This window comes from Eulemur rufifrons, chromosome 12, assembly GCF_041146395.1.
Source record: "Eulemur rufifrons isolate Redbay chromosome 12, OSU_ERuf_1, whole genome shotgun sequence".
NCBI lineage: Eukaryota > Metazoa > Chordata > Mammalia > Primates > Lemuridae > Eulemur > Eulemur rufifrons.
The window spans coordinates 10,403,656-10,692,013 of record NC_090994.1 but is presented as its reverse complement, the minus strand read 5'-3'; the positions used below and the strand labels follow the sequence as shown (position 1 = coordinate 10,692,013).

Below are 288,358 nucleotides of genomic sequence, written 5' to 3'. Positions count from 1 at the left end.
ACAACCATCTTCACCCTTCAAAGGCTCATTAAGACACAGACAAAACAGGTAGAAATAGAATTTCACATCAGCAGAAAGCCAAGCACCTCCTGTCTCCTTTCCGGGACTGACATGTTCAGTCATACGTCCTTCTGATCTTTCTTGTTTGCTTTACTTACTTGCTAGGCTTGGCCAGAGGCCAAGGTCAGGGGATTTAATCAGCAGGCTTCCTGCATGGGAGGAGATTGATACAGCCAGGCTTCTCTCCTCCTTCAAGGACATAAACCACTCCTGGTACAAAATTCTGGGCATTTGGTTTCTTTGTATGTTACATGGCTTTGACTTGACCACAAGGCCGGAGTAGCTCTGGCAATAACTGGGATTGTATTGAATGAAAATGAAGAATGGTCTCCTCGTTCCTTAGAGCCTTTTATTATTTTGAGAGCGGTCAGTGATTCTTTCTTCATGCATTTGTTTGATTTGCACATAAACACCTAGGCCTATGTGAAGGGATGCATGTTACTGTATTATCATCTAATATTTGCAAAAGAAATATGCAACTTCTCATGTAAAGCATTTATCATGGTTCCTGGCACATGTAAGTGCTCAGTACAGTTAACCATTAGTATAATTATTGTAATTTTTATTGTGTAAGTAGCATATTCTTTTAGTGTATAGTCCTATAGATCTTAAAAAGAACTGGCATATTATAGAATTTCACAACTGTTACATGATTTTCAACCACAATCTCATTTAGTCTTTAGAAGATTAGCTTAAACTCCACCTTTGCATAAAATTTTCTCCATTGGTTCCAATCTCTCCCTTCTCTGAACTACCATACCACTTAATCTGCTTCTATTTGTTTCCTCTCTCCGCATTCACACACACAACCCTGGGAACTGTATGCTGTCCTCGTCTGCTCTGTGCTGAGTCCCATGAAGTGACATCACTCAGGATCCCCTGCTGGCTGGATTCACCCGGGAGGTGCCAACAGAAGATCTGATCAGAGGTGTAGAAGTCAGTGTTCTCCAGAGAAACGAACTGATGCAAAGAGATTTATAAGGAAGTGGTTCGCACGATTATGGAGGCTGACAAGTGCTAAGATCTGCAGGGTGAGTTAACAAGCTGGAGACCCAGGAGAGCTGATGGTGTAGTTCTAGTATTGAGCCAATATTTCAGTTCAAGTCCAAGGGTAGGAAAAAAGGTGATGTTTTGGTTTGAAGGCTGTCAAGCTGGAAGAATATTCTCTTACCTGGGGAGAGTCAACCTTTTTGTTTTTTTTAGGCCTTCAACTGAGTGAATGGGCCCACCTACATAAGAGAGGGCAACTTACTTCACTCAACTACTGATATAAATGTTAACACCCTCACAGAAACACCCAGAATATTATTTTGCCAGATATCTGGGCACCCTATGGCCCAGTCAACTTGACACATAAAGGTAACCATCACAGAAGGCAAAGGAGAGAAAGGTCAGAGTACTTCTACTGCCTCCCTGCTTTGGCACAGTGTCTCTGAAAGTGGCTGTGTGTCTCTGGGAATATAGATTCACTGGAACAGCCGACACTCCAGGCTGCAACTCTATTTATTTTCTACAATGGTCATAGCTCCCTTTGTATTACTCTTTGGGGGAATGAATAACCTTTGTTGATTCCTTTAACCAAGCACACTCCTGGATGATCCCATCATTTGAGTCTCTTCATTTGAGCCGTTGGGGTGAATGTTGTTTCCTACTGGGACTCTGAGGCATATGGCAATATTTATGTTTCTTTCCATTTTATAATTATAGTAGAGATATATGTGTATTATGAAAACTTTAGAAAATAAAAAACACACAAAAAGAAGAAAATGAAAACCAACCAGAATCCTACCAAAAGAAGATAACCATTACTGACCTACTGCATATGTCCTATTGGGGTATGTGAGAACAGGAACATTATATAAACCATTTGCTGTTGTTATGTGCGTCCCATTTCTTTAAACATTCTTCAGGAATGTATTTTCAATGGCTGCCTATTATTCTGTAGTATTTATAACTCTCTTGTGGCACTTGGATTGTAAATTATTTTCTGCTCCCAGAAGATAGTCATGAAGGTCAATTTACTCTGTCATCCAACTAGCTTGGTACCTTGCACGTTAAAGTTATTTATTCATAGAGACATCATTCACCCCACCCTGTCAAAGATGTTAAGTAGTTTACAGAGATAAATAAAATATAGTAAAAGAACATGTATTTAAAATATATGAGAGTAAAAGAAGATATAAGTCTAGTAAAATAAGATGGAGTGAAGAGTGAGGTTAGAATCCAATAATGCATGCCAAGAATCATATAACCTTATTAGCAGTTGGCCACAAATTTGGCTGTATGCTTTCTAACAGTCCATTCAAAGAGGAGAGCATTAATAGTTACTCAACCAGAGTTTCCATAAAATAAACAATCCAATTACTCAGGAGTGGTCTTGGCAGAAAGGGATAATGTAGTCTTCAACAATATCCTTACTGTCAAGGCAGAGAAGGGGTTTTCAGGGTTGTTGCTTATAAAATCTACCTGAATAAACTGAGGATTTCAGGCCCAACTATTAACACAATTCAGGGAAAGCAATTCTACCAGGGGCCTGCCAAGATGCATTTCTGCTAAACAGCTCTTGATCCAGCTTAACCCAGGAGTGGAAATCAGAGACTCTAGAGAAAAGAATAATTTGTGCATTATTTAGGAAAACCTCCATGCTGGGTCTCTTTACAATATATATCCGTATCCACCTATATGAAGTAGCAGAGCTCTGGCTCCAGCAATGTGGTTATTTGAACTAAAATAGACTCCATCCCTTCTACAAACATAAAATATTAATAAAACAGAATTATAAACACTTAGTCAAATTGAAAGAACAAATAGACCGTGTCCAGATATCAGCACCAGCAAGAAAGTTCTCAGGCACAGAGGTAGGCTTAACAGCTGCCTCTGGTGGCCCATGAGGACATCAAACCTCAATCAATATAGGTCCAAAACTGTAAGAACTTCATGCTTCCAGAAGGACATTGTGTTGTGGTCTTAGGCCTCTGCAAAGTAGGGAACTGAACTTGGGAAATACCGTACAGATAAGTCCCTGGAAAGGACTAGAAAAATTCCACTATTAGCTTGTCTCTAGTTAGGGCTCTGATTTAAAAGTAAAAAATTAAATAAATAACAAAAAAAAGTTCTCTTATAGAAATGAAACCCCAATCCTGAGCCACTTGTAAGCGTAGAGTCCTAGTTTACAGAATCACAGCTGCAGAATTAACAGAAAAATGGTTCCCAGGCCAGTGAAACCCATGGGACACTTTGCAAAAGAAAATGCAAAACATATCTGTAGGGACGTTTCCAGGCTTAGGGGACACCTGCAGAAACAAATAACTTCAGTTGAAGATGAACTCACGGCAAACATTTACAAACCACCACAACAAAAACATCGTATAAGGGAAAGTCAGCAGATATTATATAAATACACAGGCAAATATGTGCTCCCCAGCAAACTGAAATTTTAGAAGACAGTCTGTATAATAACTATGTTTAAACAATTAAAAAGTTAAAAGAGAGAATAGAAACCATATGAAAAATGAGGATATGAAAGAAAGGAGACTCTAAACAGAATTTAAAATGAAATATATAGTTATTGAAGTTAAAAACTCAAAAGATGGGTTAGATAACAGATCCAGATACAGTTAAAGAGAAGAAAGACCTGAGGAAATTCACAAACACTATTTCATTTTGAGCCTCTCAGCAATCCTGCAAGAGGAAGGGTAAGAATTATCCTGTCCCTTAGGTGAGTGAGGTGGTTTAGACTGAGAAGGTTCAAGTCTGTACAGTTCATGAGAACATCAGGATTCAAACTCTGGCTTTCTGACTTGGGTTCGTGGCTCATTTCTCCACATAACATTATTCCAAAGTAGTAATGGTGGGAACCCTCGTATGATGGGCTCTGCAAGAGTTTCATCTTCCGTCCTGAGCCTGTGCTGTCGTCTTTACCCCAGCAGCCCAAGATCTCTGAGCTCTTGAAGTCTATAAAGATGTAAGGAAATCTCACCACCTCTGACATCCCCAACACCTTAAATGCCACCTTCTGGGTGGAGACTCCTTCACTCTGTCTCCTGTCTCTTGTCACCTCTGTCTTTCCAAGGACATCTGCATCATTCTTTCCTCTGTGCTCCATTGTGTCTCTGCACAGGCTTTTGCTGTAAAGTTTTCACTTCATATTACAGCTGGCTCTTTGTAAGTCTCTCTCCCTCTCCCCAACTAGAAAGTGAGTTCCTGGAAGCCAAGCCTGTATCATCTTCCTCTCTTAGCATCCTGGTACCTTCCAATTCGTCATGTGGAGAGAGTTTAACAAAGGGACCATTTACAAAGATGCAAACAGGACTTAGGCACATTAAAGCACCCATGTGGTGTCCTGCCTTCCCCTCTCTCTCTCCCCACTGACCCTCATGTATCTACAACTCTTAGGCCTGAGCAGTTACTGGGACCCTTCTGGAATCACAGAAAGCATGATGGATAGGGCCATGCTGGCAGGAGAGGAGCCCTGCCTAGAGGGTACAGCCAGGCCACAAGATCCCCTGTGGGGAGATCCTGTCTGCTGTCTGATCCTGACCCGAAGTCGGAAGGCCAGGGAGCCCTTGGTGGAGGTTAGCATCCCAGAGGGCACAGCAGGGAGAGGCAGAAAGTGGGGCAGATGGAGAATCTGCCCACGTCTTTGCATTCCCAGCAGGTAGCAGAGCACCCAGCATACAGTTAGTGTACAGAATATTTTTAATTGAATTGCTGAATCTTAGATATAGCTTATTGATACAGAAATGTAGAAAATTTTTTGCATGGCTACAGCATGTTTAGCACAGTTTAAACCAGAGAAATATCAGATATATTATCAAAGTGTCAAGTGTTATGCTGTCATGATGAACTTAGATTTCTAAACCAAAACATAAAGCTAACTGCTCTATTTAGGAATGTCATGGCCAAGGTATGCAATGCCGTATGATTATGAAGTTATAATTCTTTCCTACTAAATGGATTCAGCTCAAGATTTGTATACTCCCCAATATTAGAAAAATATATATATGTATATATTTTTGGAGACAGGGTCTCACTCTGTCATGCAGGCTGGAGTGCAGTGGCATGATCAGAGCTCACTGCAGCCTCAAACTCTGGGGCTCAAGTCATCCTCCCGCCTCAGCCTCCTGAATAGCTGGGACTGGAAGTGGATGACATCATTCCTGGCTAATTTAAAAAAAATATTTTTTGTAGAGATGGGGTCTCACTATGTTGCCCAGGCTGATCTCAAACTCCTGGCCTCAAGCAATTCTCCCATCTGGGTCTTCCAAAGTGCTGAGATGACAGGCATGAACCACCATGCCTGGGTCGTTCTACTTTTCTTACCCAAATGCAACAGCTCTTTGGCCTGTTTAATAATTAAAACACCATGAGACTTGGACTGAAATGCAAATATTGCAGCTAACGATAAACATGCACAAATATATTAGTTACACCTCCTTCAAAGAAACTGCAGAGCTGGCGCCCTACCTCCCCACAGCGACGGCCGAAGTTCCAAAACGGGCACTGCTGGGCCTCTGGCTTCCCAAAGCTCTTTCCCCAGCAGTCAGAGTCTCTGCTTTTATTAATACATCTGCATGGTGATGTTTGTAACACAAAATCCTTGCTTCAAAGGCCACTCAGTATTAGATTTTCTAATTGATCCTTTTAAACAAAAACACCCTGAAATGTCTGCATCATGCGCTCACACTCCTTGAACATCTACAATTAATAAACAGATTAATAAACTGGCTCTAATACAAACTCCCAGTGATGACCAATTTTCTGAAAATTAATGGCTTACACGATGAATCACACAGGGCAGTCGGCCCAGGAGTGTTCTGGTTTGTGCCTGTGGTCCAGGTGTGACCAGTGGCAGTACCTGCTGCTTTTCTCAGAAGTATTCTGATGTGGTCAGTAATTACATGGTCGCCCTGCTTACGGCCCAGCCCCAGTGTCATCTTCAGGAGTTTTTATGTATATAGATGACAGTACTTCTTGAGTAGCCTTCACTAATGTTAGAATTGCAGTATCTATGCTATCATTTGTCAATTCATTGTCATAATATATTAGTTTCTGTGGCTGCTATTACAAATTACCATAAGCTTCATGGCTTAACACAGCAGAGATTTATCTGCTCATAGTTCTGGAAGTTAGAAGTCTGAAATCAAGGTATGGGCCTCCCTCTAAGGATCTAGGGGAGAATCTGTTCTCCGCCTCCTCCAGCTCTGGTGGCTACTGGCAGTCCTTGGCTTGTGGCAGCTTCATTCCCATCTCTGCCTCCCTGATCATGTTGCCTCTTCCTCCTCTGTGTAACTTCTCTTCTGTCTAATCTCCCTCTGCCGCAGCCTTCTACGGACACTTGTCATTGTATTTAGGTCCCATCCAAACAATGCAGGGTGATCTCCTCATCTCAAGATCTTTAACTCACTTGCATCAGCAAAGACATTTTTCTCCAACTAAAGCCATGTTCGTAGGTTCCAGGGATTTGGGGGCCCACCATTCAAATCCGTGCCCATATTAAAGTCAAGATTATGTTTCCTAACCATATTTTTGAACATATGGGATTTCTATTTACATATTCAAAGATCCCCAGAATCACTTAAGCTTGGCATAATCACATCTCAGATGTCCCCAGTACAAATTAAAAACCAATCTAGGACAGCCTCCCTGGCCCCTGCTCTAAGAATTCTGCTTTCTATGACCCTCTTCATAGCACGTTCTTTCTCTTCTTCTCATTGGTCTGATTCATTTAGAGATTCCATCAACGGGACCAAAGTGAGGCCAGTGAGGCACTTGCCTCAGACACAAAATTCAAGGGAGTACCAAAAACTTCAGCCATCAAGATCAATAATAATGATGGATTTTTTGGTGGCCCCTTGAAGTTTGCACCAAAGGTGAATACCTCACTCAGCTCACCCTGGTGTCTATGTTTTCTGCTACTTCCCTGTGTGATAACATCCCATCATAGCCTCTGTGTTTCTGGCATTCTCTAATAGTGAGTATAGAAAATCTCCTCTTTCCTTCCAACCTTCAGTATTTCCCAATATCATAATCTGCATCGTCAGTAAAGAGAATGGAAACGTGCAGAAGGATTTAGACTTCCTCAGTTCCATGGTTCCTTCCCGTTTCTTACCACCAGCTTTCCCCTAAGGCTCTTCCTATCCTGAAGTCTTGAGAAAAAACAACAAGTTTTCTAATTTTCCCTTTTTGAAGTAGCCATCAAACCAGGGAACACCAGATCTTTTTTTCTGGATTAAAAAGATACATTTAAATCAATCAATATGTAGTTATTGAGTGACTGTAAGTCTCTCCCCCCATCCCAGTATCTCATGGTCCTCTCATTTTTGTTTTTATTGAAAAACTCATGTTTCATTTATTACCACTATTCTGTCTTATTCCGACAAGTAATATTCAAAGTCAGGAAGATCACAAGCCACTGTCCCGAAAGGCTGGCGTGACAAGCAGTGTCTTCCAGGTCAAGCCAGTAGAAGCTCAGAAAGCCATGCCTGCAAGATCTTGTACCTGAGTGCTTACTGGAATCCCATTTCTCTAAAATATCTCTTCTGTAAGATTCCAGCCCATTCTCACATTGTCCTTCTTCTCCTTTGAGAGTGCTCAGGATTTATGGGATCCTTCCCAAAAGTCTTGGTCTGAAATCCTGCCTAAATTAGAGCCACTTTTCCACAAAAATGTGAGGGATGTCCTTACCATGTGGGTGCATGTAACATGAACCTGAACAGCCGTCACGGAGGGCACTGCACGGCACCGCACTGCAGTGAGTCTCAGGGAAACATTCCACTCCACGGTGTCTATTCAAGTTCATTTCCAGAACAGGGTGGAACTTCGTGGCTGATCTCCTTCCTAACTACTTCTTCAAAGTCACTGTCTAGTTAGGTATGACGTGGAACTAGAAAAGGGCTGTAGATCGTGCGAAGACAAGCTGAATTTGTTAAGGGATGTTTATGTAGTTCCAAACATAAATGCTTACAAAAGAAATAGAATTCCTTACCTTGCCTTTTCTACGTCAACTCGAGATATATCTATATCTATATATATATATGTATGAGTTGGTGGCTATTGACTATTCACTAATAGCTTGCTAATAGATTGAATCTATGTTATTTCTGTTTTCAACTTGATTTTATTCCTGATCTTGAGCACTCCCAAAGGATACTGTTTTTAAATAACTGTAAAACTGTAGCCTGAGGAGCTTGTAAGGAAAAATCATTTCTCCTTTTGTTAAGCTCAAGAAACTCTGTTACAATGTAGTTTACTAAATAAATCACTGGCTTGAGAACAAGTGTGAAAATACACTCACAATCTGTCAGTTTTTGTATCATTAAACTGGAAGGAAAGAAGGAAAATCAATTAATAAATTAGAGCCTCCTAACAAAATGAGGCAATCTATTGTATTATTATCTATTGTTATGGAGAACAGTCACTCATAATCCAAAATCACAGATAATATTAAAAATCATATATACTTATTGAATTTTGCATTGCAATATTTGCAGATAATTTACCTTTTAAGTTCTATTTTTGAGAGGCCAGTAGAAAGTGTTACGTAAACATATGCGGTTGGAAAATAAAGAAAGTAACCTGGGAGTTTGCTGGAAAACTGGAGACTTCAATTTGAGGCAGAAGAAAATGAAAAAAGGAAAAAAGAATGAGTCCAAATGACCTGGAAAATATAATCGAGAATGCACCTACTCTAGTCATGGCTATAAACTAAAAGGAAAATTTTTTATGTGGGGTTTGAACAGTATATGACTTTCTACTCTTTTTATATATTAGAAGAGAAAGAGGATGGTGAAAGGGAGAATTAGAAGGTAGAACAAAAGAGACAAAAAAAAAAAAAAATGAAGAAAAGAGGCAAATGTTCAAAGGACTTCCTTGGCGTCCTATGTTCTTTCTGATGACAATCATTACTCCAGTCACACTTGAAAAATTAAGAGCAACAACCCAGGTGAGGCAGGTTGAAGAAGGAAATGCTTGACAATCCTAACCAAAGGGGATATGGTTGAATTGTTTCCCCAAGGTTGCCCTCAGGTTACTTGGCTAACGCAGACCCAGGTCTAAACAACAGGGATTACACAACTATCTGAGACTCACCCTGAAGGTTGCATGACACCAAATGTTTGGAATGAAAAATATTTAGGCACTCCTGCTGCTGTGTGCATTTAATGTTCAAACCAATCCCATTGTTCTTCATATGCCCTGTATAGCAAGTGCCAGCGATAGTACTATGGCTCCTTAATTAAGTTCCTTTATCAACATGCCTCGTGTGGCTCATCTTCCTACAGTTGCATGCTTCTGCAAGGCATCCATGCCCATGCCCATGCCCATTGGTTCAATTACAGCAGTAGTCCTCAACCATTTTGGCACCAGGGACCAGTTTCGTGGAAGACAGTTTTTCCACAGACCGGGGTGCAAGGGAGGATGGTTTTGGGATGATTCAAGTGCATTACATTTATTGTGCAATTTATTTCTATTATTATTACATTGTCACTTGCCGCTCACTGATAGGGTTTTGATATGAGTCTGCAAGCAATTGATTTCTTATGGTCTCTGTGCAGTCAAACCTCTCTGCTAATGATAATCTGTATTTGCAGCCGTTCCCCAGTGCTAGCATCAATGCTTCAGCTCCACCTCAGATCATCAGGTATTAGAGTCTCATAAGGAGTGTGTAACCTAGATCTCGCGCATGCACGGTTTATAGTAGGGTTTGTGCTCCTCTAAGAATCTAATGCCACTGCTGATCTGACAGGAGGCGGAGCTAAGGCAGTGATGGGAGCGATGGGGAGCAGCTGTAAATACAGAGGAAGCTTCGCTCACTCACCTGCCGCTCACCTCCTGCCGTGCAGCCTGATTCCTAACAGGCCACAGACAGGCACCTGTCTGTGGCCCAGGGGTTGGGGACCACAGATTTACAGTGATGCTGTCTTTGCTTTCTCTTTTTACAGTGTTTGAGCTGGCGCTAGGGAAAACTCCTTGATCTCTAGTCTCTTTTGAGAAAAAGCTAAAACACTGTATGGAGGTTATTAAAAGAAAAGACTGTTACCCTGAAGGTACTTGAAAACCACAAATACCTAAAACTTTTTTTAAAACACTGAAGCCAACCGAAAGAAAACACATTCTGGGTTACGCTTGCCCCATTTCTTTGAATGGCGACTCTGGGAATTCTAGTTGTGTTTGAATTCAAAGGTAAAATTTTCAGAGAAAGACACTTGTGTCCTGTGCCTTCGCTATAGGAGAAGGTACTGATGCCATCTTTCCATCTGGGTGGATGGTAGTTAATGAAATATTATGGTGTTAAATAGACCAACCAGATGGAAGATGGATCAAGTCTCAGCAGTGGCCTCCTGACACCAAATCTTATGGTCCATTTGCAAAGGTGAAACCAGAGACATATTTTCCATAGCAGCAAATCAGTAAGCAAAAATCAGTTTGGCTTTTTAGGCTCAGGTTTATTGTATGTGCTGAAGTCATAAGAGACACTGGCTGTTTGTGGGGTTTTTTTTGTTTGTTTGTTTTTTGTTTTTTTTTTTTTTGGTTTTTAAATATATAATTTTTCTCAGTATGTGTTCATCAAAATTGTAATTTTCCACATTAATCTTTCAGTTTCTCTTGAATAAGCAGAGAGTGAAAACAGAAACTGATTTAAATCACCCAGTGTAATTGTCACACTCTAACACTGTAATTAGAATAGTGGTTCTCAAAGTGCAATCTCTATACCAGCAGCTCCAGCACCACCTGGGAACTTGCTAGAAATGCACATGATTGGGCTTCCCTAGAACCACTAAATTGGAAACTGTGGAGGTGAGGCCAGGCAATCTGTATTTTTAGCAAGCCCTCCAGGTGATTCTGATACAAGGCAAAGTTTGAGAAAAACGCTATTATTATTTATTACTGATTATAGTAACCTCATTATGAATTAAGCAAAAGGAAACCACCAAATATCACATTATTTGTTCTCAGGTCTGCTATTCAGCAAGATAGATAATTTTGGAATTACTGTGTCCCCAGACACCAAAAACATGAACCCTGGAGTCTCTCCACTGAAAACAGAACTCTGAAAGGATGGATCCTTTGCTGTTTGCAATTTAACTTCTGAAGAAACATGAGACTCTGACAAAAAGATGTTGCATCTATGTTGTTGATATCGTAAAGGGTGGATGCTATGTGATGTCAGACTCTTGATGACATTTGATTAAAATGGGCGAGTAAAACTCCTACAGAAATTAGTGAGTGCTCCAACTCAAAAAAGAGATGTAAAGCAGAACTAAACTCAAAGAAATAAACAACCACTTTTTGTTTGACTATAAATGGGTGGAAATATTTGGGAAACTGAAGGAAAGAATAAACAATATGCAATATCATTAACATGATTAACTGTTTCCCACCCAAGGCACTTTCATTTTAAATCAGAGCTATGTTTTATTCCAGTGTAAACCCTGAAACAATCTAGCACATACAAAGTAGAAAATAAGGTGGTAAGGGAATAGTCTTTGGATAAATCTTTTACAACCTAAAAGCATGACTGTAAATAAATGCTCCTTTGAAAACTATCAAGAGTGTTCACATTCCTCTAAAAATCAAGTCTACAAAAAGGAAAACCAAGGGACCATTTGAGCCTTACATAGTCTGTGACTTTACTTCTGCTAAAGAAAAGAAAAACAGCACATTGGACTATTGGGCTTTTAATGAGTGCTGGGAATAAACTTTGCTAAGACATGTGATCAAGGAAACATTAAATGGATTTTAAAACTCTAAACTCTCAGCTGCCTACCTGGGGTTATTAGATTTCTTTCTTTACAGACATCATGAAGGCTGGGAAGACCTTTGGAGTTACTAGAATTTCCAATGGATTTTCTACTTTCCTTCTTCTTCAGGGCTTTGAGTTGGACCCAAGTTTTACATTTTCTTTCAGGCTTCTTTGCTGCTTTTGAGAAGTTTTTCCCTTTCAGTTTAGTATTTGCACAACTGTCTTTTGTTCTTTGCAAGAAAATTGAAGTACGATTTTTTTAGGAGTTATTAATGGTTTCCAGTAAAACAGTCCCATGAGCAAGAAGGAATGAAAGAAAAGAGAAGAAGGAGAAGGAGAAGAAGGAGGAGGAGAAGGAGAGGAAGGAGAGGAAGAAGAGGAGGAGGAGGAGGAAGAGGAGGAGGAGGAAAAGGAGGAGGAACAGGAGGAGGAAGAGAGAAAACAAGGAGAAGAAGACTTTGCTGAAATGAGAAGTAGGCAAGGAACTACAGTGTCCAAACATAAATCTGTGGCATAAATGAGTCATCTGACTTTGGAGAAGCCTTATACTTGGAGACTGCAGGAAGACTTTTCTGAGTGATTTCCTGAACATTTCTCAATGACATAAGGAAGTATAATGTAGCTTGTAATAAATAGCACAGTTTTCTAAATAAAAAATACAGTACCTGTGCCTCAAGTATATTTTATACAATGACTTACTGGAATGGAATATACTGCCTTGTCCACTGATGACAGACTGGACGCAGGAAGGCACATGGACTCTGTAGCATGAAGCAGCTCAAAATTTCCAGTTAATCTAAAGGGCCCCGAAGCAAGAACTGCTCCAAATTTTTACCTGTCCTCATAAAAACCCCCTTGTGTTCTGACCCATCCCAATAGCCAACATGTGGCAAAAAGAATGGCCACATCTTTGTCACCAAAAGTAACTTCCTTCTTTTAGTAGGGAAGGCAAGAAGGGAAACAAAAATGGCGATTTCTGGATTTGAGTGTCATGTATTTTGAAGCATTCTAATTTCTCTCGTGTCTTAGGGAAGAGGGGAAAATTGAAACCAAGGGATGACCCATGCCTGGAAGTATCCCTGGGAAGAATATGGTAGGAGCCATTGCCAAGTCCATCTTCTCAAGCCCAATTAACATCAACCCCAGAAGAGGACCAGGGGTGACATTTGGGTGGAGACTAAGGAGAGAGGAAGGAAGAGAAAGAGGAGAACTGCTTCACAAACCCATGGGGAGATGTTCCAGAAACATTACCTGTGGTGAGGTCCAGTCAGTGGCCACTCAGAAGTACATTGGATTTGGCAGTTAGGCGATCACAGGTGACCTTTGCTGTCCCAATTTCGGCCCAGTGGAGAGGACCCAAACCAGGTTCCATGGGATCAAGAGGTCAGTGAGAGGCAAGAAAGCTCTTCTAAGAAGTTTAGCAGTGAAACAAAGGAGAGGAAAAGGGAAGTAACTTGGTGAAGAGTGTGACATTAGAGAAGGTTTCTCTATAGCAGTAACATGTGCACACGACGATAGGCAGGGAGAAATGAATAAACAGAAGAGAGAAATAGAGTAGAAAAACTATGAAATAAATCCCCAGAGGAAGTGAAAAAAGTGAAAGACCATTAGCAAAGTTGAAAAAAAAATCGGTTTTTGGAAAGAAATTAAGGATTCCTTTTCCCCGCGTAGGACAGGGGAAAGGATGGATGAATACACAAGGGCTGTCCAGAAAGTATCCAGCCATTGTTACTTAAGGAGAACAGTTTGCGCGACAGCGATGTAACCTGGCAACCAAGGCGAGTGGACTGGGATGCGCATGCGTGAACAATGACGCTGTCGCTGTACTAGTCTGCCGGGCGCTAGACGCCATTGAGAGAGCATGTGCACCGTGTGGCTGTCGCATTCAAAGAGACTGAGCGACTAGAGCTACAAATCTGCATCAAGTTTTGATTCCTCCACGGAAACTATTGGGGCGATGCAATAAGTGCTGCGTAAACAAAAGTGTGACAGAAACGCTTCAAAGATGGTCGATTGCCTGTGGAAAGTGATCCACGTCCTGGAAGGCCTGCAACAAGCAGGACCCCTGAGAATGCTGAACGTGGACGGGTCATGGTAAGAGACGGAGGGAGAATGTGGGAGGTCCCAAGGTGCCTACTTTGAAGGGGACTGAGGTGTCATTGGCCTATGTCCGCTGTTTCTTGTATCTTGTACCTTCCTCAGTAAATGTCTACTTTTCATATTACATGGCTGGATACTCGCTGGACAGACAGACCTCGTCATATGTGGTAACTTTGGAAGTGGACAAGAGGGAAACTGAGGCATAAAGATGCCTCATCGTTTCTTTTCTGAGTAACCTAGGCAGCCTGGCTCTCTGCCAAGAGCAGACATGACTAATGGAGATCAGAATAGGAGTCAAATGAGCTTCCATGGGAGATCAAGGGATGTTATGAAAACTGGTCTCTAGGGAGCAAAGCTTAGAAAGGAAAATAAAAACTCCTGTTTATTTAAAGTGTCTTCCCCTCGCCACTACTCTTCCTGGTAAAGTGACATTATAAAATAAGGAGAGAAGAAGTCACGCTAAGGCAGAAGTGACACTCGTTGGCACCACTTTTGTCTGAAAGAGAAACCACCGCTGATTGGGACCTTAGATCTGGACTTGGGACATGGTTATCTCAATGGCTATCATGGGGCCAAAAGCAGCATTGGCCCAAGGCAAGGGAATTATCGCCTGCATTCTTGGACTCTTGTGAGCAGAACTGCTGAGAGACCTTGTCGTCACCTCACCTGAGGTGTCCCTGTCCTGCTTGTTTGGCTCAAAAGGGGGAGGCAGAGTGCCACCCCAAGTGCTGTGTTGGTATCCCTTTCTCGGCTCTAACTGTCGGCTTCTGCCCAGGCAAGAGGAAAATAATGCCCAATGAAATTGGGAGCCGAAGGAGCTAACCAAGTCTCAGCAGAGCACCAGGTGACATCCACTGCTTGCTGGCTGCTTCCTACAAAGCTCAGAAAACAGTAAACTCTAGAAAACCAGAGTTTTATTAGAAATGGGAAACTATTCAGCTTACCATATTAACATTGACCCAACAGGTACAACAATCCTTTATAAAATTATAAGCCTAAAGTGTGTGCTATCACAAAAAGTTTGAATATACAAATAATTAGCCTAAAACACTGATTATGTTTCTGGTAGAGAAGCTTCCAGCAGGTAAGGAATGATGCTTTGAAGTTCGGATACACAGGTGACCGTGTACACTCTCCAGCTCAGAGGTGATACCTAATCACAATTCAGCCTATCATTCTTTGCTAAAAATACATTAAGAGAGGGAAAAATATTTACTAACTCTTTCATCACCCATATAAGCTGACACAGAGCAAGTTTTGAAGAAACTCAAACACTCAGGCATATTTTAGTAGTGAAGGAACTAGAACTCAGGTTTAATATTTCTGACTTTAAGAAAAGACTTTCTGAGCCTTTTCCTAAGATCGGATATTACCTAAGACACAGAGACTGAATATACAACACCATCTGGCCTGACGGGAAAGCTTATAGCCTTAGCTGTCAGGCCTTTAATTACCTTTAATTACTAGGACTTTGTATCTCTCTCCTAATTATCCCAGGAATCTAAATTCCCTGAATCTTCTTTTCAAGGAGAAAGCTTACTTTTCTTCCTCTCTTCTCCAAGACTCTGAGTGCTTTTTGCCTCATGGCTAACAGAAAAATATAAAAAGAAGAAAAAACCCAGCATATGCTATTTTTCCTGTGTCTTCCTTTTGGAATAGTTGCCCTGGCAATTATTATTATATATTACTAACTTCCTTTGAATGCCTTCCCTCTTTAGTTTCAATTTGTTTGTTGTATTGAAGAATTTGTTGGCTTATCTTGGTAACTTTTAGTCCTAAGAAACTTCTTAAATGGGTCAAACCATTTTTCCCCTGAACATTTTAAGATCAAATCACACTCAAAAAGTGTTTTTAGTCAAGCAGTGCAGCAGTTTCTCAAAATATCCATTCAGAAAAAATAATTTAAATGCATTTAGTTATGCCTTTCATTGTTTTCCCACCATCAAATTGGTTGAATGGACCCATTTTACACATGAGGATATTAAGGCAAATTTATTTCTCTCCACGTTTATTTATTTATTGAGGCAAATATATTTTTATCTCCTATCCCTATTTAAAGTCTCTGTTTCATTGTGAAAATTGCACCATTAATGTAAGTCACTTACAAGCAATGTAAAACCCTCAGCAACGTGTCCAAGAAAGCAAGTAATTGTAAAAATGTGAGGGCTGTTATTATCATTCTAGGGGTGATTAAACAAATATTATCTGCTCTGACAGTTGGCCAGTATTTTCTGCTTAAGAAATCTGTGAGGCGTTTTTCTTTTCAGAGAAGTCATTTATTAACGAAAGTCAAAATTTTAGATAGTAAACTACCTGTTTAAAAGCAAGTAGGGATTGTGGTTACCCAAAAGCTTCCCATTAAAACTTCTTCAGACATGTGTACATATATGGAATGGAACAAACTGCAAAGCTGCTCATTTGATATAAACTCTAGAGGGATTTTGTGTTTGCTGTCATCCCCTAAACAGATCTCTCAAGCTCTAAATCATCAGCTTCTGTTGAGACTTCATCTGCCAAAATGTTAGTCAATTCATACTACTCGTGACTGCCCTGAACTATGGCTCCAGTAAAACTGTGAGTCACAGTCCACTCTTTTAATTGTCACAAAATATACAATTCTGCAAAAACCGTAAAGTATTGCAGCATTTTACCATACAGTCTTCAGAATGTGGAGGGTGAGGAATGAAATTGTTTTGTAAGTGGGGATTGCACAGTTTAGTGTAAAATTTTATGTTTCAGGCAAACTACAGGCTGTCTCCTTGAGTACGAATAGGAAGAAACTAAAAACCTCACAGAAGCCCAAATATGTGGTCTGTCATGTTAATGGTGGGGATATTTTTTCCTGTACAGATTTGCTGACTATACGGTGTTTAAAAAGACCACCTAAGGGCTTTATGCCAACTCAGAGCAATTCAATCTGGGGAGAAGAAAGATAAAATATCCCAGTCACTTTGCAAATTAAGAACAGTTGATGCGAAACCTGACATACAAAGAAATATAATCTAGAACATATTTAGAAAGGCAGAGAGGATGGAGGGAAAGACAAAGGAGACACAAAGGACATGAATCAAGAAAAGAGAAGAGGCCGGGCGCGGTGGCTCACGCCTGTAATCCTAGCACTCTGGGAGGCCGAGGCGGGTGGATTGCTCAAGGTCAGGAGTTCGAGACCAGCCTGAGCGAGACCCCGTCTCTACTAAAAATAGAAAGACATTATATGGACACCTAAAAATCTATATAGAAAAAAATTAGCCGGGCATAGTGGCGCATGCCTGTAGTCCCAGCTACTCGGGAGGCTGAGGCAGTAGGATCGCTTAAGCCTAGGAGTTTGAGGTTGCTGTGAGCTAAGCTGACGCCACGGCACTCACTCTAGCCTGGGCAACAAAGTGAGACTCTGTCTCAACAAAAAAAAAAAAAAAAAAAAGAAAAGAGAAGCAAAAACAGGAGGGAAGAAGATTTTTAGGAACAGAAATACTGCACACAAAAAGGAACAGAATAACTTAAGGAAGTTATAACAGAGGCAAAGTGGTACGAGGAAACAATGAAAAGAAGCTCCTTCTACATTAAGGAAGAAGAAAGGGGCAGGGGGAAGGGAAACTTTTCTAGATCCATTTTCAAATTTCAACATTTATTTTTAAATGTGGATTCATTCTCTGATCACATTCTATAGTTTTCTTACTGCATTGTGTTACAATTGAATGCATAATCCTACGGGGGGGGAGGAGTTACAGATATAGTATTTAAGGTGAATTTTTTATTTCACTTTTAGTGGCTTTCACTGTGGTGGAAACATTAATATAAATATGGTTCTATGACAATAAAGAAAAATCAGTGTGTTCTAATCAAGGAGATCAAGAGATTATAAGAGATTCCACTTGAGTTGAACATCAACTTTCTGAATTGAAACAAATGAAACAAAACAAATTTTATTAAGGAAATGTTCAAATATAAACAAAGGTGGAGAAAATAGTCAAATAATTTCAAGCATAATCGTCCCTCGGTCTGGGGCAGTGGTTGGTTCCAGTAAAAACTTCAATATGCATCTATAACTGATATTATTACATCTAAAAAAATTAAGAGTAATTCCTTAATAACGTCCAACCTAGAGTGGCCTACGTCAGTTCAGTTTATACCTGTTGTCCTGCAGTAATTATTAACATGACTCCTTTTCACTCTCAAAAGTGCCCCAATTAGGATGACAAATTCTATGGTCACTATACTCACCCTCAGTCTAAACTTCATGAACTTGAGATAGTTTGGAACATTGATTTGGTTTGTATTAAATTTTAAAGGTGCTTTTTAATTTTTAAAAATTACGTAAGACATTTTCATGCTTCTGAAGTAAAAATTATAAAACAAGATTCATCCTTGTCCCCTCCACCCTGATCCCTCCCTCCCTATAGGTAACCAAATGCAATTAGTTTTCCTTATTCTTCATTTGTTTCTTTTTGCAATTATGGGCAAACTCATATTGTTTCACTTGCTCTCTCTTTTAACATTGTTTCATAGCTCACATTTTTAAACTTTACAATATATAGGGGAGATAACACAATGGCAATGTGTAGAGATCATTCTCGTTCCTTTTGCGGCTACATAGTAATGCTTTTGGTGAAAGTAAATAGCAATCAGACTCCTAGTGATAGACATTTGGGTTGTTTACAGTTCCTTGCTATTCCAAATGTCGCCACAGTGAGTAGCCTTGGGCATATTGCCCATGCACAGATAGATACATGGACAGATTTCTACAAGTTGGGGGCTGCTGGGTCAAAGGATGGATGCATATATAATTTTGCTAAATATTGCAAAATGTCCCTGTATGGGAGTTGTGCCAGTTTGCAAATTCACCAGCAATGGATGAGAGTGTCTGCTTCCCTACCCCTTCCACTGGCTTTGGGCTGTTTGCCTATCTGATAGAGGAGACATTGTATCTCAGTGTAGTTTGCTTTTTAACTTCTTATTGACATATACTATACATACAGAAAAGTGTACAGACATGTACACACAGTGACTTTTCACAAACAAAACACACCTGTGCAACCAGCACATGCATGAAGAAACAGAAAATTATTAATACCAACAGTCTAGAAGCCCTCTTCATGCTCTCTGGTGAATTTTAATGTGTATTTCTCTCACTTTGAGTGAAAATAAGCTTCTTTTCATACGGATTAAGGAACATTTGCAATTTTTCTGTGAAAATTTCTATTTAAGTATTTTGCCATTTTCATACTGAATAACCCAGTATGATTCATAAGAAACTCACAGAGTTTTTAAGAGAATTGTATGAGCAGCAACAACATCCACTGGGACAGAAAAGGATAGAAACATTATAAAATCAAATGAGACCTTTGGACTCACAAACTTCTAAAGACAGAGAGCAGGAGGGGAAAGCTACTCAGCTACAAACATGTGTGACGTTTATTCAAAAGAGGAATTAAGAGCCTAAAGGGCAGAGCCAAGAGCTGCAGAGATCACTCCTTGGGAAGTGAGTCCAAGTCCTAATCAAGAAACTGACAACATGTGCCTGAATGTTTTCAGAATCGCATGATCCAGTGATTGCTGAGCGCTTCCTGTTTCTCCCTTTGTGAATGGGAGCACCTTTAGTGACTATCTTACTCTGTCCCACCTACTGTTGACGGTGGATAAGTTGTCTCTTTAGTTTGCAAGTCTTTAGATTGAGAGGAGCCAGCATCTGGGGCTCTGAACCACTGTGTAAGAAGCCTGAGGCTGCCATGCTATGAGGAAGCAGAAACTAGCCATGCAGAGAGACCACGTGGAGAGAGGGATGGCTCACCGATGCCCAGATGCCCCAGAGCACTGTCGATACATGGCAGCCCCCATCAGACCACATAAGTGACCATGAGGCAGAAGTACTCTGCTGAGCCATTTGCAAATTCCTGACCCACAAAACCATGAGGAATACTAAATGCTAGTCATTGCTTTGAGACACTAAGCCTTGGGTTATACATTATGCAGCAAATAGATAACTGGAACAGATTTTGATCCTTGCTCACAATAAAAAAAAAATCCAATTTTTACTGAATTTAAACTTAAAAAGAAACTCAGGAATGGTAGCTGAAAAACAGCTCAAGTTTTAGAAATTAATTCTGGAACTCAAGAGATGTTGGTTGATTTTATATAGATCATGTGTAATTTAAAGTTATCTGACTGCCTTACACCCAATTTACAAAAATGAGATGTAATACCTGAATTTTCTAGCCAAAATTTATTTAATTGATATGAGATTTTAGTTGGTCCTCTAAAATTAAGTTTTTAAAAAATTTAGTCAGTGGAAATGAAGATGATAATAAAAACAATACCACCAAAAGCAAACACACTCTTTAGAATAAAACTGGAATTACTGTTCTCAGATCTTTATCAGTTGTTGTAAGCTTTGGCTCTGAATGGAAATGTCAGCGAAGCCACTGGATAGAAATTATTCTCTGAGTCATAATAGTGTCCCTTTTAAGAAAAACTTGACAATTGAATTTATCTAAAGAAAGTTGAGACTTGAAAGAGGTTCTGAAACTGCTAATTTCTACCATTTGATATTGTCAAGACCCAAAATATGGCCATTGGATATAATTTCCAATAATTTTATTCTATCATATTAAAAATGGCATCAAACTCTGTCCTTGATTGAAATAGTAACACATAATAAAAATACTGGGTTATATACTTTTGCTACAGAAGAAATATCTGAGCTAACTTGTGAGCATAGATATGGCATTAAACTACTGAGCCAAAAAGATGTAACTGCTGCTATAATTTGATTATTTAAAAAAAAATGAGCAGTTGGCTCACCTTTTAGATGGTTTATGTGATTTTCCTTTGAAAGCTTTTGAAGTCTCAGCACATTTCATCGCATTTAATGGGTGTTTCCCCTTTCTCTTTAGTGGTTTTTATTTTTAATTTTAATAGGATATCAGGATGTGACTTGCTTTGTTTCAGTTTTGCGTCAAAGACTAAGAAATAATGGATTCTGAGTACGGTCAAATTTCGAAGATAACCTAGGCAAGGTAGGAGCTAGAAATGGTCTTCACAAAGCTTAGCTTATCTGAACATGAAGAGGAAGAGAGAGAGGGGATTTCTTTGGGTTGAGTTGCGGTGTGCTGTGCTGCCCCTCTGTCACCCTCACCCTGCCGTCGGAGAGGAGGAGGGGATGCCTCACCCCCACCCTCGAGGGAGAGAGCTTTGGTAGGACCACACAGAAAGCTTGGTGCCGGCAGAAAGGTGGGTGTTGTGAGATCAGCCTGACATGGTGTGTTGGGGGTACACCAGCTTCCACCAATGCCGACCACAGGCGCACGTTGCTTCCCTCTGGTCAGTGGGGCAGCCCACAGATGGCGGCTGCACGTGGTCGTGTACAAAAGGGGATGTTTCTCAAAGGTCTTATTCTAGGGGCACTCCTGCCTCACTCACTCCAGCAGAAAGAACCTGGTGGTAGACCTGAGTCGCAGGGGCTGAGGGTTGGAAAAGGTTGAAAATGGCCAGCCAGGAAAGTCCAGATCTACCTCACTGGAATTCAGCGGGAGGTCCCCAGAGGGGATTCTTCAAACACTCAGAATAAATCCCCTCACCGCCCAGAACAGGAATTGGCTGTGGGAATGCCCCGCACTCAGAGATCACTCACAGCAGATCAGCTCAGGGGTCACCAGGAGCTTTGCCGCCTCCCCCCACCCCAACCATCCTGGGCTGAGTCAGCCCCCAGCCTCGCTGTCTGTGGGGGGTGGGTAGCAGGGGCCAGGCAGGAGAGCAGGATGGGAAGAGAGAGCAGAAGTATCTTCATCCTGCCTTTTTACTTTCTATAGTTCTGATCCTTTGACGTCTGGAGTCTTGCAGAAGACCCTGGAGATCTGCCCCCTTTCAGGGCTAGCCAGTTCCTAAGGACAGTAAATGACTGCCCTAGGAGCATATGCAAACCAAGCAATCCATAGCCCTGACCCCCACTACCTCCCCACCGTCCTCTAGGCCACCATGCCCCTGCCCTGACCATGCCAGGGTAAGATACCAGAAAATTGGAGACAGCCCCCGTCCCCCAGAGCCTGCTGAAATTATTCAAACTGGCCACCCTAAGCCGGTTCACGCTGCCCTGCCCAGTCCCACAGAAGCCACCGTGAAGGCTGTGGCCCATGTTTCCCCTTCGCGCTCTCTGCCCAGTGACCTGCCCTGTGTTCCCCCGTGTGGCCCTGTGTGGCATGCCGTGCCTCCTGCCTCTAGGGAAATGTGAGTGGACACTTCTTGATAGTTTTCCATGACAGTCATTTCTGTGTCTGCCTGTCTCATCACACCTGAGTGAAACAAAATCCCAGTGTCCTCCAAACAGCAAGCCACCCCATGACAGCCTTCAGCAGGGCCAGGGAAGGGGAACGCTTCCCCTTTGAATGAAGCTTGAGATTTTACTATGTCACTCGATTGGGTATTTAGTTACTAAAATGAGGCTTTTCCTGAAACTAATAGGTATAGAAGACTTTTTGTTCTCCAAGGATAAGAGAGCCTAGAAAAGCTATAGGATCCACCTGAGACTCTGCAAGTTTGCAGGAAGAAACAATGAATTGAAGATACAGTGGGTGGAAAGAATGAAGTTATTTTCAGCTGGAATCATTTTGAGTTGAGCTTATTTAATACTCTGGTTACATAACAGAAATGCACAAATACATCACCATCAAGTTACTTGAGGAAGGAAGTTCTTCTAACTGACAATGCAATGTTTTAAGAGAAAATATATTTCAGAACATTGCCGACAAAAGCATTTTGAGAAACAGTTATGTGTAGTGACTTTCTAAAGGACAATTGCACACTAATAGTGAATTTAGTAGCCTTTGTTATATGAAGAAATGTCTCCTCTAGTTTTGTGTATCACTTGAATTGAAAATTTGTCTTGAAAACTGCTTGAAGTAGAGAAGCCTGACCAAGTGTCAGAAGTCTTAAAATATCCTTTGGCCTTCTATTCCTCTTTTGGCAATAATTCTTAATGAAATAACTTTAAAAATGCACAAAATATTAAGGGTAAGGATGTTCACTACAGGATTGTTTATAGGGCTAAAAGTTGGAAACATCCTCAGTTTTCAATAAGAGAATGTCAGTTAAAGTATTGTATGTTCATACAAAGGAATACTGTCCTGTTATATAAAATGATGCCATAGATCGGTGTTTGTCAAATTTTTTTCATTATTGCCCCTCTAAAGTATCTTTTTAGACTTTCTTTCTAGTTGTCTCCTACCCATTGGCTCTTCCCTATGAATTTTTTTTTTTTTTTTTGAGACAGAGTCTTGCTCTGTTGCCCAAGCTGGAATGCTGTGACATGATCATAGCTCACTGTAACCTTGAATTCCTGGGCTCAAGCGATCCTCCTGTCTCAGCCTCCTGAGTACCTGGGACAACAGGTGCATGCCATCATGCCTGGTTAATTTTTAAAATATTTTTAGAGACAGGGTCTTGATATGTTGCCCAGGCTGGTCTCAAACTCCTAGCCTCAAGCCATCCTCCTGCCTTGGCCTCCTAAAGTGCTGGGATTACAGGCATAAGCCACAGAATTTTAAGATCACAGATATATTACATATCTGTTATATACTGTGTTCCTTTGTGGGGCCACAAATCATCATAATATCTAAGTTTTTTCACCCCAAAGAATCAATTTTTGCCAACTTGGGATGATATCAAAGCCATTGAGAATGCACGTTGTTGATGAATACTGACATGGAGAGACAGTAATGATATTTTAGAAGGTAAAAAAAATAGAATGTATAATATAATCTATTTTCACTTGTTTGTAAATAGGCATAGAATAACTTATAGAAGTTTCTATCTAAAGAGATTAATACTGGTTATCTCTGGATGGAAAACAGACCTAATACTTATTAATCTTCTATTATGGGTGGCTACTTTTCATGTCATTTAACCCTTATAATGATGCTGTGAGGTGCTGGGGGCCTGCAGGAGAGATCAGTGAGCATAGTCAGCACGGTGTTTTGCACAAGCAGACATTTAGTAAATGGTAGCTTATTTTTATTATTACCTTATTTTAGAGGCTATCTTTGAGAGACAGAATAGTTTTTTAATCCACCACAGATGAAATGTTATAATGACACATGGAGCCAGATTGCCCAGGTTTGAACCTTTGCCCTGTCAGCTACGTGGCCTTGGACAGTCATTTTATCTGTGGCATTCATCTGCTTCACTCATTAGGTGATCATGGTGACAGCAATTATACCTACTCACAGGGCTGTTGTGAGGATTAAATAAATTACTCCATGTAACTTGCTGGGAGCATCGTCTGGTATGTAGCAAGCACTCAGTGAGTGTGAGCTTTTAGTCTTACTTAATCTTTACAGTGAATTCATGATGGGAATATGATTATTTCTGCTTCCCAGATGTGAAGACTGAAGCTCAGAGAAGCTGAATAATGGAACGATGATTGCTGAGGCTAAGGACGTCTGCAAAGGCGAGACACTGGGTAAGTGCCCGGGAGTCAGGCTAAGGGCCCAGCAGTTGGGTTACAAAAAAGTTAAAAGGCACCAGAGATGAGTGTGTACATTTCCTAACTGTGTGTATCATGAATATTGCCTACATGTATGCATAATGTATGTCTCACATACATGCATACTTATCTGCCATGTGCTCCCATCCGTGGTCCTTTCTGGAAACCACAGTGGAGCAGTAGGGTTGGGGAAAGTGCATTACCTTGGGGTTGAATCCTGGCTGTGATGGTGACTCAGGAGCTGAAAGTGACTACTCACCCCATTGGGGAAGGAGGTGGCTAAACACAAGACACCCGACATTAGACAGATGGGGTTGGCGACAGTTTATTAGTCACGTGTACTCACAGCCTGGGGGAGGAGGACACTCCATGCCTTACAGAACAGGGCCACACAGGGGCTGCCCTCAGAAATAGAGTGGACCAGGAGGGGCTGTGGGAGGCAGGCTTTGCAAGAGGGAGAGGTGCCCCCGGTTCCCACAGGAGCGCATGATTGGTTTATTTGAATAATTTCACAGGCTAGCAGGGAAGTGAAATTCATAAGGTTGAGGACCAGGTCCAGTGTGGCTGGTCTGGCTGATAAGGGAACTAGATGGATGGGGACACTGTCCCTCTGGGTTGGGAGCACAAAGATGTCAAGGTAGCACTTGACATGTTAAGCCTTGTGATGCACTTGATCCAAGTTGATGACTTTGACAATGAGAGGTAGTTTGGGGCCTCTTGTGGTGACAGACGTAAACAAGGATAAAGCATCCAAGGAGATTGGGCATGAGGGTCTCAAGGTAGATAGTGGCAGCAAAGCTGACCACTCCATGGACTGGGGAAGAGCATACAGGGTCTGGTCTGGCTCTGCCACTTATTAATTATTAACTCTTGAATTAATATCTGGGCTTTATTTTCCATGTCTATGAAATGAGGGAGTTGGAATAGAAGATTTCTTAGCTAGCTTTTAATCCAGAATATAAGATGTTAGGCAGAGCTTGCATAGTCATACTATCAGGGAAATAAATGACTTGTCCAAACCAGTGCAGCACCTTTAGGCCACCATGGCCATGCCCAGCTCACCCCATGTGCCAGTGTACACTCTCTGTTGGGAGAATCAAGTCAGAATTATCCATCATGATTCCTTCCCTCCAACCGGCGCCATTTTGCTTCTGACTCTCTCAGTATGAACTTTACTTCTAGCTTCTAACTTCCCTCCTTGCCTTGATCCTCAAGTTTTCTGCACACATCTCTCTTCCTTGCTAGGATCTTAATGCTCTAGGACTCTGATTCTCTGCTTGAATCTTCATCTCAACCCTGCTAGATCCAACTCAGAGCCCCCTCCCCCTTCCAGCAAGCCTTACCTTCTCCCATGGCCAAGACCCTGTTTATCACAGCTTGGGTGAGAATAACCCAATTATGGCATTCTTAGAGCTCCCTGGCTGGCCTGTACTGGTTTACAAAGGGCAGGAAGTCTTTTCTCCTATCTCTCTCCAAACACAGACACCCTTTACAAAGCACAAGCAGAGAGGTTCTTTTCATGAACATCCTGAGATACGGGGTGTAAGTACTGAAGCAGCAGAGCCCTGACTTCCAAGGTGGACTTAGTTCAAAGACTAGTTTCTCTTCCACTTGCACCAGTGCTTCTCCTCCAAACATTCTACTTATGCCACGGAGGGGTTCTTCAACCAGCAAGTCTGCATAACGTTGTAGGAAGTTCACAGGCTTTCTTAGACTCACCCAAGGATGGATGCTCTAGAATCCCATAGACCTCTTATGGCGTCTCTCATTTGGCCATAGTCCCTTCCTGGGAATCTCATTTCCTCCTTTCAGGGAGAAATAAGAGGCTGAAAGGGTTCCATTCCTTTCCTTGTCTTGGGGAAATGAAATTCCCAGGATGAAACTGTAGACACCCCATTTTGAGTGTTGGCAAAATTGAAATTATTCAGCTTTGCATATAAGTAACAAAGAAAATAAAACCCTCTATTCCCTCCTGTGCCCCAAAATTCATATGTCATGATTGAAAAAGTTCTCCCTGAGAAGCTTGTCTTTCCAGTTCATATCCACAAAAGTACATCAGATGCTCCCCATACAGTCCTAGCACTCCTCACGTCCACCTCTGCCAGCCCATATTCGTCCTTTAAATCTGACTCCCATCTTACATCTTGCCCAGTCGCCAAATTGTGATTATGGCACTTGGCTGAAATTGCATCTCCATGCTACACAGCTTCTAACACACTGATACTTAGTCATTGTTACCAATGGCACTAATCATATTGTTTATTCTCCTTAGGAACGCAGAGCATAACACAACCGTTGCCTACTTTCTAATCTTTTTGTTTCTAATTATTTATAAACTTACACATTTTGTGTGGTCATCAGTTGTCTTCAAAGGCAACACTGACATTTCCTGTTGTTAGCAACCGCTCTTCTTGGCAATTGGTTATCCGATATGCCTGGTTAACAAGTTTCCCTTTGACATTTAATAAACTGCAATGATTTCACATTCAGGTATTTCTCCACTCACTCCATTAGGACGAAGGGTCATATGAAAACCAACTTAGTGGGGTTGATTACAAAAATAAAGGAAATTTTTATGGATAAGTAGAAATTAATAGGTATTTTTTTTCTGACTGTGTTTTGAAGTTTAAATGTCCAGCTTTGGACATTTGGAAATATATGGCATCTTATTTTAACACTTTTACTGTTTAGAGTTTTCCTTAAAATGTATTTGTCATCAACTCAATGCTTTTGCTATGATTTCATCTCTTTAACAACAAGATATTATTAAATAAAGAGCAAAGAAGCAAAGTTTCTGTTTCATCTTTTTAAAAATGGAACTAGAGCTCCCAAATTAAGATAGAATTAAGTTTTTTATTTTCAAAAAACCACCACTTGGTATATGTTCATGAAAACTGTATATATCCAACCAGTCAATATTTAAGAATATATTGAAATAAAAGCATAACTCACAAGTCATTAACCCACATAAATGCTCAAATACCATGCCACTGGTAATTTGATTTTATGCTAGAGTAGACTTAGATGATAGAACTGAGAATATTTTTTTGATTATCCTTCCTTCAAAGGAAAACATGCTCCAAAACAACATAGGAAAATACCCCAAATCACTTCTTCCAGTATGTGATAATTCTTATCTTTACATAGTTATGGATATAGAAAGGATAGAATTTTTAAGGACCCAAACATTTCTTCCTCAAATATATTCTTGCTAGTGCTTTGCTGCAGATGAAAGTTTAAATCCTAGGCAAAAAACTTACCAGGCTTGCATCTGTCAGCTCCTTGGAGAGGTTCCCCTTTAGTTTTGATGTTGTATCTGAAACTTAAAATGTAAAACGCGTACAGTTAAGCTTCCTGGTGGTGTTGACTTTGTTTATTCCAATGAACTCCACGTTAGAGTGAAAATCCCAATCCCTTTTCTCTGTAAAATCTTCAAATTATTTTCTTCCTGATCTTCCTGCTCTCCTAGACTCCAAGCCATGGATGAAAAACACACAATTTTTGACTCACTTGTCAATGAAAAGGTGTAAAATGCACATAGCATCAAACAAATGAGGAATTATCAGTTGCAAAGTGATTTGAAAGTTTCTTCAAATAGATATAGCTAATCCTATTAGCTCTCTGCTTGTATATATTTGGCAAGACAGTAGGTTTTTTTCCAGTTCAGGAGTGGTATAAGTGCAGGAAGGGACTCTTCGGCTAGCCAGAGAGGGAGAGAAAGGGAGAGTATTCTAAAAGGCGCTGGAGGGTAATCAGACCCTTTGGCTATGACAGTTAGACCAAAGCACGCTCCAGGAAGTGCACTGGGTAGCTAAAGTTAGAGAAACAGTGGCCTCTTATGGTGTCCCAGATGTCACACCGATTACATATGGTGTGGTGACTCGCAGTTTATTTTGACAGTCATTCAAATTAAAATACGGGATGAGAAGACAACACAACAGAAAAGTCATCTTAGACCTCATTATTTTCATTTCTATAAATAAGGTCAAAAAAGGTCTCATTCTGTTATTATCCTCTGACCTTCCTTCCCAGCAATGTTTTCCTTCCTCCTCCTATTGTAAAGATGCAAACATATTCTAATGAGGTTCATCTTTTAAACAAAATTAGTATCAACATGGGAATTTTTGTTTTCTGGCTTCCCCTATAGCGCTATAAGCAAACAAACTTAGAGTGTTTATTTTGACAACCTATTTGAAAAAAATATTAATATCTTACAACTGGGGAAAATCCTCCATCTTTGTAGGGAGCGTTTTGTCCACTTGGCACATAAAATATAGACAAGAATCACAGACACTGGGTAGTGAGAATTTAGGTTCTTCCACTTGTCACTGTGTTCTTTTATGCCATTTTTACAATGTGAGCACAGCCAAGAAAATGAGCACATGTGGCTATACCCAGAGACTAATAACGAGCTGATTCTAAAGAAAACCAGAGAAGCTGCACCATGACTCTTTCCAGATTCGGTATTTATTGGTATTTCAGGGATTTTTGGTGTGTTTTATCTAGTGACACAGTGCAGTGACATTCAGAATAGACAGTGACGGTGAACCTGGGAAAAGCCAATATAAACTGTAGGAAGGAGAAAAAATATTTGGGGAGAGTTTCCTGAACTTTGAGTAGCATGTATTTGGTAGAAAAACAACAACATCACACACAGGTAAAAGTAATATAAAATCAAAGATAAATCAAAAGGAAAGCTCCCTTAGTCAGAAATTTTTTTGTTAACAGTAATACAAGGTTATTTGAAATAACAGATTTAGCAGAAAACTTTGTGCCAAAGACAGTTTGGTGATGTGGTAAACTCCATATTCTTCCCTGTTGTTTCATATTATCTGTTCACTAAGCACAAAAGCAAATTACTATGGATCAATATCAAGATTCTAAGATAATTATCCTATTGGTTTTCTATCATCCTGTTGGTTTCCTTACATCCTCCAAGGGCACATTTGTGGTCTTATTTCCTAGAAATATTTTATTTTGTTATATATAAATTCATGAAAAATTCTCAACACAGAGATGTTTCATAATGTCACCGGATGGTGGCTTTTTATTTATGCCTGAACGCCCATTCATCGAAAACATTTTGCAGTCCTAATGGAAAACCAAGAGGAATCCCGGCAAAGGTCCCCTTGAAGTTAGCAAACTTAATGAAAGACTTTGTAGAATGAAACGTTGCAGTTGTGATATGAATGCACGCTTATCTGCTTCCGGAGTTGATTTTGTATTTATCTGAGCTGTAAACAGCTCCCAAAGTCGACTACCTCACCAAAAAGGACTCTGATTTCTGTTCCGTTAAGGCATCTATCTCTGCTTTGCTATTGTAGTGTTTTATCTTCCTCTCTCTTCTCTGTTCTCTTCTTTGAAGGTCACCTGTCCTGCTTTGCCACGTCTCAGAATCTAGTCCACTCCACTGATATTTTCTGAGTCAGAGAAGGATGTTACCCCTCTGCCCATTATGTGCTATTTTATTCTGAAACAGTTATAAGGGCCACAAAACATCTAAAGATTTTCAACGTAATAGTTGATCTCATTTCTTTTTCTTTTTTCCTAGGTATTTTTTTCTCATTATAAAAGTAACAAAGGCTCATAGTACAAAATTTTAAAAGCCCAGAAATGTACAAAGTACAAAAATAATAATACAAATCAGTCACCTTATCAGCCAGAGATAATCACTCTTAACCTTTTTATTTATATATTTATTTTGAATAATATTTAGATAGTATTTTGTCTTGTTTTTTCCACCTACCCTTATAGCATGAGCATTTATGTCCTCGTGTTCTTCAGATGTGGTTTTAACATCTACATCATACTCATAATTTAATTCTTCCCCCATCGTCGTAGAGCATTTAGATATTTCCCAGTTTTTCATTATTTAAAATAATGTTATCGAGAACATCTTTCTTGCCATTTTAAAAATGGCCTTCTTCATGAAGTGTAATGATTTCATGTAATAGTTCTACATATGTGACAAGTTTTAGTCGCCTGTGGGGTGAGGGCTGCCAGCACATGTCTTTTTCAGATGAAGGTCTCAGAGAGACTGTGTGACTTGCCTGAGGCCATAATAACTAGTTATTTGAAATTTGGAATTCATTGATATTTTTACTTTCCTCAGTTCTCATGCTCTATCAAATCCTGGTCTATCTTTTTAATTGCCTTTTTTTTTTTTTTTTTTTTTTTGAGCTAGGGTCTCTCTCTGTCACCCTGGGTAGAGTGCAGTGGCATCATCATAGCTCACTGCAACTTCAAACTCCTGGGCTCAAGTGATCCTCCTGCCTCAGCCTCCCCAGTAGTGGGGAATATAGGCACAGGCGGGACACCATGCCCAGCTAATTTTTCTAGTTTTTGTAGAGATGGGATCTTGCTCTTGCTCAGGCTGGTCTCAAACTCCTGACCTCGAGCGATCCTCCCACCTTGGCCTCTCAAAGTGCTAGGGTTACAGGCGTGAGCCACCACACCCAGCCCTTAGTTCCATTTCGTAAGAATTCCTGCCACCCCATTCCACTCCCTTTCTTCCAGCCATACCCAAAAGCCACCTGGAGGGCCTCTAGGACACCTTGTTCACATTCTCCCTCCACACCACTATCAGATGTCACTTATGTGACTTCTTATGTCACTATCCGGTTCAAAAATTTCATTGACTTCTTTGTGACACCGTACATGAAATGTAAACCCCTCTGCTGGGCTCCGAATGCCTCACTTTCCCCCCAGACTCCTCATCCACCCTGACCTGTCTATCTGCTCACTGTCCCATTCCCAACTCTCTGACGTCTCCTTATATCACTTACCCCATTCACGATACTCTTTTGTGCCCCCTCATCTCTTCAACTTTCACTCAATCCTCTAAAGCCCAAATTCCAATCTCCTTTATTTCAGGAAATAGCATGAACTTGCCATCGTATGTAGAATTGTTCAACTTCGGTCCAAGTCTGTACTTTGCCACTTTTGCTGGGGAATTTTAGGGCAAATAATTGACTTTGCTGAGCCTATTTCTGCATAGGCAAATAAGAATAATTATACAATACCTGCCCTATCAACCTCCCAGCATCCTAGGAAGGATTGAATATGTATTGCAAAGTTTGGGTACACTGCTCAGAGCTACGCAAATGAGAGAAAAATATTGTTCACTTTGTCTACTAATATCTGTCATCTTGGACCATTTCAGTATCCAGGTCTGGATCACATAATGTAGCATTGAATTATGTTCTGTCCCATCATATTGCCTCATTGCTTATGTATATTAGTCATCTATCCTCAGTTTGGCTGTGAAACCTCTGAATGTAGTACAGTATCTGATATTACACCTCTAACACCCACAGACTGCCACTGCGCATTGCCGTAATGACTGCTGGTATCACTGAGAGAAGTCCTAGCTGATTAGGTCTTTATGGGGTCACATTGGGATCTAGCTATAAGTGGAGGAGCCAGTGAGGCTCTAGTCTTCTGGAACTCTTCTGGAGTAGAAAATTCTTACACTTTTGGGGGGGGTCCTAGAAAACTGGGATTAAGGTTAGTATATGTCTTGTGAAGTCTATGCAAATGTACTCTCAGTTTGAATCTCATCTCTCAGAGACATTCACTGACTTTTTATAGCACCCCTTATGAGGCCCACTTACTGAGGTCAGAGCACAGAAGCAAGAATGTCTTGCAGACATCTAACCCAGGCCTCTGGCTATCTCTCTCAGAAAGGTCAGGCTACCAAATCATATTTTGTTACAGATAGTCTGCTAATGATCTACTTATAGATTCCTCATTTAATCTGAAATTCATTTCTCAGGTTTGATTACCTAGTTACTAGAGTCATTAAGAACATTTTCCCCAATAGGTCTACCCCTAAACAAGTCAATTCTAGGGTTAAGGTTACGGTTAGTGACAAGAGGTAGGGTTAAGCCTACAGTTAGGGTTAGTGCAATATAGAGAGTTAGAGTTAAGGTTATGTTTAGGTTTGAGGTTAGTGTTAGGATTAGGGTTCAGTTTAGGATGAGGTTGAGATTTTGGGTTAGGCTTAGGGTTAGCATTTATGTTAGAGTTAGTGTTAACTTTATACTCAAGGCTACAGTTTAGGGTTAGAGTTAAGGTTAGGGTTAGGTTAGGTTCCTAGACACAAAACACACTTTTACAAAAAGATATTTTTAAAAATTTCACTTTGCATAGTAAAAGAAGACATGTCTTTCACATTTTTACCCACTTCCTCAGAACTAGCAAAAACACTGTTGGAGTAGAATCCTCATTTTAGAGTATTCCAAGATTAAATGCAACTATACAGTTTTCCATAGTTTATCAGAGCATTTTTAAAAATCTCTAGTACTGAAGTGGCAACACATTTAATGTCAGTGTTAACACCCTAAAGGTCAATTTGTAGATCATAATCCCCTCTTCCCCTGACATCCCCAACCCCCACATAAAAACTGACACCATTAAAGCAAAATGCCATGATCCAGAATGCACTTACATTTTGCCTGAAAAATATTTTAAAAAATAAAAACCATATATACTTTTGAAGCACTAGTCATTTTTCAAGCACCATAAACAGAAAACTCTTTAGTAATGCTTCCAAATTGTTAGATGTCAGCTAAATATGTATTTCCAGCCCAGACCTCTTTCTCCAACTAGAAACTTGGATGTCCAGTGACTGAATGATGTCCCCATGTAGCACTTGAACTTCAGCAGGTTCCAATGTGAACCCAAGGTCTCCATAGCCCTTACCCAACATATCAACTTCACCTTTTTTTCTTCCGCCCTATTTAATGGCGACACCATTTACCAAGTGCACCAAACCAGAAACCTTCCCTCCACTCCTCCTTCTTCACCTCCCCCTGTGTCATCCTGTTGGAAAAATTATCTCAAATCTCCTCGCCATCCCTTCTCTTCTGCCTTCAAGTTGGCCTTCATCAACTCTTGCCTAAACCACTTGTAGCAGCCTCTTAAATGACCTTCAGATAACTTTACTACCTTCAAGCTCTTCCCTTCTCCATGCTGTCTCCAGAATGTGACATCTTTGTTATTTTATCTACCAGCTGAAAATCTTGCCTAGCTTCTATTCTATAGTCTCTTTTATGAAAACATTCTCACTTGTCTGTTCCCCTAAAATTTTCCAGTTCCTTCTTTGCACCCCACGATATCTGGAACATCTCTGGTTGCACTTACCACACTTTGTTACACCTGTTTCTCTGGAGTAGATGGTACACCTCCGAGAGTTGGGATTCTCTCATTCATTCCTGCACCGCCAGTTCACAAAACAGTGCCTGGTACATAAATGAGTGTTCACAAAATTTTGCTGGAAGACAACAGCTTAGAGAACTAAGTAACCCTCACAGATCCTCTTTATATATTGGCGTGTCCGGTACTAAAATAAAACTTGTGCTGTGTAAGGTTTCTTTAAAAAGCACACCCTGCATCTGAACAGGAAGTTACAGATTAATAAACAGCTGACGGAACAAACTAAATAGCAACCAAAGGATCACCAGGGGACCGTCCCATTGCTGCTAAACTAGACCAGGGAGAGAGAGAAGATGGGGACCAAACATCACTCCTCTTTGATGGAAGAGTTTGCAAAGTTGCTCGAAAGCTCTGGGTACCAGGGCATTGCCTGTTTCCCTACACTGCGGTGAAAATTCAGGAACAGAAAAAGGCCACAACAGCAGTGAATTTGGGAGGCTATGTGAATACAGACACTGGACTATTACTAAACTTTTGGACACAGAACATCCACCACACCCCACCTTCATTCCCTTGGGTGACACAGAGCCTTGCATGTGGTGCATATTCAGTTTTGAAGTTACTATTCATGAGAATACGTGACGAATGTATAGACAATGTACGGTTTTCTGTAACCCCTGCCTGTCTCCACCACAGTGGAACTAAGGAGAGGCTGTGGAAGCTGGTTTCACAATTTTAAAATCAAAGAACTGAGCAACGAGTCTTTATCACAGAACTGAAGGCCTAGAAGGCAAAGCCTTGAGCTCAGGCTCGGGGGGTAGGAGACGCCTGCCACTAGAAGCATTTCTTTCAGAAATAATGCTAAAATCCAGCACCTTGGAAAGTTAGATGCTATTAAGAAGAACTCTCATTGGCGGTTTTCTCCTGGAAAAGTGTCTGTGGCCAAAGGGAACAGGAGGGGATGACGGATGAGACAGAATATGCAAACGGATCGTGGCCAGACCATATATAAAAACAGAACTCTGAGCAGCGACCCCTGCAGCAACCTGACCAGAAGGGTCACAATTGGATCAACACCTGCCAGCTTCCCTAAGGTTTGCTCGCCGCCTTCATGTTTCCAACTCAGGACCAACCAGAGAAAGGCAAACATGTTCCCCAGCCCAATCACATGGGATGCCTTCCTCTGGGTCCGATTTCCCCAGCCAACAGCCTCCAATGGGGCACCTGCAGCTTCCCTTTTTCCGCTATAAAGCTTGCCCGCTGTCCTGCCTGCCTCTGCCTCTCTGCCAGGCAAAGGGATGGTGGGTGACTCCCCGGCCATAGCCAGCTGCGAGTGAATAGCTTCTGCTTGTTCTCATTTGGGTAGTCTTCCTGGTCCCCCGTGGGTGCCTTTGAAGCATCCCCGAGCCTGCCTGTGTGTGATGAGAAGAGGTGTTGGGCTTGGACGTGGGGAGGGCGGTGGGAACCGGAATTGGATTTCAGTGGGAGTGTTTGGGGTGCAGGTAGAGGGCACAGGGTGACTCCTCAGGATGGAGCCTGGAGGCCTTTGGGGAAAGGGGGAAGGAGGCAAAGAAATGCGCCCCGCAGTGGGCCCCTGGCGCCGGGCGAGGTATGCGTGAGTCTCCTGGGTGCTGTGGCTGGGGCGGTGACCGTGGCCACCAGACCTCGCCGCCCAAGCCCAAGACCTTCCCGGAGCCGGTGTAGGGGCGCTGCAGAACCCGACGCTCGTATTCTGGAAGTGGCCGCCGTCACCTCGCCGCTCCTGTCCTTCTGAGTGCCTGAGAACCGCTGGGAGCCCTGCCGGCCAGCTGGTCCAGAGCGCGGATGTCCAGGAGGAGCCTCTGCCCCAGTCGGGCACCGTGGCGCATTGGTGTGGCGACAGCATCTACCACTGGGGCAAGAAGGAGCAGCCCTACAGCCCAGAGAAGAGCATCCTCTAGGACCAGCGACGTGCCCTGAACGGAGGGCCAGCCAGGTGGAGGAGGTCCCGCTGGTGAAGCTCGTACTGGTGCAGTGGTACATGGCATAGATCCCTCAGGGACAGTGGGCGACGGGGAAGAAGGCGCTGGCCCATATCCCCTCCTGCATCCGGGTCCTAAGCGAGGGAGGGCTCCCCCAAGATGCTGGCGACGTCTGCTGCCTGAACTCACAAGCAGGCCTGATGCATTGTGTCTCTGCAGAGCAAAGAGGGTTTAAAGAAAACAGATTCTCACAGGACCAGTGGGGACAAAACAGCCCAAGACAGTGAAGGCAAAATGCCGGGATTCAAACACTGCTGACTCCAAAGAAAAGTTGATTCTACCAGATGAACTTACAAAGTTATCCATAACAATTGGCAAGAGTGCTTGGCTCATGGCTACTATCCTCATTTTGTCTCCCTAAGGACTTTGTAACAAGGACTTCTGGCATTGGGGACCACGAATGAACTTTAGATTGCACTGCAGTTTATGCAGAATGTATCGTTGTTTTTTTATTATGGGAGTTACGGTCTTGGTGGTGGCTGTTCCAGAAAGCATTCCATTTGCATTTCCTCTTTCCTTGGCTTATTCTGTAAAGAAAATGATGAAAGATAATAATTCAGTGAGACATTTGGATGCTTATGAAACTATGGGAAACGCAACAGTCTTTTGCACAGATAAGAACATTAGTCCAGGCTTACATGGTGAGACTCATTATAAAACAATTACTTCCATTTAGTCTGTTCTGGACCGATTTTGGAATACCTTTTTGACAGGTATTGCTGTTAATTGCTCTTTTTAGATGTTAAAGGGCTACTAGAACGAATTGGCAGTAAAACAGAATGTGCTTTGTTGGGATTTTTTTCTGCATTTAAAAATAGATTATGAAAAGGAAGGAAGAAGAAAGGAAGGAAAGAAGGAAGGAAGGGAGGGAGGGAGGGAGAAGGGAAGGAAGGAAAGAATGAAGAAAGAAAGATAAGAAAGAAAGAAAGAACAGAGAAAACTGGATTACACCATCAGCTCCCTGGTTCTTCAACTTGCAGGTGGCAGATGGCAGATTGTGGGAATTTAGCAGCCTCCATCATCGTCATGTATGTGAGCCGATTCCTCTAACAAATCTCCGTAGATGACATGTAGAACCTATTGCTTCTGTTTCTCTTGGGAGAACCCTGACTAATACTCTAGCCCTGTTGGTAAATACAATCTCGTAAGAGATACAATGAAGAATTAGGTTTCAGAGCAGAGACATATTGTAGCAGTCACTGGTGATGGTACCAGTGATGGCCCAGTGTTAAAGAGAGCAGCTGTTGGGTTTGCAATGGGATAACAGGAACAGGTACAGCTAAAGAAGCTTCCGATGTCATTCTTACCAATGACAACCTTGCCAATATTGTTAAAGCTGCCATGTGAGATAGAAATGTTTATGACAGCACCTTCAAATCCCTTCTATTTCAGCTGACCGTCAATGTTGTAGTCACAGTGGTGGCCTTCAAAGGAGCATGTGCTGACCAGGATTCTCCTGTTAAGGCTGTACATACCCTTTGGGCGAATCTCAATGGAAAAGCCCATGGAGTGGCTTTTGCCTTGAAAACCTTATGGTAGGGAAAAGTCTTCTCTATTTCAATTATAAAATTGGTAAGTTTACAGTCTACTGTGACTTTTAATCCTATGTCTGTTGATGAAATCCTTTTAAATTTCGATGGTGGAAGAAACACTGTCCTCCCTCTACACATATTATGATGATATTTAATACTTTTGTTAGATGCAAAGGTTGAATGAAATTAATGCCAGGAAACTTAGTTGCAAGATAAATATATTTGAGGGACACTTCAGTAATAGTATCTTTTGTCTAATCATCAGGGGCACATGCATTGTACAATTTGATATTGTGCAATACAGGAAACGAACATTGCAAATCTTAGTCTACACACATGGCTACGGTGCATCTCCCTAGGAGGAATAGGGGTGTTACGGGGTTCAGCTCCTAACTACAATTCCAGATGGCTGTGTGGAGCCCGTTATAAGAGTTTCTATTTGGTTGTTCTACACACCAAATTTGAAATGATCTCAAAAGGTAGATCATACTATACATACATACTGAGTCAGGGAATTTGGCCTAGTAATACATTCACCTCCTGTGTAGAGTCTTTCAATAAATCAAACATTTGCTGAAATCCCCAGGGTGGACGACACTGTTCTAAGTATTTTCGAGTGTTATGGAGAACAGAGACTCGTTCTGTGTCTTCAGGCAACTTTTTATACAGTAAACTTTGCAGAGCATGAATGTAACGTTTATTGCATAAAAGTTCATTTTACATATCAAAGAACCCACTAACTTCTGAATCCGAGATGACTTTGCATGCGCCAGAGAACCCCGTGAGAATTCAGGTTACCCAAAGCATAAAAAGCTGCTTATTTCACTTCTGATTTTTTTTTATTTGCAAGTTATAACAAAACTCAGGATTTTGCTAACAGATATTGCTATTTTCTAAAAAGGAGAGACTATCTTCTCAGATGATGTTGCAATTTGGATTTATGGGGACATCATGACAAGAGCCATCTAAGCAAATTTAGTAACCTGACGACCCCAAACCCAAAGATCCTTAAGAAAATGTTTTGTTTTATTCTAACTTATAGAAGAATGCAAATACTTCTTTTCTGGATTATTTTAATGTCTCCAGAAAGAATCAACAGATGTTTAAAAAATTCATTTACTGCTTTCCATGATTAATATATTTTTAAAAAATCAGTGATAAAAAAAGCAATGCTGTAATAGAGCTTATATTTGCAGGTTTTGGAGAATCGTTAACTCTCAAATATCATGCAGTAGGATATGCCTTAGTGTATGGAGAAGTTAAATCCAAAAGTCATCATTATTTCTTTTTGGTTTCTGTAAACCAATGTTTGCTACTTTTTTTTTTTTTTTTAGTTATGATGAAATAATTGACTTATGCAATAATTTTTTTTAGCAACTTTTGTATAATATCAAGGTTGTTAACATTCTGGGGGAAAAGTGATACTAACAGTAACCATGCTACTAAATTTCCTCCTTGTGTTTGAAGAAGTTGCTAACAGGACACCCTCCGAGTAGGGAGGAAGGGCTTCTCATTCTGACTCTTCGCCTATCAGGTCTTTGCTTCTATCTGGAAACAGTCCAGAGTCCACTGTCGGAGGGGAGAATTCCTCTCTGTCAACAGCTATGGAGTCTAGATGTTAGCCTGCTAAGTCCATAGCCCTTTGGCTCCTCTGTCCATACCCTTCCTCCCTTTCCAGGTGCAGGAATCCAATTTCCAGTGGGCTGGCAAAAACTTCTTAGTACTCCATGATACTCAAAGGAACTAGTTCCAGGGCGCAGGAATCCCAGCTGGTACTGAAAGGGGTCCTCCATGACAGCAATTCTCATGATCACAAAGTGAATGGGGCCGCCCTCTTCTCCTCCACTGTCTCCCAGGAATTCTTTACTCTTTCAGAATTGCCCTAGGTGGTGATTTAAATCTGAGTTATTTCATAGCATGAGATTGTCTTGGGGAGAGGACTCAGGTCACCGGGCTTTGTGCTGCACCTGTCAACTCTTCCTTGCCCCTGACTCATCCCCTCCAATCTTGTGGGGAAGCGCTGCTGCTTGCCATCGGCCAAAGAACTTGCTTGCAGGACTTTTAGGACACTATAGCCGAGTCTTTGCCAATAAGGTTAGGACAACAGAAAAGTGAACCCCAGAAACAGCAAGGGTGGTGCTGGTGGGGCCTTTGACAAATGGGCCATAACTAGCTTAATGAGCCCATCCCACCTCATTTATAATCAGATGTGCACCCCATTATTAGAGTATCTTCCTCAGTAAGTTGCTTTTCCCTGCCTGTTTTTCAACAGCCATCAGTGGATCTTGTTTGTTGTAACTTTAAATGTAAATGGGACTTGGCTTTTAAAGCCTTCCAAAATCCAGCTCAACTTTGCCTTTCTGAATTCACTTCCTAATGCTCCACAATCCTGAATTAGATTCTCATTTCAATCTGAATCATTGCCGTAGATATTCAGAGCACCTAACTGATCCCAGACACTGTACTATACTAGGAATAAATAAGACAGAGTCCCTGCCCTAAAGACGTTCAGGACATACCCAGGGAGTCAAACACATATGTACCTATAATATAATATCAGTAATAATGACCACTAACTTTACTGAGCACTTCATATAGACCAGGCACCGTTCTAAGCATTTCACATCAATTCATTTAATCCTCACAACAAACCTGTGAAGTAGGCATCGTCAGTGTCCTCATTTTGTAGCAGAGCCACAGAGAGGTTGATTTTCAAGATCACACAGTTTGTAGATCAGTAATTGAATCCAGACAATCTGGTTACGGAATCTACTTCCTTAACCACCACGTTATACAGATAATGTGAAGAGACCTGTTCTAGAGTTGTGAACAAAGTTTATGGGAACATAAAGGATGGAGCAATTCATTCAGCTTGGGGACACGGAAAGTGGTGTCACAGAGACAGTCACAGAGACAGTCTCACTCTTCTCTTTATTTATACATGCCCCTGCCTCCTTCTGGAAAGGAACTGGGACAGCTCACACCAGAAAACACAGACATTAAAGTAATGTGAACATAGAGATAGAGGATCAGGACCAGGGAAAATGTAAATATCATAAGAAAATCAAGACTGTAGGAAAAATAAATTTAGTCCAAAAAAAAAAAACAGCTTAGGTACACCATGCTTGAGCATCTAATTTTCTTGTGGTCACAGAGAAAAAAGAGGCATTGTCAAGTGCATGATGTTTATTGTCACAAAGGAAAAAGCAAACCAGATCATCAAGGGAGAAAACAAGTCTTCTTAGAACTTTGTTCGAAAATAAAATTTTCAAGAGGTAGTTTTACTAGTGTGCTGAGAACTTAGTAGGAACAATGTCCCCCACCATGCTCCTCTAAAAGATGTAACAGAAGATTTTATAATCTTCTGGAAGTTTCTCAAAGCATTTGTTGATAAAAGCCAAGGATATCACTTATGAATGTAATTTGCCAAAGATGATCCCATTAAGGATACTACTGTCTGACTTCAGAATATTCTGGTTTAGGATGTTAAGTCTAGAAGAGTGAGGATTTTTCTAAGCTGGGAAGCAGGAGGGAGGCATTCACGGAAGAGAAACAGTATGATGTACAGTTTAGTGTGATTTCTCTTGTGTGTATGTGAGGAGGGAGGAATGGAGGGAAAGTCAATAGTGCACTAACCTTTATTGAGTGCCTGAGATGTGTCAGGCCCTGTACCAGGTTCTGGGATATGACAGCAATAGAACAAAGTCCCTACCCTCAAGGCACTTACGTCCTGGTGTGTGGGTGTAGGCAGCAGGTAGAAAGTCGAACGATAAAGATGGAAACAAATAAGTAATTTCACATGAATGCTAATAACTAGTCTTCCTTCACCATTATCCCAAAAGGCTACATCCTCAGCATAACGGTGAAGGAAGAATAAACTCACTATTCAGTAGGCAAAAACAAGGAACTTGCCTGTCTAGATCTTGTTACTCCTTGGAAGCAAAAAAAAAAAAAAAAAAAAAAAATCTTCCTGGTAATTCGTAACTACAAACTAGCCCTCACATGGTTTGAGATCTGAATTCATGGTCTCCAATATGCTGAAATGAAATCACACTCGGCCTGGCATTCTACACCCAGTGATGCCTGCAGGGTAAGATTCCACTGAAAACCACATACTCATCAACTCTAATGATCTAAGACTTCTACAACTTAGACAAATCCGGGGAAGAGAAAGGCCTCAGATTAACAGAGAGTAAGATTCTGCCTCCTGGTAGAATTGGGGGTTGGTATGGAAATTAAGTTGACTTATTTTAAAAATAGTTATATTTGTTACATGTCTGAGTTATAGGTTCAGATTTCTATCTACTGCTTTATTTAAAAAAAACAAAGATTAGAAAAATTGTTGGCAACTATTACGTACAACTCTCTGGAAATATAAATAGAAACCTATAGGAAATGGAAGATTTTCTAGGACCAAATAAATTAAAAAAATTGACTCAAGAAGACATAGAAAAGTTGAATAAATCATCAAAAAAATTGGATTCAGCTGATTCCATTGGTTTTGTAACACTGATTTCAACATTGTTTGAACTCTTTTAATCTGTTAAAAAGAAGAAAGCTGTTACTTCATTTTAAAAGCCAGCAATTAATTCTAATATCAAAACCTGATCAAAAGAGCAAAACTAAAAAAGCTATAACCTAAATTTACTTAAGGATGTATATGCAAACATTATAAATAAAATATTAGACAAATCCATTAGTGTATGAAGATAAAAAAAATCATGGCCAAGGAAAGGTTTATTCCAACATGTTAGGAAATTATCAACTAAAATGTAAAAATGTGTTAACACAAATCATAGATAAAAACAATGCTGACATATTCTAACAAGGCATTTGACAAAATTGAGTGGCTATTTCAAATAAAAACTCTAAGTAAAATAGGAACAGAGGAAAAATACATCAAAGTGATATAGATTACCAAAAAACAAGAGCCAGCATCCTATTAAAGGGTGAAATTTTAAAGCCATTATAATTAAAATTAAGAAATATTTCCTTCACTTGGCTTCCAAGAAATGGTGCCCTCCTTCCTTTCCCCTGAACTCACCGGCCCTTCCTTCTCAGTCGTCTTTGCTGGCTCTTTAATTTCTCCCTGTTGTTCTTGACATTGGAGGTCATTTGGGCTCAGCCCTTGACCTTGTTTTTTCTCTCTGTGCATGTACTTTCTATTCACAGTAGTCTCATAACTTTAGACACCACCATCTCCAGCCTTGATCTCACCCCTGAACCACAAACTCAAGCTACTGTTCCCCTGGTTCAAGTTCAAGCCACCACCAACAAAGCATGTCTAAATAATTGTAACGACCTCCAAACTGGTCTCCTTGCTGCCATTCTTGCCCACTTCCAGCCTAGTTCTCAACAGAGCGGCCAGAGTGATCCATGCAAGACATGAGTCAAAGCATTTCAATGGCTACACATCTCACTCAGAGTAAAAGCCATATTCGTACAATGGCCCAGTGCTTCTGCAAGATCTGGCCCTCCTGTGTGCAGAGCATTCTCTCCTCCCTGATGCTACCTCCTACTTCTGTCTCCATTATATTCTCTGCTTTGGGCCACATTGGCCTTAGGGCCTTTGCACGACTCTTTTTTCCTGTCTGGATTGTTCTATTGCTCTTTTTCCAAGCTCTTGAGTTGAGCAGTTAGCCTGTGATTTTTTTTTTAACATTATAAAACATTATTTAAAATTAAAATTTTACCTAAAATTAGTTCTTTAGCTGTTCCACATATTTTGACATGCAGTGTTTTCATTATCCTTTAATTATAAGCATTTATTAATTTACTGTAGCTCCTCTTAAACCAAAGTGTACTTAGTAAGATGTTAATTTACAAACACAGGAAATTTTTTAAAGTTCTGCTCTTGTGACTCATTTCTAATTTTACTGAGTAAACTACAATTTCTACTTGAATAAATCACAAATTGCAAGTCCTCAGGGAGACTTTTCTTGCTATCCAGAGCCTCCACAGAAACAGAGTGTTTCCTTGTTCTCTTGCTAGGTAGGGGCGGCGCTTCCCAGGCCTGGCCTGTATGAGGGAGATCACTTATTCTCCCTCACTGTGGACCTGAAGCTTCATGTCCTATCTCAGGCCAACCCCCCAAAAGGCAGCCAAGGCATCAGGGAAAACCACTTTGGTTTTCTGCACCCCGTGCATTCTTAGTGCCTGATTATTTCTCTTTTTTTCCTCCAAGCTCAGCGCTGCATTGAAAGGGATGTTTGTCATCTACCATACAGCATTGCAAAGCGGTTGCAGTAGGAGGATTTCCGGGTAATCCTGTCTTCTGTGTTACATGCAGCGGAGCAAATTCCAACTGTGCAGAAGGACGTGAGAGGAAAGTCTGCGCCTGTCCACAGCGGTCAAATCAGTCTCCAGCGCCAACCACTGCGCACAGTGTGGTCTCTTTCCCACCAGATCTTTCCTTGAGATTCCAGAGACCTGTGAGTTTGTCAGGGTGGTGACGGAAGATCCAGATTCCGTCCCAGCTCTGTTTTAAACTACCTGTGTGACTTTGAGAAAAGTCACTGCCTTCTGTAGGTCTAGTTTTCTCCTTTGGAAAATGAAAGGGTCAAGGAAGTACTGACATGTAACTTATTTTTTCTTATGGAGTCTGGGGTCTTGGGGGGTTTCTTTTTTATTTGTTTTTTGGGCTTTTTTTTTTTGGATTTTTGTATTTCAGAAAGTAGACTGTGGCTAGTGTTATATATAACTTTGCTGTAATTAAAAAGGAAAAAAAAATAATAGGAGGATTCAGAATAGGTCAAAGGTCCTTTTTAGCACTGCAAAAACCCCTCTATGCTTATCTATATGAACAGGAAGTCACCCTCCTTAACTGCCCACCCATATTCCCTGCACATGAGGAAAATCCTGCTTGTATACTAATCTTGCATCATTAACTAATTCATTTGGATATTCAAGCTACTTTGAGTGAGCCAGAGTCCCCACCCCCAGGGAGCCTGACGTTTAAGGGATAGACGGAGATTACAGCATAAATGAAGGGGGAGGTAGAATCCACATGCTGAGGGGAGGGAGGCGGAGGCACCTCCCCTGGAAGGGCGTGGAAGAGGGTGTCAGGTGGGGAGAGTGGAGGATGAGCAGGAGACTAACAGAGCTTGACAAAGGTGACCAACTTTAGCACGGTGGCCGGCTGTCGTGTTTTAGTGGATGTCAGAGCACGTCTACCTCGAATGTTCAGAGGCTTGATGCCTTTTCAGGAAGTTTTTCTTCTAGTCTCTTCTCTTGATAAAAGCAAGCAAAATCACTAATGTCCACCTATTACTTCCCTCCTACTGTGAACAGATTTAATTATTCCTTTGAGGCGTCTCTGATTTCCCAAATCATTAAGCAATTAGTGACCCAACCGAGCACTGTTCTGAGACTCATTTGCTGCTTCTTGGACTGTAACACAAAAGAGGCTCAATTTCCTAACACTTACAAACCTCGTGGAAAGGGCCACGTTAATCCTGTTAAGGGCATCACTCTATTATAACTGATCACCGAGGAAGGCAGGGATCTTGATGACAGTGATGTAACCCCACTCTGCGTAATCATGCTGCTGTTTGTGGGAGGGGATGCCTGGGCGTCTGATCCCAGCTAACGTCTGAGGAACTGTTTCATCTCTGCAACTCGGCCCATTTTACAGATGAGTGAACTGATTCGGAAACGCGAAGGCTCACATAAATGTGACCTATTCCTCCCATTATATCACACAAACTGGAGGGTGACGAGTGGGACAAGGGGTCTTTGTGTGCTGTGCTCGATACCAGGAGTGTGCATCAGAATCCATTACAGAACCTAAGGAAATACAGACTCCCAAGTCCCACCCAGACTTACTCAATCAGAACATTCAGGAATGGGATCAGGAATGTTTTCTCGTTTTAAGCTCTTAAGGGTTTTTCTGATGAATAAGAACCGCGTATTATCATGTGCTCTGTTTATACGTAAATTGTTTGGTTTACTTGGTTCATTGGTTTGTTCACCCGCTTTAGTCAGCCCAGTGTCTGTTACCGCAGCGTATCTGAAGCCACCAACCTTCAGTGCTTTGCCAAGATTATTCTCAGCGCATACATTTGGCTGCGTCGTTCCTCTTTCTTCAGGATTGCAGCACTTAGGAAAGTTGTATTCACCGATTTCCTGCACGGCCTCGATGGATAGCCTTGTCTGTAAAAGGATCATATAACAATGCGGTTTCATTCCAGGTTGCAATCCTGGGCACGTGACTCTGTCCTTGAGGCTCCTTTCTGACTGCTGCCCTCCGAGCAGTTGCCTGTAGTCCTGGAGCCAGTGGCTTCCGAGGCCTCCAGAAGCCTCCAGCGCCGCCTGCTGGCAGAACATTTTATTTCATGCAACTTTCAGTACGTTGAACGTGGTGAACCCGGAAAACTTGGAAACTCATACAAAAATGCAAAAGCCATCATTCACCCAGTCCATGCCCACATATCGTGAGCAAACAGAGGTCAGTCTATAAAGGAGGAATCTGCTAAAAGGAGAGAGAGATGGGAGATATGGAGAGAGGGAGGTAGGAAGGGAGGAAAAATCGATTGTTGTTCAGCTCTAGACAGTTACCATGTTCGGTGTCCTGCACGTGCTATCCCTAAGGCAATGCACAGCTGCGCAGCTTAATGGGCTTGCCTAGAAATAACAGTACCAATATTATATAGAAAACATATCCTATTAAAAACAGCAAAAGCAAGATATTAGAACCTATGAACCTGGTCCCCAATGGACAGATAATCCATTATATGCCAACCACAGGCTCTAAGCCAATCAAAACAGCTCTCAACTCAATAAGTCTTTCTTAAAGTAACTACAAGGAAGTTATACAGCCCTAGGAACCACTCCAGCTAGAAGCAAAAATGACAGGCTCTGGCAACTTTTGAAGAGGGAGAAAGAAAGACACTATTTCAGAGGGGTGGCCCGGTACTCAATAACACACTATTTTACACCTAGGAAAATTTCAATCTTGGGATAAGTCAGAAACCTTAAAAAAAACATAAGTCATGATCCTGGGCATTTTAATTGGCAGTTTTTCAGTTCTATAAGCATAAGTAGATGTTGGTGCAGACCCAGGTGTGGGACCCAGGCCAGGGGACACCACATCACCACCATCACCCACAGCAATGACCCCTTGACAATGATAATGCTGTTTGTAGGTGTAGGTATAGGAATGTCAAAGCTGGCTTTAAAAAGCAAAATGGTTTTATTTAGTCCCTCATTCCACATTTAGTAGTCACTCATTCTGTTTATGCTTCGCAATAGCAGAGATTTCCTAAGTACAGCAACACTAGCAAAATTACTAAAGATAAGGCTGATCATGATACTATTGAGAACAGTGTGGGTTAGGGAGGAGAAAATGGTAGAATTTTTCAAAATGATGGATCTTTGGCTCTTAGCTGCATGTCAGGAAAGTCTAAAGTCCTTCCACAGTTATGTAAAGGTTCCGCAGAGAAAGTGTTATTTAGAGAAAGAGTCAGAGACTGAGATGCCTCTAAGGTTCCTATGGTCTCTGTAGCATCTCCTGCCTCACAGACTGGGCCACCTCATTTGTTTAGAAGAATCTGGAACCTTCCTAGGGTTCTTCATTATGATGCAACAGCTTAGACATTCAGTCCTATTGCTGTAGCAATTCTAGCCTTGAAAGAAAAGGTAAGTGAAGACTCATGAAACAACTTTAAAGCGTGAATCACATATAATTTTGTTTAGTTTCTCCCTCCGCGACTGTCAGCATAGATGGTTCTAAAAGTCAGGTTGGGGTAATATAAAGGACATGAGCTTTGAAGTCAGGGAGACTTGGGTTCGAATCTCAGCTGTGCCACTTATCAGCTGGGCGGCATTGGCAAACTGACTTAACCTTTCTGAACATTGGGTGTCTCAGATATAAAATGGGAATAAAACAGGCCCACCATGTAAGTTCTTCCCAACAAATTGTGGAAAGCAAATGAGAGAGTACGTGGTGCCCTTATCCTGGTGCCAGGCTCAGGAAGGAGCCCAGAGGATGAGGACGACAGTGATACTGAGGATGAGGTGTTGATGTGGGAGGACAGAGGAAATCGGCCAACTGTCACACGGTGTCCTCTCTGTGTGTCTGTCATCCTGGCATCCTCCCCCCTCAAATTTTGCTGAAAGATCAACTCTCAATTAAGGCAGGTTAGTAAGAGGAAGAGGTTTATTTACCGTGTGCAGGGGGAGAATCACAGAGTGGTCCCAATGAGGTCCAGGAAGTTATATACCGTTAAGAGGGGTGGGGGAGATGAGGAATATAGATAATTCTGTTTAGGGGCAATAAATGGTTGCTAGGGAGGATGAACTGATACTTGAGAGAATGAATGGATGGGGAAACAGATTGGCTTGTAATTAACCTGGGAGACAGCTATTATGTTTAGAATGATTTGAGCCAGGTCTGGTTGCATTCTTGATTTTTTTTCCTGCAATATATTGAGATAACAGGGAGGGGAAGGGAAGTCAATTGTTCTTTTTTATGGGTCTATCTGGTATGCAGATAGAGGGAAAGCCCCTTCCGAGGACTATTGATCTCTAAGGGCCTTTAATTCAAAATATTCTTTATATCAAGGAGTCATATTTGGGGGAAAAATTTCCTAAGCTCCTTATCTCTCTCTACTCTTCCTTTAAGGCCTAGTTATATTGGATGAAGGACCCACCCTACTGCAGTATAATCTCTCTTAATATAACTAATTTCATTTGTAATGACCTTATTTCCACATAAAGTCGCATTGTAAGGTACTGGGTACTTTTACATATCTTTTTGGGGAAACCACAGTTGAACCCATAACATTCAACCAAATATTTCATGTATCATAAGAACTAAAATTTGCACTTGCCCAACGCAAATAGTATACCTTGCAGTTCATACTCTTCAATTTTCAAAAACATAAAAACTCCAAGTGGCCATTTGGAGAATGACAGAATTGAAGACCTCACATTCGGTTTCTTTGTCTTTACAATTCCTGTGCTGTCTTTATTTCACATCTACTGTTCAAATTCAAGTATGTGTATTACTACCAGGGTTAGAGATATAAACTATGTCACAAGTAAGTTCAAATCATTCTAAACTTGAACTTATTTCCGTAATGAAAGCATATAGATGCATCCTCATTATAATTGGCCAGTTGTCAGATAAGACACAGGACACCTGTTATATTTGAATTTCAGGTAAATGACAATTTTTTTTAAGTATGCCCCAAATAAGCATGAGACATATTTATAATAAAAAATTATTTGTTGTTTACCTGGAATTCAAATTTAACTGGGCATCTCGTATTTTTACTTGATAAATATGGACACCCTAACTGGGCGATCTCTGAATTAACTTTCATGTAGAATACAAAGCTTGGGGAAAGTTAAGAAATGAAAAAATGCTAAGTTGAAGCTTTCATATATATTATTAAAATTAGTAACCACAATTGTTTGGAATGTAGTCCTAGGAAAGAATTTTTCAGGGAAGAGTATTTTGTCACTGACCTTATTTAAAACTGCCAAACACAGTGATAACAAAAAGCAACCTAACTTCTAGTAGGTTCTATAATTGTTTTTAGATTCTCTCCAGATCACACATCCCTCGTCATCTGCGCAGAAGGCTGGTTGAACCCGCTGCCAGTTCCTTGCTGCATTACTGACCGTGCATATTCCAGTGTAAAAATCTTCCATTAACAGAACACTTTGCAGTTTCTGAAGCCCTCCTTCACATCCATTATTTAATTTGATCCTCGCAACAGATAGGCAGATGTGGTTAAAACAATTATGTAAATGAGCAAGCTTCAGTGGCTGACTTATTTGAAGCCGGGTCCCTGTCTTTTAACTATTTACTTTACCCCAAGTCTTTTCGCCCTGGACACCTTGGTTCTAGTGCTGGTTTTGCCACACACTAACCTGAGTCAAGTTACTTTACTTTTCCTGGCCTCAGTTTTCTTATCTATGCAAAAGAAAAGGGTTGGACCAGGTGACTTTTGAGATGCCTGCCCAGCTCTGAGAGTCTACATTTCGGGCCTTGGGACCAGGTCAGGTGCAGGCATTCGTTTCCCAATGGCTGGGACCAGGAGAGGAGAGTTTGTGCAACAAAGAGGGGGACAGCAGGTGTGGAAGCTTCCTAACTTTACCTCTTTCATCGTTTGTCCCTAAGACTAGAAAATCGTGCTAAGGAACTGTGCTGGGAACCCACCTCTTGTCAGTTCACACTCACGCACACATACAGACATGCACACAAGCATCCCCGCCCCCCCCCCCCCCCCGCCCCCAGGAGCCAGAGGACCAACACTCTTTTCAGGTACCATGTGACACCCTCATTAAGGATGCTTCACAGTTCTCACACCAGCCAGTGGCCTGGGAATCTGCAGCCCCACCCTTCTAATTCCAGGGCGGTGTGATCTAATCAACACACGTGTGATTCCAGTCACTGGGAGTAGTTCTGTAGCCCAGAGCTTTACTCACGCCTGGATGCACTGTGATCTCTACCACTCAGTTATTGTGGTTTATTATTACCTTTGTGAAGTGCTAAGATGCTCTGTGGGTGTGCGTGAGACAAGGCAGGGAGGGTGTTCTGGGCTGGGAGAAGACAGGAAGCCATAGAAAAAGCAGAGAGAAAAGAAAGGGTTCCCAAGGCATCCTCTTATGGCTTGCATCTTATATATGTATGTATGTATAATACATAGAATTCATATGTGTATATAGTAAAATAACAACTGCAGCAAAAACAAATGGAGCAATAGATCTATTTCTTAATTGCACGAGTGAATGGAGTAATGCATATTTTTTTCTCCTCAAGTTAATTTACAGATTTAACACAATTTCAGAGCTGGCAGGGGCTCTATGAAGCAGAGTATTTCCTAAATCAGCGGTGGCTTTGTAAATCAGTACGACTATTTGGAAAGCAAATTGGTAATATGTGTAAAGAATAATAAAAATATCAGAGCCCTTTGGCTATAACGCTACCTATGGGAATCTATCTTAAAGAAATAATCCAAAGTATAAGAAAAACCATATGCTCATAGATGCTTACTGCGGTACTTAATAATGATGAAAAATTGGAAGGAATTTAAATGCTAATGAATGGAGAATGGTTATGGAAAATCATAAAAGGAATATTATGCAGATATTAAAATTACTGCACAGGAAATAATGTTAAGGACACAGCTCAATGCAAAACTCTATTGTTGCAACTCGTAAAAGTCTGAGAAGCAAATGTTTTTAAAAATTGCCTTTATGAGTTGGGGTGCTAGGTAACTTTTTCTGCTTTCTAAATGTTCTGCAGTTTTCCCATTATAATAAAAGTAAAAAGTAGACCATAATTGAGTTAGAAAAATGCACTTCATTCTTTGTGACACAACTAACCCATCACAATGAAATGCAAGAAGTTTTGGCCTGCTAGATATCACCGTTCACCTGGTAGGTTTTTTTTTTCTTCTTAATTGCAGACACAATGCCTACAAAGAAAAATGCTAGTCTTGGAAACCAAACCGATTACATGATAGCAAATATTATCTCAAAGCAAGCACTGCACAGAGCAGGCTGGGCCACACACAGCCTCCCTGTGTTAAGTCAAGCTACCGGCCTGTACCGGCTCCCAGCTCGGATGCATTTGGTGGAAAGAGGTGATTATCAACAGACCTGGCTCATGGAATCGAGGCTTTGTTGTATTACAAGAGCACACGTGTGGGAAGGACCTAAGGAAGAAGCATGAATGAGAGAAAGACTGATGTTTTCAACCCCTGACCACAAGGTCCTCACTGGGACATCGGTTCAATATCATACTGATCTATGTGTGTTTCTACAGCCATCTCACATGCCTGTTGGAGCAAGCTGATTACCTACATAAACAAAACAGCCAGATGAAAACAACTGTTGGGTCACAGTCTGAAATGTCACTTCTTGGTGTGCTCTTGGCCAAAGAATGAAAGACACCGTGAAAGCAAGATAAGCATGAAAATGAGGTTTATTGAGGAAAGAAAGATAAGGTTATAGAGTGAGAGCAAGATACAGCTTTACAGAGTGAGAGCAAGACACATTCGCCACAGGTGAAGAATGGACCCCTTGTTGCAACAGAAAGGCCTCGGTTCTGTTCTGGATCTTGTTTTATAGTGTCTGGATTGGACCCTCCTCGTGGCTCAGATGTCACCATGGAACCACTTTGATTGCATAGTTGGGAGTTATATGACCTGAGTCTCATGATGGTGCACACGAGGACCTCCCATGAGCCTCTCTGAAAGAGAGGTTGTTCTGGTCACTTTCTAGACTGTATCGTGCCTGTGCTGCTTGGCCCGTGGGCTGGAGAGTCCTCTGCACTCTTGTGCAGTTGGCGCGGTTAGTTCTGACCTGCAGATTCATAGGGTGTCCCCTCCTCCCCCAGGTATGGCAGTCGCCTGCCTTGTCCCCAGGAGGGGCTGGAGGTCCCTAGCTGTCTACACAACACAACGATGTGAATCTACTCTGTGTGCAGTGTTACCAAAAGCAGACTAGGACAGGGGTGGGTAGTTAGAACCCTTGACCGTGGTGCCCTCCTGCATGGGGGCCAAGCATCTGGTGGGGTAGATTTGGGGGGAAAAGGGCGTATGAGAGTGGGGATATGAAGGTTAATCAAGACATGAAGAAATGAAGTCCAGAATTTTACTAGATGAAGAGAAAAAAAAAAAATGGTAAGGAAACAGACGGGACAGGGAATTGTAGGGCTGGGAGAGATACCAAAATAAAAAAGACATCCTGAGGGAGGCAGGCTGCCTTGTGGACCAGAGAACACGCAAGACATAATAGCACTGCTATAAAATAAATTGAGTTTTGTTTCGGCTACACATTCCCACTTTCTGCTTGAGCTACTGGGAAACCTCATTTCGATTCAAGTGCAAACACATCTTGTTCATTTTGATTTATCTGAGAAATTTCAATCAAGCCTCTCAGCACGGCACAGGACTGAGGCTGTCATTTCTTGGAAAGAGACAGGTGATGTATGAGCGCGGCTGACTCGGGGTCTTTTGCTCACTGAGGTTTGCAGCTGCCCTGCCAGCTTCTAAGCTCATCAATCTCAGCCCCGGGCTGGCACGCTCAGCCTCCGTTGTTAAGGTGCCCAATATTGCCGGGGTGCTGGTCAAATGATTCTTTAAAAGCTTAAACAGACGCTGAAATTATTCTGTTTTTTCATTGCTTGAATGATGAACTAAGATATTATTCCTGAAGGGCATGGCCTGAGGTTTTATTACTATGCAGATAAGCTAAGGTGATTTCACTCTGCTGTCCCAATGAAAAAGTGATGGTCTCTGTTCTAACAGTTCACATGATACTAGGAACAGACATCGCTGATTTTTTTTTCTTTTTTTTTTTTTTTGGTAGCAAATTGGAGCCCAAATGGGAATTTCTGCATCCATCAGTCAGCATCTATTGGGAATCAATTTAATGAGAGACACCGTGCTAGATAAGGCAAGTTGGAAAGACAGACATGGCACGAGCCCTGTTTTCAGAATGAGCATTTCAGAGAGATCAAATGGAACATTTTACATAAGAACAAAAGAATTCAATCATGGTGTGAGAAGACAGTGTGAGCAATGTAAGGCTATATAGTAGGAGTGTCATTAAAATATATAGCGTTGCAAGCCCCCTCTGATCTGCCACCCAGCCCCTACCTGCAGCTCTCTGCCCCCCCTCCTACTGTTCTCCCTCTCCCTTTCTCTGTTCCAAGCACTCTGGCCGCCTAAAGGCCCCTGTCTAGGGTGTCCCCTCTGTCCTAAAGCTCTTCCCCAGATATCTGTTCTGCAGTCCCCAACCCCTGGGCTGTGTAAAAATTTTCTGCCATGAAACTGGTCCTGGTGCCAAAAAGGTTGGGGACCGGTGGACTCTATATGGCTTGTTCCCTCACTTCTTTAGGGTTTTATGCACATTCCACACAGGGAGGCCTTCCCTGGCCACCCTATCTGTATTTGCAATCCCGGCCAGGTCCCACTCCCTGCCTTATTTTTGTCCTCAGCACTTACTGCTGTCTAAGGTTGCTTAATGTCCTATTCCCTCAGTATAATATAAGCTCCATAAGGGCAGAAAATTTTGTCTTTTTTGTTCCTGCTACGTCTGCAGAGGCTAGACACAGTGGCTACCATGCAGTGAGCATTTCTAAATATTTATAAGATGAATGAACAACTCACCTCCCATGTTCCTTGTACCTTGCTGGGCACTCTCAGACACCGCAGGAGGCAGATGTCATTTGTAGGAATTAAAACGTTCATACGTAAGCCCATTGGAGTCCTCACTAGGCTAAGGTCAGTTGGATGTTTCCTAAAAGGCTTCACGGGGTAGTAGTGCTCAGTGCTTTGGTAAATTTATTCCGGACCGAGCAAGGTAGCCTTTGGCCTTGTGAACTGAAAATATAATCCTCAGCCCTCTGCTAACGAATGGACTCCTCTTGGCCAAGGGGCCCCAGAAACACCTTAAAATTGAGTTCCCAGCCATGACAGGGTGGGAGAGAGAAAGTACAGTTACAGGCATATGATTTCCCTTCATAAATATTCATGACTCCTCCTATAGCTTGTTAAATATGCATATTTGACCACCCTGCTCAGTATAAAATCTTGTTGCCTTTTGTTTCTTCTTTGAAGCACGTGTGCCTGGCTTCCGGCCGGGGCTCGGCTTCCCAACCTGCTGCGATGGCCACCTATCCTGTTGCTACCCTTCATGGAAACATATTGGTATGGGCACCCGGCTCTTATCTATTTGCCTTTCTCTGGAAATTGCCACCCTCTGGCCCCATTTGCACCCAAAACACATGGTGGGACCAACAGCTACGTTTGTGCTCTAAGATCCAATCTACCTGGTCATAGTGATGAATCCAGGTGTGAACAGCTGTCCCAACCCGGCCTAATCAGAGGGCCTGTCCCAGAAATTGGAAATTTTGAGTTGAGAGATACAGAGCTTTGAGAGGAGGGAGGGGCTTGGGGCTGAATCTTGTGCACAGCAACATTCTAGAAAGAAAATCCACAAATCCAGCAGCTGTGCTTCCTGGTCTGTGTTGCTTTGAGGCCTGGCTTTTCTCCTCTTCTTTGGATTTTACCCACTCCAGCATCCTTCCGGTACATTCTTGATCTTGTGGTAGCCAGTTGGTGTCAATGTCTATGAGTTACTGTCAGACTAAGACATGATCCAATCTGCTCATTTTAAAGCTAAGAAAATTGGGGGGTGGAGATGACTTGCTCCAAAGAGCTCTCTTTGGGTTTCCTTGGGCATGTCTTTCCTTTCTCTCCCACCAGTTTGTCAAACGTCTCTTTTCTGCCTCTCTGCTGACCTGTATTTCTCCCTGCTTGCTTGCACTCTGGGGAGAATGTGCCCCTCACCACCCGGCCTGCATCCCCTGCCAACGCAGTACGACACACCATCTCACGCCTTTCCTCACCTGCTTTGAGCCAGGAGTTCTATAAACCACGTGTTGCCTTTAGAGCCCTTTTGCCCTTGTCTCCCCACAGCCATCCATCACCCGGCATCCTTCAAGGTCACATGCTCACTGGCCTCCTAGTTGAGGCCCAGCTCTTTAAGAACAAGACACCGTTGATAATAGGCATGAACTGTGCCAGATACCCACCAAAGTCCCAAGAATTAAAACCCGTGATCTGGTTTCCTTAACAATAGAAGGTGATTGCTGATTGCTTCCAGCTCAAAGACTTACATTTTATTTCCAGCTCCACCTCTTTGTAGGATGGTGGACAGAAACCAGATTGTGTCTACACAGCCTTCCTGTAAACGGTGCTGTCAGAGCTTCCGGCTCCACCAAGGTGGGGAAGCGAAGGTGCAAAAGGAATAGGAATAGAAACTGCTTTCTTGGTAAAAATAATAAAATAAATCAAAATATAAAGCCTGAGTATTTTATTTTAAATTCCACTGTGAGAAAAAACTAGTACATTTGTTTATGGGATTTTACGTCTTTCACACACTTATGTTATTCTTTAATTTTTTTCTTAAAGATGCCTTTTAAAAATAAGTGCTCCATTATAGTTACAAAGATGGGCCATTGGATTTCAACTTGCAAAGAGAAATAAAAAAGGAGACTGTTCTCCCATGGGGAGGAAAGGAGAATATTATTTTTTTTCCAAAATGAATCCTGAAGTTTTGTTCATCATTTTTTATGTACCTAATGATAATTTAGTACCTATATATTTTCTACTCAGTTTAGCAACAATATTTATTGGGTTTTGCACTTACTATGCATTGATCTGACTTGATACATCCTTAAGGAATCTAAAACCTAGATGTGGAGGAAAGATTTACACATGTCCAACAATCAAAGAGCAACCTAAGACAGAATAGATTTACATCCCATGGAGAGCAAGAAGCACGAGATACTTATATAAACATGTTTAGGATTTTCAGAGAATGGTTTCCCTCTCAAAAGCATCACACTGAAGGACCATTCAACACTCCAAATTACCAAGTACAATCAATGGAGGCAAAACATTATGCAATGACTCTAACAATTGATATGCTTCATTTATTAGTCTCTAAGGATTTAAATCAAAGAAGAATAATTTTCAAGTCATGTTTCATAACCACTGAAATAACAGCATTATTTAAGGAAGTTAGAAAAGTATAGGGACACCTTAAAAAATCATTTCCCTGTGTGGTGTCGCTTGAAAAGCCAGTTGGACAGCTTCACTTCCAGACAGGCATGCTGGCTTGAAAAGAAGTTCCAGCCAGATGCTCACACCACGAGTGACTCAGGGATATCTGCTTGTTGCTTCCTGGCCCGGAGGCTGGCGTTGCAGATAGATTAGATTCTGCAGACGCCAAGCATACTTTAGGATTGCAGCTTAGTTGACACAAATTCAAGCGGAGTGAGAAATGTGACAAAGAAGACTCCCAATCCATTTTTCCCTCCAGGAAGGCAGAATGTGTCACGACTAAGGACACTGACTTGTGAGTCTAGCAACCTGGACTGGTAGCCAAGGCTCTGCCACTTTTCAGCTGTGTAATCTCAGGCAAGTGACTTCTCTGCCTCGGTTTCCCCATCTGTAACACAGAGGTAACAAAAGGTTTAGTGTGAGGGTTAAATGAATGAAAACATGTAAGACACTTGGTGTCTGGCGCATCAACCAATGTAAGCTATTGTTTCACTGAAGGCCATTTGCATTGTTTCTTAAGGATACACCAGTCCACTCAAGAGCAGTGGCCTCTGACCCTTTTCCTAAGGAACACATCAAGTTGTATAAACCAGCAAGAGAAAAGAAAGGGTGAGGAATGAAAAAGCTCGCGTGACTATGTGCTGCACGCACTTTACATATTATTTCTGCCCACGGGTAAGTCTACATTCTGCTGTCTGTCCACGCCATGCGATCTAGAGCCACGCAAGTCTCGAGGCAAATAACCTTCAGGAGGGAGGTAATAAACTGTGGTCATTTAGTCCATTTTTTCAATCTCAAAGCATACAGTATGCAGAGGTCAAAATGAGAGGCAGGCAGAGGAAAGAGGGGAGCGGCCTCCCAGGGAGATGAGCAAAGATGCGACCTTGTTTGTGTTTTGAGTACCTAACTCAATCCTGCGACCTATGGCCCTTCCGTGGCCTGTTGGCCTTTCAGGTAACACTTTTGGGAGAGTAGGTGGTGAGCAGGACATTTAAAGTCTGAGTGATTTTTGGCCCAAATAACCTCGGTCTTTTGCTACAGCAGTCCGGTAGAAACCTGCTTAAATCTTTGCTCAGTTAATCTGAAGAACGCGTCCCTTTCCCCCTGGACTAGAACCTAAGGGCAGGAGCTTGTCTATCTTGTTTTGTCACATTTTCCCCATACCAACCGCTGTGCTTAGAGCACACTAGCACTCAGCACATATTTTTGTTTTTACTGCTGAATTGGATCTTGGAAACTTGTCGTTGAGAATAATCTGAACAGTTCAGCTCCGCATGGGAGCCCATGCATTGGTAACACTTATTTTGGAAGTGCCAGAAGGCAAGCTGGGAACATACAAAGGATTTGGAAAGGACGTCCAGGTGTTGGAATCCCATGGAGGGTTCTAATCTCCGAAGCCTCATATATCACTGGCCTCTCTCTAATCACCACTGTACGATGGGAAGTGAGTCTGACCACATGTGACCTTTGGCAGATGACAAAGCAGTTTTGAAATCCATGTAAGTGTGTCATCATGAGAAACACCGGAAGGACATTTATGTCCTCCCAGACGCTTGTTCTTAGTGACACTCCAGCAAACTGCCATCACTGTGACACACCAATGCCAACAGAACTGGCCTGACTTCGGATTTCAGATTGATCTTTAAGAATGAAAAAAGAAAAAGTGAAGTGATTATACGAACACACCTCGAGTCCTTCTGACCCAACCAGAATTTCTAGTCTTGCATCACTCCACGCTCAAACCTCAAACCATTAGTTGCCTGAGTTGTGGGAGGAAAAAGACATAGATTGACAACTGGATACATCTTGTCATGGGCTGGAAAAACCAGACTATTGACATTTAAAAAATCTTTTCCATTTATTCTTTATTATAAATAGGTATAGACTATTTGTTGGAATTTAGAAATTTCTTGTATATGCTTTTAATCACATTAAACTCAGACTCTTGGGCTAATTAGTTGTCTACTTCCCAAGATTCATGGAACTGTAGAATTTTAGACTTTTAGATTTTTTGCAATTCTTTCATCACGTAGATAAGGACACTGGGGCTGGAGGGAGAGGTGACTGGAAGAGAATAGTGTTCAGCTTGCAGGGACTCATATCCAGAAGCACTGGTGTTCTAGTTAATGATTAACTCTCTACTTCCCAAAGCTGGAGCTGTAAAAAGGTTCTTTTGTCCTTTAATGAAGTTAGTTCCCTGCCAAAGAACACAGCCAGCCCCCAGGCCCCGCCCCTAGATGTGGAAAGACAGAAGCCAGTCCCAACACTGCCTACTGCAACACTGAGACCCACTGGGGTCTCTAGCTGGGAAGAGTACAGCGTTACCGCTCCTACCACACCGGGCAGAGGGTGGCACAAGCGGACAGTGCAAGCCAAAGAGGACAATGGCCTCAGGCCAAGAGCTGGCACAACCCAGGAAGGGAAGAACAGCAGTTCTATCAGGAGTCCAGAGTGTTTAACGGAACAGCAATAACCAGAGTGTGCACCATTGCTCAGGCTGCCCTAGAGAAAGAGAACCAGAGGGCCCCGTCCATAATGGGGCCGATGGATGTAGTCATGGCTTTTATTTATTGAGAGTGACTAGTTTATCGTGAGCTACACTATTAAAAGATAAAAATAGCCCACCAACCCTTTCTGTCTTAATAAAAACTGGTTACACGCTTGTAACTCAAACCTAACATTCGTGCCTACAAAACTCTATATTACTGCCTGGTAACACATTTTTGCCATCTTTATAGTACTGTAATATCCACAGCCTGCAGCCTGGAGAAGAGGACAGTTTATTAAATAAAGAGAAAAAGTCTTTTCCACCTGGTGACATTTGCTCTAAAAGCCCAGATGCCACCAGTGGGGACCCACAAGAATATAGACAATTAAGGAAAATGAAGAACTCACCAATTTCCTTCATTAAAATAAATAAACAAATGGCTTTTGAAATGTCTGGCTATGGGGCCACGTCAGGTGTCCGGCAGTATTTTGTGTAGCAGCAGGAGTCCTCACTGTTCCATTTTCACAGGGAAAGGATGGAGCACTTGGGTGCCTGTGAATCCTAGCTGGGATATTGGCATTCTGGTGACTGTATGGTGGTCTTTAGCTCTGCTTGGTGATTGCCTTCAAGTGGATTTCAAAATAACTCCCCAGCTAAGGGCTAGACCATGTAAGGACTGAGCATGTCAGTTCAAGGAGCCTAAAAACCTTTAAAAGTTGTGCCATTTTCTTTGCATGACATAAGAATTCCTTTCCTTTTTGGGTGCCTAAAGGAAACGTATTTATCACACCATAATATTTATTCCATTCTCTCTCCTAATGATTCATCTATCTTGTCGTTTAACAGCTGATCTTTTAAACTCTCACCAGCTCTGATTTCGCCCAAAGATTGCAACATGTTGGCTATTTGACTTTCTCTTGGCATCATCTTCCTTCTCATTTTTGCCTTCCAACCTTGGACGTGCTGTGATTATCCAGCGAAGCCCACGGGTCAGTGTTAGAGTCCCTTCCTAATTTCAGACAAAGCGCAGTTTTTACCCTGTCATGCTTCTGATACTGATGGCGCGACTGCATAGACAGCTTTTAAAGTGCTATTGGAAATGTGTTTTGGTGGCCTTGTGAGTCTTAGCCATACATAAGGTGATGAGATGACAGAGCCTGATCTGCTGTCAGAGTGGTGATAAGGGACAATGAGAGGGTTAGCATCTTGGCACCAAAACCTGACTCCAGGGTTTATAAAACTAATCTGTTGTTTGATTCAGTTGCCAGACATTAATCAAGTGTCCACCGGATGCCAACTACTCTACCAGGTTCTGAGGTTACAACCAGGAAGGAGACACATTTTGCACATAAGAAATTTGCAGTCTAATAGAGTGTAAAGAACTATCATAACTTGATGTTATAAAATATTGAGTAGGTACTTCAAAGAGTTCATAACAGGCATTATGGGAACCCTCAAAGGGGGTATATAACTCTACAGGGCAGGACAAAAAATGTCAGGAAAGGCTTTGTGGAGGGGCTGAGCTCAGCATTAAAGGGTAAGAAAGAGCCAGATAGTGTTCTTGCTTCTGTTTTGGGGGCTAGGGTGGCAATGCAGAGGAGAAAAAGGGAAGAACGTTCAAGGCAAAAGAGAGGGCAGGTACAAAGACAGAGAAGCCAAAAATACCACGGAGGTGCAAGAAACTAGATAAATTATTTAGTGTTTTGAAGCCAAAAGTACGAGACAGTTTAAAGGATGAAACTGGAGCTAGAGACAGGAGCTTGCCTTGGGGATACAGAGCTTTGACTTTCTCCGCGATGGGTTTTGAGATGCATAACACAGCTGGCTTGACATATTTTAATATCTCCTTTTTGTGGCTATGTAAAAGACGGATTTGAAGAGGATAAGACGAGAAGAAGGGAGATCCATTGAGAGGCTATAGCAGTTAGAAATTCAGAAAGACATGATGAGGCCCTGGACCAATGTCAGTAAAGCTGGAGAGGCTGGACAGAATTCGAGAAATATTTAGGCATTAGAATCGACGCAGCCTGATCCGAACCGACATGAAACGATAGGGAGTAAAGGAGAAGGAGAAGCCAAAAATAACTGTGGGGCTGGTGGGCATCACCGACTAAAAGAGATCAGAGTACAAGAGAAAATGAATTTAGAAAATGAATTTAGGTGAAAAGATTTAGAAAGGAGATGATGACGAAACCCCACGCAGCAGAAATGAGGAAATGAGCCAGGGGAGGGTGACGGTGGCAGTGAGGTCCTCGTCCTTCATTTGGTAAGTGGCGATTGCCACAGGGAGAGAAGAAAGCCCTTGCTGAGCAACAACTGGTCTCAAGTCTCCAATGTCCTCATTGTGTCCAGGGTATTTCCAGAGCTAAAACTAGCTAAGCCAGACACACATGAGACTTCTTCAGATACTTGGAGATGTGCTTACATACCACCAAGCCTTCTTTTGTTCAGGCTAAACATCCTCCGTTTCTTTAACCCTCACTTCACTTTTTCATTCTTTTCTAAAAAAAAGAAAAAAAAAAAAAAACCCAAAACACTGCACTTGGTTGTGATTGATGACATCTTAAAATGTGGCATTCAAAATCACACAATTCTTTCAAGGCAATTAAACCTAAGGAGAATGTGGTGGAATATCTAACCTTTCTTTTCTGCACCTTGATATTGCCTTGGTTGAGCCAAGAAAAGACCCTGGCATCACTGTCTGTGTGTAGCTCCCCTTCTGCGCTCTGTTTCCTTCCAATGTGCTTGTACCTGAATGAAAACCGGGTTATTGATGACAAGGAGAACAATCTGGGTAATGACGATGGTGATGATGATGAAACTGAAAGCAAACCAATATCTGGTGGACGGGTATGTCATGGAACTAGCATTAGCGCCCAGGAGGTAGGTAACAAGTAGGGGCTTTGTTTTGTCTTGGTTTTGTTTTTGTTTTTAATCTGAGCCATATACATATGTATATGAATATTTGACTTGCTCAAGGACCTGCTATTCTAATGCCCAAGTTACTTCCTGGTGTAGACCAGGTAGCACAAGCCAACAGTGTTAATGTGACTTCAGAGATGCCTGACTTATTCCTACGTACTGGCTTGCATAACTGGGAAATTCTGACTCATAGAAAAGACACAGCAGAAAGAAGCACACGACATCCTGCTCCTATTTGACATTCTGTTGCTTGTTAAATTACACCCTTGGGCTTCATGAAAAATAAAATCAATAAAAAATGTACTTTGAATTCACTTATAGTTACAAGTTGAAGTTTGTTCAATGCAAACTGATCACCTCTTTTCTGAAAAACAACCCAAATTATCATTTATCGGACCATAGTCTTGTAGTCAGAATACCAGCTAAAGCAAGGTAAATACAAGTTAATAATCAACAGGAGGGTACACAGTTTTGGGAACGAGACTGGTTCAGCGCTACAAGATCTGGTTTGGGGCCATTTCTCTTTAGTGTCTCCACTAGATAATGTTAAACTCGACAAAAATGAAATTATTTAGAAATGATGAACTAATGAGAGATCATTTTTAGTATTGAAAAGTAGAGGAAATGCCAAATGAAATAATTCAAAACATAGAAAACCACATAGAACATTAGACGAGAAGTTTTCAAATGCATAGTTTCAAATAAGCAAAGATAACTGGAGATCATGTATCCACAGGGCATGAAGAGGGAGATCATTTACGAAAAGTTCACTAGAGTGATACCTGGGAGATATGAGTGTTAGTCCTTAATGTCCCTTAAGTTATCATGGGCAAGCATTGCCCTTCTTGGTCCTCAGTTTCTACATTTGTCAAAGAACTAACTAACTAATAACTAACTAACTCCCCTTCATCACACTAGAATCATAATTCTCTCTATAAGGCCGTCTTTCTTACCTCTTAGAATATCTGTGCCTGGAATGCCCTGGCTTCTGATTTCTGCTTTTTTCTGTCTAAGTCAGGTTCCCTCCTTTAAGGTCCATCTGAAGTTCCATGTCCTCCTTGAGAACTCTGCTGACCCCTCCAAATGATGTAATCTATCTTCATCTGAATGTCCACAGCTTTGCTTCTGTGGCCTTTGTGGTATCTATACCTTCTACCCCTTTATTAAAATCATTATAATTCATTTTTTTCATGACATTTCTCTCTTTCAGCTCATTGCCACCAAAGACTGTTTTCTTTCATTTCCCTCAAGCAATAACAGGTGTTTACTACGTGTTTGATGAACATATAGCCATTCATTTCCTTCTCACTTTATTAAGGGAAATGACACACCTGTAGGTTTTAAGCATGTTTGAGTAGGAAGATAAGGAAAAGCAGGAAAAGGTGGAAGAGAAGAAATGTAGGAAAAGAAGGAAGAGAAAGAGTCACGTGTCTCAACTCAAATATCCTGGAAGGAGTGCCCTCAATTCTGTGTATATATTTGGCCCTCCCAATGAAATATTCCATTATAAAAATATGTAACTCTTAGGAAAGACTAAGAGGAGTTTAATAAAATAGAATTCCATTCCAGCTACAAACTCTGTTAAGTTGGATCAAGATAAATTAAAAAGAAAATTCTCTCGCAAGCATTTTCAAACTACACGGAGAGCTGCATCCAGGGAATGTTACATTTTTTGCCATTATTTGTAAACTCAGAAATTCATCTCTGTGCAGTCAGTCCATCATTAGGCAGGAGGGGCATATAAAGTCAATAAAACATACACATCTTGATCTAAAGTAATTTACAATCTGGTTGGGGAACCGAGAACAATGGAACTGTGGAATCATAATTCAAGATGGTATATTACTAAAATTGCAAGACCAATCATAGAAATAAACAATCGTTCTGGGTCAGAGTTTCAGAAATGCTATATTTCAAAATGATAGATACTCAAATGTATATCGCTCACATCTTAGGGATAAAGATTTATATCATTGCACGGTAATGAATGATAATTCGAAAAATAATAAAACTTCAAGAGAAAATAAAAACAGAAGCGTATGATTTGGTGACAGGATAATAACATAACCCCTATGAGACCATTCCGAGATGAGATGCACATGTCATAGCATCTCATCTCAGAACGTGTATGTTACGGGAGACACTCCTGGGGTGAAGGCAATTCCACAAAATGTATTGATGATTTCTTAAGCTACAAAGCCACGTAGGCTTAACTTCTAAAGATGAGCTCACCAGACCATTCAAAGAGACACTGGTTCTCTCTGGGCTAGCCCAAATTTAGATTCATTCATTTGTTCAACAAATATCTATTAAATACCTACTATTAGTATATACCATGCACTGGGCTACACCCTGGGGATATAAATGCATTGAAGCCAAGTTCCAGCCTTCTCAGTGCATGCATTCTCACGAGGAAATGTGGAAGCACGGGGACAGTATGGTGTGGCAGAAAGAGCCCTGGACTGGTCGTTAGAAGTCCTGAGTCCCAGCCCTGGTCCCACCGCAGCCCGAGTTACTGTGTAAACAAACATAGGCAAGTCATTGAATTGCCCTGTACCTGTGTCCTCACGCGTCAGTTAAGATCACAAAGGCTAACCTCACTGATAGGGTTTGGATGTTTGTCCCCTCCAAATCTCATGTTGAAATTTGATCCCCAGTGTTGGAGGTGGAGCCTGGTGGAAGGGGTTTGGGCCATGGGATGGATCCCTGATGAATGGCTTGGTGCCTTCCCCACGGTAATGAGTGCGTTCTCTATGAGTTCACGTGAGAGCTGGTTGTTTAAAAAAGCCTGGCACCCTTTCCTCTCTCTCTTGCTCCTTCTCTCACCATGTGACACACCTGCGCCCTCTTCACCTCCTGCCTTGATTGGAAGCTCCCTGAAGCCCTCCCCAGAAGCAGATGCTGGCTCCATGCTTCTCGTACAGCCTGCAGAACTGTGAGCCAAATAAAGCTCTTTTCTTTATAAATTACCCAGCCTCAAGTATTGCCAATACACTAGTATTGTGAGGACCGAATGAAGCACTGGCCTGAAAGTGCTTTGCAAAGTTGACCTGTACAGATTCATGGTGTCACTGTCATTCACAGCACACTCAGAGGGCTAGAAACTATCTGACCTTTGCGTGTTGTCTAAACTTTAGTGACATTTGTTACTTCCTTGGGATCTAACAAGGAAATAGCACTTTTTTAAAAAAACAGTAAGATTTGAGTCTTTTGTTCATGGGATGTAGACTTTTTTATTCCTACAATTAATGAAGGCTGCTCAGCATGTATAAAAACTAATAATAAAATTCTTGCTTTTCAGCCCAGTATTGGACACAAATTTCTCTTCTCATATTAAAGACTCTGAAAATAATTTCTGGTCGCCAGATACGTTCTTCCTTCCTCTCTTATAGGAACCATTCCCCTACAAAAGAAAGAAATATGGATTTGAGGTTTCACAGGAAAGCACAAAAGGCAAAGTAAAGCTCATTTAAAACATCAAGTACATTTCATATTTATTTTTTAAAATTCCCTCCATTCTGTTTATTTTTCTGGTGTTGATTTTTCTGTCCCTCCCCATTGTCCCTTCCCTCTCTTTTTCCTTATATTTCCTGCCTTGGTCAGAATTTGACCTATGGAAACACTTGGGATGGGTTGGCTCTTCCATCAGTACCTGTTTATTATACTCAAAGGGAGTCACAGCTTTGGCTTTGTTTTCTCCATTCAGGGTGCAAAAGCTTGACGTGTGACCTGCAGGTCTTAAACCGTGAGTGAAGCCTGGAGCGGGGTCCTGTCCACCCATAGCCAGCCTCGAACTAGCGCAGCCCTGGACACAGCTCTCGTCTGCCTGTCAGTCAAAAGACAGAGATGTTCTATGGTAGAAAAGAAACCAGGAGAGGCTGTCTATATTTTACTTCAGTAGGGTAAATGAGCCAGTTAACTTAATGTAGGATAATTGTGATGTAAAGATTATGTGTTCAGAACTCTTTGTTTTAATTCTGAATATACCACTAACCAGTTCGATGATGTTTAACCTTCCTTTTCCTCCATTTTTTTCTCACATGCAAAGTAAATCCAGATCATGTTTATATTCCTCCTAGCCCTAAAACTTGTATGATTTATTATCTTTTAATGAGGACCTGTAAGAATGTAGTGTGCATTCCCAATGAGGGTTGGTGAGTGTAGCTATATAAATTCTATGTGGATCCACACCCCTTTCTCCAAAGGGTCCAGACAGTCTGCCCTCTTTCATCTCTCCCTATTTGTGTAGCATGATATATCATTTATTGGCCATGTCCTTCCACCAGGAGCTGTACTGAATGCTGTGTACATTTCCTTGTCCTTAAAATACCAACGTGCCAGTAAAAACCAACTCTCTGTCCCAAAGTTAAATTAAACAATGGCACTTACCATTGAGGCCATGAGCTGGCTCTTACTGAAACATACACTTAGAGGGAGAGCAAAATGTCTTACTTTACCCAAGGGCATAATGAATTTCAACTTCCAATTAGAGAAGTCATCAGGCAGACAGAGTAAAGCCGAGGGAAATGGTTTGGTGGACGCAGGAGTTCTAAGGGACAAAGCTGAAGCTAGCGCCAGGAAAGACAAGGAATTGACTGAGGACATCTGAGTCATGCAGTGGGTGTGGGTGGGGGAGTCTTCAGGGCCACAGAGAGAAGCATTTTCCTCTACTAACGGCCCAGAGGGAAGATCAGGGATTCATAACCAGCAAGCAATGAAAGGAAGGAAAGAAGCGCAATGTATGTGCTGAGCGTCCGTAATGAGCCAGACACTATCTCGTGCATCTCATTCCATTCCTACCCTATTAAGTAACAGGTAGATTTGGTGGAACATCCATCCCAGGCTGGGTATGGGACTTACTGCAAGAACAGAATCAAGAATATGAACATCCAGCCTCAAGTATATTTTAATAAAGCCCAAGGGCTGCCATTACTACTCCTTCATAACCAATTAACTTTGTTTCCATATATTTTACAGGTTCTCAACCTTAGCCACACATTAGGATCTTCTTGAATGTTTTGAAAAATTGCTGATGTCTGTGTTCCATCTCATCCTGATCAAATAAGGGGAGTGGGCAACAGGCAAATGGAAAAAATAAATTATCTCCCTAGGTTACTTTAATATGTGCTTGAGAACTATTGCTGTACTCACTTATAAAGCTAAAATGAATTTGGATACTTTTTGCAAAGATCACACCTAAGAGAGGAGCTAGGAAATTGAAACCCAATTCTGAATCTGGTCCAAGGAAAACATGAGACTTTGGTTTTGTTAATATCAGCTCTAATAGACCTATTCAAAGCTGCCTGGGAAGATCTAAGGAATGACAAGTTCTAGAAAGAGTTTGCTTCTCCGTTCAGATAGCTTGAACTGTAAAAAAAGTCCTGGTTACCACAGGCAATCACAGACATCCCATATCACCTGGGGCAGGGTTGTCCAATTACACCCACAAGCCTAAGGTCAGCAGTGCTTCTGGGCCAAAGGCTGCTGACCACGCATTACAGACACACGAGAAACCAGGAATGTCTTATGAGCAACTCAAGAGCACGGATTTTCCATGAGTTACAATTCCATAAAGGTAATTCACTGAAAAACATTAAAATATCAGAGTGATCTAACTGATTCAAAGATGAATATGAAGACCAATTGTTTATATTGGTATGAAGATGGAGAAATAAAGGCCCACACAGAGTCATAAAGGACTGAACACAGTTGAAAATCAAATCTAACTGCTGGCGAAAGGCTGAAAATGCAGTAGACCTTCAATACATTTTTTAAATGTTTGATGAATTGACTGAGATTTGATATTTGATCAGTTTTTAGTAAAGTTTAAGTGTTTTCATATTTTCCTTTCACTTCTAACTCACATCCACTGTGGAACAAGAGTATAACTTCTCTAAGAGTTGAAAAAGTGCTTGGGATTTCTGTTGCTGATAATGAAATATGACAAGAAAAATGTTTATCAGTGCTTATCCTATGAATATTTTCTTTTGTAAAGAAAATATCTGAAGCCAATTTTCACTTTTTGTAGAACTTAAACACAAACTGACCTTTAACTTAGAAAAAGTACAAAGTGGTTCTCCTCTCTTTCTGTCAGCAATCGGGCTGCCATGTTGCACAACTTCAGGGGGTGCCTTACACACAGTAGTCTCTGGGCCTGGCACCCCCATAGTTGTACAAATGTGATATACTCAAGAACCCTGGGCAGCAGGATTACTAAGCAACATTCTAAATGGAATATCAGAGAACATGTCCATTAAAATGTAGGCTATTTGATTCAGTATCCATTACTGTGAATAAATAATACATCACAAGTTTTAGTACATAGTAGATAGATATTTAGCTTCTCTGGGCACTGGCAGAAAATGTGCAGCAGAACCTTCCTGAATACATGTGCAGGGACTCCCATCGTCCATGTCTCTGACTTGCCAGTGGCCAGCCCCTATGCAGAGTCCTCCCATGTACCTCCCCACAGTAGATGGGGTCTTGCTATGTTGCCCAGGCTGGAAAGAGATTAATTTGACAACTGCATTCAGAAATATCTGTCCTGGAGAGGCTGGAGCAGAGTTTCCAAAAGCATGATCTGTAACCCCATCCCTGACCCAATCACCTAGAATGATTGTTCAAAATGCAGATCCTGGGCCCTGCAGATATTATATTTCTTAACTCTGGAGTGAGGCCCAGGATCTTTGGAAATAAGCTATCTAGGTAATTTTTCCATCCATGAAAGCTACCTAAAGCTGCCTTAGAATCAAGGCCAGTGAAAAGGTGGATTAGTTATCTATTGCTGTGTAACAAATTACCCCAAACTTAGTGGCTTCATACAACACAAATGTACTATCTCAATGTTTGTAGGGCAGGAATTTGAGAGTGACTTAGTTGAGAGGTCTCATGAATTTGCAACGAAGCTATAGGCCAATGCTGTAGTCATCTGAAAGCATGAATGGGGCTTCCAAGCTCATTCCTGAGGCTGTGGGCAGGGGTTCTGTTTCTCTCCATAGGGTTGCTCATGCCAACCCCCCTGGAAAGATCCAAGGGGGACGGGATAGGGAACGGGTGGAGACAGGGAGAGAGGTACAGATAGAGACCAAGACTGAAGCTATAGGCTGTTTCTTAACCTAATCTCCAAAGTGGCATACCATCACTTCTCCCATCTTCTGTGGGTTAAACAGACCAACGTGGTACAACGTGGGAGGGAGCTACACAAGGGTGTTAAGACCAGGAGGTTGGGATCACAGGGAATAACTTGGAGTCTAGGTAACATGGTAGGCAAAACTCACAGTCCAGGTGGGGGTGGTAAGAACCTGCAATTATAGTGTAGCACGTGGTATGAAATAACGTGACCTAATGTGTTTGAACACTCACCACATGCCAGGAACTGTTCTAAGCGCTTTACACATATTATCTCATTTAACCTTTGCAACAACTTAACATAGGCACTCATTATCTAGAGGAGGAAACTGAGGTAGCGAGAGATTAATAGCATAATGAGAGCCATTAGGAAGAAGGACTTGTCAGGACATGCGGAGAGACTGAGTGTGGAGGCAAGTAATTGGCAGTCACCAGTGTCCTCTGGCATTTTGACTGGCTGATGAGCCACCTTTATGTTAAATAGTTCTTCAGCTGGTCTACCCATGAAGTGCTCGGATTCATTATGAGCTGGCCACAGCAGCTGACCGGGGACAAATCACACTCCAGCCTAACGCACCACACAGCCATTCATTTAGGTAGCTGTGGGAACTAAACCCTAGACCAGAAATTCTTCCCTGATCGGATCCCTGGAGCGGTTCCTAAACAGCTGGGTCTTGTTTCCCGACCACTGGAGGATCGAGCTCCAACGCTGTAACTTTGCATATCTTCCGCAGTCTGGAGAGACGAAGGTATGGGAACGTTTTATTTATTTTTTTTTTTTTGAGACAGAGTCTCACTCTGTTGCCCAGGCTAGAGTGAGTGCCGTGGCGTCAGCCTAGCTCACAGCAACCTCAAACTCCTGGGCTTAAGCGATCCTCCTGTCTCAGCCTCCCGAGTAGCTGGGACTACAGGCATGCACCACCATGCCCGGCTAATTTTTTCTATATATATTTTTAGCTGTCCATATAATTTCTTTCTATTTTTTAGTAGAGATGGGGTCTCGCTCTTGCTCAGGCTGGTCTCGAACTCCTGAGCTCAAACGATCCGCCCACCTCGGCCTCCCAGAGAGCTAGGATTACAGGCGTGAGCCACCGCGCCTGGCCTGGAACGTTTTATTTTTGAACCCAGCAGGTCATGCTCCTCAATAAATCAGGCGGTCAGAGGACTACTGTTGCTCACTGTTTATTACACCTCTCCCAACACCTGCAGTCTGGGCTTCCCCGAGGCAAGCCGTTTTCCTCCACTCGTTCTGAATGTTTCTCTACGATGGAAACCGCCTTCCAAACTTTCCACTCTGCTTCTGCGGATGTCCTCCAAGCCATCCTTGTTTGTGGCCTGTGGTTCCTCCCTGGCGTCCTCAGACACCACCCAACCTGTGCCTGCTGCCGTCCACACCATTCCTGTCCCGTCTTTCCTTTCCCGCAGGTTTCTTCCATTTATTCCCCATCTCTGCTTTCCGTCTCTACCTTTCCAGCCTTTCTCCTCCTTCATCTTGTCCTGCGAAGCCACACCTGTGCTGATAAGTGCCCCAGAGTTTGATAATTTACTTAATGTCAACAAAAGAAAGGAAAAAGTTCAGCTCTAGAGACGGGTGAGGACGCAGAGGTGAGCAACCTTGGCCTGCGGGGCCCACTTCCGCGGACTCCACCTCGCAAGGAGTCCCGAGCTGTGGCGCGGGACGGGGCCACCCCGCGGATGTGACTATGTCCCTCAGACCCCCGGGGCCGGCGCAGAGTGCACACCCCACTCCCATTAACTAAGCGTGCAGGGGAGGCGCTCGCGGGGCAGGCGACCCCAGCTGCCCGGGCGCCTCAGCCAAGCCGGCGAGTGGCCCTGGAGAATGTCCAGGCTGCCGGGTGTGGCCATGAGCGAGCGCCCAGCCAGTCACCCCGGCATGTGGGCGCGGCGGGACGCTGTTCGCAGCCGCGGCCCGCGTTCGCCCAGCCCGCCTGCGCCGCCTCTGCCCGTCCCTCCCTCGCTTCCCCGACAGCTGCTGGCGGCGCAGCTGGACGTGGCGGGTGCTCGGGTCACCCTGCCCAGGTAGGTGCTGGGGGCAGGGGATGCGGGAAGGCCCAGAGAGGAGTGTGGGGGTGGGGAGTGTCGGGGGCGCGTGGGAGGCGCAGCGCCGGGCAGGCTGGCGGGAGGCCTCGGGCCGGTCGCCGCGCGCCCCTCCCTCCCGCTCCCCCGTCGCGCCCGGGGCGGGCTCAGGTGCTGGCCGAGCCGGCGAGCGCGGCGGCGGCGCGCGGCCGGTGTCCGGTGTCGGGTGTCCGGTGACTGGAGCCGCCGGCTGGGTGAGTGGCGGTCCCCAGGGGGCTGGGGGCTTGGGGTGGTGGCAGAGGCCTTCTCCGCGGGAGGCGGGGGCGTCCGCGGGAGGCGGGGGCGTCCGCGGGGACCAGCGAGTCCTTTGGGGAAGTTCTGGGATCCGGGCGGGGTGTGCACGCCCGCGGCTAGTGCGGACGCCGGCAGGAAGCCAGGGCGCTGGCTGCGAGGATCTGGGCCGGGCTGGAGTTTCTGGACTCGGGTGGGAGCACGGCCCGGGCGCCTTGTGCCTGCCTGGCTGGCTCGGCCTCCCACACTCACTGGTGGGACAGGACCCTGTGGCCCTCCTGCGCCCGGAGAACCCAGCTCGCCCGCGTGTTGCACCCCCGCTGCGCTTCCCCTGGCGCCGGCAACACCCGGGGGGCTCCCATGTGGGGTTGGGACACGGTGGGCCAGGACCTCGGCCTCCGCTGGAAGGCTGGTCCAGCCCGTGTCCCCAGTGGGCAGTGACCTTCCTCAGCCAAGTAGGCACCCTGAGGAGCCACGGTTTGTAGGTTTTCTCAGAGTTGTCCCTCCCTTCCCAGAGAAGGGGTCTCAGAGAAGGACCAAGAGCGGCACCTTCTAAACACATTCTCATCTCCCAAAAGGCTTTTATTTGATTGCTTGTGTAATACAAAAAACGACTTAGATACAACTATTTTTAAAAGGCAAATAAATAAGTGGAAGGTATACATGGGCATAGATTTGGCATATGAGTGGAATCTTCTAGGTAAATCCATGTGTATGGTAATTTCAAGCTTCTTAAGAACAGTATATATTTACAAAACTTAGCAAGATGTCTCAGTCATTAAAAAGTGCAGATAATTTTTTAAAATGTAGAATTAAAACCACAATTGTAGAACAGTGGAAGGTATGAGAATCAGGCCAAATCTATGGGATCGTGGAAAACTTAACTGATCCTGTGACCCTTTAGGAATTGTTTTTTGGAATAAATAGCAGGTGTGCGCTGTTTTGCTCTCTTAAAAGTTGCTGTGCTAGAAGAAAGCCGAGTTAGCAGAGCTTTTCCTTGAGTGGATCTTGAATAACTGGAAGTTAGTTGTGTACTTAATGTGTTAGGGGAAAGCCACTGGAGTTTGAATCAGCAATGATTATTTGTCCTGTCGGGGAATGAAAGTGGGGAAAACCCTGGTTAATTTCCTCATTTGTTTCTCCTTACCCTGGCTCTACTTCTTAACTTCACACCAGATTATATTGCATAGTGCAGAAATCATGGAGCTTCTCAGACTGAACTGGCCTTCATTTTGCAGTTGTGGAAACTGAGTCCAGGGCAGCGAAGTGGCGGCCCAGAATCCCAGCACTTTTTGAGAGGCAGAGCTGGGCGTGCAGGCTGGAGTCCCTGCTGGTTGTCCTGTGAGCACTGTGCCGTGCTTGAGTTTCCATCTTAAAGCCTTGGGGTGGGGTTAATGGGCTGGGGGGCGAGTTAATCTGCAGTCTCAGATGGCCCCCATAGCCATCAGCCAGACCATAGATAGTCCTCAGTTGGGTCCCCAAGTATTCTCCAAGGCCAGTGTCTTTCCTTCATGATTGGCTAGTTAACTTCAGTGCTGCAAATCCATGTTTGCTACAAAAGGCCAAACAAAGCAAAATTAAAACGGAAAGAAGGAAAGAGCTTGAGCATTTCATCACAGAGGTGCTGTGAAACTCTTCACATCTGTGTTATTTATGCTGCTCCCCGTGGTGGTTGGGAAGAGGAAATTGTGGAGACCAAGTAGATGACTAAGTGAAAGGAGAAATTGAGGTAACTAAGTGCGGGTGAATAAAGTAGGCAAACAACATGCACACCTGGGCCAGCGTGACAGCTCCTCGCTGTCCTTCCAGGTGGAGCGTTTTCAACACCTGCCCTCTCCTAAGCTCATCGCCGCCAATTGACTGGGGTGAGGTTTGTGAACCTGCAGTTTTGCGTTCCCGCAGGAATTTGCCGGTCTTCATTCTGAAATTTCACACGTGGCGCCACATCCTAATGTTCTGATTCTGGGCTCACAAACTCACAAGGCTTCTGTGTTGTGGCAGACAGTAGAGCAGACTTAGAGCCAGACTGCACAACTACGCCACTTTCTAGCTACTGGCCTTCTGTACTCCGTCTTCTTAATTAGTAAAATGGGGATAGTGATGAACTCAAAGGGTTTTTGTGAAGGTTAGGTGAGTTAACTAACGCATATACAGTGCTTAAGGTGGTGCCCGGTACGTTAAGTGTTAGCTCTGTTACCAGGAGTGCTCTGGGTGGGGGGAGGAATGTGACTTTGGCACTTTCAGGTTTTTCATTTTTAGGCTCCACCCATCCCTTGAATAGGATTCACCCCATTCAGAATGGGGAACAGAGCAGAACAAACCTAACTGAGCTGCTCGTTTTCCGACGTGTTTTATTTTTGTGAAAGTCAACCATGGCAGTCATGAGAAGTGCCCACACGAGGATGTTTACTGGAATGTCAAGGAGTCATTCCCTTGGGTTTCTTACCACTTTATCTTGGAGCGTGTGGATTTAGCTGGCTCCACCCCTTGAGAAGCTATTAGAATCCAAAAGTTAAGAAATCATTATAAGATATCAGTTCCGTGGCTGTTACACAGCCTTTGAGGGTCAACTCCAAGCAAAATACAAAGTGAGCAAGGGGGCTGGGAGAGGCGTGCGCTTCTGAGTTAGAGTCGGTGACACCGCTTTGCACTCTTTTTAAATTGTCTCTTAATATTTTGTTCCATTTGAGTTCCGGTAGTTGAGTGCTGGAGAAGATTAGAGGTTGCCGTTGGTAAGAATAGTTGCAGCTTCAAAAACGGCCCCTGCTGCATAATGAATACTTAGTGAATCCAAGTGCTGTGTATGCCACCAGGCTGTGGTACCCTGGCTACAGAGCATGTTTGTGTCAAAAGACTGGCATCAGTCAGGAAATGGCTTTGCAAGGGGGAAGATGAGGAAGACTCCTTAGGCTGTGAGAGGAACTTTAAAAATCTAGCCGTCTGAATGATAAGGTAAATGAAATAAGAGCGCGGATTTTTGTGGCCATGGTAGGACTAAAGGACTAGTCTGAAGTTTTGAGAGTGTTTGAACTTAGTGTAGAGAAACAAGATATTTGAGAGGACATGGCTAGGTGGTGAGATTATTGAGGCATCGTAAGCACCAAATTATCGGTCAATTTCTTAGAATGCAGGTGATCCTGAAAAGTCACAGTAAGACTTTTGTATATCCTATTACTTTGAAACCAAAGCGTTTTTTTTTTTCCAGAATGGAAATATATGCATAATTTTTTTCTGATTATAAAAGTATGAAGATTTGGTAGTTTTCTTTAAAATCAACCAATAGAAATGTGTAAAGTAGAAGGAGACTTCAGTGGAATTTGCCAGCCCCAGTAAGACCTCTGTGAATTCCTCTATAAGCCCAAGTCCACGGCTTCTTTTTCTTTCTTTCTTTCTTTTTCTTTTTTTTTTTTTTTTTTGAGAGAGGGTCTCACTCTGTTGCCCAGGCTAGAGTGCCATGGCATCAGCCTAGCTCACAGGAACCTCAGATTCCCGGGCTCAAGTGATCCTCCCACCTCAACTTCCCAAGTAGCTGGGACTACAGGTGCATGTCACCATGCCGGGATAATTTTTCTATTTTTTGTAAAGATGGAGTTTTGCTCTTGCTCAGGCTGGTCTTGAACTCTTGGACTCAAGCGATCCTTCTGCCTTGCCCTCCCAGAGTGCTAGGAATATAGGCGTGAGCCACTGTGCCCGGCCCATGACTTCTTTTTAAAGGATCCCTGTAGTAAACTCTTACAAATCAAGGATCTTTTTTTAGGAACCTAGTGACCTCTTTATTCCCCAGTTTATCTGGTCTGTAAATTTAGATTTTTTTTTTAAATTAGCTTATCTGGAAAAGGTACACCTAAAACCTCGTGACCTCCCAGAATATACATGAATGTTCTCCTCTGCACCTGTACCGATTTCATGGCTCTAGTAGGTTGTCTGGAAATGACACTGTCCTTTTGTGAAGATGAAAGTACATAACTGTGTTTATTTAGTGCCACTTTTAAGGGAAGATGCAAAAGCTGCATTGTAGTCTCATTTTTATTTCTTTTTTGTTCTTCCTTGAGCATGGCTCTGTTTTGGTTTGGTTTAGGGTAACTGTGAAATTTCAAAAATGATATTTTCTTTTGCAACAGGTGGTTTGGAGAGAGGCTTTTAATTACTTCTTGTGACTTTTCTTTCTTTCTTTTTTAAGCCTTACAGTTGGTGGTTCTTAGGCTCGGTGGTAGTAATGTTTGCTTAGTTGGGAGAAGAGCCAAACCTCTGTTAGTTTTTTTGTTTCCCTGAGAGTGACCTGTACAAAGTTGGGGTTTGTTTTGTTTTTTTGATACAGTATCTTTGGCAGTTACGGGATAGAGGTTACACAAACCCTTAACAAAGGGTGCCTCAACCTTTCTTCTTTTCCCCTGAAATGAAAACTGATACCGTGTCTCCTCCCAGCTTTCTTTATAAGCCCGTCCTTGCCGTGTCCACACATTTTAACACTGCCTCATTTAAGACTGTTGCTCTTTGCAGGTTCCGTGGACGGCATTTTGAACAGGATATTCGGTACCAGGTCTCTGGAGCCCGTTTGCTGGAATTATTGTCCCAAGCAGCTGGGATTGTGAGTCTTTGAGAAGGTTTGTGGGCACACCCGGTGCAGGCCAACGTGGAGGCACAGCTGGAAGCCATTTTCGGGAACTTTTGCCGCAGGTGTAAAAGACGCCAGAACCGCGAAGATGCTGAAACAGATACTAGCCGAGATGTACATAGATCCCGATCTACTGGCAGAGCTCAGCGAAGAACAGAAACAGATCCTGTTCTTCAAGATGAGGGAGGAACAGATCCGGCGATGGAAAGAAAGAGAAGCGGCAATGGAAAGAAAGGAGTCCTTGCCAGTGAAATCCAGACCAAAGAAAGGTAAACTTAGCCACGTCGCTTCTGTGAATGTGGGTAGAATAGCTCCCAGCTTGCTTTGACAAGTTCACGCTGGTCACAAGCAAAGCAGGTGCAATGAGTCCTAAGTATTACTGACATTCTAATAGTGCAGTTTATCAGCTTGAAGTCTACACACACACACACACACACACACACGCACGCACACACACACAGCATTCACCATGGAGTTGCGACACAGCTGTAAGCAGATCTTACTTGAAACGAGACTGACCTTACGCTGAAGTAGAAAGTCACTGATAGGGTTTGATTTGAGGGGTACTGAGGAAGGTTTCTGTTCCCCTTACTGTTGTAGATGCCTAGTATTCTACTACTAGAACACAAAGTTCTTGTATCGGCATCCTTATAGCAATTGTGTTTGCATTTCATAGACCTGAAGGGATTTTTCTTTGAGTTATCTTTTTTTCCAGGAGGAGGATGCCCCCTCTTAAAATGTAAGGAACTGCTATAAGGAAAAAAATCATACTATTTTTTTTTTTTTAATCAGATGTACTTCTTCATGACTGAAGGAATTCCTGGAAGTTTAAGAGGGTTCTTTTGAGACCATAGGGGAGAAGTTATTTGTACACTAAGACTTAAAGCATATTCACGGACAGATACAGTAAAGCACACATTAACCTCCCTCTCCCCACCTCTCTTACTGCCCCTTCATGCAAAATTTGTCCTAGATGAATACCTAAGTTGTTAAAACACAGCGCAGTTTTCCATGCCACTTACAGAGGCATTCACGACCAATGTTTTCTCACTTTTCATTAAACCAGGGATAAGTTTATAAAATCATGGTTTCAGAGGTTGAGAAAATCAGTCTCACTTGCATGCTTGCTATGTGCACAGATTCAAAAAGGAAGTCAGTTTAACGACCTTTACCTTACACTGTCTTTTATTAAAACTGTTTTTCAATGAAGCCTTTATAATAAGGATATGAATATAAGTATCCACATATTATCCTTATCAATAACAGCTATTAAATACCTGCTGTTTGAGACACTTTGTGAAGCACTTTTACAATACATTATGTCTAATCTTCACAAAATTTCTGCAGGGTCAGTATTAACTGTCCTCTTTTATAGATGAAGAAACTTAGAGAAGTAATATATGCAAGGTCACACCACGAATAGATGCCCAGATCTGTTGGATTTCACCTAATTCTACACTCTCCAAAACAGAATTTTTCCTTCAACAAATACCACGTCCAAACTGAAGCATAATCCATTTGTCTTTCTGAGCTGGTTTATGCATCTCCTTGTATTCTGTAGTCAGAGTTTATCAGATATAACTGGGCCTCTTCTGGGCGCCATGCTCACTGTGCACGTAACACATGGTGGTGTGAGCTGGAGGGTTCTTGCCCCAGAGTCAACGGCCCAGATACCCTGTTAGACTTTGGGCTTCTCATGTTTGCAGAATTGGTCTCCTTGTGATGACTTATGACAATTTCAGTTTCTTTGCTTAAGTGTTTCCTTGGTAAAGTTTTGAATCTATCTCTCAGAAACCCTGTATTACTTTATTAGTTAATGAGCATGAGACAAGTATGTTAGTAAGCACACGAAAGTTCTATTGGTATTTCATGTCAAAAGTTTATTATCCCCTTAAATGTAACACTTGGAAAAATATATGTTGCATGAAATTAGTTCCTCTTCTGGCTACAGAAAAGGAAAAGGTTTCTTCCACTTCCCCTAAAAACACATTACTTCTCTGAGTTTCATCTTGCTCTGTCTTTGACAATAAAGCCACAGATGGTCCAAGGCAACGCTGTCATGGCTGGTGCCACCCAGAGGTGCTGTCTGTGCTGCAGATTTACTAAGCCCGTGGTCCTTATGGGCTAAGACCTCACTGTGTGTGTCAGTTCCTTTCAGGCCTGTGCTCCCTGCTTCCCCCACTCCTGCCTCCCTGGCTGGTATTGGGCTAAGTGTTGCTTTTTCTTAGGAGTTCCTAGCCAGGCTGTGGCTTTGGGTGTTGTCCTTTCATTAAATATATTAAATATTCCTGTCCGCTCTGTAGTCATCACTTAGGATTTCTATCCCTGTCATCTGGTCGTTTTTTCTCTACATACACAGATCACTGTGGTGAGCGTCCCTAAAACGGTTGTGAATTGTGTATCACGGGGTCTTATCTACACTTTAGTTATCTGAAGGATGAAGCAGGACAGGCTAAAAAATAATCAGAAATATGGATTTAACCTAAAAATGCATCAGAAGATCCTTTCTGACTTCGGCAGTGGGGAAAATATGGTTCTTAGGGAGAGAATTATGGAACTACTGTGGTTGCTAGGGAATAACGAGAGGTCTAGAGCTGTGTTGTCCAGGACCATGGCCACTAGCCACGTGTGGCTGCTGAGCACATGAGATGAGGTGCGTCTCTATCAGTTGAGGGGTACTGTGAGTGTAAACTTCCAGATTTCAAAGACTTGGTAGAAGGAAGATAAAATGCCACATTAATAATTGCATGTTCATTGTATTATTGAAATGGGAATATTTTGGAGAGCTTGGGTAAACTGTATTATTAAAATTAATTTGACCTGTTTCTTTTAATGTTTTAAATGTGGTTACTAGAAAAGTTATAATTATGGATGTGGCTCGTATTTGCACAGCGCTGCTGCTCTAGAACAGTAACACCAGCCAGCGTCTGTTAAGCTGACTGTGTGTCAGACCCTGAGTTAAGCACTTAAATATATTATCTCAATAAATAATCATGACCAAGCCTGAAACATGAATTGCTATTCACACTTTACAGATGAGGAAGGTAAAGCTCAGGACGTGAATTAACTCGCCCCTGCAACAGCTAGTGTGATAGAGCTGGCATAGCCCCTGAGTCTGGTTCTCCCAAAGCTGGCACTGTTGACAAATATGCTACATGTCGAGCTGAACTGGAGCTTAATGAATTACTGTTGTTTGAAGGTGCCTTGCACACATCTAAAATGTATGCTCGTGTTGGGGATCTGCCATGGAGCTCTTTTCCTGTCTAATTTTATTTGGTAACACAAACAGAAGATACCCTCACTTAGCAGAGGGTTTCCCAGCACTTGTTGCATGGAGTCTGTCTTGAGTTGGTAGAAACCTAATGCGACAGGCTGGGATCTGGCCGCTGTGCCTGGTGCAGCAGGGGCTCTTTTGTGTGCCCTTGAAACAGACTTAGATCTGCAAAACTTCACCTGCTAGACGCTCATGGTTACCAAGTGGGCAAGTTCTTTTATGGAAAGCCACCCCTTTCCATGAAATAACGATAAAGCCATTGGTTTGTGGCACTGGCGGTGTCTGCTTTCTCCCTCCTTCCCATCGTGAACCCAGTGCGCACAGTAGGACAGGCAGTGACCTCCACTGCTAACTCACTGCGCACAGTAGGACAGGCAGTGACCTCCACTGCTGCGTTTGGTTCTTTTACAATTGATTCCTCAGCCACATCTGACCCTAGTAAGAGTAGCCGCTCAGAAACTCTACTCATGTCATGGGTCTCTTTTTTCTCCCTGTTCCTATTTCATCTCTGCCCGGCCCCCTGAATATCCGTGTTCCCCTGGGGGTGCCTCACTCTATACTGGTGGTCTGTAACTTTGAAATGGGGTTAGGCCGGTGGGGAGCTCATAGGCTACTTTGAAAACTTACTGAAAGCTTGGCCCCAGGTCCACGCACACAGACAACATTTTGCATATAATCTCCCACTGTTCACAGACGCCCTAAAGCCCATTCATTCATAGATCCCCGGGGGTTTGGAGATCCTTGGTTAAGAGTCTGTGTTATCTCCCTGGGGCAGCTCTTCTGTCTTTAAAGGTCAAACACCACCTATGAGGCAGTGACTCTGAAACCCATGTTGCCCTGGCCGACCTCTCACCTGGGCATCGGTCTTAGTGTCAGTTGCCAAGAGAGCATTTCTGCTTAGAAGACTCATGAGCCCTGCATGCCTGATGCAAAACCTATTCATCTGTATCACCCCAGTTCTCCCAGCATCTCTGGTCATCCTGCCTCTCATGCTTTGTCATGCTCTGTCCCTACACGCTGAAGCCAGACCCCTGGGAGCCACCTGGTTACCCCTCACCCTTAACCTGCCCACCTGGCCACTGAATCCTGTAGATTCTCCTTCATCTGTCCTGTTCTGTATGGCTTTTCCCTTCCCAAGGTGTTGGTCTGTTATTAACAGTATGTGCCAGGCATAAGCATTGTGTTTATATTATCTCATTTAATCCTCACAAGAATCCTGTGAGGTCAGCTTTGTCTCTCTTATCCTTACATAAAGAAACACACTTAGAGGTGTAATTTGTGTGTGTCAGTGGTGGAACCAGGATTTGAACTTGGGTCCAGCTTGACTCCATGTCTGTCCTGAACCATTGGTCCTAGCCCCTCTTCTCCTGCCTCAGCGTCTGTCTCCCTAACTCTGAGCTTTAGGATTCAGCTGGGCTCGGCATCTTAGCCACATGGGCAGTGGCATCTATGAGTAATAACTGAGCCCTGCATCCCTCTGGCCTTGCCTGGCCCTGTGGCCCCAGGAGGTCTCCTCTGTCCAGCTCAGTGTTCTGTCTACTTTTCTGCCTGAAGTTCTCGCTTATCTGAGCTCCCCTCAACTCCCCTTCCCGGCTTCCCGGGACCCTGATGCAGTGCAGGCCCCCAGCTCTCCTTTTGTCTCTAAAATAAGCATAAACGTTTTGGTGTGGTTAACTCCAGGATTGTTACCCAGCTTAACAATACGGTGAACAATGGGGAAAGCAACAGTCCTAAGTAATTTCAGGAAGTGCTGACAGAAATCAGCCTTGATCTTCATTAAAACAAACAGAGGGCTGGACCTAGCCTTTTCGTACCCCGTCCTGCTCTGCAGGGATGGGAAAGGACGTGGTGGTGACTGCGCATCCCAGCTGCCCCACAGGGGCCCGTTTATGTTTGTCACCCTGTAATCCCTTTCGGCTGGTTCCCTTTTCACTCTCAAAACTGTTTCAGTTTGGCCCATGCGTGACAAGGCTGCCCCGAACACAGGTTTTGCAGTCACGCAGGCGAGTTTTGAATTCTCGTCTTGGTGTTCACTGGCTCTGTGATCTTGGGCAAGTCATTCAACTTCCATGAGCCTCAATGTCCTCATTGTGACATAGGGTGAGTAACAGCCTAGGGTGATACTTAATGGCAAGATAGGGCACGGGCTTCACCCGGTCAGAAGGGACGTGGCCGTAGCCCCAGAGTCTGGAAGCCCTGCTGGCCTGGCATTCATCTTTCAGTTTCTGAATCAGTTGGGGAGTGTGGGCTGTCCTAGAGGAGAGGCCAGGAGGAAGGCACTGTTGGGACAATGTGGCAGTGGTTTACGGACGTCTATGGATACGTAACCTCGGTGCTGGGAGGCACCTGCTCTGTCAGCCCTGACGAGACCCATTGTAGCTAATGTGTGACGTTGTTACCATGTCCCACGCCATCCTAGGAGGCCCCGGCATTGACTCTCTCCTGGCTTCTGTTGGCTCAGTCTTTGGTCTTCTCTTTGCGGAGATGGAGTTCACAGTCCTCCCCCTACCGCTGGCGTGTATGCGCTCACCTTCCTCCCGCACTCACACGGCTGTCCTTGCGAGTTGGATCGCGCTGGGACGGAGACCAGGTGCTCACTCCCTGACGCGCAGACGTCCCCACGCCCCTCTCTCCCTCCTGCTCCTCGGCTGGACGTGCCACGTGGGGATAAACGGACACAACAGTGTCGGGAGCCGTGTCACACTGCAATCCAAGACCGGGATGAGCCTGGTCGTTTCTTGCCAGAGGTGTCTGCCACTCCATTTTTGCGTGACGTTTTTCAACACCGCCTTCATCATAGGTGGCCCCAAGTGAGGACTTACTGCAGACCTGAGAGGAAATTCCTCTGCATAAGGAGGCGTGGACACGTGTCTCTACTCAGCAGTTCTTTGTCGTGCGGTACCGAGAAGGACTGACCCACTTTTCTACCAAAGTTGGTTTCAGAACTTTTCAAGGATCCCTAAGATAGTGAACACAGCGCTGCAGAGGACAGACATGACTCAAGCACTGGGAAGAAAGACCTTATAATTAAATGGAAGTGCCACGGAGAGGTCCCGCCCGCACTGTCCTGTGATTAAAGAGTGCATGTAATTTCAAGGTGAGGCCGACAGAAAACCGGAGTGCCTGGGCCGCACTGAAGCAGGGAAAGACACGGTGTGCGCCCCGTTAGGGTTCCCTGAGCTTGTATCTTTGCCTCAGGGAGGTGCACTGGCCACAGAAGTGTGGTTCTGTCCGTTTCCATGATCAGCCTTTCGCTTCTCAGGGTGGAGCTTTTCTCATCACCTTGTCAACCCTTCTCCACCCATCCTCTGCACCTCCATGTGTCCATCATTCACTGGGGTCCTTACTGTGTCCCCCTCTGACACCCCAGCTGTGACATGAGCCCTGCCCATGTTTCCCCCGTGTAAAGGCATCTGTCAGCCATCTGAGCCCTACAACTGCCCTGCCTGTCACTTAGGCCTATCGACCCGTGCCTAGAATGTGGCAGACGCTCAGTAAGTATTTGCCGAACAAATGACTGAATCTTCTTTTTCGTCTTCACAAACAGACTCCAGAGCACGTACTTACTGCCGGCTCCAGGTCTCACCATCCTTTTCTCTCCGCCCTCGGCACCTGTCCCTACCTGTCTCCCTAAAAGGCTGCCTGAGGTCTCTCTCGGTCTGTAGCATCCTTCCCCGTCATCTCAGCAGCTGGTTCCCTTTCTGCTCTGGGCCACAGGGAGGTGCGGATTCTCCCAGTATCCTCCCCCATTATTTAGTTATTTTGGGCATCAGAATCCTCTGTCTTTTTCATGTATTTGTTGTTAATCAGGACTCTCTTTTGCCTCCCCTCTCTTCTGCCTCCTGAAGGAATTCCATGTGTTTCCAAGGTTCTTTTCTTGGCTGCATTCTGTCTGTGGGCTCATCCATGCCAGCGGCTTCAACGATGACATCTGTAAAGTGATCCCCAAACCCACACTTGTCAGTCACGACCTCACTTCTGAACTCCAGTCCTGTAGTCGAGGTATCCACAGAAAAATCTCCACGTGGAAATTCTAGCAAAAGGAAAAATAATTGATTCTACATTTCCAAAGTGGCTCATTATCTTACACCTCAGGCACATTTATTTTCTTGATGTCACTGTTTCTGCCTGTCCCCCCACTATCGTTCCCCGTTAGCGAGTTTCAAATGTTTTGTGTCATCTTTGAGCCCGTCCTTGCATTTGGCCACCTGAACCTTACTGTCTTTTCTAACACTGTCCTTCCTTAGACTGCTGCCTGGCATAGGACGTGACCACCTCGCGCCTGGCCTTTTCACCCCTAGTCTGTCCCCATTCTTGCCCCAGACACCGAACCACCCACGGCAGGCCACCCTGGTCCAGCCTGCATGGTGCTGTGCAGTAGAACTTCCAGAATCATCTTCCTGATCCTAGAACTCACTACCTGCTTTAGAATATCCACGGGCTCTTCGTTGGCTGCTCAAAGAACATGGAACTAACACTTTCTGAGCATTTGTCCTGTAGGTAGGGCTTTAGTACGTCTGTTTATTGCAGAGGGAATTCAGGCTCAGAAACAGAATGATGTCTGCATGGTCACATACCTAGTTAGTGGGAAAACTAGGATTTTAATACAGCTTTCTGGCTCAGTGGTAGTACAGAGCTAAACCGAAATCCCTCAGCCAGGAGTGTGGGACCCTGCACCATGGGGCACCCTGGTCCCCTGCATGGTCTTCAGTCCATGCCAGGCATGTCTGGGTGACTTGCAGCGTACCGCTCAGCTCTGGCCAACACCCTGACTCCCTGTTCCTCAGAACCCCACGATGATTCCCTTCTCTGATCTTCAGTTATATTGTTCTTTGTATCAAGCGTCAAACCCATCCCCACTCTCTGTCTAAATTCCATATCTACCCTCTAATAGTCAACACAAAGAACTTTCCTTATTTCTTCTCTCTTTCCAAAGTAATTCTCTTTCCAAAGCAGTTTCTCCATCCCCTGAATCCCCTTAATAGAAAATCAATTGTGGTTATAATGTATGTCCCTCTGGCCGTCCAGGGGCCACACTAGGTTAGTTCCTCTTCCTAAGCATCCCAGAGCATCCTTTACCTCCACCCCACCTCCCCGCATTCCAAGCCATGTTACTTTTATAATTAGTTGTTCGTTGTCTGTCTCTTCCACCTAGAACGTCAGTTCCCCGAGGGCAGGGACTGGGCTGTCCTGAGTGTTCACCCACGCCTTTCTCAGTGCCTGGTCCATGGTAGCCATGTGATGAGATTCATTAAATAAATAAAGTACTGCCTTGCTCTTTCTCTCATGGACTCTAGACTTGCGAGAGAACGGGCGCATGTCTTCCACCCCCACGTCACTGACAGCATCTGGCTCTACATCTTGCTCACAGTAGAAGCTCAGTTGCCACTGCGTGGAATGAATGGCAGCGAGGGGCTGGGGATCAGTCCCTCATCCGGGTGTGAGGCCGAGGGTGTCGGAGCTCACACGCCTTATGCTAGACCGACTTCCCGCCCTCCCGCAACTTCAGGGAGTCGTGAGGAGCCACCGGAAGCTCCCCCAATATCCTTGCTTTCTGACCCCATTGACGAGCTCTTGGAGGCCAGGAGTGGTCAGGACAGAGCTTATCGTCAGTGCCGCTCTGCCAGGAGCCCAGGTGTGAGCATCTGGCTAAATCTGACGTTTGCATTTTACTCTCCTTGCCCAAGAGCCACTGTTCCTTTATCTTCCCCATGCTCTCAGTGCTCCCCCTTATGCTCTCTTCCCTCCTTGCAGTTTCTAAGCCCCCACCTCTATTCATAGGCACCCAGGCTTCCTCTCGTCCTCGTGCCCGCCTGCAGCCTGCGGCGCTCCCTGGGGACTGTGCCGTGGGCTGTCCTGGCTGAGCCGCTGGAGTCTCCCGTCCTCCTCTGCACTCCCCTGGCCCTCTGCCACCGTCCTCTCTGGGCGTCTTCCTCCTGCTGTCAAAAAAATACCGGTAGAGACCTACTGAGGTGAAGGCTGAGAGATGGACATAATAAAAATATTATTAGTTGCCCCAAGAGAATGTAATAAGGGGAATTTTATGAGCTATGACAGCTTTCTAAAGTTAATGAACCGTTTGGCACAGCCTTGGACAGAACAAGAGCTCGCCAAGGCTGCGCCGGGGCCGGCCCCACTCGGGCACGCTGGGATCTGTCCTCCCCTTACCAGGGGGGCCACTCTCGCTGTTTCTCTGTGTGTGAAAACAGTAAATTTGAATCTTTTTCTCGTAGCGCAGACTAGGAGACTGTTTCCCCTCCTGCCCCCAGTGTCTCTGTTCAGAACTCGATTATACTGCAGAAGTGTGCCCTGCATTGGCACAAGTAGAAAGCAGAGGCCTGGCTTCGAGCAGCCTGCTTTTGTAAGGTGTCCGGAGGGTACAGTATGTACAAGGCCACCAATACATTGGACAGAAGACACTTTAACCGGAAACCATCTTGTACTTAGTGTAAGAAGACGAGACACAACCCTTGTGGCCGTCTCACCCTTGAAGCCACTAGTCAGATACCCTGTTCCACACACTCAGCACCGCTGGCTAGTTTGGGGTCTTGGGTGGACTAACGTTGGACCACAGTGGCCCTAAGTGGGTCTGACATATTCAGGGGCTGTCCCTCCTGGGCTCTGCTAGGTGTACTGCACCTGCCCCGGGTTGCAGAAGGCATGACCTGTGTGTGCCCGCATTTCAGAAGCGCTAGACTGTAACCCGACCCGCGAGACCGATTGTAAACAAGGGTTATTTAAGTGGCTTCACCAGGTATCACACTACCTGGTGGTATTACCTTCTCACAAGCTGGTGTGAATCTCTGAGGCAGCCATATAAGTAAGTAATAGGGTGGCCACGATAGCAGTTAACCTCTGTTGAACTCCGGTTACGTGGCAGGCACCCGGGAGCACTTGGCATAGTAGCACCTGCCTACTCTGCAGGGAAGTCCCGTGTAGTGTGGGTTCCTGTCCCCATTTTGTACATGAGGAAATTGAGTCTTAAGAGATTAAATAATTTGTCCAAGTCACATAGCTAGTAAGTAGCAGGGGTAGGATTGGAACCCAAGCCAGTCTAACTCTAAAATGCATGCTTTTTACTCATCCGTGAAGCCAGGGAAGATGATGGAAACACGAAACCCTCAGGTAGCTGTGCAATTTTAGGATACGGGGAGATTCTTAGACTTAAGAGGTTATGGAGTCTGATGCTAGCTCTGTTACCCTAAAGAAAAATACAAACAATGAACACTTTCTTCCCATCTCAATTTCTTCATTTACAAAATAGGCACGTGTGAAAACCATACGCATGATATTTTTAAACAACTATTCCTGCTGCAGCTGCCACCCGCTGCCACCCACTGCCATTGCTACTTATGGATGCTGCCTGTTCCCAAGCAGGTTGGAAGTGCTTGGCCTCATCTAGTATTTTTTTTCCCCCCAGAGTGACAGGGAACCTCATACTCCGTGACTAAAAGTATCTGTTCAATCTGAATTTTTTTTTGTTTGCAGAGAATGACAAATCGGTCCATTGGAAGCTGGGAGCCGATAAGGAAGTCTGGGTGTGGGTGATGGGCGAACACCATCTCGACAAGCCCTACGATGTGCTCTGTAATGAAATCATTGCTGAGCGGGCCCGGCTGAAAGCGGAGCAGGAGGCGCAAGAGCTCAGGTATGAGATCTGCAAACCAACGAGAGACATTAAAAGCTCTCCACGCTTTAGAAAACACTGCAAAACATGCCTCTCGCTCATGGTATCTGGTGGGAGAGCCGGGTGGGCTTTGAGGATCACAAAATCATTTTCGATCTCTCTGCAAAGTTTCTTTAGACTTTTGGTCTAAAGACCTTCATTCCCACAATGCTGTGAGATCAACTGCTTCATTTTGCTGTGTGTCCTTCTAGTTTTGATTTGTGATCAGATTTGATAGAAGTATGCAAATTCCCCATGGATGATCATTGGCTTCGCTGGAATCATGTTAGAGCAACACAGGCCGACACAGCTGAGTCAGGAATACATGTGAGAAATGCAATGACTGTTCAAGCTTTGGACCTTCTAAGAAGAAGGTTGCTCAGATACACACAGCTGAATAAATGGCGCCGTGGGAATTCAGAGATGAACAGGGAGCTTCCAGTCTAGGAGGGGCAGGAGACAGATACACAACTAGCTGCAGCCAGTGCGGGCTGTGATTTGTGCTATAATGAAGGGACAAGCACAGGGAGGAGTCTGTCATTCTGATCCACAGAACAGGTGAAATCTGAACTGAACCTTGAAAGGTAAGTTGTTTTCCAGCCACAGAAGGTTGGGAAGGAAAGTGCAGGCAGAGGGCATAATTGAGACCCCTAGACTTGACTACAGGTGGCCCTTTGGGGAATGGTGGGGTCTTCTGAGCGTTTGGGGTACACTTAGGCAAGTGGTGGAAGACACGGGCCATGCTGTAAAGTGGCTTGAAGGCCAGAGGTAGGAGTTTGGACCTCATGCTGTGGGCACTGAGGAGGTTTTTGGAAAGGGAAGTGACATGATCAACTGGAGACATGGGAGGGTAACTCAGGGAAACTGAGGCAGGTGATGTAGCCCTGCTGCTGGATGGTGCCTGGGGTGGCCCCTGCGAAGCCCTCTATCCCTTGGGGTCCTCCTCTGGCTCTGGGCAGTGGTGGTGCCAGCCCTACTCTGAGCTGGTGAGGTGGACATCAGGGCGGACGTGAGGACCTGGGTTCAGTTCCCGAGGGCTGGCAATGGGAGCAGGCTGTGCCGCGCAGTGGACCTCCGAGGGCTGGGGATGCCGCCCACCAACGCCTGTGACTTTCAAACTGCATAAGGACAGATGATAAGGGGATGATTTGCTGACCGATCGAAAGGAGGCAGTGTGCTCTGGCAGTTTAGCTTCCAAACCAGGAGCTGGGCGGGCCTGGGTCGAAGTCTTGGCTGTGCCACGATGTTGTCTTGCAGAAATTATAACATTTCCTCGAGCCTCTTATAACAAAGTGAGGATAGCAGGGTTTTCTCATAGGGTAGTTGTGAGGACTGAGCTATTGTCACTAAAGTACCTAGCAAAGGGCCCAGCCTATCATAAGCCCTCAGTAATGGTGTCTGTTACTGTTTTCCACATACGTTGAACATCGACATCTGCTTTGGAAAAGCTGTCCTGGTTGAAGAATGTTTGTGATGATTCCGCTTTTGTTTCTCTTCAGAAAAACCCAGTCTGAAGAATTCACCAGTAGCTTAAAAACGAAATCGCAGGACGGTGGTCTACAAGCCCCAGATAACCAGGAGGCTGAGAATGTCTGCAAGGCGGCGACAGGAGAGGAACCACGGCAGGGACCTAGCCCAGCGCCAGCGCTGGGAGAGGAGAAAATCCGAGTGAGTCTTTCCCATCTGTGGATGTGCAGAATTTCATAACTAGGGCAGATAAAGATCCTGGGGTCACGGAGATGAATGTGGCCACGCGTCAGGATCTGAAACTGGGTGGGCTGACGCCTGGCTTTAAGGGTCTGCTGTGCATTTCATTCTGGGGGGATTTGGCTCCCCTGTGACTTCATGAAAAAGACAACACTCCTTTCTCATGGGACTGATGGTACTAAGAACTTTAGCAATAAAATTAGGCATTTTAAGATATTTTCAGGGCCCCCCCGCAACCCTCTTCCCGCCATTTATATATCTTCTAACAGGTTGGCAAACTTCTTCTGTAAAGGGCCATTTAGTAGACAGGTCAGGCTTTGTGGACCGCACGATCCTTGTCACAGCTACACGCCAAGGAGTGAGCGTGGCTGCGTTCCAATGAAACTTCACGTTCAAAGACAGGCAGAGAGCTGGATCGGGCACATCCGTGATTTACGTCATGTTCTGTTGAGTCTTCCCCTCTTTTTGCAGACTCGAAACATCAGTGCTCTAAACATTGGCTTTCACAGATTGTGCCCGTGATTGTGGGGACAGTTATGTCCCCAGCAGAATAGAATTTTATACTCAGAACTGGTATGAATTCTCGTATGGTTCTGGTGGTTTAAAAAGTTCAACCATAATTTGCTGCTTGGATTATGGTTTGGAAAAATGATAAAACTATTATGAAATACCTTATTCTGCCAGGAATTTAATTACACCGAGAATTAGCAGGTATTTGCAGTTGTTTGACTTGTGTTTGAGTCCCCTGCCCCGCGACACGGTCCTGTGTGCTCATGACCTCTTTGAGGTTGCCAAATGGGGATGTGGTTATCTCCTCCCTACCTCACTGGTCTCGTAAGACTCTAATAACCAACATGACTCGGGGATTATTACATAGCAGAACACACAGCTGAGTGTCTACCTAATCCTCACAGCAATGTTATGAACTAGAGACTGTTGGTATTTGTCCATTTTACAGATGAGGAAGCTGAGGGCCAGGTATGTTTGGTTAAACACCTGTTCAAGATCTTATTTAAACCCACGTCTGCAGGACCCCTAGGTCATTCCTTAACAAGTCACCCTTGTACTTGATTGCCTTGTTAATACGAGGAATATGAAGAAGCTTTATAAAGGGCTGCAAACTTGAGACTCAAAATATTTAGGAGTATGAAATTCTAAAATTTGGTTTACATCTCGGGGGCAGCCCTGGGTTCTTTCCCCAGATCCCCAGGGAGGCACCCCACATTTGCAGGCCTTCTCTGCACCCAGCATGTGTAACACCAACACCCCTCCAAGCAGCTGCCTTCCCAGCACCCCTAGAATGAAGAACAGTGGCAACAACAAATGTCCTTCAGGAGCATTAAGTATGCGTGCTCATCTTTGTGCTTGAATTACAATACTTTCCTAGCAAAAAAAATTTTTCAAAAATAGGCCAGAAGATTAAAATGAAAATTAAAATAGATACCATGGTTATTATTCTTTAACCATCTCATAGATATTATAGGCAGAGCGGTGCTGTTGTATCCCTTAGGTGTCAGCTAAACTGTCACATGGACAGAGAGGGGCAGGGGACAGGGAAATATTTAGGTGCAAGGAATATGGAAATAAATGGATGAAGAGTTTTATATTTCTGCTTTTCATCTTTCCCTGTGTTAGAGCTCTGAGATGCTCTCAAGGTCTCCTGTGATGTTTGCTGAAGTTCATTCTGACAGCAGGATGCACAGGGAGGCAGGCGATCGTCACAGCCACTAGTGTGAGCATTCAAATAGTAGGTCATCATCTGTCTCTTGCACGGCCGACTTAGTGGTAGACTTGTGTTTTTATCGTAAGCTCCCTATGTGTTACTGCACTGGGCTGAACAGTGTCCCTCAAATTCATGTCCACCCAGAACCTCAGAATGTGAGTTTATTTGGAAATAGGTCTTTGCAGATACAAATTAAGGATCTCAAGATGAGATTGCCTTGGATTTAGCGTGAGCCCTAAGTCCAATGACAGGTGTCTCTATAAGGGGAAGGCCAGGTGAAGAAAGGGGCAGAGAGTAGAGTTATGTTGCCCAAGACAGCAGCCACTAGAAGCTGGAAGAGGCCAGGAATGATTCTCCCCTGGAGCCTTCAGAGGGGGCACAGCCCTGCGACCCCTGACACCTCCATTTCTGACTTCCGGCCTCCAGAACAGTGAGAGAGTAAGTGTCTGCTGCTCGAAGCCACCACGTTTATGGTAACTGGTTGCAGCAGTCCTGGGAAAGGAATGCAGTTACTTCCAGCACGCTTTCTCAGAAATGTTGCATCATGCTACCCTGATTTAATAAAAGTTATTAAAATGGAAAGGCAATCATTTTAGAGGGACTTACGTACTTTCTGGAATACCAGAAATAACTTGAATCCCGCCTCCTTCATCTCCTGGTACTGTAACATTGAACTCATGAGTTTCTCCATTTATGAAAAGGGACTAGATAATCTGTGAAGCAGAAAATGGCAAAGATGTCCACACTTGGATCTCGGGAACCTGTGAATACATTACTGTACGTGGGAAAAGGGACTCTGCGCCTGTGACGAATGTTAAGGACCGTGAGATGGAAGAGGATCCTGGAGTAACTGGGTGGCCCCACCTGACAGTGTGAGTCCTGGAAAACAGAATCTTTCGTGGCCGAGGTCAGAGTCAGAGGGAGGTGTGGCTATAGATGGTCAGAGAGATGCGATATTGCTGGTTTTGACCATGGAGGGAAGGGGCCACGCATGAAGCATGAAGCAAGAACACAGGCAGCTTCTAGAAGGTGGAAAAGGCAAAGAAACAAACTCTCCTCTGGAGTCTCCAGAAGGAACACGGCTCTGCTGACGCCTGGATTTCAGCCCGGTGTTGGACCTCTGACCGATGGAAATGTTAGATAATAAGTTTGTGTTGTTTTAAACCACTGAGTTTATCGTAATCTATTATAGCAGCAATAGAAAACTAATGCAATCTGGTAGAATTCTGTGATGAGGAATGAGATAATTCTATGTCTAACACATATCAGATATTTGGTTAGCTCACTTTCCTTTTCCCCATAAATTCTTATAACTTAAAAACATAGCAGAAAATGTTGGAAAATCTCTTACAGACATCAGCGTAGGCAAAGAATTTATGAGAAAGACGCCAAAAGCAATCACAGCAACAACAAAAATAAATAAGTGGGACCTAATCAAATTAAAAAGCTTCTGCACAGCCAAGGAAACAATCAATAGAGCGAATAGACAACCTACAGAATGGGGGAAAATATATGCATGCCATGCATCTGATACAGGGCTGATAACCAGAATCTCCAAAGAACTCAAGCAAATCAGCGAGAAAAAAAAAAAAATCACATAACCCCATTAAAAAGTGGGCAAAAGACATGAACAGAAACTTTTCAAAAGAAGACAGATTAATGGCCAAGAAACATATGAAAAATGCTCAACATCTCTAGTCATCAGGGAAATACAAATCGAAACCATAATGAGATACTATCTAACTCCAGTGAGAATGGCTCTTATCAAAAAGTCCCAAAACAATAAGTGCTGGTGTGGATGCAGAGAGAGAGGAACACGCACACACTGCTGCTGGGATTGAAAACTAGTACAATTTCTGTGAAAAGTAGAATGGAGATACCTCAAAGAACTAAAAGTAGACCTACCGTTAGATCCAGCAATCCCACTACTGGGTATGTATCCACAGAAAAAAAATACAGTCTATAAAAAAGACATCTGCATTTGAATGTTTGTGGCAGTACAATTTACAATTGCAAAGATGTGGAAACAACCCAAGTGCCTATCAATATATGAGTGGATTAATAAAATGTGGTATATGTATACCATGGAGTACTACTCAGCCTAAAAAAAATGGGTGAACTAGCACCTCTTGTATTATCCTGGATGGAAATGGAGACCATTCTTCTAAGTGAAGTATCGTAAGAATGAAAATACAAACACCACGTGTACTTATTAAATTGGAACTAATCGATCAACACTTATGTGCACATATGGAAATAACATTCATTGGAAATCAAGCAGGTGGGAGGGGGAGGAGGGGATGGGTAAATTCATACCTAATGGGTACAGTGCACACATCTGGGTGATGGGTACACTTATAACTTTGACTTAAATGGTACAAAAGCAATTTACGTAACCAAAATGTTTGTACCCCTGTAATATTTTGAAATTAAAAAAATATAATTCAGGTTTAAAGATTTCCAAGTTTCAGCTATATTTTAACTATAGTATCTAAAAGGATATCGTCACCTCTTTAAAATTCTGCTGTGTACCCAAGGCTTAAAATCTATTAAGGAGGGTTTCCATACAGTTCGAGTGGTAGGCCACAGTGTGAGGCCTAGAGTTTTGTATTCGAGCAGCATTTAGGCAGGGGTGGAATGTACAAGCACAGCAGCATATGGGGGAGGTCAAGTGGCAATCCTGTCTTGAGCTGCTTTTCACCTCAGCCCTCCACCGCTGACTCAAAACTTATCTCTTGGTCCATCTGGGAAATAGCTAACCTCACATATTAAAAAAACGTAGAGAGCTCTACACCCTCCATGGAATGGTTTCTGAAATTTTAACCAGAACACTAAGTAGCCCAGTCCATAGATTTGCATTTGGATTATTTTATACCAATGTAAGTCAATTTGTATTTTCAGCCGCAAATGGCTTCATCCAAGGAGAATGCGTTGCCCCAATTTTAAGAGTGAAGAATTTCTGCTTCACCACTATAGCCATGAGAAGCAAATCTTGGAATTTTTAGGCAAGTTGCTTGATCGCTGCTACCAGCTTTAGAAAATTTGAGGTCCGATCTCAGAGCACCTTTCTTACATACTCAAGATAATCTTTGCAAAAGATTTTATTTTTTTAAAGGATATATTTGTGGTGGTTTAACATTTTTATTATACCAAATAACCAAAATTAAGAGCACCTAGTTAAGTACCAGATGTTTGGAGAACGTGACGCAAACACAGTCCAAGAACTCTAGTCTGGGAAGGGAAGTTTTAGTCCTTGCAAGGCAGCTTTGTGACATGGGGCAGTATCCTTAAGGAATCAATTCTCTTTATAAAACAGGGATTAAATTTAGTAACACTGCTCCTTTACAAAGGAAGCTGAGAACATTTGTAAATGAGGAAGCTTGCCCAGTAACATCTGTTGCGAGCAGCAACAATTGTCCCCTGAAGTCCTTGGATTATGAGATGCTATTCTTATCACAAGCCCAGCCATGGTCCTTCTCAGTTTTTGGATGAAGAGTTGGAGAGAAAAGAAAGCTGGCTGGTTTGTCCAAGCCGAGGAGGAGGCTGAAGTAACATCTGGATTAGGACTGAGTATATGGTTTTTATTCTGCAGAATTGTTGCCTTCTGCAAAATTATCTACCTTATTATCTTCACATTTTGTTCGGTGGTGACACAGTTAAGGAAACTGAGAGATGATGTTCTGCCTAATATTTCGTCAGCGTTGTGGCTCTCGATGGATCATAGCAAACGCTCCGTGTCACCGGGTGCCTGCGCTGAAGCTGCGGTGATGGTAACAGCGGTGTTTGGCTGTCATCCTGCCAGGTTCTGAGACACACGGGTGGGGAAGCAGATGCCATTCCCAGGCAGAGAGGAATGTGACGAGGAGTTAACGGTACACTGAGAAATTGACAGGTGACACACCGTGTGAGCAGACTCACCTTCTCTGGGGGAGTTTGGGTAAGAGCTGGGCGCACCCTGCAGCTGAGTGGGGATCCTTAGGGGGACCCTCAGTCTGGACGGCCATCTGAATGCAGTCAGTGTTTTCCTGCCCTCTCCCCACAAGAGAACTTGGGAGAGAATAGAGCTCGTTCTGAGCGTGGTCGGGAGAACAGCAGAGTGTGCTAATTCAAAGATAAGCCCCTCTGTGTTTCTCTGCGTCTGTGTGATCCGTAGTCTGGGAACTCATTAATCAGTAGACTGACTGTCCTTGCCCTGAATGAGACCTTGAATAAAACTATATCTGCTCACTTTTAGATTTTATCTTCAGAGAATTGTTCATTATTTTTAAAGAAATGGCCTTCAGAGTAGGCCACACTGCAAAACAGGAGATTAAAAAAAAAAATAGAACACAAACATCTGGGCTTTGAAGTGTTATAGAAAAAAAATAGAAGACCTTGCAGCTGGCAGATTAAAAAGCCTTGAAAAAGAGCCTGTCCCATGAGGTCATCTTTACCCAAGTGGACCTCTTGCCTCTCCACCCCCAGGGCAAACATGCGCACACACAAGCACATGCACACGCAACACACACATGCACACTTTCCACACTGCCTCAAGGCTCTGATGCCTCCCTTCAAATCTGTCATTTTACTATAACAACTAATGATAACAAAAGCACTCCACTAAAATGTACAGTTTAACACTCTAGCCCAGACAGCAGAGCAAGACTCTGTCTAAAAAAAAAAAAAATGTACATTTTAATTATGAACTTGCCATTGAAACCGTGGTGGTTTTCGGTTATATTTTTAACTGTTATTCTAACAGCATTGTGTTCCCATTAGTTAGATAGCAGTTAAGGAGCAACCTATAAAATGATGTGAAGACATAACATGAAACTTCTCCTTTTTTTGTCTTTCATACCTTCCTTCCAAGCCACAGTTAAGATTGCTGTCTACCCTTAAACCAGCAGTTCTCTAAAACCAGAATTTAATGGTTTGCTTTTATGAAGGAGCTAGTCAGACGTGAGATACTAAGATCAGAACACGTCTTTGGAAGACTAGAAAAGAGTACGCTGAGTTGATTTTTGGATTCTTATTTGTCTCAAAGTGCTATTGCATAGAAACCAAAATTCTGGGGTTTTCTGTAGCTTGGGCTTCCTGTAAAGGGTGAAATGCAATAGTAGGAGCACAGCTCTTTAAAGTGATTTAAGTGGAGGTGAGAACCGAGGTTGGTGAGCAGGCAGGGCTGAGACGCCTGCAGCCCACCCAGAGTAGACATCTGTGCCTGGGGCTAGTGGAACCAGCATGATGTTACCTTGCTCCTGTCTGCAGACAGCCCTGTCACCAATCTCTGGGAGGCAAGGGAGTTGGGGACACACTTACAGTAAGGAACCCCACTGAAAACAGAGCGAGAAAATGTGTTTGTGAAACGCAAGCTAGAATTTTGAGGATGGAGTTGGCTATGGAGAAAAAAGAGGAATAATCTTATCCCAACCCAATAACCATTTTCCTTGACCTATATTCCCTTCTAGTATGCATGCAGGAAGCATTTCGATATTATTTTTGTGAGAGATAAAATATTGGGTATATCGGGTAAAAATAGATAAGGAAATTAATTGTGCTTATTAATTCAAGAGTGGAGGCATAATCATAGGGTTACAAAATTACCTGAGTAGTTTCTGTGTAACTAATAGAATTTCATGCTAGTTTGTAGATTATAAGTAGATAGAATCATAAAATGTTAGCACCTTAAAAGTCATTTAAGTTGTTGTGCTTTTAAAAACAAATAAATAAAAATATCATCTTAAATAAAAAGCTTAATACAAAGTAAATAAGAGAAAGGCAGATTTCTAGTCTTCAGAGTTTATTGAACTTTATTTTGCTACCAACTTCATGATGTACAGCCACACTGCAAGCGGTATTTGCAGTGATTCACTTATCCGACTCTAAAAAGTAGTGTGCTGAGAAGAAAGATACAGAATCCTGAGTCAGGAGCCGTGGCGTACTGTTGACCATGTAGAGGTCAGTCATTTAACTCTCTGGGGCTAAGTTTGCTAATCCATAAATTAGCCGTTACAGTAGCTGCATATCACTGGGCTAATGTGAGAATCAAATGGAATAATATATGTGAAAGTGTTTTGTAAAGTGTTACATACAATATGAGTATTCTATTATTTTTCTAGTACTGTTTGTAATTAGGTTTCTGTGTTCCATTGCATCAAGACTTCCTCGTGTTTTAAACACTCTGAATATTCTCTTAACCATCCTTTACTGCTTTATGTTTTATACTTTATATTTAACAATTCCGCTATTTATCTTTTTCTTTTCCTTTTTCTTTTTATTTCTTATGTTCATTTATTTATTTTTTGAGTCAGAGTTTTACTCTGTCCTCCCAGTGGAGTGCAGTGGCACAATCATAGCTCACTGTGACCTCAAATTCCTGAGCTCAGCCAATCCTCCCACCTCAGCCTCCAGAGTAGGTGGGACTACAGGTGTGCGCCATCATGCCTGGCTATTTTTTTATTTTTTATAGAGACAGGGTCTTGGTGTGTTGCCCAGGCTAGTCGCCAACTCCTGGCCTCAAGCAATCCTCCTGCCTTGGCCTCCCAAAGTGCTGGGATTGCAGGCACGAACCACTGTACCCGGCTGCCTTTTTCTTTTTCATGGGTCCTGTATCGGGCATCTCCCTGGGTGAGAAGGTAAGCGTGGCCTTCTAAACTCTTTCGTGTCTGAAATGCTGTGCCCCAGCAGCCCTCCCAGCTGTGCATCATGGCGTTTCTGAGGATGTTACTGCCCAGTCTGTTGTTTGCACATTGCTGCAGTGGGTTGTAGGGAGAAGGAGTGATAGAAGTGGACTAATGCTCATCTAATATGACAGTTCAGTTGTTCCAATATGCTCAAAATAAACTCAGAAACTAAAGGCAATGTTTATTTAAAGTCGTGCCATAAAATTGCACATCATATTAGAGTCTTGTGTACTTTTAAGTCAGAGCATCCAGTCTCTCCGCATAGATTTTGCTAGGAATGATATTGGAGAAATGGGGAAAAGATGTCCTAGGGAATCCATTTGTCCTAATTCATGTTTCAGTAAAATCGCTCTGCGGGGAGCATGCACCATATTTTCAAGCAATAAAATTTACTGTCCTGCTTTTCATCTTGTTAGTCTAGTTGGCCTTAGGAAAATATCTGCACTCTCTCTACATTAGTATTATTTATAACTTTATCAAGTAGAGTTCCATTATTCTGCCTCTCAAATTATTTTACAAGCAAAAAGCTAAATCCCAGTGTGCTCAAAAGCTTAATATTATAGTCATTATTGGGAAATTATTATTTTTTTTTAATTTGAAATGGCTGGGAAGAGGACGATCTGATTATTTCAGCGACCTGGTTAGTAAGTGGGTGAGTTTTAGACCCTTGATTTTCAGAGATACTTGAATTCAAATAGTCTATCTTGAGTAACAGGAAAAGTAGACTGAATATCTTTTAATGATTGAGAAAGTGTTTCATGAATTTATTGTGTGTTAATTCACTCCCCAAATGTTTATGAAGCCTACCGGGTGACAGCCATGGTTCTGTTTGCTGGGGCTGCAGGTGGTGGTGGCTTAAGCTGGCATGGTCTTTTGCCTCATCGAGGTGGTTAATCTGACCATCATTCTGTCTAGGAATTCCATGGATTTAAGAAGTGTAAGAGAACAGGATGAGTAAATATTTAACTATGCAGTCTCTTTGCAAAAATAAACTCTTGATTTTATCCTGTTAATTCATTATTTTCATCTTTTCCATAAATACCGAGTGCTAAAAATGTTCCCTTATCGGAGCTCCTCTGGTTTATTTGGAATTAAAGGCACTCATAATCTTTTGACTGCACAAGCCTACTTTTAAACAAAGTGAATATTAAATTCGAAGCCAGAATGAACTGTTTTTCAAACCAGTGTTAAAAATGAACATAATTAGAATAATCCTTCTTGTGTGACACATCGTCTCGGGGGGAAGTATAATTTGTAACTATGTAACGTTGATGCTGTCAGTAGCATCTTTGTGTAACCCAGTTGCTCATGTAGATTTGAATTGCCATACTACTACGTTTAACAGTAGTAATATTTTTATACTGTCCTCTGGCCAGTCTGGATGGGCTGCCCTCCCAGATCTAATTGGGATCCTCACCGATTAGAGGGGGTCATTCTGACTCAGTGTCTGCAAGGGTGTCCACTAGCATCGGATGTTATTAATATTAGCTTTCTGTTTTTCTCTTTATTTGGGAGGAGCTTTTGCATAAGTATTCATGGAAGTTTTTATTTTTAAATAAAGCATGAAGCAGTTAAGATTGCTTGAACCCTGCCCGTAGAGTTTCAGCAGCTGCAGGAATGTCTGTGATGTAGCAGGTGGATGCTGACTGTGGTGGTTGATGTGCACAGAAGCCTTCCCGTGTTCTCTCTGGGACAGCGTGCTGCGGGAGCAAGCTTTAGACACAGACTTGACTTTGGGTTCAGAGTCCCTGCCCTCCTACCTATGAACAAGTCACCTTCCCTCTGTGGCAAGGGGATAAAACCTACTCTGACCCCTGATCTCAAAGTCAAACGATGAATTTTATGCCAAAACTCTTCTACTCAATACCTAGCTTGTGAGCTTTGGCATACTAAAAATAATTCCTAAAACTTCAGAGACCAAGTATGCCATGAGTAGATAGTATTGGTGGCCATGGCGGTCACTTTAGTGTCCAGCAGCATCACTCCCTTCCATTCACAGTCTCTACTTAGTTCTGGGTGGTGGTTAGAATATCTGTAGCCCCATCACATCTGATAAGTGTAAAAGCAGTGAGCATGTTGGAAGTACTAGTAAGAAAGGTGTACTATGATGATAAGGACAAAATTAAGATAATTTTAAAATGGCAAGTGGTGAGAAAACATCTCAGATGTACATGAGATGTGTACATGAGATGAATTATGCAGTTGAAGGAATAATTCCGGGGGACACAATAGCTCATGAGCTATGTTTAAATCATTGTACCTATGGCAGGTGACAGTAATTGGCAAGAGATTCGGGGAAGATGCTTGAAAACATGGACAGCACTTTTGAACACATGGGTTGAAGATCACTGTCAGATGCCTATTAGCCTGATGCTAACTCAGTAAACAACTAAAAGTTTGTTTAAAAACTCAAAGACTAAGCATGGTAAAGGTGTTGCTGACAAAATCTTGGTCCAAGACTCTAGTTTCATAGCATGGGTCCAGGTCCTTCTGATTCTGGGAGTGCAGCTAGTATGTCTGGAGTGTTTTCTACAATATTTGAGGGGAGGTATCAAGGGGGAGGATGGTTACTTGCCTAATTTTCAACATCCAAGAAACTGATCCTTTTGCAAAATGATGCCCAACAGATCTTATGTCATTGATGGGGGAAGAGACAGCATGAGCCTATTTTTAAAGCTCACATTCCTTATGGCCGAAATGCATCCAGAGACTTTCAAAGCCATGCTGGGACTTCTGAATAGATAGACTTACACGAAGCCTGTTGGAATAGTTTTACCCTGTTCATAGATCGAGAAATTAGTTACTGTACTCTTCTGTTTTAGATGCAAAGCAGCTAAGTATCCTTTTATAACATTAAAATGAGGGAAAAAATGAGAGAGAATGTAGCAAATGGTGATTATGATACCTGTAGGAGTCATTAATTTGCTAAGTAACAAATCTTTTGACCTGTATTTCATATTTCATCACTGCAACATCTATGCAGTAGAAAAAACATCCGCTGAGGCACGAGCCAGCTCTGTGGTCCTGAGCCGGCTCCACGACTCCTCTGAGACCCCATTTCTTCATGGGGAAATGGGCGTTATGTTGCCCATCCGTCAGAGATGTCATATGGGATAAAAATAATACTTGCTCATTAACACAGTGCCTAGGCTTAACATGCCTTCAGCGACTAGTAGCCATTAGTGGAATTAGCATTAATCCCACTACCCATGATTAGTAAAAAATTCTCAGCAGAGAGCTTAAAGCACGCAACTGTTGCGGCCAGTTTAATCAGTTAAGGCAAACTGAACTTTTCAAACAAATAGACCTAAAACGAATTGGCCAAAACACAATAGAAATTAATTTTTCTCTCTTATAACAATCCCTGGTAAGTGTGCTGCGTCAGGAGGGCTCCGCTCCACACGGTCATTCAGGGACTTGGGCTTTTGGTGGCTCTACTGTCTTTAATAGTAGCATGGCTACTGTCACCATTCCTGCCCTAAGGAATGAGGAAGTAGCTGGAAGGAGGTTTCAAGGGCTTGGGTGGAACCTGCGAATGCCAGTTATCACCTGTGTTGTGTTGAGATCACCGCTAGAGCAGCTGGGAAATGCATGCAGTATGGTTGGGCAGCCACATGCCAGCAACTGTGAAAAAAGGGTGTGATGGAGAAAGTCGGCGGTCTCTGCTATCCTGGCTTCTTGCGTGGCATAGTAACCACCCTACAGCACCCTCTGTGCTCCTCACTGAACATTGGCACTGACCTTTTGCTGAAAATTTGCTGACAGTTTCTGATCTATGCCAAAATTCAGAACTGAGTCCTCAGGCACAAGGCATGTAAGTCGTGGGAATGTGGGTGGTGGGTGGCTCTGTCTGGCTGTGCGGGGCACGTGGCTACCCATGCCGGGACTTGGCGCAGGCTGTACACTCGGGACAGGGTGATGGGGGCCTGTGTCTTAGGAGGCACCCGATTTGATTTGCCGGCTCAGTTACAACGCCAGAGAGCTTGGCGTGCGGCAGGCGGGAATGCCACCGGGGAATCTAGGTCACGGATCAGGGAACCCCGCTGGGGGATTTGCCTCCTGGGAAATGCATCTAGCACAGCAGAAACTAGAGGCTGGGTAGCAAGAGCAGGGGGAGGGGAGGAGTGTGACCCAGGCAGGGAAAGTAGGCAGGACTCCCAGGCACCGAGGCGTGTCTCCAGCCCTAGAGGGGAGCAAGGCGCTATGGAGTTAAATGCCAGAGACTAAGGCATTTCTCTGGTCCGGGTTTAAACAGCAAATGCTGAGATCAAGCAAGGACAGAATTAAGTTGGGGTAATTTGATGTCTAGAAGTGATCCAAGGGCCCCTGGGGCCAAATGGGAGCAAGACCCAACAAACCAGCAGCTCCTGGTTCTTGGGTGATAATTCCTTTCTAAGCCCTGGGGACGCTGAGGCTCACATGCCTGCAGCACGGTCAGCGCTGGCTCCAGAAGGCAGGTGCCAGTGGGAAACTGGGGTGAATCCAGCTGCGGGGGAGGGGGCAGTTTGGGGGAATGTTGGAAGGAGGGAAGGAGGGAAGCAGTGACAGGTTATCTTCTGAGATTGTATTGCAGCTCCAGATGCTACAAAATGTGTTTCATTTAATTTTTAGTCACCCTCCAGTTCTTCGAGAAACATTCAACAAATGTTGGCCGATTCTATCACTCGTATGAAGGCATATGGATTTCACCAGGTAAACAGACCGGCATCCTGTCTCCAGGGAGCTACATGCATCGCCGTTTCCACTAATGTTTCACAAATTAGTTAGTTTCATGCAGAAATGAAATTAAGCAGCAGAACATGCAGTCCGTCTTAAAAACTGCAAACACACCCATTTGTATGGAGTTGGGAAAAGTCTCGGATGTCGTGGAAAGAACAGGTGCCAAGATGTGTCTGCAAAGCTCCTCCCTGAAGATCTAGCACAGAGGCGAGAGGTGGGGCTGCTGCAGCCGCCGAGGGGGGACTGATTTCAGAGAGCGATAGATGCAGCGTTAGACTTGGCAGAAAGCGTGAATTCAGATTATATTTCTGCCGTGCTCACTGTTGCTGTGAACCTGTCCCTGTACGATGGGCAGCCTCTTGTGCCCCCACGTCCACTGGACTCCTCCCCTGTCTCTGTCCAGATGTGACATTTTCCTTCCCGGCCAAGCCCACTTCTTCCATCATGCCAGCTTCCTGTCGTAGCCTAAGTTGCTCACAATAAAGGTGGCATAGACGGGCACTTGGAAGCTGCAGTGGGATTTGACCCACAGGATGTCTGAAAGAGCAGGGTAAGACGTGAGCCTGGGAAGGGAAAGTTCTGAATGGCCTGAGATTGGGCTGCGGGGGAGGCCGGCCCAGAGGCCTGCGTTCCCGTGGAGGGTGTGGTCCGTCCCCGACTCCTCTGTGGGCGCACACATGCCTCAGTAGCTTGCGTTTCTGAGACTTCAGGAAATCACGATGAAGGAGCACTGTGGTCCCTATATGCGTACCACTGCCATGACACACACCTTTTCCTAAAACAGCAGCAGTGCAGGATCTAAAGGCAACTCTCAGTAACACTGCTCCGATGACATTACGGCATCTTAAACGACGACGGTTGAGAAAGACAAAGGATCCATATGTTCATGCAACCACACGTATGGAGTGTCCTCTGTGTGCCAGGCACTGTTACAGGAATTGGAGACACGTTTTATGGAAAATTAGATGAAATCCCTGCCCTCGGGAAGCTTCTATTCTGGATGGAGAGACAGATGATAAATCTATCCGTGAAGTCATGTGATCGTAGGTGCCGTGGAGGAAAATAAAGCAGGGTGAGGGGCTCAGGAGGAGGGGAATGGGTGTTTTAGAAAGGAGGTCAGAGAAGGCCGCTCAGAGCAGGCGATATTGGAGCAAAGAACCAGAGGAGTGAGGGAGGGAGGGAGCGATAGGGACATCTGGAGGGTGGGTGTTCCCGGGAGAGGGAACAGCAGATACAAGGGCACTGAGGCCAGCGCTCACTTGGCGTGGTTAAAGAATAGCAAATAATTCCAGAGAATGAATGAGCAGGTCACTTGCCAAGCCTTCCTGTAGAGTCAAGGTGATAAAGGAGGCATTTGTGAACCCCTGCGAGGAAACGGGTGGGAAGTCACTCTATGTTTCCATCCCAGGCTGGGACAAGAGGGCATCTGTATGGGCCCGACTGTGCCTCATTTTTTGGTCCCGTGAGCTGAGCTCATGTTGACAGCTCACACTGCCTTCCTGGGTCTCCAGCCCTTGAACCCTGGGTGTCTGGACCAGCATCCAGCCTCGGCCCTCTGCACCTTCACTCCAGAACCTTCCCCTGGTTTCCCCAGCTCTACTCACAGTCCCCAGTCCTTGACTGACGTGCTTCCAGCAGAGCACTTCTCAAGAGGAAATCATGGTTTTCTGGGTATGGAAAGTGAAGATAAGCTTTTAAAGATTTTGTTAAAAGTAAATTTTCTGGGGGACTTCTTAGAGAACCTTCGGACCAGTTCCTCAAGTTTTCCAGCTGCCTTGAATAAATACAGCAGTCAGGGCCAGCGCTCATCTGCTATTACTCTGTGAAACTCATTAATTCCGAGTTTCCAGTGTGTTTATACATAATTACACTGCAGATTAAAAGGAGTACGTTTGCAAAATACAGCACTCTCAGGCATTTGAGTCTCAACAAGCAAGTACCACATCTATTATTATTTACTTAATATTTTTCCTTAAGTAGACTCACTTTTGTAAACATCTTGTTCATCCTAAGCAACAATATCCATGATAATCATAGCTTGATGTTTTAAGTATATGTTTTTTTAATCATTTAAAAGTAAATACACATGCATGTGGGAGACAAACAAGGCTCCACTTTTAAGTTTATTTTCCCTGTAAGTTTAGAAATTGCTAGCAGCACTTTTATATCAGACTTGTAAACGGCTTCAGTAAAGGGATGACAAATTCTAGCAGTCATTTCAAACACCAAAAGCTATTCTTTGGTTTTTATGGTGCAAGCTTAGCTCCAGGGAGAAAAACAATGTAAAGGAAAAAAAAAATGAAAATAGCAAATGCACTAAAGTTTAGTTACTTCTAAAGTGAAGTGCAATTTATGAATTACCACTGCACAAACTGTGGGTTATGACTTCCCACGATAATCAAAAACAAGTTTCGCAACATCAAGGTTTATGTTTTAGTCATGGTGAAATTAACAATAGGGAAGTTTTTATCTTTCTAGAGGAAAATACAAATGAAAAAACCTGTCACTTGTGAGAGAGCAGGAAGCCTAGTCCGTCTGTCTTGGCCCTTTCAGCTTGTTTATTACTTAGCTAACCAAGGCTTTTATTAGTTCACCGAGTTGTAAATTCACTTTTCTTGGGAGCACTCAGGAGGCTGTAGCCCAGTAAACAAAGTACTTTTCGGATCTAAGTGATTTGGTTCGTTCATTTCCTCTTTCGCTTAAAACACATTTTCTTGAATGTTCTTAACGCCATAAAACAGTACCCTTAGAAATGGTTCAGATGGTAAATTTTGTTATGTCTATTTTACCATAATTAAAAAAACCGAATTCTCCTTTTAAAGGAATACTCACATTTCTTATTTTATATTTTCCCTTGTCAAAGAATGCTTTTTAAAAATATTTTTCTGGATTTTTTTTTAAACAAAAATCTGCCTTTTTGAACCACCTCAAACCACATGTAAGTACTGCATCTTTGGGACACAGGGTTTGAGGGCCTGTAGAGGTCTGGCTGGGACGGCTCTGGGAATGTGCATTTATTCTGGGCAACCTGTCAGGGCCTGCAAAGCAGCGGTCCCCTGCGTTTTTGGCACCAGGGACCGTTTTCATGGAAGACAATATTTCCACGGACTGGGGAGAGGGAGGATAGTTTCGGGATGATTCAAGCACATTACATTTATTGTGCACTTTATTTCTATTATTACATTGTAATAGATAATGAAATAATTATACAACTCACCATAGGTTGGGGACCCCTGCTGTAAAATAATGTTTACACTGGTCTCATGAAATTAGACCACTACTTAAGTGGGGGAGTAGATTTGAAGCAGCTAAGTGCTCTGTGAGTGAATAAAGGAATATTTGTTGAGGTCTTAACACACTGTGGTAGGTACTTTTTAAAAAATCATTTAACCATCACTGTAACCCTGTGAAATATTGTTTCTCATTTTACTTACGGGGAAATAGCCCAGGCGAAGTTCAGTGATCGGCCCTGGGGTTATACGTACAGCCGGGCAGCAGCAGAGCCAGCTGCAGGCATTCTGACTCCCAAGTCCGCGCTCTGTCCACACCCCACGTTGCCTCCCCAGTGGGCCAGAGGGAATGATGGAAATCAGATGGGCTCAGGATCCTTGCCTTGCAGAAAGCTGCCAGATTTGCTCGCCAGTGTTCATTTCTGTTTTTTTTTTTTTTTTTTTTTCTAAACAGAAGAAAGAATCCCCGAAGAAAAAACAAGATGAAGAAATGAATCAAATAGATGAAGAGAGAACCAAGCAGATTTACAAGAACTGGAAAGAAGATTCTGAGTGGCAGGCATCTCGTGAGTATCCAAGAGCCTCGGTAGAACCTTGGACTCTCCCCTCTGATTCTTTCCCTTTCATAAAATGATCACCCTAAGCGGCATTTAAAGTGGGTTCTTGAGAGACATCTTAACAATAAATTTTTACTCACAAGTTATTACTAAATGAATACTCAGAGGCTTACGAGCTACATTTGAATAGCAGAATTCAATTCATTTTTGTACCCTCAAGATTACGATGTATTTATATAATAGAATGGTAAGTACCTATGAAAAATGTATTTTAGAAGAGCGTGTAATGACCTTGGAATATGTTTATATTTCATTAGTTTGGAGAAGGAAAAACATTATAAAATAGTATGAAAAATATCCCTGTTTAAAAATGTCTAAGTCCATGAAGGAAAAGAATTGGAAGGTTAACCATAAACACTAGTTTTCTTGGAGAGGTGGGATTCGAGGTTACTTATTTGAATTTTTCTTCTTGTTCTGTTCTGGATTTTTTCCCCCCTAAATTGTCAACAGTGAACACATTTTAACTTTGTAATAAGAAGAACACAGGGTAACAGGCTGGATACATTGTCCATGCCTGGGACCCAGCCCTGACTCCCTTTGGAGTTCACCCTGCCAGAGAGAAACCTCAGAAGAATACGATGACAGCGGAGAGAGAATGTTCCCAGATGCTGGAAGAATTCAGGTTTGAGAAGGGATTAGGGTTTCCATCTGACTTGAACAGAGAAGACCGAACTACCAGATCATCGCTGGGGCAGCTTGAAGAAGAGAACAAGAGGGGCGACGTTGGCAGGATGTTGAGAATCCTAAATTAGCCTGCAGTTCCGTTCCAGCAAATGCCATTGAAATGACATCTTTTGTGAAATGGAAATATTTGCAAGATCCAATAGCCACCTCGTGCTCTGCAATGAAATCCTAATATAATGGAGTATTTTTGGTATCGCTGTGAAGTCAAACCTAACAGGATTTGACCAATAATGCCTGAGATGTAAATATACTCAGTAGATATTATCCTTACATTCTGCATTAGAGTCTTTAACATTACGTTGCTAAAACAAAAACCTCCTCTATTTTACAAAGTAGTCATGCACTGTGTAATGATTTTTAATATTTTTATAAATTTAATAAATTTTAAAATGTTAATAAGTTTTATGCATTTGGTACAGCCCAAGTATACAGTGTACAGTGGTGTATACAGTAATGTCCTAGGCCTTCACGTTCGCTCACCACTCACTCACTCTCCAGTCTTGCAAACTCCACTGATGGTAAGTGCCCTAGACAGGTGTACCATTTTTTGTCGTTTATACCATATTTTACTGTTCTGTACCCTTTCTGTGTTTAGACAGAAAGGTTTTTGTTTAGACAAATAGTATTTGTTTAGACAAATAGACAAAGTATTTGTTTAGACAAATACTTGTCACTGTGTTAGAACTGCACACAGTGTTCAGCACGGTAACATGCTGTACGGGCTTGCAGCCTAGCTTATAGCAGCTGTACCGTCTAGGTCTGTGTGAGTGCACTCTGTGATGTTCGCACAAGGACTAATGACTCATTGCTCAGAACTGATCCCATCATTAAGTGACATGTCGCTGTAATATTCAAAGGCAGCCTTGGAGTAGTTTTACACATGACAATGTGTCCTGCAGTTGCCTGTGGTTAAACATCCCTTTGTTGTTTTGTCTGCGGGGCTCACTCACATTTGGTCCAGCTGCCTCCTCTTCACCCTGTCCGCACCCCTGTGCCACTGAGTCGCCCCGACTGCCCCGTCTTTGCTGGTGGCTCAGGCCCACTGCGTCGGGACGTGAGTGTGAGAGGCATGGACAGTCGCCCCTTGCTATTCAACACCTCTGGCAACTTGAACCCTCACTCAGGCTGGGACTCGTCACTCAGTCTTGCCGACTGCAGGAAGTTCTTGCACACGTTCTCCACTTTTCTTTCATCCCTTCCTCCTCCTCTTCCTCCTCCTTCCTTCTCAGAAAATCCCCGAACTCCAGTATGAAGAGAGGAACCCTGCAGTGACCCACTCTCTGCACGGTAGGCGTTGACAGTGCTTGTTCATGGCCCTCAGCAGACGACAAGCTGCCGGAGCCTGCTGCGCTGTCCCTTGTGCAGTGCGGAACCTGCTCACCTCTCTGTGGGCTGACGAGGGCCGGTTCTCAAAACCCCATTGTTTTTCTAGTGCGAAAATCCAAAGCGGCTGATGAGAAGAGACGCTCCTTGGCCAAGCAAGCGCGGGAAGACTACAAGAGGTTGTCCCTGGCGGCCCAAAGAGGAAAAGGCGGTGACAGGCTGCAAAGCCCCCCGAATGTTGCGCAGAGACTAAAAAGACCTCCCCTTCCACTCAAGCCTCAGTTCCTGAACCCAGCAGGATACCCTCAAAAACCTCTCAGGTAAGAAGCCACGCAGGTAGGTGGCTTTAGGCAGAAGCATTGAAATGGTGGATTAGAGACAAATTGTGTGACCTGCCATGGGGCGTGGAGGACCAGCCGGCTGCCTGTGTAGCTCTGTCTCACCTGGGAGCCTTGTTCCTGGGGTACCTGGTTGGGCTTTCCTCCCCTCCTAGCTGCAGAATGTCCACAGCTGCCATAATGCGTATACCCAATAGCATGGTGACGATGCCCATCAAGCTAGGTGGTGTGCTGTGCCCCACCCCCACCTGGTGGCAGCAGGCAAGCCAGAGAGGGGATAAGAGGGGACAACTGGGGTTCCGCCAATGCCCAAGGTCACCCTTAGTAGTAAAAGAATATCAAGGTGGGGACCTCGGGGCTTGCTGACTTTCACGTGATCAGTAGGACTGCGTTTTCACTGCTGAGGGTTGAAAGTTTGATGGTAATTCTCATTCTGGGACATGTAGCCTGTAGCCAAGCTCATCTTTTGAGAATTTGAAAATGCTCCTTTTTTTGAATGAACTCTTCCTTTGGTGATGAAGGTACCTTTGCCTCCTAGGCTGTGAAGGAGTTAGAAAGAACAATTTGTTTTGGAACATCCCTGAAGAAAAGCACAATGATTCTATAGCAGAAAACCCATATCCCTTATGTTCACTGATTATAAAATTGTTTCCTGGTTATTGGTACTATATTATTTGTAATATTATATTTAGAAATATTTAAATTCAAATATTGGTTGAAAGAAACAGAACTGCCTAAGGCCTCGCCTCTGAAATAAAAATGAAAAATACTTCTCTGTTAAGAGTATGGAGAAATGAAAAACCAATCAAAAATCTCCCTTTACTTGGAGTGAGTAGTTATCATCAAGGTTTTTTATTTTATTTTTTTATTGATACATATAATTGTATTGATACAATAATTGTACATATTCATGGAGTACATGTTATATTGTGATACAAGCATATAACATAATGATCAACTCAGTAATTGGGACATATTTTGTTTTTTTTTTTAACGGGTATGATGACCTCAAGAGAAACACTAAGGTGAATCTTTTTCTCTACTGAAATTATTTGTACTTACTCAACTGAAAGGTTCCATTTGGGACGTGGGGACCAACACTAAATGACCATGTTATGCAAAGTGACAGTTTGGGCAATGATTTATTTCTTATGGACAAGAAAACACGAAATGTAGTCAGCAAATGGGTGTTCCCTTCATTCTACAAGCAGGTCATGGAGGTGTGTGGCCTCCTGCACACGGCCCTCTGGGTGCTGGAGCTCATCTGTGTGCACGCTGGCCAGACAGCCTCCGGGGTGGTGTGTGTGGCTCACGCCTGTTCCCTGTCTCTTCCAAGGGTAGCATGGAAAAACGACTTGCAAGATGTCCCTTTCTCACAGCATTTTTAGAGCACAGTGTATTTGATGGACAGCAATGAAGGTGGCCTTTCAAAAAGGGCAGTTCTTGTTTTTAGCTGTGCTCCATTAGCTCACTTTTTCCAAATTAAGACATTGCATGAAGTGCTGCTTGTGAGTCAGACTGGGTGGGTTCAAGGGCTGGGGCTCCCAACTGTAATGGCAGAGGTCAGTGTGGAGCCAGCCCAGGAAAGAGACTGGCCTCTCCAGTGTCTTTGGAGTTTGGCTTGGTCTCCAAGGACTTCAGCCAAAAAGAACCTAATTTGGAAGCTAGTATGAGAATTTATCATATAATCTCAAATGTATGCAGAGTTTGCTTCCTAGGAAGGTCAAATATGACGGGAAATTTTCTCCAAAAACTCTGAAAATCATGAGGAATAATACATGTATTATGTATTGCATATATACATGTATATATGTATGTATGATATATATGTCATACATAACTCATGGTAACATATGTTACCATAAATAGCATAAAGAGACAGAAGTTAATTTACAGGCAGTTCCAGTGGCTCATCCAAACTCTTTATTGTTGTTTTTTTAAATAAGTTTTGTTTTTAATTGACCCATAATAATTGCACATATTTATGGGATATAGTATGATGTTTTGATACATATAATACATTGTGTAATGATCAAATCAGGATAATTAGCACATCCATCACTTTAAACACTTGTCATTTCTTTGTAGTGAGAACATTCAAAATCATATCTTGTGGCTATCTAGAAATGTGCCATGCATTGTTGTTGACTATAGTCACCTTGGTTTGCAATAGAACCCCAGAACTTATTTCTCCTTTCTGTCACTTTGTACCCATTGACTGTCCTCTCCCCATCCCTCCCTACCCCACTATTCTCCCCAGCCTTTGGTAACCACTGTTACCACTGTTCTACTCTCTGCTGCTTTTACTTTCCATATATGAATGACATCATGCAGTATTTGTTCTAATGTGCTTGGTTTATTTCACTTAACATAATGTCCTCCAGGTTCACCCATATTGTTGCAAATGACTGTGTTTTTGTTCTTTTTCATGGCTGAATACTATTTCATTGTGTATCTATACCACGGTTTTTAATCCATTCATCCATTAATGGACACTTAGGTGGATTCCATATATTGGCTATTGGGAATAGTGCTGCAATAAACGTAGAAGTGCAGATATTTCATCAACATAACTGATTTTGTTTTCTTTGGATATATGTTCAGTAGCAGGATTGTTAGATCATACGTTAGTTCCATTTTAAAGTTTTTGGGGAAGCTCATACTGTTGTTCTTAAAGGCACTACTAACTTATATTCCCACCAGCAGTGTGTAAGAGCTCCCCTTTCTCCACATCCTTACCGGAATTTTTTTTTTTTTTTTGTATTTTTGATAACAGCCATTCTAACTAGAGTGAGGTAATACCTCATTTTGATTTTGATTTGCATTTCCCTGATGATTAGTGATGCCAAGCATTTTTTCATATACCTGTTGGCTAATTGTATGTCATCTTTGAGAAATGTCTATTGGGTCTTTTGCGTATTTTTTTATTTGGATTATTGGGTTTTTTGCTATTGAGTTGTTTGAGTTCCTACATATTCTAGATATTAACCCCTTGTCAGATGTATAGTTTGTGAATATTAATATTTTCTCCCATTCTGTAAGTTGTCTCTTCATACTGTTGATTGTTTTCTTTGCTGTGCAGAAGGTTTTTAGCTTGATATAATTCCATTTGACTATTTTTGTTTCTGTTGCCTGTGAAATTGAGGTCTTATTGTAAAGATCTTGCCCAGATCAGTGTCATGAGGCATCTCCCCTATGTTTTCCTCTAGTAGCTTCATAGTTTGGGGTCTTACATACTAGTCTTTAATCCACTTTGAGTTCATTTTTGTATACGGTAAGAGGTAGGAGTCTAGTTTCATTCTTCTACATGTGGGTATCCAGTTTTCCCAGCATGATTTATTGAAGAGACTGTTCTTGCCCCATTGTGTGTTCTTGGTGAAAATCTGTTGGTTGTAAATGCATGGATTGTATCTGTTTTTATGCCAGTACCATGCTGTTTCAATTACTATTGCTTTGTAGTATATTTTAAAGTCAGTGTGATGCCCCCAGCTTTGTTCTTTTTCCTTAAGATTGCTTTGGCTATTTGGTGTCTTTTGTGGTTCTATATGAATTTTAGAATTTTTTTTTATATTTCTGTGAAAACTGTCATTGGTATTTTAATGGGGATTGCATTGAATCTGTAGATTGCTTTGGGTAATATGGCCATTTTAACATTAATTCTTCCAATTCATAAACATAGGATATCTTTCCATTTATTCATGTCCTCTTCAGTTTCTTTCATCAACGTTTTATAGTTTTCAGAAGCATGTTTAATTTCCATGTATGTATAGTTTCCAATGTTCCTCCTGTTATTAATTTCTTGATTTCAATTTTTTAAAATCTGTTAAGATTTGTTTTATGGCCTAACACATCTATCCTGGGGAATAGCCTCCATGTGCTGTTGAGAAGAAGGTGTATTCTGTGGCTGTTTGATAAAATGTTCTGTAAATGTCTAGGGTATGGTTCTGTCTGGATGATCTGTCCATTGTTGAAAGCGGGGTGTCGAAGTTTTCTACAATTACTGTATTACAGTCTATCTCTCCCTTTAAGTCTATTAATAATATTTGCTTTCTAAATTTAGGTGCTTCTATGTTGAGTACATATATATTTATAATTGTTATATCTTCTTGTTGTATTGACCCCTTTATCATTATGTACTTGTCTTCTTTGTGTCTTTTTTATAGTTTTTGGCTTAAGGTCTCTTTTATCTGATATAAATATAGCTACTCCTGCTCTTTTCTGGTTTCTGTTTGCATGGAACATCTTTTTCCATCCCTTCACTTCCAGTTTGTATGTGTCCTTACTGATGATGTGAGCCTCTTGTAGGCAGCATATAGTTGGGTCTTGCTTTTTTTTCCTTTTAATCCATTCAGCTACTTTATGTCTTTTAATTGGAGACTGTATTCCATTTACATTCTCCAATTAATTCAAGGTAATTATTTATAGGTAAGGGCTTACTGTTAATATTTTGATACTTGTTTTCTAGTTTTATAGATCCTTTATGTCTTTGTTCTGTTACAGTCTTCTTTTGTGGTTAAGTGATTTTCTCTAGTAGTATATTTTGGTTACTTTTTATTTTTAGTGTATCTATCATAGGTTTTTGCTTTGTAGTTACCATGAGGCTAACAAAAACATCCTATAGTTATGACAAGTTATAGACTGATACCAACTTAACTTTGATCACAAAGAAAAAAAAGAACTACACAAAATAATAAATATACACTTTAACTCTAGTATTCCCACATATTTTGAATTTTTGATGTAATAATTTACATTTTTATATGGCCTATCTCTTACCAAATTATTTTTAATAGTTTTGTCTTTTAGTCTTCATACTAAAGATTTAAGTGGTTTACATACCATGATTACAATATAAGAATAGCAATCACATTAGCATCCTTTTCTTTGAGTTTGAAGATTTCTTTTAGCATTTCCTATAGGACATGTCTGGTAGCAATGAATTCGCTCAGATTTTGTTTGGGAAAGTCCTTAATTTCTCCTTAATTTCGGAAGGAATATTTTTCTGGATACAGTATTCTTGGTTGCGAGGTTTTTTTTTTTCCTTCAGAACTGTGACTATATTGTCCCACTCCCTTCTGGCCTGTAAGGTTTCTGCTGAGAAGTCTGTTGCCAGGTATATTGGATCTCTCTCATATGTTATTTTCTTTTTTTCTTTCACTGCTTTTATGATCCTCTTTTTGTCTTTGACCTTTGAGATCAGTATGTCTTAGGGTATTCTTATTTGGGTTGAATCTGATTGGTGACCTTTGACCTTCCTGTACCTGGATATTTCTTATTTCAGGTGTGGAAGGTTTTCTGTCATTTCTTTGGATAAGCTTTCTACAACCCTTTCCTTTAATAACAGGAATATTTGCTTTTTTCATGTCCCATAGATCCTGTAAGCTTTCTTCATATCTTTTCAATCTTTTTTCTGTTCTCTCCACTGTATATTTTCAAATAGCCTGTCTTTGAACTCACTGATTCTTCTGTTTGATCAAATCTGTTGTTGATGCTCTTTATTTTACTTTTTGTTTCATTCGATTTTCAGCACCAGGATTTGTTTGATTTTTTAATATTATTTCAATGTTTGTTAAATTTCTCTCATAAATTTCTGAATCGATTCTCTCTGTTTTCTTTAAGTTTGTTGAGCTTCCTTAAAACAGCTATTTTGAATTCTTTGAGAGAGCACACATCTCTATCACTTTAGGGTTGATCTCTAGCACCTTATTTTGTATGTTTGGTAAGGTCATATTTCACCGAACGTTCTTGATGCTTGTGGATGTGCAATGATGCCTGCTTATTGAGGGGTTAGGTATCTATTGAGTCTTCACAATTTGGCTTTGTTTGTGCCTGTCCTTCAGAGGGCCTTCCAGACATTCCAAGCAGACTGTTGTGTCTCCTGAGCCTGTGACCACTGCAGCTGTCTCATCACTAGAGGGTGCTCTAAGTCCAGGCTTGCTGCAACTCTTCTGAGGGCTCCAGGGTATGCATGGTGAAGGCCTAAGAGGGTACTGGGGCTGTTTGGGAAACCTGGCAAAGGATGGCATGGATAGGTGTGTCTCCCAGCAGGTCCCTGCACAGATGGGATAGGTCCTTGACTGCAGCAAGACGGGCTGGAGTTGAGACTGGAACCCCCTCGAGATCTGCTTTATGATGGAGACTGGCGAGTCCATCTTGTTGGCTCAGACAGGTGCATGTTTCCCAGCAGGTCTCTGCACAGACAGGATACTTTCCTGACTGCAGTGGTGGTGGTGTTGTGTTTAAATTGAATTGTGCTCAAAGTCAGTAGGCTGTTGAATGGGAGTTGGAAATATGTTTATTACATTGCAGTGTTATTTTCTGTAGTGGAAATTGACTTACATCCCAGAACTTAAGCTCTGCTACTGAATTTATTTCAAAATGATTCTGCTGCCTATATCTGTTTCTTACTAGTCTTCGTATTTCTTCCTTTTACTTCATATTACTGAGACTGGTTTTTAGCAGTCTTCAAAGTGTGGGAAGAAGAAAGCAAATCAAAGAGGTTAATGGAAATAGAGATAGAAGAGAAAAATCAAATAATGAAAATGTTAGGGAAGCAATGATTTCTATTTGATTTCTTTTGTTTCCAAGTACATGCTCTCTAGGAAAATAGTGTTGGAGTAAGAGTGTATTTTAATTTTTAATGTTTATTTTATCACTTTAATTGGGAGTTAATTGAGCTTCTAATTCATATTAAAAATGAATTTAGATCTATGCATTAACATAGAAGTGGCTCATTCCCATAACTAGCCCTTTAGGATGGAAAGGACAAGTGACAAATTGATGTCCCGTTCTCTCTGCGCTTGAGAAGTTGTATAATGGTGGTGTGCAGGGGCCCAATTCCCATTAGCTCAGCCTGTGTAATCACATCTTGAAATGTCTGTAATTGTCTCTCTATACGTGTGTGTGTGTGTGTGTGTGTGTGTAAAGACATATATTTCTGAGGGCATTATGTTCAAATTAGTTAAATCTAACTTGAAAAACTTTTATAAACAACAGAAATGAGGGTGTGACAAGGACGGCATCCAGCTCCGCCCAGGAGGACATCATCCGCTGGTTTAAAGAGGAGCAGCTACCGTTTCGAGCAGGCTACGAGAAAACCTCAGACACCATAGCTCCCTGGTTCCATGGTGAGTGCAGAGGTTCCATTGAAGGAACTCGTCCACGGGTGGATGAAACTGCTAATGCACCAGGAAGGCAGAAAGAATCAGAGCTTCCTTTTATTTGTGTTTAACCCAGAAGAATCTTTAAATTATCTTCATAAAGCAGTTTGTCAAAGGTTGCTAATGCATTCTCATGAGTATTTAGAAAGCAGTGAGCATTCATGGCCACTGTATGCACTGTGGGTTAATTTACCACTACAAATCACACATCTCAGGGTGGGTGAGAAAAGCAGTACTTCCTACCGACGTGCCACTCGGACACTTCATTGTGACTTCTGTCAAATGGCACTGTCTTCCTTCCAACCAGGAGTCGTCAGTGATGGTGGCCGGGTGTGCTGGGCAGGACACTGGGTTATCAGGCTTCAGACTCAGCTCTCCTATTACTAGTTGAGTGACCTTGAGCAAATCATTTTCTTTTTATGTAGCAAACAATTTTTATCTGAGCTTCATTTTCCTCATCGGCTAAATGAAGGAGTTGAACTTTTGGAGCTTTTACATTAAAAATTCTGTGCTTTGGATCCCTTGTTTCTGGTATGTAGTTACGGCTGCAAGGTTGGGTTTGCTGGATCCTGAGTAGATATTAACTAATAAAGCATTTCTGTATTTGACCCGAGAAATTCGGTTAATTCAAGCCTGCCTTTTACCCAACTCACACTTCACTGACTTCTGTTTCTTGGATATTGAGAAAAGTTAGTGGCTTCTGGCCTCAAATGGCTTCTATGAGGTCTGTGGTTGAATTGGACTAATTGGCTGTGGGTGCAACAGAAGCTGCTTTAGTTGTCTTACAGAGCATGTTTGTGCTAAGGGTGTCTGGTTTAAATAACGTGTAAGGCAGCTCCCTTCTAAGTAGTATCATCTCACACATAAATAGACCACAAAAGTCAGCTCCTAAACACAGAGCACAGCAAACTCTTCTAAATGGAACATAATTTCTTGTGATAGGCTTTTTCCCAAAGGGCTCCTAGTGTGGTCAGAACGTTACAGCAGAACTGGCAACTACCATGGTATGTACTTTCTCTAAGATTTTAACTACTCTGAATACCTCAGATAAGTGGAATCATACAGTACTTTTTTTTGACTGGCTTATTTCACTTAGCATAATGTCCTCAAGTTTCATTCATGTTGTTGTATATATCAGAATTTCCTTCCTTTTCCAGGCTGAATAATAATCTACTGCCTGCCTACACATTTTGCTTATCTGTCATTGGACACTTGGGTTTTTTCCATGTTGCATGCTTTGTGAATAGTTCTGCTGTGAACATATGTGTGCAAATATCTCTGTAAGACTGTGCTTTCCGTTCTTTTGAGTATTTAGCCAGAGGTGGAATTTTTGGATTATATGGTAATTCTGTGGTTTAATTTTTTTGACTAGCTGGCCATATTGTTTTTCATAGTGGCTGCACTATTTTACCTTCCTCTCAATGGTGCACAAGAATTCTTATTTCTCTACACCTTGGCCAACACTTGGTATTTTCTGGAGTTTTTTGTTTGTTTTTGTTGATAGTAGCCATCCTAACGGGTATAAGATGGTATTTCATTGTAGTTTCAGTTTGCATTTCCCTAATGATTAATGATGGTGAGCATCTTTGTATGTGCTTGTCAGCCATTTATATATCTTCTTTGGAGAAATGTCTATTCAGGTTCTTTGTCCATTTTTGAATTTTTTTCTTTTCTTTTTTTTTTGGTTGAGGGCCAGAGAATGCAATTGGAGTTTGAAGTTCTGTCCAGAAACCCACAGATTCATTTTGCAATTCTATCAAAATTTTCCTGCCCCTACTAAAAATACAGCACTATATAGGAGCTTAGAAATTGGGAAGGATTGGAGTAGGAAGGTGGATTATAAAAAAAACAAAATGCATAACAAATTGTCTGATTTAGGAATTTTCTGTAATGATTATTTCCGTGGTTAGAGAATTCACATATTTACTCTGTGCCTCAATAGTTTTTTATTTCTCAGAATGTAATTAACACTTTCTTACTCAAATATGGATAGAATTGGACTGTTCATGATTTATTTCCATCTTTATTTGTTTCGTATGGATGTCTTTTGCTGTGGTGGCATATAATCGAACCTGTCCTCTAAATGCTTTAGTTCCAATATTTTAAGTTACTTAAAAAGAAAATCCCTTTAACTTTGGTGGAATACCAACATATGATAGTTCACACTTCAGCTGTTTTGATTTCTTCTATTTTTGACACATCCTGCTGTCTCATTCTCTTTGGGGGGTAAATCCTATCCATGTCTGTGGGAGAAGTTATTCTCTGGAACCTGAGTTCCCCAGAGGCAGTTGTTGAGGTGGAGTCCTGCGTCCCTTCCTAACTCTCCTCCTGGAAGTTTGTGACCCCCCAGTTCCTTCAGGGGGACCAGATACCACCTCAGACTGAGCAGATAGGACTGAATAGATCACATTAAGACAGGCACACGGAGGCTTCCTGAAGTTTCTCTCAGGCTAAAATCTTAGTGAGCCTGTGAAGTGATGCCCATAAGTGAAAATCTGTCCTTTGACTATTTTGCTGAGGAGAGGAGATTTCTTTATTGTGGGGCCATCAAAATTCTGCCTATCTGTCCCAAAGGGATTTTCAAGCTTTTGTCTTCACCAAGTACAAGTTACTGATTTATGTGACTTCTCAAAGCCTTTTTGTTCCTAAGCCTCAGACGACATACACATCCTGCCTCATTTATAAGTGCGATTCATATATTTTGCGGAGCAGATAGGCTGTGTCCAGCAGCAAGAATCTGTCACTGCTTGTGTGTGGCAGACAAGGACAGCTGGAAGTCCATCCCCTGGAAGTCACTGCCCTGACCTTGTGACAGCCCAGCAGGGCTTCTTTTAGCAAAGCACTTTCTGTCTGAATTCCTCTCTGTAGTCCTCCTATGTTACTGCTTAGTATTTGTTCAGATTTTGAAGTCACAGGAGAAGATGAAACATAAAGAGGTCAAAGCTACACACATGTATTTGAGCAGAGCTAGCTTTTCTGAAGAAAATTGTATGCGTTGCTTTTTTTTTTTTCTGGAAGACCCTCACTTTTCTCATAAATTATTCAGTGCAGCAAACTTCTACAGAAAGGTTACTATGTTTTTCCATTAATGTGGAGAATAGTCCATTGGCCCCAAAGACCTTTCCTACTCGAGTTTTTTGCAAGGGATGCAGCTGAGTCCTCACTTGCCTGTGCCCGGGAGCCCTAACCTTCCCATTGCAAATGCCCAGGACTCCCGTCTGGCAAGTTCCCATGTGCTCTTGGAGCCCTGAGTTACCCCGAGGGGCCTCAGAGCCCAGGGCAGGGCACGTGAGTGTGTGAGAGGTGAAGAATGACTGCTTTGGGAGTTCTACTCAGAATTTTGTACAGAAAGAGGATCCTACTGTTTAAAGAAGTATCTTAAAAACCATGCTTTTGGCGTTGGACATTTCTTTGGCATCACATGCTTTCTTGAAGATTTCTCTTGCTGTGGCCAGAGGATATTGGACAATATTTCTCTGTGCCAGGGAATGAGAAGGCAGAAATAAGAATATCTGTCTGGGGCCACACTGCCTGGCTATAAGTCTGAGTCTTCCACCAACTAGCTGTGTGGCCTCAGGAAAAGTCCCCTGACTCTATATGTCCCTCATCTGTGCAGTGCAGATAATGACGTTCCTGCCTCAAAGTGGTGATTGGAGGATTAAATGAGTTAATATACGTAAAGCGCTCAGAACTGTGTGCACCATGTTGCAAGCCCTAGTCAGTAAGCATTAGCCATTAACAAAGTGAGAACAAATGATGCTAATGATTCCCGTCCTTGTATTAATAAGAAAGTACTCGAGAGCCTCTGTCTCCAGCAATATGAATCCTAAGCTTGAGGTTGGAAAGGTCATTGATTTCTCGTCCTGTCCCTACAGCCAGGCAGACTGCACATAATCACTGAAAAATGGATCTTCTTTAAGTTGCCCAGGTGAGAAATGAACATCTCTTTGTGAAATAAATATTCATTTTATTTTTAGCCCATTCCAAGAAAATTTTGTGAGCCCAGTGTGTCAGAAAAACAAAAACCCTAGAGTGGGACACAAGAGACTTGCAACCATCACTCACTAATCCTGTAACCTTAGGCACTTACTTTTCCTACCTTTGTTTTCTAAGAAGTAGAGATGATGATAACATCAGCTCTGCTTGCCTCACAGTTGTGTATTAAGTAAAAGGTAAAAAGGCAACTGGTGATGTGCAGGAGGAGGAATTCTGCTTACAGGGGTGAGAACGTGGACTCCAGGGTCAGGCTGCCTGGGTCCAACCCCAGCACTGCTGCTGGCCAGCCTGAGTGACCTGAAACAGGTGCCACAGCTCTCTGTGGCACAAGTTTTCTCATCTGTTATGTGAGGGTAGTAAGTTACATCTTCGTAGTGGACTAGAGGAGGTAATATACACTTTATTATTTGGTTACCTTCATTTGATTTTTAAACACATATTTCCCAGATGCAGGAAGTAGGCTGTGCAGATGGACACGTACAAATAAAATTAGGCCTGGAGGTACTCCATAGAAACACGAAATGCATCCCTTGTCCCTGTGATATCAGTGCTCAGACTACAGGTGGTGGCTGCATAGAGATGTCCTAGCAAGGTACGTTTCTGACTTGATTGTGAGACACAAGCATTCATGAGACCTTTCCTGGGCATCTTGTAAGTGGCAGGCGCTGGGGCTGGTGGTGATTGCCTCCTAGGAGGTCTTGGGGACATGGGGGCGGGTGAGACACTCATGGCAGAAGTGCTGTGAGTGCTCCCATGGGGGCGAGAACTAGGTGAGTGCCCAGGTGGAGGGTGGGAACAGGTGAGAGCCAGATGAGATGTTTTAGGAACAGGTTCAGACCTTGGGCCAGGTGGGCACTCAGAGGTGGGGATGGGGGCTCAGCAGGCCTCGAGGAAACTGAGGCTGGCTGCTTAGGGAGGAATCAAACGCCTCATGCTCTTGAGTTGAATTTTGCAGAATGAGTAGTTCTCCAGGAGGAAGCTGTGACGAAGGGTATCCCATTGAACTGCCTTCCTCCTGTGGGGCAGTCCCTGCCACTTGTGTTTCCAACCTGGGCTCTGCTGTGGTTTCTGAGTCACATCAGGTCTCTTGAGGTCTGTTTACCTGCTGTTGTGCAAAAAATAGTTCTTCTGGGCCTTTCTTGGGCAGAATGTTTGCTACAGAGAGGTTTAGAGCTGCACTGTCCAGTATGGTAGCCACTAACCGCATGTGGTTTCAAATGAGAATTAAAGTACATCCTCTGCTGCACTAGCTCCATTGCAGGTGCTCAGTGGCCACCTGTGGCTACCAGATGGCCCGCACTGACGCCACTTTTCATCATCACAGAACTTCTGGGGGGGCGGGGAGCCTTGGCATCATGCAGAGAGGAGCAGGGCCTTTCTCTGTGCTTGCCCTCAGCAGCCCTCCCTGCTGGGGGTGCAGGCTGGCAGGAGTGTCAGCCGCAGCTCAGCCCCAGGCTCTTCAGGGCCAGGTGCTGTCCCTGAGACCTCGCACAGGGACATCTGCTTTCTTCCGGACTGCTGGAGTTCTGCCACCCCTGGTCTGGATTCAGCTCTGAAACTGACAGACCACTCCCTGGGTGAAAGTCTGGTTTACTAAACGGATGACATAAAAGCAGTGTCTTTATTTGCCCCTTTCCACTAGCACAGAAATCCTCCTATGACGTCAGATAGGTTTGATTGTTCTAATGTGTGTGAAGGGAGCTGGTTGGACGGGGGCAGCACCGAAGTGTCAAGGCCTTTAGGGGCTGGGATGAAGACTCTGCTTCAGAATTCTTAGGGTCACACCAGGGGCAGATCAGGGGTCCATAAATAGCGTAGAGAGATTGCCCTAGTCTGCGGTGATCAACATCTGACATCAGATTTTGGCTTTGTGCACACGAATGCCCTACCCAGGCAGAGAAAGCTCACTGCTTGGCAGAGATCCCAGCCAGGATACCCTGAAATGCACCGTTGCCCTTGATAAATGGATGACAAATTGCACAGCGACCTGTATCTTTAGATATCCCAAGAAAGCGAGCTCTTAAGGGATAGCAATCCTCTTGTAAAGCAAGAGGAACGAAGAAAGAAATCACCCTCTTGCATTATTCAAAGCCCAGTCTCCAGGGCAAGTACCTTTTGAACTTCACATAATCATTTTATTGTGTTGTGGCATCTCAGGAGAGTAGATAGTGCCCGGATCAGTGCATAATAATAGGTAATAATTACAGAGGGTAAGAGGCTGTAGGGGACTTTGATTTAGAGTTCGTACATGAGTTAGTATTAGCTCAGGTTTGTTTATAATCTTCCAGAATAGCTTTCATTTTAGGTATCTAAAGGCATAACATCCAGATGTTATAACATCTGCCCTATCTGTTGTAGTAACTTGGAATTTCAGAGTTAGCTTGATCAGGAAGTCTGGGAAGAGACCAAAATCCTTTCCAGAATACTACTCCTCCTCCAAGCATGGGTTATCAGTGGTTTGGTTTTTTTTTTTAATTTCAAAATATTAAGGGGGTTAAGCTATCCATGTTTTTGTCACATGGATAGCTCTTATAATGCTTAAGTCACAGCTATAAGTGTGCCCATCACCCAGGTAGTGTTCATTGTACCTGTTAGGTAGGTTTCTACTCCTCCCCCTTCTTGATATCCAGTGACTTTTACTTCTCTTTGTGCCCACGTGTGCGGATCGGTTAGTTCCAAATTATTAGAGTGCATGTGGTGTTTGTTTTTCCATTCTTGAGATACTTCACTTAGGATAATGGTCTCCAGTTCCAACCACATTGCTACAATAGACATTAATTCTTTTCAAGGCTGAGTAGTACTCTATGGTACGTATTAATATATGCCACATTCTGTCAATGCACTCATGAATTTATGGGCACTTGGGTTGATTCCACCTTCTTTGCAATTGTGCATTGTGCTGCGATAAATGCTCAAGTGCAGGTGTCTTTTTGATAAAATGACTTCTTTTCCTTTTGGTAGATACCCAGTAGTGGGATTGCTGGGTCAAATGGTAGGTCTACTTTTAGTTCTTTGAGGAATCTCCATACTGTTTTTTCATAGAGGTTGTATTAATAGCAGTTCCACCAACAGTGTATAAGCTTTCCTTTCTGCATCCACACCGGCATCTGTTGTTTTTGGACTTTTTAATAAAAAGCCATGCTAACTGGGGTGAAGTGACATCTCATGGTTTTAATTTTGCATTTAATTTGCATGATTAGTGACATTGAGCATTTTTGCATGTTTGTTGGCCATTTGTCTATCTTTTGAAAAGCTCCTATTCATATCTTTTGCCTACTTTTTAATGGGATTGTTTTTTTCTTGCTGATCTGAGTTCTTTGTATATTCTGGATATTAGCCCTTTGTTGGTGTATTTCCTACATTTTCTTCTAGAATTTTTATGGTTTCACGCCTTACGTTTGAGTCTTTTATCCATCTTGAATTAATTTTTGTAAGTGGTGAGAGAGAGGGGTCCTGTTTCATTCTCCAGCCTGTGGCCATCCAACATTCCCAGCACCACTTATTGAATATTTCCCCAGTGTATATTGTTGTCTGCTTCGTCAAAGATCAGGTTGTAGGTAGACGGTTTTATATCTGAGTTCTCTACTGTTCCCTTGGTCTATGTCTGTATTTTTGCACCAATACTATGCTGTTTTGGTTCCTACAGCCTTGTAGTAAGTAGAGTTTGAAGTCTGGTAATGTGATGCCACAAGATTGCTTTGGCTAGTAGGGCTCTTTTTTGGTTCCAAACAAAGCGTAGAATTACTTTTCCTATTTCTGAAATATGATGGTAGTATTTTGCTGAGGATTGCATTGAATCTGTAAGTCACTTTGGGTAGTATGGACATTTTAACAATGTTGATTCTACTGATCCATGCGCATGGTGTTTTCCCATTGGTTTGTGTCATCTCTGATTTCCTTCATCAGTGTTTTGGTGGCAGTGAAGACCATCCCTGGATTCACAGACACTCTAATGCAGTCCCCACCTAAGCTGGGACCCGTTGCCTTGTTTCAACTTACGGTTATCATGTGTAATTTTTCAGTGGGACAAGGTATAGTTAGGAGGGTGAAATAGACAAAAGCAGCAGCCCATTTAAGTGGCTTTCTGGGGGGGAAACTGCAGCTTGTATCATCTACTGGAACTTATACAGCATTCACTTGAGTGGTCGGTCTGGCATCTGACCCAAGAGGCTCACTCAGTGTCAGTGCTGCCGACAGCATGTCCAGTGGGTCAGTTTCATAGGGGAAAGGGCAGAAAGACGGCTGGACCTGATTATGTGACGCAGCTGCATCAGTCACCTTGCTGGGACCCAGTGCAATAGAGCCGCATTCCCTGGAGAGAGGCCAGGGGTCTTCCTACCACTCCCGGTGTGACCAGCAGGCCTCCTGCAAGACCCTCACAAACCATGTAACACCTGTGTTGGCATCAGTGGGGGTAGAAGTGGAAATGTGGCTGCTTAAGGGTAAACATTTAAGCACACTATTTACCTGAGTAACCCTTGTCCTGTAACCAAGTACCAGAAGAATATTTTACTGCATCCCTTAGAAGCCTAACATACATTTAACATTGCTTTTTTTCCCTAAACTTGATCCACACAGCTGGATTTAACAGGAAATGAAATGCCCATGGTTTTTCTTTCCCACAGGCATTGTCCCACTCAAGAAAGCAAACGAGCTGCTCCTGAGCACCGGCAGGCCGGGCAGTTTTCTGATCCGGGTCAGTGAGAGGATCAAAGGCTACGCCCTGTCCTATCTGTCAGCCGAGGGCTGCAAACACTTCCTCATAGACGCCTCCGCGGATTCCTACAGCTTCCTGGGCGTGGACCAGCTGCAGCACGCCACCCTGGCGGACCTGGTGGAGTATCACAAGGTGGGACCAGTGATAAAATTCATAGGCTTGGTGCATTATTGTCCTGTAGCAAGGAAAGACAAAAACAATCGAGACAAGTGAAAGAGGGAGTAGTCTGGTAACTCCTCCCGATAATCAGGATTCTTAATTGCATGTCTATTATCATAGAACCTAGTTTCCTCCTCAGGTACTCAGGGGACCCCACTGGGGCAGAGATCATAGGAGTTGCTGAAAAACCACATACTGATCACATCGGAGAATGGTCTTAAGTTAGAGCTTGAGCCCTGGGGGGAAAGTTTGTGGAAAAGAAAGTTCATGACTATCTTGAGAGATTTAAGAAAAGTTCATGTACATCAAGGGTGGGCAGGGAGTGACATCCTCCAAGGAGGGAGGGAAGGGCGTGTCATTCTCCCTCTGACCCTGTGCCCTCTGCGTGGCAGGAGGAACCCATCACCTCCCTGGGGCAGGAGCTCCTTCTCTACGCCTGTGGGCAGCAGGACCAGCCGCCCGACTACCTGGAGCTCTTCGAGTGACCCCTCTGTCTGGGTCATCCTGCGACCTCCGGCTGGGCTCTCCCCTGCACAGACACGACTGACACAGACAGTTGTGTGTGAAGCCAAAGTCACCCTGCAGCAGACCCAATGCTGATCCAGTGAAGGTCTCCACGGAGTCTCCTCCTGAAATCCACCTTCTGCACAAATGCTGGAGTTTCACATCAGGAGAAAATGGCCTGTGCTCAGAAGCGCTCCAGAAGTACAGAGAAAAGTCTCAGTGTAACCTAACATGAAGGGTATGACTTTGAACAAAGATGACATTGGAACTTTTTAGAAATTAAGGTATACTTCCCAAAGCAGTATCTCGTATGGACTATTGTAGGACCCCTACACTCTCTCTTGTGTCGTCTCCAGCAGTATCAGGGTCCCAGTTACAGGAAGTCCCCCGCTGGCTTAGCAATGCTGGCGGTGAAACCTTCACTGGGCAAGATGATCGAAACATGCGTCACTTCTTGTGCACATTGGAACCGGGATGTGAGACACAGAAAAACAAGCCGTGAATGTAAGTTGAAGGAGAAGTTTTAAAATGTAGGATTAACGTGGATAAAAATACATGCGGACTGGAGGAAAGCACACATGTATCAGTGTTTCCTCCCGCTGGAGAGGGGGACGGTGCAGGCTCTCCCCAAGAGTGCACCAATAGGATGAAGCACGTGCTCACATACAGTGTTGTTATTACCGCTGCGTAGACAGGATAAGTGTGCTGTTTGGATGCTATTTACTGTGGGTTGAATTGTGTTCTCCAGAAAGATGTACTGAAGTCTTAACCCACTGTACCAGTGACCCTGACCTCATTTGGACATGGGGTTGCAGATGTAGTCAAGTGAAGATGAGGTCCCACTGGCATCCTTACAAGGAGACAGAGATTTGGAAATGGAGACTCACACCGAGGGAAGGCAGCCACGGGACACCAGAGCCAGACTGGAGGGACACAGCTGCAAGGCAGAGAACACCAGGGACTGCCAGGAGAGGGACCTGGAACACTCTCCCCCAACTGACACCTTGATTTCAGACTTCCAGCCTCTAGAACTGTGAGAATAAATTCGTTGTTTTGAGCCACTGAGTTTATGGTAGTTTGTTACTGAGGCCCGAGAAAGCTAATACGGTCTAATTATGGAACCCAACGCACAGGAGACACCCATTCATTGCTACACAGTCCACCCCTGTCATGAAAAAGTGAAAATGGGAGATTGAGAAAAACCTTCCAGCTAGTCTGTTTGGCCCTGGGACAGATTGGTCCATTACGCCACCACCAGTGACTCTGGGCCCAGCCTCGGGCCAGGGACCCAAGGCAGCTCTCAGCCACTCAAGATCATTTCTTTGGAGGGAGGACGGAGATCTGCTTGTATCTCAGGACTGACTCCTGGGTCAGCCTCTTTTTACTTTGCCCTTAAATGAAAACAGAAGGACACAGCAGTATGTTCATGAGGTGGCTGGCTGGGTACAGCACTTGGGGACTGTGTGAGACGAGAAAGCTTTTAAACTTATATCACTGTTTCTCGTAATGTTCCATGTGGTTTATATTAAACTATTATAAAAACCCCATCTATTAGTGATTCAACAGCCATGGCATTATTCAGAAACTTCTATTCTCATCTCTTTCCCCCATTTTCTGTGTAATCTCAGACAGGTTCCCTTACCTCTCTGAGCCTCCGTTTCTGCTTTGGGAAAAAGGTGTTTTAACGGGGCAATCTTCATGATTTTCATCCAGCTTCAAAATTTCGAGGTTCAGTTGCTCACTGGAGTGAATACAAAGTACCCAATAGTCACTGATAATTATGAAGACATAAGATTCCAGTATCACCCTCTGCCTACAATCATATTGAAGGAAATAAGCATGACCACATTCAGACATAACCACACTGAGCAACAGCCTGCTGCGGGAGTTAGGGGAAGACATATTAATAGAAAAACAGGAAACGACCCAACTGAATTACCCTAATATTACAAGGAGGAGCAGATTTGAGTTCTGTGCTTTTTTATCCTATTGGTTATTGCTATTTACAGGAATCAACTGTCTGCTGTTGGATACTATGAGGGTCAGGATTAATATTTGAAATTCACAGGGAAGGAGACTAGGTTACAGAGTTGCTTGCTTTCTGGGCTTGAGGAGCCCTGATTTCTCATCCTGCCTCCACTGCAGGCTCAGTCTTGCCTGGGCCTGACCTGAGTTATGGTCCAAGGCAAGAATGTCCCAACCCGGACCTCTCCCCTCCCCTTCTGTCACCTCCACGAACCCAGCTCCCTGACCCATCTGCCCAGGGTTTCTGGGTCTGAAGTGTTGCCCTCATGTTACTATCAAGGTTCCCAGGGGCTCTAACTCTTTGGGACTCTGCCCAAATTTCACTCCCTTCCCATGTTTAATTTCTCCCTCAATTCCCTGAATAAGATCCTGGAATCTCCCTCTTAAAAGATTTTCCGGCTGTCACCTCCGTATTGCCAGACCTTCATAGACCCATCAAACTCCCATCATGTCTGCTGAAAGGCCTGGTTCTTACCTCCTGCCCTGCCGCAGGAGGATGCAGCAGGAAGTTAGCTTGTCCCTCACTGTCAACAGCATCGCTAAGCAATGTCAAGAGGTGTTAGTTGGCTCAACCCTTACCCTATGGTGGTAGGGGTGAGTGAAGCACAGAGACAGTTAAGAAGAAAAAGGATCAAGAGAAAGAAAAATTGAAGGTGGACATTGGACAGGTCACTAAAAAAAAAAATCTTAGGGGCATTTACACCAAAAATCACCTGTCCTAGCTGATGCTTTGTAATTAACCATCCTTTTAGTGTAATAGCACATGTGCTAACATGGCATGAAATCTGTTTTCAGATTGAAATGGAAAATCACAGCCTAAATTTTAGCAATTGCCACCTTTTATAAAGGAGCTTTCATCATGCACCAGAGTCCAAACATGTTTCACAGCCCTCACACATACATACTTTGGGGCTCCTGCCCTTTGGTGCACAAAGAAGACACAAATTTACAGTCATGGCCATGTCTCCATGCAGCCTCTGTGCTTTCATTCTTGTCAAACACATGGTAAATGCTTTAATTTAAGTCTGCAATGCACAGGTCTTTTCTCCAAACACAAGTTTTCTACGATTTTATCTTTAATACTTGTGTCTGAATTGAACTTTTCTCTTCTTCAGGAATAGCTACAAATCTCACTTTGATTTCTCTTCTTTGCCTTCCATGTTGTAATCTCATCCTGTTTTCCTCTCTGTTCTTTGCTGCTGTATTTTAGGAGACCTTCTCATCCCTGTCCTTTCCACATCGAAGATTACATTTTCTGCAATGTTAATTCTGCCCTTCGCTGCCTCCAGTAGGGATTTCAGTACCACTGTTCCATTTCCAGGTTACTTGCCATCCTTCCTTCTCTCCCTACGCAAAGATCTTTAGACTTCCCATGGCTGCCCCAGACTGAAACCATCAGTAGGCTTAAGTAAGAAAAGTCCCCTTGTTTTAATAGGTGGTAAAACCATCATTAGACCATGAGGTAGCTTGATACAATAGAGAACCCAGCAGTTTGGGTCCTGGCTATACCATCAACTATTAATAGCTGAGTGGAATTATAAAAGAAAAAAATTACTAAGCCTGTCTGAGTTTTAGCTTGTTCATTTCTAAAACAGGAGTTACTATAGTCCTCTGGGTTCTGAGGATTAGAAATCTATTAAGTGCCTGGCATAGAGAAAGTGCCCCATAAAAGGTAATTAAAACTATTCCTAGACAATCGGGGGGTTCAACAAATCCAGGATCCATACATCCAGGCTTCCTTTATCAACACAGTTAACGTAACCAATGGGTTGCATATCCTAATGGCCCATTTCCTAGACTTTCTGGGGTGAATTTTAAAGAGGAAAGGGAAACTTTTCAAGAGTAAGGGATATAATGATGAATGATGCAGTACGTTAGCCAGTTGACCTGCAGAGAAACGGCTTGCTCAGTTTGGATGTGAACTGGCACAGAGCGGGGCATTTGCTCATGTCTGATTTTTGACAACCCCCTAAGCTGAGAGGAACCAGCTTTTATCCCCAAATTGGCCATTGGCAAACTGGCTCATTTTCCCTGGGATTCCTGATCACAGATCTTCACCTATTTGTCTCCTTTTTGACCAGAAGACTTATTGCAAACCCAGCTCCCTTTGGGAGTAGCTCCACCTGTCTCCCAAATAGGTCAGGCAGAGCCAACACTGAGACAAACTTCCAGGGAGGGGCAAGCCCCCCAAGCCTTGTCAGTTCAAATCAGCTTTTACTTCCCGTCAATTGGAAAGATGTCCCTCAATGAAGTCTTCCCACCAATGGAGTCAAGATCCCAGTAACCACACAGAATGGCAAAGGCCTTACCTTTGGGGGTGCTCTCCCAGCAGCATGGCAGGGCTCTAGAGAAGCTTCCCACCTGGGCCACTCCCTGCTGTTCCTGGCAGCCCCACACGCCATCGACGTGACGTTCACATGGTTCCGTTTGAGGCTAATAACTGGAAAAAAAGATGAAGTAGTTACACTTTTCCTTCAGCCTTTCTTTGAATTTGAGGTTTTATTTTTTTTTTATGCTGATTTTTAGGCTTTTCAAGTGGGATTTAATATCCTAGCAGGCCAGGTGGTGCTTATTGTTGGCGTTTTTTAAGCCCTTGGGGTTAGAGGGTGGGTCGGTGGGGGGGTAGAAGCTTGGGAGTGGGGGCCTGGTGGAGGAGGAAGGAGTTGCCTGGCAGTGCTGCACTTCGCTTAGCTCAAGCTAAAGTGTCTGACTCTCAGGTCGATGAAGAATAAATCCAGTCCACCACATGTCCCGTGCCAGGTTGAAGGACATTTGGTGCATCCTGGGCAGAGGCCACCATGGGTGGCCTGGCCCTCCCTGGAACTCTGAGGTGACCGTGGAAGCTGGAGTTGGGCCCTGGAGGAGCACAGCCAGGCTCATCTCCCCAGGGCCAGGCTCGCCCTCCCGCTGGGCTGTGCCCCTCCCCAGGGCCGCCCTCCCCCCTTACTGTTCTGTCCATCTTCCGGCTAGAACAGCAGAGCCACACACAGCCGAGACGACACTGGGCTCCACTACTGCAGAGGCACGTTCAAAGGATCAGCGATGCAGAGTCTGAAAGGCACCTCCAATGACAGGAAAGAACAGATTCTCTATGTAGAAAAAAAAAAAAACCCCACCAGCAACCCCCTGCCCCACCCCAACCCACTGGCACAGGCCCCACAGTTTTTGGCAGCAACAGCAAAGCACTGAGCCCTGCCAGGAGAAACAGCTTTGAATTAAAATATAAAGCTAATCGGAATATGGATCACGCAACGCTGCCAGTTATTTGATGTGTGTTGGGAGTACAACACCCCAGCCTCGCACAGGAACTGCCCAAGGTCATTATGTCTAATCAGCAGTTCTCAGAAACAGTATCAAGTCTTTTTATGTAAAAGGAAGTATTCCCACCTGCTGTCCCTTCCTACTCAGGACAGTCTTTAAATGTAATGTCTCGGGGCTCCAATCCCACACGGAACCCTAACACCACCGGTAATTAATTACACAGAGGCTGGAGGGAGGTGGTCGGGTTGCTTAACTGTTCCTGGATCACTGTGTTAAACACCCTTGTCAGGGGATTTCGCGGGGGAACGGGGGAGGGTTGGAAAGCAGAGAAACAGTGGGAAACTGAGGAACAGAGGACAGGCCTTGGACTCACTCCGGGTTGCCCCAGACCTTCCAAGCCCATCTGGAACTGGCTGCGCGGTGGGAGATGCCACCTGAGCCCTGGAGCCAGCCACTCGCTGGCCGGGCCTCTGCACAAGTTCATAACCCTTCTGAGCCTCAGTTTCTGCACGTGGAGAATGGAAGTAATGATATTACCTACCTTAGAGGGTTGGCGTTCTGCACACCAGGTTCCCAGCTGTGCTCCTTCCTTCGAAACCTCTAATGCCTCCCGCCTGCCTGGGGGGCCATCAACTCCAATGACTGAGCTCGGAATTTAAGGTAGCAATTATCCATTATATTTCACACTCCTAATAACCTCCGCCTTCAGATAGAGTGTTCAGAGTGACAAAAACAGAGGACAACAGTGTATATGATGGTTTCATAATCTTGACTGTATGGCCCATAATGGCCCTCTGACTTTATCCAAGCAGCCCAGGGCACACTGAGACGCTTAACAGACACTGCCAGCGACACAGTCCTAAATGAGGACGTATGCGTCAAACACGGATAGCTCGACAGACACCTGCTAGTCCCTCTCACGTCCTAAGTACTTCACACACATGAGCTCATTTAATCTTTACAACAATCGTGTGACATAGAAGTGACTGCATGTATCACCCTGAATGAGGAAATTAAGATACATAGACACTGAGTGACTCCTGTAAGCTCATGCAAGTTGCAAGTGAAAGAAATGGAATCTGAACCCAGGTTGTCTGGTTGGAGAAACCATATTAGCTACCACATTGCACTACTGAACCCTGATAAGATTTAGTTAACAATGCCATAGGGCAGGGAAGGCCTGATTTGTAATGTTTGCCAATCTCTGTGGTGTAAATATTCCCACCCTGGTCGATTTCAAGCTACCCACCTGAGTGAGGATTGAGAAGTAGTACTGATAATTGTCTCCCAGGAGGCTATGGTAGCGCACCACTGCTGGGAGGAAACCCCCATATAGTAGAGACCCCAGCTCAGTAAGACGACCCGGGCTGGTTACCGGGCAATTCATAGGAACAAAATAGGAACAGAGAGAGTACGCAGAGTTCGAAAGGGCCTTAGCCAAGCCCAAGACTCAATGCTTCCTGGGCATATCCTACAATGCACAGGACAGCTCCCACAGCAGAGTCATCCAGCCCAAAATATCAGTAGTGCCAAGGTCGAGAAACCCTGGTGTATGCCCAAAATACTGTTTTCCAAAAGCTGAAAACATGCCATTCTTACTCCAAGAAGAAATCACATCCACAAATCATATTTTATTAGCTGTGCAATACCACCTTCCATTCAGGGCCCGTGTTTTAATTAAGTTTTATGAACTACCAGTACAAATCAATACAATGCATTTTTTAATACACCAGCAGCTTGAATGTTCTTGAAGCTTTTAAACAATGAGTTTACTGTGGGCAAACAGAAGGCAAGGAATCAGGGAGATAATTAGCTCATGCATCTGGTGCTGGCTAATAAATAAATAATTTTCACATGAATGTAGAAACCGCTCCGTGTTAACTGTATTTTTAAAAAATACTTTGAAACTGTAATAAAATGCAATTATCAGAAGCATCTTGGTGATTGAGTAGAAGAACTGCTTAATTTAAAAAATAATTCAGTTACTTCCACCTCGCCTGGGGTGGATGAACACGTAGCAAAATCTTCCATCCCACTAGACTCTGGAAGAAGAATTGATCTTTCATAAAATAAATGTTTCTGCATTTCTTCTTATGGAAGCCAGAAGCCAGGAAGAGCACCCTGCTTTGAAAAGAGATTGTTTGGTTCACACAGTATATACTTTGGTTTATTTGAACAGGTAAGAAAGTGGTCCCCATTTCTGAGGAGGAAATGTGTTTTCTGACTTTTAAATACATCATGATATCACCGGTCTACAATGAGTTTCCTTTTCTGGTAAAGTGAAAAGGGTCTTTTTCTTTTCCTCCAGCGTTCAGTTGCCCCTTCTTCAGAAACAGTCTTCAGATGAAGTATCCGTGTGTCAACCCAAAGTTCCAAACCACACCTTCCACATGTCGCCAGGTCTGCGTTCAGCGCCCGACAGGATCAGCATTTAGCACGTCCTTTGATATGGTATCAACCTGATGCTCTGAACTGAAAGTCTTCATAATGCATCTAAAAGTATCTTCTTAAAAAATATAAAAATGTATGCTAACTTGTGCTCTCTTGTAAGGCTTGCAGATTAGTAGCTACTTAAGCAGAATATAACTCACAAGCCAAAAAAAAAAAAAGTGCATTTTTAAATAAAATAAACTAACTGGAAATGGTTAAAACAACCACCGAAAAGATGAGATTATTTTTCATTGATCTTGGGAAAAAAATGACACAATATTTAGGATTTTTTCTGGTCCATTTAATGTTGTTTAATAAGCTCACGAGGATTGTGACAAGTCGTGTCTCCTCTTCTGCCCTCTGATATTTTAGCATTTCTAGAAACTAGAGCCCTACTGAGATGACCATTTGTAAGAGGAGCAATGTGCTTGCCTTTCATTCTAATGAACTTTGTACAAAACTGGTCTTAATTCATGAGCATTTCAATGAGCACAGAAAACAAGAGCTCTCATTTTGTGGTAAACACAATCAAAGCCTCCACACCATCAGGCTTATAATCTCACAAGCATTCTGCCTTTGTCGGACACTTCACAGGGTGCAACTGGGCTACTTTTGCAGGCAAAGTGGAGATTTTAATTTCTGTTGCATAAAGCCAACCAGAGAGAAATCGGAGGCTCTGTCCTCTTGGTCTTTTACTAATCAAATTTCTTTTCTCGCCCTTTTTGGAAGTCTTTTCCTTGTTGCAGCCACTTGTTCGGTAATTGCAAAAGGAAAAAAAAAAAAAGTTTAAATGTCTCCCCAAATCCATCCCTGGGAGTTCATGTCTTTTTGCTACTTGTCTTCTGTTTCTGTTTGCGGAGGTGAGCCTCTATCTCGTGCCTGAAGACCAGCATCCCCAGCTGCCCGTGGGACGCCTCGTTCATGGCCTTGGACTGCATGCACATCTTGTACTGCTCGGGGGTCAGCTCGTCCACACAGCGCTTCTCGTGCCACAGGTGGAAGAGGCCCCGCACGGGCGTCCGCACCACTATGAGGTTGCTGTGCAGATACTTTCGGTAAAGGTGCACATCCTCTCCGCCCCAGCCTTTGATGTCCAAGTCGAACCCACCTGTCAGGAGAGAACACACCGTGAGTCATGCTGCCCTGCCACCTCCTGTTCTGCATTTGCCTCTCCCAGCTGCGCAAGCACAGAACTTTTCTCCAAGAGACATTCAGGGGACACGTGTGCTTCTCTGCCCCACCAAGTTACCAGAGTGGCTGTCCAGCCCAGGGGCCCTGGAAATCCCAAACAGAGATGACCTTCATGGCAGACAGCACCAACTTCTTGAGATAACAAGACTCCGAACAAAATTGCAAGCATTTGGCTGCTGCAAAGAGCCACCAGCAATGCGCGTGAGTGGCCCCGGCCTCCCAGTAAGAGCTCAGCAGCAGCCCAACTTTTCAACTTGAAACCTCCCAGTGCAGATTCTCGTGTTTCTGTTTGGATGTGGCCTCCGCCTGCCTTTGCAGAAACCTGGGACTTGCAGTGTGACAGTGAAGAGGATCTCAGGGTGAACAAGTCACGTCCGGCTAAGCCCTCTTCCTATCACAGACCTAAGTGGTGCTGAAAATCTGTGACTTCACCACCGGCTGGCGAAATCAGTCATTTTAAAGGGATTGGCCTCAGAGTCAGTTCTGATGTTCTACTCAAAAAAAAAAAAAAAAAAAATCTTGTTTCATTTTATAATAAACTCTTTCACAAAGTCAGCCGTGGCCTGGTGAAGTCTCGCCTTTACAGGCTGAGATGCCCTGTATCTTTTCTTAACCTAAAGCCCACTGGGTCCCAGATGGAACCAAAGAAGCACTGGCCTCTTTGTCTTTTTTCTTTCTTACCCAGGAAATTTATTTAACTCTTACAAGAAACAGTGAGGTGATTCTCAACGTATTTTCTCAGACATCCTCATGCAGCCTGTTTATTCCTTGCACACCCCAAGCTGTGCTGCTCTGACCGGGGCATCACTAGAACCAAGAGGAGGTTCAAGGCCCAGAGAAAACCGCAACCCACCAGCCCCTGGGCTGTTGATATGAGTGACCGTGACCCCTCCACGGTGGGCAAAGAAATGTGTATGAGTCAGGGGTCCAGAATTTGTGTCCTAGTTCTCTTAGAACCTGCCACTTAAATTCTCCTGAATTGTAGTTTTTTCCTGCTTAAATGAAGTAGGTATCATAACCCAACAAGTTAGGGGAAGTGTTTGGTTAACTGTAATTGATTTGTTATCATTTTAACTTATTAGATACATGGCTCACAAGACACTTGCACGAAGTACAAGACTGCAAAGAATAGCATTTTAATTATTATTATAATAATTATTTTGAAGGAAATGGCACCACTTTCACCACCAGAATGGCGTCAAAATGTGCCCCAAAGGTTCCAAGGTCATGGCAACAGCTTACTGAGGACAAGCACCCTTCCCACCCTGCTGTGCCCACTTTTGTCACTCAGAGCTACGTCCCTATTTAGCAGAATCCAATATGTTATAAATACAAATTGGAAAACCATTCAATCGCAAAATCATCTTTCCCCGTACCAAGAGCACAGAAACAGTTTCTTGAAATGGAAATCTTTAGAAATGTTATTTTGGAAAATTTGACTTGCACATAACCATTCAGGAATATTTCTCTTAGAGAAGTCAAAGAACGCCTGCTGTCAGCCGCTGGGTGCCTGCAGAGCACCCACCGCGCAGAGACCGGCCCCCGCTGGGTGCTCTGCTGCTTCTACGGGGACTTGACTTCAAGTTCTTTGATTTTCTTTCTCTTTTTAACCCAGCGATGTCTTTGAGGGCTCTATAGTCCCTGGAGTCCGCGTCATTTCTGAATATGACAAACCTGGGGCCGCTCCTCCTCCCTGATTTTAAAAGCAGCAGCTTTGGGCCTGGGGCCTGAGTGGGGGCAGCCTGGGAGACAGTGAGGGTGGCAGGTCGTGGGGACCTGGGATGGGAAGCTCCGTGCTGCCCTGAGAGCAGGGCTGCCCCTGCCACCCAAGCCCTGCTCATTCCCGCCCGAGTCATGCATAACCCACAGTCCCGTTCCCTTCAGAGGCACACGAGTAAGTATTGCCATGGGGAGGGGGTGTGGGTATCCGAGGGGGACAGGAGACCTCAGTTCTCATCCCAACTGTGCCCCGTCATGTGCTCTGAGGCCCAGGGCAGTCCCTTCACCTTTGAAAGGCTTGGTCCCCATCCGCAACCTAAGGGCCTTTTCCTCTCTGTCCTCTGGAAACCCACAGGTGTACACGCGAGCATGTGTATACTGACAGCAACCGCACACTCAGGTCTTGAAGTGACATCTGGATTTAGTGTCTTTCCCCCCAGTTCCCAGTGTTTCCCTTTGACCCTTCCTGGGAGGCTCAGGCTGTCCTGCGTGGGGAGGGCTCAGCGGCCAGAACCCGGCTGGAAGGAGGCCCCAGAGAACTTGCTGCAAAGCCGCCTTTATGGGACAAGCTGCCTTTTCATCCCAGATTGTGCATCTTATTTGGGGAGACCGAGAGGTGCTGGTGAGGATTATAGGGGCCAAAGTGCTGCCTCTCCCAACTCCCCAAATCCCCTCAGGTCCAGCCCTGAGTCCATGACCTCTGCAATGGCATTTTAAATATTATTGTAATTATAATTATTTTAAAGGAAATGGCACCACTTTTACCACCAGACTCTGGAAATCTGCTCGATTCCTTCCAGGGCTGCACAGCCCGGCGGCCTCTGGGTGGCAGCAGAGATGCAGCGTTGCTCACCTATGTTGATGAAGTCCGACCGATACTGACATGTCATCCCGAATCCAAAGTCTCTCCAAAATCCAGTTTCTTTCTTTATGACCTGCAAGGAAAGCACTGTCATGTGAGGGGGAAGGACAGAGTGGACAAAAATAGGGACGAGTGTTCACACACTCACGTGAGCAAAAAGCACGGAGCCAGTCCCATCGCCGCTCAACAGCCACAACCACGTGGGGGACATGCAGATGGCTGTAGCTCCTCACACACAGAACACAGTAAACCCACCCGTCCCCAAACGGGGCCTTGTGATTTCTGGCACCTCTGGCCGGAATGTTTCTAGGGTGTAGCCATGCACACACACACACACACACACGCACACGCATAATCAAAAACAAACCGGGAGAGCGAGTTTTTGAGCAGCGCCATGGAAAAGCCACCTACGTGTCTGGCCCCGCACCAGTGCCAGGGAGAACCGGGGGAGGCCTGGGCCCCTCGCACAGGCCCAGGCAGGGGGCCAGCAAAGGGCTCAGGAAGTTGAGAAAAGGCTGGAGAACAACCCGGAATTCAGCGGCCCTGGCGCAGTGCACACACAGGACTCCCTCGGGGAATAAAAAGACACGGGAGACACCTCGGCATGTCACCAGCCCTCCTGCTCTGCTCTCGCTTGCTGAGGGAAAGGGCGCTAAAAGTCTAGGTTGTGGAGAAAGACTGTCCATTCATCCTGATGCTATTTAAAAACCAAACTGGTCCCCAAAGCATCTGCGGTGGTGCCAGCCTGCAGGGCGGCCGAGAGGCCATCCAAGCAGTGATCAGCCTCTTCCTCTAAGTACGTTTCCAATCTATCTGCTGAAGCCGCCTTTCAAACGTTTGATTTATATACATATTTTATGGCTGAGATAACCCTGGGTTTGAGATCTTAATAGTTACCTTTCACGATTCGTTCTTGTTGACATAGGGGCTTAGACAAAACGACATTCCCTCCCCTGGGAAAGGGGGTGTTTCAGCAGGTCCCCATTCCCTCGGATTTCTGTGTCTTCTGTTTGGGACGTGTGGCTCTGTACCCCACTAATTAGAACCAGCACGTCAGGGGCAGGAGCACCAGAGTCTCGTCCCAGCTTGACTACTGACTTTTCCACCTTCCCTTCTCCGAGCCTCTATTTTCTTTCCAATAAAATGGGTTGAGTGAACTTGCTCCTAATCCAGCTCTCACATCTAAACATTTATCTTATCACTTACTCCACCTTCCTGAAGTTTCACCATAGGCTGATTATATTTGACAAATGGCTCACCGAAGGGTTATCGAATCTTAAACATTCTCACACTCCGTGACCTATGAAACCTCCCTGGAGACGTGGCTTACACTACTGTTGACACCTATCAAACGTGCCCTAAGGGAAATAAGGACCGAGAGAGGTTCAGTCGGTTACAGCTGTCCCCAGCACATGTTTGCCAATTCTACTTCCGAGCAAAGGACTGTTACACAGTATCTCCCAAAGGACAAGACAATTCCATTAGTATCCACTAGAAAGACTTTGCAAGGCAAGAAAGTCTGGAAGAATCTCTACTGAGTTATTTTTTAAATGTGGATTTTGTTCCATCCCTGTCTTACCAGGTACATCGTTTCTGTCGCAGCAAATGGCTCAATGTCCCTTCTGCCGGCCGGGACCTGGGCAAGCTCCCCAAGCCTCTGGATCAAAAGGGAGTCAAGGAGAAGTGCCAGTATGCAAACTTCAAATATTTGGCTGAAGTATACGTGGAATTTTAAAAAGAATGCTCCAAACAGGAAAAATAATCGGCCAGGGCTTGGGAAGAAGGACAAGAGGGACGGCAAGAGGCAGGTCTCCCAAGACTCTGCACCGAGACAACGTAGCATCTGACAAAGCCGGGCAAAGTCAAGGGGGATCCTCAGCTGGGAACGGTGAGACACACTGATTTATGAGCTGGAGAGGGAGCTACAGAAACACTTATTAAAGTAAGTTTTAAAGCTGGCAAGCCACAAAAAGCCACTATCTGAAGAGCTCATTGAAATTTAGCCCTTTGTAGGAAACATTTGGTCATGCCCACAGCTTGTCATTTCGGGGCAAGATCAAGTTCACGTTTTAGAGGTTCTCCCGCCCACAGCTGTGCCGAGTTGCTGTGCTGTTTGGATATACGTTTTGGTTTTCGTCCACGGTTCCTGGCTCGTAACTCCATAGTCTTTGTTATACATACAATGTTGGGGCCCTTCAGGCGTCAGGAAACAGAATCTTTCTCCTGCTCCAGGCAGGACTCTAATCTGAGTGTGGGTCAAAAGACCCTCATTCCAGAGAGGGTCCTGCCCCATGCCCTGGAGGAGGGAACGCTGCACAGAGAGGCCAGGAAGAATCTGAGCAGACAGGCTTTGCTGGGTTTACATTAAGCGGTTTTTGTCCAATCATGGTTGGACATAGTTGTCCATGCTTCAGTTATAGGAAACCAATGAAGTCTCCATAAAAGGACCAAAAGGTAGGGTTCGGAGAGCTTCCGGAGAGCAGGACACACGGAGGTAGACAGGAAAGTGAACAAGACCTCATCCACGTGCCGGGAGAGTGTCACACCCCAACTCCATGGGGACAGAAGCCCCCGAGCTTGGGACCCTTCCAGACCTCACCCTACGTATCTCTCCATCGGGCTGTTTTTCTGTATCCTTTCTAATAAACTGGTAAATGTTTCCAAGGGTTTTGTGAGCCGCTCTAGGAAATTAACCAAACCCAAAGAAGGGGTCACGGAAACCCCAGTTTAAAGCCAGTCGGTCAGAAGTTCTGGAGGCCTGGACTCGTGACTAGCAGAAAGGATGGGTCAGTCCTGGGGACTGAGCCCTCAGCCTGTGGGACCCGATGCTGTCTCTGTGTAGACAGTGTCAGAATTGAACTAGACGACGTCCCCGCTGGTGTCTGCTGTGTGGTGCGTGGAGGAAAAGCCCCACATGTGGTCATAGAAGCCTTCTTCTGTGTTGACTATTGTGGAGTTTAGAGGGAAGCATGGTTAGAGGAGTGTTTTGCCAAGAGGAGGAGGAACGGTGCCCTCGTTGGGCAGCCTGGTGGCAAAGTGCGCTCAAGGGTACATCTGAGCACGTCACCTTCCCGTTGGAAACCCTCGATGCAGTTCCAAGAAAACCCACAAGGGAGCCTCACGGCCCCGCGTGACCCGGCCCCGCCTGCCACGGCCATCTCATCTCTGCTCCTTCCTCTGCCCTGTACACGCCCGGCCTCTGCCCCTCAGGGTCTCCGGGCTCCCAGCCCCCCGTGCGGTCCCCCCTGCCTGGGTCACCCTTTCCCTGCCCACTACTCAGCTCTGCTCCAATGTCACTTGCTCAGAGTGGTCGTCCTGACCCTCCTGGCCAGTGTCACTGCACCCGCCACCCCAACGTCACTCTCTACACCATCACCCTGATTTATTTTCTCTACAACAATGATGGTTCTCTGAAATGACACCATGGATGCCTTTGTTTCCCTGTTTGCTGACTGTCTTCAGCCACCACCCCTGGTGAACCTCAGGACCTGCTGTCGTCCACAGCAATGAGCATGCTGTCCAGCACACAGCAGGCACTCAATACATGCACCCTCAGTGAATGAGCAGGAAGCGGTCCCAGGGCAGAGATGGTTCCAAGCCAGTAGAACAGACATGTTTCGCGGAGGAGATACGTATCAGCAAGTGGCCCAGGAAGCCCAGTGGTACCAACTCCCAGAATTATGTGGCTCTGGCCCAACAGACAAAACTGTTTTCACCTGCCTGGGGTCTAAGGCAGAGCCCTGACTTCTCAGAAACTTTGCCCCAGGCGTAAGGAGCTCCACTGTTCTGTTCGAGCACTGAAAAGACAGACACTAATGACAATGACGTCTGCTACGACAAAGGAAGAAGAAACCCCACAGTAAAGATTATACTTTAAAAGAAAAGCATCTCTTCTTCCTGTCCTAGATTCCACTGATCTGTTTTCAAGCTCTACCCTCATTTGCAAAAAAATGTCTTTTGATGGCTGGCCGCCTCTCGTTGCTCTCTGCAGCACCCTCCTGTCCCCACCTGAGGTCTCAGCAGAGCCCTGCAGGGCACGAATGCACCACAAAAGGACAGTTGTTAGGCCTGCTCGCCCACAGGAAGTTTCCAGAGCCCCAGCTCTGTGGGCGACTCACGTGACAGGGTGATTATTTTCTATTAGGACCCAAACACAAAGCACCAATCAGCATCTCTCCCCAGAGATGTGGGAAGGCGGCCGCCCTGCAGCTGCGTGGGGAGCCGGGGTGGCCGTCAGCGCCTGTCTGGTGTGATGGTGCCGACTTGGACGGCTGCCCGTGGAGCAATCTAGACCCGAAAATAAAATAAATAACAAATACCCTGCCTGAGTATCTCCTCTAAATCAGAGAGAGTCTCCCAAGAACTGAGGCTGTGTCTGGCCAGCCCATGAGCAGGGCTGGTTTATGGGTGCGTGACCCCCGCAGTAACACAGGGCCCCATGCACGGAAGGCCTCACGCCTGCTGTCGCCATCTTGAAACTCTTAATACTTTTTCAACAAGGGCCCGCATTTTCATTTTGCACTGGGCTGTGCCAATTGCGTAGCAGGTCCTGCCCTGTGAACAGCTGATACCCTGAGCTGCGAAGGCTTCTGTGCCTGGGTTGGGTGCCCTCCGCCCCTGTGGTACACGTTCCTTATCACCTGGGTCCTCAGAGCTTGGTGACCACACTGCACAAGATTCCAAGAGGGCTGCATGTCCTCTTCTTGTGGCCTCTTGGTGTGGAGGTAGAATGACTCACCCAAGATCACTCAGCCACTTGTAGCCGAGCACAGACCAACCCTACGATTGCTGTGACCGTTCCATTTCTTGAGAAATAAGGTATTCTAGAGCCACAGCTTTCAAAGATTTAAGAATGAACTCAAATGCCTCTCCTCCCAGATTTTTACTGACTCACATTTTTTCAACAAGTCTCGTTTTATCAGTATTGGCATAAAAAAAAAATTGTGTCTTCTGAGGGTACCATGCTGGACAAAGAACCATCTGGAATCTCTCATTCCCAGGAACCTGCAATCTTAAACTAGACTCACTGCCCTCCTTGAAGCACTTTGAGGGCCAAGGACGTGTCCCCTGCTGTTCGGCGTCCTCAGCCCCAGCTCAGTGCACAGTGTGGCACTGGAGTTTGTGCCTCCGCCACTCAGCCGCTGTGGGAGTCTGGGCAAGTGACTTAACGCTCCTTGACCCTCAAATTCCCCACCTGTGAGATGACAACAGTTCCTCTTCACCTTACCGAGTGTTACATGAGACGGTGCAGGCACAGTGCTGGCTCACGGAAAGGCTCCTGTTGATACTGATTTTGGTACACTATGTGCACACTGAACAGAGGGACACAAAGTCATCAGAGTTAACTGCTAGGACCGCACAGCAGACTGAGATGTCCGCATCAGCCACCGCAGACATTAGACATGGCGAGGAGGTGGCCCTGAGGTGGAATGACAGCCCGGCAGACTCTGAGCAGGTGTGCTCACCTGGTGGCGGAGCTGGCTTGGTGTCTACTAGGCTGGTACCAAGTGCCAGGCATTTTCTCCACAACCAGTTTGAGAGTCAGTCTGCGGAGAATGATGAATCCCAACAAGAAATCAAGGTATGGGGTTTATTCTCAAAGGAAAAAAAACAAGTTGTCTGAATATACACACAACACCATACATTTGGTTTCCTGCTTCTGTCTGCAGGCAAAATGCTATCAAGTGACAGTGGCAATAGCCCCGAGAAAGAATGACTAGCACGCTAACGAGGTTATATTTCCAAGGCTGCTGGAAAAGGTTGTCTTTTGTTTGCGTAAGTAACTTTTATTACAGCTGCATTCTGGAACTGCATTCTCCCTTCACCTTTGACACTGATGTATTCCAGGGAAGGCTATCAAGGGTTTATTAATATATATGCAGCATCTCTTTCAACACTGAGCCAAAACGCACGCTCGGTAGGAAGTCTTTCCTAGTGGATCCATCTCCAGTCGTTACTTTTTATTTTATACCTTCTCACCACCTACACCATCTATATCTCCATTATATTAATTTCTGTAGTTTGATGTTCTCATTCGGAATCTTTGGCGGGCCATTTTCTGTATATGTCAGCTCTCATCTAGATCCTAAGCAAATCTCTTTCCACTATACTAGAGCGAGCAAAGCCTGGTTTGTGCAGTGCCACTGGCTTGCTCTGCCATCTTGGACAAGTCATTCCACCTCTATAAAAAGACGAGGGTGAGTGAAGTGCCCCCAACAAATCACTTCTGCATATGTGACATTAAGTTCTTCTGACTCTTCCACTAGCACCTAGACCAGTCCCCTGTAGACGGTAAGAGCTCAAGAAATGATTCATCCAGTCAAGAACATGATCATACTTTTCTTTTGGGGCATGGGGACCCCTTTTGTCTCAGAGAGAACTGCTAGTTCAGACTAAATAGTCATAAATACCGAACTCTAAAATATGAGACTTGTGTACTCTAGAAAAGGTCGAAAGCATATTTGGTAGTAAGTGCCAAAGGTCGCAGGATAATTCAGGGCCTCTGGCAGGAGACACCGGGAATCTCAGCTGTTTCTGCCCTGACCACTGTGCTGCACCTCTAGGTTTTCCTTCCTTCCACCTGCTTCTCTGCAGGAATAACAATAAAAGGCCAAAACCTTTAGATCGTTAAATGAAAAGAATTCTCGCAAGCAAATAAGGTCTTTATGAGTTTGAAGTGGAGGCCTTAATCACATGGGATATCAAATGTAAAACAGTACTTCATTTAAAGCCAGAGGAACTTTTATTGTGATTGGTTGAAAGAAAATAAATCCTATATCTTATTTTCCCCTTGAACCCAATTAGAAGCTTATAACTCTTATGTAAAGGAAACAAGAAGTTTCTTTTTTTTTTTTTTTTAAATTTTTTTTAAGGGATGGGGTCTCACTATGCTGCCCAGACTAAACTCCTGGGCTCAAGCGATCCTCCCACCTTGGCCTCCTGAGTAGCTGGGATAACAGGCACATGCCACCGAGCCTGGCTGAAACAAGACATTTCTGCCTCTCTGGGGGTGATATATAAGCTGGTAAATACAGTCATTCCCCATATAACGACATTTCGGTCAACCACAAAGTGCATATATGACGGTGGCCATCCAGGAAGCTAATGTTAACTTATTAAAGAAAATTTTTTTTATAAACTCAGCGTAGCCTAAATGTACAGTGTTTACAAAGTCTACAGTAGCGCACAGCAATGTCCTAGGCCTTCACGTTTACCCACCACTCACCCAGGGCAACTTCTGCAGGCTCCATTCTCAGTAAGTGCCCCTATACAAGTGTACCACATTTTATCTTTTATGCCATATTTTCCCTGTACCTTTTCTATGTTTAGATACACAAATACATTGTATTACAATTGCCTGCAATATTCGGAACAGTAACATGTTGTAAGGGTTTATAATCTAGAAGCAAGAGGCTGTACCATACAAGCCTAGGTGTGTAGTGGCTACACCATCTAGGTTTGTGTAAATGCACGCTATGATGTCTACACAATGGTGGCCTAATGACACATCTCTCAGAACGGATCCCTGTTGTTAAGCGACACGTGACTGTAGAATAAAAGTGGTTCAAATGAAAAACTCTGTTTTTATGTATAAAGCAGAGATATACATATAGCACACAAACAGATATCCAGTGTATCTGGGTATTAAAATTTCACTGAGGGGAGAGGAAGCTGTATTATGAGTGTACTGTCTGGCTTGAGCCCAGAGAGAAATCATGCCAGGACATGGTGAGAAATGAACCTTGTCCAACCTGAAGACACTCAAAACTGAAACTCTCTGGAAAATATCATTGCATCAGCTGCCTGGGGTTAGCTGGCAGAGGGAGGGCAAAGGCCACAGGATGGGATGGAGAGAACAGGTTTTGCTGCTTCTGGAAGCTTAAACACAGTCCCTCCAAGAGAATTTCACAAGACAAGTGATTTCCGTGGAAATCAGTTTACTCTCCCACTGCACAGAAACATGAGAGACTTGGTCCTATGACATCTTCAGGTTCACGCAGCAGATGTCCTTCCTCCACCCTGAGAGGTACGCCGTGGGAGGAAGCATGGCTTTGACCCAGCAGGAGGCAGAGCTGCCCAAATCAAGGAAGGACACATGGCCTTCAGATGAGAACAACGTCCTGAGATTCAGCCTGAGCCACACACAGCTTTAGACAAACCCAGATGATCCCCCAGCAGGAAAAGATCACAGCCTGGCTTGGGGTGGGCGAAGGGTCTTCTCTCTGTTGGTGCTGACAGCAATAATGGGAAACTTTGTCTCCGAGGGGTGTGTCTACGCGGTACAGAGAGTCTAGTCTGGCTCGCCACCTCCTCCTACTCCTGTACTGCTTCTCTGCAGAATGCACTAGCTGCCTGTGACAACGGAGCCATCTCAGCTTACAGGGACACTTGGGGACCATGTGGTCCCACTATCCATCACCTACACAGCCAAGTGCTTAGCAGAGAGGTCCCTCCAATCTTCCTCTGAAAGCCACCTTGCCGTGACAGCTCTGATGCCAGCGTGCACCTGAGGCACCCTGATGCAGGGGACTGTGGCGCCATGTGAAGGGCACAGAGAACTGCGGTCCAGGGAACTGCATCGGGCCCTCACTGGGTCCATCCACCCCTTGATTTCCATTTTCATTCTGACACATGGGAACATAAGTCCCTCCATTTCTTACCTTTTAGGATTTTGTAATAAAGAGAAAATGCGCTACATCCATAATGCAATAATATTAATACTAGTTTCCAAAACCATAGAAGAAAACTATGAAGGTGTGAAATTACCTTCCTGTAAAGCACCGTTCCCATTTATTTTCCACTTTTAAATATTGCAAGCACTTTTAATCAACAAGGCGCTTGGAGCAAAGGCTAACACATCTGCCAAACTGAAAACCCACCGAGGGAATCATTCCGCAGATTCCCACTCACCTGTGCTCACGGTCAGGCGCCCCTGGTAATAAAGGGCGCTAACCAGCCACACGAAGGTGTCGGCGGGATCATTACTCACCAGCTGCTGTTCTAAGGGAGGCACTGCCTCGTGATGGCCATATATTATGCCCGGGTTGTACTGACTGAAAAGGACTGGATAAAACACCTTCTTCCCTGCAAACCAGAAGACAAACATTTGCTTAAAGTGACAGATACAACGATTAGGTTTGCTCATTGGCATTTAGCTTTCTGAAACACTCCAGATATTTGCATCGTTTTTCTTTTTACCTCCACTCAACTCTCAAATAGGTCTTAGAAGTGCAGCGCCAGGCAGACCAGAAAGATTCTCAAATATTTCTGACCTCCCGGCACAGGAATAATATTCGAAATACTGACAATTAGTGGCCCCGGTACTGGGCACCAACCAATGGGAGTAGGTGTGGAGGAGAGTCCCAGTGCCCCCTGCCCCACCAAACACTAACCCTTGAACTTGCTGGCTCATGGGGTGGTGTCCACGGCGGCTATGGGGACAGCCCAGGGCAGTTGCTCAAGAGCAACTTACACAGAAGAATTTCAGTATTTGACAAGTGACATGGTCACGCTAGTGATCACTGGCTGAGTGTCCGCCTTGCCTATGAGTCAAGTCTACGAAGATAATTTCCATATTGGGGGTTCTTTCCACTCAGAGCCCTTCTGCCCTTGGTACCTGCCCATGGCTACTCTTTTCTCTTTACATCTGGGCAGCTTTTCCAAGTTCACGCCCTCCCCACCACACTTCCTCCTGTGGATGTTCAGCAACTCTGACCTCCCAGCTGGAGATGCAAAGGGGGTCATGAACATGAACTTGGGACAAACACTGCCAGAATTATGGTGGCCGATAGGCCCATAACATGGCCCCAAAGGAGAAATCAAACCAGGTGTTTTTCCTTCTCTTTGCCAAAGGGGTAAAAGAGGCTGACTGAGGAGGACGCCACAGCGAACCGTGAAGGGAATGACGCACAGGCACAGGACAGCTGAATGCCACCCGAGGGTGAGCCGAGAGGCCCCGTACCTGGCTGTGTGTTCAGCCTGCACGTGTTGAGGAACTCAGAGGTGAAGTAGATGTCAACGTCACAGAAGAAGAGAAGGACGTTGCTTCCCTTCCAGAAGCGGGCGCCGACATCAAGTCCCTTTCCCCGAGAAAATTCTCCGTTCAGTTGGATGAAGGTGAAGTTCCTGAAGTTGGCAGCTCTGAAAGGCAAGACCAGGTACAGTCACTCACGTGCCCATGATCCCCAGGCTGACAGTGTCCCCTGGAAAGTACATGACCAGGGCCCATCTTGTCACTTTTCTATTGTAGCCCGGAGGGTATTGGGACCACCCCAGCAGGTACAGAATGACCCAGACCCACTGGAAACTCATTGGGTTCAAAGGTACCAAGAACACTCAGTGAAGTTTTATTTCTAATTTTTCGGGCAATTTCTTCATATTGAAAAGTGTACTGTCATCACTAATGAATATTGTGCTGGGGAAAATGTAACCCAGTGAAGACTAGCGATGCAACCCAGGAAAAATCTCCATGCTCCCGAGTCCCCCAAATGAACCCTCTGAAATCACCTTGGAATGGCTCCACCTAGCACCTTCTCATCTGCATTCAAACCCAGGAGCCAGGCAAGATGTTCTTGATGTGTATCTGTCCCCAAACAGATTTAAAGCCGGATGGCCTCCCCACCCTCTGGGAAAGCAGCACTGCACAGTGGAAGAAGCCACCAATTGGAGTTTGAACACTAGGACGGCTCCGACCTGCCTCTCCTACAGACGGCTCTGTGATCTAGCCCAGCCCATTAATCTCCCCGAAGCTCAGTTGCCTCATCTGCAAAACAGGAATAATAACACCTTCCTTAGCCATCTCTCAGGGCTATTAGCTGGATAAACAGTGCCAAGAACATAAAGCCCTCTGTAAGCATCAGCTACTGGTATTAGCACAGGCAAGGTTTCCCAGGCCCGAGGTAGCGAAGCCAAGATGTTTCTTTAAGCTTTCTGTTCTCTCCCAGGAATAGCAGAATCTTCTGGAATGGGGCATGTCTTGAGCAAAAGTTCCAGGAGTTCAATCAGTGCCTAGTGGGACAGAGATTATCTTCTACCCAACAGAACTAGAGAATCACCTTCAGTCCTGTTCTAGCTCCTGCTCGGGCAGGGACCCAGCACTTGGCACATCTTTCTTTTCCTAGTTGGCATCTTCCCTCCCCAACTTCTCTCTCATCTTGATATATTCAAAAGGTACAGAAGCTCATTTCCATTTTTTAAAGTTTGTGTTCCAACTAACTATCTTGGGTAAAGGTCAACACAGATATAGAGTCATAAGCTTTTAAAACGCTACGTTGTGCTCGTATCTAGTAATTTAATCAGTGAAACTAGTTTTGCTGTTTCCCTCCTTGACTTACCTTGCTCTCTCAGATCTGGGAGTGAGTTTGGTTTCTTATCTTGGGAATCTGCGGGCCCATCCTTGTCTGCGTCTGATGCCAGACGTGCCTTTCAGATGCAGTTCAAGGTAGGAGGCCTCGCGATGGGAACAGCACAGGTCTACAAGTCAGGGAACCCGGATCCAGGGCCTGGAACTGCACCTGGTTCCCACTATGTGCCCCATATCTGTTTGCGAATGAATGTGTGAGTATATGAACGATTCTAACCCTAGCTCTGCCTCTAAATTCATTTGAGGCAAGTCACTCCCCATCTTTTGTTAGTTTCCTTTTGGCAAAATCCAGAAGGTACAGAGTTCAAAGGCTCATTTACACACTAACAGTCTATTTTTCTATGATTCTGCATTCCCCACAGGCCTGCTCTACATTTGGAGGGATTCTCCTCTTCCAGAACTTTATCTTGCGCCTTTTCTCTGGGTAGGCGGCCCCGGTTCCTATTTTCTGTCAGTAGCACTGAACTTGTGCCCCAAAGCCTTTTCAGTACTAGGTCTAGCTCTGGTCAAGGGCAGTGCTACTGCCCTGGCTCTATAGACATTTAGGTGGGCTCAACGTCCTTGCAGGCATCTTCATATCTCCTAGAGGTTTCTACAGGCACAGCTCCTTGTAGGTCAGCTACACCCATCTCTCCCTACTCTGTTTGGTCAGTTTCCAGGAAAGTGCTTGGATTTTACTGTTCTTCTAAGGGCATCTCCAGCCCATCTCACAGGTACTTGTCTGCCATCCTTGGCCCATCTTGCTTTAACCTGCTGTATATTGAACATATACAGCCAGTAGCAGCTCTATCTGTTTCAAAGTTTATACCCTATACCTTTGGGACCCCTGCAACTTGGCCCTCCAGACCCCCACCCCACCCCTGGTTCCATAGTGATATCTGTGCACGAACTTGCAGGGCCAGGAGGACAGACATTCCCAAACACACTGAATGAGCAAACCCTTCCTCAATCAGGTTGTATCTAACTCCATAATTCAGGTACCTTCTCCAAGAGGGTTTCCAGGATCTATCATTAGAGATTTCAACTATAAAAACACTTTGTATTTGAACAACAGCAAGCAGCTTTTGCCGAGGGAAGAGGAGTACACTCCTTAGTACACTGCATTAAAGCAACCACAACACCAGGATTTTCCTGCTTGGATAGCTTACAGTCCACCTGTGCAGACATGCCAAGTATTTACAGAAGTCAAGTCACACTGAATGGTTAGATAAGGATAAAGGCGGCAATAGAAACCGAGGTAACAGCAGTGAAGATATGACAAGCCTGTAGGTGATTAATTGCCAAGTTAATGGTAGACACTGGTGGTGCTACAAATTTAGAGTGAAAAGTGGTAATGTGGTACATCTGCTTACACAATATATAAGTTAATCTAGTTTGTTCTGTACAGAAATCCCCCAACCCTGGCTTGAGCTGTTCCTAGTAAGTGCTGTTCCCTGCTCTTCTGAGGGCTGGAGGAGGGGGCTGGGCTTGCTTGTCAGCCACAGTCATTGGAAAAACTCACGGTAAACCATGTTTGAGATGACCTTCATTGGAAGAATTTTTTTTTTTTTTTTAACATTGACCTCTATGCTTCAATATATTATTTCTAGAGAAAGAAAATTCAGGAAAAAAGGTACGGCTGGAGAACCTTTTATAATTTGCTTCCTTTCTCTCTGTGCAACCTGTCTACAAGGATGGAACAACCAGTGTTATACCCATGGCACAAGCCAATGTAAATATGCATTTCAAACCCACTGTCCAGTGTGTCTGCAGGTGCCGAGAAAGCCCCAGAAGCAGCACCCAGCTGTGCCCATTGTTCCCACGGGGGCCGCGGGGGGTCCCGTGTGCACATGGCACCAGCAGCCTCTGCTTGCTCAGGACCCGGTCCCAATCCAGCTCTGTCTGGGACCCTCATCCACCCTTGTCAACACTGGCCAGAGGCCACACGCGCTGTCACTGTTGACCTGGTAGCCTGTGTCTATGCTGGTTCCGCTCTGAAGCCCTGACAACTCCCCAGGCCCTGCTGAGGGAGCTGGACCTGAGTGTGCACAGAGGGCAGGGTGGGGACAGAGTCATCGCTGGCCTGAGAAGCACCACGGCCAGTCACAGGCCCAGAGTGCCAACTTTGTCACCCACCTGCGGTTCCCAGTGTGGCCGCCACGTCACTGTGCTCAACTACATGTCTGTCTGTAGATGAATAATAATGATACTATTTTTCCTCTTGATGCCTCCACCCAAGGCTTCTTTTAATTAACCAGTAATCTAGAAGAACCCCTCCCTCTCCTCTCTTGCCATCAGGAAGGGCCTCTGATAATTCACAAGTGCTCTCTGCCAAGAACCAGGGCTGAGCCGGAAATGCCAGGAAAACAATCGGGGCAACTTCCTCCCTTTTCCAAAACAGAGAGATTAATACACTGTAAAACCTTCTGGGCCCGGAAGTGGGCGGCCTCATCTCAGACTTACCAGCACAGGCCAGGGGGTTCCCAAACAGGAAGCAGCGAGATGAAGAGGAATTGGCTTCTGCACAATGGTCAGGCCCCCTTGATCTTCACTCTGAAATGCCGCTCCTCGGGCAGGGGGCTCACTCACTAGACCAGAGCGCCCTCTACTCAACAGTGTGTATTAAACGGAAGCAAAGCCACAAAAAAGCAATGACAGATCAACTCAAAACACTGATTTGCCCAGTGAAGCCTGGTGGTGTGGTTGGGGGACGTGTACAACATACCTGGCTGTGAGGCTACAACTCCTAAACACAGACATAGGGTGCACAGGCAGGACCCCGGTCCTGTCCTCTGTCTCTGCACTGCCCCCACCACAGTGACCAGCCAGGAGTAGAGGCTCACAAGAGACTAGTCGCCAAGGCACGGACATGCCCAGGGCCTCCTATCTGTGCTCGCTGTCCCCTCCCCAGAGTGCGCTTTCTCCATCTATCCCCATGGAAGTCCCACCACCCTTAAGGCCATGTCAAGTGTCACCACCTCTCTCAGGCCTTGCTACAAACTGCAGTGCCCTCTCTGGGCTCCCAAGCATTGCCTCCAGGCCTGCCTCTGTCCCTCCTGTGTCCCTGCTTGCATGGACATCTGCTCTAGCAGGCTCTAAACCCTTCAAGGACAGTGACTGACTTTCTTTTTTCTATTAGACATTATCAAGCATCGTGCGGTAAATGGCACACACAGGGCCATAGCAGATGATCAATAAACACTGGATGAACCAGGAGATGAACAGACAGAAAATCACCGAGGCACATTTCAGATCCGCCCTGATGGGAGGCGCTGCCTGGAGATGCCTCCCTCTTACCAAGAAATCACAGCCCGCTCAGGTGGGCACCGGGGAAGCCCCTGCCCTTTGTACACTCCTACCTCCCACATCAGAAAGAGGCTGAGACCCACGGATTCTGAAGGACAGGCACAAGCCCAAGCTCTTAAGATAATGACAAATATGTAAATAACAGAAAAACAAGAGGTGAGCAAAATAAGATGCAATTTGGTCCAAAATATTTAATTTACCCAAAGAAATGGAATATTTAGTGTTGTGCGTAAAGTAATGGCAGAGTAAGAAATGAGCACTTATCGTGGTAGATTGAGGACACTGCATTTTATATTATGTAATTTCCTGTGATGAAGCTGAGTGTGCAGTTCTAAAAGACCACCTGATTTATTCATAATTATTTCTTCTTTTCCTCTTGCATTGTATTATCAACTGATACAACTCTTGAATTTCTCACTCAATTCCTTTCTTTTATATAACAAATCTGATGCATGAAAACTCCAAGTTATACAAAGTCATTTTTATAGAGGTTATAATGACCTGAGAAAGCTACTTCTCCTGGAGATTTAATTTCCCTAATTGATTTACATTTCCCAGAATTGCTGGGTTATAAATGATAAAAGATCTCGCTGTCTAATATGATTTACTCTCATACAGACGCCTCCCTACAACTGCAAGGAAATTCCCTTAATGTCACACTTTCCACAATAGCCCTTTATGTTTAAAAATCTTAAAATGTACATAGAAACTATTCTATCCAGTGTGTAATTTTAAATTTTAAATCTTACAGCCTTAAATGTTGAAATCACTTAGGAGTTGTTCTAATTCCTGAAAACATTTCAATACGGTGAAAAATTGAAAACTGAACATGCCATCCAATTTTTCATAGTAGGCACTTTAAACGATTTAGAATTTCCAGATTCTGAGCTTATGTAAGCCTGTTTCAGCAAATTTCTATAGGGAATTCATTTTTGCCTGTCCACTGGTTCTCAGATTTCATGTGAAAAGGAGGCACAGTCCACTGAGAGCAAATGTGTGTGACCCTGAGAACAGTTGCAATGCAGGCCACAGCTAATTAGAATTCACCATCCTCCTGGCTAAACACTCAGATTGCCTTTTCTTTTTCACTCTATGTATACAGCTTTGTTTTGTTTTGTTTTAAATGGGGGAAATCAAAGCCAGCTTTGGCAGGTACCAAACTAATTTTCCGAAGCACAGAAAAATGATGAGATGCAAAGTTCTGGCATGAGACCCTCTAGCATGGAGTTTTTGTAGAAAAAAATTGAGGGTGGCAATCTGAATGTCACACCAAGCCCTTTTGCACTGTTGCTAAGGACAGTACAAGTGATTGCGAAGAGGGCAAGTGAGGAAGTGAAGCCTCCTTCCTAATCAGTGAATCCCCCCGCCCAGCACCACTAAGTGAAGAAGAAATCTCACAGCCTCATCGTAGGCATAGGCCAACACAGATTAACATAAAGAACCCGGCTGGTGGCCTCAAGGCTGCTGCCTCCAAGAGGACATGATCCTTCAACCCTCTCTCCTCTAGATCCCTTCGGGTGGCCTCAGTGCTCAGACTTAGCTCATGCAACTGCACCTTCTCCTGCCCTGTAAAGCCTGGGTGTGTAATCCCTACTCCTGTCTACCCTCCACCACGAGGCACGCTTGCGCTTCTCTACACGCCAGCCATATGCACACTTCGAGATGACAGCCATCCTAGTACATGTGATTTGCACTGTGGTTTTGATTTGCATTTCTCTAGTGATTAATGTTGTGGCCATTTGCTTATCATCTTTAGAGACATGTCCACACAAATCTTTTGTCTGTTTTTAAATTGAGTTATTGATTGTTTTACTGTTGAATTATAAGTGCTCTCTTTATATATTGTATACTAAACCCTTAGATCCTTACCAGGTTATGACTTGCAAGTATTTTCTCTCATTATGTGAGCCGTCTTTTTGCTTTCACAGTAGCACAAGAATTTTTAATTTTGATAAAGTCCAACTTATGTACTTGTTCTTTAGTTGCTGTGCTTTAGATGTCTTATCTAGGAAACTATTGCCTAAGGTCATGAAGAATTACACCTATGTTTTCTTCTAAGAATTTTATAGTTAGAACTCTTAGAAAACTTAGGTTTTTGACCTACTTTAACCCAACTTTTGTATATGATGTGACATATACACACCAACTACAGAAGGCAACTTTCATTCTTTGCATATGGATAGCCAGTTGTCCCAAAACCATTCTTGCAAAGACTCTTCTTTCCCCACCATAATTGCATGGCAACATTGTTAAAAATCAAAAGACCGTAAATGTGTGGGTTCATTTCTGGACTCTCAGTTCTGTTCCACTGACGTATATGTCTATCTTTATGCCAGTACCACCGTCTTGATTGCTGTCATTTTACAGTAAGTTTTGAAAGTGGGAGTGTGAGTTCTCCAACTTTGTTCTTTCTATCAAGATTGCTTTGGCAGCTTTCATGCTGATTTCAAGATTCTTCCTCTTTGACTCTGACTTTCAGTAGTTTGATTATGATATGCCTGGTGTGGGTTTCTTTGAATTTATCTTATCCAGAGTCCACCAAGCAGAGTCAGGTTGAGCTCCACCTCTGGCAAATGCCAGGTGAGATGGTCAGAGGCCTAAGATGCTGCCTTAATCTGGGAGGGGCTGTCTCTGCTTCTGTTTCCCAGGGTCTGAGAATCCCTTACCTGCTTGGGAGTGATTTACTGTGAAGCTTATTTCATTTTAACAGATGAGATTCTTATCTGAAGATTCCTTGTTTAAGGTGCTGCTAAAATTTCCAAAATAAACAAACAAAACCTTTCCCCCAATTTTTCTTCTAGGGTGTCCCGATAAAAATCTCCCTGGAGTTATTGTTCAAACAAATCACTTCAAAGATGTGTGAAATGCTGTGGCGAGGCAGGTCCCCAATAACAAAGACGACCACCACCACCACCACCACCACCACCCCAGCCCTCTCACCAACACATACGCTCCTTGGCAGGGAAGTGTCTCATTTCTAGTACCTTGATCTCAGAGATGATTTCTCTAAAAGATGCTTTTGTGTCCTTGTGACTGGACAAAGATGAACTTGCAATGTAGAAAATGTCAGCTCTTGCCAATTCATCTACCAGTTACATTTTTAAAACAATTTCCTAGTGCACAGCTCCAAGCAAATATCTAGTAGGCCAGTGTTTTTTATAGTATGGTCCATGGATCACCCATGTCAGTATCACACATGAAACTAGTATGAAGTATTGTTCCCAGGCTTCGTCTCAGGCCCAGTGACCCAGGATTTGTGGGGCTGGACCCCAGGAATCAGCATTTTAAAAAGAACCCCAGCTTATTTCAAAGCATATTTATATTAAATGTTTAAGAACCACTGTGCTGGGCTTTAATCTGAGATTAACTAAAGCTTGAAAAAAATCTGCAGAATAAGAACCAGATATTGAGAATTGATTTGTACTGTTATCTAGAGCAGTGGCTTGTAAACATTTTGGCCACAATCCTTACAAAGAAATACATCATGCATCACGATGCAGTACACACACTCTGAAATTAGTTTCTCGAAACAGTATTTATCCTTATTAGTTGAGATTCATTCTGATATTTCCTATGCTATTTCATTTTTTAAGAACACTGGACATAACCCACTACGGCGATTTCACAACCTTCTAATGAATCACGAACTGGAGTTTGCAGAACACTGATCTGTAGCAACCAACTGAAATGTAAAGTTCAATTGAGTAAGTGTAGACCTAGGAAGAGAGTGTAGAACACTGCATACTGGTCATTAAACAAGATTGTTAAAAGAGATTCTTAAAATATATGCACTTAGGTGGATTTACAACAGCTTAATCACAATACTGATCTCCAAATGAAATAAATTTCATTTAGTATGATTACAAATCTTATTACCCTCAACTAACAATTACGGGTTTTAGGAGGGGCCATATATCAGAGTGAAAATTTGATGCTATGTTAAGCCTGAGTCCTGGAACTTAACAGATGAGGTTCAGATCCTGGCTTTCCCACTTGCCAGGGATGATTAAGAACCTCTCGAAGCCTCAGTTTCCTCATCTGTGAAGTGTGGCTAATCACACCATCTATCTCATAAGGTTGTTGTGAACATTAAACAAGATAACTCATGCAAATAATAATAATAGAATTATTATTTAAAAACAAGACGGCTTGGAACAAAAGTTTTACCACCTTAGAAGAATAAGATACTTAAATAAAGCCTTAATTATAAGCTTACATATAGATTACTATGTATACAAATTTACTATATCCCTGGCATTATCTTTCTTTTGGGGAACAAACCTTTTCTACATAAGGGGCTGTGCTAAGTGCTAGAGTTACAAAGAGGCACGCGACAGAGTACCTCTCATGGAGCAGCTTATACTCTAGCTCCAAAGTTGGACAACAAAAAGAAATAAGAATTGCTAAGTGCCGACCATAAGAGGTACTGGAAGTGAGTGCAGTCAGAGTGCAGAGAGAAAAACACTGGGGTCAGGAAGTTTCCAGAGGTGGGGATGGAACAGAACTGAGGTTTGAGCAAACGAGGAGGAGGATGGAGGGAGCCCCGAGAAGAGGAGAACAACAGGAGTGCACACAACAGGGCCCACTCTGTCCTCAGTTTGGCCGGGAGCAATATGTCTTAAGGGCAAGGTTAGAATTAAGAGCCAGTTTGGGGGCCAGGCTAAGGCAATGGGTGATGCAGGAAGATTCATCTGGAAGGTGGACTGTGGAGTAAACTGAGGCTGGCTGTGGAGCTCTGGGCATACCTCAAAGAGGCAACCTAATCAAAGCAACACCATGGGAGGGATGGGATGTGTCCCAAAGCATCAGTGAAATCAACACTACAGAATGAGGATATCAACACACACGCAAAAATGAGGTTTGAATTGGTTTTGCCAAAATTTACGTTACATTACTTTAAAGCATTGACTGACTCAGCCTCTAGCATGAAGTTCTCTGTATAAACTGATCACTGGCTGTTTTCCAAAGTTTTAGGTAAACCATCCCTACCACTCAAATAATTTTACTTTTCTTGTTCAGATTCTACGCATTCTTTGCACACCAAGCCACATCTTTGGGTTGAGAACTCAGCTTGCCAAGGTACCTGGATACAGAGAAGAATGCCTTGACTCCTGTCACTAGAAAGGGTCTAAGCTAGCCTTCTACTTATCCATCAGACTCATATAAATTTGGTTTATGGTTATGTGTAACCATCAGCAAATGTATGGTCATTCTTGGATGTGTTGGAAATCTGTCAGACCAAGCAGGATGGATATTGTCACTCTTGGCTATTCTTCAGAGTCACTGGGAGAGCTGCTTAAAATCCCTCAGGGTATGGCAGCTGGCCAGAGAGCAGAAAGCAGTCCCCCAGGGGGACCACCACCTTCTAATACAATGGTTCTCAATCTCGGCCTCATGTTAGAGTCATCTGAGAAACTTAAAAAAAAATCCATGTCCAGGAATGGACACTGGCAGAGATGTTAAAACCTACCCAACTGGGCAAAAGCCATGAATTCTGATCATGCATGCTCTTCACTCCTAAGCAGAGACGAGAAGGACATTGCAATGCATTGGAGTTGGGGGATTTCCATTTCACTTACATGTAGGATGTTCAATTATTTTATTCTATCTTATCTCCTTTAGATGGCCATAGCTTAAAGTGCTTTAGAGCAAGGGTCAGCAAACTTTCTGTAAAGGCCCAGATATTAAAGAGTTTAGGCTCTGTGAGTTATACAGTCTTTATAGTAACTATTCAACTCTGCAGTTGTAGCACAAAAGCAGCCATACTTATTATGTAAACAAATGAGTGTGCCCACATTGCAATAAAACTTTATTTATAAAAATAGGTGGCCAGTGGGCTGCAGTTTGCAGACTGCTGCTTTAGAATATTTCAATAATTACAATTAGCATTCAGATCTGGGGCCCATTAATGCAAAACTAGTAAGAAAGCATAAAAATAAATACAAAAATTACACTCAATCTTGACTTTCCTCCCTCAACTATCATCTAATTGTAATTTACCAGAAACTTAAAACAGGGCCCTGTTTAATCTAAACCATATGGGTCTATCCATACTATTTCCACCACTGTGTACCACTGATCAACGCCACAGCTTCACTTACGTAGAAACTACCCACCTGATAATTCAGCTGGAGCCCTGCAAACCTCCCTGGTGAGGGTGGCAGTACCATTCTGGCTTCCTTACTGGTACAAGATGCCACAGCAGTTACTCACTTATTATGATACGGAGAAAAATCCATCTGTGCCGCTTTTGGACACATTTATTCCCCATGCAAATGATTAACCAGGTATAAATACATAATCTGAGGTCTCAAGTTTTTGGTTAAATCATTTCTGTTCAACTGAATAGGTTTAACTGAGGATCCTGCCTCAGCCATCACTTCTGGTTTTGCCCTAATGTCTCCACACAAATAATGAATGAAAGCCCAAAGGGTGAGACCACTTGCTGCGTGGATGAGATCTGAGCACAGATATCACTCAGCCTTGCAAGCTGTGGCTGAGATGGAGCTCACTGCATAGCTGTGCTCTATGCAATTCTCACTTTGGGACAAAGTCCCCGAGCCCATGGTGATAAGAGTGATCACATCCAGTCATGCAGAAGCCGAAAGAGGCCACACTCCCCCGGACCTTGCTGCAGGGCGGTTTGTCTCCACTGTCAAAGCCATCACCCCAGCACAATGAAGACCAGTGCCAGACAGGGTGGTCTCCCTGGGAGGGAGGGCACAAACTTCCCCCTGCACAAGGCCAGCAGTCACTCAATCCCCCAGGTCACCCACAGTGTTAAGGAAAATAAAACCAGGCAGACGTTGCCACCATGGATGTGTACTTCTGAGTTGTTACCATGACTCCTTACTGTAGCTCCATGTCGTACTCACTTGGAAGTGTTTTCAAGTATTCCTTTGACTTCATTCATTTCTTCTTTCCCAAAGTAAACAACGGTGAGATGAACTCTCCCATCCTGTTGGATGCACATCTCTCTGGAAAACAACACATGCATGTCTGGTTCCTGTTTTCACATTAACACAAACACCTTTTTTATAAAGTGCAAGAGGGTCTTGAAGTAAAGTAAGTAACCGGCCAGGACAGCAGAGGTGGGGAGCCGAGGTATTTCTGGTTGGCCATCCCAACTGTCTGCATTTATATTTATCTCATCAGGAAAACAAGGGAATTTAAACATGCAGATCTGGAAAATCAAAACTCAGATGCAAGACACCACAGGTCCCTGCCACAGGCCTCGCCCCCTGGGGCCAGACAGTGTCATGGAATGTGGCTGGGGTTCTTATCCCCAAAAGGAGTTTATGAAATACAAAAGATGAGAATTCCATTTTGCTGATGAGAAAGCTACAGTCCAGAAAGGATAAGACTAGAATCCTTATCTACGCCTCCTCTCTCGGGTGGGCTGAGCACAAATAGTCCTGTAGACTGAATGAGTGAAGGTACAAATTCTTTTGTTTAGGACTCTAGAAACCCTTGGAAGCATCTAGTGTGACAACTGTCCAAGGAGTGACAAGGCAGAAGCACAGTGGTTAAGTTTCACCTTTCCCAAGCAGACACAATCACCTTCACTATGTCCCCATTTCCCCTGTGACTCTGATTATCCCAGACACCTGGCACCTCATGCTCCAGGGTCCCGACAAACCAACCCTGTGGCACTGGGCCATCTTCCCCCTGCGTTCCCACAAGAGCTTATTGGCTGTTTGTCCATGTCCTGTCCCCTCACCCATAACCCCTAATCAATCTAGTAAGGTCCTCTGCTGGGGTTTACTTCATACATGCACGCATAAATGTGTGTATGCGAATATATGTATATATGCATGTAAATGTATGCATATATATGTAAATGAATATGTAAATGTGTATTTGTGTACATACACGTGCAGTTATCCATCAGTATCCATGGGGGATTGGCTCTAGGACCCCCTGCAGATACTAAAATCCACAGATGCTCTCGTCCCTTATATTAATGTAAAACAGAGTAGTATTTGCATACAACCTGTGCATATCTTCCTGTGCACTTTAAATCATCTCTAATATTTGATCTTCACCAAAAGGCCAAGAAGCGATCTCTAGGTTATTTTTAATGCCTAATACAATGTAACTGCTATGTAAATAGTACTGCGTTGCTTAGGGAATAATGACAAGATAAAACGTCTGTACATGCTCAGTACAGATGCAACCAGCCATTTCTTAATATTTTTGCTCTGTGGTTTGCTGAATGGAGGGTGTGGAACTCATGGATACAGGGGGCTGAGTGTATAAGTGTATGTGTATGATTTTAACGTGAGTTTTCTAGAAAGAAGTTAATGGAAAGATTCTACTGGTAAGATGATATTTTGCGATATTTTGCATTTTGTCTGTTTTGTCCTTCCACTTTTTTTTTTTTTTTTTTTTTTTTTATCTCTGTGTTGGCTACTTTCCTTAACCCCAAACAACAATCCACATCACAGCTCTCTAGAAATCCCAGAGCTGTAATTGCAGAGGCCGATTTATTCAGTGCTTGGAATAATGATATCAAAGAAGAGTGACTGCCTGCCTGGGGCTGCTGGAAGAAATGCAAAGCAAGACAAGGTGTGGTCCTTGCCCTCAAAACACTTAGTGGGAAAATAAAATGAGCTCAAGCAAAATCCGTGGATACCTCACGGCACTGATAAAAAGAACATGGAATTCATAAAGCATAGCAAACTTTGTGGGCTTCAACGGTTGGGTCTTGAAGGAGGAACAGGGTTTAGAAAGGGAGAGAGGAGAAAGAAGAGAATCCCAGATGGTGGAAATAGGGAAGATGATGTCGACTGGGCAAGAGGCACACAAGGCTCCCCTGGTCACAGCTTGGTCCTGAGAATTGTTTCTTAGAATTGTGAGAAATTCAGGAAGAAGGATAAGAGCCTCCTCGGGACCCCGGAGTGACGGTGGAGGTCTCAGAAGCAGACAAGCGACTGGGAACAGAGGCCTAGGGTGTCACGACACACTTCCAAGCTGAGACCACGGTCCCTGCAGACTGAATCATCACCCACCAACAACAAAATTCTCTGCACATAAAAGATCCCTTTCACAAACTTGCCAGACAATGCCTTCACGTCCTTTGCCAGAGTAGAATAAAAGCACACATACAGGGCCAAGTGCCAGAAAAACCGTGCTTGAAAATGGTGTGTGCAGTTGGAAAAAATCCATCCCAGAATCAGGACAGGGTCACCCGCGGAGCCTGAATAAAAAGCAGTCTCATTTTTCTAATGGCATCTTTGCTGTCTCCCTCTCTAGTATTTTTATATCCATTCAAACTACTTCCTGTTTGTAAGAAACAAGACAGAGATGCGTTGGGCCTTTATTCTTTGTGACCAGGTGACGTTTCCCAAAAAAAGGCAAAGCTGAATTTGTTCTGAGCCCCCCACTCCAGGTTTCTATTCCACTTATTCATTTATTCTTTCATTCATTCAACAAACCCTTGTTGACAACATACCATATGCCGGATACTCTACCAAGAGATCTCAAAAAATAAGACCTGTCTGCCTTGAGAAGTTCTCCATCTCCTGTGCAAAACTAAAACTCTCCAGGATGTCATAAACAAATGCTCTAGGGAAGTGTGAGCCCAGTGTTATGGAAACACCATCGCTGCCTGAGTGATCTTTGTCCTGTTCAAGACAATTCTCACTCGACTTCACCCCCTGGAAAGATGTGTGCAAGGAGTATGCACGTGTGTGACTGTTTTCATGAGTATGACTTTGGTTGGGAGGTAAAAGATTAAAAAGTAAAATGCAAGGGATGAAAAGGTAGAAAATCTTGTTCCTGCATATGCAGACTTCTTCTTTTGCACTGTGAACTATTTGTAGCTGGACACACACTACGTGGATCCCAAGTTGACTTATGTGCCTCTGGTAGCAGATATCTATGAACAACTTGTTACTCTTGTACGTGAAACCTTTGCAACCAATCTCAGGAACTCCGACTTCCCAGGAACCTTCGCGGAGCTTGTCATTTTCCCATGGCTGCTGTACACAAAGCTCTCCAACCCCCACGTGGTCATTCTTCCACCTCAACCTGGAAGCCCAGAAATTGTTTCTATTCCACAAAGACTTTATCTTTTTAGGATATTTTTTCCTCAAAGAAAAAAAAGAAAAAGAAACAGTTCCTTCTCCCCCAAGATACCGTAACACAGAGTATAGAGACTAATTAAGATATATTTCCTGTCAGAAAACATGTATCACAGGCACTTAGACACCTGTATTTCTATTTCCCAAGAAGCCGAGAGCCCTTTCACGGTCTTTGAGTCCTGTTATTAACTGGTACGACTTCCCCGTGGAGAGGTGTGTGTTGACCACTGTTCACATCCTTAGTGTAGAGGTAAGGAAATGACTTCCAATGACCTGCCTAGGCTGGGGAGACGGCCAGGTACACACTCCGGTTTCTTAAGGGCTCACCTGCTATTCACCTGCCCAGGTCACCTGAGCCACATGAGGGATGCACCTAGGAAGTCTGACAGCCTGGTCTTGCTGTGTAGCACTCACTACAAGCTCAGTGGCTTGTATGGAAACACAGAGGGCAGAAAAAGTTTCAACAAAACTCCAAATGCACAGGGGCCATGGGAAGGATTGTTCAATTTGAGTTCCCTGATGGGAACCAGTCGGGAATGGCCTGCCCCATTTGGTGGACTGGCGGCAGGCTGACCCAAGGCCAGTTTGGAGGGGGGACTGGTCCACCTTAGCACTGTTGTCAGCTTGAACCTGCTAACTCCCAATTGTGGGAGGAGCTGTCCTGTGCGTTTTAGGATGTCTAGCAGCATCCCTGGCCTCTAGGAACTGCATGCCAGTAGCACCCTCCACCCCAGTTATGACAACCAAAAAGTTCTCCAGATTTTGCCACATGTCCCAGGGCAGGAGGAGGTCAGGGTGCAAAATCGCTCCAGTTCCTACCACTGTCTTAAGAATCAGGCTCTGTAGCAACACCTGATTTGTCAGAGGGGCAGTGTGGTTGTAAAAACACACACATGCTCGGGGCTGGGCCTGCTGTCCAGCCAGTTCTCGTGGGCTCCTCTGTGAGCCCTCGGGAGAGACGGGGCTGCAAAAGACACTGAAAGGCTTTCTTTACAGAAAACAGAACTGAGGGGTGTTGGGAGCTCAAACCAGAGCTTTTGGGGAAATTAAAATAGTGGTGTTGGCACAGTAAAGATGCCAGTGGCGGGCACAGTAGCAGCAGCCTCTGCTGCCATGAGCCAACCACTTTTGGCTGTTGTCAGAAGCGTGAGTTTGAGCTTCGTGCAGCTGATACCTGTGCAGTCAGTCAGTGGAGGCTGAATTTGTGTCTGACCACGTGTGAGACATCACGGAGGATCCGCAGAACACCTGAGAGGGGCAGAGAAGGTTGCAGACCTTGCCAGAGAGTGAGAGGAGGAGTACGTGTGCGCAAGGAAACCTGTGCTTCTCTTACTTAGCAATACTTATTTTTATACTGTAGGCTCAGTGGCCCAGGGAAACACGGATTCAATAATAGACATTTACTGAGCACTTTTGCGTGCAATGCATTGTTCCCATTGGAGTAAGATTTATAAAGGATAACCACATAAGGTCCATGGAGGGGAACCAACCATCCAGGTCTGCCTGGGACTCTCCAGATTTTAGCACTGAGAATCCCTCGTCCTAGGAAACCCCTCAGTCCCAGGCAAACTAGGACAACCAGTCACCCTGGCCACCCCAAGGACTTTACAGTTTATGGAACGGAATGGACAGCTGAAGAGCTATATTATGATGCAGGATGGAGTAACCATGGTAACAGAGGTATAGGGAGCCAAGAGGATGCAGAGGAGAGTGCAGTTAATTTCTAATGGGTGTAGGGGAAGGACTGCTAAGGAAAAAAGGAACATCCAAGCTGATTCTTGACAGGTGGAGAGCTGTACACAGGTGGAGAGAAGAGAAAGGGCTTCTACCATTGAGAAAAAGCACACGTGCAAGGAACGCACATCAGTGTTTTTTTCTAAGTCAATTTTCTACTCAAATGTTTCAGATATGAGAAGGAAGTCTATTTAGGCTTTAGATAGTGTCCCATAAAAATGAAGTGATACATTAACATCTCATCAATTCCCAAACTTTACCTATGTCTGCTATGATAAAAGGAAGAAAATTCCTTAGCCATGATGGCTTGGAAATCAGAGAGTAGGTACAACCTTGGAGAGAGAGCAGAAACTTATTGGGGGCCTTCTGCAATCTGGCTTTATCTTATTTTATTCATTACTATTATTTTTTCAGACAGAGTCTCACTCTGTTGCCCGGGCTAGAGTGTCGTGGCGTCAGCCTAGCTCACAGCAACCTCAAACTCTTGGGCTCAAGTGATCCTCCTGCCTCAGCCTCCCAAGTAACTGTGACTACAGGCATGTGCCACCATGCCCGGCTAATTTTTTCTATATATTTTTAGTTGTCCAGCTAATTTCTATTTTTTTTTTTTTTTTAGTAGAGACAGGGTCTCACTCTTGCTCAGGCTGGTCTAGAACTCTTGACCTCAAGCGATCCTCCTGCCTTGGACTCCTAGAGTGCTAGGATTACAGGTGTGAGCCACTGTGCCCGGCCTGCATCTGGTTTTAAAAAACAGTTTTCTTCCTTTGGTTTGGTGGGTCCTCTCCCCTCCCTTCCACATCAAGATGAATTAATATACAATTCTTGTATTACATTATTTATGTAGTGTCAGTGTTAAAAAAATGAGTGAGTTTTGACTCTCCATCAAGCAATTGGGATCTACTTTCCCGACTGCCCATTTCAGATCAGAAAACGAGATTTTCCATTTGATCCTTTTTTTTTTTTTTTAAACTCTTGGATTGAAGTTTCTACATAACCTATGGCTCATATAAAATAAAAACCACCTTCTATTAAGCCCCTAAGAGAAACCTTTACACAAATAAGGTAGTTGATACAGATCAGTGTCTCTCAAACATTTTAGACACAAAAATTCCTTGGTGCAAAACCATAGTGTACAAATACTGAAATGACCTATCGAAGAGGGAAAGGGGTTGGGTGAGGTGAGAAGAGTATAATACACAAAATATGTTATTTTCCTTTTGAAGAACACAAAGGAATTGAGGAATCTCTACTGCAATCCAACATTTGATGGCCTGTGGCCTTTCTGTCACCTACACCAACCTAGCCACAATGCTCCAGTCTCATTTCAATTTCAGAGATTTTACAGTCACTGCCTTGAAAAGAAACTTTCAACAATTTCCAGGATCATCTTAATGGTTTTAGGCCAAAAAGAAATAAAAGAGAATTCCTACCGAAAATTCAAGTAATAGATTTCCTCGATACTTCATTAGAATGTCACAGATGCCTTGTGAGGGATGAGAAAAGAATCAGGAGGAGAAAACAAAGAACATTTATACAAAAATAGCCAGTCAAGTCTGAGGAGGAACATAGCAACCAGGAAAAAGGTTCTGATCCAGCTGGAAGTAGTCAAAATAAAAATCAAGCAAACTTGGAATGAACCGAGAAAGATTTTCAAAAAAAATCATGAAAAATATTTTCCATAAAAATTTTTTTTCCCCCTCAAAGAGCCTCAGAGATAAAGACCCAAGGAAAATCCACAGCTCTGTTCTTTCAAGATGCCTTCTGCTATCACAAACAAAACACACAATGAAAAAACAGATGAGCTTACAATACTATAACACAGACTCTAAGAGAAATGAAGGAACCAAAGAACAAATGTTAAATTTGTTTTAAAGGCAAAATGAGAGGATTAAAAAAAAGAAAGAAAAAAAAAGAAAAAGGAAGGCAAGTAGGTTTAAGCCAATATGCTACTGGACAAAACGGAAACACGTAACACCGGAACTAGTTTTGAAGCAAGTTCTTCCAGGTGAGCACCCTCTGTTCCGGGCCACGGGTAAAGGAGTCCCAGGATGGAGTCCCCGCAGGGACCCAAGGAGGCAGGGGGCATTCGTGAGAGGGGAAAGGGTGCAGGAAGGCTGTGAGGTTCCCACATGGGCCAGGACAATGACACAAAGCGGGAGAAGCCCGCTGTGGCACCCGCCACGTCATCTCCACCGACAGGAACAGAATCCCCGTGGTGCGTGAGTAACCCCACGACACCACGAACAAAGCAGCCCACGTTGCTATTAAGCAGTGCAGTGGGAACTTTATTCTTACTCAGGGAGACGACCGTGCTCAAACTTTAGCATCACGATTTCTTGTAAAGCTTAGGAATGTCATTCATTTGGTGTTTGTTGCCCCTTAAATGAAATTCCTTAAGTTCTGGCGCTAGGAAAAAGCTTTTCTCAACCAGCGAAGGAATGGTGGGCGTCTTTTCATTAAATACTAAGGGCTGAAGTGCCCCAGCCTTTGTTTTACCTTCTCCTTGCCTGCAGAGAAGCTCAGAAACCTGGTGTTTTTGACACTTGCATTGTTTTCATTAATTCCAGCGTCCCTACGTACCTGTCCCTCTTCCCATGTTGTTATTGAGTCCTCGTTCATGGAACTTTATAGTTTATTAAATTTGTATTGTTTGGTAAACGTAAGTTTTAAGATTAGTTGATATGACTATAAGAAATCAAGATAATTAAATACCTTAATCCTCATGCACCCAGGAATCAATTTTGTCCACAGGGCCCGACCCAAGCACAGTTCTGGGGCATGAAAAAAAAGTGGCCTTTGGTTCCCTATAGACTGCAACCCATGCCTTGTTGTCACCCAAAGGGAGCTCATCTGTGCAGACCTAGCCTCCCCCCACCCCAGGCCATTGTGTAGCTCATGACCAGGCCTGCTCTCTTAGGCATTCCAGATCCCACATCTGTTTTTCTCTGCAAGATTTATTTATTCTAAGACTTAGCCATGTGAGTCTTTTCTAAGTGAATAATGAACAAATTGATGCTGATGTTAAAAAACCTAAAACTACTTATAATAATTAACACAAAGCTGCAAGGGAGCCAGGGCCCATCTGGACCAGTACTTCAATTTTCTAGAAGATACTAGAGCTGAGATATATGAAGGGATGCATACAGGATTCCTCAGCCAATCATATCAGAGTGAAGGGTGTTGACATACTAAAGCAGTGGTCCCCCATCGTTTTGGCACCCTGGACCATCTTCATGGAAGACAATTTTTCCACAGACTGGGGGAAGGGGAAGGTTTTGGGATGATTCAAGCACATTACATTTATTGTGCACTTTATTTCTATTATTATAACACTGTAATATAATGAAATAATTATCCAACTCACCATAGGTTGGGGACCCTTGTATGAAAGGCAATGCATTGGAAGGGTAATGCTTTAAATAAATTAATCTCAAGTAGTGATCACTGGAAACTGTATCCCCAAAATAGCAGAAAATGGCAAAAATCCTGCCACCAATAATGACAAACGAAAGGGACATAATCTTCTGCCATAAACCTCACAGAGGGGAGGCCAAGGAAAGATCCTTTGTCAGAGCAGGAAGAGGAAAGGGATGAAAACTGCCGAGAGGCAGATAAAGTGTTTTACATGTATCTCCCCCGTCCCCCAAAGAACCACAGAACTAGGGCCCAAACTTTTTTTTCCTTCTTCTTTTTGACTGGTAGGAGTGGAAAGAACTGAAGACAAGTGAAATAAGTGAACATGTGAGGCTGACTCTTTCTGATGCTCCAGGCCTTAGCCCTCAGCTGAGGCTCATTCTGGGTGCCATATACATCTGTCCCTTGAGAAAAGGATCCAGCCCATGTAGGCAGAGTGAGCTGGGCACAACTCTCATATCATCCCAGGGCTCAGAAGAGCCACAAGAACTGGGAACTTCAACAAAGGCTGTGCAAAGTTCTAGCTGAGCTCTTTCTCTCCTCCACCCATCCTTTCACGCTACAAATAAAGAGAATAGAATATACCCTGTCCTTAAAATAGAACAGCGTTCTCAGTCAAGATGAGGAGAGAGCCTATCCACCCATGCTATGTCAGAGCAAACAGAAAGCCTGGATAGTCCTCCACACATGATGCAAAGATAAAACAAAGCAAAACATCACAGCAACTGTACCCCAAAAATCAGAACAAAATTAAAGGAAAAAAGAGAAATAGATATGAGAAATAGCATTCAAAGCAAATGAAACACTGAGCCCGAAAGAAAACATAAACAGAAGAAAATTTCTCATGTTTCATACTTTCTTACCAAAAATACGAATTGGAAAAAAAAAAAGTTCAAAGAGGAAAATGATGAAAACAACAGAGTAAGATCAGCAGGCACATTGTGTGCTCAGAAAATAAACTGACAGCCAAAACAAGCAGAAGTAATACATTAGAAATAACAAGCTACAGAGTAGATATACTGAAAAATTGAATCACTGACATAAAGGAAATGCTTAAATGAAAGCAGATAAGAGACTAAGGCATTAAAAAAAAAAATAGAAGCCACTAAGTGGAGAAGACCTGTGAAATAGACAGCTGTGTCCATGAAACAGAGAATCCAATAAACGGAGCAGGAGAAATATTCAAATATTAAACACCAAAAAATCTCCCCAAAATGCAAGAGCCCACAAAAGAGGAAACCCTACTCCACAAAGATTGGATAGAAAACAATAGATGCTGAGATGAGACATCGTGATTAAGTGAATGTGTTTGGAGACTAAAGAAGGAATTCTGCAGGCATTCAAGCAAAAGCCAGTCATTTTCAAGAGAGACAAAATAAAATTATCTTAACACTTCTCCTTGGTACCATTAAATGCCGGAAGGATGTCTACAGAGTCTGGAAGAAAGACAGTGTGTCCCCAAAATTGTAAGCTCAGCCAAGCTATCCTTTTACTGTAAAGGTAACAAGTAAATGTCCCATTCTCAAACAGTTATGGTCCTTCTTGAAATTTTTTTTTTTTTTTTTAGAGACAGGGTCTCGCTGTGTTGCCCAGGCTGGAATGCAATGGTGGGATCATCCCCTCCCCCCACCCCCCACCTCAGTCTGATACCCAAATGCCCATCAATTCATGAATAGATTAGTAAATTGTGGTATATGTATACCATGGAGTATTACTCAGCTATAAGAAATAACGGTGATATGGCATCTCTTTGGTTCTCCTGGAGAGAGTTGGAACCCATTCTATTAAGTGAAGTATCCCAAGAATGGAAAAACAAGCACCACATGTACTCACCAGTAAATTGGTTTCCCTGATCATCACCTAAGTGCACATTTGGGAATGACATCAAATTCATCTTCTGATCCCTCACCTCTGGGTAATGCGTCTAGCACATGCAATAGGCTCTTAAAAAATCGTCTCCAAGTAATAATTCTTCTCCAACCTACCCCTCCCTACCTATATGAGCAATGGATGTATGAATTGTAAAAGCCAAGAAAAAATGCCCTAAGGTTTTGTGTTTTATTATTTTAAACATTGACTAGAATTGCATTTAATTTTACCATCTCCATTTTAGAGCCTTGTAAGCTACTAATTTTATGTTTCTCACCAATATTTCCCTGTTTAATTCCTATTGTTAATTACTTGAAAGTCTCATGACATGGCACTAAGGAAGCAGTTGTCCATAGATACCAAGAGAATCCTGCTTTTTCAGTCCCCCTGAGTCCTATACCAAAGACTTGGCCCTTTATTGAGCAGACATTTCTTTGGCGTAATCACTACTTTACCAAACCCAATGTGCCCAGTGACTGGCCTATGGGCAGAATCGAAGCCCAGGACCCTTCATCTGAAAAGCTGTAGGCAGCTTCCTAGCCAAAGGGACTTGCTGTAACCTGGTCCTAGATATGGACATACCAGCTACTGAGAGTAATGATCTGACTTAATACCTCACGACAACTACAGGTTCAGTTGTTCTCAGGAAGTAACGTTTGATCAACCAGTGGCACCTTGCCATTCCAAAGAGAAGATATGTATGTAGAGAGAGAACACAGAAACACCAAAGGTAGGTTGAAAAAAGCCAAAACTACATAAACACTCACTTCAGTACTGGAGCCAGGGGGAACAGGTCAATGATTGGGCACAAAGTGGCATTCTATACACTGGGCACAGATGGACAGATTAGCCTACCCTACTTTGGACTGTATCATGGATAAAGGCACAACTCGAACTAATAATAAAAAAAAAAAGAGTTTAAGAACTAGAGAATATGAAACACTCTAGGGAAAGTGAGCGCTGCTGTCCCTGGAGAGAAAAAGATGAGGGAAGTTGTGATTTCTGTCTTCAAATACGTGGAAGCTTAGCGTGTTTCAGAGGAAATGGATTTGTTCAGTCATTTCTCCAGAGGCTAGAACTAGACCCACTGGGTAGAAGTGACAGGGAGGCCGACTTCAGGTCCCAACAATAAAGCACTTTTTACTTAGAACTTGTCAACAAAGCAGCAGCCTGCCTTGTGGAGGAGGCAGGTACACACACACGTTGCCTAGAGAACCCCACATCAGGGATGCTACAGACGGAGTCGGAATGAAGGGAAGATTAGACCAGGTGACCTCCAAGGATTCTTCTAAGACTATTTGCTTCTGATCTTAAAAAACTTAATTATAAATGAGTTTATCCTTTAAATTAAAAAAAAATGTGTTCATGAACCAGAATTTTAAGAGGTATCAACCACACCTTTATGCTGTCCACTACTGCCTTTTAATAATGTGAATTTAATAAGATTAAAATCAGCTTGATCTTCCAAGATTTATAATTAGATAGTATGCTTTTCCTTTTTTTTTTTTTTTTTTTTTGGAGACAGAGTCTCTCTCTTTTTGCCCTGGCTAGAGTGCCGTGGCGTCAGCCTAGCTCACAGCAACCTCAAACTCCTGGGCTTAAGCAATCCTTCTGCCTCAGCCTCCCGAGTCACTGGGACTACAGGCATGCATCACCATGCCTGGCTAACTTTTTCTGTATATATTTTTAGTTGGCCAGATAATTTCTTTCTAGTTTTTAGTAGAGACAGGGTCTCGCTCTTGCTCAGGCTGGTCTTGAACTCCTGACCTCGAGCGATCCTCCCGCCTCGGCCTCCCAGAGTGCTAGGATTACAGGCATGAGCCACCGCACCCGGCCTGATTTTCTATTTTTAAAATGAGCTGGTTAAATAAGTTAGCTGGTTAACCTCAGCTAATATGTGAATGTTAGCCATCATAGCTTATAAAATCCAACATTGCACAATAAAGGACTTAAAGACACACATGTAAAAACTACATTAATGTATTTGAAAATAAAACCCAGCTTAGGCTTATTGAGTAGCTAGGATGATGAGTGCTTGAAACCTTCTTTGCATAACCCTAAATTTAAGCTCTGAGGCAACGTAGGTGAGAATAGAATATAGATTCTGATTCAGTCCATCCCAGCTGCAGATGAAGCAGCCCAGAGCTGAGCAAGAGCATCCTCTAGCATATATCCACTGTCAGTGTGGGCTCTGTCGCCAGCAAGCTCCTCTCTGCTTCTCAAGACTTAGAACATTGTCACTTGCTTGCCTGCGATCAGTTCCTGCTGTCCCCAAACCTGAACCGAAATCTGCATCAGAACCAAATACAAAGGCATTAGGTCATCTTTGGAGATCCTGATGGAAACTCAGTCCTTCCTATTTTTCCCTCTTGAAGGTAAATATGCTTATCTGGGAGTTTTCTAATTGCGTTAGGGAAAGGCAAACACCAATGATAAACTTTATGTGAAGAAAACGAGGTTGAACAACAAGAGAAAGGGGCCTTTGTACTTGGCAGGGGAAATGAAGGACATGATGGAAAATGATATCAGAGCTCTAACACGCAGCGCACGGAGGAAGATAAACATGTGCAAACAAACCGACCTGAAATTCTGCATGAACTGCCGGAACTTGTCCACCCTTTTTGCTAGTGGCACAATCACGTTGATAAGCGTGTTGGCCATGTTGAGTTTTTCTTTTTTCACTTTCATGATAGGGCCAAACGGTCGAAACAAGACAAGGCGTTTGAATTCGTGTTTGTGGTCCCCTTTGAAGGTGAGCTCGTACAGAGTGCCTTTATCCCTTTCTGTTCGGTAGATCCCTGTTAGGGGAAAAACAAGAGAAGGCAGTCATAAAAATTAACCTTGGCTGCTGAGTGTTTTCTAACTGAGATCTAGCACAAAATGCCTTTAAAAAAAAATAATAAGATTCAATCTCTACATCTAACAATTATTAGAAAACTCAAAACGCTCCCAATTAAAACTACCAAGAGAAATAAAAATATCAATTTCAAGATCACAGTTACCAAGACTTCATCAAGACATGGGAAAAAGCTGGTAATGTTGGGTACAAAACTGTATTTATAGTATACGGAGGCATTTAAAAAAGGACTGTGAGGAAATATGTCAAAATAAGACTAGGATGTGGAGTAGGATTATGTGTTTTTTCTTTAAGTGCTATTATCCAAATTTTCTGCAACATGATTAGAAGAATATCAGCCTCATTATATTTAATTTAAAAAGTATGTGTTAAAATTATCTCTTACAAATTATGATTAATCATGGCCATTGCAGATGGACAGTAATGATCTATTTGGGGACGCTGGGAGTAGCTCAGGGCTGGTCACGTGGGTTGTGTGGCCTTCTGGAAGCTTCTAAAAGCGTTAAAACAGACAACACACAAAGTACCCAGTGCTTTTACGTGGGCACACATCATACTTAATTTCCAATCTTCCTTCCTATCTGTAAGCAGAGCACACACTCCCAAGCCAGACAGCCTGGGCTCAAATCCTGGCCCCACAGGTTTACTTTGGGCTGTTACTCAACCTTTCTGCATCTCATCTTCCCCATGGGTTACTCTGAGGAGCACACAGTTGAATAGATGTAAAGAGCTTAGAACAGCACATGGCACACAGCAAACCCTCAATAAATGTTCGCTGTCATCACAACCCTCCTTCTGAGGAGGTGCAGAAGCAGGAGAGACGTCCACTTACGTACCCTCTGAACTGTGCTCCACCTGATGGCACTGGTACTGCAATGCCACAGAGCGTCACTTGTCAGCCTAAAGACGTGAGCTTGGTATCTCAGCTGCACTCTCAGGGTGAGTCCCCCACCAGGGCCTAGATGACAGCATTTCCCTACTGATGAGCAAATGATGACCCTGATGCCCAAGATCCCTTTCCTTCCCAACATCACTGGTATTAGGGGTGTTCTCTCTGTAGTCAGGAACAGAAAACGCCAACAATGGTAAAATTCAACCATCACCAGAAAAGCTTTTCTCTTTGATTTATGCAGTAGTCTCCCTTGACCCATGGTTTTGCTTGCCATGGTTTCAGATACCTGCGGTACGGTACAAGATACTGAGAGAGAGGGAAAGACTGCATTCACATAACTTATTACAGTATATTAATTGTTCTATTTTAGTATTAGTTCTTGCTAGTCTCTTACTGTGCCTAATTTACGAATCAAACTTTATCATTGGTACGTCTGACATAGCACAGTAGACATGGGATTCGGTGCCAGCTGTAGCTTCAGGCATCCACTGGGGGTCTTGGAACATCTCCCACTGCACCATGTTTTCTATTCCACGTCTCTTTCCTCTTATCCCCACCTTAGCTGAGCATGTACCTCCCAGTCTCTGAGTAGCAATAAAAATCTGCAGGGAAAAACGTCTACCTAGAGTCAGTTAGAGTTTCTCAAGATCTCTCTCAAACCTCTTCTCTTTGCTTCCTCACTCTCCCTCCTCTTGTCTTCTGTGGGAACTACACGTCCTTCTTCACAAACATTGCCAAGTTCTCTTGTCTGTTCTTTGCCTTGCAGGAGAGCTTTTCAGCCTACAGCACCGGTTTTACAGCCCCTTTGATCCTATTCAAAGTTTGCATCTCCTGGGGGTGCCACAGAGAGGAGTCTGGTGCCGGGAATTTTCCAGGTTGTCTCCCGTCTCCCCGTTGTCCCCTGGGCCTGCCTGAACATCCAACACACGCAACCCACCAGCGGCAAGCACAGAGGACCCAAGCACAGAGTTACAAGGACTAAGTTCTCCTCTGAAGCCTTCTCCCACCCCCTGGGTGACAGGGCATACTACCCAACCGCCCTCAGACAACCTGAACGAGTTTTGCTCAACTCATGTTTGAAAAGGATTCAGAGTCCCTGCAGGGACCAGTCATGGAAGAAAGATGGCTCGTTTCTTAGGAAGCTCAAAGGACTTCTTTGAAACTTTAAGTGGTTCCCTTCAAAGTCTGTTAATTCTCTCAGGCAAGCAGCACCCACTCTGGAAACAGGCTCTTTCCCCACCTCTGACATTGTCTAGAGTAACTAGGTGAACCACCAACTCCCAGGGGCCAAATGCGGTCGGGCTGAGTCAGAAAGGACCCCATGCGGTCACTGAGGCCATTATCAGCACTACTGAAACAGGCCTGCCCGCGTGGGTGTCTGTGTCTCGTCGAGCTTCTGTGTCAGCAGCAAAACTTCACGCAGCAGCAAACATGGAAGTGACAGCTGACAGTTTAACGGGCAGATAAAAATGTACGTGGGCCAGGGGGTGGTTTTTCCTACTGAGTCATTTTCCTTCTTAGAGACAGGATAAGAATCATTACCTTTTTAAAATCTAAATGCACAGAGTTGAAAATATGGGTAGCAATATACCCAAACCTGTCTCCAGAGATAGACAGCGATTTATAAAGAACCCAGAGGATGGGATACATCTTATTCATAATGATTTCATAACTGTAGGACACTAGCTGTCATGGGCGTGCCTGCATCATCAACCCAGTGTGACGGAGACCCCCAGCTATGGTCAGCGGCTCCTGTGCCCATCAGGAAGGTCACAGCACCCAGTGTCACCTGGCACACTGCAATTTAGGTTGTTTCTCACTATCTTCCACACGCTGTGCCTTGAAACACCATGACATCAACTTTTTAGCATGTTTCCCCATACTCTAATTATTTTGTCTTATGAATCTGATTTTAGATTCCTTAATTTCATCTATTTTAAATATATTACGTAAAACTCTCTTGCAACCTATGTCCACCAAAACCCACACCCAGCCATTCCCCTGCCACCCCCACACAGAGAAACCACGCTCAGTTTGTCTTCCTGTAATGTCCCCCGAAGGAATCCTTCTGACTCCTGGAACTTCCAGTGGTGGCAACACAAAGGGACCGAGAGAAAGGGGGACTGAAGGCAAATGCAAAGCGAAGCTGCCACGGTCACACCTTCTTTGTGATAGTTTACAGAACAGTATCATTTCAGGCACTATACAAATTAAAGACCCAAATCAGAACTTTGGAGCTAGCTTAGATCTTTGCTTAGACACCCCACCTGGCACCTCTTTTTCCTTCCTTCCCTCCACGGGTGCTAAGCTTACCTCGAGTTCAGAGCAACACCCCAATGCTCATCTTATTCTACTCAAGGGGTCAGCCCTAGGGCCACCAACCAGGTACAGGCACTGCCATGTGTTCTAGACTCAGCTGTAGTCTGTTCCTACCAATGTGTATTCCTTCGGCAGGCCAGGAGCTAACCAGACGCAGGCCCGTCTCTGGGCCCTGTCTTCAACTTATGACCTTGGAAATCGTGACAGTGAGGACAAGAAAGCTACCACTCATTCGTGCCTGCCTTTCCTGCCTTGCCACATGCAGCCTGGGTCTCCCAGCTGGACAGCTGCCATCATCTGCCAAGCCCGTGCCAGCTCCAGGACCCAATCCGTCCCACACATGTGTTCTTTGGCCCTTCACCTGTCGCAGGTAACACTCAGATCCTGCTTTTCCAGTAGCTCAAAGCAGCCACTGTGGAAAACAGTTCAGCACTTCCTCAAAAAGTTAAAGGTAGCATTACCAGCTGACCCACCAATTCCAATACAGATTTCTGGGGAGTGCCCAGGAGAATTAAAAACAAGGGCCCAAACAGGTACTTGCACACTCATGTTCCTAACAACATCATTCCCAACAGCTGGAAGACACAAACAACCCACATCTCCATCGGGAGAGGAATAGATAAGTGTGGTCTAGACTTACAATGGAATATCATTCTCTACCTTAAAAAGGAAAAATTCTGACACACGCTGCAACATGGATGAACCTTGGGGACATTATAGCAAGTGAAATAAGCCAGTCACAAAAAGACAAATACTGTGATTCCACTGATAGGAGGTATCTGGAGTAGTCAACTTCATAGTGACAGAATAGAGGTCACTAGGAGCTGGGGGAGGGTGAACGGAACATTAGTGTTTAATGAGGACAGAGTTTCTGTTTGAGAGGAGGAGAATGTTCCAGGGACGGATGGTGGTGACGGCTGCAAAACAGTGTAAATGTACTTAGTACCGCTTAACTGTACACTTCACACTGGCACATTTTATATGATGTGTATTTCTCCACGATAACTGCTGTCCTCTGAAAAGGTCTCACACTTTCTCAAAGACACACGAGCTCAGTGATCCATCTACCTTTCCACCCCTTCTAAATCTGACCCTCCTGCTCTGGGAAGATTCCCAGGACGTTCTCAATCCAAAGTGATCACCCATCCTCAGACTCTCTTGTCTTACAGCTTTTGAACTCTTCCCCCCGGAACTACTTGTCTGGCATGTGACAACACGAAGGGATGTCGGGGACCATCTCGTCCAGCCTTCTCATGTGACAGACGAGGAAACAGAGACCCAAAGAAGTTGTGATTTGCCTGTGTTCACCTTACTTGTCAATGACTGGAACATACCCTGCTGAGAGTCGCTTTTCATGTGAAACATGGACAGCTTAGAGCACAGAAAGGAATTTGGAACATGAAAAACAGGTTCCAAGAAGTCAGAACAAAAAGTCTATAGTAAAACCCACTGTACTTAGCTCATTCACCCACAGATACCCCTCACATCTACCCTTAGAGCTTCCCTTTTACTTTACCATATAGTTTTGACAGTTACTACCTAAGTTATCTGAATTTCTATACATTGAAAGTAAAATTTTGAAAGGGGATATTTTAATGGCAAAAGATATTTTTAGCAAGAAAAAGTATTTGGGAAAAAAATCTGCAAGAGGCAGAAATGCTGACAGCAGTAAATAGTGACAGGTAGCCTCCAGGAGGCAGAACATTATTATTTTTTTCTAAATTGGAAATGTCTGGATCATTTAATGTGAACATTTAATATAAACAAACACTCCAGCCATGTAAATTGCCTTTGAACATATCACTATGAAAGCATAGACTTGTTTACTCTGTAAATGCGTATTTGCTTTACCTAAGATTTTACCCCAAAATTTTACCCCAAAAATACCCCAGTATTTTTTGTAAATATTTTGTTGCTTCAGTTATCTAGAAAACCCTGCTTGGATGCGTATCTCCTTCCCAGACCAGGCCAGACCAGGTGAGATAAACGAGACATCATTACAGCACCACTGCTTGCTTGCCAGCTGTTTTTATAGGTAAAGTAGGAAACTCGTAACATTTGTGAAAGAGATGTCCTGAGACTGCCATGAATGCCCAAATGCTCAGGACCTATAAAGTCAATCATTTTCACCATAAAGAGCAATAAAAAGGATCCACTTTGAGGCTCTCCTTCCTCTCTCCTGCATTACAGGTTATCTGTTCGCAGCAGCGGTTCTGGGCATGTCCTGACTCGGTTTCTTACTGTTTCGACTTGTACTGAAAGTGTCTGTCACTTGATAAGAAACAGTTGCACTGACCATGTGCTTGCTGAAACAATTCATGAATCACCTTGTTTCTATATATCGCATTTGTTGTGTACCTGTTCATGTCATAGATCCAATCCAACAAATCCAGTCTCTGGTTCCGAATCAATCAGAACTTTCTAAGAATCTCACTGACTTAGAGCTCCTTTCTCACCTGATCATTAGTACCAGCAGTCAACTTGCTTTTTGAGTCTTTCTCCCTTCCCCTCTGCCCAGGAAAACTATAACATACAATCACCTCATAAAAGCCAGTGGGCATTTGACAATGAGTAGAAAACGAAGGTGTGTTAAGATTCCAGTGCTGTAAAGGACTGGGCTTCTCACCAGGTGACCTGCCAGCCTCACACAATTCATGAGCAAATGACATGGTTAGTTTCATCCTTACTGATTTTTCTTATGGCTATTATTTACCATGGATTATGCTCTACCTTAGAGATATAAAGGTGAACATGATAAAATCATCGTGCTTTCCGAATTCACATTCTAGAGAGGAAGGCAGATAGGTAGACAAAATGGACATAAATGTGACAAGTGCCCAATGGAGTCTGTCCCAGGTGTAAAGGAACAAGGAGGGAGGCAGTCTCCACCTGGTGGAGGGTCTGGACAGTTTGATAGAGGATGTTTCACCAGAACTGGAGGCTGATGGGTGCTGGCCAAAACTACAACACCAGAGAGAGCATTCGAAGGAAAGATAACTGTGTAAGCAAAGATACTAAGAAAACAGAACAAACAAAAACCGACTTGTTATGTTTGGCCAACTTCAGACAAGGCTGGAGTACAACAGGCAGGCGAGGGAGGGAGGGAGAGAACCTGGGAGGACAGGGGTGGGGGAGATGCCACTAAGTCACCATGACAGGTACAAACTGTTCTGCAGCACAAGGGGAGCCAGGTCAGTCTACCAACAAGGCAGGGATGAGATTTTTAGGACTATCACCTTACAGCAGTGTGGGCGTGGGTAAACGACAGGGAACAGATCAGAGAGCAATGAGGGAAGAACCATCGTGGTTCAGCAGGGAAAGGCAAGGGTCAGAACTGGGACTGTGGCAGTGCAGAGGATGAGAAGTGGAAGGAAGCTTGCGAGAACTTGGTTAGAAACAGGATGGCAGGTGAAAGGGTGGGAGAAAAGCAGGCCAGCTCCAGTTATAGGCGACACAGGCATTAGGAGCTAAGCTCTGGATGTGCTGATTTGAGGGGGGCGGGTGAGTAGGTTTGAAGCTCAGCAGGCCTTTTGCAGACACACAGATTTAGGGGTTCTTGCTGCATGGGTTGAAAGTATGAGTGGGGGTCAGATCAGCCAAGAAGAGTTGGTAGAATAAGAAGAGGGAGTCAGTCTGCAGGCATGGAACATACCAAGCCTTCAGGGGCAGGCAGTGTGGATACACAAAGGAGACCAAGAAGTCCCAAATGGCAGCAATGCTCAGAGAGGCAGAAGACAGCAGCTCGGGGAACACAGTGGATGAATGAGGCTTGCTCACCGCTGCCAACCACCACACCGAGGTTAAGCAGGGTGAAGAGGAACTTGCACCTGGGCAGGGCAAGAAGGAGATCCCTGGGGATCTTACCAATAATGCCACCCCTCAAAGAGACCTTCTCTAGCCTCACTCCCCCAGTCACTCTCTGTCACCTCTTTCACATGAGCCCAGTCTAGTTTGTCCATGGCATGCCGTCCAAATGTGTTCACTCACCTATGTACACATGACTGTTCCCTCCACTGGAAGGTTGGTGCCATGAAAACCAGAACTTAGTGCCTGCAACCCTAGTGAGTGTTTGCTGCGCAGGAGGGAGGGAAGAAGAAAGGGAAGCTGTTTGGCTAAAAGGTAACAAATATAATGGAGAAGCAGCTAGAGGAATTTATAGAGGTGATAGTGCTTTTTTTGTATTTTTTTTTTTTTAAAGCAAAGAGAAACATAATTCCTCCCTATGTTGAGAGGGAAGAACAGGCAGAAATGGATAGGTGGAATGAGAAGTGAGAGGTGGGTGGGCTCTACAACCAGGGCAAGGACTTGGTATTGGACAGGGAAGGGTCACCTCGTCCCCAAAGTGGGGAAGAACGAGAAGGGCAGGGGGACAGTTAGTGCAAGTCTGGGGCAAAGAGCCTGAGGGGCTTACGGTGCACGTGTGGTCAGTTTCTCAGGGAAACAGAGCAAGGGCACTAATGGTGGCATTACAGGCTGGCAAGGAGTGCAGGAGCTGGGGTGGGAGGGAGGAGAGTGGGAGATGGGGAAGGAGGTGGAAAGGAATGACAACGCTACACAGAGGTGCAGCGGGGCCGGAGGGAATGAAGCTGCAATGATATCCATGTGCACGGTCAACACCTTCTCTCCAGCACATGAGGGACACAGGTGGAGGAGGAGACACCATGGTGACTTGATGAGCTGGCACGGGGCTCTGCGGACAGGTTTGAGGGCAGGGAAGGCAGGCGCTAGGAAGCAAGTGGTGAAAGGAATGTGTTATGGGGTCCCGGCTGGAGAAACCTGAGGAAAGGCTGAGTTAAAGGACAGCAAAGGGTGAAGGTGTAGACACAGTGAGAACAAGCAAGACTGAAGTCAGGAATATGAACAGAAGGGATGAGGGGACAATGAATTTTGAGGATGTTTAAGTTTAACCTATTCCAGGAGATGCAAAAGTCCAGGACATCGGGCCTCTCTGCACTTTCCTTCCTCAATGCCGTCTCACAATGGCCAGGCCCAGACCACAGGCTACCTGAGACCCTCAGTACACAGCTTCACCTTCCATTCTTATTATTTGAGAATTGTGGGTTTCTTAGGCAGAGATGCCAGCTGTTCCCAGGACCTTAAGACACCAAACGTTAGAAATTACAGGTGTTAGATGCCCACTTGGACTAAACGGGGTGTAAGAGGCCAGGCAGTGGTGGCAAAGGCAAGGATGGCAGGGAGTTCTGTAGCGATTCCAGAACAAACATCCGAGGGAGGGAAGTCAGAGCGGCCATTATCAGCGCACGTTTCCGGACAGCTGCGGGACTTCCTCTCAAATCACAGTGGAACAGCACAACCAGGATGTTGTGGAAAAGCAGAAAACTTAAGATAAAGGCAGAAGCAATGAGCTAGAGTTAAAAGATCAAAGCCCAGAGACTGTGTGACCATGCTATTGTCTTTGGCCAACTGATGACTTCATCCATGCCAATGACGTAGGCAGCTTACCGCCAAAATAGAGGACATGCAGCCTTACTGAAATGGACATTACCCCTGAGACTCATGTCTGTTTTTCAAACCACATTCACAATTATCTTGATTTTAAAGTATTTCCCAGAGGTAAGCCATTTACCCATTTTGGAGAAGTTAGAGAAGCAACCTGTTCAAGGTTACAAATGATACATTCACAGACTGACAGGTACGTGAGTGTGACTCTTAAGAGCAATGTCAGTAAAGCTCCTTAAAGGTAAATCAATTTTACCATCAAAAGGATGTTTATAACTCTTTTCTGCTCTTTCTTTTTGAGACTGACTTTTGAGAACAGAAAAACATCAGGAAAGACGCTTCAAAAAGCTTATCAACTTTCCAAAGTATATCAGAAAAGTCAGCCTTAAAACTCACCTTTGAAGAGGAAGATAATATATTACTGATCGATTCACTGACATCCATTTCTTTAAGATATGGGACCAATAATAATACCTACTTCACAGGGCCATTGTGAAGGTTAAATGAATTAATCCTTGTAAAACATGCATGCCTAATACACAGGAAGTAATCAATGACGTTAGCAGTAACAGCTGTCATTACATTATCATCATGTCACATTCCATACTGCCCCATCAATCATTTAATGCATCATTGCTCTCAAACAGGTCAGGACTCCAGAACAAGCCCCTCTACTTGCTGTACTTGCATTAAATATGCCTGAAAGCAGAATCCAATTACTAATCTTTTTAAAGTTGCCACTGTGGACTCAGAGATGTGAACATTTTTGATATTCTGTTAAAAAGCCTCATGATCTACATATTAGCATATGTAACATTTGGGTCAAGGTAAATTTTTTTTTTTTAGCGATATTGCTACAGGATGTTTTTTAGAGGTTGTCTGAAAAACTCATTTCTGATGTATAAAACTGAAAATTTCAAATCATTAACCCCAAAACCCTCTGTTACGGACCATGACTTTTTATCTCCACTGCCCCTTAACCATCCATACTGGTTAGCAAAGCCCTGCACTACATCACACCTACGTGACCATCCAAAATCACCAACATAATTATAACAAGGTCCTTCCCTCTGTCAGACACACAGAGTCTCCTGGCTTTTCTAGACAGATGCTGTGGTTGGCCAACACCCACTCCAGAGACTCCCACCCTAACCACGGCTTCATCACTGACTCTGTACCACCTTAAATAAGATATTTAATGACCCAGGGTTCCTACTTTCTGGTCTTAGAAGTTACATTACGGTGTACATTCAAAGCAGCAACATCAACTGCTTTGTGCTTCAGGGAAAGTCATAAGTAGCATCTCTTACAAGCACTGATTTTCTTGGACAGATTCATCTAATTAATCAGTGGTAGGAATTCATTTTAGCTTTATCAATAGGCTTTAAGACTGAATCCACTGGACATTTGGGGAAAATACATATGTATTTCTGTGGAACTTCTAAACTACAGATGAACCACAGCAAGCTGAAGATAAAAACAAAAAATCATAAGCCTAGAAAGTAGGTCACAATTTTCCATACTAGACATTAGTTGACCCATATTCATCTATGCCAGTAGAAACCGGTAAGCTTGAAAAATGCAGATTCTTGGGCACTACACCAGACCTATTCAACTGGGGTCTGAGGACTAGCTTTTGGGAAACTCTGGTTTATCTCAGACTGGTACCTTGTGAGTCTTCAGTAAATGTTAGACAGTAAAAATGAAGAACTAGCCATTTTAATACATAATGATAGTGGTCTAAGTCAATGGTATTTCTGATGAGAGCTATGACCAACTGCCCACTAAACAGATGGTATTAAAAAGTCTGGATCTGTTCTTTTGGTTCCATGGAGGTCACAAAAATGGAGAGAAACTGACACCCACACCAACCTAGAAAGTCAAGGGGAAAAGCATATTTGTAGACACAATTCTCCTTTTGCCCTTTGAATATCTGCTTGCTAATATAGAGAAAGTTTAAAGCTATAGTCCAAACTTTGGCAGTATTTTAAATGAAATCTGAACAACGTATCATTTCTTGCAAACCTTGTAGGGTCACAAGGACAGTAGCTAAAGGCCAGATGATAGTGAAAGGAAAGCTATGCTTTGATTAACCCATTAATCCAGTGATTCCGGCATGCAGCAATCCCTCAATAAGCACCTTCCATATTTGGTAATAGACTAGGGTATACAAAAATGAATAAAATAGGTACCCTACCATGTAAGAGGGTGCAAATTTGGAACACAGAAACAGCAATTAGTAGCTATAGAACCATGATCAGGGCTCAGGGCACTGGTGGAAACCCCTAACTCTGCAGGGACATTTCCAGAAGGCCACCCAGACAGGGAAGTATTTGATTTAAGGTGAGGAGGAAGAGCTGTGTAGCAGGGGACAGGCTAGGAAGACTTTCCAGGCTGCTTGACCAAAATATACAACAGGACAGAAGAAGAGTATGGTGCATTCAGAAGACTACAGAAGTCCAGCAAGGCTGGGAGAGGGGCCAGGTGAAGACTATAGTAGGACGTGAAGCTGGGGGCCACGAAGGTTCCAAATCACGGAAAACCCGTGCATCATGCTAAAGCCATCTTACCATTTGCCACCACCTGGGTTTTGGGTTTTGTTTAGATCTTGGTTTGGGGTTTTCTTTTATTTTTGGATAATCCCTATAGCCAAAACATAACCTGTAACAATCTTACTGTCAAGCTGTAAAAAAGTAAGTTCCAGTCACTGTAAAGTTTTGAGGAGAAACCCACAGAGATTAACTTGCAGTTAGAAGGATGAATCTTGAGCCACACGTTCCTCCCCATCCTTAGAAACACAGACACGGACGCAGACACACACCTCCACCGGCCACCAAGGGAAAGTACGAGACAATGACAAAGCTCAAAGCCTTTTTCCTTTGGTGTGAAGAGCATACAAGGAAACAACTTAAATACTGCACACTGGCAGCTAGGAGGGCTGTCAACCCAACAGGAACGTCCTTTTCAATAGACTCATCTGCTCAAGATGCCAGACTATGTTTTAGTCACGCCAAACTCCTATGTTGTGGCAAGTTGCAAAGTGACATCTCAGATAACCAAGCCAGGGAAACTTCTTACAGAGACAGTCTGGCACAGGAAAGAGACCTGAATTTTAATTCCATTCAACCATTAACTTGCTCTAAGATTTTGGGCAGAGTCAATTCTCAAAGCCCCAGTTTCCCCAACTATACAACGTAGGCACTAAACAATACATGACTCACTGTGTCCACGACAAGCAATAAATCAGAAGACAGAAAATTGCAATCCTAGGATCATGATAGACACTGCCTCTACAAAACTCCTACAGTAATTTTATTAACATATCATATGACTGATGGTGTACCACTCAAGAGTAAAAATAATTCCATTAGATGTCAAAATGTGGTCTATTATATATGCCATTTTCAAGTAATAGTTTAATATAAGGATTTAAAAAAACCAGAACCCATAGGAATAGATAATATTTAGCCTATTTGGGTAGTACTTCCTGAATGTTCTTTTCCCAAATGAGTCATGACCCCATCACGAGGGGATGTCTTTGTCCCCTCTCCTCAAATCTGAGGGGCTTGTGACTGCTTTGACTAAGAAAAGAGCAAGATGATGCAGCTGCCACCTTGTTTGCTGGAATGTTCTCTCTTGGAGCCCAGATGACCACGTTAAAAGTACAACTACCCCAAGGTGCCACACTGTGAAGAAGTCATGCAACATGGACAGGCCACTCCAGTTAGCAGTCCTGGTGCTCCTATCACAGGCCAGATGCCAGATCTGAGAGTGAACAAGCCTCCAGATGATTAGAGCCACCAGCTGTCACCCCCCCACCCCCAAATGAGGTCACAGACATGCTGGAGCGGGGGAAAACCATCCCCACTGTGTCCTTTCTGGGCTCCCGATCCACAGAATCTGTCAGCATATGAAAATGGGGATATTAAGCCACTAAATTCTGGGATAATTTGTAACATGGCAATATCATCTGGAACATGAGTATCTGATATTGTGTTCTCTGACAAGTTCATGGCACATATTTAAGCTAGGCTGAGTAAGAGCAGGTGCAGACACGGTCAGTTACCGTGCTTTCGGTATTATTGATATTCTCTTATGACACACCAGGCAGGTGCCGGAACATAAGGCCACTCGATCTCTACATGGAGCTGGGCAGTGGGAATGTCCTGGGTCGGACCATGATTTTCCTCTGAAAAAAGTTTTAGGTCCACTAAACACATGGGCAAATGGGTGGCTGAGACCCCAAAATTCCACACAATTGGTCATGGCTACAGTAAATTTAGCCTAGAAAACTTTTCAAATGGATAATATCAAACTCTTACTTTGGACATTAAATCAAGTAAATAAACAAAGACCCCTAGTCAACTGCTCATAAATAGCTATTTTTAATTTAGCATCTTGGTGAACTCTCTAAAATAAAAATGTACCTTGGTTATGCGATTAGTTAACTGGGGAGACATAAACACTAACTCATCAGTAATTATCTTAAAACTAAATGGTTTAAATCTGCCGATTAAAAGGAAGCCCGGGTTCAAGTCCCAGCTGTGCAACTTTGGAAAAGGTACTTAACCTTTCTTTGCCTGTGTGCTCACTTCTAAAATGAGAATGATCATAATAAACTAGCTCTCTCATAGGGCTGTTGTGAGTATTGAAGTATGTATGCAGCACTTAGAACAATACGTGAAATATTTCAAGCACTTGATAAATGTCAGGCATTAGCATAGTATTTTAGGGTGTGGGAAACACAACACTTCAGTTTCCCCCCAAAATGGCATGAAGCCATGTAATAGTTTAAAAGAGAAGGTCAAATGTATTTCGTGATGTCTGACAAAGAGTATCACGATTTCCAGGGACCCCACCCCTGCACAGCACAGGCTTGGGAACCACTAGAAGTAAAGCCATTCCAGCTCCAGATCCAGTGATCCCTTTTAAGCCGTGGCTCACAGCTGTGGCTGCACAGTGGAATTACCCGGGGAGCTTTGAAAATACTGATGTTCTGGGCCCCACAGTCTCCCAGAGATACTAATTATTCTGTAGTGTGGCCCGGACTCTCCAAGACACCGTAATGTGCAGCCAAGGCTGGAAAGCATCGCTTTAGGGAATATCGTCTCAATGGTTCCAACATCTAGCGACCCCCAGATGGAGGCGAGAGCATTTGCAGGTGGTCAAGGGGCACTGGCACTTGGCCAATAACGTATTGCTGCTCTTCGGAGTAATTCTGGCAGTTAAGTAATGGCAAAAATAATGCCTCCCCTTTCTCTGTCCGCTGAATTGCTCTATGACTATAAATTGCATCCGTAAAGGATCATTAATGTTGCCGAGGCCCAACGTGACAAAGGTATTTATCCCCTGAAGGTCTAATATTCAAATGAAACAGGAGTAAACAACATTGAAATGAAGGAGAGCTTCCAGTCCTCTGTGTTTGTTGTTCTCTGAAAAATACAGTCTGCATTTTTCCCTTGTGTTTAACGATAATGGTCTTGATATACTCTAGTTTTCCCTGCATAGAAAAGCTACGTGGTAGGTTGTTAATGCTTAGAGGGCGGCCATTTCCATGAGAAGAACATGTAGCAGGAGTATTGAGAAGCGCAACGAAAGCCTGAACGCCTGGAGAATGACTTATTTGATGGTGCTGTAGACATGCGTGCAAAGTTAAAACCTCAAAGGGTAAATGATCTATTAGTGACAGATAGAACATGTGGGTTGTGATGATATGAGGAGAGGGAAGTGGAAGAGATATGAGAAAATACTACACTTCCGGGCAGGAAGCCATCCATAAGACTCATGTTAAAAAAAAAAAAAAAAAAAAAAAAAAAAGCTGTCTTCTGAGTCAAGGGCCCTGTCTGTCCCTTCCCTTACATAGAGCTGGAATCATTACAACTGTCACCAATACAGACTGAGACATCTCAAGGGCCATAGCTATAAACAAAAAAACCTCCAGTTTCTGTCTCGCCTTTGTATGAGGGTCTGGGTAGACCACAGGGAAAGTTCTCTTAAGGACTCAAAATCTCAAATCTGTAGTGACAGCCAGGGTTCTCAAAGCACCATCATGGGCCAGTAGCTTGGGTGCCTTTCAGACTGGCCTTTGGTTTTATCCAATGTCAGTAATTTGATACAGCCAGATTACTCTTCCATGACTAATATAAAACCTGGATACCACTTCATTTTGCTCATTAGTTCTCTTTTACTTTCCTTCATTTGCTTATTACCTTTTAACTGTAGTATTGGAAGCTTATGAAGAATTCTGGTGTCACACAAAAGGTAGGAGAAGTGCTGTTCTAACCAGGCAAATACCCCAAATTAAGGGATATTTATGCAGACCCAGATAGGGAAAACCCAGACCACTAGTATTCCTCATTAAGGACCTTCAGAGGCACTGAGATTTAACAAGAACTCAAAGGGAGAGCCTTATTGCTTGACATAGGTTTGAAAAAAATTCTCTCCATGGGTCATACTAATGCCTGTCTTCAGGAAGAACTTTCCCCTGCACACTGGAGCTCCATTAAAGACCCAGGTGTGATATAAACAGCGGGATGACTGATACTTTGTAGAGTGCAGAACTCTAAAAGAGCAAGTCTCAACACGCTAAGCTTATTTTCCTCACCATGAATTATAAATAACTACAGCAATGCGTATTTCAGTTGCCTCCATTCTGAAATTCTGAATAGGAAACAAATAGCATATTTTATACAAACCTAACTAAGCACAGATGCTTAGAATTGGAGAATTAGAATTGGAAAATTCTAATTCTCCAAGTTTCAGGGTTGTGGCGTGTCCAGCTCTGTGGGAGTGAAATGTGTATAAACAAGGGCTCGTTTCTCTTCTCGCTCCCACCAAGCTTAGCCAGCAGTAAGTTATCTTTAAGATTAGGAGCAACGCCACCAACGTGGGGAGGAAAAAGGAATATTTCTTCCCCGTAAACAGTTGCTCTAAAGTTTTCACACTGTGTCAGTGGCAGGTAAGAGCGACAGGTTCTCTCTTGCGCTCTGCTGTCTTGGGTCTCCCATGGGAGCCGGGGATCTAGGTCTGTGCCTTTAGCAGGTTCCACTTGTACCAGGTCACCTGCCTGCACAAGAGCTCGAACACCAGCTGGTCCTTCCGTCTGGACGCCCTCTTCCTTCCAGGTATGGGAACGACTTGCTCCCTCATATTCTTCAAGTTCCTGCTCCAAGGTCACCTTCTCTGTGAGGCCTAGACTGACCATCTTATGTGAGGTTGTCATGTCCTCTCCTGGGGCCCCCACCCCTTAATCACCTTGGTCTTTCCTCTATGAAGCCAGTCACGCCTTCTCATACTATGGTAATGTGCTTACTTAGGTCTATGTTTATCCTCTGCCCCACCTAGAACATGAGCTCTGCAAGACAGGCTTTGAGTTTTCACTTCTGGATCCCCGCTGCCTGGGACAGTGCCTGGCACACAGTAGGTGCTCAATAATAGTTGCTGAAGGAAAGGGCTACCTACTCTTTAACACCTGCACAAACGGGCATCAGGATTTACTACCTGTCCTCTTAGGAAGCCAAGGCAAAGAGCAATCCTTTAGCCATTATTTTTGGGGATGAACGTTAACCTACATTCAGATGCCAACTTGCACTTTCATACAATGCTTCCCCTCTGAAAAATTACCTCCATTTTTTTCCTCGAACTGACAACTCTAAAGAGCTTAAATTTTCTCCCTGAAAGCTTTTGCTTTAACATTTACTCTCGTTCTGCCCCGGAGCCTCATCTATCATGTTAATATCCAAAAACACGGCTTTGCCTTAAAAAGACAAACAATTTCACTCCCACCAACACCCCAGTGAAAACATTTCACCTTCCAACAGGAGCTGTAGTGTCCAGAAATAAAAGGATGAGTTCCTTTTACTGGAGCTCTTGCTTAGTCAAACTGGGTCCAGATCCAAAGAGCACTGGATGCCCAGTTTCCATGACACAGAGGTCCCAGGACATGGCCCATGGTGGAGGAAGGGGCTACCATGCACAAGACCATGGAGGATCCTGCATCTAGTGCAGAGGGCGAGACAACTGAGCCCTGGGCTGGAGTAGCTAGAAGCTAATAGCAATTAACATGATGGATGGAAAGTCAATAAGAATAATGGGCTAAGGAGTAAAATTCCAGAGAAGAAAAATGGTCAGGCTTTGAAAGACTCGACTATTGATAAACACCAACAGGCGAGAAGCCACAGCGCTACCAATCTTGCCTTCAGCTTCAGCTTAGGTGCACCTCTGCCGTGCACAGCAGCTCTCAGCAAGCCTGTCTTTTCCCGCGCCAAGTGAGAGATGCCTTCTACTCCACCCACCTCCTAAGATGATTTCTAATTAGAAAAACACTGTGGGAATCATAAAATCATTCATCTCCCTAGTTGAAGATGACTTCGGGGTTTAGAACAGACACACGACAGCCCAAAGTATGAAAACAAGAAAGATCAAAAACTCTCATTCTAAGATGTGCGAAAACAAATATAAGCGAATATTGACATTCTCCCTAGATCCAAAATTCTCCATATCGTACAGCTCCCAAGAGACGCCCTCTTACCCCACCAGATACTGTGTGCACACAAAGTGTGATTAACATCCTCCCCACGCTTTTAGCACAACCACTGATAACCACACTGTCAGCGCAGGGTTAGATCAGCATTCTAACTTTGTGAAGAGAACTTCTAAAACTCTTCGCTGAAAGATTTTCAATTTTGTTTATATTAAATGACACTTTAGAGATGATTCCAGAAAGGGAAATGCATCTAACACGACTCAATAGTATCTTAGAGAAAATCAACTATCATGAGAATGGTAAGGGGAACCAGGGAAGGAGTCTACAAAATACCTAGGGCTATAAAAATGCGTCCTCCAAATTCCTAGCAACAAATAACAAAAACAGTAACAATTATAACATTTATTGCACCGGGCACTGCTATAAAAGCATCATGTGTATTAACCCCTATGTTGTTTACAACCCCATGAGGTAGGCATTAATAATGTGAGTTTTACAGCTAGACACACTGAGGATCAGAGAGGTTAAACACCCTGAATACACAACACAATTAGTTAAATGGTCAGCTGAGATTTGAATGCAGGCAGCCCAACTCCAAAGCCAAGTTCACTCGGAGACAGGACTGCAACGGGATCGCCTAATCAATTTTCCCTGCTCATGAGTTACAGTAAAATCAAAGGGTTTTTATTTTACATGGGGCCAGGATTCTTGAAAATTAGTAATACACAGTTATGACCAAGTAAGAAAATCAGGATGATTACTAAAATAGAAATACCAAATCTACAATTACATTAGCCTTCTATTTTAAGGAGTCAAATCAAAATACACAGATATGGGGGAATGAACTTGCCATACAAAATCACCATTGTCAAACATTTAATATCTATTACAGTGGTTATTTTTATATGTTTAGACTTTAAATTCCTAATCTCTCTCTCAAAAGAAAAGCAAACAAAAATTTACTCATCACTCTGCAGAACCATCCTTTCTTCTGGTCTCAAAGGAAGCAGTCTCCTTCCTCCTTTCCAAGGCCAAGCCCTCCAGCTGTGCTCCCGGTTCCTACTCCCTCTGTGAGTTCATTTATTCATTCAAAGAACATTTCATCAAGTCTATGTACTATGCCCTCTGCTTAGTCTTAGGACTATAACATGGTAGGAGAAATGGTCCCTCATCTCAGCCTCGTGGGGGGATCCAAATAACTTAATCACAGGACACAAATGCTATGAAACAGACGTATAATACGGCGTGGGGTTTTTCACCCTCAAAGCTCTCCTATTGTACTTTCACTAGTTCCCTTTACAATTTACAATATCATTTTACCTTATCCCTATGAACATAGTTGAGTATCTCTAATTTTAAATCAAAACCAAAAAAAAAAAATACCCTCCTTCCATTTTTTGTTGGAAAACTTTTCCTTGGGAAGCCAAGCTGAGCTGCTATCAGTCGTGATGACACATTCACACACATTTTCTAGCCCTGTGTGTTCTAACCCAAGGCTCTCTCCACACCTTGAACATCACCAAGAGAAGCAACGTTCTTCTCCAAGCTCAGAGAATGACCAATTGCCTCTGTGGACTCATTACTGCCTGGGCCAGCTGCCTTCCCAGACCATCTGTTCTCTTGATGGCCCCAGAATATTTCCAGCCTCCGGGATTCAAGGATGAGAGCCAGCAACATGCAGAAGCCAGTTCTGATCAACAGCCCTGCTCTCCCTGACTTTCCAGCTCCACTTTAAATAGCACATGGAACACCACTAAGGTAGGCGTTCTAAATACACGGCTCATCGTACAGACCAGGCTGCAGATGGGAGGCGGTACAGGAGAGGAGGCTGCTGTGGCTCACACCAGTTTTCACAAACCAACTGCCAAACAGAATTTGGGAAGGAAGGGAAAAGGAAGAGACAGGCAAAAAAAAAAAAAAAAAAGTCAAAAAAAGGCACTTTCGACAGTAGGGTTTTTTTTTTTTTTTTCTTAAAATTTTTTTGGAAGGGAAGGAAGAAAAGGTGTTTTGTTCTCTTTCCTCTTGCATTTAAAATTCCTATTCATTTCCTAGGAGTGCAGGGAAAAAGTTAGAAAGCATCGTAAGATGTCATAAGGAAAGGGACTCTGACAAAACACCAGAGCCACTGGTTCTGCCAAACTGTCATTGAGGGGTGACGAGCACACAAAGCCACGTTTTTTTGCAGAGCTAGCTGGTGAGGACAACCATGCACGAGCTCGGAGCTCTGTGCTGAGTGTCTCTCTCCAGCATGGACACCTGCAGCCCACCGGGATGGAGGAGGGACGAGTTTAGAGCACAGAGAAGCTTTGTTCCAACTCCTCCCAACGGACTGATAATCACCTTTCTAGAAACAACCTCACCTTTCCGGGCTGCCTCCTCCAGTCTCAGTATTTAGGATCAACACTGAGAAGTGACCTGTCATTTACTTTTCTCTTCTGGATTCCCCAGGTAGCCTGGCCAGCAGCAAGAAAGTCCAGTGATCCTGCCACCTCCAGTCCTGCATCTGTTTCGACTACTCTATTTCGTCACTTTTAGGGAGTCAAACACTCGATTCTTTTTTAGTCAACATCATTCAAGAATTATCATATCTTATTGCAAAGTATAATAGCAACAGACCTCATAACGCCACCACTTAGGAAAAAAATATAAATGCTTTGGTATAATATTTTTACCCTCTTGATCTTTTTTCTTTACATAGATATAAAATTTATAATTATTTTCACAATTAAAATTACATTTTTCTCAGAGCAAGGCTTTGCCCCAGGTTACTTAATACTTATTGAATAAATCATTTTTATTTGCCACACAATATTCTGCTATATAGATCTTGCATAATTTTACCAGTCTCCTATTATTAAACATCTGGGTTGCTTCTAAATTTTTCACTATTTTTATTTTTGGTTTTGAGACAGGGTCTCACTCTGTCTCCCCACAGCCTCATAGCTCACCACAGCCTCAAACTCCTAGGCTCAAGGGATCCTCCTGCCTCAGCCTCCCAAGTAGCTGGGACTACACGGTGTGTGCCACCAGGCCAGGCTAATTTGTCACTATCATAAATGCTTCTATGATGAACATTATTGATATAAATATTCAAGGACATTTGAGATTTCTGAGAATAAGCTATCAGAACTGAAAATACTGGGAAAAGGTTTGAACGTTTTGAAGCCTCTTGACACAAGTTACCGTACAGAATGGTTGTCCCTATTTATTCTCTCATTACTGCACATGAATTTTCATTTCACCCACCCTTTCCAATATCATGTATCATTTTTTTAAAGGGTTGCAGTCTAATATCCTACTTTTAAAATAATTTCTACTTTTCAGGTAGGAAAAAATGAACCCTTTTTCCTGTGTATATCAGACACCTGTATGATTTGGTCACATCTTTTTCCCATTTATCTTATATGATGTTTGTCAGGTTTTAAGTTTAAGCAAGAACTTATGTCATGCTCGTATCTTTAACCAAATAAAGTACAGTCTTTTTACATTTCACTCTTAGAATTTCATGTGTGTCTCACATCGCCCAGTAATTTGCCAAGGACATGACTGATTCTGAATAAATTTGGTACATAATTGAAGGGTACTAAGACCTACTTTTACATTCCATACACTTTATATGAGGCCATAGAATTTGCAATTTTTCATGAATTCCAGTGCAATTTAGTTTGTGGGTAGAGGTTACAGAGATTAATGATTTCATTAAACACGGAGGGAAGGCCAAAGTACACTGTGTGCTATTAATAAACTGTATTTATTGACCATAAACATATTCATAATTCAAGGAGGTTCAGCCATGAACTTGAAAATGAATAATGTGTCTACACTTTAGCCTTATGGGAACATCAGTAACCTGTGAGAATCCTTCAGAAAATGTTTAGAAATGTACAAGATTTAAGGAACAAAATACTAACTATAAAAAGAGCTGTGAAAGATCTTGCTCCTAGAAGCATGTAGCTAGGGTCCGGAGCACACAGCCCTCATCCTGGGACCAACCAACATACCCCTGAGCTGTGCATGGCCCATAGCAGACGTTCAGTGAATGTTTGGTGAATATATGATTATCCCAGGGTGCTAAACTCCCTTATCTCTTTGGGTACTAGCACGCTGCTCCTGGTCTCCTGCTTGAGATCATATATTCTGCCTCTTTCCTGGTGTCCAGTTCCAACTCTAAACCTCTACCCACGTCCAGCCCTTGGACTCCGGAATTCCGAGCCATCTACCCTGCCGGGGCCAGCATATACCTGTGTCATGCCCAATGCCCCAGTATGATTTGGGCTTTGCCCTAAAGGTTCTCATGACAAGAGCATGTTCCACTTCAACACCAGCTGGAGGCCCAGCTGCGTTCTCGTCTTGTAGCTGTGCCATGCTGCCAGCCCAGCTCCTGGGTCTCCATCACCAACAGCTGCTAGTCTAGCAATGGCATAATGCTTTTGGTTATCAGGCTTGAATGTTTGGCCTTGAACTAGTGATAGGAGTGAAACTATAATATATACCTAGGAGTGAAACTGCCAGGTCATTACTGTTACTCTATGTCGAATATTTGAGCAACTGCCAAACTGTTTTCCAAACCCACCTGCACTCTACTTTGAAAACTTATTTCCGAATTGGAAATTCACCTCGATGGTAACCCATTGATGATGATCAGAATCCCTGCCAACAGGGATTTTTCATAGTTTTGTCTGTTGGGTTAATCTTATAGGAAAAATAAGATTTGGGTCTTCCTGCTTTTAGCCCCTGTCCCAACCTGCTCTGTCTAGCATATGCCCATGTTTGTGTCTTCCACGACAAGGTTACGATTTAGCACTTACATATGTGGGGCAGAGAACTGACACCAATGAATACTAAAGCCGCCTTAAGTTCTTTTTTCAAAAAGCTATCACATAAATAAATATTTTCATAATCACTACTTTATAAAACACTCGAGTCACGTCTATTGACGAGCCTAGGATCCTAGGTTGAAGTAAAAGAATTACAATCTCCTGAACACGTTTAGCCTCCCTCATCCCCCTCTAATTCAAGGTAAGAACCTCCAATCAGAAGCCCTGCAGTCACCTTGACTATTTTTTAAAACCTTTTAATTAGTCTCCTACTTTCTGTTCTTTTTTTTTTTTTTCCTGAGGACGGATTGTGTCTTATTTTTATTTATTGAGCTAGAATTCACATAACATACAATTCACCCATTTAAAGTGTACAAGTCAATTTGTTTTAGTATGTTCACAGAGTTGTACAACCATCACTATAGTCTAATTTTAGGGTATTTCATCTTTCCCCGAAAGAGAATCTGTACTCATTAACAGTCACTCCCCATCCTCACCCACCCACCCGGAGCCCTGGGCAACCACTCATCTACTCTCTGTCTCCATAGATTTGCCCATTTTGGACATTTCAGAGAAATGGAATGATATGATATGCTGTCTTTTATATCTGGTTTCTTTCATGTAGTGTGTTTCCAAGGGCCCTCCATGTTGTAGCATTTATCAATAATTCATTTCTTTTAGGGCTGAACAACTTTCTATAATGTGGATATGCCACATTTGGTTTAAAGATCCATCCACTCATGGACATTTGGGTTGATTCCACCTGTTGGCTATCATGAACAATGTTACTATGAACATTCACATACAAGTTGCATGCATGTATGTTCTCATGTATGTACCTGGGCATGGAACTGCTGGGGCATTATGTTCAACACTTTGAGGAACTTCCAAACTGGTTTCCAAACCCGCCTGCACTCTAACCCAGATATACCTTCTACCTACTATTACAGTGACCAAGTTAGAAAGCAACTAACCCCAACATTTAAAATGGTCAATAGTTCGACGTGCCCTGTAGAATAAACCACAAACTTTTAACATAAAATGTTTGATAATCTTGGCCCTGCTTCATTCTTCAGGGTTGTCACCTTGCCATGTCTTCTCCTCCCACCTGGACCTTTAATTCTCCTACTTGGTACTCTAGCATTATCGGGTTACCTGTGGATCTCTGGGCATACTGAGCCTTTACATGCCTCCATGTTTTGCCCATGGTATTCCTGCTCCTAAAACACTCCCCTCCCCCAAACACATCCTTGGCCTGAACCAATTCTTACTCATCTTTCAAAACATGCTAAAAGGTAGTCTTCCCTGTGATGCATGTTCTGACCATTCCACCCTATGGCTAATTCTCTCTGCCCTGTTCCTCGTGTTTGATGCATGACCCTGTGCTGTCTTTACCTGTGTGCTTGGGTATCCCTCCCACTGGGCTTGTGACAGGGAAGCTAGCTAGTCTCAAGACAGTGTTGTCCAACTTTGTGCATGTCCAGCACTGATGATGCCTAAGGCATGTCCAATGAATGAAGGGAACACTGAACAGCCAAGTCCTTAAAAATCTCAAAGCATCAATCTCACTGCATCCCATTATACATCTATTCCTCCATTTAACAAGCCACAGAGATTCCAGCAACACTTAACCTAATTGTCTCCTCCTGCAATTTAATTTCCTCTGGCTCTGTCCTGTACAATCAATATCCTCCCTACGAAAACCTTCAGATGAAGTCACCTCTGAGAATGGCGTTTTCCATGCCATTGATAAACCGATGGAACACTCCAAGGGTAGAAAGGTCTAGTTCTTCCCTTCACCTATTCCTGTAGTGAAAACAGGAAGCTGGGGAAAGGAGGAGGGCCTGGCAGGATTTAGGCAAACTTTTCCAGAATGGAGCCACCCTCCTTGGGGTTTAACCCTCTCCCACCGCACCTCCTACAGTGGGAATAAAGTCATCTGGGCACAAGGCTCAGCAGACCCTCCCTCTGAAGAATAAACTCAAATCTCTCCACGGATGTTGACTTCTGATGAACAATGTTCACGGAAACAGATGGAGAGGGAGGAAGGATGCTTCACAGACCCTGTCTCTTGCTTGCAGTCAAAATAATCTCATCAGCGCCATCCATATGCTCCCCTTCTCTAGGTAAATCAGACAGACGCTGACTTATGGTACAGAGAAGCATTGGCTGCCGCTGACAGCGACATTCACAGTGCAAGGAAATACAAGGAGGTAGTTCTGCACTTATGAATGGGTTGTGTTCCCACATTCACTTGTAAGTCACTCAGAAAGCACAGAAACAATATTGTCTATGGTGGTGAAGTCCTCAGATCAGCCTGAAACCTCTTAACCCATGATGTGCCTGCAGTACCGCATTTCCAGTGCTGTATTAATAGACCCGAGCATGCAACTGTGAAATCCATTCACGGTTCTGACTTTGAAAGTCAGAGTGACAGCTCACAAGGTGCAATGAGAGGAAGATGATTCCTTCTCCATGGGACAGGCAGGAGGGGGTTGGGGACAAGGGAACTCAAGTCACTGGTGACCTCCTTAGGGCACAGGCTCCAGATGGTGGGGACAGGAGCAGGTAAAGGAAGGAAGCAGAGATGACTGCCTGGGACAGAGTCCCAGAGGAAGGAGCAAGACAGGATTCGGAAGGGAGTGCGTAGCCTCCGGTCTTGGCTTTATTTCTGCACCAGGGGTTTGTGTAGGGTGGCGGTAGAGAGTTGGGGCAGTGGGGCACACATTGGCCACCTCCGTGCTCCTGCAGGAGGAGGGGAAATACAGGACACAGACTGGACAGCTCAGGTGGAAACGAGATATTACCTTTTCCTCTCTCACCACTGCCCTCCTTTTGACTCCCCTAATCCAGCAAACATAGGACTGTGTCAACAGTGGAACAAGACACAAGGGATTCCAGGTAGACTACGGGGAAAGGAAGAAAGGGACAGAAAAGAGTGACCCCATATTCTGCCAATGAGGAAGACAGGGCTGACTCAACACCACCAGTTTGGGGCAACGTCATAAATTACCACAATAATAGTTTCCCTTTTTATGATAATACAGCATTTGAGAGAAGAAATCCAAGTGCCCAGCACTTACACTAAAGCGCAAAAAAAAGGAATCTGAGATAAGATAGGCTTTTACAAACAATGCCATTTCTTCAATTCATCACCATAGAACACAGATCACAGGATATGAAGTTTTCATTCAGAAGAAAATCATCTGAAAAGGGACTTCTGGATTTGAGGCGTTACCATAACATTCCCACTCGTGACTAAAATCAAAGCAATTCAGTCCTTTTGCTCTGCTGGCCTGTGGATGATGGCAGACACGAGGCTGTGAGGTTTAAGAAGAGGTTATTGATTTGTAGAGCAGTGTAAGTAGACAAAGTAATCAATAAGTTTTAAATTATTACTTTAAAAAGTAGTTTCAGACTTTTGCTCCCATTCCAGGATATCAGGAGCTGAAAGAAGTATCCCTTACAATGAAAAGGGCTGGACCACCTTCAAATGCAAGGCTTCATTTTAACTTAGTGGAAAGTTGATGTCACAGAGCAAACAGCTGGCCCCAAATCTGAGAGACCAGTGCCAGCAGGGAGAGAAGATACGTGAGCCCTCGCCCAGTGGGGGTGATGCACCTGGCCACTAATGAGAAGTGATTAATGAAATGATGAGGGCTCAGTGCACACCAGCAGTACAGTGGAGCCCTTTGGGATCCCCCAAAGTGGAGAAGTCTGCATCTTTCTATAGGCTTTTTCTCCAGGAACTCCACCGGGTAGTCACAAAAAAGATCATCAAGAACCTTAAGAATGCGTCCAAGCCATGCAGGCCTGGGGGAGGGGGACAGCAGCCTTGGGACGAGGCAGCAAGAAACTTCTCCTGGACCTTCCCCTCCTGTCTCCCGTCTGTGGCACCAAAACCTCATTGGTGGGGGGGAAACAGCAACAAACAAACGTTTGTTGGAACTGGTGAAGACAGGGTGCAGCTGCAGGAAGAGAGGGTGGGACAGGAGAACACCCCAAGACCCAGGGACATGGTGCTTGCCTGGAACTGAGATTTAATCAGAACATCAGAGACAGCCCCACTACCCTGCACAGCTAAGCCAATGATCTTTGAGTAACAGGGAACAGCAGCACATTTGGGGCGTGGGACAGGAGAGAAATGCCAAGAGATCTTCTCTGAGATAAGAGCAAAGGGAAGACCTACATTGTAGAGCTGAACAGACAGCTGTCAGGCAAAACAACCTCCATGCTGAACACAAGATATTGCTGAAAGAATGGAAGCCTGCGGTACACATGCACACACACACACACACACACAAAAGTTCCAAGAAAGGGAAATCCATTTCCATCCATAAACACTATATATTAACACTTCAGTCTGTACCATCTACACAGGATGCCTAGCTTTCAACAAAAAGTATGAGGCATCAGGAAAAGAAAAAAAAGAATCCAAGACATGAAGCAATCATTAGGACCAGACTCAGACATGACACAGATGCTGGAACTATCAGATAGGAAATTTAAAATAACTGTGATTAATATGTTAAAGGCTCTAGTGGAAAAAGTGGACAACATGTATGATCAGATGGGTCGTTTCTGCAGAGAGATGAAAATTATTAATATAAGCATCAAACAGAAATGATAGAAATGAAAAATCCAGTCATAGAGATTAAAAGTGCCTTTTTATGGGCTCATCAGACTTGTCTCTGTTGAATTTGTTAACTGGAGGTGGGTCAATAAAAATGATCCAAACTGAAACATAAAAAGAAAAAAACTGCAAATGAACAAAGAAACAGAACATCCAAGAGCTACGAGACAAGGTTAAGAAGTGCAACATACACATAACTGGAATTCCGGAAGAAGAGAGAAGGAACGTAGCAAAGAAATATTTGAATACTGGCTCAGAATTTCCCAAGATGAATGACAGACACCACTCCACAGATCTAAGAAGCTCAGAGGACACCAAGTAGGAGGAATACAAAAACAAAACAAAACAAAGCCTAGGCATAATTTAGTCCAGTGGTTCCTAACCTTTTTGCCACCAGGGACTGTTTTCATGGAAGATAATTTTTCCATGGACCGGAGTGGGAGTGGAGGGAAGGGATGATTTCTGGATGACTCAAGTGTATTACATTTATTGTGCACTTTATTTCTATTATCATTACATTGTAATATATAGTGAAATAATTATACAACTCACCATAGGTTGGGGACCCCTGATTTAGTCAATAGTATTGCGCCAGTGTCATCTTCCTAGTTTTGATCATTGTGCCACAATTATGTAAAATGTTGACATTCAGGGAAACTGGGTAAAGGGGGAAGGACCACTCTGTACTATTTTTGCAACTCTTCTATAATTCTAGAATGATTCCAAAATAAAGTGTTCAGCAAGCAGTTTTAGTGTTAGGTACTATATAGAGAACATACCAGGAATGCCTGAGATAGAAAAAGAAAAAAATAACTTTCTAAAGAAGCTACTCTCTACCCCTGCTTACCCCCAACACCCTGCATTTGAGTTCTTGAGTTTGAATTTTAAATCAGATTTGTAGCCTATGCCAGGAACCTAAGTACTATTTACAATATTACCTCTATGGAAGCAATCCTCCAATCCAAGCAACTAACTTATGATGGAACTGTAAGAGCAGAACAGATTGGTAAGTATTGTGTATACTGTGGATTGTATATATATTTTTCTCCTAAAAGGTTTTCAGATATATTATATATAATTATATATGTATAATATATATTATATATATATATATATATAAAAATACATACATTATATATATAAAATCAGGTCCAAAATGGGATAATAAGGAATGCAAAGACTGCCATGAGAGATATGCAATTAATAAATAGGGAAACCTGTTTGTCAACGACTGTTGCCAGAAGTTACCAGGGAAGACTGGTTCCATCTGAACGAAGACCTGTAACCCTAGCTGGAGAAGTAACTGCCCACAAGCACAATACATTACCTTGGGAGGAAGGAGAGAGGCTTTCCAGCTGGAAGGATCAGAAGAGATTTCAAAGAGGAACAGGAAGTAGAACATTGGCTGCACAGAGGTTGGGAGGCAGGATTTCTCCCGTGAAGGATTCTGCACCAGAAAGAGTGCAGAATTGGACCGGGTCTTCTAACTACGGCGACTCTCCGGAGCCAGAGGGTCCCAGGGTCCTTGTGAGCTACAATCCCAGCCTTCTCAGATCCTACTTGCTGCTTAAGCTGGTTTCAACACTCACCCTACAGCTGAATCCCATTCTCCAGCCCATGAGCATTCTAGTACCCACCCTCTGCGGCCCACCGCTGAGCCCTTCTCACCCTTCAAGACCAACACAGCTGCTGCCTCTTCCAACATCTCCCTTGACCATCTACTCAGCTGAAGCCAATTCTGAAGCACACTGCACCCCATCGGTTTTTCAGCTAAGCCTTGGAACAGAACTCATCCATGACCCTAATGAAGGAAAAACTGGGAATCTGGTTAAAAAAACTACAGATCCTTTCCTACACACAATGCTTCCTACCCAACGTGGCTGAGACGGTGAAGTCTGAGCAGCAGCGCCTGCCCAGCACCGTGTGGAGGTGGCCCTCTGCCTGCCTGCACAGGGAGTCTTCTAATTCCATCTTCCTTTTTCTAGAACTTTCCCTCCTGTCCTCATCTCCTTGGAGGTAGGACTGGCTTCGTAGCTTGCAGGGCCCCTGTGCAAAATGAAATTGTGGGGCCCCTTATTCAAAACTTAAGAACTTAAAAATATTCTGCAACAGCAGAGCATTTATTCTAGCATGGGGCTCTTCCAATTGCAGGGCCTCCATGGAGGGCCGGGGGGTTGGATTCCTGCCCACAGGCATAAATCCAACGCTGGGCGCCTTTCTCACCTTCCCCACAAGGAAGACTTCACTCTACAAAGTATAGCCTCAGACCATTTATTTGCATTTAAGCCTCTTCTCTCTAATTTTGGAATAAAAAGCATTTCTCTTTCCTTATAGGAACTTAAATCATCAGCAAAAAAATGAGGACATTTTGAAGGAGGTCATAAGTCATAAGATAGAAGGATGAAAGACAAACCTGAGGTCACACAAGCCTGCTCCAAACTTAATGGTAAAACAACACGGTGGTTCAGCTCACGCACAGTGAATGAAGGATAATCAGAAGGACCGTTCTGGCAAATTCTGCCGCCCTCACCTCCCTGGAGATGTTAGCTGAGAAATTTACGGCCTAACTCACCACCTGAAGTCCTTTTGCTGTTCTGCCCACCTGAGTCCTCCCTTCCACACCCCACACACAGGTGAGACCCATCCACTATGCCGAATCCCCACTTTCCCTGATGTCTGCACCAAGATCCCCAGATGCCCCGCACCCCAAACTCCCAGCAATGCATGAAAACCTCTCTCACCATTTCCACCCCAAGTCACAAACCTGCCGACAAAGACAGCTATTACTAAAATGCATGCAGAGGAAACGGCCCATGTCCTGTCCGCTATAGTCCCTGGCACACTGCTCCCCAAGCACCCCAGACCTAAAAGCGTTAGCCACGCGGTCACAGAGCGTCCCTTAGAGGTGACTTGGTGATACACAAGCAATGGAAGTCAAACCCTCACTATCTCCATGCCGTCTCGGCTGTAGAGTACAGGCGGCCGGCATTTACTGTGCAGCCTGCTGCTACGTTTTGATAACTCTCTCCATATGCCCTTGTTCTAAGACATACATTCTTGCCCATTTTGTACTACTACAACAAAATACCCAAGACGGTAATTTATAAAGAAGAGAAATTTGTTTACTCACAGTTCTGGAGGCTGGGAAGTCCACGATTAAGGCACCAGCAAGTTCAGTTGTCTAAGGAGGGCTGCATCCTCCGGAGGGGAGGAACACGGTGTCCTCACATGGCAAGAGGACAAGCTACTGAACGTGCTACGTGAAGCCTCTTTCATGAGGGCCTTAATCCCTTATATAGAGGGAGGCGGAGCCCTCACGGCCTAACCACCTGTTACAGGCCCCGCCTCTTAATACTATCCCATTGGCAACACCTGAATTTTGGAGGCAACCCATTCAAACCATAGCATCCTTAAACCCTTCACTTGCTTGTGGATCAAGTCTTTTGGCATCGGACCCACGCTTGCCTCACCACTAACCTGCAGAGGCTGGGGGAGGGCTGGTGACAGAGAGCAGCCCCACAGCACCAGGGCACACAGTGCCTCCCATAGGAGTCACGTTATCAGACATTTGGATTGTAAACGAGGAAGAATTCAGAAACCTAAATTGTTGGATGGAGTGACATCAAACTTATATCCAAAGGTTTTATTTAAAAATATGAAAATAAAACCAAAAGATGTGCTACTCAGATTTCAATATCGGTCTGTATGTCCCATACTAAAGGACTAACTCAACCACTAACATAAGGAAAGGAGGGGGTTTTCGGTTTATTCGAGACCAACAGGTATCTTGAGGCACAGGACCTGATCACGTCTCTACTTTCTACTTCTTTTCCCTGGTGGTTGTGAAAAATTAGCGCTATCATGTCAGAATCCAACACAAACGTCCGTGCCAATGAAGCATCTAGGGAAAGGGAAAAAGTGACAACTATTGTTCCCCCCACGTTTTAGAGACAGTTGATAATTAGATCAATATAGATACACTGGACGGTAATCCATATGGTGCTCTGCCTCTCCAAGCTGCACAGGAGGGTAGCAAGTGGCCACAGCCAGACAAGACCTTATAAATCATCTCTCTGAATCCCCCCTTTTATAGAGCAGTATCATAAAGAGTGGGTGGCTTGTCTGGGGTCACCCAGCAGAGTAGATGCCAGAGTATCCCTCAGAGATGGTCGCTTGGCAAAGGTACAAAGAAAAGAAGTCGAAGCCGTGCTTTGCATTTTGCAGATAAGACAGCCGTGGAGGCTGGGCTGCGTAGGACGTCAGTGTCAAGTCTCCTGTTGCCAGATGTGGAAACCGAGCAAAGGGTCAAAGCCCCACAGCTCCTGATGCCTTACAGTCAGCTTTAAGTTTTACATAACTATTATCACCTGGAACCACGCCCCCGGCTTTTATTGCTATTTTTTTAAACACAAAGAATCTCCACCTTTGTCACATTGGTTCAGGGTTCAGCAAATTTGTTGCCTTCGTTTCGATTAGAACTTTCTGAGAGTGCAAAACACGCCAGCTTCTAACCTAAAATTTTCCCCTGGACTTTTGCAAAATTGCTCCAACTTTTGGACTCCTGCAACCCCGAACACAAAATGACTCTAATGTTATGTTTGGAAACCCAAAGAGGTTATTTTAAAGATCTATTCCACCCTTATAATGTCCTATCACTTGCTCGAACTCACTACAAAGGATCTCAAATCAGACCTTTTCCATTCCTTTCTCCTTAACTAGGTGTAGATCAAAGAACCGTGAACCAGAATCGGAAAGGTCTTCGAGTGCAATTCAGTCTAACCACCTCTCTGAAGCTAGAATCATGATTTATAACCTCCTGGCCAAATGGTCACCTAGGTGATGATAGAATTCTTGTAGTGGCCGAAATCCCACTTTGTTCTGAAAAATCACTATTTTCAAAGTTACTTCTTATAGTGAACATAATTCTACCTCCCTGAAGCTTCCTCTGACTGCTGGAATCTTTCATAATGTCCCACCTTTCTGTGAATATAAAATTGCCTCCACAATCCTGTGTTATTGATAAGAATTGTTAGAAATGAAATAAACTGTGCTGTTTATGATAGTCAAATCTGTATAAACATATTTAAAGTGTTTATCTTTATTTACTCATATGAAAACAGGTGACTAGACTTTCACCAAATTTGGGAGATACATGTGGCTTGATCTGCCTTAAAATACCAGCTGTGTGCTGCACATGAAACTGACATTGGATAGTTATGATGAGGATGTCTTTAACAGAAAGTCAGCCAAACCTCAGAGCAAATCAGCTCAGGGACAAGGGGCTGGTGTCACTGCTGATTGACAAAGACAGGCCTTAGATATTAAGATATTGTGCACAGGGAAGCAGAGATTCCAAATATGAATGCAGATTGAAAATCACAAGGTCAAACATTCAAAATTATAGGCATTGATTTGTAATCAAGTTCTTTTGAAATTGCGTTGTATATGGGCAGCTCTATGTAGCACACTCCAGGAAGAGTGGCAACCAGAATTTGTTTTTTAACGATATTTAATGATTTTTCCCTGGGAGTCAGCTAGCAAGATTGTATATGTGAAAATGCTTCATAAACTGTAAAGCACTATAAAATGTGATGTTGCATCATCGTTATATGTTCAACTCTTACTGAGTGCTCACCATGGTTAGCTGCTGAACGCTCTAGATATTTTTAATATCTCATAAAATGAGTAAAAATAAAAAAAAAATCCTCACACCAAAAGCTTGATCTAGTAAGAGATTTCTTTACCTGGCTCTAGGCATATGAAAAATAATGATACCCTAAAACTACATAAATTTATGGTTCATATATAAAGTGGAAAAAACATAAGATGGGAAAGTGCCCAAAAAGAACAGGTATAAATGACAGCAGGAGGCTTTTGATACAACTACAGAGAGTCTGTCTTGATCAGAGGCCCATGATTTGGTGGTTGTATGACCCAAGTAGGGAGTGGGGTTAGGTGGACACAGCTATATTCCTGGGCAAGTAGAAGTAGATTCTATCCAGAAATGGGGAAAAGAACTAGATGCCCTTGAAGACATTTCTTCTCCTAAATTATTAGTTAATTTCTGAACTGGTATCAATAGGTCAGTTAAGAAGAAGATATTAATGTCTTCCAAGAAATTAGACAAAGCTGCTGTCTTCTAAAACTAGACACAGGCCAGGTGCAGTAACTCATGCCTATAATCCCAGCACTTTGCAGTGCTGAGGCAGGAGGATCACTTGAGGCCAGGAGTTTGAGACCAGACTGGGCAGCAAGACCCCATCACTACAAAAAATTTTTTAAAGCTGGGCATGGTGGCACGTGCCTGTAGTCCTAGGTACTTAGGAGGCTGAGGCAGGAGGATTGCTTGAGCCCAGGAGTTTGAGGCTTCAGTGAGCTGTGATTGTGCCACTGCACTCCAGTCTGGGCAACCAAGTGAGACCCTGTCTCTAAAATTGTTTTTTAAATATATATAATAAATAAAATAAAATAAAATAAAATTAGACACAAACATGAATTAATACTAGGCTGTCCTGTGCCCATGAAAAAAGCTGAGCCATTAGTGTTGCTAGTTTCCACATGCTCTGACAATCTGTACAATACGATGTAGAGGTTAAGGGCATGGACTCTGGAGTTAGACTGCCTGGGTTTGAATCCCGGCTCCACCACTTGCTAGCTGAGCAACTTTAGGTATTTACTTAATTAATCTATACCTCCATTTCCTCATGCCTTCGTGGAGTCATTATGAAAAAGAAAATTAGTTAAGTATAAAGTTCCTAGAACAATGCCTGGAACATGCAAGTGTAGTAGTACACGCTTGCTATTATTCTATTCGTGGGCTTGGCAACCTGATCCCATTACTAGAAGTACTTGTGAAAAGGGGACATTAAAATTGCCTATCCTATTCTATTTGGGTTTCAAAATTTTATGTTTCTATTTTGTTTTATTTCTTTAAAAAGAAAAACGAAAGCAAGAAGTTCTACCTCCTTCTGCCAAGGAACAATGAAACTGTCCACTCAATGACTGTGGTTTCCATGAGAAAGTAAGTGGAAACAGATGTTTCTGAAAAATAAAAATCCATGCTATACCTTTGGTGGCGCTCCCGTAAAACTTTCCACCAGCCCGCCCAGAGCCAGCTGCCAGGCTCTTGCAGCTGGAATCTGCCTAGGTGCCAGGACCCCCAGATGCCTTTTCTCCCATTTGCCCCCCAAGCCACACACATGCCAACCTTCTATGAAATCCGAGGCCGTGTAGGGACGCTGGTTGGGGCTGCCCTCCGCCGGGCTGTTCAGGGTCTCCAAGGCGGATTCAATGGCTTCGACCAACTCGTCCCGTTTGTCCTTCCTCACCGGCTTCTCCTCGGGGTGGCGGGTCAGGCCGGTCTCCAGCTGGTACACTTTCTGCAGGGTGAAGCTGTCGAAAGGCACTGCCGCATACTCAGTGGCCAGCTTGACACCGGTGTGCACCTCCGCCTTGTCCACCTGCGAGTGCAGGAAGGCCAGGAGGTCCGCCTGGGTTTTCTCCGGGGGCGCCCTGTCCAGCCCCAGGCCCGCGGGGTCGCTGGCTTGGGACTGCCCGTTCCTGAGCTGCTCGCTCCTCTCCTGCAGCTCCACCTTGAGCTGCGCGATCTGTCGCTTCAGGCTGCTCACGTAGTTGCGGTGCTGCTCCTCCCACTCCTGCAGGACGGCCTGGTAGCCCTCCTTCCCCGTGGGGCCGTTGGCCCTGGGCAGCGCCAGCTGCTCCTCGTCGCCCCTCGGAGTGCAGGCCAACATGTAGAGCACGGAGACGGCGCAGCACAGCAGCACCAGCAAAACCACCACCCGAGAGACCCACGCGAGCAGCCCCCGGCGAAGCATCCTCATTCAGGCATCGGCCACGCATCCAGCACCGGCGACATCCTTCCCTGGGCTAGGCCACAGGACGCGTGCGTTTGGGGCCCCCGGAGCTGCTTGCGTCCATTGCCTTCTAGAACGTGACCTGCCTCTTGGCATCAACCACCACACGGAACGGCTTCCCTGCTTCCAAAGGATGATCTCGCAGACAGAAGCAATGAACCAAGTGACACCTCCAAGTTCTCACCTTCATTCCCATCATAGCCTTCCGGATGTGCGGCTGACGCAAGAGGGGACCTGGGAGGAGACACAAATGACAGCAACACTTAATCAAAATAACAACACCCTTGTGTTCTCTGCAGCAGTCAATATTCAACAGACCTATGAGGTCTCCTAGCCTCGAGTGATCCTCTTGTCTCAGCCTCCCAAAATGCCAGGATCACTGGCATGAGCCACCGCACCTGGCGAGGTGCCTCTTTCTGTAACACTCCTCTCACACACAAGTTCCCCCAGGGTACTGGGCCTTTGCCATTTTATTAAAAACTTGACATATTTAATAATCCTCACAATACCGAAATTATTCTCTATATAGTCTTTCACCAAACCCAGAAAGCCAGATTCTGGGCCAATAATCATCTCATTTACTGGTGATCTGTCCCATTTACTGATGGGAAAAGGCACCCAGCTCAGTCAGTTAGCAACTTCAGGACTCCTGGGAGAAAAGAGAAAGCTATTGTGCTCTGAAGATTCAGTAAATACTAACAGCCTCATTGACTCTATTTGAATATTCACCTCTATATACTATGTCTGCACATGGAAGTTCTTCTTCTGCTACCCAGGAGGTGCACCTCTTGGAGATACCACTGGGCTATCAAAATAGTTTATTTCTCAATTTTCCTTAAAACTTCAACATGTAACCTTCTCTCTAATATTTCCCTTGGCCTGAAGAGTCTCTCTACTATAATTTAGAACAATACACAGTTATTAGTAGTAAGTTGAAAGTGCATGTTTAGCCCTAGAAGCCTTTTCCATTTGATGAAAATCTTGGGATTTGTATAATTACTGTAATTCTGTGATTAAAAATATCTCAGCTTTGGTGTTCAGGCATCTTGCTGTTTTTAATGAAATCTCTCAGATAAACCCATTATATCCAAGTATTAAATTACCAGTGAAGACATGTTATCATGTTATTCTACCACTTTAAAGACTTTAAATAGGTTGTCATTAAAGACAAAATAGGCAAATCAAAAAACAGAAATGGAACATTCCACATATTTTATTGTGCTGTAGAAACTTAAAGTATGCAATTTTTCCAACAGATTTTTTAAATGGAATCACTATTATATTTGCATAAAAGATTAAAATTGTGATGTTAACTGAAAATAATGTTTAAAGATTAATGATTAGATAATCCACGATTAAATAGATTTAAAACTAGAATATCTCTTTTTGTTTTGCTTCACAGGTCTCTTCAAAATCTAGTCTGGCTTTTGAAATTCACTAGTTTAAATTTCAAGGTTATTTGGTATTCTACTCTTTGGAAAAAAGGAATAAAGGGAGGAAAAGAAACCCAGATTTTTAAGCAGAATGGACTTTTTAAAAGAAATAACAAAAAGCCATAAAAACTGCTGCCAAAGAGGCAGTGATGAATTTTCCCTTTTAAATGTCAAGAGCTGATAACGGATGTCAGAAACAAAACTCTGCATTCTTTAACAGACAAAATGTTTCCAAACCAGGCCAGCAATCGAATCTGTAATCAGAAATAGTAACAACTGGCTGTCATGCGGAGGCTGGGAGTGTCTCCTTGCTGAAGTCAGGAGAGACTTATCCTCTGGATTCTTGCTTCTACGGAGACTTTGGGGTTTTCATTTGGCAGCACAGAACATCATTCTTAAAAGTGGGTGTCACTTTGCCAGCTCTGCCACCTTCAGGATAGAATACCTCGATGAGATGTCACCAGACCAATGTAGACCTACACCACTAAGGCACTGTGTAATCTCGCTCTCTCCATAGAGACGCTGGGAGAACACAAGAGTTAACATTTATATTGTGTTTACAGACTTGCAGAAGGAAAGCACCGTGTAATTACCAAGGCCCGCTACACGTTAGAGATGACAGTGAAAATGCAGCTTAACGTGATCACAGCAGCACTGTGCTACTATTTTAAAAACTTAGAAAGGCCCCCAGATTTTAGACGAGCTCAGTCTCTTGGGGGTGGTGAGAACATGGAAGAGAGAGAGAGAGAGAGAGAGCAAGAAGTCCCGGTCAACAACCAATTTTAAGACCCTTGGGAGAAGAAGAAAGATGCATATTCTTGTTTTTATTTTTAATGGTAGAAAATCCTTGTGCTCATCAGGTTTCTTGCCACTGACTTTTTTGAACATCCATCCTTGATAAATTGCTTTTCCCAATACCTTCCTGTCCCTGGCCAAGCCGTCAATGACAGCTCTATGATGCACCATGTCTGAAAGAGTAGATTTACTGATTGAACTGAAGGGGACATCCAAGTTCAATGCCTTTACTGCCATTCTTACAATCTTTGGGCAGCAAAACAATGGGAAAAAGTCTTCTTTATAGTCCTCCGTGAAGGCAAAACACTGTTGCACAGCGATGCTTTCTAGTGCCCACTCTGGTCTGAGTCCATCTACAACAGGGTTATTCCAAGAACCCTCAGACTGGAAAAGGGTTTTCAATGTGGACTGCTGGTTCCATCATTCTCATGTTAGAACAACCCTAGAAGCTTTTTCACTAAGGAGCACAGCAGGGGCTGCTTAAGGCACTTACAGTACTTCCTGAGCTTTTAAGGAAGAGAATCTGAAAAACACAGTGGCTCATGCCAAGGGGTCGAGCAACGGAGTGGGTTTCTTGAGACTCCAAGTGGAGTCATGTAACAGCTGTGATATCCCACCCAGACCAGGAAACACCCAGATCTCCAAAAAACACGACAGTGACCCAAAAATGTATCAGAGTCACAGTCCACTCCACCTAGGATTGTGTCTTTATTCACCCATATAACAAACAGGCATTGAGCACCTACTGTCTCAATACACTGAGGGAGAAGTTCCAGGAGATGAAAAAGTGACCCGAGCACACAGTCCAATCTCAGCAAGCTCACCAGCTTGTAGAGGAGCTAAGGTCTTCTCAAATAACTATGATTTGAGCCCCGAGCAAATAAATGCCATTAACACTGATACAAAGTGTTCATGAAGTGTTTCCACCTACCAAATGTATGGGGGAGGGTGTCAGAGGGGAGGATTTGAGAAATAAAAATAAACAAATTTTAAAATGACGAAAGTTTCAGATAAATGTTAGGACTCACTAATATCGGTTAAGGTATCCAAGCGGCTATAGGTACTATTTCTCATTTCATCTTAAAGTGGACACTCTTAGAAGGTGAAGCCAAGGCAGATCTAAGTTTGGTCCAGACCCTAAGACTTAACCCAAATATAGCCAGTGGCTATGAGAATTTCTGTGACAAAGGACAGAGAAGTTGCTATGACGGTGACCGTAAGCATTGTACTCTGCAGATACCAGTGAGCATTTGGGTGCCGGAGCTGCATGCTGTCACAGAGAGGCTGCCGAGACGTGTTTGCTGACATCCAGAAGAAGCTCATAAATCACCAAGGACTCCAGGACAAGCGCCCCTGATGAAACACTGTCAGGGTCGGTGGCAGGCAGAAAGGATGGTAGCTTCACGGCGAGACCAGGTCAGGCAGCGCTACACACTACAATGATAGGCCTTGTGAGTGATAAAAGAAACTATTCAAGGAGTGGCAGTAAATTCTGCAAGACATCTCCACCCTGTGTGCAGGCACAGCCAAAAGGGTTGATGGAGAAAAAGCCAAGCAGTGTCCACGGGGTCAGGAAGTGGTAGACCAAAGCCCCAACGCCGCCGTGTGAGTCTCTGCCACTTGGGCACAGACAATCAGCTCTTTGACAGCAAGGGCACAAACTAACCTTCAGTCAAAGGATTGGCTGTACCAATGGAACATAAACTGAAGTCATATCTTTTGGATAAACATGCCATCCTGAATGTGTGTGGAAAGGATTCTTATTGAAAGAGTTTTCAAATGCTCTCAAAAATGGATATAAAGCTAGCACTGTAGACTTTATTTGAACATATGGCTTCATTGACAAGTCCCTCCACCTCAGTGTAATTGCTGCAAGCCGGGCATGGCAGCCAGCTTCTTGGACGGCCGTCAGCGATGCCTGCCTCCTTGTATCCACACCCCTGTATGTTTGCTCCCACACTGTGCTCGGGGCTTCATGTGAGTAACCAACAACATATGGCGGAGAGGGTGGGTTGCCACTTGTGAGATTAGGTTACAAGAAACTGCAGCTTCGGTCTTGGGTGCCCTCTCCCAGCAAGGTGCCATGCTGGGAACAGCCCCGTGGAAAGGCCCATGGGCTGAGCAACTGAAGCCTCCAGCGTCCAGCCAGCAAGGGACAGAGGCAGGTCTGCCGACAACCAGCTGGGCAAGCTTGGAAGTGAGTTCTGTGGCCACAGTCAAGCTCTGCAATGACTGAAGCCGGACAGCTCGATTGCAACCTTGGGAGAGTCCCTGAACCAGAACTTTCCAGCTGAGCTGCTCCTGTGTTCCTGACCCTGAGACCCTGTGAGACAATAAATGTTTGCTGTTGTAAGCCATGTTCTGGGGTAATTTGTTAGCTACCAATAGAATGAATACACAGCTACAGACTTTAGATGCACAAAAAATGCTATCTTCCGACCACCCAGTATTTTTCCGTTTATAAGATGTTTTCATATGCCTTATATCCTACGATACAATAATCCTGTGAGAGGCCAGAAAGACATGACTATTATCACTTCTTAATTTGGGAAACTGAGGCTCAGAGAAATTATATGACTTGTGTAAAGCCACACAAGCTGTACATTGTAAAACTGGGACTTAGACCCCCTCTTTTGACTCGAAGCCCAATGTGCTTTCCACCACAGTGCACACCTCCAAAGCCCTCCAACTTTCTACTCTGGAGCAAAGGTTATTTATCCAAAATTGGTTTTTGTTGTTGTGAATGTCAAATGTTTTGGGAAATCAGTAAAATTCAACTAAAAACTTTCATTATGTTTTAGGGGTACCCTGTCCCTAAGACTGGAGTCAACAATGGAGTGTCACATAGAAGTAGCCAACGATTGTAGCACACGAGCCATGCAACTGACACCTGGTGACACACACAGCACATCTGCCTCTCATCCAGTCATTGTCACTGTAGTAAATGGCATCAGCGCCCACCAAGCCACTCAAGTCAGAAGCACGAAAACCTTCCCTAAACCCCCTTCCCCATCGCCTTCTGCCATTGACTTATCACAAGTCAACACGATTCCACTTCCAAGTGTATCTCAGATACGTTCTCGTGTCCATGCCTCCACCCCGCCTCCCCCAGCCAAGGCTCCATCCTCTCCTGCCTGGACAGTGCGGTACCCACTGCACTTGAGTGCGGGGAGGAACTCACACACCGTCACAGACTGCAGATTCACCTAAAACGCTACCTTCCAACCACACAGCATTTTTCACTTTATAAAACGTTGTCATATGCCTTATGTCCAATGATACAGTAATCTTGTGAGGCCAGAAAGACATCACTATTATCAGTTCTCAATCTGCGACCAGGAAAAGGGGACATAATATGGGACAGCAAAGGTCTTGATGCCTGAGGAAAATACTGCAAAATTCAAGAGAAGACAGACAAGAGCCCCTACGAGGGCTGAAAGACCCTAATGCTCCTACTTCCAAATCCCAGTACATTCTGTTCACAGATGTTCCTTTAAGTGTACACACACACACACACACACACACATTTTTGCCATCTGTCTTCTCTTAAACAAAATGAGCAAATCCAACCAATCCCTGCAACTGCTAGGTTGAGTCCACAGTGATCTCTTTATACACTTAATTAGCTTAGGGTTGAGGTATAGTCATGCATCGCTTAACAACAGGGATATATTTTGAGAAATGCATTGTTAGGTGATGTTGTCGCTGTGCAAACATCACAGATTGCACTTACACAAACCTAGATGGTGGAACCTACTACACACCTAGGCTGTCTGGTACAGACCAGGCTACAAACCTGGACAGCAGGTGACGCTACCGAATGTTGTCGGCAACTGTAACACAATGGTAAAATAAATCTACTCATTTATAAATTATATATGTTTGGCAATATTATTGTATTATGCATGTATATAATAATACTTCTAAAATAATGATTTATAAAATATTTGTAAATAATGTTTTGTCACCCGATGGGCCATCTGGGCACCCCAGGGACTTTCCTCTAGGTTCTGAGTAAGTGACCTTCTGATTGCATTACAAGTTTCCTCGGGGCAGAGGTCGTGCTCTGGTTCCAGGCCCCAGCACCAGGCTCCTGCCTCCATCCCCCCACTCCTCAGGGGACCTAATCTCCAGGTGACTTTCCTACCTCTGGACCCCATGTCTCCATCTCAGGGTCCCCACCTCCTGCTGCCAGGCCACTGCCAGGAACCACGTCCCTCCCTTCCTCACCGAGAGGACTTGGCCTTGGCCTTTAACATGCCCCTCAAGAGTCTGCCCTTGACGTTCCCTTGTAACCTCATTCCCCAGGGACCAGACAGCCCGGCCCTGTGGAACGGGCCGGCTCATTCCTTCTCGGTCAGGAATTCCCTAGCTGAGAGGTATCCTCCATCCCTTCAACTTCACGTTGATCTCTTAAAAGAATCCTCCTGATTCCATTTCCCCCACTTTGAAGCAAGAAAAGGGAAATGCGGCAAAAAGAAACTGGCTCCTCTAATCAGAAAATGAAGGCAGAGAGAGGAATCACAGTTACACACACCGAAAGGCCAGGAACTAGATCCAAGCCCTTTCTGCTCTTCTCTTCTGCTTTGATTTTGGTTTTCTAATTTGCTGGCGAACCTTTGCAGAGAAGACGCAATAGGGAGGGTCTGCCTGTCTCTGCACAGACCTCCTAGTGCCACTCCTGGCCACCTCCACCCTTGCTTCGGGAAAGCTTAGGGAGAGCAGTCGTGGACCCCAGAGGGTGCAAGGAGGGAAGGACACTGGCGTGAGATGGCACTGCCAAGCCAGGTGCGTAGAATAAAGAACCTTCTCCCGGCTGGAAGATGTCTGAAGCACATGGGCAGGGCTGAGTCAGCCGCCAAGCCCTGCAGAGACCTGCCTTGTCTCCACCTCCCCGTGGGTCCTGCAGGGGTCTTGGGAGCTGGTGGGGCCACCCTGCGCCACAAAGCGAGAACCCCGCCGAACCGGGTTCCAACACCCTCCTGTTGCTCATAATTGCAGCCACTAGCATTTCCTTCGGGGCCAGACATCACACTAAAGACTTTACAAACACTATCTCATTTAATCCTCAAAATAATCCTATGAGCTAAGTCTTATTATCCTCATTAAAGACAAGGAAACTGAGGCTTAAAGCAGTGAAGTAATTTGCCCAAGGTGCACGGCTGGCAAGCGGCTGAGCCCAGCTTCCAACCCAGCTCTGATGCTAAAACCCTGCTCCTACCCACTAGCCTACACTGTTCGACACCCTTAATAATCCTGAACTGCTTGCTGAGGCCTGTTCCTCATTCTGCACCCAATGTGCCCAGTTTTTCTTGTCTCTGATGAGTCTTCCAACTAATGAGCTTCCCTGGCCCCTCAAATGTGGCAGGAAGCACTGTTTCTCCAGCTACCATGTTTTGCTTCACCATTTAGCTGCGATTTGCATTTCCACACCTCCTAACAGCTATGCAAACTCACATTACCCTGATCAATAAAGCCCATCCCAGCCAGGCCCGGGGCGAGCCTTGCTCTGGCCCCATCACTGGGGTCTGGACAGAAGAGCTCTGCAAAACCCAAGTGCTTCTGAGCAGACATCGGGGGCTTAGACCCACACATCAGGTTTAAGACATCTAAGCTAAAAAGCATCCTTGCAAGTGGAATATTTAATCCACTGAGAGATATTCTTCTTTGGAAGGAGAAAAAGAGAACATCTCTAGGTCGGTTCACATGATGGCTGGCAGCACTAACGGAATCCCCTCTTCCCTCCTCCAGAGCACTTCGAAAGTAGACGCCCATGCCATGGCCATGTTCCGCGTGTCAAGCTAATATCCTCGTGTGCAGGCAGGAGTCAGCATGGAGAGACTCAGGAAAGCATTTGCCTGGGAGATCAGGTCCCGAAGTCACCCAGCACAGCTTCCAGGAAAATGCACACTGTTAATTAACAAGGAGGGGACTAATTAAAAGTGAGCACTGTTCCACGGCCAAGTACCTTCCAGCTAAGCAGTTAAGCGCAGGGCCCCGAGCAGGCTGCAGGCAGAGCCGCTGAGTAAGTACCAGCTACAAGGTGAGGTCAGAGGTGTGAGTCACGCCACACCGTGCTGCGAGGGCTAAGGTGGCTCCCCCGTGAAACAGGCTCAACTTTATGTATTTACAGTAAAAAGCAGCACAGAGAGGAGAAAAACGGAGCTCTCTCCTCCCTGATAAAATGATCCATGCACCTTACTAGCAGATAGGAGAAGGGAGGTGGAGGATGAGAAGCAATACTTACCAACGATTTCAAAACATTTTTCAAATGCTGATCTCCCAGAACAAAGCATGCTAGAATGCCCAATTCATTAACAGGTGAAGGTCAAGTACTCTGAGTCTAAAGTAGCGGCCCAGGACCCTTTCAGGCAGCGAGGAGCACTGGAGAATCCTTCGACCCCCCGCCTTCCCTGCAGTCTCGTGTAAACTTCATAATAACTTCAGTGGCGCGTCTCTGATCCCTGTTCTCCAAGACTAGGAAACTTGAGTTCAGGAGGACTGAGTGACTTGCCCACACAGCTGGCGGCCCCCACATCCCAAAACACTGCCACACTCATCTACTTCCACCAGCATGCACTGCAGAGAGAGTTTGCTCCCCATACACGGAATTAGACAACACCAGCAAAGGGGAAGGCGGTGCCCACAGCAGGCAAAAGAGAAAGAGCAGGGAAGTTGAGAAAACATGTATCAGGGAACCCTGGAAACAGGACAAAACATAGCCTCTAAAGAGAACGGCCAGCACAGATACCAGTCTCGAAAGTGCTAAATCACGCGTCGACAGGGAGGTGACAGTTGGGGGATGCACACAACACTCTCCCCCTCTCCCTCTTGGGTCCCCCAGGTGAGACACTCTGCTTTGGCACAAACAGTGACAAGCTAATGAGTAAAGCCTGAGGTCTCAGGGAAGAACGGACTCCGCACAGCACAGCCCCAAAGGAACAACAGCTGCCAACACCCACTCCGGTGAGTACTTGTCTGTGTTTTGCTGCTGAGTTTGAGGTGAAGGGGGTTAAGAATAAAACTGCTACTTTTAGTGGAGACAAAATAAACAGCCTAACTCCTCTCAGTTCCCCTCTTCCTTCCCCACCTACGAGGAAGACACCAGCACACAAATGAGGGGCTTGCTTTCCAAAAGGGGTGATTATATAACAGGACTAGAGAATGCACGCATTGTACAGAATTATTTTAGAAACTCCACGAAGACTAGATCAACAAAGCCTTCTCTCTTTGTACCATCTATCTGAATATGGGAATAGGACCAAAAATACAGGGGAAAAAAATAACAGGAAGAAGCCCAATAACAAATAAATGCAAGATGCATTGTTATTTTTCATAAAAATAAGACTCAGTTAGTATTGCAGACAATAGGTGGCTCCAGGCCACCACACCTATGGGCATCTCTCCTGGCATTTTTTTATCCTTCTTTTAGTTCCCCACTCCTGACATTTGCTGCCAATCCTATCTTGCAGTCAATCCCTGTCAGGGGGTTAACTGATTATTCAGTTACTAGCTAAAAATATTTCAAGATACTGTGCCTGTAAAGACATGTATCTGCAGTAGAAATTGTCCTGTTTCTACACCCAGATAGATGGCACAGAGCACTTATTTAGTGTTTGTTTTATGGTTTAATACATTTAAAATTGTACTAATATGTTCCCTCTGCATCACTCTCCAAACAGTCCATGCTCTTTCTGCAGAGCATGTCCTCTTCCTAGCTGTGCCCCCTTCCTAGCTATGGCCTTACTCCATCTGCATGTTCTTCCCACTTCTCTGATGTCTCCTGTGAGACAGGGTCTATTAACATCATACCCATTTTGCAGACAGGAATATTGAGACTTGCCCAACTGACCTGGCAACTAAATGGCAAATCTGGGTCTCTAAGCCAGACAACATGTCTCTGCTGCCTGCATTCTTAATCAACAAGCCACACCACTTCTCTGTAATTTATGTGCTTTAATAGATGCATGTTCATCATGAAGCAGAATCACAGAGGCAGAGAGATTAACCGGAGATATGCATGATGCCTGCTCCAGGTGCAGTGCCAGAGTGCAAGGGGACAAGAGGGAGCTCTCGGGGAGGTGTCATAGCAAAGGGCCCTTAAATCATGGCAGGGAATTTAAACTCCATCCGCTAGGCAATGGCTAGCCAGCCATATAAGTTTTAAACAAGAGACTCACATGATCAGAATTGAATTTTAGCAAATGGGCAGTGCTGGGAGGGACTGGAGGGGAAAAGCTGGGGACACCAGGTACGAGGCCACTACAGTACTCCGCACGAGGGCCGGGGAGGTCATAGCACTAAAGATAGAGGGCAAGGAGGGAATCGAGAACAATTTCTCCAATTGCACCCCAGAACTTGAAGACCAATCATCACACAAAGAGAGAGGAGAAAGAGCACCCATCAAGAATGGGGCCCAAGGTTCAGCACGTGTGACTCAGAGGATGGAGCCGCCCCTGAAAAAGACAACACCCAGGAGAGAAGATCTGGGAGAAGGACAAGTTTGGCTTGGGACACGCCGGCTTGGCACTGCCTGCGGGAATGGCAGGTAGAGAGGGGAGGCCTTTGGGAGGAGGGCTCTGCCTGCATTCTTCAAATTATCTGCACAGACCCGCGCCTGCGCTGCCAATCCCTGAGACGTGATAAGACGTTGCATGTCTAATTGTTTTGACTCTAAGGCACTTTCGTATCTTGTATCTCCTTTAATCCCAGTAGTATAGTTCAGTGATTAACAGTGTGGGTTCCGGGGTTCAGATCGTTTGAACCCTACAGCTATTTGGTTTCTCAGGGCTTTTGTCTCCAAAACTCGGGGCACACAGAAGGGCCTATCTTACAGAGTCCCCGTGATGAGTAAACGAGACAGCACATGTAAAACACTCAGCACAGTGCCCGGGACGAAGTTCCCATGCAATCGGCGTGAGCCAAAACGAGGTCAAAACCAGATCAGAAAGACAAACGTGGCATCGACTTCATTCTGCTGATGAGAAAAATCAACCACTGAGAAAGAGCTGATGTTGATACAAAGGGTTCGAACTGGTTAAAAGCACAGTCAGAACTAGAGCCCAGAACTAAGACTCCCCATCTCTTGCCTCTACATTGCACTCCCAAAATTTTAAATCTGAGATATGTTCTTATCATTCCCCCAAAATCTGTTTAAGGAAATAAAAGATAACGGTAATAAATCTGAAAAGTTCTCCCCAAAAATGCCACTTAAACAAAGAGGTATAGATCTTATTAGGATTTCTGGGGGATTTTATAAAGCAGTGTAAGTGAAAGTTTAACTCGGTGTCCTGGCATGGTGGGGGCGGGGGGTACATCGGGCCTCAGATGTACATATTTCATAGCTATGACACGAGACGGCAAGCAGAAAGCAAATTTTTCTGCACCAGAGGACGTCCCAGGAGGACCCCGGGCACAACTCAGCTAAGTTCTGACCTTGCAAAGTCACCATCCAAAGGGCAGCAGGCACATTTGGGAGAAATCTCAAAACCTCCTAAGATATTTCTGAATTGCAATTTTCTGGTAGCTCAAAATATGATTCAATACACTCTCTTTCTAATTGCAGCTGTTAGTACTAGACATATACCTGGGGCTCAAAAAATATTTTTAAACAATAAAAGATTCTTCCCCAAATATGGCTTTAAGATGTCTCTGGTGAGAGCAGTTCCTCGAGCCCCTGTTTGGATTGCACATCATTATCCTGATACATTAATATCACAGGTCTCGGTTCAAAGCTGCCCAGGACGGGCATAAAACACACCTCCACCTGCAAGATAAACTGGAATATGATCCTTTTGATTATACTCATATGAAGCTGCAATAATTGCTGAAATTACTACCACCGCATTACAAAACTTCTCAAAAGAACAAAACAATCAGAGTTCCACCTCATGCGACAGTGACATGCATTATCACGCAGGTTCCTGTGGAAGATGAGCAGGAGTTCTGAGAGCACCACATTCTCATTCCGCACCCACCCTGCTTTATTAGAAAGGCCGCATGGGGGCCTCTCCTAAAAAGTATCTAGTACATGATACCATGAACACAGAAAATAACTTTTATGCAATTCAGTTAGCAATGTTGCAATTAACATGAATTGTATCCCCCTAATCAACAAGTCTGTTTTGAGTGCTTGCTGTGTGGAAGGGACCATGCCAGCTATCACAGGGGACAAGGAGAAGGCTCAGTCAAGGTCTCTGTCCTCACCGGGGTATAATGGGCAGTGGCAGAAACAGGTCCAGAAACAACTACAATGTCAAGAGAATGTGATCAATCATTAGTGGTAGAAACAAAACACCGCTGCGGTTCAGAGGAGGGAAAGATTGTTTCTGGTTGGAGGAGTCAGAGAAGTTTCAGCTGAGCCTCTCAAGATGAGTCTTATTTGTTAGGTAGAGGTGGGAACACTTGGGAGAATACCTAAATGATCACAGATATAAAATATGCAGCAGATCTAATTAAGATTTTTCCACTCCCACCCCAATTCCACTTTTAAGGACGCATATTATCTTAATAAAAAAGGGAGAAAAATAGAGAACTGTAAAAACTCACCATTTTATCAACCGTGTCTAATTTTTTTCTAGATTTTTTTTTTCTCTAGCCTGTGTCTTTTAGCTTTCAAACCATTTTCATGTGCCCCAGGGCAAGGCAAAAATACAATGGGAATTGTCATAGTCCTTATTTATTTTTTTTAATATTAGTTGCTTCTACGCAGAAAGGAGAGTTGGAATTTTTTTCTTGAAACTAAGCTAATGGGTCTCAAGATTGATATAAATGCAATTATCCTGTAGAGTAGTGAGTCTAAGGAGGGTTCAGCTTTTAATAAACATTGCTTTATCCCCATTAAAAGCCTCTAATGAGATAAGGTTTTGAAGGAGTCTCCTTAGCTACAGAGGGCTAAGGCTGTTGCTTGCCAAAGCTCATGTTAATTTCCAACTTTCTGGCTCAATGATAACAACTCACATAAGCAAAAACATAACGAAACCAAGCGGACCTTTATCCAACATGCTACAGCCTCAGCTTAAGAATCAGACAAAAGATGCTAAAAAGAAAACAGAACAAAAAAAAGACCATTCCCACTGCAGACACTTGGAAATCAGCACACCAGCTCTGAAGAGCAACCAAGGACATCTAGAAATAGTGCAAAGCACAAAGTGACCACATCTTCAGTTCTCAGGGTTGCATGGGATTTACGCTTTGTTACGACTTTATCTCTAGCAAATGAGGAAAAGCAAGCATGATCCTTTTGGTATGGAAACTTCGTGTTCTTTGCCAAGCCAGGGTCTCCTTCCAGGGCACACAATCCTTGTTGCAAAATTGATTAAAAAAAAAAGTAGTGCTGACTTTCTTTAAACAAATGGGAAACTGGTTTGCAGAGTTCAAACTAAAATGCTCACAAGGGGTAGCATCATTGGTGCTTTTATCTTTGTTTTGACTGGTACGCTAAGAACCTGCAGAAATTTCAAAGGAATCTAGCTTGAGAAAATCCAGTTAGGAGGTGACAGTCACAAAAAACAAATTCCTTGCTTACATAGGAATCGCGGTGCAAATCGCGCCCTTGTTCACAGGGCACCGGCTGCCTGCCTTTCCCTCCCAGATGTGCGGCACTCAGCAGCCCCTACAGGTACACTGTCCCTCCCATTCCTCACCTGCTGTGCTACGTGTGTTCTGAGGGGACTTCCCTACCTGGGGCCCTGTCCAGAATCTCACACTGACCCCAGACCCTGCTGGGTGGGCAGAGAATGTACCTTCTCCGTCCTCTCAGACGAGGATGAGCACCTGGCCCACGAGGCAGAGACACCCATAGCAGTCAGAAATTGCTCACCACTGAACAGCTGGAAGAGGAGATGAGCCCACAAAGCAGACAGAGAAGAAACTTCAGAGAGGTGCTAGACTGTTATGAACTTGGCAAAGACCCTGCCTGAGGGAGTCAGACCTAGGCATCCCAGTGCAATCCACGACTGAGTGGTGTAGCCTGCCTAATTCTGGCTTCAATACCAGAAAGCCCATTTTGCCAAATACCAAGTCAGGTTCTCCAAATTAGTCGGTGTTTGGGTCTCGGTCTGCCTGAATACTGTTTCTCAACTTGTTCAGAACTGAGAAAGGAAAAGAGAGCAACCCCTGAGATTCAGAAGCTTGCTCACGGCAAGGTCGTATTATTCTGCTGTGAGACATAAACCATCTCGAAGGATTCCAGCCTCAGACAAGGTTACGCTGAGAATGTGACAAAAAGAGACAAAGTAAGGCCACTCCGTAATCTTGTCTAAACACAGACAAAAACAAAGTCAATGTATCACCCACAAAACACCAGACATTCCCTCTCTTGGCCACAATGACTGGCTGCTACTTCCTTACTAGTTACAACTTTATCCTCATTCTAGCGCCCCTATAGATAAGATTTATTGAGATAAACTAGTCAAAGAATTACCCCTGCTTTTTAACAGCATCTACTCTAGAATAAATCTGTCCTTCATTAGACCCTCCCCCAAATAGTCCAACTGAGGCCCAAATCCATTGAATAGGTTCTTTCCAACACCCTCTAACTGGGACAATGTGGTGTGTATTCTCTTTGGCAGCAACACACGATTAACCCAGCATGTCCAACTGCAGCGCGTCCCTGATGGCCTTTGGCTGGAGGAAATTGACAGAACTCAAACGTGGCAGAGAAATATATTGATCCCTCAAACCCCACGGACATCAAGGTTAGGACATTAGTTATCTCTTGGGAGGGCAGAAATGACTGGGGAAGGCACAGAGCCTTCTGGAGCTGTACAGGGGAATAGTTGTTAAGATTTTATTTCCTTCAAAACTAGCAACTTTTCAAGTTAAAAAAAAAAGAAGAAAAGATTTTTTTTTTGTAAACTAGGTGATATATGGGGTTGTCATTCTTCATAAAATTTTTAAGTCTGAAATTTTTAACCATGAACTTTTAAAAAGAAGGATGCAATGGACAAGGTCAGATGCTGCTGAGAAATCGAATAAGCTGAGAACTGCAAGGATCGTCACTGAGTCGAGCAACGTGCAGGTCATTGGTAAGGTAAAGAAAAGGTCTTTTGGTGATTTGCTGAGTGTGAAAGGCAGCCCAGGGTGAGTTAAAGAGTGGGAAGGAAACGGAGTCAATGAACACAGATAACTGTTCCAAGAAGTTTAGCTGCGAGGGGGTAGGGTGAGAGAGAGCAATAGTTGCAAAGGTGTTTAAATAGGGAAAGCCCATGACGTCCGTGTGAGTGATCAGACTTGTGGGCCTCAGCTACTGCTAGATGTCACCTCCTCCTAGTCACTCCTGAGTGCTGCTCAAGACTCGCTGCAAACGGGTGGGACCTAAACCAAGAAGAGGACCCTGTCTCCTTCTGTTTCATCTGACCTTATGATTTGGATTCCTGACATTAATAATTACATTTAATTAATCATTACTGCAAGCTCCTCCCAATTACTGACCAGTAAGTATTACATTAAGAATAGCAGTGAACAAAAAGATAAGGGAAAATGGTGTTTATTCACTAAAACCCCAAACACACACACATATACACACACACACAATTGTCCCTCAGTACCCCAAATCCTCCGATGCTCAAGCCCCTTATATAAAATGGTGAGGAATTTGCATATAACCTATGAACATCCTCCTGTATACTTTCAATCATCTCTAAATTACTTATAATACCTCACACAATGTAAATGCTTTGTAAATAGCTGTTATACTATGGCTTTTTCATTTGTATTATTTTTGATTGTTGCATTGTTTTTTATTTTCTATTTTATTTTTTGAAACATTTTTGATCCACAGTTGCTTGAATCTGAGGATGCAGAACCAGCAGGTACAGAGTGCTGAATGTACACACACACACACACACACACACGCATGCACAAATACACACATACACAAATGCATATAATTTCATATTATCTGCAACTCTTTTCTTCATTAACACAGATAAGTAATAGACTTGGCATTTATGATTAGTCTCTACATTTATAAATGATAATCATGACATGTAAGCTTTACTATAATTCAGATGCTAAACTCTTGCTTCCAAAAAAAAAAATGTGGAACCAACAACAAAGCAGAAAACAGTTGACTGTCCCCAAAGTTAACAAGACTTTACATCTCACCTCATAGACTTTCTAATGAGCAAGGGATCAGGGAAGAGAAGAGTCACACAAAATGAGCAATAGGAGAAGTTTTGTTCGGCACAAATATTTCACTGCAATCTGGAGTCACCACTTCTAGCACAGCTGTCCTGAGGCTGTGGTGTGTTCCCTGGCCCTGCCCACTTCATGCACCTTCGACCAGCTGATCTTCAAGCCTGGAACTTCGAGCCTGAACACCTAGGAATCTGAATCAATGGTCACTCAGTAAAGCTATCTCCTATTAGATGAAAACACAAGGATGGTAAGTTAAAAAATGAAAAACTTAAAACTATTTCCAGGGAGCTCAAAACCTCTTTACAGATGAGATTATTTTCTAAATCCTCATCCCATTCCATGAAGGGAGGCAGATAACCATCATCCTTATTTTAGAGATGGAAAAACTTAAGCCCCCAAAGCATACGCCTTTTAGATTAATGTAAAATAATTAATCAGTCTGCCAGAAATGTCACTCACATCTACACATCATTTAAAAAGTAAATGTAGGTCAAATGGAGTGGATGTTAATTTTGCTGTGCCGGTCAGAAGTATCCTAGACTCAAGTAGAAGGTGCAGGCCAGGAGGCAGAGTGCCCGGCTCAGCCCTAACCAGACACACAGCTCTGAGTGGGTCATTTCATTCACTTAAGTTCCCTTATTTGGAAAATACAATAAAAATTTACAATTCAGTGGCATCTCCACGTCCTGTTCCCCACACCGCTTCCCAGCTAAATAACCTTCGCGCATCACTGAACTTCTCTGGGTCTAAGTTTGTCAAGTTTAAGGCAAATGGAGGCAAAACCTGACCCACGTCAAGGCAGCATCCCTGATCATCTTGCCTTTTCAGCACGTGGCCAAGGTGACATTTTATATCAACTATGACTTCCTTGGAAGAAAAGAACTTCATTGTCTATAACTGAATCCAGTTTTGCTTTCACACCCCAAGTTTCTGTGGAGCAAACCACCCATTGTGTCCCGTTTTGTTCTACTCACTGCAATCCAGTGGCTCTTTTTGGTGAGATTCGGGCATTATTACACCAGCCACTGTCTAGTGGGAGCTCAGGGCAGCAGATAGTGCCTGAGGGTCTCTCCTGACTGCTCCTTCCCCACTCCCTGGATGCACAGGCTCCCGAAACCGAATACAGCAGCCTGACCCCTCTGAATCTCTCTACCTCCTGCCTGCTGATTGAGTTTTTCTTTTCCATTCTCAGGAAAACAGTCCTGACATCATATCCTGTGCATCAATACTATAGTTTACTGTAAATGTGATGTTTAGACTGTCAGCGTCGGCTTGTTGGAAAGCACAGATCTTTTGTTGTTGTTGTTGTTGTTTCTTTCTGTGTCTCAACAAGCCTGGCTTTCAGATTGCTGTCTCCCTGTGAACCTTAAAACAAACTCTCATTTTGACCCTGGAAGCCCAGCCATGGCCGCTTTATCCAGGCTGTACACACCCTCCTCCAGAAACAATAAAGATGCCAGTTTCAATGGATGGAAACCTGCAGGGCAGCAAGGAACAATTAGGGGTTACTGGGAATGAGAATATAGGAGTCTGGTATTTTCAAAACCATTTTCCATGTTACAAAAGCCTTTTATTAGATATCTGTCCTCTCTTTTCTATTCCCGTAGACATCTCTCTGCTTTAGGTTCTGATCGCTACAAAAGAGCTCCCTAGCCGGTCTTCCCACTCCAAATCCTCCTCCGCAGCTGGCGTTAGAGCTTTACTAAACTGCAGCTCAATCATGAGTTGCAAAAATAAATAACTGCAAAGTCCTCATGCTGACTCTCAAAGTCTCCCTAACTTGGGGTTCCCCCTACCTTCCAGCCCTGCCTCCTACCATATTCCAACCGTAGGGGCGCCCAGATGGCAGAAGGTGCCTGAGAGGTAGTGAGCTCTCCGTCTGCACGGATGCACACGATCAGACTGCTTGGCCCCTTGGCAGAGACGGTGTAGCGAGCTACATATCACCCAAAATGCTAGATTCAGAGCCATCTAGCCCCGAGGACAATGTTCACACGTCTCCACTTCCCTGTACTACACTTGAACTAGAAACCAAGCCACTTATCAATCGGACTCAGCACTTTCCTACCACTCTACCTTCATCCAAGTTTCAATTTTTGCCTAAAATAGCCTTCTCTTCTTTGTCCTTCCCTACTTTTAATGTATCCCTTTCTAAATCCAACTCCTTCTTTAAGACTTATCTTAAATACCAAATTGTTCATAAAACTTTTCTTGACGACTGTATATTCTATCCTGCTTAGTCTTTAAGCACTTTGGTTTTATCTCTCCATGGCCCATATCACGTATTTTTGATCATATAGTCTTATGCACTTCATAACCTCCTAACGGGCTGTAAGCTCTCTGAGAACAAGGAAAGGCTCTTGCCTATTCCGTACATGAACAGCACAGAGGGTGCAGAATAACACTCAGTTTCAATTTGTTGCACTCCCACAATATACTTAAAATGCTCCTTGCTTTGGAAATACAGAAGACATTTTTAAAGGTCTTTTCTTTAAAAAAAAATAAGCAATCTAACTTGGGAAAAAACAATTAGATACATGAAAAACAAAGCTTAGAAAGAACTTTTAAAAAGGCTAAAAGGATAAGATGTTCAAAACCAGGAGGGGAAGAAAAAGAGAATCTTTAGTATTATATTACAGCAAAATACAGCCACCCAGAACTTTCTGGCAAGTCATTTCTTGCTTTCTCCCCCACACCAAATTAATTGTTTTGAGGTTCTCAGATGCAGCATTTAGTCTTTTTTCCTTGCAAAGGCCTAAATTTAAAATAAGTATAATATGGAAAATATATTCAGTGATGGGTGAAACATAGACTAAAGTTTGAAAAAAAATACTTGACATTAGCAAGCTCATAGTTGGATATAATATTAAGCTGTGTAAGAGTACTTATATAGTAAAGAAGAAAATTCCGGGAGAATCCAACACCCATCCCTCGTATTGCTATAGACGGTGGTATGCAAATGGGGAAGATAGACCAACCATGACCCTGCAGAAGCCATTAAGCCGGGGGCCAGAGAAGATTAAATGAAATCCACCAAGAACTATTTCTTGGCAGAACTAAAAGCAGAAGGAATTGAAAACTGAATCAGAAATGGAAAAGCCCCAAGTGACCTAAACTCTCTCACACATATCTAAAATGCACAGAGAATGACAGTTTAAAGAGGCACTAAAAAAAAAAAAAAGCCTGGAACCAATAATAATCATAAGCCATTTATTGGGATTAATCTTGCATTTGGCCATAATTTTTCCTCTTCAAGTCAAGTGGGGAGTTTGCAATCCCAACAGCCTTGGTGATTATAACAATATATTTTGTGTGTATCCATTGCACTTCACAGTATTTCCTCCCAGAAGAAGCTTCAAATCCCCAAAAACTGCCAAAGTATATGCAGTGCCTGACACAGCCAAAAGATGTTGCCAGATTAAAGTAAATAAAGGCACAAAGTTAGCAGTGAGGACCAGAGGGGTATTCAGAACCGAGAATTGCTAAGGCTTAAAACCATCTGCAGTAAGGGAAAGGATGAGTAAAGAAATACACTTACACATTTTTTAACCATTTCCAAATTATCAGCCCTGTGCCTACTACCGGCATGTGGACTACAACATTAAAAAAAAAGAGAAAAGAAACATTGTTTTCCATGTCTAATGTTATAGAATAATTAGTGAAGTTTCTCAGCTCTCTAGAGGCCTGAAATAAAAAATCTAAGGGTGTTCTTCTAGCACTTCAAAGAAGGATTCATCATCCATGATGTTCCTTAAACTATTTCTAAAGCCAGTGGCTCAAGATAACTTAGTAATTTATAACTTCTATTCCAATGACAGTAACAAATGGAATAAAGGTTGATGACTATTTTAAATGGGTCTCCCTGGAAGGGGTGATTCATCAACTGAGCTCTCCTGATGAGAAGGTTTAGAAAAAATATATACACATCTATACTCATTCTCAAAATCACCAGTTCAATTAAATGTCCATTAATAACAATAAAATTTTAAACATTTAAAATGATTGAAACAATGATTAATGGACCCAGATTAACAATTGAGAAGTAACACTTTGTTTCTTATCGCTGAGGCAAAATACAATGATCCAATTGAATTTCTGGAAATTTTTAAACAAAACAAGAGTCTAACTGCAAGATGGTGAATTGAACCCATGAATTTAACCTAATTACCATATTAATGGGCTATGCCAGAAAAATCACACAATCTTATCAGTTGATGCCAAAACATTTGACAAAATTCAATACCCATTCATGATTAGAAACTCTCAGAAAACCAAGAATAGAGGAAATTCCCTCAGCTTGATAAAGAATACAAGGCGCCTACAACTACCATTATACTTAATGATGAAATACTGAATACTTTCCCTGTGAGATTTGGGAACATAGCAAGAATGTCCATCTCACAAGTTTAGTTAGATCTAATACTGGAAGTTCTAGCCAGTGCAGTAGTCAAGAAGAGGAAATAAAAGGCACACAGATTGGAAATGAAGAAATAAAACTGTCCATATTTGCATGTGACATGATTCTTTATATAAACAATCCCAAGTAATCTACAAAAAACTCCTAGAACAAATAAGTGAGCTCAGCAAGGTCAAAGGAGACAAGATCGATATACAAAAATCAATTGCATAATGTGAACTATAGACTTCAGGTGACTATGATAAGTCAGTGGAGATTCATCAGTTGTAACAAATGCACCACTCAGATGGGGAATGTTGATAATGAGGGAGTCTATACACATGTAAGGGCAGGGGGCACATGGGAAATTTCTGTACCTTCTTAATTTTGCTGTGAACCCAAAAAAAAAGTAAAAAAAAAAACAATTTGCATTTCCACACACTATCCATGAACACATGGACATTGAAATTTAAAAATAAAACAGCTTCATAATCACTCAAAAAATTGAAGTACTTAGGTGTAAATCTAACATGCACATGATTTACTCGCTGAAAACTACAAAACACTGATGAAAGAATTCAAAGATCTTAAATAAATGGATTCATGGAATGGAAAATGTATCTATGGATCAGAAATATATAAATTCTTTTCAATTTGATACACAGATTTAACACAATACCTATATAAATCTTGTCTATATGTTTTTTACATATAGACAAGAGTATTCTAAAATTTATGAGAAAGCAAAAGAACTAGAACAGTGGAAATAATTTGAAAAATAATAGTAAATTGAGAGGAATCATCTCAAGAATTATTATAGAGCTACAGCTGTCCAGACTGTGTGGTATTAGCAGAGGGATAGACACATGGACCAATGAAACAGAGTAGAGAACCCAGAAATAAGCCCAACTGATATATCCAACTGTTTTCTTCACAAAGGTGCAAAAGAAATTCAATGGGGGCTGAATAGCCTTTTCAACAAACAGTGCTGTTCTGGAGCGAGTGAACATCCAATTCAAAAAGAACCTCAACCTAAGTCTCATACCTTATACAAAAATTAAATAAAATGGATCACAGATTTAAATGTAAATTGTTAAACTTACAACACTTTTAGAAAAAAATACAGGAGAAAATCTTTGGGATCGAACACTAGACAGAGTTATGTGGCTTGACACCAAAAGCATAAGCCATAAAAAAGGAAAAATTAATAAATTGGATTTCATCAAAATTTAAAACTTTTGCTCTGCAAAAGAACCTTGTTAAGAGAATGGAAAGAGAAGCTATGGATGGGGGGAAAATATTTGCAAACCACATATCCCACAAAGGGCTAGCACCTAGAATACATAAAACAGCCTCAAAATGCAACAATATTAAAAATCCAGTCTATTAATTGTTAGAAAATGGACAAAAGACAAGAACAGACATTTCACTGTGGTGAGAAATCAGCCGGAGGCCAAGGCAAGGAAGTAGATAAAAGATAATGGTGATGTGGATGAGGATGAGGATGGTGGGTGCAGAGAGAAGGGAATGAACTTGAGCTCCATGCTGGATGCAGGATTCAAGGACTGGCAGTTGGATGGGGGAAGGGGAAGGAGGAATGTTCAGGGCAACATTTCCTGAGCTGAAGGAGACTGGAGGATGTACGGACTAGGAGGAAACAACAATGAGTTGTGCTTTGGGAAAGGCAAGCTGGAGAAGTCTGCAAGATCAGAGAAAAAGGCAGGGTTTGCATCATTCTCTCTGCACACCTGGGTCAAGGTTATAAAGTTATAAAGACCTTCTATCCTTGTCTCCTTGCACCCTGGCTGTCCCCACATGGACTTGCTGTCTCTTCTCTGAGCCCACCAAGGTCACTCTTGTGCCTCTGGCCTTGTGTATGTCTCTTCCCTCTGCCTGAAACACTCTTTCTGACATCATGACCCTCCCAGCTACTTCTCATCTGTTGGGTCCCAACTGAGATATTTTCTCCTTAAAGAACCTGTGTTTGTTGTAACAAGACACTAGAACTTGACCACAAGACACTCTATCACATTTTGTTTTATTTTCTTTCCTTTTGAAATTAGTTATTTTTTATTGTATAGATTTTAGGTATACAACATGATGTTTTGATGTACATACACAAAGTGAAATCATTATGACAGTTGAGCAAATTAACATACCTCACAGTTACTTGTTTTGTGTGTGTGTGTGTGTGTGTGTGTGTGTTAAGAGCACCTAAAATCTACTCTTAGCAAATTTCCAGAATACAATACAATATTACTAACTATAGTCCTCATGTACATTAGATCTCTAGATTTATTCATCCTATATAACTGCAAGTTTATACCTTTTGACCTTCATAGAAAAAAAACCATGTGAAATTATCTTATTAATTTTATTTATTGTCTGCCTTCCCCCCAAGAAAGTTAAGTTCATTAGAACAGAGATCTTTCGTGTCTTACTCTCTGCTATAATCTCAGTGCTTAGGACAAGCCCTGGCATACAGAAGGAACTGCATAAGTACGAGGAGGGGAGGGAATTTAAAGCAAGGCTTCTACAAATCATGAATAGGGATAGGATTGTTAAGTAGAAAAATGTCCTCTTAAAAAGTGCCAAGCAATGTAATGCAACCAAGACTGTTGTGATAAATGTGTGCTTTCCAGATTAAAGGAGGTGGAAGTCCCACTAAATACTGCGCTAGTCAGACCACGAGAGGAGTATGCATAGTGATACACAACACAGCAATATTCATCCTTGAGAAAAAAATGAAACAACTGATGCTAGAATGTTAACCAGGAAGACAGTGACTCCTCTGACCCCTTCCATGAGGTGAGGCCCCTCCTCCACGCCCTGCTGAGGGGACAGTCCTGGGCTGTTGAACACAGATGACCAGTGAGATGGTCTTGGAGGGAGAGGGGGATAAAGGGAGATACCTATGAGATAGCCTGGAAAGAAAGTTCTGTCTAAGAGGGGGTGGGGGAAGCAGCTGGGCCCATCAGATTCCTCCCTCTTGAAAGAAGAGATATTGAGAGAATTAGTCAACTGGTTGGTGAAAGTGACACAGAGATAATCAGAGAGTAGCAGAGCACAAAACACTAAATTAAAGATCACAAATCCCTGATGCTAAACAACATCTCTATAGTTGTCCCTGATCTGAAAAATGGCCATTCCTGGTTCCCAAGAGATTCCTGCCTCTTCCATGTTTTCTTTTTTCTCCCCCTCTTCCTTCCTTCCTTCCTTTCTTTCTTCCTTCTTTCCTTCCTTCCTTTCAGGATCTCACCCCATTGCCCAGGCTGGAGTGCAATGGTTTGTTTGGTCACAGCTCACTGCAGCCTCAAACTCGTGGGCTCCAGTGATCCTCCTGTCTCAGCCTCCCAAGTAGCTGGGACTACAGGTGCAAACCACCATGACCAACTAATTTTTTATTATCATTCTCTATAGAGACAGGGTCTCACTATGTTGTGCCAGCTGGTCTCAAACTCCTGGCCTCAAGCAATCCTCCTGCTTCAGCCTCCCAAAGTGCAGGGATTATAGGCATGAATGAGCCACCATACCCAGCCTTTTTCATGTATTTTTTTACAACATCCCAGTTCCTCCCATTATTTGGGAGTTGATTCCTTGCTACGAAAATAGTCTAACTACTTAAATACCATGTCCTATCCAGTTAATTATGCTCTCTGTGTTGGATTATTATATAGATGTTAAAATGTTTATTAAAAAGATGGCATGGTAACATGGAAACCAGTATTTATGCTTTAATGTTGTCTGGGCCAGGATTATAAAGTGGGTCTTCTACCTCCTCTCCCCTTGCTCCCCAAATTCCTGCCACACTGGCTCACCATGTAGATGCAAAAATGACTAAATTTGATCTCACATTTTCTGGCACATAGTATCTGCTTCTAAATACTTGTTTGGAATAATGTTTGCACTGTGATTACAACGAAGGGGAGACCATTATGCATGGGTGAGAGACTGGAAGGAAAAACACTAAAATGAAACATTTCAAGCTTCTTAATGTGGTGTGCTGGGTTCTTTGTGATCTGATCCGCACCTCACTCAACTCTCAGCCTTCACCCCCTGGAGTCTGGGCTTCAGCCACACTGATGTATGTAAGATTTCTCAACGTGTCATGCTTTCTTCTTAGCTAGAGAGCTTGTGGATCCTGTTCCCTTTGCCTGGGAAGAGGCATCTGCCTGAATAATCTTTCTCCTTTTGCCTAAATAATATCCTCTGCATCCTTCAGCATCAGCTTAGATGTCACCTCCCAGGAAGGCTGTTGTGAGCCCAGGTGTCCCAATGTAGCTCCCCTAACACTGCACACCTCCCTCAACATTCTCCGCCCTTCCACCGTGTCCCTAGACTGTAGGTCATCTAAAGAAAGAATTGTGTGTTATTCACTGTCACTCCCCCACTGGAAATTATGTCTATAATACATATGGCACAATTATATTTACATATTTTCTCTGGGTGATAAATTCTTTATTAAAGAATTTTTATTGTTGTTAGCTTGGCTCCTGTAAGCTTCCAATGTTTATTTTAACAAACGTGTATTTTGTAGGAAAAGATATATCATTTTCAAATGTTTCCATTTTCCCATCCCTAAAAATAAGTGTCTGCAGTAGAAGAATGAAGGGACACCTTTAAAACAAGTCCCTTTAGGCCCGTGTCAAATATTGCTTTTGGCAGTTCTTATTTGAATCTCACAGCATTTGACAGAAAAGGTCTTCAGTTATCAACAAAGTCTGCAATGGAGTCAAGACATGTTTATACAAAAGAAGAAGAAACTTTGGCATGAGCAGATCTGATTATGGAAAAATCTTCCCTACCCAAGGAGGTTGTCTAGTTTTTGATGGAAGGGAAAAGAATATTTAAATGACAAGGAATTGTTTTTGGAATGCTCTCTTCTGTGAGCTACTTGGTTTAGATAAGAATTTCATTCCAAGTACCCAAGAAAGAAGAGAGAAAGCATAAGGAACACACACACACACACACACACACACACACACAGTGTTATTGTTCACTGAAGCCTATTAGTGAAGCTCAAAGGAAAGCCATTTAAATTCTCTATAAAGAAAACACTGTCAGTCAAACCAGAGCTGTGTCACTTAAGCCGTAACAAGAAGGGAAGAATGTTCGTTTCACAGAAGGTTGAAACTGTGTTAGTGGCAAGGGATCATTAAATATTTTAAACAAGAGGTTCAGCCGTATGTTTCCTTTCCTCCACCAATTCTTGCTCCCCTCCCTTGTTTCAACCCCCCAGGGGTTCTGCATGACACCCTGTGAAATCCTAATGGAGTTACAAAGACAAGGGATGACGATTAATGTGTATGGGGGAGTTTTAAGAATCTGTGTGGAGGAGCGAAACCCATTTGTCTTTTAGATGCCTTAAAAAAAAAAAAGAAAGAAAGAAAAAGAAAAGAAAAGAAAAGAAAAGCAAGACAAGCAAGCAGCCACTTCTGTTAGCTGTGTCTTCATTATCCCATCATTTTTATTCATTTCCCTGCCTGAAACCTCTTAATTCATTTGACTTTTAGAATAGCTGTTACTCAAAACAAAACAAGAAAAAAACATAATTTCAAAATTGTTTTAATTGCGTCAATGGCTCTAAAATGTGTGGGTTAATTTTATAAAAGTAACATTGTAAGCATTTCACGAAGCCCTTCTCTAGATTCCAATTATTTCCTGAGAACCCAACTGGGTCTTCTTACTTCAGTAATGAAACATCAGAGAGGTATGAGCTATCAGCAAGCAGCGAGCACAGTCTAGACTAAGCTACTGGCAATAAGACCCAATTTAAACTGCACGATACCTGAGTCTGAGAATTTTGGAAATAGTCGCCTGCAGATGCAAAATGGAACCCAGATGATGACTGAATTGTAATTAAAAATATTAGGCTCTTAGAGTTTTTAAAAATAGAAGTACGATATACAGATAATCCTCAGATGCTCTCATTTTAGGCTCTAGATGCCTTTATCAAAGGCAAACTCTGATCTTGAGGACAGGTCAGAGAAACAACCACATTGCTGTCCTCCATCCTATCACTTAGAGTTCAGTGTATTTTTGCAAGCTGTTTACGAAAACAAAATGCAGGCCTGTGCAAGAAAGTGTTAACATTCAAGCAGCCTGAGGCAAACGTAAGAAAGGCCTGCTTGCAAGGTTGGCTATTAACTGGCCCCTGGGAACTTGGCTTGTAAAAAATTCCCTATGCAGATGTGAACAGTTCCCTAACTGATAAGGTTGTTTCACTGGCCTAGGCTGTTTGTACAAACAAAGTGATTAATGGTGAACTACTAAATACCTGCCACTAAATACCACAGTAGGCGTTGCTAGGCAGAGAATGCCTACATGACCATCTCCCTAATGAAAATCTTAAACTCTGAGTCTCCGATGGGCTTTCCTGGGCAGAAACAACGCAAACACGTGGCTGCATTTTTCACTGTTGGGGAGGGTATGCTCTCTATGTAGCCTTACACAGAGAGCACAGGAAACTGTCCATGGATTCCTCAAGGCTCCACCTGTTCTTTGCCCTTACGGATCTGGCTGTATGCCCTTGTTATCTCATTGCAATTAATCTTAACTGTTAGTGCAACTATATGCTGATCCTAAGTCCTTTTAGTGAATCACCAAACATGAGAACGGTCTTAGGGACCCCCTGAAACGAGGCCAAAACCAAAATATTAACTCTTAATGGGTAAATATTTTGTAATTGTTTATTTTTCAAAATGGGAAAGTAGAGTGCTGACATTAAATCCTGCCTAATCAGTTTGAAGCTTCAGGGGAGAGATATAAAGATGTTTGTGCTCCTTTCATGAAATACATTATAGCCTGATGCTGATAATGTAATGGGTTTTCTATTATGGAGACACCACTGCAACTTTTTTTTTATAGGTTGTTTTGCTGTTATTTAGTTTATGGACAAAGAATAGCTTGGTGACCACAAGGACATGGTTGTCAAACTATAGATTTAGACAGAGCCTGAATAATAAATCTGCTCCTTGCCAGAGGCAATGAAATAAAGGCAAGCTGACAGCTGGAATATGTGCTACCACCATAGAGACTAAGATTTTATTTCTCTAATTCAATCTTAAGGAAATATAATTTAATAGGACTCATCTCCACTATTTTTTAAATATAGAGTTTAAAAGATATTAGAACAAATCATCACTAAATATTTTTATTACTGAATACTGAAATACTGAATATATTAAACATGAAACTCAGAAGTTTAAAATAATAAGGATATGAAATTTTAAATTTTTTCTCCAGTGGTGAAGGAAAAAACCTATACAGCTTCCCAATAACTCTGGAAGAAGAAACTTCTGTTTTGTTTTGGGTTTTTTACTACTTTAGAAATACATGAAATGAAACCAAAGCCAACTGCAAGTAGGTATCTACCTCATTAAATGACCTTCTTGCATTTTAACCTCTCTGATGTTAAAAATTCCAGAGAAAATCTGAAACTGGCTTATCCAAATGTTTTGTTATATTTCTTGGAGTCATATGGAATATACCCCACTGGCTATGCTGGGGAAATGCCAGGGGTAAATTAATAAACCTCTAGCAGCTAATAGTTCAAATAATTTTTTGCATAGAGATTGACTATTATAATAGGACCAATCTTCATTCATTTTGCTCAACAACTACAGACAGGAAACCTCATCCTCTAAATGGATGCTATGCTTCTAAGACACACAAAAGAGTCCACTGAGAAGACAACAAAAAAATAGCCTGTTGTTTGCAGAACAGACATCAGGTCCCTTCCCTTCCAAAAAGAGAAGCTTTCAAAGACAATGAGTGGAAACCATGGGAGAAACCAATCCATTCTTTCAGATATTTTCTATTTTTAATAATTTAGCTCTGAGAACAAGAGTAAACCACAACTGCACAGCAACTCCTGGGGGCTGCTCTGAAGCACAGTAAAGCCAATCCCATGTCACCGTGGAGGCTAGAAAGTACATGTTTTCTCCAATAGAACTGTTAAAATCATATCTCTAGACTTGACTGAGTCTTGCCTGTCACCAGGGAGGAGGCTTATTCTCAGCAGTTAAGTGGTCACCATAGTTGATGTCACCTCTGCTATAACAGGAGGAAGGATGTCCTTGTGGTTGAACAGAGATGAGATGAATGAAATCCCAGAAAAGGGATTTTTCTATAGAATGATTAATGTTTAATTGAAGATTTAAATTTGCAGAGAGGGCATTCATGAAAAATGAGACGGTGAGAATTTTCCTACAGATCTATCTTGGGAAAGCAGCCGCTTGCCTATGACTTTTGTTCTTTGATAATAACTAATGCAAAGAAAGTATAAAACACAATCATTGATTTTTGTCTGATGAATTACTAGGCAGCAAGTTTCCTGACAGCAAGGACTTTGTCTTACTTTTTTGTTCCTCCTCAATGTCTAGTGTCTAAGCCTAGCTTCCTGCTCAAACCTCAAACTTCTAGCAAAGGCAAAAAAAAGAAATGGCTCTTTTTTTCTACGTGATGCTCTTTTTTCTGCCTCTCACTGTCTTCTCCTTCCTTCCTGAAGTCATTTCTTCCTTGCAGGAAAAAGTTACTCCCTCTCCTATACTCTCTCTTCTCAGTACGTGCTCCAAGCATCCCTCGCCATGGAGTCCTTTTAAACTGTGTACATTCCTAAATAATAGTTACAGAATAGAAGAGAAATTCTTTTTTCCTCTATGTTGGGTTAGAGGGACCTTGAAGAGTGAACAGAAAATGAGCCCTTCTGGACTTGAACAGATACTCGTATGCCAGTAGCCAAAAGACAGACACAAACCAAATGTCCGCCAACAGATGAAGGGATGAACAAAATGTGGTCCACACATACAATGGAATAGTATTCAGCCATTAAAAGGAATGAAACTCTGACTCATGCTACAACATGGATGAACCTTACGCTAATAAAATAAGCCTAACACAAAATGGCAAACATCATATGATTACACTTATATAAGGTACCTAGAGTAGTCAAATTCATAGAGACAGAAAGTAAAATGGTAGTTTCCAGGGGCTGGGGGAGGGAGGTAAGGGGATTTATTGTTTAATGGGCACAGAATTTCAGTTTTGCAAGATGAAAAGCAGTTCTGGAGATGGACAATGACAATGGTTGCACAATAATGTGAATATACTTAACGCCACTGAACCATATGCTTAAAAATTAAGACAGTAGACTGTATGTTATGTATTTTAAAATTTTTTAATTTTCAAATTAAGACTTTTTCCAATGATTAAAAAAAATCTGTTTAATTTTTAAATTAGAATTTTAAATGGTTAAAATGGCCAGGTTTGTTATACATATGTTCTACCAGAATTTTTTAAAAATTAACATAATATACCAAAATCATTGGATTCTACATTTTAAATAGGTGATTTATAGTGTATACGAATTTATATGTCAATAAAGATGTTTTAGAAAAAGAAGAAATTGGCCCTTCCAATGTGACAAATTCCCAATTTAATTCAATCAGCTGGCAACTGAGCTTCCCCACAGAGCCAATGCTGTATTTAATGAACCAATCCCCACTAAATGGTGCAGATCATAACTAATGTCTAGAATCAGGCTGCTTAAAGGATTGGCCAAAGTTTCCATGTTTCTGTCCACTTGACCTTCCATTTACTCTTTTGTTCATCATGTAATTATTCATACAGTCCTGCTAAATTGCTAATAAAATAATATCTTAAGAGTTGCCTTGAATCCCTCTCCAAACTCAGGTGACAATTGAAAAGCAAACACAATTGACTGGGAAGACTGTTCTTTTTAAGGAGCCTTGAATCTACACCAAGCTGAGATCTTGCCACTATCACTGAGGTCCCCAGATCAGTGTCACATAAGGTCCAGGGTGCAGGGTGCTCCTATGGCTTCAGATTATCAGTTGACCATTAACATGCTAATTCATCATCGGAAGCATCTCTGGAATACCTGACAGTGGTTTTCCAGAGACACCTTCTGAGAACTTACCAGTGCCTCAGAGTAGACTTTCCTGGTATTTCTACATCCAAGAATGTAACAGGTATAAAGAGATATCCTGAGTCTTACTGGCTAGGAAATACAGTCAGGAGATAAAAGGTTCCATGAAGCCAAGGGACAACGCAACAATGAAAGTGCTGTCTGGTTGACAGTCTGGTCCTCACTTGCTGGTCTTTTTGAGGCAGAACATAACACATACCCAAGTCAAGAACAGACGTAAAATCTCTAACCCCTCATTCATGGCTCAAGCTGTCACTATTTGGAATCGGAAATGCATTGAAGTGTTTAGGAGAATACAGCACAGTATATTCCAGGGTCTTTCACTTATATCAAAAATAAAAATTAAAAACTTGGAAAAAGGAAGATGGATCATTGATTTGTAGAATAAATTTCTGACTAGTGAGTAATGTGAAGAAGTGAAAGAAAGAGCAAAATTTACACAAAGGGCAATCAGGACCAGAGGGCCACTGCCAGGCCCTTAGGGACATGGGTGAGTTTCCAGGAAGATGGTGGTGAAGGCGGGGAAGGAAGGAAGAGTAACTTCACAAAGTTTCTACCATATTCCAGGGATGACAATAAAAAATTCACATGTGTGACATAACACATTGCTCACACTAACTGCACAGTTGAAAGTATGGAGGTGTCAAAGTAGACTATTACAGGATTGAGCATTAAATGTTTCAAATAAGTATTGCATTTGGATTATATTTCAGCCAAACACTAATCATTAGAATGAAAAGAGGCAACTTGCCCATTTCATTACAACTGGAATTTTCCTCAAGGAAGGCGCATTTGAATTCCAATGATTCTGGCACCTTTTTCTAAGGCTTAATAAACATGAAAGAACAAGTTAGACACAGTAAGTATGAATAATAAAGCTATGTTCTTACAAATTTCAATGTCAAATGTCAAATATCAAACCAATCATGACTCTAAATTTATGATTCACACAAAACTAAAAAATATGTTACCTTTTGATATATTCCAAAAACTCATGGCTGTTAGTTTTTCTCAAATAAATATTACAATTACAGATACTGGTGAAATGCATTAAAATTTTCCATGTGTAAACATACTTTTATATAAATGGATTTATTTTACTTTAATCAAAATAATACATGCAGATAATTTTAAAATCAAATGGTACTACCAGGCTGCTAATTAAAAATAGCAGTATTTGACCCTCTGACCCTCCTGGAGTCCCAGTGACTAAAGGCAATCACTTTGGACTCTTTTAGCTGTTTCTTTTAGTATTTACCTTCATATTTCAAGTAATAGTCTTCAACTGCCATTTGTTATCCATTTTTAATACTGATTGCCTTCCTACTGTGGAAGATGAGGATTTAGCTCTCTTGCCTTCTACACATTGCTTTCTCCCCCTTACCCCCTCCAATCCTCTTGATTTAACTAAATCTCCATTTTTGGTTATCATAGTACTACTTATATTACAATATTATGTTTGTGCAAATATTGTTTCTAACTGAGCCCAATGTGCACTATAAATATAGTTCTTTTCTTGTATAGCCTTTTGGTTTTTTCTTGATGTTAGTAATTGCTTCAATTTTTTATTTGTTTTATTTCTTTGCATATCTAACATAAATTCTCCCCACACTCTCATACAGAACTAGAAAACTCATCTCATCACAGATAAACAGATTAGGTCATCTTTCTGATTTGTTTGTTTGTTTGTTTTGTTTTGTTCCTTAGGTCATCCCTCCTGGCCTCTCCACCGTCTTGTCTAACCTAGAAAGGTCGTTCTCCAGGCCTGACACAGGTGATGTTCAGGTGTCATCCTGCAGCTTCCGTTTACCTCCCACCAGGGAACTTCCTTCACTTTCCCCACTTTCTTGCATACTTTTTGGCTTCTTTGCTCATTTTGGTAGAGCACCTCCTCCAGGAACTTCCGAAGAAAGGGTGCATGGGAAGCCAATTTTTGAGACGTTGTATTTCTGGTTGAAAATATCCTTATTCTGTCCTTGCATTTGGTTGACAATTTGGCCAGGTACAGGACTGCAGACAGGAGATGATTTTTCCTTAGATTTGGAAGGTACATTTCTATTCCTTCCAGTTTCCACTCTTGCTGTTGAGAAGTCAGATGCTGTCCTGCTGAACCTCTGTATGTGACCTACTTTTTCTCTGTTAAAACTTTTAGGAATATTTTTCTTTAATTCACAGACTTCATCAAATGTGTCCTGGGGTTGGTTTTTTTTGTTTTTTTTTTTTTTCATTCATTGTGCTGTACACTTAAGGTCACCTTTCCATATGGAAATTCATGCTCTTCAGTTCTGGAAAAGCATTGTATGACATTCCTCTATACTTGTCTCCCTGCATTTTCTCTGTTCTCTTTCTAACACTCTTATTAATCTGATTTTGGACTACCTAAAAGGAGATTCTTGTGTTTTCCTCTTTCCTCTCATGTTTTCCATCTCTGTCTTTTCATTCTATTTTCTGGGCAATTTCATCCACATTCCAGCTCTTCACAGAATTTTCAATTTCTGCTATAAGACTTGTGATTTCCAAGTCCTCTTTGAAGGATTTCTAAGCCCTCTGTTCTATTCTCTCAGAGAATATCAATTAAAGTTTTTTGAAGTTTTTTTTTCTTCCCCTCCCTACTTTCCCCCTTATTTCCTCTGAGACACCTTTCCTGATTACTTGTTTGTTGATTTATTTTGGTCTCATTTGTTAATGTTGAAAATGATCCTCAAATGTGCGGTGATCCTTGGGTGTCCACCATGGGACCTAAAGAGCGGAGCTTTTGTGGTGTGACTGGGTGGGGACCCCAACATTTTATGTGGTGGTCTTCGAATGTCTTCAACCTGCCAGTTTCCAAAAAAAGAATCCTCTAATCCTGGGATGGAGGAATAGAAGCCTGGTTGTCAGAGTTCTGTGTGCTCAGAAGGGAGATGGAGCCATTCCGTATATAGATTTTCATGTAAAACTCCCATTTTTTCTATGATGTTTTACCCATTTTCTCATCTGTATCTGTTGCTTCTAAGTCAAGGCTTCTTTGGAAAATACACCTGCCAGAGTACTTGTCTAGCCATTTGGGATAGGATGGGCTCTAACTATTCCTTATTCAGATTCCCACCAATCATGTTTTCGGCCCCATTCTTCACACCTGTCTTCTGGCAGAGCTTGAGGTTCCAGGTCTGGAGCCTTTGTGGTCCTGAGCACAAATCAGTCTGCTTCAGCCTGGCTTCCCTCCCTCTGGGCCCTTGGCTTTTGGATTTCCACTCTCTGCTAATTCAGTTCTCACGCATCTTTTTGCTTCCCATCTTGCAAAAATTCATTGACATACCTCATCCACCAAACCTCCTATCCAATTTTCTTTGCCTGTGTGGATGTACACCTGTTTTACTTCTTACCTATTATTTTGAGTCGTCTTAGGAGGAAGTAGCGATATGCTATACATAATCATAAGTCCAAAGGTCTTTTTATCATGAAAAACATTCAGGTTAGATGTCCTGGTTGGAGAACTCTCTAAACTAGACTATCAACCCTACAGGTTAGCTAGCATTGGGACATAGCCTGCCAAAAGTATTATGCTCAATTTTTGAGTCTACGAATCATAATTTATAAATGGCCTGGAGAGAATTCAGATAGGATTAAAAAACTATAATTAGAGGATTTGGAAACTGGCTTTAGAGAAAGAGCTAAACAAACATATTAGATTGTACCATGAAAAGAAGACTAATAGGGGATTTAATAATGGCCATCAAGTTGATGAAGGATTATTATAGACACAAGATGGCTGGCCCAATTTCTCTATTTCCATTTCAAACAGAATAAGAAAATGGACTTAAGACATAGCATAAGGAAAAGTCACTGACGGTGAAATACATTAAATATTACCAGAAGAGGGTGTGAAATTTTCTTTTCTGGAAAGATACTAAAAGTGTGAATGATCTACTTCTTAGAGGTAAAAATCCTGCACTAGTTGACATCTCAAATTCCTTCCAGCTGTTTGGCTTTTTATCCTTCCAACAGACCTTCATGCAGAAAATAATCAGTGCTATTCCCAGTTTCTGCTTTTTGCTAATAGAAACATTCTTCTATAAAGAAGAAAGATTATTTCTAAAGCAAGGTCAGTTCAATTTCAAGATACATCCTTGCAAGTTCCAATAACTTTTCAGGAAAATGTAAGATTGACTTTCTACCTGTTATAAACCTGACTACCTTCAAAACGTGAGTGGCACTTTGATATGGAGATGGACACTAGCATTGCTGACGTTTAGATTTTTCTTTGCAATAAGTTGCTCTTTAAAAACGTATTAGTTTCCTCGTGTAAAAAGTCTCACGAAAAGAAAGTCAAACTATAGCTAAACAAGAATGCTTGTAAGATCAGGAAGTACCTTTCCCTAATCGTTCACCTTCCCAAGTGAACTGCAAACAGCTACTCCTTGGAGAATGTAATGACTCAGAGCAGGAGGGTGCTGGGAAGTGGACCACTGGGAGAGCCAGAAGCAGGGGAGGATGGACTTAGGAAAGATGGATGACACAGCCCTGAGGACACGGAGAAGGCTCCACCAGATGAGGTCTGCCTCCACTGTCTGCTTGATTTTTTATGTAGTTATTGTTGTTGTTGAAGAAATAGAGGTTTCTGTCTGTTTGATTTCAGGGCAGAAATTTGAACTTGACCTCCCATTACACACAAGAATCAATTTCAGGTAGATGGAAGACCTCAATGTGAGAGAAAAAACAAAGCTTTCAGAAACCAGTATAAGATAATATTTTCTTGACCTCAGCTTAGGAAAAGGTTCCTTAAACAAGACAGAAAAACACATAACCCCAGAGAGCGATCATTTGACTTGCATTAAAATAATAAAGTCTGTTAATTAAATGATAGCCTGAAGGAAGTAAAAGGCAGGCCACAATGGCAAAAGATATACCTCCTTTCCATATTAATGAATCAAAATTTCACCAAGTGCCCTGTTAGTGGGGCATTGGCACCTCAGAGGAAAGCTTTCTACATTCTAGCATTTGGGCACCCCAAAGTGCAAGGGTTTCCCACCTCACACCCTACCCCTCTCTCCACCCAGCTCTCTGACTCAGAAGCAAAGCCCAGCAGTCAAAAAGCCCAAACTCTGGGCACAGTGGCTCATGTCTGTAGTCCCAGCTACACGGGAGGCTGAGGCGGGAGGATCACTTGAGCCCATGAGTTCGAGGCTGCAGTGAGCTATGATCGCACCATTGCACTCCAACCTGGGCCACAGAGCGAAACTCTGTCTCTAAAAAAAAATAAAAGGCCCAAACCATTTATATACAACCCACTGTCAGCTTTTCTACTGCTTTTTTCTTATAAATGAGCAGACACCCAAGGATGATTAAGGCAAGAACCAGTAAGAGACTTTAAATTTCAACTATAAAAAAGAAAGATTCAAATAAAAAAAAATGGGACCCCAAAGATAATAGAAAGCTCAGGGAAAATTAGAAGTTTTTAAAATGTAATTACTATTCTCAGAGAGCTGAACTATACCTCTTAAGTTACTTAAATAGAGGAACTCAAAATTGTAACGCAACTACGTTGAATAAAGGAGGGAGGAGAGACGGTAGAGTGTGGCAGGAAACCGGTAGACACTGTCCCAAAGTGACAAATCAGGAACTAACAGTGTAAGCACAGAGCTCCAAGATTTGATGATAAGATCAGAAAAAGCAGTTACAGGAGTTCAAAGGGGTTCTCTTCCTGCAGGAAAGAATGGGGCTAAGAAGGGGCGAGACAATGAAACCATTGTTTTTTTATTATAAGCCATTCTGCACTATTTGACTTTTTAACCATGGGCATGAGCTACTTTGGTAAAATATTAAAAAGAAGCTTATTACAAAACATATTTAGAAGGAAAAATAGGTAGGACTGGGTTACGGATTTGCTGTTGCAGGGAAGGCTGTGAATGACGGGACAGATGGTTGGCGGCATCACCGACCAAGTCAGCACTGAGAGGAAGACCAGGCTGTGGGGCCAAATGGACAGTTTGGTTTAGAACCTACAGAGCTTCGGGTGCCTGTGCCACACCTGGGAGGAAAGAACTAGCCGGAATGACTTGGATACACAGATCCAAAGCTTAAGGGAGAGGCTGGGGCTACAGATGACAGTTTTAGAGTCATCTGTCTATATGTCAATGAAAACCAAGAGGTAAGTGAAACTGCCCAGAAGGAATACGCTGAGATTAAAGGGATGGACCAAAGATAAAACCCTACAGACCATCAATGTCACGTGGAGGGAGAAGCCTGCAAAAGAGAACCAGGAATGTTGGCTGTGATGGAAGCCAAGTGGGTAGAGTTTGAAGAAGCAACGGGACAAACTATCAGATGCAATAGTGAGGGCCACTTGAAAGGACTGTCACTCCCTAACTTTGCAAGATTTCATATGCTGCCCATAGTACTCTGGGATCTAAGCTTTTAAAGTGTACCCAACATACCATAGCATAATTCCCAGCATACCTAATAAAAATATAAAACAAGACCTTGACACTAGCTCAACTGGAAACATCTGTGAGCATTCAAATGCACCTCTGCAGTTACAATGCTCTTTTGTGCTCCAAACGATACACTTTTAGACTTACCTTAGCATGTTTTGGGTGCTCAGGTGCCAAGCGAATTAAGATCTATCTCTACCCATAACTGTTTATAAAATGAAATCTATTGTCACCCTTAGAGCCTCTGCCTAAAAATACAGTATATCCGTTTTGCAGGAAATATTCAACCTAGTGTGTAAACTATTTAAAATGCAATTCTGTAGAAACACGCCAAGTCCTCACATTCATCCCCTTGGAAACTCAGCAGTGGGAGGAGAGTCACAGAGACTGGAGAAGTTAAATGCTCATCTTCCTTTCGCTTCTGGAGTCCATTTTACCAACAGCCACCTAGAATGTGTATTCTGTGGTGCATGTTTCCCTCCAAGATAAGAACAACAACGGCACCGAAAGTTGTGACGACAAACATGCAACATCCTGCATGAACAAACTACCTAAAAAGGATTATTTTATCGTGGAAAAATCCTATTTCAGCATGTGTTCTTTTCATTCTAGAGGGGGAGAAAGCAAACGGCAATCAGTGTTAATGAAATCCAATGAACTTGGCGTTGGCATCAATTCAGAGTCAATATTCAGTGTCACTGCACCAAGGCAACCGGGACTGCTGACCAATAGCGTTGTTCTCTGGGCGATTTAATGAGTTGGCACAATCAGAACTCAGTATTATTGGGACTGCTCTGTATGCAAGCTTCTATCTGCTGCAAGCAGACACAAGCTATAATAGATTCTCCTTTTTTGATTTTTTCTCCAGGATAATTTCTTTAGCACTAACACCCAGAGCTTCCATGGTCCTATTAATGCACCATCTATCTTGCGGCAAATCTAACCTCCAAAAGATTTAGCAATTTTCAGGTCAATGCACAGATTCAAGTAAAGCCCAATGAAGTTTCCAGATGGAAATGAAAACTGAACCAGGTGCAGACATTTCAAGTCAATCAGATATAAAGTTAGTGACACCTGTGGGCAGGTGTGCTGTAAACAAACCACACCACTGCAGATGAGAAGAATTGTCTGCCAAGCAAACAAAGTCTTAAACCTTGACCTGAACATTCCTCAGAGAAGAAAAGCAAAATTAAATCCTGGACAAATATTCTAATATGGGTTAGGCACGTGAAACAGAATTGGCACAATTGTTGAGGTGCCTGGAATCTACCTTGTGTCTCACATCTGATTCATCTGCAAATCTGTGGCCTCTACTTTTTAGACATATCAGGAAGCCACGGAGCTGCCACTACCTCACTCCTACCCCGAATTCCCTGAAATTCCCTGTCCTTGGTCTCTCATTCCTGTCCTTCCTCCATTTTTGTCTCGCTTCAGAGGGATCCTTTCTAAACTCAAGTCAGGCTGTGTTATGTCCCTGTTCCACACTCTCCAATGTCTTCCTGTCGCACTTGGAATACACCCCAAACCCTTGACCATGGCCCCCAGGCCACACTAGGTGACCCGTCCCACAACCTGGTCTCCCACCTCGCAGTCTGCCCTGCATTGGCCACACGGGCCTCCTCGCTGTTCTTGGCACACACCAAGTATTTGCACTTTTCTTCTGTTTTTCTAGAACATTCTTCCCCCAAATATCCACAGGGATTATTCCCTCATTTCATTCAGGTTTTGCTCCAAGATCATCTCCTCACTGACCTTTTCTTAACCATCCTACCCAAAATGGCACTCCCTGTCTCCTCTGTTTCCTTCTCTTGCTTTATGTCCCTTCCTGCCACTTCTCAATGCCTGTCATTTTATTACATGGCTCTTTGTTTGTTGTCAATCTCCTACTCTGGACCCTAAGCCCCAAGAGAGAAGGACCTTGTTTGTTCACCATTCTATCCTCAGTATGTAGAACAGTGTCTCACACATAGCAGGTCCTCAATAAACGGTGATGCATAAAGGAATGAATAAGTAAATAAATGTAGTCCCAACTCTAACAATAACTGCCTTTCTGATCTTAGGAAAATCATTTGTCTCATCTCTTGGACTAGGAAATTAGATCACATGGTTGCTAATGACTCATCTCATTCTAAAATTCTAATATTTCTTGAATCGGTTTATCAATATCACAAAATGTTGGGAAGCTACCATTTGATTAGTATATATCACATTTGCTGTGTGATATTCATAGCTCAGGTATATATTAAAACCACCTTTTAGCACACTGTGTATTAACTTTCCTTTTTTATGGACTCATGGCTGTTTAACATATCCAATTTGTTTCAATTGTCAGTCTCATGTTTCACATTTATATACTCAACTGCATAGCCCCCCTCTGAGGTAGGAATCCTTTTCAGGCAACTTAGCTATTGCCCTTCCTGCAACTATTTCAGAAATTTGGTTTTTAAATTAATAATTAGGGATCCAAGGGTCCCTACAGCTGAGAAAGCTATACCATTAGGATTTCCAGGTGACTTCTGAACAAACCTTGAATATATTAATACAGTTAATTAACACAATGCAAAATTATATCCTATATTTTACATCATGTGGCTTTTATCTAGATTTTTACTTTTTTAACTTCAAACATTTGTGTCTTTGTTTCCAAAAGTCAAAACTATTTTTAGAAAATACTCAATTACTGACTCAACACTCAAACTATGAGTGTCACGGGTTTTCAAGACAAGAAAAATTCTTTCCACACTGACATTTAATTTAGAGATTGAAATAGAATACTAAAAAAAAAAAATTAAATCTAATTATCTAAAAAAAATGGTTTCATTAAAGGATAAGGCCTGTACATACATGTCATCAACATTCTTGTGAAGGTATTTTGAAAAGAACTCTTAATTTTTTTCCATGAAACAATTTATAGAAAGGAATCTTCTCATTATTAGCCAAACTGAAAAAAACATTCTGAACATGATTTGAACTTTTCCAAAGGAATATAGCTTCCAAAAATTTGATATTTTTTGAACTAGATGCATGGGTAAATAGTTCTATTTCAATGCAACTGTACCTATAATGTCAAAAAATTTTTATTCCTTGGGGCACTTCGGAATGAAATTAAACATTTCAATGCCCTACTTTAACAACAAAGATGGCATGAGAAAGGAAAATTTCAAACCAATGTCTCTCAAGAACATGGACACAAACCACCCCCTCAACTCAAAATTTTAGGAAACTGAATCCAGTAAGATATAAAATATCGTTGATTTTCTCAGATGTGAAGTTGTTCTAACATGCTGAAATCAGGAATTTAATTTCTCACATTAAGTTCACATTAAATTATAAAATAGAAAAGTCATATAATCATCTTGATAAGTACAGAAAATATATTTGATGAAATTCAATATGTATGATTTAAAATCCTTAGAAAAGTAAGAATAGAAGGTCATTTCTTTCCCCATTGTTAGATTACCTACCAGAAAAAAAAAAAAACACTGCAGCAAACATGAGAATTAATGGTTAAATGCCCCAAATTTCCCATCTAATTGAAATTAGAGGCAAGATATGGATGCCCACCATCAGCATTACTTTGCGATATTCAACAGCAAACGTCAAATTAAAACCTAGCCCTTGTAGTCAGACATAGGTAAATAAATGGCACAAGGATTGGAAAAGAAGAAACAAAGCTGTCATTATTCCCAAATGATATGATTATCCAAAGATATTTATAGACAATCTGTTAGGAGAAGTAAGCAGTGTAAAAAATCAATTTAGCACTGTAGAAAAACCAACCAAATTTCTATGTCTAGAACAGCAATCAGAAAATTAAATCCTAAAAAAGGTCCCATCTGCAACCATATAAAAAATTCCTAGCAATAAATCTAACAAAAGAACTTTTAAGGAGACAGATCTGGAGTACATCGTGCTATCATTGGCCAAATGGGTTGGCACAGTGAGGCATCCTGGAAAGTACAAAGTTTGCAACATCACAGCACTAAAGGAAAAGTGAAAAGACAGAAACGAGCATAATGCACTTGACAATTTCGTCGAGGACCTGGTCCTGCTGTCAAGACATGTTTGAGACCCTTGATCACAGCACTTTATCATAACCTGACTTGTGCTGCTGATGGACTGTTCTCTGTGACACCCTATACAGTAAACCCGCCAAAGCACGGGCTATGTTTTATTCTTTTATATAAGACCCCATGCACGATAAAACACTTTGAGCCCAGTAGGTATTCAATAATACCATTTGGTGAATTAAAAAATCATTTCAAGACAAATTATTGCGCTCTTGCAATTTATTGATAAAAATTATGTTTTTATATTAGAGCTGGCATTTTGGGGGATTTTTTTTAGTGTTAAAAGTGGGTTGTTGATAATAGCAAGTGTTGGCAGGGATGTGGAGCAACTGGAATTCATATACATTGCTGGTGGAGTCTAAGTGGATACAACCAATTTGGAAAAGTGTTTATCAGTGTGTTCGAAAGATAAACATAGGCCTACTCTATGAGACAGTAAGTCAACAACAGACATGTCCCATGTCCACCAGAAAACATGTATAAGGATATTCAGAAGTTTTATTCATAACAGACAAAACCTAGAAAAAACAAACTATTGACAGGAGAATAAATAACTAAATTACAGTATATTCATATAATACAGCAACAAAAAAGAACAAACTACTGTTATTTGCAGCAACATAGATCAATCTCAAAGACACAACGAAAGAAGCCAGACACAAAGTAGCACATACCTTATGATGTCATTTGTATGAAGTTCAAGAACAGGTAAAACTAATCCAAGATGTTAGATTAGATTAGAGGACAGAATAGTGGTTATCTTTGAGAAGGGAGTATTAATTTGAGGGAGGGGTAGACAGGGAGCCTTTTTTTGGTGCTAGACATGTTCTACATCTTGATCTGTGTGGTGATTACACAGGTAAATTCATATGTAAAACTTCATTAAGTTGTACACTTAAGGTTGTGTACTTTATATAAGTTATACATCATTAAAAAGGTAAGTTAAAAAGAAGAAATGTTGGCTGTTTCCCAATGCCTAATATTTGTTTTAATCACTTTAATTATGAGAAGGCAATTTTCTTTTAACAAACTTTTGCTTTTGGCTATAATTTGAATGTCTAAAGACTTGAAAGGATCCTTTAGCCAATCAAATCAAAGATAGTACTCTACTCCCTACACAGGTATACATAAGCCATTCTAACTGTCTCAACAGTTTTCTCCTCATTAACATCTGAAAGGAGCCCTGACCCAATTCCAGACACAAATAGAGAACAAGAGATGATGAAGACGGGCACACAAATGAGGAGTACCTTCAACTCCATGACTGAAGGGCCCCCCAAGGTGTTTAAGGCAGTGGCTCATGCTGTGAGGATTCTACTAATTTAATAAGACATGTACAGAGATGGTTCTGATTTTTGAAGCTCTCAATTTGATAGGTATGAATCTTCTATAAGCCAGTCCCTACCTAAAGACCTATGATTTAAGGAGCCCTAGAAGCCTACAGTGGGCCGCGCTTGGGAACTGTTATTCACAAGTCTGATGTCTGTATGGTGAAAGTATAAAAGGCAATTAAGAGCCCCCAAAAATCAGAACCAGGGAGAGCCCCTGGCAGCTGTCACTCTCTCTCCACTGACAATATGGCTAATATGGCATTTGCACTAAAAATGTGCTACACATATTTTAAATTAATGACTAAAGCAGAAAGGAGCCTTTTTGAAAGTTAACTCCAGATGAAAATTACCAATATACAGAAAAATGCTATTGGGAAGTCGCAGAGAAAAGCATTACCTTCAGCTTTCACAGCCAAAGCCCACTGAAAAATGACCTCAACTAGTTTAGCCACTGACTTTAGAGAGCTTTAAAGCAAACCTATAGTCCATCAGCAAAATGGGAATGGGAACCTTTGCCCTCCTGGCTACCGGACAATGGCTATCTTAGAAAGCTAATGTACAATACGCCTGAATTTCTTCAAAGAAGATACTATAAGTTTCTGAGGGGCCTACAAACACAAAATGGATTCATTTCAAGTTCTTTGGATTAAAACTGCCTGTCTTCATATTCACCAAAAATCAAGTCATTACATTATTTTGGGGGTGTCCTTTAGCTGACTTCCCATATGAATGGGAACACACAGCATGTCACATCATAATTTCTTATTTTAAATGGCTAGATACAAATCATGCACCATCAAGTATTTTTCTCACATTGAAAACAGTAAAATCTGCCAGTCAGCCAGAGAAACATTAGCAACACAACAAAAATATTTAAATACTTTCCCTTAAAATAATAATCATGTTTTCATACACCTTATAGATTTTAGAGTCCCATCTCCCCACCCCCATAACATCATAGAGCCACTTCCTCAGACCTGAATGTTCATCTATCCATCAAATTTCATCTCCCCAGATGAAAAAAATGAAAACTTTAAAATTCACGCCATTAACTTTCTCCATTTCTTATCATTTTTCATGGATATGACACAGGGCATGAAGAACAGTATCTTAGCCCTACCACTGATTCTAAGAGGAAAATCACAGTAATTTTCAGAACAGGTTAAACAAAGGAAATCAAGAAAGCAACAGGTAACAAGATTCAAGAGTCTGTCCTGGGAAACGAGGCTTACGGATGCCCCAGGCTCAAATATCAATAAACAGACACTGGCTTCTTTGACCCACAAAAGAACCACTTTATGTGTACTTACTATTCACAAAGAATGAGTTTTAATTCAGCAAATATAAGTTATTCCAATAGTTCAAACTAATTCTATTTACCCAACTACAAATAAAACAATTTCTTCTTTTACCCTTTGGGTGGATAATGTTGCAAGCTCTACTTCCATGCAAAAGGAAAAAAAAAAAAATTGGATAGCACATGCTAACAATGGCATTTCACAGGACTATTAAATGTTTACCACTTAATGTGTCATTATTCAGGGTCACTCATGATAATTCACACTAAAGTTTTCCATGGAAGTCCATAAAGTCCAAAAAGAGACTATTTTTCATTGTGGCTCCGTGAAGATAAATAACCCATGATGAGATGTAGTTGAGTACTTTCTCTAGAAAATTGCCATGCTCCTGAAAATCATATTTAAAAAGCAAGAAGACAGTATGAGGGATTCCGAATCAAAAATGATACTCTTTACAACCAGTGGGAAATGACACTAAATGATAAAAACACAGGGCACAGAGGATGGAATGAACTGGAAGTGAGTTTTGCACCTCCCGCCGGCAGATCATTTAAAAGGGTCGTACACTCCTATGGCTGCGGTTTTACTTTGATTCCAAGACATGAAAAAGATGAAGTCGGCTTGGTTCATCCTCTCCTCACCCGACTGTACCCGGCAAACGAGCCCTTCTCCATCTGATCAACACAAAGTATTAACCCATCAGTGGGGAATGGCCTCCCCCGCTCTGGATGGAATCTTTGGCCGGTGCCAGGGCCTTTCTGTTCATTCTTTAAGAGTCACTTAAAGTCATAAAACATTCCAATTCCTTTAAATAATCAATATGCCAAATCTGATCTAAGATTTCCATCTCTCCTTCCGAGGCTAGGCTGGTTTCAGGAAGGGGGTGTGTTGGGCTTCCCTCCTTACAGCAGTGAACCCCCTCAGGCATTGGGGTGCAATGAAGGAGGAAGAAAAGGAACAAGACAGTTCTTACTAGGACTGCTTCCCTCATTAGCTGGCGACCCGTTCTCTGGGCCTGGCAGATGTTTAATGCTCACTCTTTCTTGGATGAGCTGTTCTAGTCGGGCCTGGGGAGGGTCTCAGTTCTGGAAACCATGTCTCTCCTACAGGTCCTCTGACCTGGGCAAATACATCCTAGTGCTGATGGTCTCTTGCAACAACTTGTGCAACTGCTTGGACTCAGGCATCTATTTTCAATGTCTTGTTCCCAGCGGGGGGGTCCCTCTGGGTGGCACAATTTATCAGACAGAACCAAGAAGATATGCTGCTCTCTCACGTGTGACCCATACAATCACTTAGCCTCACTTTGCTCAACAAATCCCTTTTCCCCTGGGAAGTTAATAACCTTCATTCTCAGTCCATCCCAAAACATTTTAATTTTGGCTATTAAATAGTCCAATATATAAACTGCATGGCACCAGCGCCAAAGCCGCCGCCAGCCCACCTCTCGCTGCCTGAGGTTCAGGGGTCTGACCCATGAGGTGTCCTGTACTCCGAGGAGCCCCGCTGCCATCCGCAAGTTCAGGATGAGAGGGGCAAGCTGTGTCCAAAGTCTTCTCTTTAAAAACTTCTCTCCTTTCTTTAGTTGGACCATTTTAGAGCTGGTTTTCAAAACTGCCTTGTCTGCCCATTCACACATCTGTTGAATTTGGATCCGTAGTGCAAAATGCAGTTTTAAAATTCCATTACCCCTCTCCTCTATAACCAAGTGGCTGAAGAGGCTCCACGTATTGAGTAATAAACACAGCGGTTTTCTTTTCTCCAATAACTGTGACCACTAGCCGCATGCTGGATGTCCCCTTTCCCCCTGGGAAGTTAGCAACCTTAACTCTCAGTCCATCCCAAAACATTTTAGTCGATTTTGGTTATTAAAATAGTCCAGTATATACAGCACCACCTATGAAGTATTCTTTCCTAAGAATAACTGAGTCTGAACCTAATCAAGCTTCTAAATCTACCCACCAGCTCACAGGTAACACCAGGGATAGAGAAACGAGTCAAATGACACCATTAGGAAGCAATCAGTTAAGAGGGTAAAACTTTATATAGGACAAATGAACCTGCTTGTCCATCTAATCAATGTCATAAAAAAAGATGGAAATATTATAACAGAACAACTACATAAAAAAAGAGACAAAACATTGTAATCAAATGCAAAATGTGAACCTTATTTATACATAAATTTGAAAAGCAACTGTAAAAAGAGACCTTTGAAACAATAGGGAAAATTTGAATATGGATTGGGTATTATATGATATTAAAGAATATTAATTTTGTTAGGAACAATAACATATAATAGCTTTACAAAAAAAAAGCTCATTATCCATTAGAAATACATACAAAAGCATTTACATGTGAAACGGCATAATGGCTGAGAATTGCTTTGCAATATTCCCACACAAAATTCTGTTTAAATCAACAACATAAAAGCTGGGGAGAGATGGATAAGATAAAATTGGAAAAATGCTGATAATTGTTGAAGTGAGGTGATGGGTTCACGAGAGTTCCTTATATTCTACTTTTCTGTAGAATATATAAATATTTATATTAAATGCATTACATAACTATATTTAAATATGTATATGTAAAATTTTTAATAATAAAAAGTTTTTTTTAAAAAGGTCCACATTTCCATCTCATGCTCAATTCTAAGTTGCCCTCCCCTCTGCAGAGCAGGCCAAGCGGGTGGTCTGATGGCTCACACAGGAAGGGGAGGGTGGGCAAAGGTCAGGATGGGTGCTCTGTCTGCTCTTCACACTACCCCCTCCTCTGATCTCACTCCTCTGATGATAGAGCTGAGAAAAGGCTGGGGGGATGTTTCCCCACCACTTGTAGTCATTGCCTTTGCTGCTATCCTACCCTCTCACGTGACTGCCCACCTGCTGTCACCTCTCTGGTGGTCATCACAGCTGGCACAGAGGCAGGCCCCACCGAGCCTTGCTAGCAGGGGCTTTAACCCTGAGCAGCTCCTCTGGGCACTGACGATTTCCTGTTAGGGCTGACTGCACCTTCCAGCTGACCCCCAGCTGGCAGCACCGTGCCACACCGCTCTGATAGGACAGCCTTTTCATCCCACCTGGTCATGGCCCAAGCCAGTCTTACCTGTCCAGGCTAGGGCCAACGCGTGGGCCTGCTCGCGAGTGGGCTCCTACTTGCATATGTCTCAGAGACCATGGGTTGGAGGGAGACTGTCTTGTTTCCCCTGCAACTGTTTATACCAGCACATGTTCTCTCTCCTTTAGCAATGGGGCGGGCCAGCAAGTGCAGTCCCTCGGTAAACATCCGAGAAGAGAGCACACAAGTTATATAAGCAATTGTCTCGCCCTCCGCCCCCACCTCAGCTCAGAAGCATGGCAACAGCAAGCTCCGTTAGCCTTCTGCTCCCCTTTGGGAAGGAGAGAGAGGGGTACCTCCTTTATTTGCACAGAGTGTGCTCACAAAGAAAGAGCCCACCTCCTCCTTTATCCCAGGTGTCCTCTACATCTGTCACTAGTCAAGGGCTGACAAACCAGGGTACTTTCTTGCACATGCAAATAGACTGGGAGTTGTATTTGGCCTTGGAGAATTTATAATTTTGTTCTCAGCAGGATCCTGGCTCTGCTGTTGGGGCTGGGGGCAGTGGCAAAGAAAATCTCAATTAGCAACTCCTACCACCCTGTCCCTGTCGTAGGTGTCAGATTACCGCGCCAGGCAGTGAAAATATAATGGCAAATAAGACATACTCCCACTGGGTTTGAAATAACAATGGGTTTGGGTCCAGAATCTGCAGCTTCCCAGCTGTCTGACTCCAGTAAGAAGCTGCGGCAGAGTCTGGAGTTAAGACTTTGTGTCTCTGACTCTAAAGTGAGAGGCGGCTGAGATGCTTCCCAGATTCCTGGAGCTCTCACAGCCAATGACTGAACACAGCTACTGGCATCCCCTCGCGGGGGACACGAGTCCAGCCCTCTGCTGCAGTTAGTACAAAATTAAAATAAAGAGCTTCTTGGCATGCAGGGTTAGTGGGTCCTGTAGGTGTGGCTGCATGGACTGGGGCCGTGGAAAAAAAGATGCCACCGCCGTAGCATGCTTTCGCTCAGCAGATGGGCTGGTGCGTGTTCCAGATCAGCTGCAGCCTTCGCGGTCCAGGTGCAGGTGGCCTCGCCGGCCATCCCCAAGGCAAAAGGCAACATGTAGGCTGCAGATGCCATCATCAAATTCTATTCCCCTGGTGAGTCACTATGCCACTTGCATTGAGAGTAATAATTTATCACAAATTCTAATGCCATCTCTCTCTGAAGCCCAGCCCTATTATGTGAGGTTGGCCAGCACACAGCCAAAGTGGAGGACTTTAGGATAACCCATTGGAATGGGCATTTGTCATGCTTGGGGACTTTGTGTACTCCCTTCCTGTGCTTAGGAACCAACCACCTATGACCCTGCTGCTTCAAGGAAGAAGACATTGATTTTCCCAGCCTCTCTTGCGTGTAGAGTGAACCATGGCCTTTGCACTTTAAGTGAAAAGAAATTAACTTTTATTTAAGGCACCATATTTAGGGGTAGCTTGGCCTGGACTTTAAGACACAAGCAAAATGAATAGATTCTGTGCTGCAGGACTACAGATCCTACCACCTCCGTATTATCTATGGACTTACATTCATGTGTGTGTGTGTGTGTGTGTGTGTTGTGTGTGTGTGTGTGTTTTGTGTGTGTTGTGTATCTCTCTCCAGGCCTTCACAGCCAAGTCTCTAGGAACGGGGTGGCCCTAGCTGTCTCCACTTTCTCATCTCCTGAGTCCTCAGTCTGACTTTGGATGTCCACCTCCACACCTCACTCACACTGTCCCTCCTAAGGTCACGCCTGATTTCCATATTGCCAAATCCCAGGGACATTTCTGAGTCTTCATCCCACCTGATCTCGAAGCAGGACTGACACTGCCAACAACCCCATACCTCCTCACATCATGCCTCCTTTTGGGTTCCCAACACCACCCTCTCCTGGAGGCCCCTGACCTCTCAGCCTGCTTAATTTCACTCTTCTGCCAGCTCGCACTCCACCACCAGAAGGTTAACATATCAGGAATTCTCAAAGATTTATTCCTTTTCTCTTCCTCTCATCTTAGGCAAGACCATCTAATCTCCCCATTAGGGTTGAGACTTCTGCCTAAACCTAAACCTGCCTAGACTTTTCTCCGAGTTTCAGGCACATTTATCCAACTTCCTGCTTAACCTCTGTGCTCTGATGTTTAATAGGTTTAACAAACCAAACGCAGAACTCCTGTCTCTGCTACTAGACTATGAGATCCCCAAGGGCAGGAATTATGCCTGTTTAGTTCACAGATACTGTCCTGATGAATGGAGCATACCAGAAGAATATGATTGAAGTTTTCACAGATAATTCATAGAAACCAACAGAAGAAACTCATGGGGGAAAAAAACCACATCCATTGAAAGACTGACTACCTAGACCATTCAAAACCTGTAATGTACATTAGCAATACTGGAGTGTATAGGTTGAGTAAAGGAACCTCTGTTATTTCCCTCAAAGTTCTGACATTTTAACTTAAGGAGCCTGAGAGCATCTCCTAAAACCAATATTTGCTTTAGCTCATACATGAAGGAAATCTTCCGGCTTCAGAAGTAATACACACCATCAAGACCTGGACAACTGAGTAATCCATTCTGCCCAGCCACAGCGACTGGCTTAGAGATGGACACCTAACCCAGTCAAAACCAAGGAGAGTCAGTCTTGGGATCTGCTGGGAGGTGAAGAAAGAGGGATGCTCACCCTTCGGCTAGACTGAAGTCTAGAGATGCTGGAATCTTTTTGTGTTACCTAAAAATGAAGCCAAAATAAAGAACAGAGCCAATGGATCTGAGTGCCTGGATCAAGGTACCCTGGAAGTCAGTTGCCCCTGTATATTTAGATAAATCAATACATTCCCTTTTTCGCTTGGGCCAATATAAGCTGGGTTTTCTGTCACTTGTAGTAGATATGCTCACTCTGGAGAAAGGTGGCCATTTTAACATGTCCCATTTTGAGGTGCCTCAAAAAATTTCTCAGCTGGAAGCCTTGGTGAGCGGAGTGGGCCAACAGCCAGAAGAGATCCAGAGGGCAACCACTGACAAAGACACACACACTTTGGAGAAAATAAATTCTAAGCTGCCCTGAATCTAATGCAAAACTGTGGCCTCTATATGGTACCAGATCTGCCTCTAGCATTAAGATAAAAGAAGGTCATTTGATTCCATTCTAACTGATCCTTTTCCAAAACTTATCAGGCTACCAAATCTCTCAGTCCTGTCTGATACTAATAAGTGAGTATAGCTCAGAACAACATAACGGCAGAGAACTACAGTCAACTTTCATAAAAATCATCAGTGCTACAAATCAAATGACTTTGATGACGGGCCTCCCTTGGGATTGTACTCATTTGCAGGCATTCAATTTCAGCTTAAACTCTACGTTCTCCTCCCTGCCACCTTGCACCCGCCACAAACCCTCCACATTTGGGTTGTAACTGCCAACCAAGCACCGACACTCGTTCCAAAGTAACTGAGCAACTGGAGTCATGTTTCAAAGCCTTCCAAAATCTGTTGACCACCTGCTCTTACTGTGGGTTTGAGAGGACGGGGCAGACCAGCGAGGCTGAACACTGACAACCATAACTTTACACAGCCTGCAGCTTCTGGGGTATGTTTAGGCTGCTCAGTTGTGATTCAATGACACATAAGAAGCACAATCTGGGCCAAGCCTAACAGTCTGCAACATTAATAGGGTTGGCTAAAGTGTTTCTTAGAAATACTCCAATTAAAGGCAACACATTTTAAAGGTGACAATAAAAGCAGTAAAGAAGCCATGTCTGTCACCCACCAGCCTTGTGACTTTTGAAAGATCATGCACCTCTGCAGTTTTTCCATCTGCAAATGGAAGAGTCAAACTAAATGATCACCTCCCAGAGCTAACATTTGAGCATTCGTAGAGCCATGTGCCCCCGGGCAATATTATTTGGCATTCTGTAATTAAGTTACAGAGCCAGTTAATATTACTCATACTGTGCTTTTTGCAAGTCTATGGTGATTTTCATATTAGAATGTCAAACTGAGCTGAAATAAAGTATTTTTTTTTTTGACAGAGTAAGGTTTAGCTTGGAATTTGAATTAAGAGAAAGCTTATGCTAATAGTTAGCCTTGAATTAATATTTATTTTACTAACGTTAGCTTTATATCACACAGTGATATTCTATTTCCATCAGGAAACTGTTTATGCCATTATAAAATTCTAGCTAATGCCACTAAATCCTAGTTGTAAGGCACACTGCTAGTAAACACCATCACTTACCTATTCAAAAACTAGAAGAAGTATAATCTAAATATACTCAGTGGAGATAAATGAATGGATCTGCTGACTTGCTACTATATATGTTTTTTTCCAGACTGTGTCCCAAAATGACTGCTGATCAAAAGCAGTCTCGGTGCAAAGCCAATAGCTATGTATAATAAGCATTAAAGCATCAAGTATTAATATAAGCATGTCTTTATTTTGTTTTCCCCACCAGAATTAAGAGCTTGCTATCCAGCTCAACAGCAAAGATTACCTGCAGCAAAATGGTTACCTGTGGCAGGTAACCACCTGTAGAGGCAGGATGGGGTGGGGGACAGCCAAGTGGATTTTGGAATAAAACAGATATAAATTTGAAGTCTAGCCCCATCATTCTCTGGCTTTGCGCCCTTGGACAAGTCATTTTATCCCCCTGAGCCTCTGGATCTCATCTTTATTTAAAGAGCTGCTAAGAAAGGCCAGGTGTGGTGGCTCACACCTATAATCCTAACACTCTGGGAGGCCAAGGTGGGAGGCTCACTTGAGGTCAGGAGTTCGAGACCAGCCTGAGCAAGAGTGAGACCCCCATCTCTACTAAAAATAGAAAAATTAGCCAGGTGTGGTGATGCATGCCTGTAGTCCTAACTGCTTGGGAGGCTGAGGCAGGAGGATCGCCAGAGCCCAGGAGTTTGAGGTCACAGTGAGCTATGATGACACCACTGTACTCTAGCCTGGGCGACAGAATAGACCCTGTCTCAAAAAAAAAAAAAAAAAAAAAAAAGCTACTAAGAAGTACTCCAAGGGCTATGGAAGAGAATAGAATTATATATGTGAAATAGGTTACATAGAGCTTGGAATACTCTATAGAAATTGGCTTCATCTTCCTTCTCCCAGCCCACCCTGGGGCAAACCACTGCGGAGCACTGCTACGGGAGCATGCAGATGAGCAAAGGCTCTCTCCTCCAACCACAAACTAACAGGAAGACAGACGCTCTCCCTTTGAGTTTACAGTCTCGAGTAAGTCCTGGCGTAATTTCCGTGGCAAGACTAGTGACCACGCGTGGCTGAAGAGGGAAACGCACGAATGGTCCTCATTAGAGCATCTCATCAGCCACACACGCACAAGGTCCATTCTCTTGCCCCTGATGAGGCATTTAGCCACGTGGGCATTTCCACAAGCGACGACACAACGCTAGCAGCATGGGGTATGTGTCTGACTCGGTTTCAGTCCCCCACGTTCTCACCTGAGCCCTTTCTGGAAAAATCCATCAGAGAATCCTGTGGCTGTGGCCCAGCACGTTACTACCTTGCATTCATTCTCGGAGTGGTAACTATAAAAACCTGCTAATCTGAGTGAGCTATTTCCTGCCTGGCTTCTCGTGGCACGATTGCCAAGGAATAAAGATTCTAGGCATGTTTGGCCATGAGCTGTAAGGTGAGAAGAACCCATCACACAGACTATTTCTCCAAGAGAGCGTCAACACAACTTCCATATTACCAAATTGCCAGTCGTAATGACCAAGCAGAGGTCCGGATCCTGGGAGCACCCACCCCGAGGAGCTCGGCAAACACCCTCAACGGTGCTCTCTCTTTACTGCTTCTTTACGCCCTGAAGCAATCTGCAAGGCCGGACCTGCAATGGAGCCATGCCTGTGCCCAGCTTGCAACGACAGGGAGAGTCCCCTGGAAGCCGAGGACCTCCGAGCCTTCACGCCACCTCGGTTTTCTCTCAACGTGAAATCAATTTCCTTCGGGAAACATGCTTGACATTAAAAGAGTTGTGAAATGGAAACAGACTGCAGCCTTCCAGAAAAGAAACAGGACCCAGACTGCTCTTCCAAATGAAGTCACTCTCAACATCTTCTGGAACATACTAGACTCCCTGGGGCACTTAATCAAAAATGCAGGTCACTGGCACCACCCCCCAGGCATACAGAATCAAAAACTCTACCAGGGAGGTACAAATGCAACTTGAAATCACATTTTCCCAAAGTGTAGTGCTTGCCAAAGCTAGTGAGTGGGACACTGTCCTTAAGAAGGTTGACAAATGTCATTCTCAAAAAGGATTCTGTGTAGAAGAAAGCTGTGAACTCCCAGGTTAAATGAAACATGTAACTTTATTTCCCCAAGAAACTTCACAGACTAAGGTACATTGTATCCAACAAGAGAGGAATACATTATACAGTATTTTTCCAAACTTAATTGATCACAAAAATCTCCCCTTAAAAAGCATCTCATAGCACTAGTCATCTCTGGGAAACACTTTGGGAAAGACTGGTCTCATGTACTTGTCTTTCAACATTTATCTCTAAAATGCAAATCAAAACTACAATGAGATATCATCTCAGCTTTTATCAAACAGACAGGCAATAATGAATGCTGGGAGGATGTGGATAAAAGGAAATCCTCGTACACTGTTAGTGGGAATGTAAATTAGTGCAATCACTATGGAGAACAGTACGAAAGTTCTTCAAAAAACTAAATAGAACTACTATATGACCCAGTAATCCCACTGCTGGGTATAGACCCAAAAGAAGGGAATTTAGTATATCAAAAAGATATCTGCACCCCCAAGATTACTGCAGCACTATTCACAATAGCTGAGATTTGGAATCAACCTAAATTGATGAATGGATAAAGAAATTGTGGTACATATGCACAATGGAATATTATATAGCCATAAAAAGAATGAAATTCTGCCATTTGCAACAACATGGACAGAACTGGAGGACGTTATGTTAAGTGAAATAAGCCAGGCACAGAAAGACAAACCTCACACATTCTCACTCATATGTGGAAGCTAAATATTAAAAACAATTGATCTCATGGAGACAGAGAGTAGAATGAGGGTTATGAGAGGCGGGGAAGGGTAGTGGGGAGGGTGGGATAAACTGGGGATGGTTGATGGGTGCAAAAATACAGTTACATAGTTACATAGAATGGACAATATTTGATAGCACCACAAAGCAACTAAAATCAAAAATAAGTTAGGGTACACTTTAAAATAACTATGGAATTGGAATGTTCCTAATAACACAAAGAAATGATAAATACCCGAGGTAATGGATACTCTAATTACCCTGATTTGATTAATTTACAGGTTATGCCTGTATCAAAACATCACAAGTACCCTATAAAGATATACAACTATTATGCACCCCTAATCATTAAAAATAAAAAAATGTTTATAAGAAATAAATAGGAACAAAAGACAAAATACATGACATGTATTATGTATTTTATCTTGCAATGTAATGCTGTTATCTGTTTATTTCAATTAAACAACAAATACTGTTTTTAGTAAAAATAAATAAATATTAATAATTATCTCTAGCTGGAAGGACAGAAAGGTGAAAACAGTCATTTAAAAACACGTTTGTGTTCCTGTCCTCAGGGCTTTCCTCACCGCACACTTCTGTATAGTCAGGGCTTGAGTACAGGGAAAATAATCGCTGAAAACTGATTTCATTTGCAGACTCATTTAGAACCAGGTGGTGAGGATGCTGCTTCCCCTTTCTCCCCACCTGGGATGCTATTCTGAGCAACTCAACGCTTTTCTAACTTGGCCCCAATATAAACAAACCTAAGCAATAAATAAGTAATAACTAGCAAGTTGTGAATGAAAATGAGATGGTGCACACATCACTGAATTTCTTGGAATAAAGTTGCCAGACATATTCATGTTCTCGGCAATATTGCAAACCTGCACCTTCCTCCTTACGTAAAGATGACGTTGTAAAATCCCTGTGTGCTGTTATTCTACTAGGGAGTAGCAAGGGCATAAATACCCCTGCATCATAAGAGAGACCTTTGAAAGGACAGTGCCCTCCAACGTAGGTGGCATATAATGCCACAGTTATCAAAGGACAAGGCTTTCTTCTCATATCTCCCTCTTTTGTAGAGTCAGAATTTTAAACTCTCAACACAAGTAATAGACGTCTAGCTATTAATATAACCAGTTTCATATTTGCACTCACTTTGTGATCAGCATTACAAATATACAACGAAAAAATAGCATAGGCAGGGTATTTAGTTGGTGATGACAAAACCACTAATATCACACTAATACCCTGAATATCATATTCTTGCCAGTGAGAAGAACTCATTCCAGACATGATTATTATTTCTGTAGAGTATTATTTGAGTAATTTATGAAATAAAGCTCACCTAAGCAAACTTAGAAAGAATCCAGTAACTTACATCCTACCAGAATACTGATTACCTAAATGTAAATATTACCCGTAAGCATTACACCCATAAATTACCGTACAGTGTGCCCATGCACTCAATCAAAAAATGTGCTAAATATTTCCCGTGCACCGGGCAGTATTCTAGGAGTTGCAACTATAGCAGTGAACAAGAGATAAAAACCCCTGCCTTCATGAAGCTTTATTCTAGATCTGGGAATCCTAATATTTAACCAGTTAACTGACTTTTTACCATTTCCATTTTCTTGTAAGGTTTATTTACTGCTATAACTCCTATCTTTCATCGATCTCAAAAATCTTGAAATGTTAGCACTGAAAGAAATTACTTCCGCAGCTCTGTGCACAGGATGAATTCAAGACAGGTGGGCAGAGGACCTGGCTCCTAGCTGCGCTTGTTTACACAACCTTAGCAGATCTCGTTACGTCTCTGAGCCTCACTTTCCCCATTTGTCAAACAGCACTGGATTAGAGTCTGACTCAGGTACAGCAGTTGAGAGGTGTTTGAAAGTGTATGGAGATGGGCAAGCATTCTGGTTGACATGATTGTTGAGCCTGCACAGGAATGCTAAATGTCCCGCATGTCACAGGACAAGCCTATCGCAGGGTCCTGGAGCTTGTGAGAGCCAAGATCTGCTGACACTCCACCGTTGAGGGCCCTATCCCAGACACCATGCCTTTCCCTTCTTTTCAGGATTGTCCTGATTTCCATTCATTTGGAATCAGCCAGGTAAGACAATGGAGGTACCTTTGAAGGGAAAGCCATCTGCCAAGACCCCTCCTCTGAAGACCTCATACTAGGTAAAGGAGGAGGCTCCTAGTTATCATTCTAAAGCTACCCAAACTTGCAAACTATCCTCTGATTCCTCTTAGGAAAGTCTTTTCATAGGTGACGCTCAAATAAATGCAATTAAAATTATCATGTCACCTAGATCTAATTTCTACGAGGACCTAGTTCATTTGTGCAGCTATTGTATCTTGGTATGAAAAGATATAAACAGTATTACAACCCTGATTTTGAGAAGATGTATGGCCTTCTTCTAAAGCCTGAAGTGGATAATTCTAAAATATTTTACAAACGAATCATTAATCCACAGCAATTAGGCAGCTCACGGGAAGAATAATGTGTGAATCAAACCAAAAAGGTTAAGTAAGAAAATCTTATCACATCAACAGTGTAAACAGCTATTCTTTGCTTCACTGGTGAGTAGAATGTAATGTAACACTGCCCAGGAGGTTAAAAATCAGGCCTGTCTAGCTCAGACACAGCATAAATGAAAGGAAGGAATTTTCACCTTCTACCAATTAGGTTGAAATGTCATGCTATTATCTCTGCCTCCTGCCCACATGGGGTGACATTATCATGTCTCTCCTAGTGTTATTTAACACCAACCTGCCCTTACGACACATATTTGGGTGTCTGAGAGTTATAGAAGGGTTATAAAACATTCCCAGATTGATTCTTTTACCTAAATTGATGGTTCCCAAACTATGCACTAGAGGCACCCCGAGGCACCAAAGGGAATTCACAGCAGTGCCTCAGGATATTTTAAATTTTTTAGTAAAACCTAGAGACACTAGACATCTGTCGGACATTATGCAAACTACTAGCTCAAGGTAGCTCACACTTTCAGAATTAGATTGGGCTACTTTCCTTTTGGCAATATATCTCTGCAAAACTGCCTTTTCAGTGGCTCCTGTAATAAAACCAATTGCTGCACAAAATGAGGTTGTCGGTGTATAATCTGATTCCAAGGCTGAGGCATTGTGCAGAACTCAGAGATCACATATCCTATTATTTAAGTAATTGTGGTTATTTAAGAATGAGAAAAAAACTATTATTTTTCTTTCAATTTACTTTATTACTTTTTCAAACAGCTACTAAGTTGTTAGGACATAATACTCATAGCTGATGGACCTAACTACTTAATTTAAAAAACTGTTAGGTATTTCCTTTGGCCAAGGGATGTCGGAAAAATTAATGAGGACCCTAACGGCACCATGTACTGAGAAAGCTGAAGAACCTCTGACCTAAACCTCTTTGTCAATCTCCAAAATAGGCAAAGAATAAGAAGGTTTCTTTTTCAAACAGCAGATATTCGGAAAAAGACATCAGGACCCGGATCACCTCTTCACGAAGCTACAACAGTAGCAACCGCTGCAGTGGAAGGGCTGGGACAGCCAGAGGATTAGCTCCCCAGGTTGCATGGCCGCTACCACCTTTGTTGCTGGAAGGTTCAAGGATGGAAGGGAAGAATGGCTGAAATAGATACTAAATACAGCCTAAAAGCCAACGGGCACTAGATAGCAATTTGCACTATGAACTTAAAAGTGTGGGCTCTTCAGAATAATTCACCATCATACAAAATAGAAGCATTCTATTAAAAATTTCAGTGACAGTTGCTTAAATTCCTCTTTGGGTATTTATATTTCTCCATCTTCAATGTATCCAACTGAAGCTTTCACCATATGATAAAGATTAGGTGGGAGCCTCAGCTCTTTGCCCAACTTCTTAATTGTAAAAAGGAGGATTTAAGAATGCTAATTGTGGGCTAATGATTGAGTGATAGTCTTTAAAAAAGGAATAAAAGCAGCCTATTTCTTATTATTATAGTAACTAATAACTATTATATTTACTAATATTATTAATACAATAACTATTTGTTAACATGTATTAATGTTGCTATTGCTTGATAATTAATATTAATAATTATGTTATTAATAATTATTAATAGTTGTCATTATTATAATGGTTTCAAGGAGAAAATAGTAGTTATACAGTAAGGAAATCACACATCACCTTGACTGGGTCATCAAAATTAACATCGCCAGTGAGAGACAGATGGACACCGTGTGCCTGCAGATGTGATACCCTGAGAAGCACACATCACCACCGATGTAGAATCCCTGCTGGGAACGCGTAATCCGAATCCAATCATGAGAATCACTCATCTAACCCAAAATGAGGAATAGTCTTTAAAAGAAAAAAAAAGTTGTGTTGTTCAAAAACATCATTTCCACAAAAGACAAAGAAAGGCTATGAAAATGTTTAGGTTAGAGAAACATAGACATATAACAACTAAATGCAAGACCTGATCTTCATACCAGAGGGGAAAATGTTATAAGAGACATTAAGTCATTGGAACTCACATGGTACATCAGGGAAATTGAAATAAATGTTAAATTTACTGATGTTGATACTTGCACTGTTGTTATGTATGAGAATATTCTTATTCTTAGAAAATACATAGTGAACTGCTTCGGGGTAAAGGGCTGGGATGTATGAACTTATTTGCAAATGGTTCAGAAAAAATGTATATTTATTTTTTATTTATGTATACACGATGAGGGAGTGAGAAAGAACACAAATGAAAAGCAAATGGCATGACATGTTAACATTAGGTCAATCTGGGTAAAGGACATATGCGTGTTCTTTGTACTGTTTTTACTTTTGCAACATTGCTATATAGCAAGTTCCGGACTTATGATGGATCGACTTATGACTTTTTGACTTATGGTGGGTTTATTGGGACATAACCCCATTCCAAGTCAAGGAGCATCTGAAATTTGAAATTATTTCCAAATAAAATATTTTCAAAAAAGTAATGTACGCACCACATTTGGGTACAAGAAGCCAACTGGTTAAGTAACTAAACAGGATGTTTGCACCACAGCTAAACCACATAGGTATAGTCACAGAGTCATAGTATTGATGACAAGAAGTTCACCATAAATCAATAGTGTGATCGTACCAAGGCACAGTAAGAAGCGGTTCTGCCATCAGCCTGTTGAAGGCTCTACAATATGTGACGTGCAGGAACAGTGGAAAGAATGGAAGATACCAAAGAAGATATAGAGGCTCTGATTGCTGAGTTTCGCCACATGCAAGTGACATCGGCATCGTTTTGTGGTCCTCCTGTGGGCAGAACCACAACAGCTGAGCTCCCCAAGCACTTCTGCTCTGTCGGTCTGCAGTGGGACTGGGAATCTTGACTACTCTCAAGCGCCACAGAAGACAGCTGGCAATTGCCCAAGGAGCACGCTATGGTGACAGGCTCTGGCTGTCACCCGCAGCCCCAGAGCCATACTTAAAGGACAACAGTTTGCTCTTTTAAAGGAGTCCAAGATTTATTTCAGGGTATGAATAACATCAAGAAGCATGGTTTTTATATTAAATGAGCTGAATTTAAGCTTATCCGAAATGAGCTTAAATGACCCAGCACAGAGAAACGGCCACCTGAGGTTAAAGGACACCTGCAACTGCTCTGCGTCCACCTACCTAATTCCTACACACCTTCCAAGAGTTTGGCTCATGCATCACTTTGTGGGACTGACTCCTACATTCCTTCCCTCTAGGATGGGTGAGAGGCCCCTTCTCCCTGCTCTCCAAGCCCACCCATCTCGTGAGATTTCTCACCCTTGTGCTGAAAAACTGTTCATTCCTTCCCTGTCTCTCCCTTTACGCTGCTCCATGAAGGCAAAGACTGTCCCCATTCTGCCCCACACCTCCAGCATCCAGCACACTGCCTGCTCATGGTTGACATCTGGGCTGATGTTTATTTATTTAATTAATTATTTAATTAACGAACAAGCAATTGAATTCTTTCAATTACATAAGTTGGGAAAGGGAAAAGGAAGGAAACAGTGATCACAGATTTTTTTTTTTTCTGCTTTAGAATACTGTGAAAGTTTAGATCACATTAGTTAATACTGAGAACAATTTATTACACACCTACTATGTGCCAGGGATGTCACAGACACTAATGTCGATCCTTACAACAACTCTAAAAGGTACTTCAGCCCCACTCCAGGCTGAAGCTCAGTCCGGCTGTCACCCCCACATTCCCCTCCGAGCTGAGTCCCAGGGAAGGATCAAGTGTCAACGGGCAGGCTCTGTGGATCTAGGACAGCAGAACAAGACATGGAAGTGAAAATCTAACGCGATGAAAAGGGAATCCCAGTAGCAGAGCTGAAAACAGAATAGGAAAGACGGGCAACAAGACCTGATTAAGCATCGGTCAACAGGAAGAATGAAACCCTGCTAGAAGGCACGCTTCGCATCACCAGAAAGCCATTCTGGTGCCAGTGTGACTCTTCTGGAATAGCTGCATCTGCTGAGAATGAGCTCAAGAACATAAATGAAATTTGAAGCGGCAAAAGCTGACACTGATTACAAGCTTACAGACTTTATGTCACATCTCATTCCATTAACTGCCAATATTTGAAAGGTCTAAAGCACGTCCAAAAGAAGGCCACTTCGTCAAATATGCACTGCCCTGCTTAGTTCTCTGGCTTTTCAAATATGAGCAACTCGCCAAGTTAGTACATTTTAGTTTTACATTATTATTTACCTATAACACCCATTCATTCCAAAAAAGATTGAATCAGCTACTATTTTATGTTACATGGTAGTTATGTTTCATAGGCTCATAGCACTGCGAAGGACCTACAAGGTTATGTGTCTACAAACAGAGTCTCTACTCCCCAGACACTCCAGAGGGAGCCGGACCACCTAAATCCGAAAGGAAAGGTCTGCAGCCTGCTCAGGTGACCCTCGTGCAAACAGTACTGATAATGCAATGACATGTCCCGGCTGAGAAGAATGTGGCAGGTGCTAACAGAATAAACAGAGGCACGTTCAGGTAGGAGACATCCCCTTGTCCGCTTTTCCATTCATTTACTCACTCACTCATTCAGGAGCCCGGCCCTGGTTCTCAGGCCTAGAGACGTCTATACAGGAATGCTTCACTCTAAGGATTGCTGTTGAAGTGAATTTTAAGGAGTGAATAGAAGCTCCCTGGTGGGTGGCAAGATGAAAGTATTCTAGGCAGAAAGAAGACTGCAGAGACCAACACGGCTTCAAGTAGTGACAGTGAGTTGGGAAGGAACAGGCGGGAAAGGGGGACAGGAGCGGGAGACAGGAGTAGGTGGGCCCAAGAGCACTGGTTGGGGAGGGACAGCACATCTTTTCTTTGACAGGAGGAAAGGAATAAAGGATGTGGAAATATGGATACATTTCAGGATAGAAAGAGAAGCAGGAAATACACCAGTGAGCTATGACAAGATACAGGATGGCAGGACAAACATGGTGTGCAATCATGGTGGGACAAGCTTTTGAAGGACATGTTTAAGATGCAAGGATCTCCCTATTGCAAAACTCTTATGGCCTAATGCTATTAAATATTTGAATGAAATGATTAACTCCCCTTGCTGGGATTCCATGATCATCAAGCACGCACTAGTGCAGTGTCTCTGCCTAGAGAGCAAGAATACAGGTCATCGACTCACTTCTCAATTTATGCTTTGGTTTCCTGAGGGTCTGGGGGTGGTCCACTGCTGAAAGACGTTCAAGCCTGGAGTCTATAAAAGTAAGGAGCAGTCCTTGGAAAACGATGACTTTCCCAAGCTAGTGCCCCCCTGGTTGGACCTCTCAGCTCCCTGGCAACACCCTCATCTCTGTACTGAGACTCAGCAGCATGGTGACCGCCAAGCAACTCCAGCCAGTGCCGGACAGCCCTGCCCTTTTGCCATCCAAGCATTCCCCATCTTTCTGCTCTAATAGCTTAATTTTAAAACATAAACATCCCATAACTTTGCACTTGCCCAAGTTGACCTTAATCAGCTTTGCATTGCTTCTCTATTTTGCAAAGTTTACTTTGAATCTTTTCTAATATTATCTTGAGGTTTTGATGATTATAGTCTATATGGTGTTATAATGACATCGTTCTCTTCTACATGACCCAAGTCATTCTCAAAAACAGTAAACATCACAAGGCCCAAGATTAGAACAATTCTGTATGCCCCTCAAGTTGGCTTAGGCTTCTTACCCACTTGACTTTTTACTGAGAAAAGAATTTGCAGAGAATTCTTTTTGTTTGTATTGTTAACTTTTCGCCAAGGTTGTTTTTATTTTTTCTATTATTAAGTCAAATACGGTCCCTTCTAAAACTCCACACACCCCCTCATTCTAGTACAAGGCAGTTCATTAATGCAAAACCAAGTTATAGCAAATACTTTGACTTATATTCTTTTACCTTAATCAGTGTAACAAAAAATATTTTGAAAATATAAAACCATCAATAAAACCTCAATAGAAATTTGTTAAATGAAGAGGGAAGGCTAAGGGAGCTTTTTGAAGACAGCTTATCTATTTTCATTTTATGTCTATTGAATCAATTCTACAGAAAACTAAAAAAGGATTTCTCTGCTGAAGATAGGAACCATATACACAACTTCCTGTTTCATACAGTTACATTTCAATCTTAAGGTTCTTGTTTTGTTTGGGGGGTTTTCTTTAAGTTTAGCCTTTCCAGATGTAATAAAATATCTCATTGCAGGGAAACTCAAAATTACTGGCTACGAGAGCAGAACTAAAACAATGTTCCAGAGATTTCCATTTGTCCCCAGACTAAAGCCCACCATATAATTCATTAGGGTGCTATTCTCAAGGAGTTCTAGAAAGTACACCCTCTCAAGGAGTTCTAGAAAGTACACCCCTAAGATGTTATAAGTTAGAAAGAAAGATTATTCTTCAATTTCCTAAACCATTTTATTTAAATAATTATTTTGTGGCATGGTCAAAATTATGGTAACCTTTTGATGACAGGGTGAATATTTTAGAAAGCTTAATATTCTATCCCAACTTCCAATGGGAGAACAAATGTTCCTATTTAAATAAACATAAAAAAAGAATTAGATAGCTCTTCCAGCTATATTATTGGCTCAAGTCACTCGCCACTCTGAGAAGAGATAAATCCTAAAAAATTTGGGAAAGTTTAATGTAGATTTCAGCCTTTACAAGGTGAATGAAAAGGATTCAGAGGAGTGAAGTTATTGCATCAATATTACTTTGAAAAAGTATCAATATCTTGAAATAGTAACTTGGTATTAATCAAACTACTGGAAATAAAATGAAACATTCCAAACATATCCAGAATACAAAATACAACTCAGATCATACAAAGGTTTGTTCCTTGAGGAACTTAAGATTAACAGATTCACTTACCTGGAAGTGTAAGGAAAGGTTACAATGAAGCTACATCATTCTTCCTCTGGGTGAAAATTACCTTGGCTTCTCTCCTTGAAATGGAAAGTCCCCTAAAATATAAAAAATAAAATAAAATAAAAATAGGAGATAACCCCTGCAAATTCTCATGACTTAAATTTAGCTGATATTACAAAAATGGGCAAATTTAAAATCATTTCGTCTATAAAATACAATTCATCTGAAAGTATTACCCCCAAAAACAGGATGGTATTTTTTCCTCAATATTTTAATGAGTGAAATGCAAAATATTTGTAAAAACAAACCATCAAGGCCTGAAATAATGCAAATCATGTAGAAGGATGTGTCAACACAAAGGTGAATACTTTCTCGTGAAAAAGAGCAAACAAACAACGCTAACCTCGCAAGAAAGAAACGTGCACAGTCCCCAACGTGCTGCTTCCTAACTTGCTGCTCTGCTTCTGATGCTCCAACAGCGCTGAAGTCACACCCGGGCTTCCAGGTTGGGGCCAGGAGGGAAAGTGCTGCCCTCCTCCGAAAGGACCGCGTTCAGCGCAACCACTTTAAAAAATAAATAAATAAATAAAAATGGTGTCATGGAATGAAATGAAATGTTAAAAAATAGGAAATCCTCCTATACGTTTGCCCCGAGGGAAGGAAAGCACGCACGCGCTTCGAAAGGGTGGGAGGCCCCGGGAGCGCCTGCAAGGGCTGCGCGCGTCGCCACCGGCAAGGACCCCGCTCTTCGCCCGCAGCGTCCAGCCCCGGCTCCCCTGGAGGACGGCTGGGCTCCGGGTGCCAGGGACCGTCCCAGCCGCTCCAGACGCCGCGTGCGCGGGGAGCACAAACACCGGCAGGAAGAGGGGCGCGGGTCCTGCCGGCTGCTGCCTTCCCCGCGGGGGGCGTGCAACCCCCGCCCTGCCTGCCCGCCCACCGCGCGCCCGTGCAGGGCACAAGGACCGGCCCCACGCAGTCCCTGCCTCTTAGGAATCCCATTGGAGGAAATCGATGTGTCAACTCAGATAAAAGCAGAATGGGAAAGAGGGGCAAGCAAAGTAAGCTGGAATAAAAAAGGCGCGTGGGAAATAAACATTCAGGAAAGGGACAGAGCCCTTCTTGTTAATTACGTGTTAATATCACTATCTTCATGCACTAACACACAGTCCTCCTTCCCAAGAGTTGTCGTGATGTTTATCCCAGCTGTCTTTATAATTCAACTAACAGCAAAAATACATACATAAATATAAACACACGTGTAATAATAATAAGGTCCAGAATGGTTACACGAGGCCAGAGGAAAGATTAGAAGCTGCTCATATCTGCGGACTGCTGGTCTGTTTTCTCCACGGGGACAGCCTCCGGGTGACTTAAGTGTTAAGGTTCTCTCTGAGTCATTAACGCGAACAAAGTCAGCAGAAGTGTAAGGTGCATCACTGTAGAAACTTAAGAGTCTATTGTTCAGCGACACAGCCTTACCCCCGTGCACTGAGGGTTTAACGTAGAAATGGGTTGCCAACCGCCTGGGGCCCATTCTCCTGGCCCCAACTCGGTGTCTCCACTGCGGTCTCTGCTTCTCTCTCCCCACCCACTTCCGTCTCTGCCCGACCAATTAATCTATGTCTGAACGGAATTGCAGTTGGCAGAAACGCAGCAGTGCCCAAGTGGAATAATCACTTGGACCCGAATCTGAGTTGTTTTCCATCCCTGACAACAAATAATGTTACTTCAGAGCCTGCAGGCCTGGAGTTGAAATGAGTTTATAATTTGGCCTCCAATCAATCTCACATTCTCCTTTGCAACCATTTAAATTTTCTTTCCTGTCTTTTAGCATGCAGGGGGGCAGCTTTGGAGGCTAAATCACTGGCGTGGTCTTTATTGATGGCTTTAATGAATGTCCTTTGCCATCTCAGTGAAAAAGGGGAAAAATCTCCATCATCCAAAACACTCTTGTTCTAATAATGAAAACAAATAGACTGTCGGCCTGTGCCTCCATATACAATCATTAATAATCGAATTTGTACTTCTCACCCTGGCAACTTGAGGAAAAATGTTCTCAGTTTTCTCATCAGCACGTGGTAATTCAAGTTTGAGCGGCTGGTACTAGCAATACCATGGGCAGCTCTGGGAAGTACATGCCAACTCAGCAGCTCCAAGCATCATGCTCCTCCAGAGAAGAGTCATCTCAAGCTAGTAATTGAAAAGGAAAGAGACTAGAAGGCAGAATCACTGACAAGACCCCCTTAGAGATCAAGGTGACAGGGGACTAGCATCATGGAAAATTCTAGAATGTGAACCCTAGGTATGCTAAGGAGAGGTGGGCGTGTTCTCCTAATAGGACAGATGCCCTATTAAAAGAAAAGGAAGGAACATGGATAACACGCCTCCAGTGTGCCCCTACACTCTGCAAGCTGCATGGCACGTCAACTCATTCAAACATGGCAACGCTGCTACCATGTGTGTTAATATTGCCACTTTCCAAAAGGGGAAAATGAGGCTCAGAAGTGTTAAGAAACCTTCTCGGCTAGTACATGGTAAACCCAGGATTTTTCTGACTTTCAAAACCGAAACTCTAAAAAGAACAAGGAAAGCAAACCTTCCCTCTGTCCCCCACGCCGAGGCACTTGTCTGCAAGTCCAAGCCCTTCATAAGTGGTTCTTGAACGGTGAGTATGGGGCTTATAGGAAGGTGGCTCATGCAAGTGGTGGCTGGGCAGATGCACAGCCACCAACTTAGGTGGCCATTGAGGCCTTGGGAACACAGCCCTCCCCTGATCCCCGATCACCCTTTATAAGAAATTACAGTGACAAAAACACACCTGTGCATGTGTCTTCCTGAGTATCAAGGAAACAGACAATGAGAATGTGCTAAAAATAAAATCTAAATCCAGGAAAGCAACTACAGGAACATAGAGCAGATACAAAACTTGCTTTGTTGAGTTCAGAAAGTGACAACCACATCCCTCTGTCTAAATACTCGTGTCCAGGTCTGAGTTCCCTCCCCATCCTCTGATGTCAGTGTTGTGTTCCTGATAGTTTGGCACAGAGAACAAGGATTATGGAGGAACTGAGGTAGCTTCAAAGTTTAAGCTATGGTCAGAAGTGGGCCAGAGAAGGCAGGATGTGCGTGAGACTGGCTGATAGAACATCCATGGAGAAATCACATATTTGGGTTCTGGAAGTTTCCCAGCTGGGATTCTAAAGGTTGGGAAGTCTCCCCATCCCACACTCCCACTGTAATAGAGTTTGGCGTACATTCATTAGCAGTCCTCCATAAATAAGTCAGCTTTTAATCATGTTAAAAGAAGACTACCAAAAATCAGCTACCAAAAACAGCAATCAGAAATGTTCAAAATGAGTACATTGAGATCTACAATATTTTAACAATCTGAGAACCATTCTATTCAATGCACAGTCAATAAGTGAAAGTTCTCAGCATTTTAATTTCCAAAGAGTTTCAAAAACATGACTGGTCCAATGGTGTGAAAATACCTATCCAGCTGCCTTAAATTCCAAAGCTTCCTCACCCTCATAAATTTCAATGCTTAAATCTTTAGCCCATCCACACCATGTGTGTGTCGACACATTGATGCCTGAAATGTTTTCACATTTCAGAGAAGACTAGAAAGCCTCTTCACCGTCAGTGTGCCTAAAATATTAATAACAAATGAAAAACTCCAAGAGACAAGGTATGTGTCTGCCAATTAAAGCTGCCTGGTAAGATTTTCTTTGTGCATATGTGGATAATAATATACGTGTATTTTAAAATCTTGATGGTATTTGTATAAATCAATAGAGCCCTCTGTGTTATAATACTGGAAGACAGAGCAAGGATAGAGTCAGGAACTGTGTATCCAACTTCTAAAATTATCTTTCTCAAGAATATGTTTCAGAAAAGAAAGGGCCCTTGAGGCCACACGTTATAAATTGCATGTTACTATACAGTATTCTCAACCACATTCCTTCCACATTAAATAACTTTACTGCAATAGTATGTTTTGGAGTACAACTGACTTTAAAAAGTCATGAGTTCTTCCCCCGTATACGTTTACTCTTGTGTTATTTTGTGGAATGAAAAACAGGATCTGTGAGTCCCGGTCTAGAGGCTACAGGATGCAGACTGAATGAGAAGAAATCTATTGTTTATTCCTAATTCTTCTCCTGAAGTAGGTCACCCTGATTGTCTTCACTTCAATTCCTTGCTCTGATAAATAAGAGAGAATCTCAGATTGCAAAATGATGCTATTAAATTATTTGAAGTCTCTTTTAAGATATACAGGTCTATTATTGCCTTAAAGGGTATCAAATAATATTTTCCTTATACTCTAAAGATTTGCCAAGTGCCTCCCCAGCTAGGCAGTGGGGACTCCATGAACTCCCTAGTTGAACCCCCTTCACTTTGTCAACATGGGAATTGCTAACATGGTAGAGAATGGAGTGGCTCCCTTCACATACTATTTGCTCTAGATGCAAATAATGTGCTGCAAAAGTATAAAGAAAGACTGACTAATTGAGACTGGAGAGGATCAGAGTTATAACTAGTCTCTTGAAAAGAAACTAAATTGCTTCTGTTTGTCATTGGCTGTGAGACCAATAACACAAGCTTTCTCCTAAATCAGTCAAGATCAGACAGACGGCTGATGTACCTCCATAAAAGAGACCTATTTTCCAGCACAGTCTGCAGTGCCATAGTTACACTCACATGCAGTTGTTCATTTTACTAGACACCCTCTTCCCATAAATCCTTCTGAGCCGTCCCTGCCCCTCTCAGATATTGCAGCTGCTCAGCTGGTGCCGGATACCATCACAGATGCTAATGAGGCATGAACAGTGTTTCAGGGAGATCTGCTACACCTAATCCTGTCCAAAACACGAAATTTGGCTTTTCATATTAAATGGGTTGCTGCGAGACTTCAGACAAGCCCTTAACTCCTATGAGTCGGTTTCCAGATCTGTGAAATGAAGGGGTTGGACTGAATCAGTGATTCTCAGCGAGGGAGGATGAATCTCAGCTGAGAATCTTTGTGTGCAAGAAGATATGTTATAGATCTGCTATGTTATAGAACAAGCTGCATAGAAGAAAGTGGAAGAGGCAGACAGCATTTAGACTTAGATGTGAAGACTAGGGAAGAGGAGCTTAAAAAGATTACAAGCTTTTGTAACACTTAAAAGTTATGGACTTCCTGAGTACCAAGATTTCACCAGGCTCATTGATATAGCATGGTTAGACAATTGAATAGAACAACGATGGTTATTCCATTACCCAAATGTCACCTCTCATCGTGGACTTTCTGTCACATAACTGACTGGCAGAGTCAGACAGGCACAACCCTCCACTCAGAAAAGTAATCTCACCCCCAAAGAAGACACAAGGTTACAGAAGAGTAGCTCATCTAAGGCTGTAAGTCCCGGGCAACAGGGGACCCTACACAGGGCAGCCCAAAGAGAACAAATTATGTATTTCAACACTTTACATGCCAACATACCAACCCCAACTCAACAGAAGAAGCAACATGGGGAGGGCACAGATTTGAGGTTCAGAAATGCCAGGTCTAATCACAGTTCTGCCATTTAATAATTGTGTGACCTTGGGTAAGTCACTTGCAAAATAAAAGTATGAAAGAGATAATCTCCAAGTTACCTCCCAGTACAGAAACTGCACTTACTTTTTATTGTTCTACATAAAAATCTATATGCTACTAGAATCCTTATGGCATCTCTAAGGTCAATACATACATCTACATTCCCGACTCAGTATTTTTAAATTACCACATTTCCAGGATTTTCGGGCAAAGAGAACACTCAGGACAACTGCCCAGAACACAAGTTTGAGATGCAGAATGGATCGAGTTTGTTTTCTCTGGCTTCTTTACGATTCCCCGTGGCTGAATGCTACCGTCTACACTGCCAAGTCTCCATACTTCTGGCACTGAGGCTTGATGTATAGTATTCATAGGGCTGGTGATGCTGTGATAGATGAAGAAATTAAATCTTTCACCAAACTTGAACAAGCATTTTGAAGGGCAGTTTTTATCTTCTTCCTTCCCAGCTGCAGGAATGTCAGTAGTTGAGAGATACTATGATGATAGTAAAAAGTCGTTACAAAAATGGACTTGTCTCCCAAATGGTCTCTCATTATCTTGCAAATGTATTACTTCTGCTGTATCAATTTTTTAGTTTATTTCACGTTCTGCTCCAACTGCAAGGGAATTGAGAACATACTGTCCACATTTTCAAAAACAAGACTGTAACATTAACAGAATAAATCTTTCCCCATGAAAATGAAAACTTGGTGTAAATATTTATATAATTGAATTTATTCAATCAACCATTGGGTTAGGCTGATGGAAGGATTTTTTTTTTTTTTTTATGTGGAGAGCTAGGGAGACAGGAAACAATTTTAATCTCAAGTTCAAATAAATAAATAGTAATATGGCTTGTAGACATCATTTGAAAACAATCAATGCATACAGCATGTAAATGGGGTTGCTCTTAGGGACCCTGCAATTGTCGTATGTTATTTACTGTGTATACTAGATGACAATGAAATTAAGAAGAAGAATGGAAAACACAGAGGTGTAATCAACAAATATTTTTAAATCCTAAAAACGTGTTTTCATTGCATACCATGGGCAGGTAATCAAGGTAGGGGTAAAGGTGATCAAAGAAAAAATTATTGGAGCACTCATTCATAAAAAGGAATGAACTATTGGCACACATAACCACATGGATTATTATTACGCTGAAAACATGGCATACACGCCGTATGATTCCATTTACGTAAAATTGTAGCAGCTCAGTGTTTGCCTGGGGTTGGAGGTTAGTGGGTGAGAGGAGAAAAGAGGGACCCAGGGGGGCAAGAGGGTCAGATTACCAAGGGACACATGACGACTTCCTGGTGATGTATATGTTCATTACCTTGATTGTGGTGATGATTTCATATGCACAAGGGCTGTCTGAAAAGTATCCAGCCAGGCACTATGTTCTCATTATAGTAACAATGGCTGGATACTTTCGAGCCAGTCTTCGTATACACATATGTCAAAACTAAGCAAATTGTTTGATTTGCATAGGTGAGTTTATTGTGTATCAATTATACCTCAATAAAACTCTAAAATTCTTGAGTACAGAGAAAAAAAGTAGGGAAAAAATACCTAAAGACAAGAAGTAATTAAATGTGTGGATAATTATAAGCTACCCTAGACACAGATAAGACTACCAGATAAAGATTTCTGATTGTTGGGACCTCGGGAGGTTTGACAATCCCAGGAAGTCTTTCTGAGCACCGTAAGAGTGTGTCTAAACAATACTCATCCCCCCAAAAATATTGTTTTCATTTCCTTAGCATTTTTTTAAGGTAGCTGGGATTACAGGCATGCACCACCACATTTGGCTTCCTTAAGATTTTTAACAGAAATAGTTCTAACTACCTTCAGAGTAATAATAACAATAGCTAGCTAGCATTTATTGAGCATTTGCTATAAACCAGCCCCAATCTAATGGATTATCTCATTTAATCCTTGCCTAAGAAACCTAAGAGATGGGTCCAATTATGATGCTCTATTTTAAAGATGAGGATCCTGCAATTTAGGGAGGTTAAATAACTTGCTTAGTGTCACCCAACAGCCTAGCGGTAGAGCTAGGATATGAACCCAGGTGGTCTCATTCCAGAGTCAAGCTCTTGAAATTAAACTTCTTGCCCTCTGTGAGACAAACAGGATCCTGGAAAGATGCTGTATTTTGCGATTTGCTGACTCATATCTCTGAAGGCTTAAAGAGAATCTTTGTGCCTCAAGCAGCGACATTTCTAAGTCTGAAGGCTAATCTTTTCGGTGGTAGCAGCAGAGAAGGTCGGCAGTAAAGTGACTGCAGAAGGGAAAGGGAACTAGCAGGTGTAGCAGGAAGAAAAGTCATCGGAAATCAACAGAATTGGGTTTGGCCATGTCCTCACTGACGACCACAAACCTGGGCAAGCCATTTCTCCTCCTGAGTCTGTTTCCTCTTGGGTCTGGACCAATCGATTTCTAAGACTCCTTCCAGCTCTGTGATTCTGCTCATCCTCTCGTAGGGAAGACACTCTGCATTTTGTAACTCAGGGTAAAAATTCTCCACGAGACCAATGCATTTCAGATACTAAGCTTTCTTCGTCCCCTGAAACACCCGGACTCCCCCTACACCTAACAAGATTCTTCATTATTTCCCCAATGTTGTCCGTTCACAAGGAACACCCCAAAGGAAGGCCCTCAACTAGGAATGGCTGCATTCTCCTGTGCACTCAAATAATCTTTTCCACTTTAAAAACACTGAAGAGTTGATGTGGGCTTTCAGGGGGTGAAAAGGAGGCAGCCTCCACCCAACCGCTCCTTCCATTTTCCCCCTGTAGCTTCTGACATCTGAGATGATCAAAAATACTAGTACGTGGTGGCTAAAGTTGCCAGATTCCATTTATTTCCATTTCTATTGGCTCTTGACAGTGGCTATGCTCTCTTTGCACTAAAACCACATCATTTTCTCTTTTTAAATAGATAGATTTTGTGATCCTCTGGGGAAACGTAAAAAATAAAAGCAACTAAGTAAGGCAGTTGTAAACCATTTCGGCATCTATAAAACTTTCCCTTTTATCACAAAAGAAAAGAAAGAAGGAAAAACAGTTGGAGAAAAAGTGCAACTGACAGGGAACTTGATATCTTTAAGAACAACTTCTCTCATGAATTTTCATCTCCATATTTTGGGGTTTAAGCTCAATTGAAAGTTATTTCCAGCAAAACATTTCTCAAGCATAACTGCTTTCACAATGCATTGGTGAGGCAAATTCTTAAAAACTAGAAAGCATAGAATGTCTATTCTTCTATAACTCTACCTCTATATCTACTCTACATTCTTGTTCTATATTTTATACACTCAGCCTAGTTTCATAAACACCTTGTTATATCTGACAATATATAATTTATGTTTTTACTTTATTGAGTCATTTAGCAATCATTATACTACAATAAATCAAAAATTGAAATATAGATCATCCATTTTCCACATAAAACCAGAGATTTACAAAATTCACTTTTGACCTTTATCAGTTCGTGGATACACTATGTGTACACTATGTTCTAATTTTTCGCATGACTTCTCCATTTATCTATAAAGTCCACATATCTGTCATTTTAAATGGTGCAATGCAATAATATTCCATTGCATTGCTAAAACACAGTTTAATTAGCCATCTTTCAGCTAGTTGTTTCCACACATCATTATAACCCAGTCAAGCATTTTTAAACAAATAAATTTTGGTTTTCCTTTCTTGAGCTCTTTCCTTAGGCTATAATCTGAAAAGTGGGATTCACAGTTTAAAGACCATAATCAGCTCTGTGACTTTTATTATAAATTGCCAGATGGCTCTCCAAAAGAGGTATTAGCAATTTGCAATGTCACCGGCAAAATATGAGCCTAGCTTTTTCTTCATGGTCTCTTTAACACTGGGATTTCCGGGCTTAATTTATTTTGGAGTGATTTCAAAAAAGTGATGTAGAGTCTTTTAGTTCTTTGAATCTGCCACATGCTTGTACAATACTCTCACTGCCCCTGTTTAAAATATGTATTGATCACCTACTACAAGCCAAGTACTTCATACGCCTCGTAACTCATTCAATACTCCTGACCGCCTCATAAAGTAGATAGTACAAATCTTACTTTGACTAAGAAAACTGAGACGCAAAGGTTAAATAATGTACACAAGATTCCAAGGACAATATGTGATGTCATGATTCAAACTCACTAACTTCCTCCTGGCATTTTCCATTACACCACCCTCATAACATAACCTTTCAACATCTTGCCAGTTTCTTTTCTTTTTTCTTTTATTTGGGGGATGGGGGTTCTAGTTTTCCTATTTATTAAAGTAGGAATACACAAGTGAGTAAAGAGTTCTCAGAGACACAGCTCAGTGAGTTTTTACATATCAAATACTGGTGTAACCATCACATTGATCAAGACACAGAATATTTTTTTATCATCTTAGAATCTTTGCTTTTCTTTTTTTAAAAAAAATATAGATTGGTGTTGTGCTTCTCATTCTATATAGGGCCTGGTACTGAAGCTATTCAAATGGGTGCTTGATAAACTCCGTTTGATCAAAAAAGGTTGAAACTAGAAGTGACAACAGAGATTATGTGTGCCAAACTCTTAAACTTACAGATGTGGAAACTGAAGCCAAGAAGAAAAGTGATTTAGAATCTAATAATTGGGAGCTATTCCTGCCACACCATGCTGCCCTGGCTGGCCACGGGCTGGTTACTCTCCAACTCCTGGTATTAAAGATGTAGTGAGGGGTGACCAAGAATACAGGGTGTATAGCAGGGGCATAAAGATTTTTTAACCGTTATTTATTTATTTATTTTTTTTTGTTGAGACAGAGTCTCACTTTGTTGCCCAGGCTAGAGTGAGTGCCGTGGTGTCAGCTTAGCTCACAGCAACCTCAGACTCCTCGGCTTAAGCGATCCTACTGCCTCAGCCTCCCGAGTAGCTGGGACTACAGGCATGTGCCACCATGCCCGGCTAATTTTTTCTATATAGATTTTTAGTTGTCCATATAATGTCTTTCTATTTTTAGTAGAGACGGGGTCTCGCTCAGGCTGGTCTCGAACTCCTGACCTTGAGCGATCCACCCGCCTCGGCCTCCCAGAGTGCTAGGATTACAGGCGTGAGCCACCGCGCCCGGCCTTTAACCGTTATTTTTATTTTAACTAAGTCTTGAAGTAACTGAAGGGTCAAACTGGTGGAGAAATGCTCATTAAACTGAACTTAATGTAAAATGTTATTTTTTTAACATTAAAATATCAACACTTTTAAACCAAATGAGTTTTGCTCTTCGGAGTTATCTAGCTGGGAGGACAGACTCTTATTCCAATAATGCCTCCATTGCTCATGACTTCTTTTGAACACTCTCTTTGAGACTAACTTCAGAGCTAATAGGAGTCAAACCAATTTTATTTTTAAAAACTACAAAATTTGCACCAATGGAATAAACACTGGATGTGTGCCTTTCAAATCATGAGAAAGAAAACAAAAATATAATCCATATAATGAAAGCAATACAGAATAGCCAAAAGTATATAAAGTAGAAATTTTTTTTTAAACTTTACAAAAGATCAAACCTATCAAATATGATGATAAATGTGAAAAGACTATACACCCTTAACAAAGACAAATATACTCCACATCCAATAATATACTGTTTATAAAACAGGCCTAAAACCAAATGACTCTGAAATTAAAAATAACAGAAGAGACAAAATATGTCCAGAAAACTCAAATGAAAACAAAGTGTGGATGACAACATTTATATCAAACAAAGCAGAATTCAAGGCAAAAGGACATTTAACAGAACACAGAATAGGTAAAAAGCTTCAACCTTGCTTATAATAAAATGCCATTTTTATGAAACAGCTTTAACTTATCAAGCCAGCAAATATTTTTTAATTATAATACTTTTATTATTGAGGGTACAGCCAAATAGACACATCCATACTGTCTACTCTAAGAAGACGATAGGAAAATGACCAATACAGTGTGGATGGATATCCATGATGAAATAAAATACAGCCATTAAAAATCATGCTCTAGAAAACATTTAATGACATTGCAACATACTCATCACAAAATACTAAGTAAAAGAGGCAAGACACAACACACAAAGTATATCTGGTAGGATCTCAATATAGCTTAGATAAAATATGCACATAAGATATTTTTAAAGCTAGATAAATTATACCAAAATAATACTCTGGTTAAATTAGAGAAGATCTTTAGTTACTTCTTTATGTTAATTGTTCCTATTTAGAAAAAAAAAGGCCTGTAGTCCAAGATAAATGAAAAGATAGCATTAAAAGACACAGCTTTCTCAAATGAATCCAGGTAGCCAGATGTCCCGATGTAGACAAATCCCATCCCAGAGCACTGACAAGGGAGTCATAGAAAAAGTCTTAGAAGAGAATTCTGACCTTCATAGCACCTTCAGGCTCTGAAACCCCATGATTTTTATTATTTTCTTCCAAGGACTTGTTAACATTTAACTGAAATATAGACTACGTTCAGTTTTCTTCTTTATTCTATGCTCTCCAAAGGAACATATATTACTTTCATAAGCAAAGCAAATTAATAAATAAAGAAGTACAACGATAATCCAGTTCAATTTCCCACTTTGTTCACAAATCTCTCCTACAGAGACATAGATTTGCCAGTGTTAGAAAAAAAGAATGTGCCAAGTGCTCTAGGATAAATCTGAGTAAGAAGTTCCAAAAATATTTTAAGCGAAGGCAGTCTCATGGGAATAGCTTCCCAAAGTATCTCATTGAATTACTTTGCATGCATTTTGATTTATATATTTTGACACATTAGGATACCTTAAAATAAAATTGCGCTGATTTATGATAACGTGTTATGTATTTAACAACCTGAAGGAAGAATGGATAAGCTTTTAAAAGAGGAACTTAATAAATTCATTATATTATTGTATGCTTAAAATGAGCTTTGTACTCACTATTATGATCAGGAACTCATCAGATTGCAGGGCATTTGGGAAATTACATCTCTGCAAAATATATACCCTAAAAATTATAATGCACAGGACTAGGAACTGGGACTGCAAGGCTGGTGATGCATAGACCTAAAAGAACCTTCTTTAGCAATGGTGGCACCCGACTCCCCATTCTCCTAAAAAACACAGTCCAGAGAGGTGACATGACACCTCCCAGTTCTTGGCTAGCAATTTTTCCTGGCACAGCTGTATCTGTAACTATCTTCTAAATTTCTCCTTCCTGCTAGATTTACATAATGTAATTATCACTATCATCCATTTTTTTTTTTTTCCACACTGAATTCTTCACCTCTAGAGAAGAGAAAATTTTAGCGGAACAGAGAGCAGATGACTGAACAGGCAAATCTCTTGTCCCTTCTTCCTCTGCCAGAAACGTTCTGAGTGCCACCAACTGGGAAGCTCTGATGGGCTCCAGTCCCTGCCCTCGGGGAGCTCACAGATTATTCCTTCCCCCGCCCCCATCCACAACTCCAAAGCTATGGCTATGAGACGTCATGCACCAGGTGCTACAGGAGCAGAGGGAAAGGAGCTTCGGATCAGATTAGGCTCCCTGAGTCACAAAGGCAGGTGAGAGCACAGATGAGGGAAGAAATGGGAGCCAGGAAAACAGCATTCTAGGCAGGGGAACCCTTGGGAGAAAGCACAGACACGAGAACGCAAGGCAGAGTTAGGGACCAACAAGGAGCTCCACAAGGCTGGAATTTCAGATGCCTACAGGAAAGTGAAAGTGGAGTCCATAGAGAAGGCTGCAAACCTCTGCTCAGTGATGGAACCTAAGAGCAAATGAAGCACCAAAGGAATTTAAGGAAGAAACTGAAATGGGGCGGGCACAGTGGCTCACACCTATGATCCTAGCACTTTGGGAGGCCGAGGTGGGAGGATTGCTTGAGGCCAGGAGTTCAAGACCCACCTGAGCAAGAGCAAGAGCCCATCTCTACTAAAACTGGAAAAAATTAGCCTGGCATGCTGGTGTACACACCTGTAGTCCCAGTTACTTGGGACGCTGAGGCAGGAGGATGGCTTGAGCCCAGGAGTTTGAGGTTGCAGTGAGCTATGATGATGCCACTGCACTCTACCTGGGATGACAGAGCGAGACTGTCTCAAACAAAACAAATGATCAGCCATTGCACCATAGCCAGGGTAACAGAGCCAGACTCTGTCTCAATTAAAATAAATAAATAAAACCTGAAATGAATCATATTTGTGACAGATTTTTAAATGCTCGTTCTGGGTCCATGAGGATCCTACACTGGAGAGATGAGGACTGAAGATGTGGAACCAACCAGAAGGCTCCAGCAGTCACCCAACTGAGGACTGATGCCAGACTAGGGGCAGGTGCAAGACACATTCTGGGCATGGAATCAGGGTTTGGTGACCATTCTCACGTAGGATGAGGGAGAGGGAGGACTCTTTTCAAAGTTTAACTTTCCTCTATTTTAAAAAACATTTGTGAACCTTTTACCCCATAATGTCACAATAACAAAATGACCCTGTCCTCACACTTTAAATTTCAAAGAATACTGACTAAATATTGATAACAAAAAGGGAAGCAGAGGCCAAGGAGGTTAATTGAGAGACAAGAGAGAAATATCACAGATTTTTTTTTTTTTTTTACAAGAGGCAGAACAATGCAGTGATCACACTGCCAGATGAACTTGGGCTCAAATCCCAGTCTGGCCACTTGAGACCCTGGGCAGGTTATCCTTTTAAATGTCAGTTCTCTCATTTCTAAAATGAGGAAAATAATAGAGCCTACCTGAAGAGATTAATCAGGTGGCTGATACAAGAAGAAAATGCAAAATACGGTGTTTGATCCACCAGGGACCCTCATCAAATGACTATTTCATAGAGTACAGAGAATCTCCTAGGGCTATAAAAGAACAAATCTTTTTCTTAATTTAAAACATTAGCTTTTTATTTTTAAGACATCCTGAGTTATGGGTATTGGGCAAGAAATACGCTGCTGGGTAGCAACTGACTTCAAGCTATCGCCAGCTGCCCCCTCTCCGTTTCAACCAGGACGAAAGCAAAGGTCCCTTGAAGGGGGACTGTGAGATGCCCTCACACCCAGAATCTGCCAGAAGAACTCTGGGAAGTAGAAGCTCAAAGGGTGATGTCACAGTCACAGAAAAATCTTTCAGGCAAAAGGAAGGGAATTATCTGTTTTGTATTCTGAACAGACACGCAGAGAAACTTAATACTATAAAAAGATTGTAGAAATATTGTGAACATATTGAGGCCTTGGTAGTTTGTATACAAATGGCAAGTGGACAACTAGTCCGAGTTCTAGGAAAACCCTGATAAAGAAATTAATAAAGAAGTAATTGTTGTATTTAAGTCAGTGACACCTGTCAAGTTTCATCCTAGAGTCCTTAAGAGAGTCAGTAGATACAATGACAAAACTTTCACCTGCAGTTTTGAAGGAGTGAGGTCATCGGAATACCAGCAAATGTTTAACAACCAGCTCTCCAGGAGAAAAAGATGCATGTGTATGTGTAACTATGTACATAAGTTTATTATAAATTTTACTGATGTAAGGAATGTGTAACACATAATTTATATGATAAAATATATAATATTCTTTAGCCTAAATTCCATATATCCAATTGATTTGCTAATTTTTACAAAATTCTCACAACTATAGAAAACCTATGGTTGCAAATGATGAACAAGTGTACTTCCAACATGAATACTTGTCGATATTTTCTTTTATGTTAAAACAACACATCACTCACTGCTCAATGGCAAGAGTGATTCCTTTGCTTAGTCAGATCATTGTTTTTGAATCTTAGAAGAATATTTTCCACAATTTTTGGTGCTATTCAGGATGTAATGCTACACAGACAGGAGATACTATTAAGTTTAATCTTGGGGGTTTCATCATTTTCTTAAGTCTAGACAGTAAAGCAATAAATCACACCCTGATGTGTAGTCAATACTTCCATGAAGTAAATAGTCAATTGTGGCCAACTGCAGGCTTCAGCATGACCACCGTTAAACAGAGTTTGGAAGATATGCACGGTAACATACCATCATGTAGTATTTCCACCACACAGGTACGATGAACTTCATTGTTGCGCATTTCCAAACTCCTTTTCAATTCCTTCCTCCAGGTCATCAGTGGAAATGTGTCCCTATTTGCTGAACTTGCCTAAACATGGTTGTTGTTTTATTGTTTAAGGATCCTAAATACCCACGTTTGGATGCTGAGATGTTTGTCATTCCAAGGATTATCTATATTAAACTTGGCTACCATTCTAAGAAATGACTTCACTCCATAGTGTACTTGAGCCAGCTTTTATTGGTTCATGGGAGATAATTATTAAATTTCAAGGAATTTTGCAAGCCAGTTGGTAAACATTACCATTACTAAAAATAAATCATAAAAACTTACAATTAAATAAATTACATAGCAAAACAAAAGTATTAAATAGATTCATCTATTTAAGATTCATCACTTCCTATTCATTTTCCTATAATTTACTATTATTTACACTCTTGAAGTTATTCAAAATAGTAGCAGATAAGTTTGGGAGGGGTATAAATGGAGTGAAAGTATTCTAAGCCTCTTGCATTATCCAGGAAGTGATTAAAGTACTACTTTATATTAGCCTTTAATAAGTCAGAGATGAATGTACCCTGTCTGAGGCAACCACTAAAAGAATGTAAAAGCATGTTTAACTAACAAGCCAATACAGAGGACAAAGAAAATGGAAAAGCAAAAGTAAACTTAACTGAAAATAAGGGAAGAAAGGAGAGAAAAATTAACAAGAACAGGTGAGACAAATAGAAATCAAATAGTAAGATGGTGGACTGAAACCCGAATCTGTAATTTCATTAAAGGCAAATAGACAGATATTCCAATTAATAGGCAAAGATTGGCAGGGGCCAGATAAAACAATGAAATTTATGCTTAAACATAAGGATGCAGAATATTTGGCAGTAAACAGTAAAAAAAAAAAAAAAAGATATACCATGCAAACACTAACCGCAAGAAACCTAGGAGATAACTATATTAATCAAAGTAAACTGTAAGGGAAAAATTATTGTCATTAGACAAATATAACAATTCCAAATTTATATGCATCTAATAACACGTCTTTGAAATATATAAAGCAAAAAGTGAAAGAATTAAAGGGAGAAATAATCATAGTGAGATATTTTAACATACCTCTCTCCAGAGCTAATAGAATGAACAGGAAAAAAAATCTATGAAGATACAGACTTTTTGAACCCAAGTTTTTCTATCCTTTTTCTTTTAACCTCTCTAGAGCCTTGATTTAAGAAATGTCTCTTACAAGCAGCACCAAAGTGGCCTGCCATATTTTTAATTGAACAATACTATTAACACTCTTTACAATAACTGTAGAATATGAATTATTTTCAAGAGCAAATAGAATGTTTACAACAATTAACTACATGCTGGGCCAGAAAGCAGCTCTCAGAAAAATCTCTAAGGATTGAAATTACACGGAGCGGGTTCACTGGCCCGAGTAAAATTAAGCCAGAAATCAATATCAGAAAGATAAGTGGAAAACCCTCAGGTGTTTGGATATTAACCAATAAACTTTTCAATTATTCATGAATGAAAAACTACTTAGAACTTAGTGATAATAAAAATAAAAATCCTTCCAGAGGAGAAACCTCTAAGCTGAGAAGGAGCTTTTTATCCATTCGCTGAAATTGATGAAATGTCTGCTCCCCTGCAATGATATACTGACCTTTCTCTTTATTAATGGACCATACACTTGAGCCTGTGTCTAAGAAGAAGCTTCACCTGGTCCTAGGTCTAGGAGATCATTTGAGACAAATGGCTAAATATTTTAGATCTAGGTCCTGGCAGCTACCCCATGGAACACAAGAATCTTCTTCTATTTTATAGTGAGAAATGGCATAATTATTTATGTGCTAAAGACCCTTTGTCTTTCCTTCCAGTGGCCAGCATTGCTCTCCCAGTGGTAGAATGCTCACCCCTACTAGATGCTTGGACCACTCAACCATGCAGACCCTCTGAGATTCTACACTTTCTACCACCTCTGGTTCCCCATAGCCTTATCTTCAGGGGACTATTTGGACTTTTACCTGGTTAAGAAACCTGCCTCTGATACTTGAGATTATATACATAAAACCCACAAAAATATTCCAGATTAAAAAAGAAATCCGTACTCACAACAAATGAAGACCTTCTCATGCCTTAGCCTCCCACTGAGTGGCTTACATGTTTTAATGTACTTCCCGTAGCTCATGTAAATCACAAAGCATTTAGACTATTATGGAAAAGATAATATTCCAAAGATAATTTTAAGTTTTTCAAAACAGCCCACAGTATATTAATTGGAGTAATTAACATTAAGTGCAGTAACACATTCCCCCAGATCTCGGTGGTTTAAAACAACAAAGGTTTAGTTCCCTTTTGAATCACGGTCTAATGGAGTTAATGGAGTCTGGGGCCTCCTCCAAATGGTGACTCAGAGAACCGGGCTGCTTTCATCTCGTGGTTTTACCGTCTTGTTTCAGTGTCATCCTGGTACCCTCAGCTCGCTCATGCAGAGCAGCACAAGGGGAAGTCACATCAAATACTTAACCACCTCAGCCTGGAAGTGACACGTCTCAGTTCCACTCACATTCCATTGAGTAAACTGAGTCACATGGCCCTACCTAGATGCACAGGTAATGGAAAGATAGTCTCCCCGGTGATTAGTAGGAAAGTGAAGTGGTCTGTGACACACATCACACTGTCTCTACCTGGAATAGATCCCAAACTTCAGTCTAGTAAGGAGAGAGGAAGGAAAGGAAGTAGCATTCACTGATTTGGGGCACCAAGTTTAATGCTAAGAACTTTACATGTGCTATGTTTAAGCAGAAAGCAAACTTATAAAACAGATGTCATCATCCGCATTTTACACATGAAGACACGAAGCACAGAGACATTACACAAGTAAGTTGAAAAGTCAGGGGTTGAATCCAGGTCTGTCTGACGTCCGTGCCTGTGTTTCTCCCTTTATTATCTCAAGTTTCTCAAAACATGGCTCACAGCCCACTTGCATCAGAGTCACTTCAGGTGCCCCTTCAAATTGCAAGTCCCTGAGTTCCACGCCACACTTACCGGATAAGAGTCTCCAGGGCTGGAGTAGAGGAACCTGCTCTGTTAACAAATTTCCAAGGTGACTCTGTGCTATACTTGACCATGCTCTCTCTGGATTACAACAGTGAAATGCTAAACAGTCCCTTTAAATAAACTAGAAAATGTGTGGGAAAGAAATAAGATTCAGTAGGCTACAGAGTAGAGGCCTTTTTGCAAATCAAAAATCCTACAGAACAAGGAGTTAGAGGCCGGGGACATTAGTCCTATACCAATTAACCTCCCGAGTGACTTTGGGCAAGTCACCTAATCTCACTAAATCTGTTCCAAAGAAAGACTACATTTTCTCCACTGTAAAATGTTGGAATCAGGCTAAATAATCACTAAAGCCTTTTAAAATTTTATTTTTAAAGATTTAAAGAGCTGTAAACTGAGACAATAAAACAAATATAGAATGAAGAAAGTAATAACATTTAAAATAATAGCTAATCCCAACAAGATGTTTTGTAAATATACACAAGCTTCTTCTAAAATTGACATGAAAAGGCAAAGAAACTAAAATAGCAAGGAAAAAATTTAAGAAGAATAAAGTCAGAAGAATCACAAAACCCATTTTAAGACTTACTATGTAATTACAGTAATCAAGAGAGTACGGTATTGGCAGACGGATAGATGCATAGATCAATGGAACAGATTAGAGAACCCAGAAATAGCTCTACATAAGTATGGCCAACACGTTCCTTACAAAGATACAAAAGCAACTGAATGGAGGAAGAAGAGTGTTTTCAGCAACTGGTGTTGGAATAACTGGGTATCCATAGGTTAAAAAAAAAAAAATTACAATCTCAGTCTCACACCTTAAACAAAAATTAAATTAAATCCAAATGGATCCTAGACCTCTCATATAAAATGCAAAAATCTAAGACTTTTAGGAAAAACATCAGAGAAAATCTTTGTAACTTAGGGTTGGGCAAAGAAAGCTTAGGTGTAACACCAAAAGCATGATCAATAAAATAAAATTTCAATAAATTAAAAACTTTTGTTCCACCAAAGATTCTGTGAATAGGATGAAAAAACAATCAACAGACAGGGTGAAAATATTTGCAAATCACGTATCTGACAAAGGACTTATATTCAGAACATATAAATAATTTTCTAACTCAATAGTAAGAAAACAATCTAATTTTTAAAATGGGCAAAGGACTTGAACAGACCTTCACCAAAGAGAATATGGATAGCAAATAAGTGCATGAAGAGATATTCAACATCACCAGCCATCAGAAAAATGCAAATTAAAGTCACAATAAGATACCACTATATACGTATTAGAATGGGAAGAATAAAAAATAATGATAACACCAGATTCTGGCAAAGATGTAGAAAAATATGTCTCTCATACATTGCTAGTAGGAATGTAAAATGATACAGCCACTAAAGAAAGTGTTTCAGAAAGTTAAACACATACCTAACATAAGACTCAGTAATCATACTCTTAGGTATTTATCCTCAAGAAATAAAAACATGCTCACACAAAATGTACATGAATTTTCATAGCAGTTTTACTTGTTCATAAAAAAACAAACAAACAAAACTGACAACAACCCAATGTCCCTTCAATCAGTCAATGGATATAGACCAACTGGGGCACATCCATGCAATGGAATACCAATCGGCAATGAAAAGGAATGAACTACTAGTACATGAACAACTTGGATGGATCTCAAGGTCATGACATTGAGTGAGAAAGACCAATCTCAAAAGTGATGATTCCACTTATCTAACATTCTCAAGAAGAGACAGAGAATAGATCAATGGTTGCCAGTGGTTACAGATGGAGGGAAAGTGTGATTATAAAGGGGGTTACTTTGTGGAAATAGAACAATTTTCTTACATAAACCTAGACATGTAATAAAATGTCATAGAACTATATGAACACAAATACACACAACATGCAAAAGAAAGCATGAAAAAACTGATGAAATCTGAATAAGGTCTGTAGCTCAGTTAATCATGTCGTACCAATGTCAGTTTCTTGGTTTTGATCAAGTATTATAATTATGAACAATGTTATAATTGGAGAAAGCTGGGAGAAGGGTACCTGGGAACTTTCTGAACTATTTTTTCAATTCGATTTCAAAATAAAAAGGTTAA

At 42.8% G+C, this 288,358-nt stretch overlaps 2 protein-coding genes across 5 annotated transcripts; one reads left to right on the top strand and one right to left on the bottom strand.

Moving 5' to 3' along the window:
• Window positions 1-70,107: 70,107 nt before the first annotated feature.
• Window positions 70,108-125,131, top strand: SH2D4A (SH2 domain containing 4A). Of its 3 annotated transcripts, none has more exons than XM_069484892.1 (10): window positions 70,108-70,251; window positions 75,040-75,423; window positions 85,917-86,076; window positions 87,594-87,762; window positions 100,798-100,878; window positions 104,590-104,701; window positions 106,869-107,079; window positions 114,094-114,224; window positions 122,879-123,102; window positions 123,522-125,131. In XM_069484892.1, the coding sequence occupies exons 2-10, from the start codon at window positions 75,243-75,245 to the stop codon at window positions 123,612-123,614; spliced, it is 1,362 nt and encodes a 453-aa protein (XP_069340993.1). In that variant the 5' UTR covers window positions 70,108-70,251; window positions 75,040-75,242; the 3' UTR covers window positions 123,615-125,131. The 3 variants fall into 3 exon arrangements, with proteins under 3 accessions (XP_069340993.1, XP_069340992.1, XP_069340994.1); XM_069484891.1 differs by lacking the exon at window positions 70,108-70,251 and adding an exon at window positions 70,448-70,502; XM_069484893.1 differs by lacking the exons at window positions 70,108-70,251; window positions 100,798-100,878 and adding an exon at window positions 70,448-70,502.
• A 6,394-nt stretch (window positions 125,132-131,525) lies between these two features.
• On the bottom strand, window positions 131,526-204,417 carry CSGALNACT1 (chondroitin sulfate N-acetylgalactosaminyltransferase 1). 2 transcript variants are annotated; one of them, XM_069485189.1, is made up of 7 exons: window positions 203,541-204,417; window positions 169,452-169,668; window positions 156,644-156,745; window positions 145,083-145,261; window positions 144,032-144,205; window positions 135,113-135,194; window positions 131,526-132,457 (listed from the first exon to the last, which is right to left on the bottom strand). In XM_069485189.1, exons 1-7 carry the CDS (start codon window positions 204,172-204,174, stop codon window positions 132,181-132,183), a joined length of 1,665 nt encoding a protein of 554 aa, XP_069341290.1. In that variant the 5' UTR covers window positions 204,175-204,417; the 3' UTR covers window positions 131,526-132,180. The 2 variants fall into 2 exon arrangements, with proteins under 2 accessions (XP_069341290.1, XP_069341291.1); XM_069485190.1 differs by having other exon boundaries at window positions 144,111-144,205.
• Between the last annotated feature and the right edge of the window lie 83,941 nt (window positions 204,418-288,358).

Excerpts from the sequence above, each read along its gene's own strand:
- SH2D4A (XM_069484892.1), top strand. The coding sequence starts at position 75,243 with ATGCTGAAACAGATACTAGCCGAGATGTACATAGATCCCGATCTACTG. Across the intron at positions 86,077-87,593 it reads CAGGAGGCGCAAGAGCTCAG|AAAAACCCAGTCTGAAGAAT; the intron begins GTATGAGATCTG and ends GTTTCTCTTCAG. Across the intron at positions 100,879-104,589 it reads AGGCATATGGATTTCACCAG|AAGAAAGAATCCCCGAAGAA; the intron begins GTAAACAGACCG and ends TTTTCTAAACAG.
- CSGALNACT1 (XM_069485189.1), bottom strand. The coding sequence starts at position 204,174 with ATGAGGATGCTTCGCCGGGGGCTGCTCGCGTGGGTCTCTCGGGTGGTG. Across the intron at positions 156,746-169,451 it reads CAGTTCATGCAGAATTTCAG|AGAGATGTGCATCCAACAGG; the intron begins GTCGGTTTGTTT and ends GTTGTTTTCCAG. Across the intron at positions 132,458-135,112 it reads GTCGGACTTCATCAACATAG|GTGGGTTCGACTTGGACATC; the intron begins GTGAGCAACGCT and ends CTCTCCTGACAG.